At 41.1% G+C, this 288358-nt stretch overlaps 1 protein-coding gene across 1 annotated transcript; it reads right to left on the minus strand.

Moving 5' to 3' along the window:
- Positions 1 to 151170: 151170 nt before the first annotated feature.
- Positions 151171 to 155954, minus strand: SLITRK1 (SLIT and NTRK like family member 1). Its single transcript, XM_039519992.1, has 2 exons — positions 155455 to 155954; positions 151171 to 155244 (listed from the first exon to the last, which is right to left on the minus strand). The coding sequence occupies exon 2, from the start codon at positions 154315 to 154317 to the stop codon at positions 152239 to 152241; it is 2079 nt and encodes a 692-aa protein (XP_039375926.1). The 5' UTR covers positions 154318 to 155244; positions 155455 to 155954; the 3' UTR covers positions 151171 to 152238.
- Positions 155955 to 288358: the final 132404 nt, after the last annotated feature.

The following is a 288358-nucleotide window of genomic DNA, read 5'->3' on the forward strand; positions in this document are numbered from 1 at the left end:
TTTATTCTAGAGAGAACAAAATGACAACTAAAGAGAAGGGCTTCACTTCAACATATAAAACTCCATTCATTTCAGTTGAATTTAACCTGACCCATTCAATCTCAATGAGTTCAGCCTCCAACAATAATTAGTTGATACAGATACCACAGTTACTTATGATTTAGTTTCAGAGGGGTAGCTGTGTTAGTCTGTATCAGCAAAAACAATGAGGAGTCCTTGTGGCACCTTAGAGATTAACAAATGTATTTGGGCATAAACTTTAGTGGGCTAAAACCTACTTCATCAGATGCATGGCGAGGAAAATACAGGAGCAGGTATAAATACATGAACAGATGTGTTTCCTTACCAAGTGTGAGGTCAGTCTAACGAGACAATTCAATTGACAGCGGGATACCAAGGGAGAAAAATAACTTTTTAAGTGGTAATGAGAATGGCCCATTTCAGACAGTTGACAAGAAGGTGTGAGTAACAGTAGGGGGAAATTAGGATTGGGGAAATTAGCTTTAGCTTTTCACAATATCCCATGGCAATGGTTGACTGCATAGTGTGACAAAGTATTTATTTATGTTTGTTTTAAACTTACTCACTATTAATTTAATCAGGTGACCCCTAGTTCTTGTGTTATGTGAAGGGGTAAATAAGAATTCCCTATTCACTTTTTCCATACCATATGTGATTTTATAGTCCTTATCATTACCTCCCATTTGTTGTCTGTTTTCTAAAATGAACAGTCCCAGCCTGTAATCTCCTCTTAAGGAAGCTGTTCCATATCCCTAATCATTTTTTTTTTGCCCTTAGCTGTACCTTATCAGCCTGTAATTGCCAGGATTGCCTCTGTAGCCATTTTTAAAAATAGGCATTACATTAGCTATGCTCCAGTGATCTGGCACAGAGGCTGATTTAAGTGATAGGTTACATACCACTGTCAATAGTTTTGCAATTTCATATTTGAGTTCTTTCAGAACTCTTAGGTGGATACCATCTGGTCCCATAAATCCCTAATGACTTATTACTGTTTAATTTATCAATTGGTTCCAAAACCTCCTCTACTGCCACCTCAGTTTGGGCCAGTTCCTCAGATTTGTTATCTAAAAAGAATGGCTTGGCTGTAGCGATCTCCCCCACATCATCAGTGCAGGGAAAACCAATGCAACAAATTTATTTAGATTCTCTGCAATGGCCTTGTCCTCCTTGAATGTTCCTTTAGCATCTTGATAGTCCAGTGACCCAAATGATTGTCTGGCATGCTTCCTGCTTGTGATGTACTTAAACATTTTTTTTGCTGTTAGTTTTTGTGTCTTTGCTAGTTGTTCTGCAAATTCTCTTTTGGCCTGCCTAATTATACTTTTACAATTGACTTGCCAGAGTTTATGCTCCTTTCTATTTTCCTCAGTAGGACTTGACTTTCAATTTTTAAGGGGTGCCTTTTTGCCTCTAACCACCTCCTTTACTCTGATTTTTAGACATGGTGGTAGTTTTTGGTCCTCTTTTTTTCTTTTTTATTATTATTTAATCGTGGTATACATTTAATTTGAGTTTTTATTGTGGTGTTTTAAACAGTCTCCACGCAGTTTGCAGGCATTTCACCCTTGTGACTATTCCTTTTAAATTATTTAACTAGCTTCCTAATTTTTGTGTACTTCCCTTTTGAAGTTAAATGCCACTGTGTTGGCTTTCTTTGGCACTTTCCCCTTACAAGGATGTTAAATGTAATTACTTTATGGTCACTATTACTGAGAGCTTCAGCTATATGTTCAACACTTAGGATATTGCATCTCCTTTTGTGGGATCCTGGACTAGCTGCTTCAAAAAGTTGTCATTTGTGGTATCTAGACATTTTATCTTTGTATCCCTTACTGAGCTGACATATATCTAGTCAATATGAAGATAGTTGAACCCCCCCATTATTATTGCATTTTCTGGCTTTATAGCTTCTTGTATAGTCCTGTGCATTTCACAATCAATGACACCATCCTGGTCAAGTGGTTGGTAGTATATTCCTGCTGCTGTACTTTTATTGTTCAGACATGGAATTTCTATCCCTAGAGATTCTGTGATTAGGGCCCTACCAAATTCCCAGTCCATTTTGGTCTATTTCAAGGTCATAGGATTTTAAAAATAATAAATTTCATGATTTCAGATATTTAAATCTGAAATTTCATGATGTTGTAACTGTAGGGGTCCTAACCCAAAAGCGGGTTGTGGGGGGGTTGTAAGATTATTGAAGGGGGTGTTGCTTTATTGCCACTTCTGCACCGATGCTGGCAGAGTGCTGCCTTCAGAGCCGAGTGCTTGGCCAGCAGCCGCCACTCTCCAGCCACCCAGTTCTGAAGGCAGTGCAGAACCCTAACCCTAGCCCAACACACACACACACACACACACACACACACACACACACACACACTAGCCTTGTGACCCCGCACAAACTCTTTTTTGGTCGGGACCCCCAGTTTTAGAAATATGTATAATATAGGGTAAAAGTACACAAAAGACCATATTTCATGGGAGAGACCAAAGATTTCATGGTCTGTGATGTGTTTTTCATGGTTGTGAATTTGGTAGGGCCCTACCTGTGATACAGCTTGATTCATTTAAGATTTATTTTTGCTGTGTTTGAATCTATGCTTTCTTTCACATGTAATGCCATTCCCCCACCAACACAACCTACTCCAGCAATATTCAGTCACATGCCTTCGTATGCTATATTTAAATAGGCCTTGTTTATGTTTAACTTCCTCACTTGTTCCTACCTGTACTTTACCAGTTTCTTTCCTTTCCTCTTTAATAAATTAATCCATCCCTAAGGGATGTCTCCAGGCATAAAAATTACGCAGGTTATGTCTTGGTTAAGGATTTATCCTGAGAGCAGAAAACACGGACTAAGGTTAATGAATGAAGCTTGGGCCCAGCAAAAAGGAGAGAGGAGAAAGTGTTCTGTCTAAGGGTCCTGTTTTGCTCTGAGTTCCCCCTCTGGAGATCCTGGGTGGATGTATCTGTGGAATGAGGCCTGCCTGGATTGGGGGCATTAGTACAAGAGCACAGTTGAAAACACAGTGAAGTCAGATCAAACTGGCAGCACCAATACTGAGCTGACTTTGGAGCATCTGGACTCACCCAGCTGGTGGAAGTGAGCTGAAATCACTGAACTGCATCAAGTAGCCACACTTTGGAAGAGGACTTGGTGAAACAATTCTATCAAGACAGGAGCAGATCAGCAGCAGAGAGCTACCCCAGGATTCTCCAGGGCTGCTCCTGAGACTGACTCCACCTGTGAGTGGAGTTTCTGGTGGGTTGGGTTTGTAGAGAGATATTGGCTTTCCATCAACCACACGTTTATTTGAGATAAGGAGCTGACTCCTAATGTGTTAATTTTAGGTTGGTCTATTTCTTACATGAATATATATTTAAATAGTTTTTCCACACATTTCTTTCAACTGTGTTCCTGTCTTTCCCCAGCTTCCTGAGTTGCATGTTTCCAAAGGTCCTGAGAGCTTGAGAATGAGGCAAAAACACATGCAAAGGTGACCAGGGAAGTTGGATTTTTATTTCCCAGACCTAGAAATAAGAGTAAGGCCCTGGTCAGGGGTTTGAGCCACTGTTTTATTTATTTTTCAGGAAGGACCCCAGAACATTTTGAACCCAGCTACTTTATTGCCATTTGCACCTGTCAGAAAGGTTACATAATTATACAACTAATAATCAAAAAAGACTAATTTTGCTTTATTTAAAGAGCTTAGGTGTGGAGATTTTGATTTTGTTTACTTTACGTGTTTGCTGGACTTGAACATTAGATAAATGTTATAAGGAAATCATTATTATATAAGTATAAGGAAATCATTAGTGAATAGATAATCATCTCATGATCTAGACCTCATTAACTGTGTGTAAAGATGCCTAGTATGAAACAGTTGGAATATACTGTAGATCTTAAAATGTGGTCTTGTTAAATGATTGCACCCCTACCTCATTTGTATACTCACCTGAACTGCATGGAAATAACTGTTCCCATTTCTCTTTGAACAGGATAATGAAATACAGGATTAACCAAACTGCTGTTCAATTTTCTGTAGCAATGTACAGAATAATGGTTATGTATTGGATAGGAAAACTGCATGTCATAAATTAATTGGCTCTGTTGGTTCCTGAATAATCTTGAGTCTATCATCTACTTGAGAGATGTCTCTTCACAATGTTCCCATTGCTATCTTTCTTACTCTTATCTCTTTTTGACAAGATACAATTGATCAGTCAGTTTTACATGACAGAAGCACAACAATGATGGGTAAGCGCTCTCCTCCTCTTCTAGATTAGGTGTTTTGTGACTGAGCAACACAAACTGGAAACAGGAGAGCTAACATTTGTCTTGTGGGACTTTCTTTACTGGATGTTTTAGAAGCTGTTTTCTCCAATGCAATATTTTGATGTTACTCCTGTTTCCTTCTGGGTCACTTCTTATTTAATTTGTTAGACTTCATGTGCAAAATGTCTGTAGATTAAATTTATGTTTATCTTCTGTTGTGGTTCAGATAGATCTTCACTATTTTTGTAAAGGTGTAGCTCAAAGCTGACAGTGTATGATTCTTCTCAGCATATGAGTAGTTAAAGTTAATGAGAAAAATTTATTTCAAAAGATGTTGCTTGAACAATCTTGACAATCCTCCACATACATATCTACTGCTAATGGTAGCTTCAGAACAGGTTCAACTTCCACCACTAGTTACCTCCTTCCTAATAAATAAATTATAAATACCTGTAAGCCAGTGATCTATTGATGAACTGGAGGAAAAGAGCTTGTGAGCACACTTTATTTGCATAGAAACCTACTTTTCCAAGGTGATTAACTTTGGTTGTTTTTGTGTTAAAATTAAACTTAAGTAGGGATAATGAATTGTTTTTATCTATTGTATGACTAAGGGGCAGCTGGACTATACTAATATGACCTCATTGAGGGGTGAGCAAAATGTACATCTAACTCACTAAGTGTGGAGTAGTGAGCCAAATCCAAGTAAAAGAGAGAGAGAGAGAGAGGGTGGGGATAGGTGTTCCAACTTGGTGGTGAGAATTCTTTTTCAGATCCCTAGATGTCATTTAACTCTCCCATTCCAGTGTTTAAAGAAAGAGCTTAATAGACTCAATTCAGAATCCTTGTCTCTTCTCAGTGACAACTAGAGTTGAATTCACTGATAAATTGTTCTAGGGGCTGAGCTTTAGATCTGGTTCAGAGACCATGCTTCGATGAAAGCTCAGAGAAAGCAGTGGCAATGTGGTTCTCCACTCCCAGTGTGTGATATAACTAGAGCTGAAATCACTAAGAACTAGGCTAGGCAGGGGGAACTTCAGAACATGGCATGGTAGTGAAAGACGGCATGGTGAGAGATGGAGCATCAAAGGCACACCCTACCCAGGAAATCCTAGAACTGTAATTGGTAATAGCTGGACAAGGTGGTTGTGGCACTGTTGGAGTGGTCTGGATTGGACTAGAGAAAAGACACAGAAGAGCAGTGATAGCAATGACAGTGGCAAGAGGCAGCCACAGTGGCAAAGAACCACTCATGCCAACCATGCCTTCTCCCCCTCCCCGGTTCTAGAGGTGAATCCACCTGATTGTAACCCTGGACTCTGGGACTTGGATAACAAACTATGAGCTGGGTGCAGCAGAGGGAAAGGGGGAATGGTGTGTTAAATTCCATTGGGCTTTCACCCCACAAGGCAGGAATCTGAGGCAAAGGACTACTGCCCAAGATACCGTGGAATGGGTGTTTTGCTTATTGTTTACATACTTTTGAGTTATTGTTGCAGTGTTTTCTGAAATTAATGATGAGTTTCCTCTCCCCTTAATAAATTGGAGGTTTGGGGTGTTGTTTAATTATTTTTTTAATTATTGTTATTCACAAACTTAGTGCTTGCGAATGGAGTGGTATTGTCTTTTAGAGATACCCAGAGGAGGCATGTAGTTTTCCCATATTTCTGAATGGGGGCTCAAGCCAGTCTTGTTTTGTAATTCTAAGAGTAACCCCTAGCTATTGAACTTGGTCCTTTTTGTTTCCCACCTGCCTGGCAGAATGGTTACACAACAAATAGACAGTTTGAATCACTATATCTGATCTTGGATGATTACTCAGTTACATTATTTAATATCTGGCATTACTTCTGCAGCATTACTTCTTCCAGTTGTACACTTTCCTTCTCTTGGTCAAAATGCATCACAGCTACATGATGTCTTTGGATCATACCTGAACTATTATGTACAAGAAAAATCAAATTATTTGTCTAATTCTGAAACAGGATTGGACATAAGAGTCAGGAATATAGTGAAAACCAATAGCAAGTATAATATAAAAAGACAAAGAGAACCTGAAATAAAAAGTCAGACATATAATGACTAAGACATATTATGGTAAAATAAAATATGTTTAGAAGATATTTTACGTATTATAACTGGTATATTAGTCTTATTGTTTTTGATCAAAAATGTATCAGGTGTTAGATGTGCACATATAGTAGTGTGTAAGCTTCTAGAATAGAAACTTTTTCTAATGTGTATGTACAACATCTAGCACAAGGGGATCCTGGTCTCTAAATGGTCCCTGAAATGCTATTGTAATACAAATAATAGGTAATAAATTGACTACTATACATTATAAAATGAATTTTAAAATGATACAAACTGGGAGGTTCAGACTGTAGATTGCAGGGGTGGTGCACATTTACTAGCAGAAATGAGCCTGAGTCACAGAGTTTGGATGCTAATCCAAGTTAGAAATTTCTCCATGTTTGGAGGGTTGTTCAGCTTTGGTATTCAAGGGAAGAAGCCTTTTCGGAGTAACATTAAGAAAGCTTAGATACGGCAAGTCTTTACATGGCACACAGCAGTGATTACCAAGTTGTTCTGCTCAGGCATAAATGGTGCAGAAGCCATGTGTGGATGCAAGTAAGACTAAGGAAAGCAGTTGTATGACCAGCAGTAAGTCTCAAGTACAGCTGGACATATAACTCAATTTTTAGGTTTGGCCAGAAAACTGAAGAATCAGAAAAAACATTCAGTTTTGGTTCTGAAAATGTTCAGAATTTTGTCAGCAAACAGGAAAAGTATGTTGTGATGTTTCATTCCAGCCAGCTTCTGAAACAGAAAGAGGGAATTTGAATCCACATCTGTTAGGTCCCAGCTGAGTGCATTAATCACCTTGCTAGAGAGTTATTCTCTCTCTTTGGTCCACTGAATATTTATGTATTTATACAAAGTAGAACAGTTCAACAGTAGCACTGTGGTTAGGGCTGTCACATGCCAAAAAGAAATTTGAGTTCAAGTCCCTGCTTCAATGCATAGTTAAATATTTATACAAAGCAGAAGAGGTTCAGCAGGAGAAACTAACAGCAACCCACCCTGGAATAGCCAATCGCTCGATGATTAGAATGCTCCCCTAGGACAGATGAAGATCTGAGTTTATATCACTGCTCCAGTGTGGGATTAAAACCTGTTTCCTACATCCCAGGCAGGTTCCCTAAGCACTGGGCATAATGTTGTAAGTAGGGGACAAACACTCTCTTTTCTGAAGCTGACCATGAGATTTTTCCCAGTAAAAAAATGATCAGACCAAATTCACAGATAGCTTTCAGCTGACTGAAACTGCATTTTTGGCAAATAATTATTTATGCAAAAAATTTCATCCAGCTCTAGTCTGAAGCCCCTTTACGTTTTCTCCTTTGCTCTCAATAACTAAGGATAAAAAGGTGTGTGGTGAAGCCAACTCATGAACATGTGTGAAGAGGCTTGGGTTTAGGTGCAATTATCAACATACAAACAAGCCTCTTTACACTAGTATAAAAGGTTCATTTTTAAACCTTGTTAGCTAACACATGTTAAAATCCTGGTGTCCTTGTCCATACTAGGATTTAAGGTGTTATATTAGCATGTGTTTGCTCGTGCATGTTCTAACAGTCTAGTGTAAATAAAGAACAGTGCTTAAACATGTGAGAAACTGGTCAAGTAGGATGGTGTTAAAGACAGTATGCCTTGCCCACACTAGACCATTAAAAACTTAGTTAGCAAATGTTAGTTAAACTCTTAGGGCCTGTCTACACTGGCCTGTAGCTCAGACTTAGGACTAGTCTACACTGGCAACATTAAAGCGCTGCCATAGCTTGTGCAGTCACAGCAAAGCACTGGGAGAGAGCTCTCCCAGCACTCTAAAAAACCCATCTTCATGAGGGGAATAGCTCCCAGCACTGGGAGCACGAGTCTCAGTGCTGGTGCACTGTCTTGCATCTGAAGAAGTGGGTATTCACCCACGAAAGCTCATGCTGCAAAACGTCTGTTAGTCTATAAGGTGCCACTGTCTACAATGGCACTTTACAGCGCTGAAATTTACTGCACTCAGGAGGGTGTTTTTTTGCACCCCTGACCGAGAAAGTTCCAGCACCGTAAAGTGCCAGTGTAGACAAGCCTTAAGTGTGCACCAAAGTACTGCACTGTAACGTCCCCTTTGTGGACACTGAGGGCACAAACTGAAAGGTTCCTAGTCCATGTTCATATAGTCCTCTTTAAACAAGACTATATTAATGTCAACATTAGTCAGTAAACATGTGTTAACTAACACTGTTAAAAGAACACCTTTCAAACTATTATAGACATAGCTTTGTCTACACTGGGGGTCGGCAACCTCTGGCACGCAGCTCGCCAGGATAAGCACCCTGGCGGGCCGGGCCAGTTTGTTTACCTACCACGTCGGCAGGTTCATCTGATCATGGCTCCCACTGGCCGCGGTTTGCCATCCCAGGCCAATTGGGGTGGTGGGAAGCCGTGGCCAGCACATCCCTCACCTGCACCACTTCCCGTCGCCCCCATTGGCCTGGGACGGCGAACCATGGCCAGTGGAAGCCGCGATCGACCAAACCTGCCGATGTGGCAGGTAAACAAACTGGCCCGCCCCGCCAGGGTGGTTACCCTGGCAAGCCATGTGCCGGAGGTTGCCGACCCCTGGTCTAGACAAAAGTTTTTAGACCTCAAAATAATTAACACATTTTAATATTCTAATTTAGATATTCCACAAACCTGTGTTCTAGGACAGGAATGTTTGTGGTATACCCTGGGACTCACCACAAATAAAGAAATGCTCCATGATAAATAAAGAAACATTTGGCACTGCTAAATAAATGTAGCCAGTTGTTTTTTTTTTTCTTACAGGGTTTGTGTTATATAACTCAGTGAATCATCACAGAGTTTGAATACCTGTAGTAAATATTTTTATGCAGATCCACTGTGAACATTTGCAGAGTATTTTAAAAGCTCTCAGAAGGCCTCATTTGCTCCTCTTGTTAAGACAGATTGCTACAAAATGTCATTTGAAAAATTCATCCTATAATTGCTAATGTATGTTCAAATTGACAAGCCTTTCAGGCTGAACAGTGGCTCTTTGGTCTTGAAAGGCTTACAAAGGTGTAGAATCCTGTGCAAAAATTCTCATACCTACAAGTCAGGTGAATGGAGTTTCAATGGTAAGTGTAGGCCTGGGACTTAACTCATGCCCATACTAAACTAGCTGTGACCAACCTTGGTTGAAACTCAGGGATTTCACCACTGAAATTAAGAAAAAATGCACTGCTGCTGCTAAGACACCTCCACACACATCTCAGGAATGCCCCTAACAAAAATTATAATACCCAGGGTGGTAAAGTAGAGATACCCAGGTACTGGAAAGTTTTAGGGAAGATTCAGAGAAACCCCCAAAATGGTAAAATAGATAAGATAAGCTCTGACCAGTGAAATTTTATGCTGACCATCTGCACAAACAAAAACAGACATAAATAAGTAACAATTTGGGTATGAAAGATAAAATTAAAAAAAAAAGACTTGAGCAGGGAGGAGGAAACATAGGTGCCAGGGTGTGATTGGTTAACTTTTGTTATCTATAAGAACATAAGAACGGCTGTACTGGATCAGCCCAAAGGTCCATCTAGCCCAGTATCTGTCTACCGACAGTGGCCAATGCCAGGTGCCCCAGAGGGAGTGAACCTAACAGGGAATGATCAAGTGCTCTCTCTCCTGCCATCCATCTCCATCCTCTGATGAACAGAGGCTAGGGACACCATTCTTTACCCATCCTGGCTAATAGCCATTTATGGACTTAACCACCATGAATTTATACAGTTCTCTTTTAAACACTGTTATAGTCCTAGCCTTCACAACCTCCTCAGATAAGGAGTTCCACAAGTTGACTGTGCACTGCATAAAGAAGAACTTCCTTTTATTTGTTTTAAACCTGCTGCCTATTAATTTCATTTGGTGACCCCTAGTTCTTGTATTATGGGAATAAGTAAATAACTTTTCCTTATCCACTTTCTCCACATCACTCATGATTTTATATACCTCTACCATATCCCCCCTTAGTCTTCTCTTTTCCAAGCTGAAGAGTCCTAGCCTCTTTAATCTTTCCTCATATGGGACCCTCTCCAAACCCCTAATTATTTTAGTTTCCCTTTTCTGAACCTTTTCTAGTGCTAGAATATCTTTTTTGAGGTGAGGAGACCACATCTGTACACAGTATTCGAGATGTGGGCGTACCATGGATTTATATAAGGGCAATAATATATTCTCAGTCTTATTCTCTATCCCCTTTTTAATGATTCCTAACATCCTGTTTGCTTTTTTGACTGCCTCTTCACACTGCGTGGATATCTTCAGAGAACTATCCACGATGACTCCAAGATCTTTTCCTGACTTGTTGTAGCTAAATTAGCCCCCATCATATTGTATGTATAGTTGGGGTTATTTTTTCCAATGTGCATTACTTTACATTTATCCACATTAAATTTCATTTGCCATTTTGTTGCCCAAGCACTTAGTTTTGTGAGATCTTTTTGAAGTTCTTCACAATCTGCTTTGGTCTTAACTATCTTGAGTAGTTTAGTATCATCTGCAAACTTTGCCACCTCACTGTTTACCCCTTTCTCCAGATCATTTATGAATAAATTGAATAGGACTGGTCCTAGGACTGACCCTTGGGGAACACCACTAGTTACCCTTCTCCATTCTGAGAATTTACCATTGATTCCTACCCTTTGTTCCCTGTCTTTTAACCAGTTCTCAGTCCATGAAAGGACCTTCCCTTTTATCCCATGACAGCTTAATTGACATAAGAGCCTTTGGTGAGGGAACTTGTCAAAGGCTTTCTGGAAAACTAAGTACACTATGTCCACTGTATCCCCCTTGTCCACATGTTTGTTGACCCCTTCAAAGAACTCTAATAGATTAGTAAGACACGATTTCCCTTTACAGAAACCATGTTGACTATTGCTCAACAGTTTACGTTTTTCTATGTGTCTGACAATTTTATTCTTAACTATTGTTTCGACTAATTTGCCCGGTACCGACGTTAGACTTACCGGTCTGTAATTGCCGGGATCACCTCTAGAGCCCTTTTTAAATATTGGCGTTACATTAGCAAACTTCCAGTCATTGGGTACCGAAGCCGATTTAAAGGACAGGTTACAAACCTTAGTTAATAGTTCCGCAACTTCACATTTGAGTTCTTTCAGAACTCTTGGGTGAATACCATCTGGTCCCGGTGACTTGTTAATGTTGAGTTTATCAATTAATTCCAAAACCTCCTCTAGTGACACTTCAATCTGTGACAGTTCCTCAGATTTGTCACCTACAAAAGCCAGCTCCCTAACATCCTCAGTCGTGAAGACTGAAACAAAGAATCCATTTAGTTTCTCCGCAATGACTTTATCGTCTTTAAGCGCTCCTTTTGTATTTCGATCGTCAAGAGGCCTCACTGGTTGTTTAGCAGGCTTCCTGCTTCTGATGTACTTAGAAAACATTTTGTTATTACCTTTGGAGTTTTTGGCTAGCTATTCTTCAAACTCCTCTTTGGCTTTTCTTATTACACTCTTGCACTTAAGTTGGCAGTGTTTATGCTCCTTTCTATTTGCCCTCACTAGGATTTGACTTCCACTTTTTAAAGGAAGTCTTTTTATCTCTCATTGCTTCTTTTACATGGTTGTTAAGCCACGGTGGCTCTTTTTTAGTTCTTTTACTGTGTTTCTTAATTTGGGGTATACATTGAAGTTGGGCCTCTATTATGGTGTCTTTAAAAAGTGCCCATGCAGCTTGCAGGGATTTCACTTTAGTCACTGTACCTTTTAACTTTTGTTTAACTAACCCCCTCATTTTTGTATAGTTCCCCCTTTTGAAATTAAATGCCACAGTGTTGGGCTGTTGAGATGTTCTTCCCACCACAGGGATGTTGAATGCTATTGTATTATGGTCACTATTTCCAAGCGGTCCTGCTATAGTTACCTCTTGGACCAGCTCTTGCGCTGGTCCTGAATAATGTGATAGGATTAGCAGAGTTAAAGGAGGTAGCTAGTTTTGTAAATGGAAAAACAAAGCTCTTTGAAGACCATCTCCGGACTGCAGTTCATCATTAAGCTGCTAGAACTCTTATCCCTCTGCATGACCATGATGTGCAGCGGCATAGACGGAAACCCCCAGATGAGTGAATCCTGACTGACCATAAGGTGAAATTTGTCTGTATATTGGGAGTGATGAGCATAAGATATTTGCTTGGCATATGCATTCGCTGTGTGTTGCTAATAAATAGATGTTTAGAGCACAGCTGTGTAAAGCTCTTTCACTGTGAAAATATCCCGCAGACCTTTAGAGCTGTGAGCCCTGTGGGTAAGGCCAAGTACTTAAATTGACCAGGTTTCTCCCAGAGCCCCATGGGTAGGTGCTTTACACCCCGAGACCTCAGTAGGGAAAGGGAGAGGGTACCAAAATTAACAAGATCATGCCTTGACCCCTTGGTAGGGCATAGGTGGAGTGCCCTAGATTGTGAGGGTAAAAATAGGACTTTGCCTAAATGATTTCTGTTACAAATGACTCAGGGAAAATATCAGTTCAGGTGTCTTAAGTGTTCTCAGGCAAAAGTCATGATATGAAGCAATTTGGTTAATTGCCAACCGGTGGAGAGTTCCTTGAAAGTGTCTTTTAAAAGTGATAGTCAAAAAGTTTAAGATTGAAGAGAAAAACATGGCTAGATTCACAAAGACATAGGCACCTAACTGGCACTTGAAGCACTTAAGTCCAACATTTTGGCACTATTGGCATTACAAAACCCCACTCAGATGTCACCTAACCCTGGAGATACCTACATTTCTGCAGTTAAAGGCCCCAAGGTGCCTAAATTTCAGCAGATGAGCATGCATATTGCAGTCTAGGCTGTGATAGCACCTAAGTCCCACCACGATTCACAAAGTAATCATCACCCCACCTATCTTGCCTGCGGGGACCAATCTAGTAGACATGCCACACAAAACAGCTGTGGATGGGGCGGAGGTAGCAGCACCCTTCTTATAACCTTTAGCCCAGTGGTTAGGGTACTCACCTGGAGTGTGGGAAAGCCCACTTCAATCCTTCCCTCTGCCTGATAGGAAGAAAGAATTAGGCATGGGTTTGCCACCTCCCAGGGAAGTGCCCAAACCAGTGGATTATGGAATACTCTTGAGTCAGGAAGCTTTCCCAGTTTCTTGTGTTGAAGCTTTCTCTCTGTGTATACATAATTAACTAGTCACCGGGCAAGACCATGAGTAAGAAAGAACCTATAGGGCACTGGTTAGGTCTCTCTCCTGAGAGGTGAGACCTTTGTGCAAATCCTTTCTCTATATCAGATCCAAAGGGGAATTTAGCCATGTCTTGCACATGCTGAGGGAATGCCCTAAAACCAAGGGTATAAGAGCAACTGCTATTCTTCCTTGCAAAGAACAGCATAGGTGCTTAACTTCAGGAGACATTCATGTCTGTGAATCCTGAATGGAGATAAGTGTCTTACTCCCTTTGAGAGGTGGGACCCTCACCTCCCTTTGACATTTCCTATTGAATAGATTAAGCAGCTCCCTGCTTAGAGTGCTTGCTGGCTCCCTTTCTTAGGCACCTAACTCTCTCCGTGCATTTTGTAGGGAGTCTGGTCAGTTAACTCAAGTTGTGAATTGTACAGGCAGCAGGGGACATACAAGGTTAGGTGCTGCAATGCTGAATAGATCATCTGAAAAATTATAGTCAATATCAGGGTTTGTATATTTCAGGTATTAACTCAGAAGTCAGTTCGTTCTGGTTTAGATGGTCAATTTCTGTGTAAAGTCTTACTAGTGAATGCGGAGTCTCTTTGAGTGAGCTGTTTACTGTCATATTTGTAAATAAAGCTGGGAACATTTAGTGCAGGTTGAATGATAGAAAACTGTATTTGGGAATACATCATTTGCTCATTGCAAAAAAAAACGGTAAATTATTTTTGATGAATAGTGTATTCAGCCATCTGTGGAACTAATTAAATAGGGACAGAGTGAATATTCAAAAAGTGATGGAAAAAATTCACTGAGTGAATTATTTGTGAAGATTATTCAACCAGTCCCTGCAGAAATGGGGAGAAAAGAAGAAGAGAAACCACTGAAGAGCAAGCCAGATGAACAGTCAAGACAGGCATGAATGGAAATTCCTGAATGCCCAGGCTGGAAAGGGTATTCAGGAAAATGAGGTGTGTCTCCCTTGTCCCCCCCTCCGCTTCCCACCCCCCTGCCAAGTAGCAGAGAAAGAGTAAGGAGACTAAGAAATGGGACAAAAGTCCCTTTTGACTTAATTACAATGACATGCTTAGGTATTTAAATTAGGGCAATTTCAGCGGACTATGAAGGTTGGAAGCAAGCAATGGTGATCAGGGCTCAACATCAATGTTAGGGTTGGGACTAGAAATTATATACCCCCTTTCCTGCCCTTTAAAAAAAAAGATATTTCTGACCCCCAAACCCTCTCCACACACTCATTCAGAAAATTGTGCAGTCCCTGTATTTGTGATTCTCCATATAAAATCAATCAACAAGCTAACCAATTTGAGGCTTTTTCCCAATATATACATTCAGCTTCCCTCCATAGTTTTTCTGCTGAAACCCCTTGCACTGCGTCCCTGCTCCTCCCAAAAAAGGAGTATGATGGATATGAGGCCAAGTTAAACTAGAAGGCTTCAATGGAAAAAAAGAGGGGGACTTATTTATAGGGAAGTCAGTATATGTAGGAAAGTATAAGTAGTACAGGTAAGTAAGTCAGACTTCCTCCAGAAGGGATTGTTGGAATAGTGATAGGAGTAGAGCTAATGAGTGGAGAACAAAGATTGGGCATTAACAAACCTTTCCCTGGATGAGAGAATGCTTCTCTCTCCACATACTGTCACAGCTATGGTCAGCAGAGGTACTCAAGTTGGATCTCCCTAATTACAAAAGAGATGGGGCAGATGACAGTGCTTTATCTGTGAGGGCTCCATGACTGCGGAACTAACTTTCCCTTGTTTGTTCAAAAGAGCTTGAATTTGGTGACCTTCCCAGGCATGCCTCAATAGACACCAGTTTAATAGGGATTCTGGATTGAGTTGACAGTTTGCTTTCCCCAGTGATGAAGGGATGGAAAGGAACTCTTTGCTAAGTAAGGTGGCTGGGTGGGAAAGCTCTTTTCTGAGTAATTATTTTAATGCTGCTGGGTTTTGTTGTAGTATTAATTATGTATCAGGGTATATAAAGTTTTTATAAGCATCTTTTTAAATTATTTCCTCACTACAGCCACTTTTCTGCGATTGCCATTATCCATGTTTCAGTACATTTACTGTGAACCGATCAATGCATTAACTATTTCCAGCAAAGACAAAAAAATACTGGTATCAAGAAACATAGTTGGAATATACCCATTGTCTGCACACATGGTTCAGTAACATGCTATTATGGGAGTTAAAACATGAGAAATAATCTAAGAATGTTTCTAATCAAATTAGCACAGAGTATTTCAGGGAAATAGCATGCTCCGGTAAATTTTACTGATTAGTATATGTATAGAAATAACGATGGGATAAGAGAAAGTAGCCTCACAATATACTATTTGCTATAAAGTATGTTGAAAGGAAGCTTAATACTAATAAATCACATTTACTTTCATTTAAATTTATGTTAATAAAACTATGGAAATATTCAGAAGAGGGGAGACTGATGTTTTCATATTATCTTGTCAGCAGAGGTGAAAGTAAGCTGGGGCAAAAGGGGGCAAAAGGAGCAGCTGCCCTGGGGCCTGGCGATTTCAAAGGGCCCAGTGCTCCCGGCAGCAGCCAGTGCCCCAGACCCTTTAAATCACCACTGGAGCCCCAGGCGGCATGGGCCAGGCAGCGCTGAAGGGCTGGCTGGGGGAGTCTATTCCCAACCCCACCTCTTCTGCCTGAGGTCCCGCCCCTTCCGGGGGCCCAGAGCCACCCGCCCACCCCTTGCCCAGGATCCCAGCCATCCGGTGTACCGGTAAGTCCTTTAACTTACTTTCATCCCTGGTTGTCAGCCAACATTACTTAAAATGAGAACACTTTAATTTCAGATGTCCTCAGTTACTGATGCCATCTTTCTCTATTTCATGTTCATGCTCACATATTCTGTGGAGATTAAAGGCTGTGGAGATGTCTGCTTGAAAGCCTGAGCATTCTCCTGCTTAGCTGAAGCTTATCACTCCAGTCCATTAATATTACAGTATGTAGGTGAAAATTCTGTAGTCCACAGACAGGAGGATGTCAAGATCTGAACATTCTCAAGTCTTGCATATGTGCTCTGTGGTGTAGCTGAATGCTAAGCACATTGTTTCAATTCTCTGGGGTACTCTTCTCTGTGCATTGCAAGATGTGAACTGTTTTGCTTGTTCAACTGTTACTAAACTTCTCACCATTTCTGAGATCTATGGCAGTTCGGTTTTACTGAGGTGGTGCTTGTTATCATTTCAGTTCTTGGTCTCCCTCTTTCATCTCAGTGTAGGGAATATCTTCATTTCTAGTTTTTGATGTAACAGACGATGCTGATGCTGAAGTTACTGTTCTGTAACTAACAGCAAAACATTTCTTGTGCTCTATAATGTCAACTTAAGTTTATAATTATTAGCCTATAATTAAGGCCAGGGAAGAACATTAAATATTTCTCATTAGCATATTAATAATAATGTAACCCTGGTTTATTCAAAATTACTTATGTTCATTGATTGTAATTATTGAATTCTTATTCCAAAAATTATCTATTTGAACCATTGAATAGTATTTCTGATAGATTTTGCTTACCTTACCAAAAACCTTGGCCAAAACAAATTCTATAGTGTGTGTGTGTGTGTGTGTACTTCAGTTACCTTGTATTTAACATTACAGAATTAAATCTTGTTTTCCTTTTAAGCTATGAGACCATACTTTGTGTCTTTTTTGAAAGGCTTGCTTTTCTGATTTTAGGTGTTCACCTACAGAACTGATTGAGAAGTGTAATGTCTTAATATGGTATTACCCGGCAGCATAAAGTCATTCAAGTTATGCTTTTGATTCACCACTTCGGTTTCTTTCTTTCTTTCTTGCCAGATTTTCAAAGAGTCTTGCATGAGTCTTGCTCACATGCTCAGGGTTTAGCTGATTGCCATATTTGGGGTCGGGAAGGAATTTTCCTCAAGGGCAGCAAACTGGCAGAGGCCCTGGGTTTTTTTTTGCCTTTCTCTGCAGTGTGGGGCAAGGGTCACTTGCTGGAGGATTCTCTGCACCTTGAAGTCCTTAAACCACAATTTGAGGACTTCAGTAGCTCAGACATAGGTTAGGGATTTCATACAGGAGTGAGTGGGTGAGATTCCATGGCCTGCGTTGTGCAGGAGGTCAGACTAGATGATCATAATGGCCCCTTCTAACCTTAAAGTCTATGATTCCATGATTCTATGAATGTGTGTGCTACAAATTATTCATGCCTGCCTGATAACATGCAAGAACCCAACAACTGTACAGACAAGTTGGGTATGGAATTACATACCTGGAAGTCAGGTATGCTACTACACCCAATTTCCATTTGCAATTGTTTTTACATGGGCAGGCAGGTATTTCAATAATTAAGTAGCTGAGACTCTGCTCCCACTGAAGTCAATGATAAAACATCAGTGAATTGACCCATTCAGTAGAACTAGATTTGCGTTCTTAATGACCAGCTTTGAGTTCACATGTGGTTTTTGTATTGTTTCTGCACAAAAGGTCCCAATCTATAAGGTGCTGAGCCACTCCAGTGATATGCTAACCATCCTCTACTTTACTCTAGTTGAATGAAATGAGGAAGCTCAGCATTCAACTACAGTACAACAAGGCTAAGGATTGGTCTCAAATTTACTATGTGCATGAATTGGAATCACTTTGTAAATTTGTCACCAGTGGTCTAAAAATCAGCAATTTCTGCTCTTCCCTCATTTAGTTCCTAACTCTTAAGTTACAAATTGCTGCATCGTTCTATATCATCTTTCAAGAACCTGTTAATTATTTCGAGATGATTACCTTTAAAAAAGTCTGTCGCTTCTCACTAGCTTTTAGAGACAGACAAATTGCTTTTATGTGGCACAATTATTATTTTTTATTCCCCATTTCTTTGGTTTGTGCTTTTATTTGTATCTGTGTAACCCCTTTGTAGTGCTCCCTTCCTCTTTTTTCTGTCTTTATGTAGACAATTGATCATTCCTTTTGTGCACAAAGAATTGCTTTTGCCTTTTTTCATCTTTATCAATCTCATATCTGCATCCAGCTTTTCAAATTAAACTTTAGCTGGATGTCTACATGCTTCTGTGGAGTCTTCAAATATCTGTTAGAACTGCTCATCCATTATCATTGTTGCTCTTTATGGCCTCTGTGTTTTCCTCTTTCTCTTTTACAGAAATAGAATTGCTGTTGAATTGTCCATTACATTTTCTCAGCTATTGAGCTTCCTTAAAAAGTCTCTGCTTGCTTAAGGCAATATAAAAGGAGGAGATTGTGCATGAGTTCAGCACTTCTTACATAACAAAAGGGAATAAAAATCTTTAAGCTACAGAAAAAAGTATCAAAACAATGCCTATTGGGACAATATATACTCTGGAAGGATACTTCTGAAAACAAATAGTTGGATATTCAGATAGGATTTTCATGAGAAAAAAATTATTGTTTTATATTATTATATGGTGTGTATGTTGTGCATTTGTGTGTGTGTGTGTACATATGAAACTGAGAGTTAGTGGGAGGGAATAAATAGAAAAATAATACTGAAGCTCAGGAAATTTGTCATCACTTTACTTGCTCTCTGAAGATCAATGTCATCCAGGGAGACATAATGGAGGAAATCTTGCATTCACTTGAAGCAGTAAATTGATCTGGTGGAAAATCTGTACATAACTTTAAAAGCAAAATGCTAGGGAGAAAAAAAATGCTAGGGTCATTCTCACATAAGGCAAGTACAGTCTAGCCAAATATGTAGATGATTCAACTTTTAAAGGAAGAAGAAAAAAATCAAGCATCAGTTGGCACTTTTTCTGTGAGGGAAACCTATACTCCACATCTGGAATATTGCATCTAGTTTTGCCCTCCCCTGTCCCCCACCCACTACAGAAAGGATGTGGACAAATTGGGGACAGTGCAGCAGAGGGCAACAAAAATGATTAGGGAGCTGGGGCACATGACTTACGAGGAGAGGCTGAGGGAACTGGGGTTATTTAGTCTGCGGAAGAGAAGAGTGATGGGGGATTTAATAGCAATGTTCAACTACCTGAAGGCAGGAGTGGCGCCAGAGTTTCTGGCGCCCTAGGCAGAATTCGGGGCATGGCATTTTGTGCGCTCCTCACGGGTCACGCGGGAGCTTCCAGTTCCGCGCCCGTTGCGCCGCCGAAGAAGTACCCTCCACCGAAATGCCGCAGGCGACAGCGGCAGTCATTGAGCTGCTCAATTGCCTGCCGCTGTTTTCCACGGCACGTCGGCAGAAGGTCCTTCTTCAGTGGCACGACGGCAGCGGAACCGGAAGCTCCTGTGAGCCCCATGCGGGAGCGCACAAAATGCTGCCCCCTGAATCCTGGCACCCTAGGCGACCACCTAGGGTCACCTAATGGAAGTGCCGGCCCTGCCTGAAGGGGTGTTCCAAAGAGGATGGAGCTCGGCTGTTCTCAATGGTGGCAGATGACAGAACAAGAAGCAATGGTCTTAAGTTGCAGTGAGGGAGGTCTAGGTTGGATATTTGGAAATACTATTTCACTAGGAGGGTGGTGAAGCACTGAAATGGGTTACCTAGGGAGTTGATTAGATCTCCATCCTTAGAGGTTTTTAAGGCCCAGCTTGACAAAGTCCTGGCTGGGATGATTTAGTTTGTGTTGGTCCTCCTTTGAGCAGGGGGTTGGACTAGATGATTTCCTGAGGTCTCTTCCAACCCTAATCTATGATTCTATGAAACAGAGAAATCAAACGGTAAATAGAGGAAGGACACCATGGTCTGCTAATAGATATGGAAAACAGAAGACTATTTTTTAACAATTTTGTATGTTAGTCACAACTATTTAATGTAACTGAAAATATTTTTATCTAAACTGTTGTCTTGATAAAAATAATTATCCCCAATAACCCAATATGTTTTGTTAATAACCTATGGTATCGACCAAACTGAGCTTTTTATTTCAATGTCTTAGGCACTGGATGTTTTAGGAAGATGATCAACCAAGAGACATTCATCACTAATTGGAATTGGACCCAGAAAAAAACTATGAACATAATCTGTACGTGTAGCATTTTTTTTCTGAGGATCTCAAAGTGTTTTTCATAGTGAGAATTAACATTTGCAAAGTACAGAAGATGATTATAAAGTAGGTGCTAAAATAATAGGTGAGGCACAGACAATTTAAGAGACTTGTACAAGTCAGTAATACAACCCAGGGTCCCAGTCTCTTGCTCTAATCTTGACTCTTCGGGGTCAAACTCCAGACTTTTTCTCATGTAGCAATATCATAAGAGCTAAGAAGCTAGTTGCTCTTGTGCTTTTCTTCAAATCAGTTTTATTTCTTCACTATTTAAATATGAACTGAATATTTGTTCCCTTTTATTTCTCATAAGAGTAGGCTGAGAAAACACTTTGTAACAGGATATGCTTTGTGACTACCAGATTGTTTAGTTTCATATATTTGTCTAAAGTACAGTACTTTCTGTACGGATTCCTATTTAAATAGTTACTTGGAATGTTAAACAGTATGTATCTATTAAATACTCCAAAAACATCTAATGTCACTCATCTTGAGGCTTTAGGTAGGGGAGAGATGTTTTAGTTTCTACCCAGTGTCCCCAAAGAGCCTGACCTGTAGAGAAATCTCTGCAGAGCTATTAAAAAAATGGAAAGAGAATTCAATGAATATTTTTGGAATGTTGAGTTCAGAATGGAAAAATCTTTCAATTTTTTTTATTAAAACCTTTTTTTGTTTTTTGAAATCCTCCCCTTTCTTTTTTTGACATTGACGGCAATATAATGGATGTCATTTAGGGGCATCTCTCCATGTCTCCATTCTTCCCCACACACAATTTATTTATTTCCTTTTACTACTCTAATTTTTCCAAAGTTGAGTAAGGTTTGGAAACTTAGAGTGGAAAAAAAGAAAACAGAAATAAACAAAAAATTGTGTGGGAGAAACAACCCCCAAACTTAGACATTCTTCATTCTGTTTCATTGAAGGGTAAAAAGGAAACAAAGGGAAGAAAAGTTTAAAAAAAAAACAAATTCAAAATTTTTAAAGTTTTATAATCTTTAGTTTCTATGCAAAACTGAATTTTGAAAAACCAAAAGCAGGTCTACTGATTGCCTAATCAGTACATTTTCTAGCCACCTGTCCATACCCACTTCCCAGACAGGGCTACTCCACTTGTATTATAGATGGTCTCTTTCTTGATGGGCTTGGCGATGAGGAGGACAAGGTGAGAAAGATTAAATATAGGAATTTTAGTGGAAAAAATGTCAGGACAAATGGTGACAGAGATAGAGAAGAGGGAAGGAAAGAATATGGAGGTGAAAAGGGAAAGAAGATGAAAGTGAGCAGGGATGTGTAAGGTAGGGCAGCAAAGGGATTGGAAAGTGACAACAAGGTTTGGGAACTATTAGTGTGAAATCAGAGATTAGCAGCAAATTTAGCAGAGTCCAAGGTGACAGATGTCAAAGTGTTTAGTATAAATCCATACACAGAAAAAAATCCTTTATATTGGGTGTCATACAACAAAATATGACTTTCTGTAACTAATAGCCATTGCTTATTTTCATTAAAAGTGAAAGAAGAGCATATTTTTAGCCCTAGGACTAGCTGCAGAAAAAAATCTGAATGCAAATAATATTGACAAGTTCATATTCCTTAAAATTGCTAAAGAAACTGAGCTTTCTCTCTGCTATTCTCCTACAATTGCAATGACAGACAATGAATTGTATATATTGACAGTTGGAGTTAAATTTGTTGAAAGGCAGAGAATTGAATGACGCAGAACTTCTTAGTTGTAAGATGACAGTCTTGTACACAATATTGATTTCTTTTTGTAAGTTTAAATGTGGGTGAGTTGTTCACTTAGATGTGCTGAACTGGGGTTTAATCCAGAGAAGTGTGTTTTATTTTGATGCAGTGTCTTACTTCAAAAGCTTCAATTTAGTCAAATATGTCCAAATCTTCTATAAACCCCTTTAGACATTATTCTGTAACTGCCTACTGAAGAATTTCCTGAACCTTCTTTGTAAGTATCCGGCACTGGCCATTTTCAGAGACAAGCTATTGTACTAGACAGAAAATGTGATACTGGATCAAAAAAGTAGTCTCTTTACCCTTTCTCCTTGTTTCCTCTCTCACTATTTTTTTTTCCTGGTAGCAGCAGCAGCAGCAATTTTTTGGAAAGTCTTTTCAGAAACCTTAGTAATTTTCATGAGAGAGACAGTACTGCTTATCTATCACCATCATCACTTCAGAAAGCCCCAAACCACCAAATTCTAAAGCGGCCACTGATAGTGTAGGATGCATTGTTTTGTAAGAAGCAGCAATAGAGGCAGATTTAAGAAGGCTTGCAGCAGAGTTCCCTGCTTGATAAAGCACTGGGGGTGGGGAAGGGGTTGACAGCTTGGAAATTCTGTTAGGGATACTTGGCTGGGATAATTTATTGTTATAGCTCACTCATCTGCAGTGCTATTTACTGGGAACCTGTGCACTTACCTACTGCATTCTAAGTATTACGTTATGTTGTTTTATTCCTGGTATTGTCTTAAAGGGTCCTAAAATATTTTTCTCCAATATATTTTTTTCTATTGTGGCTAATTACTTGGGTTTCATATTCTTTTCGTCTGACCTTGTTATTGTTTCACTTCCCACATACTCATCCTTGGTGTTTGTCACAGTTAGAGACTGATCTCTTGATGTTTGTGATATATTTTTGAAGTTATTCAAGTCATTTACTGTTACCTTTGTATGTCTTTCGGTGTGTGTGTGTGTGTGCGTGTGTGTGTGTTTTCTTAAAGAGAGACAAACAACTTAATTCCTGATCATTTGCCAGGCCTTTATACTGGGAACCAGATTAGTGTGGCTGATGTCTTTTTCAGTTGCCTGAAAATTGATTATTTTTTCTGCCTTATTAGGACTTGGGAAAGATGATTCTAGAAAAATGAGTCCCTGCCACCTGGAGCCATTGCTCACGTCTTAAATTGATCTTAAACCTAAACCAATCCCCAAAGCTTAATAAAGGTTCTGAAATATTTGGATATCTTTTATTTTTCCCCCCAAGTCTTTCTATTTTTAGAAGAGGAAGTGACAAAATACCATATAAGGGCATTTTTTCTGGGCTTTTGAGCAAGACATGAAACAGAATTGCTAGGAATTGCAATAAAGAGCATCTGTTCTTGCAAACCTTACATCCCAGTTTGCCCTCCCTGTGCTCTGTGCTGCATCAGTCGTGCAAAGGAGAAAGAAAGTTGTAATAACTGGCTATCTGGGGATTCCCTGTTTGTCAGGTGAATTTTAGAGCCAGCATAACTGCTCTGACACCCCTTGCAAACACTGTGTTGGGGGCACAGCAGGTTAAAAAAGGGTATGGACAGAACTATGTTCCAGAGGATGGGCTCTATCTATGGAACTTACAGAGCCCCAGTTACTATAAAATCTGAGTTTCTCACAGTCTTTAATATATTTATCCATGCAACACACCCTGGAGGTAGGGAAATGCTATGTTCCCTATTTTATAGATGGGGAACTGAGGCACAGAGAGCCTGCATGATTTACCCAAGGTCACACAGGAAGTCAGTAACAGAGCAGGAAATGAAATCCATGACATCCAAGTCCCAGTCTAGTACCCTAACCACTGGAACATTCTTTCTCTCTATCCATTCATCCATCTGTCCAAGAAATGGTTCCTTGAAGGCCTTTGCAATCTGATGCAATTTAGAGCAGTCCTAAGACTGCTCTAATTTGTTCCAGGGGCTGAACTCTGCCCTGACAGGCCTCAGGAAGAGGAGTTCCAAAGTCGGGCTAAAGTCATTTTGCCCCCAACCAGCAATGGTATATACATTTGTCTATTTCATATAATCTTTGGGTAAACTTTTGGATATTTACTGGAACCACAATTGAACATTGCACTTCTTAGCTCTAATTTGTATATCATTGTGTGACAAATAGCTGTGAAAACAGTCAAGCCAAAAATGTTTCCAAATTACTGTACAAATAGGCTACCTGAACTTTTTTTCTCTTCAAAAGCATCCACTGAACTCATATTTAATTTATTTAAGGGGAAAACAGACTGTAGACAAGGCTACAACAAGAAGATTTTGTTTATTTTATTCCCTTTCCTTAAAAAACAAAATATGACTGTCATACTTCTGGCTCATGGTTATAATTGTTCCATTTCAAATCAATTTCTGTCCTTGCATTTCAGCACACTCTTTTCCTCTGATAACTGTATACCCTTGGAAAAAAGTGTTCTCATGTTCTCTATATTGTTAAAATCAACTTTACGGAAACACCTATCTCTTCAGACAAAACTTTTAAACACCATCACTGAAGAAAATCATATTACACAATTAGGTGCAGCGCACTGCATATGAACAAGCAAGCTAATTGCCTTGTTATTCTGTTGAGAATATGAAAAATAACAAGTGGATCCAATATTATAGTACTTACATTATCTGGAAGATGTGAAAATTAAAGCTGTATTTTTAAAATGTTTTTTTTAAACTTCCTGTGATACAACTTTAAGGTTCTGCCCCCATTCCCCCCCTCATCCCTCCCATATCTCATTCATGAACACATAGAGTTTGTATGTGGACCATGATGCTGCATACAAAAATTAGGGCCAGATCCACAGCTTTTATAAATCAGCTTAATTCCATTGCTTTCAGCGACACTATTCCAGTTAACAGCAGCTGAGGGGCTAGCCTATATATTTTTGCAAACCTTGAAACAATTCAAAATCTGGGGAGGACAAGTTTAATCTATCTTAATGATAATAGGTAAGATTCTGAAAATAACCTCTGTCCCATTTTCAAAAGTGAGTTAGGCGCATAAGTCCTATTAACTTCAATGAGACTTTGGCATTCAAGGGCCAGATTTTCAAAGATATTTAGTTGCCTAAAGATGCAGTAAGACACCTAAACTGCTCAGGTGTATTTGAAAGTTGCAGTAGAAGTCTAACTCTGATTGATTTCCGAAAATCAATGGGAGTTAGCTACCTAACCTGCTAAGGTGTTTTGAAAATCCCACTAAGCTAAGGTGCATCTTTAGGTACCTAAATACTTTTGAAAATCTGTCCCTACATCAGTTTTGCACTTTTGAATTTTTTTCCCATGGTAAGCAAAGGAAGTTCAGCCATGTATTGGGTAGAGGGAGCTTCTTTGTTCTTTGGCCCCTAGAGCCACAGACAATAGGGATAAGAAGTCTAGGCAAACTATTTTCAGTGTAAGGTGCCTACAGTTGGCTGAAGCACCATGGCAACAGATCCAATCAGAGCATCAGCTCACTCAAGAATGAGTTCAGGCTGATGAAACACATCCAATGAATGTGTCACTTGAAGATTATCCATACAATATTATCAACAGTTTATGAGACAGCTGGCCAAATCCTTTTGCCCTCCCCTGACAAACAGCCTCAGACTGTTACCTCTCTTCAGTCTCCCATGTCCTAAAGCACAGATCCTCTGTCTCCTTCCAATTACCCAAACCCTTAACACTAACTGGCTTCAAAATCAGTGATGGCAGTGGCCTTGGCCATTTGTCTTTGACAGTGTTGCTTGTCTTTCTTAGGTAAATTAATATTTCCACTGGCTCATATTTCACATTATTATTGATCAAAAATGGCTAACATTTGTCATGGAACTTTTTTGTCTAAATTCTGAGAACATTTGACCAGCTTTAGTTCATATATTCCATGATTGGTTATCTGAACTTCAATTACCTGAAACTCCATGTTATCAAAAGATACAATCAAAGGAATCATTCCTCTACTCATAGTGTAGACATAGTCTAAAAAACGACATGACATGACTGGTGGATGAGACAAACAGGCTGGGGTGTAAGATTTAAATGCAGACTTAAAATCTATGCTAACAGGTCCTATTTTTAAAAGGAATTTAAATTGACATTTTCAGGCAGATTTTTTGCTTTGAGATGGAAAACAAGTTGTGAACTCTTACATACTAACCGTCACCAAGGAACATTTTCCTGTGTGTGTGTGTGTGTGTGTGTGTGTGTGTGTGTGTGTGTGTGTGTGTGTGTGTGTGTGTGAAGGAACAAGTGAGACAGCAATCATATATAGATATTTGTATAGAGACACATTTCAATTTATGTTAAGAACCAGATAAAGGATGTATGAGAGAAGTGTAGGTGAATTGTTGTTAGGCAATTTTTTTTAATGGGTTTGTTGAAACCTACAGTGGATCCTTAAATCATGTAGTATAATCTGGCTATTAATTCTAGAGGCATAGTCTGGGGTAACTACCCTAGTCTTGCCTCATAGTTTCTTCCCTTCTTTTAATACTTTTGGAGCCCACCTTAGCTGTGGTTACAGCAATGGACATTTGAAGGATACTGATGGCTAAAAGCAGACTTTGCAAAATAACCACAATCCAGAAGTTGGCCACTTCCATGAGATTGGATCACATAGTTTCATGTTTGATTTGTTCAGAAACCTCTCACAGGAGGTACCCTGAGGTGGGGGCAAGCTAGAATTACAACTATAAATGCCAGGTGAATGAAGAAGACTGGTATTCTTTCCAAACCAACAACACACCACATGGACCTGACATCCCTACATTCCCAGTATGGACATCTGAGGAAGGGGAGGCGAGGACCATGGCTCTGGGCCATCCTAGCATAACCAGTCTATCCAAAAGACATTACTAGTAAAAGGTACCTTCGAGCTCCATCATTGCCTGGTCCTTCAGCTGCAGTTACAGCTCTTTATACAACACGAGTCTGAAGACTGCAAGTTCAAATGCCTTTTTATCTTAAGTATCTCTTAATTCTTTTCCTGCTTTTGTGTTTTGTTTTTGATAACTGCAAGATTTCCCTGTTTATTATTATTTTATTTTAGGGTGTGAATGCACGGTGAGTGCATGTGTATGAGTACTGGTACCTGTAGGAGGCCACATGGGGTAGGTGCCAAAGAATTAATCCCAATGTGTAATTAACCTTAAAAGTCTGTCTTATAAAAATCATTGAGGAGGTTTGTGTTCCTAGTTCTGGTGAAAACACCCAAAAGCTGCCAGCTGTAACCTACATATCAGAAGAGTGTCGTTCAAGTCTGTGTAGGGAGGTGAGGAAGCAAATCAGTCACTGTATGTAGTAATGAAATCAAAAGAGGGAGTTTCAGTTGACCCTTATGATATGACTTAAAGGTGCCAAAATAATTTTACTGCTTTGCATTTAAAATATTGGAAGACATAGCTACATAGGTCAGGGGTGTGAAAAATCCATACATCTGACCGACCAATGTAGCTAAGACACCTTCATGTCCAGTGTAGACACAGCTATGCAAACAGAAGACTGTGTCAGTTAATGTAGGTACCATCATTTCGGGGTGGTGTACCTACCCCAATGGAAAATCCACTCCCATCAGTCTAGCCTGTGTCTACACTATGGGATTATGTTGGCATAGCTACAGTAATGTAACTATGTTAGAATAGTCTACATAGTATAGACATATCTCTGAGTATTCAACCAGCTAAATTGACTTCACTGCTATGGGCAAATCTTAACTGGAATTTATAACTAATGAAGAACATCCTCTTTGGATTTCCTATTTTGGGATTTGTAAGAATGGAATATGTATTAATCTGATATTTGATAGTTCTAATCTGATTATATTAACTTTTTGGTGACGATTTTAATTTGAAATTAATTTGACAATTGTATTGCTTAATGCTTAGATTAGTAGAGTTTAGAATAGTTTTATTGATATGTTTTCTTAATTTTATTATTGATTGTTAGCCTTAATAAATTTATAAAATGGACATGAATCACATTTTTAATAAGCAGTCTGGGTTAGAACCACTGAGAATCTGAGTGGATCATTGTTCCACCTAGGAGCCTGAATAGCTTCCTTTAAATGAATCCTTTGGTTCTCATAGTGGTCAGGCTTGGAGTAGATGGGGGTAACAAAAACTAATAGAATTTGACCAATTATTAACCAATCAGGAAAAAGTAATCACAAGTTAACCTGAAAAACTTTTGATTAATTAAGAAATCAATTGTTATTTTTTATTTTAATATTTATATTAGAATTGGAGATGAAGGTGCTATGTTTGAGTCAGAAAATCTTCATGCAATTTGTGATATTGATATTTAACATGACTTTGAAGCTAAGAAAAATGTTTTATTTTGAAGCCTTTGCTTTACTATAGGTACAGGAGGCAGGAAAAGAACTGACATTTCTGATGAGTTGTGGTAGCCATCTTGGCCCCAGGATATTGGAGAGACAAGGTGGCTGAGGTAAAGTCTTTTACAGGACCAAATTCTGTTGCTGTAGCTCAAAAGCTTTTCTCTTTACCACCAAGTCCAAACAAGATATTATCTTATCCACTTTATCTCTTAGGTGAGGGCATTATTAAAAGTTCCTACCTTTCACAGTTCCAAGTTTCTGTAGGGGAGAGGATTCCTTATTGGTGACCTTTATTGAACAATATTGAATACACTTTGCATTTCCTAGGTCTTTGTGATATTTACAGTAGAAATATTGTTTGCTTTGTGAACCATTTCCATGATACTCCCATATGGAAAGAGCAAATCAATAAAAGAAGTATAGTTGTAGCTGGTGACACAGCATGAAATTTCTTATATTTAAAATTTTAAGGACTATATCCTCAGCTGATATAAACAGAATCTGGGCCTTGTTTTCCTTCCTCCACCCACCACTAACCAGCATCCACCACTAAAGAGCTAGATCATCAATATGCAATCTAGCCCATAACACATTGCTGCTCCATGAATAGCCCAGAAGGGAGATGTGTAAACTGTGCAAGATCTATATACCTGCCACAGCATACACTCTGTGATGTGCCAGTTTATCTGCATTGCCGTGCATGTTGGGGAGTGGGGCAAAGGCAAGACTCTATCAAATCCCTACCTCTTTTCATGCCACCTGCAGAAAGGCAGGACATAATGGCTCTGTGGACTCTACTCCCCCTTCCCACCATGAACAGGAAGCTGTGGTAAAATACAGCAGTACCACCAGGTAAGGGCCTTGTCTCTACTCCTTTGCATCAGCTTGAAGGACTGGTCATGATCTAGCCTAGAGTAATCATGTGTCAACATTCTTAAGCCAATATTCTTTTATCCTTCCATCTAGTCGAACTCTTCTACATTTTTAAGGAGGTACTGGACCTTCTCTAGTATTGCATTGCATCTCCTTTTTTGAGGGGGCGGTTAATCTTAATTCAATGTCCTCTACTATTTTTGTGTATTGTCATTCCCTCCTCACCCGAAACTTAACTATCTTTTCTGTTATCTGAGAATTTAGCATTACTTCTGATTCTGACTAGGGTGACCAGACAGCAATTGTGAAAAATCGGGACAGAAGGTGGGGGGGTAATAGGAGCCTATATAAGAAAAAGCCCCAAATACTGGGACTGTCTCTATAAAATCAGGACATCTGGTCACCCTAATTCTTACTTTAGCAATAATACCTGAGTCTTAAAATTCTCCTTGTCCTGCAGGGTCTTTCCTGCCTTGACTGTGGTATTGGGGACTGTGCTTTAAGGGCTGAGTTTCCCCAAACAGAGAGTCTGGGAGAGGCTCTGAAGCTCTTGTTTGCACAGCCAACTGGAACCAGATACAGAATAAACCCGATCTTTTGCACGGACGATCACACAGATGAATTCCATTGAACAACATTAAGATTGTAACTTGTCAAAAATGTATATGCTAAAGCATGCATGTACTTTTTGCATGCATGTACATGCAACATTTATTGTATGTGCAGAAGTTGGGGTTACAGTCATATGTGGGCTCAGAGCCATAGTTGCCTTTACTCACTGAGCAAGTTGAGAACATACAAAACAGCATGCACACTTCTGAAAATTTCCTCACATGGATCAAACTTCTTTCTAGAGATTGTTAAAAAATATCTTAAATGACAAAAATCCCTCATTTTCAAAAACCAGGCATAGCACTAATTAAGCACATTCACTTAAATTAAACTTTTGCTTTACTTTAACTTAAATTTATGTGGCACATTGTCATCAGCTCAGATATGGCATTAGTTTTTTGACAGTGTTGATTTATGGTGCTTTTTTTTAGTCCTTATGTTCTTTGGGGGCTTCAAAAATATTTTAAGACAGATGAAATCTGATGAACTAGTCTAGAGAAAGCAAAAAGAGTCCCAGTTCTGTCATTCATTTTTTTTCAATATTTTTGATGGTTAGCTTACTTAAGAGAAAGGGTTTTATCATTGACCATTAATTTTTTTGTAGACTTACATATTACCTGACTCATTAAAAGTCATTCTTATCCTCTCATGTAGATGCAGAATCTTTGGTTCAAACCTTCATCGCATCAAGTATTTACTATTGTAACGAGACCTTTTTTTTGTTTTATTTTATTTTATTTTTTATCAGCCCTTCCAAGATTTCAGGCAATACAAAAATTCTGTTGCTTGAAATTAGACTAGCACAAGATTAAATCAGAGCAAGATGAAATCTCAGTGGTATGGTTTTGTCTGATCTCCATGACTACCTATCAAGTGTTATACTGACATTAAACTTTTCCTACAAAAATGTAATGCTCTCTGCGGACTGCAATCTTAATATTAAGGTGGCAAAACATGAGAAATATGTAAAGCTCTCTGAATTTATTTTAGATAGTCAGCACATAGGAGAGTGTGACAGTTTATGATGATTGGTGCAGAAATACTGCTGTCTATTGTGCTACATTACCCATTGCTGAAGTTAATTATTTCACAAAAGTTCTTGCTTATTGCCTCATTCAATCATTTTTTTTAATTAATCCTATGTTCATTTTCCCCCCTGCATTTCTCAAAATACTGTACCTGCATGAGTTCATGGATTAAACAACAGTTCTTCACCATAGACGGCAGTATTTAACAAAGCATATGCTTATATACAGTATTTAAATACTGCCTGATGGAAATCCTTGCTTTGCCTTGAACTCTAAAGATAAGACTCACAGAATGTGGTTTAATTAGGCTGCAACTTTATTCATTTAAAACATAAGGGAAAATATCTATCAATAACTTGTCCAGTGCAGGTCAATCTTTCTTCTGTAATCAGTATGGCTGAGGTGAGGGCTGATAAGTCCCCCTCCAAGCATTTAACTTGGTTCCTGCACTGTTTATGGGACCCATTGTCCCTCCCCTCAGACAAGGGTTGAGGGTATGAGGGAAAGAAGGTTACCTCTTTGCTGTACCAGGCATTAGTAGCCACAACCCCATCCCCCACATTCTTTAGGAGATGTTCTTCTCTAATCCTGCTTCCAATTCCAGTTTATCATTGAACCAATTCCCTTCCTGAACAAATACTTGGAATGGGAACCTGTAAAGTTGCAACAACGTGAACACTACACAACTCACCCTACCCATTGTGTCCATTGGCTGCTGAGTAGAAAGCAGGGGGTGGGGGAAACATTCCACCCAAGCCAGTCTTGCAGCAAGCACAGTGAGCATAAAATTCCTTCCTGGTCTCCAAAAAGTGATTAGCATGATGCCCACACAGCAAGGCTCAGAAACCAGGTCTAATCAGTGAAGGACTCCCCCCACTGCTCACTCCCAATTCTATGAATACACATGAGAAGGAGTTAAGTTTGCGATTGTTTTTGCTCCACATTTTGTACCATTGGCCACATGTTTTTCTCTAATTAACAAACAGAGGAAAGAGAGTCTGGCGAGTGTGTAAAACTGGTTAGCTTTCCAAGTTTATACAAATATTTATTATAAAAATCTTTAATTTTGGTAAGATTTGAAGAGCAAAAATGGAATAATCCTAAAGCAGATATGTTTAAATACTACAGTCAATCAATCAAATACATCAGTGCATTTATCCCCTTACATTACAACCAGATATGAATTTGCTCCCTCAGCAGTAGGCTGTTTGATCCAAATAAAGTCTACTTTATCCATCAAAGAAATTTCAGCACAGAAATAATAGTTGACTCTTCTCTGGAATGTAGATACACCAGGATGTCCATTCTTTGGAACACCTCAGTTGTTCTAGACTTTATGTAGCATGTGTGTTATACCAGGGTACAATACAGACCAATGTGTAGCTCTAGCATCCTTTCCCTGTAACCTGGGGTTTCCTTTACATATCTTGTTGCTGTAGACTCCAACCTCACAAGCAGCCTCCAGCACGTAAGTCACTCCCAACTATGTATGCGTGTGCTGCAGCCAGCCAGCCAGCCACACCCTGACTCCTACCAGCCTTAAAGATTACCACAGGTGACCCCAACACACTCCCAGTCCCACATTTCCTCCCAGAATTCTATGTCCTATAATGCCCAGTCCTGTTTTGAACAGTTCAGATATATTGAGTCCATTATTCCCTTAAAGGAATAATATGCACACCACTTGTTATGCCAAATGGAGTTACCCAGACACTTCAAATTAAACACACTGGATTAGATAAAACAAGAAAACAAGTGTATTAACTATATAGAGAGAAATTGTAAGTGAGTTCAAGTAATGAATCATAAAAGTCAGAAATGGTTACAAGATAAACCTCTTACTAGTACCTAACTTAAACTATGTTAAATTCAAAGCAATTTTTTCTCGCCATGTGCTTTCTGCAGTCTTACTGACCAAATTCTTTATGTCAGGACCCCCTCCCACAAAGTCCAATGGCTGTTTCCTTTGTCTCTTCAGGTGCAGTGAGTGCGATGGGCAGGGAGAGAGGCGTGCCTTGGGGTTTGCCCCTTCTTTTGTAGTCCTACTGTGACAGATATTTATTACCAATCTGTCTGGGGCCAAAGTTGATCAGTCTGGGGCCATAGGATCTTTTTGGGGAGGAGATGACGAGGGACACCAAGTGTCTAAATTTTAAAGCTTTATTGATAAAATAATAAAATAACATCAGAGAGTGCTGGGAATGCTCCCACGTCAGTCAGGGGAAAAAAGAAAGAGTTAATGCCCCAAGCCCTAACCCACTTTCATACTCACACACACACAACCCAGACTGGCCAAGTCTGGGTGTAATGTCAGAAGAAGATGGGGGGAAGGGTGGATGGGAGTGCTATTTTGGGCCCAGGTTGTCCAGGTCTGCTGTTGCTCTCCAAATTGCTCCAGCTCTCAGGAGGGTTTTAAGTCCTGGATCCTCCGTTTGAGGACTTCTGCTGCTGGTGCCCTCTGTGCCAGTCCAAACTGGATTTCTGTGGTCTCGTCAATGTTCCCAAAAACCTTGGTTCCAGGGACACGAGGCTCAGCTCCCCCTTTTGCTGTCTCATCTGTGTTTTCCATCTCTGCAGCCCCTAGACTTTGTTTTCCCTCCTGCTGGCCTTGCTGTTTTGCAGATCTGTGCAGCTCGATTTCTTTTTCACTGCCACTCGGGCACATTCAAGCCCTCATCTTTCTCGGCTGTCAGCCAAGTCTTGGCTGTGAGCAGTGTCCTTGGGTGGGAGCCAGCATCCTATCTTCACACTGAGCTAGCTCCAGGTTTGAGTTAACTCATTCTCTGCTCTTTTCTTCTTCCCCCCTTCTCGGCCTCTTGTAACCTACAAAGGAAACTGTCATTCCTCACTCACACCTTTAACCCTTCCCAGCATGCTTTGCGATGCTTGCAACAGTGTTAGCCACATACAGTGCTGATCTGTCCTCCCTGGGGACCTACGGGAAGGAGGGGACCATTGAGGTGTGACACTATTCCCCCTTTGAGAAGCATTTCCAGCTGAGAGCAAGGCAACAGGCAGACTGGGTATGGAAGGAAACTCCCTGCTGTTTCTTTGCTAAGTTGTAGGTTTTTGCCCCGCCCTCTTTCCTGCCAAAGAATGGCCACTTAACAGGCAATGCTCCTTAACCCTTGTTTAAACCTGGCTGATGCACCAGTTTTCCCTTTGTGTCTGAGGAACTAGTCTAGCCACTCCCCATACTTATCTAGAAAACACACTTTTAATCATGATCTCAGTTTGTTTATAACTTAACATATATTACTGCTACTTGTGCCATGATATTATTAATCAGAAAAATGGGAGTTTTTAAATGGTTTTATTTGCAATAGTGTGAATAGTGTGAGCATAGGGGTATATTCTGTCACTGCATGATGAAAATGTTTTTAGCCTTTACCGCAGCTACTGAGATAGACTGCAGTATACCAAAGTTTTTCTGGTCCATCATGCTTTGAGTGCAATAAGAAGCATTGCCATTCTATCCTCTGTGCCATTTCCTTTACACAATCAAGGTGATCTGATGGGATAAAATGAAAGATGCATAAATCCAGGAGTCATCCTTAAAAAGAAAAAGAGGCCATCACAACTTTCAACTGGGCCATCAGTAAAGAAGTGCAACAGATGAACAAACTTATCCCACAGATATTCTAAAAACTCACAAAGACTGTCAGTCTCTGAAGGTGGACCAGTCAAATCAATCCTCTGATACATGAGAGCAAAGGAAAATTCTAACCTCCACCCAAGGAAGATAGTGCTATGACCATAATAAGACTGAAATCACTACCTGACTTCCTCATGCATACTTTTGGTTCTCCAGCACTTCTAGAACTTGGCGTAATATTTGCTATTGCAATAGGATTTTTCATTTTGGTGTCTCTGCACAGCTGGTGAAGTAGAATGCAGCTATGATATTATCAATGTCTCTCTGTGCCTGTTGCCTGCACAAGTTAATAGAGATAAAAATGAGAATGGCCCTGCAAATATTGGAAGTAATGCTCTTCCTAGGGTCCTAATGTGTCAAAAGGAAATATGGGTAAAGAGAAAGCTCTGAGGCTCACATGATCCAGAGCATTTTCTGTGTGCTGTTGATGGATCAGAATGCTTTGGCCTCCTGGTTTAAAATAAAAAAAAATTTTTTTTGCTTGAGTCTTTGCTCTTCCTAGGGTCACAAGTATGTTTTCATGTAATCTTGCACTGCAAACCATAGCTTGCAGATGAGTTAACTCTCTGGAAAACATTTACATGACTGAGTTAATCCATCAATAATGCTGTCATTTTAGGTATCAACAACACTATATTGTTAACTATTAAATTAAATGAATGTAATTTATGCAGCTATATAAAAAGATATAGCAGATTTATAGGAAGACATTCTAAAACTAATCAGAAAGAAATGAGAATATTGAGCTTGGGAGAAGAGTTAGAGGTAACTTGTTTGGGACATTCATAATTTTGAAGGGCATAGTAGAAAAAACTGATCACTTTTAATTCATGTCTACAGCACAGAGCAAAAGTCTTCATGAAATTAAAAGTAAGTAAATTCAGGAAAAAAATGAAAAGAGACTACTAAAATGCAGAATGTTGTGCACTGCAAACTTTAATCTTTGAAGTTCACTGTCCCCAGAATTCAATACATCTAAGGCCTGGTCTACACTATGACTTTAATTCGAATTTAGCAGCGTTAATTCGAACTAACCGCTCAACCGTCCACACTAGGAAGCCATTTAATTCGAACTAGAGGGCTCTTTAGTTCGAATTTGGTACTCCACCCCGACAGGTGGAGTAACGCTAAATTCGACATGGCTAGCTCGAATTAGGCTAGGTGTGGATGCAAATCGAACTTAGTAGCTCCGGGAGCTATCCCACAGTGCACCACTCTGTTGACGCTCTGGACAGCAATCCGAGCTTCGATGCTCTGAGCAGCCACAGAGGAAACGACCCGGGAAAATTTGAATTCCTTTTCCTGTCTGGACAATTAGAATCTCATTTTGTGGTTGCACATCGGGGCGAGCTCAGCAGCGCTGGCAGCAATGCAGAGCTCTCCAGCAGAGGAGTTCATGTAATCTCTGAATAGAAAGAGGGACCCGGCATAGACTGACCGGGAACTCTTGGATCTGATCGGTGTGTGGGGCGAGGAGTCTGTGCTTTCGGAGCTGCGCTCCAACAAACGGAATGCAAAGACCTACGAGAAGGTCTCCAAAGCCATGATCCAGACAGAGGATACAGCCGTCATGCAACGCATCGCCGCGTGAAAACCAAGGACCCAGACAAGGCTACCAAAAAATCAAAGCGGCAAACGGACGCTACGGAGCCTGCCACCACTGCCCCACCAGTGACCATGGACTCTGACGATGGGACAGTGTCGACGGCCAGTTCCTCGGTGATGTTCGCGGACGGGGAAGATGAGGAAGGGTTTGTGGAGGACGAGGCAGGCAACAGCGCTTACAACGCTGGTTTCCCTGACAGCCAGGATCTATTCATCACCGTCACGGAGATCCACCAACAACCCTCCCCGGCCATTAACCCGGACCCTGAATCAGGGGAAGGAGCAGTCGGTAAGTGCTGTAACCATGTTAACTTTTATTCTTAATATAACAGGAATCTGAACTGTGTGAAAAGGAGGGCTCTCTAGATATGGGGATAGAACAGAAATCATCCTTGCAGATCTCCACGAAGCTCTCCTTGCGTTAATCGAAAAGCATCAGCAGGAGGTTCCTGGGGAGAGCTGCCTTATTGGGTGCTCCCTGGTAGCAGAGTTTTCTGCGCGAGGCTTTCATGAGGAACTCATGGAGCACTGCCTTCCCGAGCACGGCTGCATCGGGCCCTGGTTCGTGCTAGCTTTCATGCAGCATGCGCTCTCTATCTCCTTCAGTGACCCTCCTCAGGGTGATCTCGCTCGGAGACTCCTGCATCTAATTAGGGTAATTACTGTAATTTTACGCCTGGTCCAAAGTATTTTTCAGAAATCTACGGACAGACGGCATAGCACAGACTCAGCACGCAGCTGCATGACGAGCATAACGGAAAGCCAAAGAATATAATGGACGCTCATGGAGGGAGGGGGGAAGGAGGATGCAAGCTATCCCACAGTTCCTGCTGTCTCTGAAAAGTATTTGCATTCTTGGATGAGCTCCAAATGCTTCTAGGGTCAAACACAGTGTCTGCGGTAGGTCAGGGCATAGTTCGGCAATTTGCGCACACACCCCACCCACCACCAGAAGTGAAAACAATCCTCTCTTGACTCTTTTACATGTCACCCTATCTTTACTGAATGCTGCAGATAGACGCGATGGTGCAGCACTCAAGACCAACATCCTTGCTCCCCCCACGCTATTGATGGCTGACGGTACAATAAGATGGAAATCCATCCTCATCATCAGCCTCTTGGCATATGGGGCAGTGCAAAAGGGCTGGTAACCATTCCGACTAGTATCAGTACGGTCGATCAAGGGCGCCTGTCCCTAATTTTTGATGGCTGATGGTACAATATGGCTGGTAACCGTCCTCATCATTGCAACAGGGGGCTGAGCTTCATCAGCCCGCTCCCTTCATTGTAAATAAAAGATTCAATTGCCCCTGGACTAGCAGAGGGATGATGGGCTCCTTCATCCACACTCCTTAATGTCCTGCCTGGACTATCATTGCAGCTGGAGGCTTCTTTCCAGTCATTTCTCACAAACAAGTCACTGTGTCTTATTCCTGCATTCTTTATTACTTCATCACACAAGTGAGGGGACAATGGTATGGTAGCCCAGGAAGGCTGGGGTAAAAACGGAATGAACAGGTGGTGTTGTTGCAGGAGCACCCCCTGTGAATAGCATATAGCTCATAATTTATGCAGGATCGGACACAGAGCGGCTGTGCTCTCTGGTTCTATGATACACTGGTTCTCTAGTACACTTGCCCATAATCTAGGCAGGACTGATTCTATTTTTAGATACCAAAAAGGAGGGATTGACTCAGGTAGTCATTCCCAATTTTTGCTTTTGCGCCCCTGGCTGCTCGGCCAGGGGCACTTATGACAGCCCCAAATGGGGCAGTGCAAAAGGACAGGTAACCATGCCCATCTTATTACCATCTTATTACCAATTTATGGTATGGTTGATGGTACAATATGGCTGGTAACCATCTCTGCTGTCATGCAAAAGCAAAAGCATGCTGCTGTGTAGCGCTGCTGGCCCGCCTCTGTCAGCGGCATCTAGTACACATACGGTGACATACAGAAAAGGCAAAACAGTGTCCATGGTTGCCACGCTATGGCGTATGCCAGGGCAATTCTGGGAAAATGGGCTTGAAATGATTGTCTGCCGTTGCTTTCCTGGAGGAAGGAATGACTGGCGACATTTACCCAGAATCCACCGCGAAAATGATTTCTGCCCCAGCAGGCACAGGGGTCTCAACCCAGAATTCACAGAGACAGCCTAGACTCAGTTAATTGTTCGCCAAAATGTATCATTGCAAGGAATTCACTCCCTGTTTCCCATCTCACAGCTTCCACTGTCTCCAGACCTGCCACAGCATCCCCCTGGCAGAGGCTGGCGAAGATTAGGCGGCGAAAGAAAAAGACAAGGGACAAGATGATCGAGGAACGTATGGGCTGCTACGTAGCAGAGGCGGACCAGCAGAGCCAGTGGAGGGAGACCGTCTCTCTGTGCCAGCGCTCACACAGCGAACAGGAGGAGAGGTGGCGTGAGGAAGACAAGCAGGCGACTGAAACGCTGCTTGAACTAGTGAGGGAGCAAACGGACATGCTCAGGTGCCTTGTGGATGTTCTGCAGGACCGCAGGCAGGAGGACAGAGCCCCCCTGCAGTGTATCTGCAACCGCCCTCCCCCGCCACAAAGTCCCATACCCCCCTCACCGAAAATAATCAGGAGGAGGGGCGGCCGGGGACGTGAATACTGTCACTGCACCACAGCACAGTGCTCAAGTACCCAAAAGCTCTCATACCCTACAGTTGCCGAAGTCCTTCACTTCCAGAATCACAGTAGTCCCAATCCCAGTCCCATCCCCTAACTGTCTACTTAATTAATAAAAATGCTTTGCTGTTAATTACTGTTTCCGTTATGTTTTTTCAAAGAAGACTGTGTTCGAATGGGGGGCATGGTGAAGGGTGTGGTTAATTGCATAGGACAGTCACCTTTCCCAGGGTACAGACACGGGGGCAGGATCAGCAGCGGGTCACACACACGGTGCTGTCAGTAGGCAATCTGGTCGGTTTTTGGAGGTGGTTTCCAGGATCTGTGTGGGCGGGGGAGATGTGACTTTGCAGCGGGGGAGGGCAGTTACAGATCTTATACAGCGGTCCTTGTCCTGGACCGCTGAGTCACGCAGCTGAGGAATCTGTATCCGTCCTCCTCCACCACAAGGTCACATATCCGCCCGCACACAGAATTCCATAAAGAGGGATGGCAGGCTCCGTTGAAAGAAGCCTTCCGGCACTGCGGACTGCTGTAGGAGCAGGAGCCTGTCATTCCTTGAGTTTAGAGGCGGTCTTTACATCACCGCACACCCTACCCAGCACAGCCTGCGTCCCAGTTTCAACCCTTTCACGAAAAGTCAGGAATAAAGAAACCTTTGTTAAGTAATAATGGGACATGTATTTTATTTTTACACGTGTGCTGGAAGTGGGGGTAACGGGGTGAACGGGGTATGTAACCGAAGAGGAGAGTCAACAGTCAGTGGGTAAAGAAACAGGGGCAGGTTCAGCTTCTCTGTAAAGAAACTGAACAGTCACAGGTCACGCTGCTCGCTGCTCGCTGGTATTTCAAGAGTTCCTTGTCGCTGTCCCAGGCGCCTGTATAGGGCTTCATGAGCAAGTGCATTAGCGGGCAGGCTGGGTCCCTGAGGATGACTATAGGCATCTGCACATCCACAACAGTTATTTCGTGGTCCGGGAAGAAACTACCTTCCTGCAGGCGTCTGAGAGCAGCCCACAGTTCCTGAAAACACACGCATCATGAACCTTGCCCGGCCACCCGACGTTGATGTTTGTAAAACGTCCCGTATGGTCCCCCAGTGCTTGCAGCACCATTGAAAAGTAGCCCAATTTCTCAGCAGCTGACTGTGGAAGAGGTGGATGATAAAGTGCGAGGAGGAGAAAACGGCGATGATCGCAGCGGGCTCCATGCTTGCAGTGCTGTGGCGTCCGCGCTGTCACTGACCAGAAAAGTGCATGAACAGATTGCCCGCAGGCGCTTTCATGGAGGGAGGGAGGGAGGGAGGGAGGTTGTGATTGACGGTTCAATGACGACACTTACCCAAAACCACCCTCGACACATTTCTCCCCCCAGCAGGCATTGGGGGCTCTACCCAGCATTCCAATGCGCAGCGGGGAGTGCGGGAACTGTGGGATAGCTTCCCACAGTGCACCGCTTCCAAAGTCGACGCTGGCCCCGTGAATGTGGACTCCGAAATTTGAATTAGTGTATTTAGTATGGATACACAAATTCGACTTCATAAGGTCGAATCCACAAATTCGAACTAAGTTGATTCGAAATAGTCTTGTAGTGTAGACAATGCCTAACACTGTTGCTGGATTGTAAAGGGACTAGCTAATCCAAATCTGTTATGGGTGTGGGGATCTTCTTTTGCTGAAACATTAGGTACTGCTCACTGTCCAAAGCAGGAGGAAACACTAAGTGGACCTAAAGTCTGATTCCATGTGACAAATACTCTGTTCCTATGAAATTTTCACAGAGCTAAGAATATTTTAGTAACATGAAAATAAAAACTCCATGTGACTGCTGTAATATATATATTTTTAAATGCAGTTCAGAATCTGAAACCAAAAGTGGGACTGATTTTGCCTGATGATAAAGCCTGGATACTTTGAAATTTCATATGCCTCCTCGGGATATGAAACTGCCAGCTCTGGACTTGTCTTGCATTGTTAGTTTCTAACACTGAAACAAGCTCATTAGGAGCCTGACCCAATATTCATTGAAGCCAATGGGAGTTTGTCCCCTGGGATAGTTTTGCATGTATATTTGTATACACTATTTTTACCACAAATAATTTAGTTGCTTTTTAATATAATAATGATGAAATTAAAGTCTTTGTTCCTGAGTCTGAATTTTTCCAGGGTTTCCAATGTAAAGTGTTTTCAGGTTTATGGTCAATCTGTTCAGTTTTCATCTGCGCATAAGTGAAACTACAATTATTACTTTTAAAGTGTCCTTATTTTAAGTGTCCTTTAACATCACTGTAAAATATTTTATTAGGACATTATTGTGTAAAGATGAGACAGGCTAAATAAACCCCCCTGTAGCTTTTAATTGGGCCTGGTGACACATTCATTTATTAATGAGTGATTAGTTTTTCCTGGTTGAAACCTTAAGCGTTTTCTTTAAACTTGGCACATGAAATATATTTCTCCCTACCTAATGTCAGCTTTTGAGTACCACATTTGACATTTTAGGAAAGAGGAGAAGGAAAATCCCTTAAAGAGAAAAGTTGAAATGAGGAAAATTCTTGAGGGAGAAGGGCCTTATTTACCTCTTTCACTAGTATTACCCATTAACAAGATGTACCTCTTGCTTTGTTACACAGGCACTTTTTTTTAAGGCCTTCAGTTAGAAATAAAAAATATTTACTCGTACATTGAGCACATTTGATCTGAAAACCTTTGGGAGAAAGTAAATACGGGGCTCCACAATGTCTTTATACAACATAATTTTCAGAGTAAATCTGCAATTTTGAACTTTCTGTCTATTGGACATTAGTGTTTTTTTACAACTTCAGCATTCAAAGTTCATTTTCTTTAAGTTATCTATATGTATTTACAATCTTAAATTCCTTTACAAGAGTCCAGGATATTTTTCTAGCCTTGAAGTACCTATGTAATTGTCTTTTTTTTTCTTTTCTTTTTTCAAATTTTACCAGCCAAGATTAGGCATATGACTAATGATGCCCAAGTTCTGTGTCAGTGCTCAGAACACTTTGATTAATTTTATTCTGTAGCCATATAAAAACTAGTTGAATCCAAAGAGAGAGAGAGATTTAATGATATCCAAGCTTTCTGCAGCTTGTACTGCAAAACAAAGAAAAAAAATGTTTATGCAACCCGGCTGTGTGTGTGTGAATGGCACATGGATACTATAGTGATGGCTGTATTAGGCTACTCCCTTGTTTGTTACTGAGTAAGAGTAAAGAAGAAAACCCATGAAACTAAATGAATAAATACCTAGTAAGAGATTAAAACTCACTGTATAACCAGTGGAGGTCAAAGACCAAGAACAGTTTAGCCAGGGTGGGAACTACACGATTTACTAAACTGAGCATTTGGTACATATACCTGCCTTTGGGTGTATGTATGCACCTGGTGCAACAGCTCTCAGCCCTCAGAGGCCCAGTACAGCATCCTCAAGACAGAGTTGCTGAACTAGAGGAGAGATGGGAAAATTGAGAACTGGCTGCTCCAATGCTCTGGTTGATGAAGTCAATCTCATGAGGAGAGAAAACCAAAATGCAGTGGAGGGATAAAATCCCATAGTGTATGTCTATATTGTAAAAGTACATCATGTTAGAATATAAGGTAAATACTCAGTGCAAGCAGAGATGTGTGGTGTTTAACATCATGTCAGCTAGACATGGTTAAACTTTGGGCAGTGGACCTTAGAGCTAATGGCAACAAGCTAACAATGTTAAACACTTAAGTCCCTATCTATATTGAATGGAAAGTCCTGTTTTACATCATGTTAATTAACACATTCTTCAATTTCATGTTATTTTCCAGTCTAGATGTGGCCTCAGCTGGGATCCACCTTCTGATAGCTTATATACTAAGGGAGACATAGAAAGTCTGTGGTGGCAAATGGTATGATAGTTAGAAACTTCACTAGGTAGATATCTCATCAGTGAGAAAACTCTTGAGTGATTTGCCTCACAGATTCAAAGGTTGAAGATCTCATGAGACATCCACATAAATTGCATGTGAATGTCTTCAAAATCTTCAAATTATATGCCCATAGCCAGCAGGGGCGGCTCTAGAAATCGGGCTGCCCCAAGCAGCGCGGAGCGCTGCGCCGCCCTTACCCGGTCCCGCGGCGGGTCCCCTCTTCCCGCGGCTCCGGTTGAGCTCCTGCCGGCATGCCTGCGGCAGGTCCACCGGAGCCCGGGACGCGCGGACCTGCCGCAGTCATGCCTGCGGGAGCTCAACCGGAGCCGCGGGAAGACGGGACCCGCCGCAGTCATGCCTGCGGCAGGTCCGCTCGTCCCGGGCTCCGGTGGACCTGCCGCAGGCATGCCGGCGGGAGCTCCACCGGAGCCAAATGCCGCCCCCCCGGGAAACGGCCGCCCCAAGCGCCTGCTTGGCGCGCTGGTGTCTAGAGCCGCCCCTGATAGCCAGCTAATCAGAGACCACTTCAGGGTCTCAGTTCCAGGATCAGAAGATGCTATAAATAAAAAGATTAGAAGCAAAAATAAATAAATAAAAGTTAAAAAATGGTTGCTGAGGTTTTGGGACACAATTTTGCAGCAAGGGATGACTTCCAAGGCAAATTCAATTGATGTAGGATCATGGAATTCACAGCACCCTGTCAATAAATTTCCAAGTGCATAATAGATTTAAAGTGTCTCAAAGATGGGCAGCAAAAATGATTAGATACACAAGTATGAAAATATTTTGTATGAGGAGAGTAAGTCTGTTTCCTTTAAGAAGGACATAAATAAGACATAATAGAGGAACATCATGGACAGAGAGGATACAGGTTTATAAAATATTGAATAGGGTGAAGATGAGCTGAGCAGTCCTATATATGCTTTCTCAGAATACAAGGCCCAGGGCATGATTTCCCAACCATGCCCCAATTATACAGGAGAGAAATTGCCTTTTCTGTGCAGGCCTAATAACATGTACAGTCATCTTAAACAGGATGAAATATATAGAGAAAAAGTAAACCCAAATGTTTTGAGGCATAACTCAACCACTAGGTGACTGTATTAGGAAGATTCTTGTATCTGTCTCTGGTACTGACCACAGTCGAAGACAAGATAGAGGCCAAATGGACTGCAATCAGATTGGTTGTGGAAATTCCTATGTTCCTATTTGGAAGGCCTCGGGTTTACATTTGATCTGTGATATGGCATGCTCAACCAGGGGCGGCTCTAGGAATCTGGCCTACCCAAGCACGGCAGCATGCTGCAGGGGGCGCGCTTCCGGTCGCCAGTCCCACGGCTCTGGGGGACCTTTTGCAGACGTGCCTGCGGAGGGTCCGCTGGTCCCGCGGCTCCGGTGGAGCATCCGCAGGCATGCCTGCGGGAGGTCCACCGGAGCTGCGGGACCAGCGGACCTGCCGCAGGCATGACTGCGGAGGGTCCGTTGGTCCCGCAGCTCGGGTGGACCTCCTGCAGGTATGACTGCGGAAGGTCCGCCGGAGCCGCCCCAAGCGCCCCAAAATGCCGCCCCAAGCGCGTGCTTGGCGCGCTGGGCTCTGGAGCCGGCCCTGTGTTCAACAACAGTGCCTCTCAGCACCATAATGGGATGTTAGCTCAATACTAATGCAGAGAGAGGCGATTCCATCCAATGTATCACAAACTCCTCTTCTTTCAACACCCTGGAATTTCCTGGTGGAGATCTAGCTTGGCAGGTCTCTCTTGCCTAGATGGTGAGATCTTAGAAACATGCCTAGCAAAGAGAAGAGTTTCATCAGAGAAACACATCTAAGCTTCTTGAAAAATGCAATAATTCACCCAACACTTGACCCTGAAGATCTCTGCAACTAGCATCCTGACTATAACCTTACATTCTTGGACAAAACAATTGAGAAAGTAGTAATTACCAAGCTTCAGCAACATATGGAATTAGCCAACATCTTGAAGGTGTGCTGCTCTATCTCAAGATAAGTGTTGAGCCCACAGAAGGAAAAAGTACCAGAGACTCCCTGCTGTTAACTAAGGACTTCACTATTTCTATTGATTTTACATGAAAAGCACTCAGATACTGCAATGATGGGTGATATAAAAACTAACAAACCTAGATAAATGCAAGACCACAGACTAAAGTGATGAAGCTTCAATTTATTAGCATGGAGATTATAGAGACCCTCTCTATAATTTTCTGGAGTATCTCTTTAAATTTTTAGATAACTAGAATGGCAAAAATGTTTGCTGCCATTCATAGCATATTTAACAGCGCTTCTGCTAGCTGCACATGTATCTAATGGCCTCATTTGTCAAAATATAATCATATTTCTATACAAGGTTTTGTAATTTTGAACATGGGCTTACATGAAAGCAGATAGTCACACACCATCAACTTGTCACTGACAGAGCAGGTAGTGCCACTTTCTGAATCTAATTGAGTGAATGCGTACAGAAATTTCAATGTGTCAGGGGGGGTAGGGGTGTGGAGGGGAGGGTGTGGAGGGGAGAGTGTGTTGTTCCCTTGCTTCACAATATGGTCCAAAGGTTTTGAGAGATTTCTGAAACTTTGGGGGAAAAAACAACATTTCAGATAGATGTTGGATCAATGCATGGATCCATGCTGCACATCTGTGTCAGGAGATGTGGTTGTTCTTTGGTTAAAAGAGTATTTTGCTAACATGGAGTTTGGAAAGCTGGGACTCTGTATTTAAGAAATGAACAAATGCTTTTTCAGATGACTGTATTATGAATGTAAAACTGTCACTAAACTCCTCACTATCAGATTGTCACTTTTTCCTGAAATTCTGTATTGTGCATACCATATTGTGCCAATTACTATATATCTGGTATTCATATAGCTCCTATCTCTGTGGATTTGAACACTTCCCATATATTTAAAAACAGAAATATCAGTAAACATCTTTCACCCTTCCCAGTCTATAGGAGAAATTGATGGATTACAGGGGATGTTTTTGTGAGTGTGTTTTTTGTTGTGTATGCATGCACATGTGAATGTGTCTGTTATGGTTCTGTTTGAAGAAATTATTGAGAGATAGCTAAATAAAATGAAATAATTGTGAAAATGGTTCATTCTATGGTCATTCTTGTTTCTTGAAGGAGCAAGTTCCTTAGTCTAAGATTGGTTCTGTCTGCCTTTTCCAGTGTTCCTCCACCTATCATGGACAGTTGCATTATTGAAGAGGAACATGGCTGATATGTGAGGTTGGGATCTCAAAGGAAGAGATGCTCTACCAGTTAAGGAGTTTTCTGAATATCAGGACAAAAGAGCTGGCATGATATTCTATGGTCTATGGGTAACCACTGCAGAAAATGCACTCAACTAGTTAGCATTCAACTAGTTAGATCACTTTTGTGTAGTATGTGAGATTCAGAGATTCAAAGGCAGCCTTATATATTTGTTCTCTCATATGAATTGTTCTCCCATGTCTATATAGCTGTTTTGTCTTCTTATAAATATCTTGATGACAGCTTTAAATATTATAAATTGAGAAGACTGAAAAGTTTCAAAATGCAGTCATTATCAGTAAAGAAAAAAATCTTTTAAAAGTTATTATAATTCCTAGGTTCACACAGTGGTTTTATATACCATCACAAAAACATTCAATCACAAATGAAAAATGGGAGCATTAATTCATTTTACAGCCATTTCAATGGTTATGATGCACTGGTTAAAATCATAGCAATAAATGACCCTCAAATTACTACTTTTACCATTATGGTTGAATATTGACTTAAAACACAAGAATGGTGACTGACTCAAAAGCTCTTAATTTGATTAAAAATTTCCAAAGTTGGGGTTTTCAATACTTGATCAAAAAATCAATTTTCAGTGGAGAAACACCTCTTCCCCTACTCCCAACAATTTTTAACAAGGAAAAAAAATATGGATTTTTTTTAACCAACTTTGCTCTTAATGTTTTCCTTAAGACTGCCTAAAGTGTATACCGTTATAATAATATGTTCTTTTAAAGAAATAACATGTTTATGCTAAATAGACTCTGGAGTGAACTTAACTAGTTTGTTGAATACTGATCTGGTAGCTGGAATACTTGGACCCATTCCGTAGCACATTTCCATAGGTCTGATCATTTAAATAGGATTATATTGTAATGCTTATATCGAAGGGAAAGAGTTAAACCATTATGTAATTTTAATGATAGCAGTGTCTCTTTCTCTAATACTTTAGTTATATTAGCAATCTATTTTAATTACTAGAATGTTTTCAATAGGTTACAAAACCGTGCATACTGATCATGTCTAGACAGGTGTGGTCTGTTCCAAAACCCATTGAAGTCAATGAAAGTCTTTCCATTGACTTCAGTGGGCTTTGGATCAAACCCGTAACTATTTCTCTTCTCATTATTCCCTACTTCTACCCATCATTTAAAAACAAATAACCAAATACATCACTGAAGGACATAAATCCACACTGTGTAGAGGTCAAGCATAGGAGTTTATTACACACAGCGCTGGAGGAGTGTCACCTTGCTTATTAGGCTCAGAGACACTCTCAATCAATTGATTACAATAGAATATATAGATTTTTCCATGGGTGGGGGAAAGTGACGGGGTAGGCAGTTCCATACCCCGGGATAAGTTTGCAGCAAGACAAGATAGCACATTAGCCAATGGTTAACAGGTTACATAATGTCTCTGCCCATGGTCTCAAGTTAGCAAGTTAAAATTTAATTAATACTTTGATAAAATGTTGTTAGTATAAAATATGTATATGTTGAATTTTGATTTGGGGTCCATAGGAATGGAATAACTCCTCTGATTGTCCAACAGGTACATTTATAGGGGTTAAAGCAAAGAAACAGTGAAAGTATATGACAATAAAGATTGTCCCCTTTATGTCTTAAGGCAGGCATTGGTCCCTGGGAAGGGAGGTGGAAGGATGCCATATCTTATACTGACGTGCCAACTTTTCATAAACTCAAGGTTGGATCTGTGGGAAAAATGTTCCCTACAGAAGAGACTGACACAATAAGAACAGAGATCCTTTGTTCAATTTGCAACTCTGAATAAGACACAATTATTTAGTTCTTAGCTCCAACACCTGGCAATTTGCTGACCAGGCCTATTTTAGTAAAACAAGATCATCTGTTTACCCCAGCTTTCTCGTAGCTAATCACTATTTGCTAGGCCTCTGGTCTCTTGACCAAACTCTGGACTTTGGGTCTGAAAAAGAGCTGGCACAATCCATATAAAGTGCACATTGATTTTAACCCTTCAATCACTATCACATATAGCTAACAAAGCTATGCCAATTCTTCAACATGTTCACTTGTTTCTACGTGTATCCCCGTTCCATACCCTTCATCTGTTTGTGTCTTTCAGATTGTAAAAACTTTTTGGAAGGGAATTGTGTTTTTTTCCCTATACTTGTACAGCACTCGGCACACTGGGGACCCAATTTGACATTAAGACTTTCCAGTGTTATCATAATATAAATATTTACTATAAATAATAACATGTCAGTTAGATGAACATACGCACATTTCAGGAATATACACAGTATGAAAAGATTTGGAGTTGTGTCTTTTTCTACTGTCTAATTTTTTATAGAAATGAAAGAGCAGTATATGTAGCATAAGCTTGTTCTACAAGTATGATTTCAGACTTTAACACATATCCTTTTTTTTTTATTTTGGTGTCATAATGTTTTAATCTGCCTAAAATATACTGATAACTTTTAGAAGCTGACTTTATTATGACGGTACTGATTGCTGAATATAAAATTCTGACTTGCCCTCTCTCCTTGTTCAAATACAGATAAGTAAACAACCAAAAAACAATGACATCTAAAATCCATTAAACTTCCTTCATTTACACAATATGGTTTTATAGGCCATCACAAAAACCTGGCCCTCAAAACTGACGCTTTAAAGATCTTTACACATACCGTAGGTGCAGAGTAATTATATTAATTATAAAAATACAGTGAAACTATTATTTTATCACTTCTTACGAGTTATTGTCATGTACCTATTGTGCCACAAGTGCTCATTATCCAGCTTTGAATTATCCTTGTAGCACTATACCTTTTTATGTAATATTCTGGGACTGATTTATCTATCACTTAAACTTTTGGAGGAGGTAAAAGCGTATCATCATTTGTCTTCTTAAAAGCATTAGATTTATATTAGGATCTATTTTCTATTTCTCCTGGGTCTTTGTAGGTGGTGTTCCTGGATAAAGGCAATGAATTACCTGACAGAGGATTCACCTGCACTTTCAAACATCCTCCTGGAGATAAAAGAATCACATGCTTCCAGTTTTTATGCCACTCATAACAGATGCTGGCAGGCAACCTTGACAGACTGGCTCCGGACACCAACTTTATATAAGATTGCACAAAGGAGCTAGTGAACCCAGGCAAAGATTTTTAGTGAACCAGAAAACCTCCAGTTCACTCCATTTATAGCTGACTCAAAGACTTACATATGGGTTTTTTATTCAACTTTTAAATGTGCCTACAGGGTTGAGAGCAGTTTAGGGAGTCAACACAAGGGAAAGGAGGGATATGAGGGCAGATGTACAAAATAAAAAAAGGAACTGGCAAATGATGTTCTGCAATATCAAGACACTGAAAGCATAAAAGGGAACTCATCTATTGGAGCTGAGGAAAGTAGTGAGGGCTTTAGATTCCTAGCAGATCTTTAGAACACCTTGACTAAAGAACACATAACATTACTATAAGTGTGGACTTTGAAAGAGGCCTTTCAGTCCATTAGTGCCAATGGGAAATCTGAAATTCAGGAATTGTCATGCATTAAACATTTTAAAATAATATCTGTAGGGGAATAGAGTGTAGCATTCCCTGGGATACTGTGCATAACTCTAAGTTCCAAAGGCCTGATATTTTCAACCTCCTTTCTTCAATATGCATTAGTTGACAACTTTGGGTTACACACACACATACATACACACTCAAAATATTATTAATGTTGCAAAGTCAAGTACTTGAAAGTTAGGAAAGTCAGAATTAAGGTTGATGTTGCAACCTTAATTTGGTCCCTTTGACTATGTCTACACGGCAGCTGGGAGCAAGCTTCCCAGTCCAGGCAGACAGACTTATGCTAGCTCAGCGGTCTGCAACCTCTGGCACATAGCTCGCCAGGGTAAGCACTCTGGCAGGCCGGGCCAGTTTGTTTACCTGCCACATTGGCAGGTTCGGCCGATCGCAGCTCCCACTGGACATGGTTCACTGTCCCAGGCCAATGGGGGCTGCAGAAAGCGGTGAGGGCCGAGGGATGTGCTGGCCACAGCTTCCCGCCACCCCATTGGCCTGGGATGGCAAATCACAGCCAGTGGGAGCTGCGGTCAGCCGAACCTGCCGACACAGCAGGTAAACAAACTGGCCCAGCCCGCCAAAGTGCTTACCCTGGTGAGCCACGTGCCAGAGGTTGCCCACCCCTGTGCTAGCTTGAGAAGAGCTAGAGTTCTAAGTATAGAAGTGTGGAGGTTGAGGCTCAGGTGGCAGTTTAATCTGTCAAACCCATCCAGTCCCCTGGGGTCTGTGTATGTGCAATATAATACAGTCTTTAAAAACATGATCACATATGGTTTGCATTTTTTTCCACAGGACCCCTGCCTTATTCAGTACACAGAATGCAACTGCTCTATTAGCGAGCAGCTGTTCAATATTTTATTTTCTCTCGTTGTTCAATGGTGGACCCAAGCCTTATTTACTGCACACTATTCAAATCTAGTTCTGAAGACAGAATTGTTAATTTCCATTGGGTTTTTTTATGGTGCTCCCAGGGCCGCCCAGAGGATTCAGGGGGCCTGGGGTCTTCAGCGGGGGGCTCCCGCCGCCGAATTGCCACCAAAGACCCGGAGCGGAAGAAGCTCCGGGGGCCCGGGCCCCGCGAGAGTTTTCCAGGGGCCCCAAAAAACTCTCATGGGGGCTTGGGGAAAATTGCACCACTTTCCCCCCCCTCCTCCTCTGGGTGGCCCTGGGTGCTCCTCGCTATGGTATCTGAGTGCTTCAAATACATCAATGTATTGATTTTCACACTACTCTTGTGAGGTGAAGGGGTGATAATATCCCCATTTTAGAGATGGGAAACAGAGGCACGGGGAGATTTAGGCCAAAAGTATCTACTGATTTCAGGTGTCCAATTCGAGACACCTGATTTTCCAGAGTACTTAGCATTATATAACATTTGCTATTTTCAAAACAAAGTTTCTGTTTATTTCAATTGCAGTTGTGAGTGCTCAGCACTACTTCAAATCAGATTGCAGGATCTGACCCAGAGAATGAAAAGAAAACAACTAGTTACCACATGTGCAGAGTTTGGTTTAAGTGGCTTACCTAGAATCATTTAGGATCTCTATGGCAGAGGCAGGGATAGAACCTAGTTCTCCAGGACACCATTCAAATGCCTTAAGCATGAAATGTTAGTTTCTCTTTCTGCAGTCCCCTGCCTTGTTCACTACACACCTTCTAGCTTCTGCAATAAAGGAAGCAGAAGTTCTACAGACAATTACACATTCCTCATTCATTCCCAGAGCCATCCTGTGCACTGACTGATGGATGGAGTTGCTCTTCCCTCCAAACCTCCAAGTACGGGGTCTTGTCCCCTCTGTATTTAAATTAGGTAGCTTCCTCCTCCATGCTGGTGGGGTGCTATTGGCAGTGTCTTTGATTACTCATAAAATACAGGTTCCCTGCTCTCAGTTCTGGAGTCCAGCCCCAGGCTGTCCTGCAGAAGTCATTACAGGGAAAGTCCAGCTTTGCCCCTGTAGCCCTGAGTAGAAGAAACCATGCTCAGTTATTCTGTTGGAAAGGTGTTTGTGCAGTATTGCCACGTCAGCACTGTGAGAGGATGGAGTCATAATGCTCAATCACATTGGGAGGATGGTGCATGTGCAGTTTGGTCAGCACTAGGAGTGGTGAGAGTTTTGAGCATGCTCAGTAGGTCTGGAATCTTCAGAAATTTTAGATGCAAAAATCAGTGTTTATGTAAGCATGTAGTAACAAAGATTTTTCCACAGTTTACGTTGGTCAGATTTGGATGGATTTTCACAGGAACAGGAAATGCACATCCCTGATGCAAAGGCCACCCATAGATAAATATCCATATCCTTGTTCCAGAGCAAAGGCTTGCTAGACTTTGTCATAGAAAGTTTGCCAATTAAAAAAAAGATCTTAAAGCAACACTTTCCTCTAGACTCATTATCAGAAACAGCTGAACCATGCCAGCTGAAATTTTCCAAAAACATTCAGCCATTTCAATTCAAATGGTTAAAGTCTGGCAAAGCAACTCAAAACGGGGACTTATAATAAGAAGTGTGGGGAACACAGTAATTGGCAGTGCTACCAACCCTGCTTATAATATGTCTCAAAACATCTGACAAGGCTTCCTGTGAAAAAGCAATACAGGAGGGTGAAATTGAATAGAATCGAATTCTCTAGGACAACATTTAACTGCCTTTAAAACTGCCATGAGACTAACATTTCTCTTTCTGCTGTCCCCTGCTTCATTCACTACATACATTCCAGATTCTGCAATAAAGAAAGAAGAGGTTCTGCAGACAATAGAATCATTTTGTTACATATCCCTGATTCATCCCAGGAGTACAAGCCATCCTGTGCACTGACTGAGGGACAGAGTTGCCCTCCCATCCCAATCTTCAAGGTATGAAAAGTACCTCGACAGGTAGACTTCATAATCTTAACATTTCTTTGTAGCCCTATATGACTCCTTAGTAGAAATAAATTATTTATCTTAGATTAACTTGATTTGCTTTAATTTAAATGTATGTAGGTATGTGCATACCTAATGTCATGATTAACGGGCTAGCTGCACTTCTGTACCTTTTCTGATGCCTTTGAGTGCACCTTTCCAGTGTTAGTCCTCATGCATTTACCTATCCCTGAGTGGAATTCCACTTTTATATGGGGCCCTGAGCTACAACAGGTCTTACCTGGTATATTTGACTGCGCTTGTGCACCTGTGGTTCTTCCCTTCAGGAATCTGTTACCAGTGATTGGATAGTCTTCTTAGCAGTAAAGTATTGTATATTTTTTCAGTAGGAATAAAATTTTCAGGGAAAAAAGGATTTTAAAACAATAGTCTACATGTCTGTCTGTCTTACCTAAAGCCCTACCATCCTTTGATGGTGACTTAGGCAAGCCTACTTTCTTCAGACACCTCCAGCAATGCTGTCTCTCATCTGGTTCCCCCAAACAAATACTCTCTCTTGAGAGGAAAACTCTTTTAAGCCCTGCTAGGGTTCTTTTGTTCTTCTTCATTTCTGGACTTCGGACCTTCTGGTAAAAAGCAGACCTGTAGGCTCAGCGGGTGACAGAGCCAGAGTCCTCAGAGGCAATGGGTCTGGCACTGCCCCTTAAGAATTCTCAAGTGTTTGCTGAGGAGTGACTTATTACGGCCTATCTTTTCTTCCTCCCTATTTTCCCAGACAGCCCGCAGTTGAGTTAACACAATACATTCACACAATAAACTTCCCAATAACCAGACCAATGTACAGTATTCACAAATTACAGAGAAACTCCAAATCCATCAGACACAGTACACTGCTTTAAAACAATCTGATGTTACACTAAGGCTCACTCAGATTCTATAAATTATTAACTAAAAAAAAGAGGCAGAGAGCTAAAAGGAGACACTTGCCATTGTTATTTCTTGCAAAATGATGAAATAACCTACCAATCAAGTGATGTGCAACCACTGTGTTAATTTTGAGAGGTGCCCCACACAATCCCCACCTTTGCCTGCAATAAACCCTATACACTAAGAAGGTGAATACTTTAAGGGGAAAGTGGGCAGTGGGGGGGGGAGCGCGGCAGCACTGGAGATATTACTTTCCCCTCTAATTTAAACTAAAATGTTTTAGTGTAGCCATAATCAATGAATGATTCTTTCAATTATTCCTGATGTGAGTAACCATTGTTCATCTGAGGAGTCTCATTGTTCATCTGAGGAGTGCAACTGCTCACTTGAGTAAGAACTATCTGCGTGAACAAGGGTTGCAGGATAAGAGGTTAAGAAAGGGGGCAAAAGCATTTGATAATTACATGTAACAAAAATTAGAACTGTACTATAAATACACTATGTGCAGTGTAACTGTAGTTAAAGTACCTGCATCAAGAAATGTATTCCAAATAATATTAAGGGGATTTGCTGGAAATGTTTTACACTTTTTTTCCCTTTTTTAGGAACAAATGGTAAAGTGTTTGGAAAGTGTAACTTGAAAGTGTCCCTCTGGCATCATTGGAAATGGGAATGGGAAGACTGAGATGTGGAAGATTTTGAGTTAACCTCTTTCTCCTGACTTTTATTTTATCAATACCTGAAAATTGGTGCATTCTTTTTGCAAGTACATTTATGAGTTCCTTCAGTCCTACAGCAAGAATTATTTGACAGGAAGCTGGGGAATCTCCTTCAAAATATCACTGGAATTTTAACAGGAATCTTCCAAGAACCACATCCAGCATATTATATGGCCTCCCGGGGAAAGACACAAAGCAAAATCCATTGTGATAGGGGTAACACTTCCACACAGCAAAGTGTAACTACTCTTGCAAGATCACTGGTAATCAACATCAACTTGTAGTAAAATGCAGCAATGAAGGGTGTGTTGTTAGCTAAAAATTGTTAATAATTCCTGTAAAGGTACTCATTTTTTAAAAAAATCTTGGGCTACAGATACTAACATAGTCTCCTTTTGATTTTGACTTTTTTTACCTTAAATATCAACTAAAAAAGAAAACTGTTGAAAAGCAGTTGATTTGAGATTCCCACTTTGCCATGTTTCCTGTTCTTTCTTATTCTAGGTAATGTCATAATGTATTTGAAGGAGCTGAATTACGCCCATAACAAAAAACAGTTGCCTACTTATGGACACAGTTCTGCAAGACATGTCAAAGGGAACTGAGGGTAACCAGCAGCTTGTAGAAGGTGCTCAGCACTTTGTAGATTCAGGCCTTAGTTATGTTGTATTAGAAAAGCAAAGAACAAATAGAAGCTGGAGCTAATTATAATTGCTCTGAACATTGGCATTTTTTAACCTTGAGGCTCACAAAGTCTAATTAGTCAGAAGTGTCCATACCTAAAATGATATAATGCTCACATATTACTAAGCAAATTCAGTGATGAGCAAGTGCTGATATTTAAACAAAAGGGCCAGAACTTCAGCTGGCATAAATCAATGTAGCTTCACTGACCTCAGTGGAATTATATTAATTTACACAAGCTGAGGATCTGTCTCAAAATTTATATTCATCTGACAAACCAGAAATAAGTGGTCATTTAATTCCCTTTGGAGCTTCCCTGGCATTCCATGACTGCTATTTCCAACACTTTAGTTCATATATTATCACAAAGGGACATGGAATGAGCCTCTTTGTTGCTCAGAGCAAATTCACATACCATTGAGTTGAGTGTTTCTAGATTAGGTTTGGGATGAATTATAGAGATTAGGACATAAATCTTGAATTTGGGAGACCCAAGTTCAATTTCCTTTTCCATCATAGACTTCTTGTGTGACCTTGGGAAAGTCATTCTGATCCAGATCCACAGATCAGTCCCATTTTATGCTCCACTGTGATGCACAATACACCCACTCAGCTGCCACTTAACCCTGTAAACACCTAAACTCACTTGGCACCTAGTTTCTGTCTGTGGACATGTGCATGGCTTCCTCACTCTACGTGTCCAGATGCCTATGTCCTGCCTAATCCCCATTGCAATCCACAAACTTCGGGAAGATAGGCATTTGCCTGTCTATCTTGCCTGTGAGGCCCAATCCAGTAGGCAGTCTCAGAGGCTGCGTACCTCCACATAAAATGCCTAAAGGGGAAGAGATGCCCCACCCCATAACCTTTTGCCCAGTGGCTGGGGTACTTACCTGGAATGTGGGAGGCCTCCTTGGTTCAATTCTCCCCTCTGCCCGATGAGAAGAAAGGATTTGAACAGGGCTTTGCTACTTCTCATCTGAATGCTCTCATCACTGGTATATTCTGACATAGGGCTCCCTCAATCTCTCCTATTGAAATTGTTCCGCTTTAATTAAACAATTGAATGATTAAATATTAATTGGGTCAGCAAAAGAGTTAAAAGCACTTTATAGTCCACTAGTTCAGGCACTCCCCTGAGAGGTGGCAGATCCCTTTTCAAATTCCTTCTCAAGTACAGGGGGAATTGAACTGGATTCTTACAAGGTGCTAAGAGGGCACTCTCTCTTTTCCTCCATGTCCCACGCCCCTGACAATTTTGTGTGGCGTGAGACAGGTGCATAACTTATTCTCACAAAAAGTGACTTAGGCACCTTAGCTATCTGATTCTGGGAGAGAGAATCACAGGAAGAGAGATGCAGCCTCTATGAGAGAGGCAGGGCTTAGAATTCATGTCACTCATTGGCATCTGCCACTGGCTAACTTAATTAGCTCCCTACCCAGTATGCTGGCTTTTGTGAATCATATTCTAAGGTGTCTATCTCTCCACCAATTGTGTAGGGAGCCTAGGCATCTAACTCAGGCATTATGGATCACTTTGGTGTTCCAGTAATTTTCTAGGCACCTAAAAGTTAGGCATTGTGATGTTCAGTGTCACGATGCCTAAGTCTCTGTGGGTCTGTTCCTTAGCCTCTCTATTCCTCAGTTTCCACCTGTAAAATGGTGATAAGACTACTTCCATATCTCATAGAGCTCTCGTGAGGGTAAATAAATTAAAGATTTTGGAACACTTTGAGATCTAATGATGAAAAGCTCCATGTAAGAGGTAGATATTGTTTATTATAGCAACCTGCCCAGCCATGGTTTCTAGTAGTAGCAGAAAGCCAATTCTACTGTTGCACAGAGAGCTCAGTGAGCAATTAAGTGCTTTATTTGTTCTTTTTATATTAGTCTTGGTTTCACTGTCAATGAACTCTTTCTTCACATCCCTTCAAGCCAGTACCTTTCTATTTTTTGCCTAGAATAGTCATATCTTAGTGTTTAAATGATACTCTGATCTTTATCTCTTGTACTTTTTTCTGTAAGTCCCACTGAATGGGACTTTCCTAGGAAATTTCAGAAACTGTATTTGTCTTGTTCAAATTAGATGCATTTAATAATGTAAAAAATCATTTTGCTCTGTAGTTTCACCTTTCAGAAAATGTGCTCAGATTTTTAGCCAATGACCACAAAAATTGCAATCACTGTTGGCACTCACTGTTGTATCAGAGAATGGTATTCCTTTTTCCTTCACTAATGGCTAACACCCAACTCAGCATCGCAGCTCCTCCAATCTCCCACCCAAGTTCTCCACACTTAAAGTCAATATCTAAAACATTGCTCATCAGAGCTTTATTATGCATTTTACTCTGTTTTCCATTAAGGGATTTCTGTGTATGCAGAAATAGGGCATGTCTTTTGAAACATCTAGACAACTCTAATTATTTTCTCCTATACTGCAAATGTGTTACATAATATTCAAATCTTAAGATCAAAAGTGGCATTGAGCTATTTACAAGGCAATGCTACAAACTGCACATATAACTGAGAACTTCCTTGGCTTTCTATTTATTTGATAAAATAATTATCACCAAAAATCAAGTTGAAATTTCAACATAGCAGAGCATTCATTAATATAAAACCTTTTAAAAGTTTTTTTAATGTGTTCATTGGAGAAAATATGTTCTACCTACAAAACCTCCAAAAATCTCTCGGACAATTCTGATTTTGTTTTCCCAGTGAAAATGAATGTGGTGGTCATACAAACCAGAAACAGCATGCAAAACTAGCACAATGTAAACCTGGGTCAACCAAGCCTAACTCACTGCATTGTATGCAGTTTCACAAAGTGTGAAAAATAATTTGGAGTCAGAAGGGGAAGGTAAAAAGACAACACTAAATATAGACCAAAATATGATGGATGGGAAAGGCGGAGCGAGCCAAATCATAACACAGATGGTGACTTTTCTCAGAAAGATACCCTCCAATGTACCCCGCTGGATAACAACTGTAATGTAAGTTAATGAAGCAATAGCAGGCTGTGGTATGTGTGTGTGAAGGCAGTGGTGGAAGGAAGGCTCTCACAAAGTCTGCCAAGTATAGAGAAGTGAGTGGAAAAACAAAGCAATCTATGAAACTAAGGCTGCCCTATACAAAATTAATCTGTGATGTGGGGTTGTGCTCTATGCTAGCATGTGGGAGCCCTGGGTTACTTTCCTGTTTCAGGTCTCGCCCTCCATGGTGCAGAGTCCTATTGAGAAAACATATGCAGCCCAAGGAGAAGGATTTTGAAGTTCAAATCACTTAACAGTTCCCCCCATGCACACACACAACTGATCAAGAATTGGCACTGAGGCACTCTGAAAGGAATCCTTTCCATTCAGTTTGGATGCTCTTACACAGGGATTTAGGAATGGGTTTAAAGTTAGAAAGAAAGATGAGGAAACCATAAAAAAAAGTGGTCTTTAAATCCATAATAGTAGTGTGATAATTGCTTTGCAATTTAATAGTTGCTGAAACAATACCAGGGAATGAACGTAGTCTGGAGCTAATCTATTGGCTAGATGGACTCAGTGGTAGTCCTTGATGCAGAGACAAGCCACAGTTATGGAGGGCTGATTCAGGACATAAATTTGTCTAAGTATAAACCAAATCAAGCACAATGAAATGAGGATTATCACAGGAGGATTTCCCAAATATAATTCAGATGTCTTATTTACATAAAGTTTGCACCAAACATCTGCTTAGGAGATAGCCACCAGATTAGCATCAGAGTAGATAAGCTTCAGAAAATCCATATGACCTACAATATAACTTTATTTTTAGGAGAGAAGCATGAAAAGCTATGGAGAATAAATAAGAATGACAGGAACATGGATATGCCAAGGTGATTTTTTGGAGACTGACATCACTTTTTCTTCCTTCATTTAATGCCTCCTTATATCTGCAACATGAGTTAATATGATTATTAGTAGAGAACCTGGGCATTGTAGCTCATTCACATATAATTACCATTTTTAAATTAAAGTTATTGTTTGGCTAACACAAACTGTACAGTAATTTCTGCAAAAGCTGGGGTCAATATTGAAATAATGTATTTGACTCATGACACTTCTTTATGCCTGCATGTACTCTGCTAATATGAATTTGCAGCTTGTGGAGATCATAAGACAGTGTCAATTTCTGGTACTAGTCTCTATGCACTGACTGCATAGGAGCAATATAAATGATCTACTTTAAGAGCACTTGTATCTTCACCTATCCACCTCACAATCAAGGCCATTATCAGTTGAAGGGAACAGGAACAAAGTTTGGTTTTTGCTCCACAGGAAAGAACACCACACACAATAACCATGTGAGGCCACAATTTTGATTGCCAACCAGAGGGACCAGGGTATAGCATTTAGGTGAGGTTTAGGTAAACTCCCTTCTGTGTGAATCATTTTATTCTTTGGTGACCTTGGTGACCAGAGGGCAGCAGACTTACCTTCAGTGACCTACCTTTTGACACTTTAAGAAGACTGCATATATTTCAGAGGCACTTAATGCAATGTAAGCATCTTTAAAAGCAGCTGGGAAGGTTTGTGAATTACTTGGACCAAATTCAGAAGAGCATCTAGGTTGGTAGAATTAAATCTTCTCCTGAGTTTCCAAATGCGTGTGTTACAGCAGCATAATTAAATCCTGGTTCCTTTGAAGTCAATGGATTTCACCTCTAGACCTCCACTCATTGTCTGTACAACTTACAGTTCCTTTCCACTCCCCCCGCCTCTCTCCCCACACACACTCATATCATGTCTGAATTTGGCCCCGTATATTTCTTTTCTAATATTTTAAAGTATTTTTCTCTCTGGCCATAAATATGATCAGATGTGACTGAAAATCCCTCTCTGCTAGGAAGCCAATTTGTTTTTTTTTAATTTAGTTCATTTTTCCTTGTGTCCTTATATCATTATACAAATTAGATTTAAATAACATTTAATGTTGTAAAACTCTGAAGTTCTAGCTCCATGCCAAGAAAAGCTTTTCTTTCTTACACACCCACACTCCACCATGATGTCTCATGTCATGCTGCATCAAAAGTGAATCACCATATACGCTGTGTTCAGATAATTTTGTAAATTAACCCATTCTGTGATGTCTGTCACAACCTAGCTCAGTCCTCTTCTCTGTTGTGAATGGCCCCGACTGCTGGATCCCACGTGTTCCTAAACCAACCAGGACTAGGTCAAACTGGGTCATTGCTCTGAGTTAGGGGTCTCTGAGGTACAGACCCACATGCAGATGTCATATCTGTACCCATTCCTTGAGACATGGAGCTCTGCAGACCAGCCATCTTGTCCTGGAACAACTGCCTCAGTTCTCCTGGGCTTACAGTTGCTTGTACAGGCTGCCTCAGAGCTCCACCTCCCCATGAGCTCTCTGACCTTCAGGAAATATGTGGCAAGCAAGCACAGCAAAAGAATTTCTTAACTACAGTCAATTTTACTTTTGAAAGTGCTAGAGTTACAAATCTTTGAAAAAACAAAAAACAATCGTAACATAACTCCCCCTGAATCTGATCCCTTCTGTGTATCTGATGTCCCATCAGTGTTTCAGGCAAGGCAGACCCCTCCTGCCTTTTCTCTTTCTTCTGGTATATGGCAGTGGATGCCTTCCCTGCCCCCAACATTTTCACAGAGAACATCCCCCCTTTTAAATATAGCTTCTAACTCAGGGGTCAGCAACCTCTGGCACGCGGCTTGCCAGGGTAAGCACCCTGGTGGGCCGGGCCAGTTTGTTTACCTGCTGCGTCGGCAGGTTTGGCCGATCGCAGCTCCCACTGACCGCGGTTTGCCATCCCAGGCCAATGGGGATGGCGGGAAGCTGTGGCCTGCACATCCCTCGCCCGCACCATTTCCCACCATCCCCATTGGCCTGGGATGGCGAACTGCGGCCAGTGGGAGCTGCGATCGGCCAAACCTGCCGACGTGGCAGGTAAACAAAATGGCCCAGCCCGCCAGGGTGCTTACTCTGGCGAGCTGCGTGCCAGAGGTTGCTGACCTCTGTTCTAACTCATTTGGTCATGTACCCAGGTTGAGGAACTCTAGTCCCTTCTGCCAGCCATGCTTTGTGTAGATAGTTAATTCTTCTAGTGGATGGTTTGGAAGTTGAGAGACAATCAGAGTTCATGGCCCTTGGTAGCTCTCTCATTGAAAATCTTTTCCAAGGTGTCTCACACATCTTCTGAGCAGGACAATGTCTGGAATCGACTGGCCTTGTCATTGCAGGCTTGTTTTACAACACAAGAACATAATCTGGCAGTTATTAGACAAAATGGAAGACACAAAAACAAAAAAATGGAGTTCACAAACCAAGATGGAGCTCAGAATTTGATATAGACATATTCCCCCTCTGTCACAAAAACATAAAAACCTTAATAAATATCACAAATAGGCCTACAAAGTGGAAAGCATTATTTAAAAAAATAATAATAAAGAAATAAATAAAAAGAAAACAAGCCTGGGAGTCTAAAATAAAATTGATATTAAAAAATACTCTAATTACTTCCATACACATAGTATTACAGCTCTGAAATATTGTGTATGTTTTAAGGAAATAATTATTTTGTTATTGTACTTTTTCATATGGTTGTAAAATATACTAATGGCTATTAAAGGTCAAACAACATGTAAATAAAATGCTCTTTTGTATCTCCTTGATGTTTAAGAATAGTTTCTGGACAATGTAAATGGTGGAGAGAGAATGAGTTTCTTACTGATTTTTATCCCTCTGTTGTGACATTATTAACAAAATTATGATAGCACCTGCAGGCCTTGCATAAGATTGAACTAGGAACTATTTAACACTTCGATCTGTAATGCACTTCTACTATATTCTAGGATAGTAACACTGTATTTACTTAGTTATTTATTTTTTGCTTTTTATTTGTAGATAACATCCGAGACATTCTGCTGTATCTGCATTTGTTAGAATAGAAGTGAGTCAATTTACTTCTTCTCATAACAATAATAGGGACTTGGACTGACGTGGTGGGAAGGGAAGTTTGTCATCTTCTTTGGTAAAAGATGAGAGAGAGGAGGGGCAGACTCCAGAGAATGAATCTCTTGCAGACAGAAAGCTGTGGACAGTTTCCTGGATTCAGCAACTATCTATTTGCATTATCTCTTTTCAGATTGCCAAAGCCAAATACCAATGAGATGAATTGGCATAATTCAATGCACAACCTTAGGACAGAGGCTACGACCCATACAGAGGAATTAATTAAAGCTATGGAACTAATGTGACTGTAGCACTTTTCAAGAGATTTATCTACGACATGTACAAATAGTTGCAAGTGGTGATAATGGGGGGTGAGCAGTTGGAGCAGCAACTAAATGTTAGTAAAGTCTACCCACTTAGTAGCAAAGTCTAATTATTGAACATGGTTGGTTTTCAGTAAGATTTACTGTACCGTGTGTTATTTCTGGGTTCTTAGAAATGCTGTTTACTGCATTTTAAACATCTTTTTTTTATTTGTGCAATTAGTAAAATACACCTACACTCTTGTTCTTTTGTTGCTGCAAGTCAACTTGGGAACTATTGGTGTCAAGAGGTATTGGGAGAAATGATAAATTAAGTTATAAAGTTTCCACTTTTCATGACACAATGCAATCTGCAGGACAATAGAGCTTTAGACAATGGAGGAGTGTTGCATCAGACTATGTTTCCAGATACACTTGATTGCGGTCACAGCCATTCTAATGTGGTGTGAACAGTGCAAATGTGAACAGTGTTGTGTTCTGACAGGTCTCTAGAAATTACTGAGCTGCCACAATTGCCTATGTTGATAATGCCTCTATAACATGCAACATGGTTGCAATTACCCACATTTGAGTGATATATAGTAGTGATTACAGAAAAAAAAATCATGGATAAGAAACTCCTATAATACTTATATCAATAACAATGCCAGCTTCAACTGGTATTTTGAGTGCATTTGCAATGAGCTTTTTATCCCTTTGATGTTTCTTGAAAAGTTAAATGTGACAGGATTGGGACTCACCACTGTGGCATCTCCCACTGGTCGCTCCAGGAATTAGCTCAGTCCTTGGCAGAGCGTCATCTGCCAGTGGTGTCCCATCCGCAGTCTGTTCCTTGCTGGTGTCTGGACTCACGTTGCTCCCTGCTTGGCAGCATCCTCTTCAGGCCACTGCCCTCCGGCAGTGCCCCCTAGTCCCTCCTCACCCCCTTTTGGGGGGGAATTAGCAACAGTCCTTGCACTGGCCTCAGTGGCCAACCACAACCTCCAAAGTCTAGCCCCTTGTCTCAAGGGCCGGTTGCAGTTTGTTTCCACCACCCTACTGAATGGCCAGGTGCAGTACAAGGGGGAAGCGGGGGACCCAGGCTCGCCCACTACTCTGGGTCCCAACCCAGGGGCCCTTTTAATGGCAGCCTCCCTGCCCTCCTTCTCTCCCCTTGTCCATCTGTCCCTGGGCCACTTCCCCTTTGGCACCTTTGCACCAGCTAGGCCCTTCCCTCAGGGCCTGCATCTTGGCAGGTAGCGGCTGGAGTTCCCTTCTACTCCCCGGAGCCTGCCCACCACTGCGCTGTCCCAGGTGCTGGTCTCCTGCTCTGGAGACAGACCTTGCACTCTGAAGGTCTGGGAGAGACTGCCTGCTGCTCTTCTGGGCAGCCTTGATATAGGGCCAAGCTGAGCCCTGATTGGCTAGCTCCAATCTCAGCCCTGACTGGCTCTCAGTAAACCCTTACTTGATTGGCTGCTGGCCTGTGCAGCCTCTCTGGCCTACTCTATCCCCCTCTCACATGGGGGTGGGGCAGCTGCCCCATCACAGTAAATGATGGAGATAGAATTAGTCTCCCACAACATTTTATCCCTCTGTTATGATATTATTAATAAATTTATGAAAACACCAACTGGCTTCAAACAAGATTGGACTAGGGGTCACTTAATTAAGTAATTACCTTTCTACTTCTCTTGGCAAAGTGCAATCCTGCAGGACTATAGAGCTATAGAATACAGAATAATATTTCACTAGAATGGGTTTACAGAAACACTTGATTGTGGTTACAGCAATTCCAACGTGATGTGAACAGTGAAATTATGAACAACTATATGTGTTTTGCCAGGACTCCAGAAAATGATGAGGTCATCTGAAATAGTCTCTGAGTAGTAATATTATAATTCAGGAGAAATACTTACTAAACATAACGCTGTACTTCATGAGTACTATAGTTTTCTTGCAGAAGAATAGATTTAATTTTTTATTAAATTTTATAGTTCTAATCTCATTTTATGATACTCTGTTTCTAAATATCTCTTTAATGTATGCATTCTTAAAAAGAAGAAAGCATTGCCAACTTCAGTCTAGCAGTCATTAAGAATATATCCTTATCTCTAAGTGAGGAAGATTATTCTCTCATACTTCTATTTCCAGTGGGATTGCTGTGTTCCCTAAGATAGTGTTTGGGTAGGAATATCTTTCCATCCTGTTTTTTTATTTGTTGCTCAATAAAATGAGGTTAATCCTTCCTGATTACCAGTCCTGAGGTCATGCTGGCCAGGCAGTTGCAAGTGGTGCCCTCCAAACCAGTCATGTGATCAATATAACACATATTAAATGGATTAAAAACTGGTTAACTGATAGATCTCAAAACATAATTATTAATAGGAAATTGTAATCTAGTGGGGATGGCTCTAGTAGGGTCTTGCAAAGATTTGTTTATTAATGTTATTCAATATTTTTATCAATGATCTGGAAGGAATGTACAATCATTTCTGGTAAAGTTTTCAAATGATGCAAAGACTGGGGGAGTGGTCAGTAATGATGAGGAAAGGTTACTTACACAAAGAATTGGATCACTTGGTAATATGAGTGCATGCATACAATATCTAGATGAGTTAAAATACAGTTCAAATTATACTTTTCTATATTAGTTATGATCTTTAATCAGATTTTTTAAATACTTAATGGGATGGATTTAAGTATGTGCTTAAATCCTTTGCTGAACTGCAGCCTGAATGCATCCTGTCATTACTCAATCAGTGGGCCTGTGGACTGCTGAGGCCTGAAGGCATGATCCATTGCCATCAGTGGATGTCGGCTCAGGCCCTTAAATGGACTGATATCCATACAATCTAGTAGACTCTGCTAGAGTTAAACTGTCACACATTTGTATACTCACTTATATACTGTATACTGACAATGGTTCTTTTTGATATAACGTAATGATACATGCCCTAAACAAGCCTTAAACACATGATTAGCTGTAAACTCATGAGTTGCCCTGTTCACTCAGTGGGTCCATGTACACGTACAAAGTTAAAAACATGCATAAATGTTTGCAGGATCAGGGTTATAGATGGTAACATAATAGGCATAGGGACTGTGTGTTTCTGTATGCACTACTGGATTACAAAGAGTTACTAATAAAGATAATCTAAGGGTTTTTCCCCTTTTATCCTAATTGAAAATTAAAATTTTATTAACAAATAATTTTGCTCTTAATCTTAATATGCCACAGTATCAAAATAGATTCTGTTACAGACACCTTTTTCTGAATGGATCCTTAAGAATAATCTCAAATATCTGGGAAATGATAGGTGGTAGTTGCTTTTTGTTTTCACTACATTCAAGCAAGATACTTCATAACTCATTCAAAAAATAATAAAAAAACACCACACACACATCTCAGTGCATTGCACTGTAACTCACAAAGGAAATCAGAGAATATCTTTTTTGGTGAAGGATGAATGAAGAGCTTACAAGGTGAATAGCTCTCTCAGGAACAATAATAAAAGACAGAGGTTAAATATCTAGAATACAGGGACCTGCAGTTAAATATTTCAGATTCTGATTGCAATAGCTTTTGTTCCACATCTCTTGTAAGACAGGAGACTCAACCAAAATTACTTTTTAGATTATACCCTACTCCTAGTAAATTAGATAAAAATTAACTATATCCTTTCACCTGAGTGATGAAAGAACTGTATTGCATAGGCCTCTTCATTACATCTTTATTATTCTTACCCTTATGTTTCTAATATTTGATGATTGATCAAGACCAGAATCTTTCAAATAACTGGATTCACTCTTTCACTCAAACCAGCTATATTACTTGTGGGTATTTTCCTTAACACTGATTTAATGAACTTCTGCAAAGACTAATGCAGTCACTTGTTTCTTGCTGCCAAGTCATCACTCAGTCATGGAATCAGGGGAATCCAAGCAAATCAAAAGAATGTTCATCTTGAGGCTGTATACAAATTGAAAATTGCTATTTGTTGTTACAAGACTATTTTACAGTTATATAAATAAGAATTTCCTTAATTGCAGCAGGCCCATTTTTTTAACAAAACACTCTTTCCATGTAGTATTGTAATTGCCAACATGTGCCACTTAGCAATGATTCATGTTTCACAAAAGGTGACAAAATGAATCACTAAGCAAGGCCCAACATTGCTTCCTTTCACAGACTCTCCTTATGAACTTATTTCTTCTTCTTTCTTGACTGTGCGATATTTTGTCTTTGGCTGGGCAATTATATCTGTTTTCACATTCTTTATTGCTATGATTTTTCTTGTTTCCCATTATCATTTTATGGGCACTCTTGAATTATTTGTTTCTTGTTGGCCTTTAGGTTAATAAGAAAATGTTAGGTAGGTAGTTAATGAATTTGACTGGGGGCTGGTTCATGGTTGAATCATCCTTTAGCCTCCTTAGTAAGGAAACTGTCCTACTTCCAATACAAAAATTTGTATTAGTTTTTAATTGTTTTTTAAGAGACGTTCACTCTGTCTGCTACAGAGACTCATAACACTGACCCAAACCTTTCACTGTTTAGTGTATGGACTGTTGCATCCATGTAGTTCCCCTGTTAAGCCAATAAATCTTTATGCAGACTCAGCAGACTGTAAATCCCTGCTCATTGGAGGATTTGCACTATAATGACGTAAAGGTAATGATTAAGACCTCTCTTTAAAAAGTGCATTAAATGATATTGTGCGTAAACAAAGGAAGAAATATTTAATATTTTCTTGTATATTATTTCCCAGTGCATTGTGTTAATTGGACTTTCCCATATATTACAGGTTTGATGCGGAGTCTGTATTATTCAATTGTATAGAAGAGTACGTGGAAATCCTTCCAGCCCTTGCACAGTCATACTATCTGTCACCTGTACAAGAATGATGAGCTAAAATAAGAATTAAATACAATATATATTATTTTACAGTAACAGTGTAATAAAACCATGCTCACAGGGCTGTAAAGCAGAAAATAGGAGATATCTAGCACTAAAAATGGCAAAAGAAAAAAACCAATAAACTATAGTACTGATTGTGGTCTTTCTGCCTTCCAACATATCTGTGGATCAGCTCAAACATTCCCTTTTACTCCCTGTGTTATATTCTTCAAACTCTGTATTTTTTCAGAACCTTGTTGAATGATGGTTCTGTTATGTTCATAGAGGGCCAGATTATCCCTTCACTGTGAGGAAAACTTGTGACACTCCTTTGCAGAGTTTTCCCCAGACATTCTGGCACAGGCAGCAGGTTTACACTCCAACCTCTCTGGATCTCTTGAGATCTGCACATATCTTGAGAATTTGCTTGAGGCCCATCCTAGTGGAAGCCATTCAGGTGCCATGCCATATTTTACAATTTTTTTGTCAGCATTCTGGGTCTTGCCTCCCCTTCTGGCCACAGCCCCAGGATCCTTCCTGACAGACCTAGCCTATATTAAATTATCCTTTACTTCCCATTGTGTTGATAAGGGCGTCATATAACAGGACCTGGTAGGGTCTGCTAAATATTCCCCAACATATATGCATCCCAAACTCAGCCTGGAGCAATCCACATAGTACTGCGAGCTGGAGGATGGTTATGTGAAGGTGAACAGTCCCTCTCCTTTCTGTGTTGAAATAGTGAGATCCATGCAATTCACAGAATATCTCTTCGGTGCATGAATCCTCACAGTGTTATCCTGACCCACAGAATTCTTTAAAGGTTGGTAATATTTTTATTCTTCAGCTGTGCAACAAATCAGGTGGAATCAGGGGAGAGCTTTGAAATTCAAATGCTTCTTTTATTATTATTGTTTTAATGTTATATAATTGCTTTTAGTATGGGAAGCTGCAAAAATTAAATCAAGTAAGAGAAGTAGGGTTATTTTTTAATTCAAATTCTAATCATATACCAGAAAAAATATTCTGCTTCAGATGTAACCATGTAACCAAGCAGAATAGATGCAACACGCAGGAGGGGTTGCTTTAAATAGTCATTTTATTGATACTGTTATGCAAACACTTTTGAATAGGCCCCAATTCAGCAAGGTAGTAAAGTTAAGCACTTGTGCAGTCAAAGGGATTACATGTGCACTTAAAGTTAGACCTTTGCTTCAGTTAGGGACTTATTTTCTATCTCACTATTAGAAATTTTTAAAACAGTTTGGGACTGGACAGCTCATGAGATTGCTGCAGTGGTTGGATGTAAAGCTGCTTATTTACTGTTTCATTCAGCATGCTGATGGTTTCTCTTCCAGTTCTTTTCCCGGATTAGATAGTAACCATAGAACGAGTTGAGCAATGAGTTGATCACAGTGTACTGGGAGTGTGACTGAGGCTGTGGAAGATAGGGGAAAGTGTATAGATTTGTCATGTCTGATTTTATAGTAGTAAACTGCTTTCAAATAGCTACAGCCCAAGCTTTAAAAATTCTATTCTAAAAGTAGGAATAATAAATATGTATGTGTAAATAAATAAATACATAAAAATAGGCAATCCAGAGAAAACAGAATTTTGTAATTTCTGTAAAGCTGTCAACGTAAACCCCAAATAGAAAACCCTTCAGGTACATAAACATGCCAATAGAACCTTCAGAGATTTCTCTCATTTTGAATTCTGCCTAGTAAGAGCCTGTGGTCCACATGGCAAACACCCACACAATTAATCTGATATTCTGTTCCTCTACATGCACTAGAGATATGATTAGTGAGAAGAAAAAAGAGCCATATCTGCTCTCAAGGTAAAGGTCTGAAATTATGCATTGTCTATTGTAAACTCTGTCAATGAAGTGTTACTTAATTCTTACTGGTCACTATGTGGGTCTTTAAAAGCTAGGGAAAAAATAATTTTGTAAACAGAACACTACATCTATGGCTATGTTCAATTACACTGTTAACTTATCTACTGTAATGGTACACAAACCTCACACTGGGCAACATAGAGTTAATGACTGAATCTGAGTTCAGGAGGCTCTGCCCTGCTGCACCTGAGGGAAATGTCAAAATAGGAGGGAGAAAATAGAGAAACCCAGCTCAGCTGGTGTCAGACCAGAAACAAGAACAAATCTCCTGTCCTTAGCTCCTGGAGCAAGGCCTGGCTAAAGGCAAGGACTCAGCTGACTGCTTCTTGATGACTTCTTGTGGATCCACTTATGATGGGACTATTCTTTTGACACTAGCCCAAATCTCCTGTCCTTAGCTCCTGGAGCAAGGCCTGGCTAAAGACAAGGACTCAGCTGACTGCTTCTTGATGACTTCTTGTGGATCCACTTATGATGGGACTATTCTTTTGACACTAGCCAGTTAGCCTAGTTGGGTACCTCCAATTTTACAGAAGCCCTCTAAGACACCCAACCCATGAGAAATTACATTTCTAACTACTTCATTTGTGTATATTGACAAACAAGGGTGGACTATCTGGGGATCAGATGGAGGGCTGAAACCTGTTAAAATTGGACTGAAGCATCCAGATACCACAGAGTATTGGTGAGTGGTGGGGTTTGGCATTGGAACCCTGGTGCCAATATGGTGATGAATGCAGGCAACCTTCCCACCCTGGAGAAGGGGAGGACTGACTAACCCAGATGATCAAGCATTCTTGATCAAAGGCTGTGGCACTCCAGACCTAAGGGACAGTGACAATATGTATCTAAAGCATCTTATCAAGTAGATGGCTGAGAACCAGCAGTATGAACAGGGAGCCCTGCAGGAGCTGCAACAGCTGGTCCAGGATTTAGGGTGCAGTAGCAGAAACAGCAGCAAATATTGGTCTAAAAGGTAATCTTTGCAGCCCCAAGGATCTCTCAGCATTTCCCTCCTGGAATTGTAGGCCCTGTCTGAGATATGTGACTATGCCAGTGAAACTCACAAAAATGACCCCCAACGATGACCAGAGGCTTTCCTGGTAATGTTGAAGTGAATGATGATGACAGCCCAATGGCCACTTGAGCAATGGACCATTCTGTTCAGGGGTGGCTCCAGGCACCAGCACGCCAAGCGCGTGCCTGGGGCGGCAAGCCACAGGGGGCACTCTGCCAGTCGCTGCGAAGGCGGCAGGCGGGTTGCCTTCGGTGGCATGCCTGTGGAGGGTTCGCTGGTCCCGCGGCTTCAGCGGACCTCCCGCAGGCGTGCAGCCGAATCCGCGGGACCGGGGATCTCCCACAGGCAAGCCGCCGAAGGCAGCCTGCCTGCCGTGCTTGGGGTGGCAAAATACCTAGAGCCGCCCCTGATCCTGTTACCACCTTACCTGACTGGACCAGCACAGGCCGTGTCTCCCTCACTGGATGTTGTGGCAGCTCAAGTCTCCCACAGGCAAAAGTGACTATACTCGACTAGCGTGAGATCATTGAGGTGACTTTCTGACAGAAGTTCCATGAAGAAAAATACCCCTGTCCATGTAGTGGCCCAGAAGTTAACAGACCTGTGTTGGAAATGGTTTAACCTGGACATTGGGACTGGAGTTGAAGCGATTATGCTCACTGTGGAGGAGCAGTTTGTCCGCATACCCCAGCTGGGGGTAGGAACTAGGTGCTCAGACGCTGACCTGAGGCCAAGGAGGCCCCTCTAGTCAAAGGAGAACCTAGCCAGGGGAATCAGTGGTCTGACAGCCTGGTGTTAGAAGTGCCAGCCTCCAAGGAGTCAGGCTATCATCACTCAGGACTGGCCTTCTTTGGTATATTCTTCTGTGATATACTGTAGGAAAAGGCCAGGTATGCCCCAAGTAGACAAAGTCTAAGCCTTGAAAGACCACCCAACCCCAACCCCCAAAACAGCAACAACAACTCAGATTGAGAGGTTTTTTAGGCCTCAACAGTTATTACTGCCAAACTCTGCCAATGTTCTCTATGGTAGCTGCACCCCTCACGGACCTGATTAAGGACAGCAGTCCTGGGAAAGTTTGATGGTCTGAGGTCTGTGAAAGGGCTTTTTAGACACTGAAAGACCTCCTGTGTAAAGACCCTGTCCTATTCAACCTAAACTTTTTGAAAGAATTCATTTTGCAAACTGACAACTTGGAAGTGGGACTAGGGGTCGTGTTGTCACAGAAAATATATTGAAAATAGTGGAAGTTAGGAGCCTAAAAAGTTTTTGAGGATCTGGGTCTAAATGCCAGGAAATGGCATCCCCCCAACAGTCATTATTTCATCATAAATTATTAATTTTATTATTCAAACATTTACCTTAGATCTCTACAGTGTGTGCTTAGCTACTGGGTCTAAATAATCTTAAAAACAATATTATCAGCATGCATGCATTACTTCCTGTTGCTGCTCCCACTGTAATCCTTTGTACTATACATCAATCAATCAATCCGATTAGCTGTGCCAAATTTTCCGAAGCAAGAAGAAATAAAAGAGCGGAAATAAGAACAGAGCGGTCTGGTGCAGCTTTGCAGATCAAATGATTTTGAGATCATTCCATTTGTGATGACTGCAGCCTTAGGCAATTTTTTTTTAAAAAGGTGTCCTTGAAGCTAAATTTTGCTCACACTTTGAAGAAATATATTCAATTTGTTTTAATGTCCTTTTTTTCTGAAGCAAGTAAAATAGTTACTGATGAGCTACAGATCTTCAATTTGTTAGCAATGCTTATTCAATTAAAAGTTTAGATCTGGAATAATAATTGTACATGAAAATGCCTGCAGCCCAACAGCCAAAACTTCTGCTATGATCTTGCAATCATAGTTGATTAGCCATAATTGGCCTATAACTTTAGCAACAAAAGAGATCATTCTATGAATCATAGAGATACTAAACAATTTGCATAAAGATGGAAAAATGTTCATGAACCTAATTAATAATTTTAAGAAAGCCAACTTAGTTTTTCCTAAGATTGTAAATTTTTGTATTTTTAGTTTCCATAGTTCCCCCCTCTGAATAAATCTATTTTGTTCCTTGTGTGAGTAATAAGAACTCAGTTATATCACAGAACAGTAAAATGGGAAGTCTGAACCAAAGGCATGTAAATGGTGAATGTGTGCTTTAAACAATGTAATGTATCCATGTGCTTGGCAGCATGAAGGTGGGCCAAATATAGCTAAGGTATTCTGAGCAAAATTAGTCTCTTAAGAGTATCTCTACACTGCAATAAAGCAGAGCCCAGGTCAATTGACTTGGGCTCACGGGACTTGGACTGTGGGGCTAAAAATTACAGTGTAGACATTCAGGCTTGGCTAGAGCCCTAGCTCTGAGACCCACTCCCCCACCCGAATATCTGCACTTCAATGTGTAGCCCTGCAGCACAAGCCCCATGAGCCTGAGTCAGCTGATCTGAGCCATTACATGGGTCTTTTATTGCAATGTAGACGTATCTGTAAGACAGATGCTGGGTCTAGAGCAGGATAATAAGTTCAGAAAAATGACTGACTTGTAGTGTAAACTCAAAACCCAAAATAAAATGTTCTCATCAAAACTGAACTGTAGAAAAACTTGGAAGGATGAGAATTAATGTAAATGAGTGCTCTGTCCCTGAGTTTCACTGCTCTCTATTCTATAGTTCAATCTATGTCCCCACTCTTGTAAGCTTAGCCACAGAAGTTATTTCAGTTCTGTGTGGACCTGTACGTTAGAAACCTATAAGACCTATAAGACATATTTCTTTGTTTTTCCTTTGAGTGTTTTTGTACATTTTATCAGTTCTTGTTCCAGAAAGATTGACAGGGCTGGAGAATGAAATCCTCTGTTGTCCCCATACATGCATAACACATGCCGGTACAGTGAAATTTTCCCCACACTCCCTCAGCAATGTGCTTAAAGTCCGATGTGGAGGAACTATAACTATCTGTAGGAGGATAGCTCTGTTTGAATGCCTATTCATTTCTCTGCTTCTTTGCTGAAGAGTGTCAGTTGTGTTGGTGGAATTATTTTGTGGATACTTTTTCACAAGGAATTGGACTTAGACAAGCAATATGTACGCCATCAAATGCTAATGACTTTCATCTGTAACTGACCTGAAATGGGTTTGAACCAGAGCCCAGAAGCTGAAACATACTGTACTAATCCCTGATTCATCATTTTCGCTTTCCTTCTCAACCTTAAAAATTGTGGGTACTTTTCTTCTGAACACCAAATAGCTTCTTTCTATGTAGAACCTTGAAATCTCAGAATTGAATTCCTGAATCGGGAATTTAGACTGTAATATTTGGGCCATGTGAAAATTGATTAATAAGGGGCTTAAATTTAAACTGTGTATGTGTGTGTGTGTGTGTGTGTGTGTGTGTGTAATCCTAAAGAAGCTGTGTATACAGCAGATGCACTTATTGGCTCAGATTCTTGGCAACAGCCAAGGAGAGCACTATGCAGCTCAGGAGGTAGAGTGTAAAGTTGCCCTTTGTGTTCTCACAATGCTGATCTGTCTCTGTACCAGGCCATCACCACCCAGCATAACTTAGAGCAGTGTGAAGGTTGCAATACTGGAAGTAGGAATTTCAAGGATAGAGAAAACTTGCTCATGCTCTCTTTGCCCAAACCAGGCAGCAGGGATGGGGTGGAGGGTTATTGTTACACTAGCTCTATATACTACCAAGCTTATTATGCCTTCATACTTAGATAAAGCTCTTGTGACTGGGTTTGCTTGCTTTTGGGCCAGAATCCACCAGTTGTACAAACCTAAGTGGCCACATTACACTCTACGATCTTGGCCTACAAGTGGTTGCATTGCAATATTGCATGTGATTTATGACAGTATAGTGATGCAGACTACATACATAAAGTCCCTTCTCTGGAAATTATTTTAAAAAACAGCAGAAAGAAGAAACAAGGAAGTCCCAGAAGTGAATCCATCCCCATCTTACACCTGCCTTCAAATTTCCTTCCATCAAGGCTTTTGATAAAATCGTGTAAAAAGAAGCAATATGCAAACTGGGTATATATAACAAGACCCTAACTAAACCTTTTCCTATTCTTTGCACCACTCAGTCTTCTCTGAGTTTCTGTATCTCAAGGAATTTTTGGACTCTACTGAACCTGGACTTCAGACTTTGCAGGACTATTTTCTCTCTCTGAATGTTATTCTTCTGCTATTAGAATAAATGTTACTGTTGTGGAAACAAATCATTTATTTCAGCAGTAGACATTGACTGGACTATTGATCAAGAAGGCTAGTCAAGAACTAGTGAAGTTCTTCTCAGTAGGTATTCCATTCCTGTGCAATAGCAAAGCAAGAGTAAGTTGGCTGATGATATTAAAACTGTGCTATCCCTGAGCTGAAAATGACTTCTGAGATACACTCACAGCTGATTAATATCACTTCTGTCTCCCAGTGGTGGGTTGAAAATCTTTGGGGGTTCTCAGAAGAAGGGAGGAAAGGAGGTTTGGGATTCACCCTACGGAAGAGTCCCACCTCACTTTGACTTCCCCTACACTGCCTTTCTCATTCATTGACTTCCTGTATTAGCAATCTTTAGCCCTCCACTAAAACATCAGCAAAAACCTAATTATAAGTTGTTTTTTGTGAAGGATGTGGAAGATGCCTGCAATATTTTACAGATACAATATGTATGGTTATGTAAGTACCAAGGATTAAATTTCAACAAGAGCTGTCTTGCAGGCAAGAAGACTATAAAGTACTAGTCAACATACTTAATGGGACAATATAGGTGTCAGTCCCTTTGAAGTTGAACTCAGCAGAGGTAAACATCCTGGGCTTGGTATAGGGAATAATAATGGACAAAAATGATATACAACTATCTACAAATATTGGAGAAGTGATGGAGGGGAAGGAATTATTGACCTGGATGTGCAGGGGAATGAAAGAGACACAGGGATGGATTTAACAGCAAAAGACAGCAACTTTATTAACTTTAACAGGGGGTGGCCAGCCCTCCTTCACTAAATAACAGGCATTTATTTGGGTCCCATGCAGTGTTAAATGGTCTCCATGCCAAATAACCAGAATTCAGAGTTGGCTCTCCTGACCTAAATCCTAAGATTCAGTGAGGGGGGAATGAGAGAAGACATTAAGCTTCCCTCAGTCTTCAAAGATTTACCCCTAGGCTAATAAGGACCCTGAGTAACCTCTTGAGACTCAAGAGACTTTGGGAGCTGGTTCCTTTGAGACTGTCAGGCATACTGAATATTGACTACAAATTATGAAAATATTATAAACTCACTTATAAATGTACAGATTTTAATTCCCATCCTTTCCCCTTATTTACCTGAAGCAAGGGCCCCCATTTGCTGCAAGGAAGATGCAGAGCCCACCAAACCTCTTGTGAATTGTGTCCCATGAGAACAATTCCTTTCTGATTAGGGTGACCATACGTTCTGTTTTGCCTGAACAGTCCCCTTTTTAAGCCCTGTCCTGGATATCCCAACTTTTTTGGCATTAGTTCCATTTGCTCTTGTCTGATCATCAGTTGGCAAGAGCAATCAGGACAAATGCCCAGTTTTGCAAAAGAAAATTGGGTGTTTCCCCTTAACAGGGCATAGAGGAACAGCAGTGAAGCCAGCCCTGCCCGGCGGGGCATGGAGGAACATATCGGGGGCAGGGAAGGGAGGTGAAGAGCAATGTCAGCCCCACACAGTGGCAAGGCTCCGGCAAGGCGTGATGCCAGCCCCTCATGGTGTCCCACGTTCACTCTGAGAAATGTGTTCATCCTATTTCTAATTCAAAAAACTCCGGATCGATCTTTTCCACAGCATACAGTGTATATCTGCATTATCAGGTGGGGGAGCAACTGCAGCAGAATGGCAGCTGCATGTCCTGAGATCTTCATATAAAAGAAGAGGAGCAGCATAAGAGACAATCAAGTCGCCCTTCTTCTCACAGCACAGCCAATGGCAGTGAGAGAGGTGGAGAAATCTCTCCCCATCTCTGCCCTCCCCCCCGCTGTCCCCCGAGGAACAGTCTTCAAGTGAGTTGGGAAGAAGAGGAAGCTAACTTAAGCCTGCACCTTCCTTTCTTGCCCTCCTCTCATGACCCAATAGGGCTGCCTTTCCCTCTGCTGGTTTGATCAAAAATCCCTCTCACTGGGATGACACGGTGAGGGTAGACATTTACAGTGTGAGAATACAGCATAATAGAGAGCAAGTGCTTAACATTAAAAATGGAAAAATAAGATATAAAAATTATAGGGCAGGGGGAGCCTGGGGACGAGTCAAGTTGACTTTAATTAGGCAAAAGTTCTAATTCCTTCCCATTGACTCATTCCTAGCAGTATTGCCTGCATGTGGGCTTCGGGAATAATGAAATAATGTATACAGGATGGCCACTAAGATGCCATCACTGAAGTACTGAAGAATAATTTATACAAAATACTTGAGGATCTCAGCAAAGAAATAAACCCCAATCCTGCTTCAAACAGGTAGTTGGACTGGAAACTAGGTTATTTCCAAGCCTATGATCCCTGGCCAAGTTTTTTTTTAAAAATGGGTGCCTAAAGCTAGGCTACCAGATTCATATTTAAGCACCTGAATAATAAGTGACCTGATTTTCAAAATTACATTGGCAGACCAGATGCCAGCTCTTGCCAAGGCTTTAGGCTTCAGCCAAGCCCTGACAAATGCATTGCTGGAAACCATTCTGTTTCACCTGTGTGTCAGTAAGATTAAGATGGGTATTGAACTTATAACAATGTGTTTAGTGTTTAAACTTTATGAAATATTTGTAAGTTGCTGCATGCATTAATCTCACTTATCTTTATGACATGCTATAAGGCAATATTTCAGTTTTTGCTTTGTAATTGTAAAAAATGTTTACTCTGAAACTGTGAACTTGTCAGGAAGGATCATCTGCCCATCAAGAAGGGCTATCTAAACTAAATGGGCCATTGTGGGACATCAGAATACAAATATTTTGTTAATTGCCTCTTCATACCCATGAAGAGGCTACTTGCAAATGGGCTCATGCCATCAGCTTGAAATCTGGAAGAAGGAAATAAAAATAACCGACTAGAGAATTTTTCATCTGTATTGCTGTTTGGACTGTCACAGGGCCAGAGCTACAAAACAGAAGTGGAGATTCCAGGGTCAACCTGGCTTAGCCCTAAAAGCCATTCAGAGCTAACTCTCAGAGTAGCAGCCGTGTTAGTCTGTATCCGCAAAAAAAACAGGAGTACTTGTGGCACCTTAAAGACTAACAAATTTAGTTAAGCATGAGCTTTCGTGAGCTACAGCTCACAAGAAGTGAGCTGTAGCTCACGAAAGCTCATGCTTAACTAAATTTGTTAGTCTTTAAGGTGCCACAAGTACTCCTGTTTTTTTATTAGAACTCTGTCATCTTTTGAAATCATAGAACATAATTCATTTTATGTATATATATATTTGCCTGCTTTATACTTGTAATATCGCTCTAATTTCTTTTATTAGTTAATAAATCTTCCGATAGTTTACTATAGGATTGTCTACAAGTGTTGTCTTTGGTGTGAGATCTAAGGTACATATTTACCTGGGGTAAGTAACTCGTCAATTGGGACTGGGAGTATGCTGAGTCTTTTGTGATCTTTGGTGTATAACAACCATCTGTCACTAATTCCAGCTTGCCTTGGTGGCAAGATAGACTGGAATGCTCAAGGGGACTGTCTCTGATTCCATGGTAAAACTGTTATAGTTCTTTATGAGTTCACAAGTGTTACCAGATTGGTGAAATCTAATTTGGGGGGAGGGATAGCTCAGTGGTTTGTGTATTGGCCTGCTAACAGGGCCGGCTCCAGACCCCAGCGCGCCAAGCGCGTGCTTGGGGCGGCGTGCCACGGGAGGGTGGCAGGCGGCTCCGGTGGACCTCCCGCAGGCATGCCTGCGGAGGGTCCGCTGGTCCCGCGGCTTTGGTGGAGCATCCGCAGGCATGCCTGCGGGAGGTCCACCGGAGCCGCGGGACAAGCGGACCCTCCGCAGGCACGTCTGCAGGAGGGCCACTGGAGCCGCGGGACTGGCGACCGCCAGCGCGCCCCCCGCGGCGTGCCGCCCTGCTTGGGGTGGCGCAATTCCTAGAGCCGCCCCTGCCTGCTAAACCCAGGATTATGAGCTCTAATCCTTGAGGGGGCCATTTAGGGATCTGGGGCAAAAATCTTTCAGGGATGGTACTTGGTCCTGCTGTAAAAGCAGGGGACTGGACTCAGTAACCTTTCAAGGTTCCTTCCAGTTCTATGATATAGGTATATCTCCATCTTAATTATAGAACATACAACCAGTTTGGAGTCTCTGCCCCTATTCTTGACAGTCTGCTCTGAGTTAGGCACTCACTGACACTGAAAACCCACAGCTCTCATGGTTTTCAAAGTGGATGGTTGAGTATTCAGTTATTGAAAATAAGACAATTTATTTAGATGCCTAAATTTAGGCTTCTATTTAAAAAAATGATTTATGGTTTTAGCATTTTGCCATACTATTAATATATTTAGAACATTTGTTTTCTGTATGTCTGTATAAACATACATACGTGTGCCTAATATGTATATATTAGACAGCTTATGTAAGTTCTTCTTTTCTTTTCTATAGTATTTTTGACACAATTCTTAAAATGTGTTATTAGGAAAACTTCTCTTTTTCTCCCAAGTTAGCTCTAAAATAGTCTGCCTAATGAGTAGGTGTGTACAGAGAAATTGATATATAAATATGGATGATATTTGGATTTGGGAATTCTAATATACAAGAAATAGTCAGATCCCCGAATATCAGAGTTTGAATAACAGCTCCATCTATCCACTCTGGAGTATTGCAAACTCCTTCCGCCAAAGGCCCTTACATTCTTTAAATAATTTTGGGGAGATGTGGCTTCTATTTTTTCCTCCTGCTCCAATCCATGTCTCCTTGGTCAGGCTGGATTTCTTCTTGTGACGGTTAGGAGTTTCTGTCTGGCTGCAAGACTATCATCTCTTGTTGGGCATGTAACAGGCTGCTTCACTCCAGCTTTCAAAGAAGTTCTTCTGGGGTATGGAAACCTATCTGCCTGCCCATCCTGCAGCAGCAGGAGCATGGGACAATTTTGATTCACTACCGTCACTGCTATACTTGTTTTGTGGCTTGAGATGCCTCCAGGAAACTTTTAACCACTACCTAATATATAAGGAAAGTTCCAAGAACACAAAAGGGAGATGAGGGAAGTTATAGTTCCTCCAAAACACTTCAAAGGTAAAAAAGTCTTTGGGACTACAAAAAGGGAATGTTCTGGTATGCCCCTGTGGAGAAAGGGTTGGGTCAAAATTAGGCAACCGAAATATCTAGGTCAAATTCTCCCTCAATAGCACCAATATCTGGAAAGCCTGTGGGTCTGATTTATACCAGTATAAATCAAATCAAGAGTAATTCAGCTGGAATAAATGGGGTTACACCAGTGTAAAATGGGGCTAAATTAGGTTGGAGTCAAGTTCTTTTCCAATTCCACATCTCGACCAATCAGTGTCTTCAGATATAGTTGAAGTATCTGCATTCTGGAAAATGTTTACTTTGCCTGATCATGGTCCTAATGTCTGTAGAGTGTTTTTCTCCTTCACTAAATAAAGTTGTGCTTAACTTCGTGCTTTGATTTCAAAGGAGTTTGTCTGAACAGCTTTAGCTGCAACTCACAAGTTTATTCATTTGGTGTTGCTGGACCCTCACAAAACATCTCTAAAGATCTTTATGATAATATACTGTGCTATGTAGTATTGTTAAGATCCATATTTTATGAGTACGATTTATGTTGTACACAAGGTTGATGCCTTTATTTACTTTTCCAACCTTCCAGAGAGAATGATTTTCCTTTTGTCAGCCTCTTATGTTAATTTTCTTCTCTGCATTTTTTATCAATGATTATTTATTCTTTCTGTTGGCTTTACTTCTCCTTTTTAAAGTAAATTTTTATTGCTTGTGAAAGGTGCCTGATTCATTGGAATCTAAGGGCTAGATTGTCAGATTTAGTTGCACACAACCAATTACAAAAGCTTAAACTATTCCCCATTCAGTCAAATGCTTAGGGAGAGATTTTGAAAGGTACAAATGTCAGTTTAGGTTCTTCATTCTTTTTCACTTTCATTGAGGGTGAGGCACCTAAACTGACTTTTCTGCCTTTGAAACTCTTCCCTTAATTCATGTTTGCACATGCAGTTTTTGTGCCCATAACAGAAGTCTACACAACTGCATGTTGCTGATTTTGAATATCTAGTACATAAAATCCAGAATTCTCTCACCCATTGTGCAGGGGCTGGGGACTTAGCCTCCTTTCACCCACTTCTCCTCCCTAATGCCACCCTCACAGAGAAAGAGAGGCTCACTGTAAACCTTCAGAAGTGGGAAACTCATGACTCATTTTTCTGTAAACATCTGAAAAATATTTACAGTTCTTTATCCCCTTGATAAATACAACCTATGGAATCTGGACATTTCATATCTGAATCTCTTGGGCTTTGAGGATTTAGGGATTTATCCTCCCCAGGGGGGAAAACATGGAAGAAGGATACGGGGCCCAGGAAACTTCACATGTCTTTGGAATGAGGAAAAGTTCCAGAATGGGTATAATATGTGTAGCAAGCCCCAGTATATGGCCCTCACTTTTTCTTACACTTGTGTTTCTGTTCTCTTCTGGAGAAGCCACTGTTAAAGCTAAGAAAGTGGTTAATTTTCTATTCCTGTTCTGTTCTTAATTTCACTGTAGAGATTTTTAAGAAGAGGTCAATGTACACATTAACTGAAAATAAATAAGACCAAGTATTAAACTTTGAAGTTAGTGAAATCTGGCCTAAGTGTCCTCTCAAGAGATTGACATAAATCAACTGCTCTTAATAAAGGAGAGACAGCTCTGTTATCTACACATTTGAGGATATGTTGTAGTGGTTTCTTCAGACATGTGACTGCCTAGGAAGCATGCTAAGGGTCAATTCAAAGCTTGTAGAAGGAAGGGCAACATCATGGCACATGGGACAAACAGGTATCACAGCCTCTATGCTAGCCAAGTTGCTGGAAGAACAGTCCTTCTGGGGTTGAGGAGACACCATGCCTGCAGGCTATAGGGAGGATTTCATTCCACAGCTCTCATACACTTTGCTGCAGAAAAGTTGTTTACTCGGGGGAAAGATGAGAAAACCACTGGCAATATAATTCCAGCAAGACCTGTTACATGCTCCACTATGCTGCATACCATGCCTTTATCATTGCTGTCAAGATAAAATGATTAAAGATTAAAGATTAAAATGACAAGACTTTTAAAGCAGTATGTCTATTATTTTATCCAAGTGCACAAATAATAATAATAAAAATGCATAGAGTAATCATTTAGCACAATATCACTGACACTAAAATAATTCCCTGGACTGCAAAAATTACAAGACCTCCCTTATTTAAGTCATCCTCTCTGGAAAAAGCATGAGTGAATAGACAGGCTTTGCAGTGTATTGTAAAAGGCAACAGCCTTGGGCTTTATTAGATCAAGGGAGGAAGCAAATCGCAGAATCAAGGACACTCCACTAATAAACAGTCTGTCTCTAGGGCCCAGGCCTTCAAGTCTAGGGACAGTTATTTTAAATGTTCCAGATGATTTCAACTGCCAGATTGGAATATGAAGAGAGAGGTGATCTCTAAGATGAACCGGACTCAAACCAGAAAGCCTTTTATAGCTCAAAACAATTATTTGCTGAGTAAAGTATATGACAAATTTTGATATTATTAATCAAATACATTGTTCATTTAACAGTATTAAAGCTGGCCCAACAATGTAAAAATTAATATTTTTATCAATAATAACAAATTTAACAAAATAGCATGGTCAAGTATATTATCTGACCAGCTTTAATCCAACCAGTATTATGCATATGCCTTTTTTCATATGTGTAAATATGAGATGTTAAAACACCCATCTGTGTTCATAGGAAGCACTAACTTACATCTGGGCTGAAGCTAGATTAGATCTAGCTTGCAGAGGGAGTTCTAACCAGTTGGCAATGCCCTTTTCTCAACCCTTTGTGCCAAGCAAATGTTGGCGCAGGACAGATTCTGGGTCAAAATTTGTAATTTCTCCATTAGTGAATAAATGGGTTATGCAACAACTTCCAGTCACCAGCCCAACCATCTTTTTTCCATATATGTTGGATTGTCTTTCTTCCTTTGATAACATGTTCCATTTGACTGTATATTTCAAGAGCTTTGCATGCACCATGTGAGATTTATATAGATATGGAGCAACTTGAGATATAAAGCTCTGTTTGTCCTTTTTTCTCATCTTCTTTGAAAATGAAAGGTAAACAATTTAGATTATAGCTAAAAAAAATTAGAGCCAATCTTTAAACAAAACAATTGAACAATATGACTGTTTTCTTTACCATTCTAATATAAAAGTAGCACTGCAACAAAAAGTTCTATTTATGAACTTTTCTCTATTTTCATATCTGTACTTAAACTTCTGATCTCATGATATTTCATTCAAGAGTCATCAATGTCTCTCATTTGTCAATCAGCCACAATTTTAATTATTTTCAGTGTGAAATATAAATACAAGGAGCTAGAAAGTTCCATATGGAAAGAAGCTACATAATTCCTGAAAGACTTAAGATAAGATTATACTGAAAAGATAATATGAGCCTGTGATAGTAAAGAGCCCTTTCAGCACAATACTTAAGTATATTGTATTTCATTACTTTTTTATGTATTATTACTTATTATGAATGTATTTGTTTATCATTAGCTCCCAAAATGTGCTAAGCATTCTCCAAAAGTACGGGAAGACAAAATCCTTTCCCAAAGAGGTTAAAATCTAAGTCCAGGGGCCCGATTCTTAGTTTCCTTTCATCTTGTCTAATTATGTTTACACCTGCATAAAGTAAGTGAAAAATGGGTGGAAAAATGCTATCATTTTGATTTGCACTAAATTACATATTGGACCAAATCCATATCTCAAGCATCATTTGTTATAGGCAGTGCTGCTGGTGACATCAATAGTGAAGGTCACCTAATATTTTCTGTTATAAGACCCTGTTTTCAGCTGGTTATAATTTTGCCAAACATAAGTCATTTGGGCTGAGCTTTTTCCATGCTAGATGTCTGTCTCAGACTAATTTAAAAAAATCATCAACAAAAATGACTCAGCAGTTGCATAGAACAAGTTTAGGACAAAATAAATTGTTCTGTCCAGGCTAAGACATTCTTACAAGTATTTTACTGAGAAGCTCTAATGCTGCCTTTCTATGGGGCACAGACATGAAAGTTGGCATTGGGATAACCCTGTGTAAGGGATGTTTCTTTTGTGATCTCCATGAAAATCACCCAAATTTGGCCAGCTTATAAATCTCTTTAAAAGTTACAAGTGACAAAGAGTCTTGTGGCACCTTATAGACTAACAGAAGTATTGGAGCATAAGCTTTCGTGGGTGAATACCTACTTCATCAGATGCATGATATCCAGATCCATACTAACACGGCTACCCCTATGATACTTGACACCATGCAAGGCACTGCATTTAGCTGTATGGAGTGGAAATCCATCAACCTCATGAAGAAACACATGCGTCTGATGAAGTGGGTATTCACCCATGAAAGCTTATGTTCCAATACTTCTGTTAGTCTATAAGGTGCCACAGGACTCTTTGTCACTTTTTACTGATCCAGACTAACATGGCTACCCCTCTGATACTTTAAAAGTTACAGTTCACACATGCTTAGTAGAAGATAGTTAGTGTTTGGCAGCAGTATCCTCTGAAGATTCTGTCAGCACTGAGTATGCTGTATCACTTCACAGTTCCAACACACTGACCAACCTGTATGTGCACCATCGCCACCGAGGGACTGAGCATGCTCCATCCTGGAGCTGAGTGGCACTTTCCTTGCAATCACTCCTTCTGCCAGGAGCCAGTCTGGCCCCAGGCATCAGAAATGAGACCTGAGGCTGTCTCTTCTGTGCTTTCAGTAAATTCAGTAAATACTGTGCAAACCCCAGACAGAGGAACCTCAAGTTGGGCACCCAAATTAGTGGGCACTTGAAAATTTAGCCTTAATCTCAGTGTCTCAGATCCCCATCCATAAAATTGGGATAATAACTCCATTATACTTCACAGGGATATTATGAAGATAAATTCATTGCTGTTTGTGAACCACGCAGATACTCTGGTGATGAGCCCCATAGAAAAGCTTATAAGTACATTAATAAATCTGTATTTAGTGCAGGGTTTGAATGGTATATGGTAAATAAGGCCTGAGGCAACACACTGAATGATAAAGATAAAAAGAAACACTGCACCCATTCAGTGAGCACCATCCCTTTTGTGCACTGAATGGGACAGAGGTTCTGTGGGAAAAAATGTGATCATGTAATTTAAGATTGTGTCATAATGCAGACAGCTGAGGGGAGGTGGAATGTCAGGTTGCATGGGCAGCCTAGTTCTGTTATTTTCTAACTTTTGCTTGACTTGACTTTGCAGCCTTAATATATTTCCCTTCTTCCCCTTCCCTCTAGCCCCATGTAATATTGCAGATCTTTCAGCAGTTCCACAAATAGTTGGGCTGTAGATTTGACAAAACTTGAAATGGGACATATCATTACTGACGGCAGCTGTGTAACACTTACACAGCCACACAGCACCCTTCCCTAAGGAGGGGAGGTCATGCCTGTTTCCCAGCTGAAAACCTTGGTATCAGGAATTTAGAGGTGATGATAGGGAGAATTCCTGCATCTGTCACAGCTCCAACAGGAAGGGATGCATGGAGCTTATACTGCCGCATAATCATCTGGATTGCAGATTGGGCAGAGAGAATGAGAGAGATTGATCTGTGTATGTGTTGTTAAGGTAAGAAAATTACTTACTCTAGGCCCAATTCTAGTGAGTAGCGTTTATGCTAGATAGTATCCATATTATCAGTGGGACTACTTGAGTAGGGATGAGTAAATCCTTAGTGTAAGCAAAGGTTGAAAAATACCAGGGGCTCAGTGGCAACAATGTTTGCAATCTGATCACTGGGGTAATATTCTCCAGATAAACAGAAATAAAAATGGATATACTCATTCAGTTGTAAGAAATTCAGAGCAAGGGGTGTGTCTTTTATGTGTTTATACTGCATTGAGCACAATGGAGCCTCAGTTGTTCTTTGGGGTTTTTGAGAATGACTGCTACTGATTATATTGCTGGCATTTGATTATCTTCTAAGGCTTTGTTGCACTTACTGCTCAAAATGTAAAACTGACCAGAAGTCAGCTTAAAGAACAAAAGAAAATATAGTTGTCTTTCATCTTTATGCTCCAATGAGCCTTTTAAACTGTCTTTATCTAGTTCCCATGGTTGTAATTATTTTGAGTTTTTTGAGTGAGAATTGCACCACATTTATACTGTGTTACCGTTTAGCAGTGATGCACTAATTAGCCATTTGTCCCAGTCATTTGTCAAAAGCATTCCAAATGCAAGATGAAGGGTGGCAGCATTATTGTGATGACAAATAGCAGATCTTAACTCAAAAAGTTGATATGGGCTTCTCAGGATCCATTCTGGGGCAGCCCAAAATTGAAGCAGTCAGTGAAAATGATGTGTTCAGGAATTTTAAAGGAAAAAGGGTAGGGGAGGAGGAATAGCAGACTGCTCCTCTGTGAAAGAAGTGTTTTGTCCAGCCTGCTAAAATGAGCTAATTGTTGGTGTGTGGAGCTGGCATAAGTCCAGAGTTTTCAGACCTCACATTTTCTTAGCTTTTCTTTGTTTGATATACTTTACAGTATTTCTAACTGGTATAAAGATTTCTAACTTCCTTCTTGTGCCAAAAAGGACAATAATGTTATTATTTTCATTATTAAGTGAGAATAATATTTTGTGACTCATTTGCAGAGAACAAGGGAAGGTTCCACATACTTCAGCCCATGTGGTGATATAGTAGATGCTGGATTAGAATCAACAGACTTTTGGCCTGAATTTAAGAGATCTTTCGTTTCCTTGTGTTTTAAAATTAAAATTTACATTAAGCACTCCTCCCTTTTTTTCTGCTGAGACTTCTGTCTCACTTTCTCTCCTTCGCAGTGAGTCACAATCAGGCATACACTGTTAGGACTATTGTGGACTCTTTCTTGCTTACTTGTAATTATTTTTATTTTCATTTCAGTAGCACCCAGAACCTCAGCCAGGTAGAGGGCCTAATTGACTAGCCACTTGTAAAACACTACTAAAAAAAAAGTATTTATAAACATTTATGTTGACAAAAGCCACAAATAAATTTCAGTGGTATTCATGACCCTTTTTATTAATTTTCCAGGGACTTTCCTTGGAATAACTTTGTACATGAGGATTTGTGCAAAGCAAAAGTCTTGGGATTCTTCAAGCAAATATGATTTCATGTGAAGGTTCATGTCATAAGTGTTCACAAAACCATCTTGGAATTTCTTGATTTTCCTCCTCCTGTTTATAAAAGTTTCTGTCATCCAGTCAGGCAGAAGAGACTGAAACTTTGTGATACACCAGAAAGAATAATGTATATGAAATATTGAAGATGTAATCAAAGTAAATAGTTCATGGACAACCCTGATGTTGAAATATGTTCCCACAGAATATTTACTGAAATATTGTGAATAGCCATAACATTTGCAATAATCCAAAGCCTGTTTCTGACTAATTCAGAAACAGAAAACCGCAAAACACACAGAGGATAAGATCTGCAAAAGATCTCAGCATTTGCCTACCTCCACTTTCATTTGAAGGCAATGGGAGTTTCAGTGGGAAACTTTTGAAAATCTTGAACTGAACAAATTATTTGCTAAATACAATACACTCAGCTGTATTTGTAACATTCAGAGATTTAATAAGTAATCAGTTACTTACAACCAGATTTTTGTGTGGCATAGTAGTAAAGAAATGTATGAGTGAGTTATTTTTGTTCATCCATCAAAATTTAGTAGAAACATAGGACATGCTATATCAGATGGGAACCAAATGGTCCCTTAAGGCTGCTGTCCAAATCCCACTGGATAAAAATAATCTTGTTCACTGAAACATGTGAATTGACAGAGTGTCATAATACAGTTCTAATGTGAATCTTCAATTTTAAATGCCACTGCATTATGAGAGGGCATGTTTTAATAGTTCATTAATACATTCCTTGAGTGTGCATAAATGTCTTCAAACACTGAAGCATGTATTCATAAACCTCATAATTTGTATAATCTTGAAAGAATTTTGTGACATCTTTAACTGTAAATTGAATTTGTTTTCTCAACAATTTTTGTACAAATCTTAAGAATGGGTGCTTTCTATACTATCCTGCTGCTGTGGAAAATCATTCCTACTATAAAGATAAGATAAAATAGGGAGGAAAAGTTATACAGTCAATCCTGTTCTCTACTAGCTTCAGTGAAGCACATAACCCCCTAGTACTCATTTTACTTCTTATACCTCTGTTTCTGTACATGCTACTTGGCAGTCAATATGTATTTTTTTCTTTCACTTTTTATTACAAAACAGTCCAGGTTTGTAGGTTTTGCAGTGGAAAACAATTTGAAAGTGGCTGGTGAACAAATAGGGGCTGGTGATAGACCAACGAGATACTGTACAAGTAAGATAGGACAGGAGCTGTGTCCCAAGAAGCCAAGAAGAAAGTGAGCTATTTTTAACTTAAAAAATAGTAGAACAAGCTAGAATTAATTATTATTATTATATGTTGGGGCATATTTTTGTGGTCCACTGACACATGCATTGGTAAGTTGCAAGTCTACACATCTTCAATCATTAAGGCATGGCTCTGAATCCCTGTCATTCTCTTATCATATCTTATTCTCATTAGGAAGGAGAGACCACATGCTGACAAACTGAAATCCCACTTGAAGACTGAGCGTACTATTTTACAACTGAACTTGAAACTGCTGAGTTTCATGTCCTGCTTTTGACAAGATCGTTGTATTTTTAAAATGTTTATTTAATTCCCCAGTGGTCTTTAAACCTGTTTTCAAAGCCATTTAGTTAGGAGATGTTTTTTAACATATTGTCTCTTGCAACAACAGTTTCAAAGAAGGGGAAATGTTTCTTGAAACTCAAAAGATTTTTGTTAAACCCCAAATCAAATACCCCCCCCAAATGTTCTCAAGGTTTCACAATTCCTCCCTTAACAGCTCTCAATTCTGCTGTACCAAATTATATGCAGTTCCTTTCATTTCAGAATATATATTGTATGCTATAGCTTCCAGGCTCTACTGAGGACTTACCAGCTGAAGCCTGCTCTTTTGCCATTCACCTGCACTAGTGGAGGAAGAGACCATAGGGAACATCGTGCCATTCCTTCCCACACCATAGTTGTACAGGATTATAATTCAAAACCAAGAGAGCTCCAGGTTGGGGGACCAGCTACTACCCAGGCACAGTGGTGCCAAGGGACTTCATTAGAAGCACGATCACAGCTTAGGGTGTGATCAGAACTTTGATACTCTGATGATGCATGCAATAGAACAACCTAACATAGATCAAACACATACTTCCCCCAGCCATTGTTGTGCAGCCAGCACCAGGCAAAGCATTATGTTTCTCCTTTCCAAAGAAGCATTTCCATTCAGCTGTCCTGAAATGTGTGCCAGCAAATACTTTTTTGCTGGTATAACTGCATCTACATTTGATCATTTGCAGATACAAAAATGTCATAAAAAATCACCCCTGGCAAAATTTCTAGTGTAGACCTGGCATTACTATTTATTTTAAAAGCTAAGATGGGAGAACACTTGAGAGGCCTTTCTGTGTCCCCTTACCTGGCCATTTGCATCCCTCCATGACAATGTGTCTCACACTTTGGGAAACACTGCTAAAGTAAGTTTATAGTCATAGAAGTCAAATCTTTTTTTCTGTTGAATTTCTTAGGTATATAATTGGCCACATTCTGATCCACTTAGTCCCAGTGCATGGAGTAGTACCATTGGGGTCTTTAGGAATACATGAGAGAAGTAAGCTGCTATTCAACTTAAATGAGGGTTGCAGATTCTGGCCCAATATGAAGCTGAGGGAGAATTATATGAATATAGTATCCATGACAATCAACCCATGACAATACCTTTCTACACTGAACACACTAGAACCTTTGTCAAACAACTGGATAGAGCTGGGTGCAAAAAGAGGAAAAAATAACTAAACCAATTTTGATTTTTTCCAGACTTTTCTATATCATGGAATGATAAAAAGACCAACTCTATAATTTATCACAAATAGGAAATATTTCATTAAAATTTCATTGGGAAATTTTCCTGATTTTTATTTTATTTTATTTTAAATTTTTACTGAAATTTCAAAACTCAAAAAAAAATAATGACCAACTCTATGGAATGTGTTGCATTAGTAGTAGTTTTCTTCCATAAAGTTTAAGACATTAAAATAAATTAAAATTTTCAAAACAGAGGGATGGATTACAATTTAATTAAATTACCAGCTAAAGTCCAGATTAAACCACCCTCACATGCCTTGAATGACAGCTTACTATTATTTTGCAATGGGACTACTAGTGAAGGAAGGCACTACTCAAAGTAATGGTACTAGAACCTGGGTCTACAGGACAGAAAACAAAATAAATGTATACCCTTCACAACAAATTGTGATCCCCTTATTTTTATTGGCTAGAAGTTATTCACACAAGTAATACCTCTGAATGGATGTGCTCATTTGAGAAAGTGCTCATTTACTTAAGTTTTTGAGAAAGGGAGTTACAGTCTGGCCCTTAATGTATAATGTGCTATGACAGCCTATGAACCTGTTAGCTTTTTACATACACTTTATTAAAATGGGTTCTCATTCTCTTTTGCCACATAGTGTAATGATAATCACCTGGATTTTTTTTATAGTACTGTGGGGTGATTCTATGCAATATTTTCTAAACTGTAGCAAAAGGAAATGTTGAATAATTCTTTGTATAAAGATACAATATTTCATAATTTAGATAATGGTATTGGAAATGTTTAAAACACTAGGGAAATTTTAAGGGCTCAGAATGCTTTATTTAATAATTGGAAAAAAGGAAGGGGAAGTGTTTGTTTATTTATTTATTTAGGGAAATTAATATGCATTTTGACAAAGAGATTTCATGTCTCATGTCTCATCACTATCTTTTCCTCTATATAGAGTATTTATTTAATTTTAAAAGAGTTACTTGAGCCAAAGGATTTATTAAAAACAAACAAACAAACAAAAAACCCTAACAAATATTGTTTACGAGTGTTCTTTAACTATTTACAATGAGTTAAAACTGTAGGTAGTTCATCTAATTGATGAATACCTAATTGGGTCCTAGGAGACCCAATTAGGTCTAACTGAACCTCATGAGAGAACAATTAACTTTTAAAGATGTAGAAGCAGGGGACTGGCAAACCATCAGGTGTTTTAAAATGCAGGCTAATAAAGCACCTAGGTAATTATGAATAAAGAGAAGTCTTTGCAGAGGACTGAAATTACAGTGTACACTAATTTAACACTGGCACTTTAAGGTTATATTAAACAGAGGCAAGAGATATCTGTGTGAACGCACCTTCTGCCTGTTAATAGGTTAGAGCCCCTGGTCCTTCTGTTGGGTGAACCCAATAGAAGATTTCAGAAGAAATTTTGAACTAAAGCTTGTAGATTTTCTGCTGTGGGGTAAGGGCAAATGGGGCCCTGTGTAGGCAGGTGAATGAGACTGGATGGTGAGAGGCCAAAATAACTAAAAACAGAGTGCATGTTATAGGATCTTCTAGGTCAGCGATTTTCAAACTTTTTCAGCTGATTCCCCTCCCCCTGCCCCTTAAGTTACAATTTTGGTTGTGCCTCCCCCTAGGTTCAGACAGGCTGGGTGGCCCGCAGAGATGAGTCAATGGGGTGGAGGTGGCACTACCTTCCTGAGCCCTGCCAAATGAGGGCTAATGCCCAAGCCACCTGGCATCGCTGCTCACCCTCCTCCCATGTTATTCAAGGCTCCCTTGAAAATTCTGTTCTAGCTAGAAAGAGAGTGTGAATGTAAAAGTGTGTGGTGACAGGTTGCAGTCTGGAGGAGGAACAGTGATGTAAGAATTGGCAGCACAACAATATTACGTATTACGTAGTAATATAGTTCAATATTTTCAAACTTGAGCACTGAAACTTGAACTATCAACATCTATATATAGACACTACAATTTAAACAGCCTCACTTTAGAAGTGCTGAGCCCCCACAGCTCCCCTTGAGGCCAATGGTAATATAGGATACTGTGAAAGTGTGTATCACTCCTTGAAGTGTCAACTTGGATTTCACAAACAGAACAGAGTTAAGGAGACTCCATGCTCTACCCTAGTGACCCATTTCAAAAGGAAAAGGATATTTTGCGGGTGGGTGGGCAGGCAACAGTGGCATCCCATGCAAGTGGTGTTGAGCTCTCTCCAGCTCTGGTGGGCTGGCCTGACCAGACAGAGATACTTTGCTTGAACTTTTAGTTTGGAGATGTGACCCTGAGTCCTGAGGTAAGAGCCTTTGCTCTGTTGTCCCATATCCTCCTGCTCTAGAGCTTCATTAAAGGAGATGTACTTATTTTGATTAGTTTGTTTTGTCTTCTCATTGCTCTGATCTGTACAAGTGGGTTGGCTGACTGACAGTTCTGGGAAGGTAAACTGGGATTCACTGGCAGGACCATACTGGGCCCAAAAGGGGTTCCATAGGGTGGCCCATCCCTTTACAGATATTAACTTATGACCCCAATGTCTTCACTAGGTTTGTCTTTTTAGTAGCCATAAGACATATATTATGCAGATGCTGACATTTACGCTGGGTAAGTAGGGTTAAGGTGATTTCTCCTCGGTAGCCATATTGGGTTCTGGGGAAGAGAAAAGAACCATTTTTTTCAGAGCTGCCAATAAACATATTACTCCTGACAATTGCACATACCAGCGAAGGCGGGGGAAGGGAGGAAAGGAGGAGTGCACATGTTGATACACAGGAGAAAAGAGATACGCACACATAACAGAATCAAGATGTGAGCACTGGATTAGATTAAATTTCTCTTTTTCTATTCCCTTTCTCCCCTACCTCCAATTAGGGGGAAAGGCTCATTTACTGCTGTGCTCCTCTCTCTGCATCTTTTTTCACTGTTCTTTGTTATCTTCTCTCCAGGAAGCAGCATGAAACTGCTGTGAGGCTGAGAAGCCTCAGAGCAGCAAGGATATCTCCTGGAAATTAAATAACAACAAAAAAAGCTCAGAAAACTTTGTTTAATAGAATTCAATAAAGATGCTGAAAACTGGCTGCTGCAGGGATTTTTTTTCCTCTTGGCCTCTTTTTGTTGATGGTGCTGCCAAAAATGGAATACCCTAAATGTGATGTACAACCTCATTTATCTTTTTACGCTGCAACACCTTTTTCCCAATCTCACGCAGCACTATTTCAGAATATATATATATCTGTACATCAATTGCAAACTTGAGCACTTATTTAGCAGTACTACAGTACTAGAGCTGTTATATAAGCCAACAGTGCTTGAGGTTTCATCTATATGGACTGAAGAATGGAAGAGGTGGGTTCCATTGAGATGCTCAATAGGGCTCTATCACATGTACTTTGCTGCCAAAGCCAATGAGTTAAAGACCCACAACCCAGGACAGAATTTCAAAAGGCCACAGCTTCTATTAAAGCATCTAAACAGAATGCCCAAAACTGAGTTGCCAGTATGAACTTTATTTTATTTTACGTTTGTCGGTTTTCTGCTTGGACATAGCAGATAAAGTAGTTTCTGAGAAAACATCGATAGCCTAGCTGTATATTAAACATTTATTTTCTGTGATGTGAGCAAAGAAACATGTGATATCAGACTAAAGAAACTGCCAAAATTATTCAAGTTGTAATCCATAATCTGAAGCTAGTACGATCTCCCACCCCCCACAAAGGGTGAATATATTTAATCATTTATACTGATATTGGTAATTTTTCTAATCAAATTAAATAGCCAGAAGTAGGACTAATAAATCTTCCGCTATAAGTGAGTTCACTATGGTCCATGACCAGAACACACACACACACAATAAAAAACAAAAACCTGTATCTATCCGCTTCATTCTTGGCTATGCTGATCTGTTTTAAGAAATAAGAAAATAAAATCTCAAATACATAATATAATTTCAAAAATTGTTTATTCTGGGCAAACAATCAGAAATATTATGTCTGAGATTTTTGAAAGTCCACATTGAAATATTAAGGCTAGAAAGAGACAAAGTGGGTGAGTCAATTTATTTTATTGGACTAACTTCTGTTGGTGGAAGGGACAAGCTTTTGAGCTTCACTGAGCTTTTCTTCAGGTTACTGCAAACAATACTGCAAACAGGGATAGAAAGGGCTATTCTACGAATATGCACCATATACCACTTATGGAGGAGCAAATATCCTCAGTTACTGTATACAGATACCATCAGATGTCTAGATGGTCTATACAGTTGAATAATTGATAAAGAAAAAATAATCAATTTGCCTAGTTAAAAATCAATACAAATATATATTTTTAGGTTACCTTTGTTAGTGCTAAGTAGTTTATTTACAACAATTACTAATTTATTTTTTCTACTTGCAATTTTTTTTCTTTTCATGAAAAAATCCTCTTTTTAATACTATTTGTGACCTCACAAAGTCCACATTCTGATAGTGATTTTTTTGGGGGGGGGCCTAATTTAAAATGCTTCACAACATATTTTGTGTCACAGCAATTCTATAACCATTTGTCAATGCAGGGTATTTTGAGACTACCTTAAGGTATTAAAGGAGGTATGTTAAGGCATAATAAGCAAGAAAACACAGCAACATATATATATATATATATAGACTCTATTCTCACATAACAGATTTGCAAATAATCATTACCCCACTTTTCTATGCATTTACTGTCTGTCTCAAGCCCCAAGAAGTCAGTGGAAGTATTCCCATTGACTTCAGTGAACTTGGTAGCTGCTCTGAGATAGATAATGTTGACTGTGTCTTACTGAAATAAAAGAATATGTCCCTGCACCACAGTCTATGTGAGCCTGGCTAAACTGATATCTCAGCATAGAATGCAAAGATGGACAGGCATATTCCTCTGTTTCATCTGTAAAGGGTAGCTCAACACAGCCTAATGAAGATCAAAGACCTAAATCAGTATTCAGCAATAAGTAGGCAAATGCCTTCATTTCACTACTTGGCTTCATATAATAAGATACAAGAGCTGCCTCAGGACAAGCTGTACTTAATGTTCCTAATACTGCCATTCTCAGTACTTAGGGGAAAAAAAGGGGTCTTATTTCTTCTTTCATTAGTGTTGATGTTTTGGAATTCTTTGAAAGGGAACTATCATCTTCATATGGTTTGGTAAGGACAGTGAAATTCAAAGCCCAACAGAAGGAATTACTGGCACAGAAGTTAGTTAAACAGTGTTAGTTGCTAATTGCACTGAGCTCTTGTTGTGGAATGGCTGAACAACTGTAAGTTTAGAAAAGTATCCTTTATTCCATGAATGCTATAACATATTGGAACTCCAGTCCACACAAAACGCAGCTACTCAGATCATCTTCCTTCCCTTTGATCAGTTAATGTAATCCGCTCTTTGAATCCCTCCACTTGTTCCCTCTTTTCCCACTGCATCAAGTTTGAGGTCCTTTTCCTTGTTTTTTAAGCCTCAACATACCTCCCTCCCTTCTTATCTAACTTTAACACTTATTGAAGTGTCACCTCTGCAACACTGGGCCCATCACCTGCACCCATGATGACAGCCTAAAATGACTTCTTCCATATCCACTGCCACTATCCATCTTTTACATTGCCCCTATCAATGGCACACCGTTCCTGAGGTGATCATAGATTACAAGGCCAGACGAGACCATGATAATTATTTATTCTGACATCTTACATAACAGGCCATAGAACTTCCCCAAAACAATTTCTAGAGCATATCTTTTAGACAAATCAACCAATCTTGATTTTAAAATTGCCAATGATCAAGAATCTACCACAAATCAGGTAAGCTATTCCAATGGTTAATTCCTCTCACTGTTAAAATGTACACAGTATTTCCAGATTCAATTTCTCTAGCTTCAAGTTCCAGCTATTGAATCCTGTTATACCTTTCTCTGACAGATTGAAGAGCTCATTATCAAATATTTATTCTCCATAGATTCTTAGAGACCATAATCAAGTCACCCTGTAGCCTTCTCTCTATTAATCTAAATAAATTGAGCACCTTGATCACCATAAAACATGTTTTCTAATCCTTTCATTATTCATGTGGCTCTTCTGTGAACCCTTTCCAACTTAGTCAACTTCCTTTTTAACTTGTTGACACCAGAATTTGATACAGTATTCCAGCAGTGGTTGTACTAGTACAGGGGTCGGCAACCTCTGGCACACGGCTCGCCAGGGTAAGCTCTCTGGAGGGCCGGGCCAGTTTGTTTATCTGCCGCTTCGGCAGGTTCGGCGGATCACGGCTCCCACTGGCCACAGTTCGCCGTCCCAGGCCAATGGGGGTGGCGGGAAACCGCGGCCAGCACATCCCTTCATCCCATCCATTGTTAGGATTCTTTTTGTTCCAAGAATACATGAAAAAACACTTATTTTTATTGTCTTTAACTTTGTTGGTCATAGATTTCTCCTTTTATATCTTTGCTTCCCTTATAATTTTCTTCCAGTTCCTAGCTTCTGATTTACATTCATTACTATCAACTTCTACTTTCTTCCATTTGTTATTTTTGTTTAATTTAAATTTTTATATCTGCCTTCACTTCCTCCCTAAACCAGGTTGTTTTATTTAAAAAAACAAACAAACCCACAATATGTACTTCTTCCTCAGTTGTGGAATGGTGTTCTTAAACTATTCCCAATTATCATTCATGTTTTTTATGATTAAATTCTTTCTCCAAGATGAATTGGCTCATAATTGTTTTCTGCTTTGTGAAACTGGCCCTTTTAAATCACCAGGTATATGTGTGTGCATATATGGTGGTTGAAGCATGGCACTGGTACTCAGGAGACCTGGGTTCTATTTCTGATCTGTGAGACCTTGGCCAAACCACTTAGCTTTTCTGCTCCTTAGTTCCCCATCTGTAACAGTGGAAGAGAAACATTCCCTATGTCATTGTGCTTTTGAGAGATTCATCCATTAATATTTGTGAGATGTGCTGATACTACTGTGATGAATCATAATAAACAGTCTGCAAATAAAAAGTGTGTGTATAAAAACAAACACAAGTGCACAACTTCAGGAGACCTCTTCCTGACTCTGAGTGTAAAGGCCCTCTTTCTGACTGACACAGATTTAGGCCCCACACCTACAAAGGGACTGCTTGTTTGAGTCCAGTCATTTTCATGTGTAAACATTTCCAGTATCAGACTCTTAATGAGTGACTAAGCTCATGAAACTCATTGTCTCTGACTCTCAGTTTCCTCATCTGTAAACTGAGCATAAAATAATACTTAACTGTCCAGTCTTCCTGTTATTTTAACTAATGATGAGCTACAGTGGAGTCACCCTTCCCATTGCCACTGGTAACGTTATAACTTAAATAGATGCTCTGATAAATAAAGGAACACATCACCTAAAGGTCAGCAAAAAACTCATTTTTATTGTATTTATTGTTGTTGTTCCTGAAGAGCGGTAATAAATATAAGATGGCTCTTGCCACCCCTATTTTTGATGGCATTCTATTAAGGTTGTCTATTTATTCGTGTAAATCCATATACAAAGTCAAAAATACATAGCACGTCAAAAGATGTCTTGCCTGCAAGTTTACCTAAATCTTGCCTCCAAGCTTTGTCACAGTGTCCTTTAATATCTTTGGTTGCTTTAAAAACATCTCTGGCTGTTTCTTCTACTCATTTATATTATTTGCTTCACTGGCCTGACTTGGCACCTTAGTTCATATTTATGTCTACTTCAGTAGATTAGTCTCTGTCTGAATTTCCTCTTTTTTGATTGTCCCATATATTTCTAGCAGTGCTTCAGTCTGAACAGTTTCTTATCTTACTTTATCAAAACTTCATATGCCTCTATTTAGGACATCCAAAGAGAATAAACTCAACATCTTTACCATTCCCTCATAATATAGATGAAATATATTACTATTGGTTTATTTTGTATGCCATCCAATGTCCTTATAAAAAAGGTTACTAGAAGGAACTATGTGTATTATTCTAAATAAGTGCTAAACATAACAAGTACCTATTATAGTAGCAGTAATTATTTTAATTTGTATTATATTCCTCTGCTTACTCATCCTGTGATCCTGTTTACCTTTTTAACTATACTATAAAGTGGATAAACAATTTCAATATTTTTTCTACAATAACTCCTACATGCATTTTCTGGAATAATATGCTGCATGCCTGTTCCGTTTAATGGACACACACACACACATACATACACACACACATACACACACTTATCCTTCTCCCCAGACTTAATTTGTCTGTATTAGACTGTGTGAAGTATATATGGCACAATCACCCCAAAGTCCCAAATCCTGACTATGACTGTCTTATCCCTCATCTTCATATATCTTCCAGGTTCAGTTTCATTAACATATTCTATCATCTTTGTCTCTCCCTTTCCAAATTGGAAATTGTATGTGGTCAAGTGATTACACCAGAAGCTGGAAGGCTCTTTGATTGAAAACAAGGGACTGACCCTCTGTCTCACTATAATACTTTGGACAAAAATTACTTCATGATGCTACACCCAGTCATGTAAACTGGATACTGAGAAAAAGCAGGAACTCACAAAAAATAAATATTCTGGACCTTTCTTGGTTAAATGCTCGCATTATACAGACAACACTCTGAGTAGATACATAATAAAGCACAAAACCAATTCCTAAGTTATGCTACTTGGTAATCTTTCTGGCAAATTGATATCCCTTTGTAGAATGACACTCTTTCCCATTACCTGTTTTCCACAGAATCCATCGTCTTGCCCCTCTGCATCTTGATGTCACCTAACCAGTAATTCGTAAGGTTCCAAATGATTATTTTCTGAAAAAAATATAACTTATAATTTATTTATCTTGCCTACATATGCACTAATAACTTAGATCTTCAAAAATCCAGATCTTGTACACCCATGCTGCATGCTGGCTGCCTAAAAAAAAAATAATAATAATTTTTTTTTCTTCAAGATGTTCCTTCTCTAAGGAACCAGTTGTCCCCTCTGTGTTTGCATGTGAATGGAAGATAGATCAGGAGTTGGGTCATCATCCCTCTTTCCCCTCAGCACATTTCCCAAGATACCTTCAGCACACACCTAAAGGTATCATACACAGAAATGTTTGATTTTATATAATATATTACTACCAATTATACTTTAAACCATTAATAAAACTCAAAGTTATTTTGTCTCCTTTGTTTTTTTGTTCTTGCTCAAATAAATAATCTCATTCTTCATTTGACAGGTTTCAGAGTAGTAGCTGTGTTAGTCTGTATCAGCAAAAAGAACGAGGAGTATTTGTGGCACCTTAGAGACTAACAAATGTATTTAAGCATAAGCTTTCATGGGCTAAAACTCACTTCATCGGATGTATGCAGTGGAAAATACAGTAGGAAGATTATCTATCTATCTATCTATCCACACACAGAGAACATGAAAAAAGGGTGTTGCTGTACCAACTATAACAAGAGTAATCAGTTAAGGTGGTTTATTGTTTGCAGGAGAAAAAAAACGTTTGTAGTGATAATCAGGATGGCCCATTTCCAACAATTGACAAGAAGGTGTGAGTAACAGTAGGGGAAATAGTTCTATCCAGGGGACACCATTATAGGACCTAATCACATCAGACACACTATCAGAGACTCGTTCACTTGCACATCTACCAATGTGATATTGTGCCAGCAATGCCCCTCTGCCATGTACATTGGCAAACTGGACAATCTCTACACAAAAGAATAAATGGACACAAATCAGACATCAAGAATTATAACATTAAAAAACAAAATTATAACATTAAAAAAACAGTCGGAGAACACTTCAATCTCCCTGGTCACTCAGTAACAGACCTAAAAGTGGCAATAGTACAACAAAAAAACCTTCAAAAACAGACTCCAACAAGAAAATGCTGAATTGGAATTAATTTGCAAACTAGACACCATTAAATTAGGCTTGAATAAAGACTGGGAGTGGATGGGTCATTACACAAAGTAGAACTATTCCCCCTACTATTACTCACACCTACTTGTCAATTGTTGGAAATGGGCTATCCTGATTATCACTAAAAAAGTTTTTTTTTCCTGCTTCTTATATCCCACCTTAACTGATTACTCTTGTTATAGTTGGTATGGCAACACCCATTTTTTCATGTTCTCTCTCTCTCTCTCTTTCTCTCTCTCTCTCTCTATATATATATACACACACACAGAACATATATATCTTCCTACTATATTTTCCATTGCATGCATCCAATGAAGTGGGTCTTAGCCCATTAAAGCTTATGCTTAAATACATTTGTTTGTCTCTAAGGTGCCACAAGTACTCCTCATTCTTCATTTGACTTTCCTTTCCTGTCTTTTCCTAGATTTTCTTAATGTATACCTTTCACAAAACTTTCCAAATCTACTCTTGCTCTCTCTCGCTCATTTTTTTTCTCATTGTCCTCTAGTTCTATCAGTCCATTCTCAGCTTCCATAGTCCCAATAGGCCATCCAGCCTATGCCTGACCTCCCAGCTCCCCCAACCCAACTCTAAACCCCCAATATCAATAATTGGCCAACAATCCTTTTTCTTTACCCTGGCCTCCCACATAGAATCTATGATACTTGAATACATGTTCTACCTTCTCAGGTTGCTATTCATTTCCTCCCAGTCCCTTCTGAGCCCTCCTGTTCAACCCCCAATGAAACTCTGCACATCAACCCATCCTCTGTCACTTGCCATACCCAGATCCCTCTTCTGGCCACCAATCAGACTACTCTCCAGGCACTTCCTGCAGCAAGTAATCTCTCCCTCTCCCATCTCCGCCAAGAAAATCAATCTTTCAATAATGCCATAATTCTCAACATTGCCTGTCTCTGTGTGTGGGGGGCACATGCTATGTCACATTATTACATAAAATGCAATTATTTTAATCACTAGAGCCACCTTGCTCATGAGTGTCAATCAGATTTAACTTATGCAGCTTATCTCACTTCCTGTGGTTAGATCCAAAATAGCCTCTTACTAAGGCATTAATCCTGAAGTGTGTAGAACGTAATGGGAGGATTGGGTGGACCCAGAATTCCTGGTCAGGACTATATATTGTTCAGTATAGGGCATAGTGGAAAACTTATTCTCTACTAGACCAACTTTGCATTTACTTATCTTTGGGAAATCAACATGTGTAGAAAAAGAAAATTTAGCACTAAAACCAGCAGTCTATATTTACTAATTTTATAAATCTGTCCCTTTTGTTTTCTGCATGGTTATGCCCACAATTAACCACACACATAAACACAAATGTCCTTGCCTTCTTGCAAGCCGCTCATAGCTGTAAAAAACATTTCCCAATTTACTGTCTCTAACAGCCTGGAGCGCTCTTGAAACATCCAGGAATTACCTGAACACCTTTTATTATCTGTAGCTTCACTCTAAAATGACTTTGCTTTGTCAGCCAAAATATTTTTATCATTTTTCTCTGCCAACTCAATATTATCCCAAAACAATCTTGCCACTCCTTTTCCTGATGTGTTTTGTCTCACGTCGGTAAAAATCTCCATCCTTTATTTTAAACCCCTAAGCATTTTCCTGATACATCCATATTTCTGCAATTCCAATAATATCAGACAGTGCTTGTGCAACAGCTGAACAGAATAAAATTTCGGTTCAGCAATCTTATTATGTAAACTATTCTATGAGCATTGGTACCAAATGTATTTAATTGTTTCCTGCTTCACTTTTTCTTCCAGTCATTTCCTACAATTATGTACCAGTAGCTATGGTACATAATCTGGGATCTAGACAAATAGAGAAAAAAGAGAAAATTGGTTCAATATTGCAATTGCAGGGTTGCACTGGTGGCTTTTGGAATGCAATGTAATAAAATCCTTGCTCAGAGAATACACTATCAAACACTCTTACTGAAAGAGCAAGAAAAGACCACATTTGCTACACTTCTTAGATGTTGCTACTCTTCTTGTATGTCTTTCTCTCTCTCTCCTACACAGACACACACACGAATTGGTTGGGAGCAAACAGAAATATATAAATCTGAATTTTGGGGATCATTGTGTAACACCGACGGACCCCAGTCGCCAATAGGCAGCATCAAAACTGGGACTTCTGGAGCCTAGTGCATGAGCCTCTACTGCATGAACTGAAACCCACATAGCCCTTAGCTAAGGTTGTAGCAGACTCATTAATATCTAAGTGGTCTTGGTGCCACTATAGGGGACAGAGCACCACACCGAGGAGGTGTGTGGGTTACAGTTGCAGACCGTTATACAATACAGTGCGATTGCTGCCCAGAAAACAAAAGCAGTATTAAGACAGGAGACCTATTACAACATGGGAAGGGATGCACAGAAAGGGAAGTTTATCATTATATATCCCAAGCAATGAAAATGTTGATAGATTTCTTTTTAGACATGAACAGAACACGTGTGCACACATACAGACATGGTTTGTTCTTCAAATCAACATTTGATAACAGCTGCCATACTGTGAAATCTGAGAGATCAGTTTTCTTTTATAACAGTTGTAGGAAGTAATTGCCTTATTTCAGATTCTACTGTATGTTAACTGTTGACTTTTTAATGGCTGCCAGTGTATTTTCAGAGAGAGAGAGAGAGAGAGAGAGAGAGAGAGAGAGAGAGAGAGTGTCAAAAGGAAACTTATCATCCAAATAATTCTGTCCATTCTCTAGTCCAATCCTTTACTCTTTAGCCTTTGGGCTACTCTAAACTGCACCAGCTGACACTGATACCCTTAGGACCAACTGCCAGATGGGTATTGTCAGAGTACACTGAGCTCCAGAAACTCTCCCTATCCACCCCATTACATCCCCTCTCTGATGGAGACTCACAGGAGGAAGACATAGGAGTGGCTAGGATATGCTGACTGGGATATGTGGTTGCTGGTGGACTCTTCTATGCTGTTGTTATCCCTAGCTAGGAATTTCTGGTCAGTCTCCACTCCCATTGCATCACCCAAGCACTATAAAGGGAGGGGACTAGAGCAGAGAATCAGCCCTGTATGTTCTAACAAGCCAAAATGTTCAAAATGTGTGGTTTAGCATTAGCAGTAACAGCTTGCATCAAGCAAAGTACTATCCACTGACTGCAACTCTAGCAAATGAAGATCCCTATAATGGAATACTCTGCCCATACTTAATATTCTGAAAGGAGCAACATATTAAGTCAGATTCTTTTTTTCCATCCACTTACTAAAGAACCTAACATTCCTGAATAAGACATTCTTATTAAGGCTTTTCAACATGCTAGTTCCCCTTTACAACTGGAACATTAGCCCTTCTGCCATATCATAAAATTCAGGCACTAGACTGCAAAAGATTATTTGATTGGCAAAAAAAATAAATGTATATTGATATTCCAGGATAATCAGTATTCTTTGGTGTTGCTATTGTTTTTTATAAGAATACATTTTTGGACAGGTAACACTGTGTATTAATATGCACCCTGAACGTTTAATAAAAGTATATTAATCATCTTTCCCAAGCAACACTGAATTCCAGGGCACATTTTCAGATTAACTTTTCCATTACTATCACCCCCAACATGTTTTATTTCAGACTTGCTCAAATTAAATGAACAGATTTAAAGCTAAGTTGAAGCATTTCCATCGGCCCTAAAGCTTAAAATACTGCTTCCTTATGCTTGCTTGCTTACTGCATTTATGAGGCACAAATTAAAAATACTGACTGCCAAAGAATGCTCAGTATAGCATATCTTTGCATTTTTTACATGCTGCTTCTTTGCATCAGATATTAAAAGTCAGACACAGAGTGCCTCTATTTTCTGAATTTAATTGCATTGAAGTTTGTCCCTTCAGTATGCAGGACCTTTCTGGAATGATGGATCTTCTACAGGGTAGGCACTGTCAAATCTGTGGCCATGCCTGAATACACTTTGGTAATTTATTTCCTCCTTTCCTTGTGCTAATGTAATGAGCTACATCATAGCTGAAGTTCAGGAAGCTGTAGAAGCTGTTGTTTTTATCAGCACTGCATGTGCCAGTATTGAATGAGTAAACAATTTCTAAAGGTAAAAAATTAAGAAAAAAATCAAAGCTGCTAGCTGTGTTGATCGTTATAGTCTATAACAACATGCAAATGGATATGAAATCAGAAATATCTATACCAAGAGAGTATCTCTACTATCTGTTTCACAGATGGTTTGCAATCTTTGTTGAATTTAATTATTTAGCAGAAACAAGGACAATAATAAAAAGTACATTTTATTAAAAAAAATCTCTTAAAATATTTCTGTAAGCCTTTTTTCATTTCTAGTTTATGGAGATAAACAGGTGTTGCTTTACTGATATATATTCTATTCTGAAGCTTCAAACTGCATAGTACTACATCAGATTTTAAATACAACATATAACTGATCCCAGGAGCATATCACTGAGTTACCGGTCTCTTTTTCTTTGTCTTCTTTCCCAAAAATAAATGAAATTCACACAATCCATGCATTAGTTTGAAACTCAAACATACTGTACACATATTTATGTTTAGTCTGATTGGTTTCTTCCCTTTACTTTTAAAAAAATATTATCTGCAAGCATTAATAGCCTAAGTCTAGGGACTTGTTTATCTCAAATAAAACAAGTGTTAGTTATTTAGAAAATAAGTACTTCTTGTGGGCAAGGCTTTTGTGCCAGGCAGGGGAGGCAGGAGTCTGCTTAGGGGCATTTTTAAGAGCTCATTTCCAGAGAGTGGAGAGGAACAGGAAAGTGAACCACTTGGAGATTTATAGTACATCTGGCTCCCTTAGGTAATCAATTCTTCTAAGCAAATTAGAAAAATGAAGTTTTCTACCTGTCCAACAGGTTTTATTAGTTAATGTTCATCCTCTGTTTTGGGGCTACTCTTCTACCATCAGGAAATCCAGCAATGCTCCAGAATTAAAAGCAGTTAGAAGGAGTGGGATGGCTATACAACAGTTTCAGAGTTTGTCAGCTGGCACCTGAGTGTTCATTTTTGTTGTATATTTTGTTGTATATTTTTTTTCTTCATGATACTAGTAAATTATGGAATAGAAGGTAGGAAAATATGTGGGGAGGACATTATACACCTAAAATGCATTTTGGGAAATTATTATGTTTATAATTTGCATGTAATACTGAGTACTTGCAGTACTCAGAAACTCAGAAGGAAATCTGTGGCCAGGAGTGGAAACAGTGGGTAGCTGAAATTGGACTCCTAAATCCTTATTTAGGCTTCAAAATATGTGGCCTGATTTTCAAAAGTATTCAGCACCCAGAAGCAACCACTGAAGTCCCATTCTCCCACACCAGTCAAATTCTCAGTTACCCATTTAAGTCAGGTTTAAGGTCCCTATGTGCCACTCTGGCAATACAAAGCACCTTCGGCAAGGCTGAGGACATGGCCCTGAATACTCATTGGATATATGATACCTAGAAACAATACATATATTTAAGTTATTAATTAACATGCACATTTTTGGCCATAGACATCATGGTGGAGGAAGAAAGAATTAGCTTGCTCTTTACAAGGTGCAATATACTTTATTTCCTTACCCAGTGGATATGGAGGTGGAGGCACACAAGAGTTCTGGGATAGATAAACATGATTGAACTGATGGAATGGCAAACTATGGTTTCCATCAGACAACTGATTTAAGATGCTTTCATTTTAAATTCTATTCCAGGTTCACAGGGAATACACTTGTATTTGTCATTGTGGCAAAGCCCTTGTTGTGCAATGTGAATTTAAAGTATTCTTAGTGCACATCAAATCTTACTTTGAATTACCTCAGTACAATCTGCTCATGCTTATTATAACTTCCAGGAGTCAACAAATTTGTGTTCATATTCTCTGTGGTTAGCACCATTATAAATTCCCAGAAGATACAGATCCTTTGCATAGTAGCATGTCACAATATGCAGAATTAACTCACCAGTCCCCCACAACAGTCCCCCCAAAAGACATTAAGAACTACCGTCAGAAAAATCAGTAAAGGTAACTAGTGTCTCTGTAGCATTGTGGACTTATTACAGACTTCTTCAGAAAAGAACAGGAATAAGGAACTGTGCTGTGTTATGGCCCTGAGCTCCCATAGCGATATAATGGGAAACTCAAACATTAGTAGAGAGTTGGATTTTCTTTGGAAAGAGAATATCTATATTTGTTGAACAGAGCAGAATGCTTGGTTGTGAAAGCAAACCTGATCGTGCCTAAAATACTGGTGACATTTATTTGAAGAGAGAGAGAGAGATCCTTGGAAATAAATGAGATTGGTATAAGACCCATGAGAATATTCTGAGTAATTTCTGGTACTGAACATTGAAACTGCTTGGGAATCTATGCTTAATTCTTCTAAGATTTAACACAGAAATTAGTACAGAAAACGTATTTTCTGATAATTTCTCAAACTTCCCCTTGGATATGCACACCCACTCATTCTCAAACATATGCTAGGTTTAATAAAATAAGGATCAAATTATGGGCCTGCTAAACTCCCTATTGTTTTGGTCTTTTAATAAATTTCAGTTTCTCATTGGATTTGATTCTTCTCTCACTGAAGTAACTGAGAATGAATTTTTGCCTTTAACTGTAATAGAAGTAGAATTTAGCTCCTAATATAATTTGAATAAGGAAGCTGTGTACAACCATATTTATTTAGTTCATATTATGGTAGGACCCTCAAAGATTGAGGGGGGGTTTCCCACTTCCCCGGGGAACAACTTCATTATGAACTAAGCCCTCCTCCTATTGAACTCCCACTGTCATCAATGGGGCTGGGATTTCAGTCACACTGTAGATGTCAATCCCAATGAAACCACTGGGAATTTTGGATGGATATGAACAGAAACATCAGGCTCCAGAATGCTACATTAATAATAATTATTCATAATAATTAGGGCAGCTGCAGATTTTGCTCTAGAACATACTTCAGATTCTTGACATTAAAAAAATAAAAGATTTTTTTCTAGAAGTTATGGTTGCAAAGATAACTTTCCCAGCGTGAAGTGAGTGTAACCAGTACAGTTAAGATTTCTGCCTAAGTTTGAATTCAACCTGAAGCATTTGTTAACTATGCCTTTATAAAATCTTCACAGCAGACTTTTGAAGTATGTAAGTAATTATTATTTTCTTCTGCTTTACAGTTTAGAAAACTAAGCCAAAGAGAAATTACATGAACTGTCCAAGCCTGGAAAAAATGTCAGTGTCATGGTCAAGAACAGAAATCAGAGTCAAGAACTACTTACTTCTCCTCTCAGGCCAGTAGAACAACCTGCTTTTTCATTTCTCTTTCAAAAGTATACAACAATTTAGAATGTTGTCTTTGAGGCTCTATTTAGGAAAGATCACTTATATGCGATCTGAAAAGCTGCAAGGTAAGCACCTATTAATTCAAAAAAACTGACCTCAGTGGAAATGTTTAAGAAGGAAGGAAAGATCAAGCCCAATCATTCTAACACATATGCAATGTTACGTAAATAGCTTAGCCTATATTGTAGAGTTCAATAAGAAACCAATTGCAGCAAATAAGCACATTATTACAGGCATAATTTACAAGTTTCATGTTGACTGGCAAATGTATTTACAGTGAGTTTTCGAAAGGCACAACAGGAAGTTAGATAACCAATTCCCATTGAAAGTCCATCATAATGGGGAACCTTGCTCTCCTTTGTGACTTTGAACATCTCTCTCTTACACAATTTATTACAGATTTTTTTTAGAAAAAAACCCACTATTTTAGCTGATCAAGTCTCAATGACATCAGCGGAATGAATGAATGAATGAAAACCTCCTGGATTAGTTTAAAAAATGCACCTCTACAGCATATGTATTGAACAGATTCAGAGAGTAAAAATAATCTTTTTTAAAAAGATGAAATAATGTATTGTATCATACTCTATCACAATAAAGGGGAGACAAAATAATGTAAAATACAAATATAGGATTACATGATATAAGGAAGGAGCATTACATAGCAATAATACCTAATAATCCATCAGTAGATCATGAGGCTTTTTAAAGTGTGTCATCAGCAGCTTCCTCTTCCCCATCAGGTGGTGCAAAACAGATTGAGTCTTTCCTGCAGCACCTATGGTTTCTCTGTGTAGCAGGATGTGGTGATGGGTGAAAGGGAAGCCAAATTGGAGGAAGCGGGGGGGGGAGGAGGGAATAAGCAGCTCTTCGGGTTTAAGCAATGAAATTCTCCAGCTATTGCTATTCTATTTAGGAATAGCCATAGATCAGGGGTCGGCAACCTCTGGCACACAGTTCGCCATCCCAGGCCAATAGGGGTGGAGGGAAAAAGCGCCTGGGATGGCAAACCGCGGCCAGTGGGAGCTGCGATTGGCCGAACCTGCCGATGCGGCAGGTACACAGAATGGCCCGGCCCGCCAGGGTGCTTACCCTGAGGAGCCACATGCCAGAGGTTTCCGACCCGTGCCATAGATTCAATGTACAGGGGTGAAGAGAGGAACAACTATGGAGACAGAAGAGAGTAAAGAAGCTCTCACCCTTCACTCAGCTACCTACCACTCCCTATTACACTCATCAAAAGAATGAGAGAAGGTTAGTCAGTAGCAGAGAGAGACTCCCCCTATCTGCACCCCAGGAATGAGTTGGGGAAGGGTACGAAGACTGAAGTGGTAGAAAATGTTAGATTGGAGTTAACCCAACCAAACATAATCACAAATAACTTAGCTCTACCTTTGGGGGAAAAATACTCAGAAAGTTATCATTTTGATTAAAAAAATGAGAAAGTGATTTTTTGTTCACCACAGTTAGAGACAAGTATGCACATCTCCTATGACACACCAATGTCACCAAAATCAAACAAAACAAAAACAAAAAAACAGAAATGTGAGAAGGAATCTCCTAAAAATAACAATCTTCAGATGAATAATATACATTTTCTTTGATAACTGAATAAATCATATTTATACCATTAAAAAGTATACCAATGAAACATCTTTTCAGGTTGCAAATGTGCTTGCATGACAAAGGAAGACTTTTGTTAATTGTATGATTGTGAAAGAAGAAGCGATGGAAGCATTCACAAAGTTCCAAAAGAAGAAAGAAATTATGTATAGAACTAATATCATGCAACTGATGAAAATATTGTGGGTAGAGGAGTAAAATCACTGCCAGAAGATATTTGTTCACAGTTTAAAAAGAATTAAATCAGCATGAATTTTTGACAAATCAATGTCATTGACATGGCTCAAATGGTGATATTTGTGCATCTGGTATTTGAGATCAGCAGTAAAATGAAGACATTTTGATGACATTATTGTTAAAAAGGAAACAAGAGAGGAAGATAATTAAGTATGTTATTAAACGGAAAGTAACGATGACAAAACTGGTTTCTATAATAACAGATGGAGCACCAGCTCTGTTTGGATCCAAGGCTTCATTGCTCATCATCAATAAGCACTCAGAGGAAAAGTGATAGACTTGACAAATGTTAAGGGATTAGCGGTAAAAAATGTTAACTCCACTCAAGTCAGAGGCCTTCTGCATCAAAATCTATTTGATGAACTTGAGGCAGCCTGTGAAGATGTGATTCTGTAAAATGAGATGAGGTAGCTGAGCTACAGTAGAGTTTTGAAAAGGTGTTTTGATCTTTTATCAGAGATCAGAATATTCTTGGGATCAAGAAATGAAAAATGTGATGAGCTTTCTAACAGGCATGGTTCCTTGACTTTGCATTCTCGATCAACCTTACTGAAAAAAAGATGAATGAACCAAGTCAAGAATTGAAGGGGAAAGAAAAGGATATTACACACATGGTAAGTGTGATGAATCATTTAAAGTGAAGTTGGGTTTGTGGATAACACAGATGAAAAAGAAAATATCACAGTATCTCAAGTCTTTGGCATTACAGTACTTCACATTACAGCATGAAAACAACACAGAGAAGTATAAAGAAAATAAAAATAAACTGACAAATACACAGAAGTGCTCCATGCAGATGTGTATGCTGATCACTTTAAAAAAAAAAGATTTAGAGAAGTTGAGCCACAGTGAAGTTTGTTTCACCCACTTCAGGACAATTAGCATCAAGAGCTGGCTGGCAAGGTGAATGGACTGTTATATTTGAATAGTGATGCATTGGAAAGGGAAATTGTCACTGTGCAAACTGTTATCATCTTGAAAGTCAGAAACTGGAAGGTTGAATTGTGAATATTAGTGGACAAAAAGTCTCTAGCATTGCTGGTATTTTTTATGATTGTGAATGTTCTCTGCACATCAGTGCTGGTTTGCACTCTCCGTAATGAAACCATAAATTCTAAATATTGCATACGTGTGTGATGGGTTGTGCTCCCCACACTTGCCCCTGGAAGGATTAACATAGGATAGATTGGCCAATTAATTTATTAGTCTGCAAACTGCAGGAGATTTATGCTGAAAGAAAAGCTGTAATTCAGAGAAGCTTACCTGTGCAGGAACAGGTGGAGCTACTATAAAGCATGGGAGCTGACAATAGAAAAAGGGCTGCAGGCTGCAGTTGTCTGCAGTTACTCCCTGGGAGAAAGGAGGTGTGTTTGGGACCATAGTGCCAGGATCCTGCAGATACTCCCTGCGAAGAGGGTATTTGGCCCAGGGCCACCCAGAGTGGGGGGCATGTGGGGCAATTTGCCCTAGGCCCTGGGCCCCACAGGGGCCCCCCACGAGAGTTTTTTGGAGCCCCTGGAGCGGGGTCCTTCACTCGCTCCGGGGGCCCCGGAAAAATCTCACAGGGCCCGGGGCCCCAGAGCTTTTTCCACTCCAGGTCTTCGGCGGCAATTCAGCGGCAGGGGGTCCTTCTGCTCCAGGACCTACCGCCGAAGTGCCCCGAAGACCCACAGTGGGGGGTCCTTCTGCCCTGGGACCCGCCGCCAAAGTGCTGGGTCTTCAGCGGCAATTCGGCGGTGGGGGCCCCTTGCTGCCGAAGACCCCAGGCCCCCTGTATCCTCTGGGCAGCCCTGATTTGGCCTGGTAAACCCAGAGAGGTGGGGAGCCAGAAGGTAGAATTGAGAAATAGGAAGATGTAGGAAGGAGTCCAGAGGAAGAGTAACATGGTCTGGGAGTAAGCAGGCCACCATAGCTAGATCTAGGGTGACTGAACTGGAACCCACAGTAGAGGGCAGGCAGAGTTTTCCCTACCAGTTGCAGGAGAAATTTCACGGTCAGGACAATTAAGGGAAGACTGCCATTTTGTATAGTGGACTTTGATACCCTGGAAGGGAAATACTATACTGACCTGGTCAGATAGTTTAGTCATGAAGGAGCACCCTGACTCCCAGAGAAAGAGAGAGACCCCAGGCAGAAGAATCCAGAGAAGGGGGCATTGGACCTGTAAAGAGCTAATCCCTAAGCAACCAGGAGGAGGTGCCTTAATAGTGGGTGGGCCCTGTGACAATATGACTGATTAAGATATTGAGAAATGCATTAGGGTGCCTGTTTCTAATTGCACATTAAATTTTGAGAAACTGTCAAAACACCTAGGCCTGCTAAACCCAGGGTTGTGCGTTCAATCCTTGAGGAGGCCACTTAGGGATCTGGGGCAAAAATTGGTCCTGCTAGTGAAGGCAGGGGGCTGGACTCGATGACCTTTCAAGGTCCCTTCCAGTTCTAGGAGATTGGTATATCTCCAATTTTTACCTATTACCTACAGTATTTGGTAAGTAGCCAATGTAGCACATAATTAATTACACGTAAAGGTTAAAATCCATAAAGGGGACTTAGGCTCAATGTTGCAGTGGCTAACTTTAGGTACCTGCCGCCCACTGGAATTCAGAGCCCTGAGTTAGGCACTTGGGCTCCCCATTCAGAGCAAGGGGACAGTTAGACATGTATCTATGGGATTGAAAGAAGCCAACAAGTTAATGAGGGAGTCACCTAAGCTAGCCAGTAGAAAGGAGAAGGGCTGGGTTTGGGTCCCACCCTGCAAAGGGACTTAGGTATGTAACTTCAGGCTAGAGGGAGGTGCCTATTTCTGCTTGGGATTCATAGCCAGTATCCCTCTCTCGGAGTTAGCTACCAAGAGTTGAGAGAGAGAGAAAGGGCTGACTTGGCTTGGTATATATATATATATATATATATAAGGAGGTGGCAATGTCCTTATACCCACTAACTCAATGTTTAGAACACTAAGCTGGGTTGTGAAAGACCCAGGTTAAAAACCCACACTTAACTATTAATTGGAGCAGGGACTGGAACCTGGATCTCTCAGAAGTCTGTGTTAACCAGTGGGCTATAGAGTCATTCTAACTTACTTTGGGGCCCATTAATTTTTTATGTAGCTCACACAAAATAGAACAGCTTCAACTTGAGAGAGACCCCACCTCATAATACCCTATAGCTCAGTGGCTATGGCACCCCCCTCCCTGGGTAGGTGGGATACTTATGTTCAAGTTCCTACTTGAAATCAGGTTTGCTGGGTATTTGAAGCTGCATCTCCCACATCCCCCTGAGTGCTTTAACCACTCAGGCTATTTTGTATACAGGGAGAAACTGCCATCATCTCCTTGGCTGTATTTTGTTTTGGTTAAGTGTGCTCTGAGAATGCATACTAGATTGGGCCCTGCAGATGAACATACAGTCTGAGAATCCCCCCAGGGCTTAGCTACCAAGCAGCTCAGCAGCAACAGGACTTAGGTGGCTTTGTGGATGCCCACCAGAAGAAATAAAAGTGCCTAGGGGACTTTAGATGCTTACAAGGTTAGGTGGCAGGGATTCTGAAGAGCTACATTTCAGACTTAAAGTGGTAGTTAGCTGCTTAAATCACTTTGTGGCTCTGTCTAACCCAAAGCCCTCATCCAACTTATTATGTTGCATAGTAGTATTTATTCTTTATGGTGGGTCAAAGTCAATGGCCAGTGAAATTCTAGTGGCTAAAGCAGAGAACTGGGAGTCAAAACACTTGCTTGTATTCCCAGCCCTGTAGCTCCTTTTATGATCTTAGGCAAATTATTTAGGCCATTTTTATAAATCTGGATTCCAAAAATTTGACACCCAATTCCATATTTAAATACCTAAATATAGGGGTCTGAATTTTCAGAAACACTGAACATTAGAGTCAATGGAATTTGTGGTTGCTCACCTATGTAAATCAGGCTCTAATTTATATGTGTTTTGTCTATATAGAATCTTATCCTTCTTTTCTTTTCCATCCAACATTTCCCGTGAATTCAGTGGGAATTTTGAGTGCACAAGGAATGAAGGATGAGTCCCATAGATTTTGTTCAGTAGAAATTAAAAAAAATTAAAATTAGATCAGAACTCACTAGTAAATATTTATTTAAAATAAATTCCCATTCCTCCCATTTTTCTTGCTGCTCTCAGAAGTCATTCACCAATATTAAATCTAAACCCAAGCTGCACAAAAATAGTGCTAAAATGCCCTGAAACTAGGGATTTATGCCAAAGCTTCTATATCTGCTTGAATAGTAAAAAAAAAGATTCATAATTAGTGAGTCATGTTATCACACTACACTGAAGACAAAGGAAAGTAATGACTATTTACCATTTATTATTATTATTATTATTTATATAGCATCATCAATTAGTGTTATGTGGAACAAGTAAAGATACCCCAAAGAGATAAACAACTTTGTTTACATTTAAGGGAGATAATGCTGCCTGGTTCTTATTTACAATGTCACCTGAAAGTGAGAACAGGCATTCACATGGCACTGTTGTAGCCGAGGTTGCAAGATATTCCCATTTAAGATTTGCTTACCATTCGTATGCCCCATCATGCTATGACTTGCATTAAAATTTTACATTGTTTTGCTTTTGTATGTAAAGGTTATGTAAAAAAAAAGTAATTCGACATTTGTAAGTTGCACTTTCACGATAAAGAGATTGCACTACAGTACTTGTATGACATGAATTGAAAAATACTATTTATTTTATCTTTTTACAGTACAAATATTTGTAATAAAAATAATAATATAATGTGAGCACTGCACACTTTGTATTCTGTGTTGTAATTTAAATCAATATATTTGAAAATATAGAAAAACATTCAAAAATATTTATAATAAATTTAAATTGCTATTCTATTACTCTCTAGCAGCATGATTAAAACTGTGATTAATTAAACTATTTTTTTAATCTTGTGATTAATTGCAATTATTTTTAATCATTTGACAGCCCTAATAAATATAATCATAATGCTGTTCATGTGGCCACTTGAGTATTATTACAGTGATGTCTAGATCATATTCCCCTTTGTCCTAGGCTCTTTACAAACATGAGAAGAGACAATCTATACCTTCCCCACTAAATCTAACAGAATTATCCCCACAACACTGAGTAATCCAGTGACCAGTCTGAGATCACAGGAAGCTGGGCAAAGCAAGGTACATACAGCATACATTATATCTTAACCACAAAACCAGTCTTCCTGCTTTGGAAGTTAATAAGCATGCTAAGGATAACAAATGAGCTTACAAATAGTAATAAAGCATCTCCAACATATTGGAACCAGTTATATATTCGTAACATAAATGGTGGCTTATGTAGAGAGAAAACCAAGCTTAATTAACCTGCGTTTGCAAACATCTCATTACTTTGTTGTTAAGTTTCCTCCCATTCACATACTCCTTTTTAATAACTAATTTCATGCATTCTGACAAAGTAGCTGCTTTTAACATGTTTTCAAAATGTTTTCAGTAACAGCTCAAAACACTCCTCTATTGCATTATTGTGCTAGTTCAAAGAAGGGATAAAAACACACACACACACACACACACAATCCAAACTTCAAATTAAGAAAACAAAAACACCCGTTTTAGAATTCAGTCAGAGTTTTGGAGTATGCCCAAAATTTGACAAGTATTGAGCTGAAAACGAATGTTCCATGTGATTGTATCTTTTTGTTCCATGTATAAGTCTTCCAAATTAGTTGTGTGCAGAAAACTTTGCACTGAAAGATTTTCTGATTTAAAAATCTTGAGGGTCAGAATGAGCTTCATTATTAACACTTTGGGGTTTTTTTAGGTAATAGGTAATAATAAACACACACACCCCTTTTTTTTTTTGTAAAGCCAAATCAGTGTGTGCCAGATTATGTATATATATATATATACATGTATATATATATATGTATATATACATATATATATATACATGTATATATATATATATATACACACTTATTTTTGACTCTAGAGTTCTAGTACATAACATTCATCGCAAGGCTGCTGATGGAGACCCACTGTTCCCCCCAAACACATATAACAATGCAGCAGTTTTTGGACATATCCTACAAAAGCCAAATTTGTCCCTTGTATAGTGTTCCAAGAGCACAACTCCTGCCAGCAAAGCCACTCCTGTGAAATCTTGGCAGGATAGAAGCTGTTTGCCTTCTCTAGAGTTCCAGTTCTGCTACCCATACTCACAATGATCCACACTTCCCCACACGAGTAGTCTCATTGATTTCAATAGAGTAAAAAGCACATAGTGTGAATAAGAGGTACAGAAATGGATGCCTAAAGATTAGAGGCACTGGAGTGGAAATTTCCAAAATGACTGAGACAGAAAAAATATATAATACACCACTTTCAGAAGCCCTAATCTTTTTGTCAGTTTTTGCTTCAAAATGTAATAAATGTGAACATTTAAAATCCAGGATGGATTTAAAATATATATTTTATAATCAGGTCTATGGTAGTGATTCGCTTCCTGTTGTCTGAACCAGATGGTGGCTACTATTTTTCCTACAAAGATTTCAACACTTTGTTGCATGTTTGATTTAGGAAAAATGAAGTCCAGCTGAAGTTCTAATGTTCTGTGATCTCTCCCTTAAAAAAAAATAATAAAAAATTGAGAGGCAAATCCTCCCCACTCTCTGCAACAAGTATCTGAGTTTGAGATAAGGGGGTTCTGAAGGAACAATGGAGAATGGGGAAGAAGGGAATTCCTGAACACATACCCATGCTGCAGGGTGGAGACTGGGCAGCTGCCACTGCAAGCCTGAGGCTGCCAAAGCAGCCCCTCTTCCTGCTATAACCATTCCCCATGGGCCAATGCCCAGTGAATCAATTTAGTAGGAGATCCCTAATCCCATCCCTGCTCTTCTCACAACTCATCCCTCCTCGGCTCCAAAAACCATTGCACAGGCCTATACACAAGACTGGGTTCAATTACTCTAAAAATCCTGCCCAAACCCACCCTCAGGTGAAACTGTACCAACCAGTACAGTTTTATGCAGCACCTTGACTGGCAACCATGACTAGCTTTTAAAAGTAGCAAATCTGTTTGATCCAATGGGATTACCTTTCACGCCTCTAACAGGGGAGTTATACACCATGTGATAATGGTTTTTGTATTCCGTTGTGTTATATATTATAATCTCTGTTTTTAAATGGGGTCCAAAACATAGTAAGCTAATTTCGCCCTGGTATAAAGCTGCTGAATTCATTGCCTTTACACTGGGGCTGAATGTATATATTGCAGTTGTCTGGTGATTAAATCCAAAAGCAGACTGTATGTCAGAAAATACAGCACATCTTGCAAATATAAAACCAGATTCCTTTAAACAAATCAGCATAACAAAAGATTGAAGCCATAACATAGTGATAGTGATAGGTCATTCTATGCACTACATAAAAATATCTTGTAGAACATGCTTTTAGCCCATACAGAACCAAACTCTTCCTCGTTCATCATTTTCCTATCTTCAGAGAGGTGTCCTCAGTAGTGTGTGTGTGTAGATGGCAGATAGACATTCCTTCTGGATCTCAAAAGGAAAAGGCTCCTTGGTTAGGGTCACCCTTGTCCATAAAGTTTTCTCTATAAAGTCTGGGATGATCTACCCTGGGAGCAGGGAATGTCACAGTCTTCAGCCCTGATGACAACTACAACCAGGAGCTTAGCATCTGTTCAGAAGTGAACACTCCGTAATTCAGCAGGGAGAGCAACAATAAGTGAATGGGGAGCAGCACCAGCAAGGAGCAGCTGCGGTCAGCCAAGTCTGCCCGCTGCTGGATCCAAAAGACCTGATCCAAGAACACTGGATTTTAGTGGGTACCAGCCACAACTTCCCCTAATCCACACACAACCTTGCAGCACAGACCTTTGGGGATAAAGCAGTGGGATCAGCATTCCTTCAGACATTTTCGATGTTCTTTCTTCAGGACTATAGTGCCCTCAACCTTTTGCTGTACTCTGATGACCCCAGTCTGTTTCTTAATAACCTTTAGACCTGATTTACAACGTTGATACTATGTCAAGGTCAAAGTGAATTAGGATCATTTGTTGTCTAGCTTGTGTATTTTTGATTTTCCATGATAGCATCACCATTGTCTTGTCTATAGTCAAAATAAATATGACATATCTAGCTATTGACGTCTACTATATTAAATACTGTAACAATACTGTAACTATCCAAAACATCCATTTAAATTTCAGAATCATAATGAAAGTAGACAGCTGCTTCTATAATCACAGAGATTTAAAACAAAAGGTCCTCTGAGATTGGTTTGTTTATTTAGATTGGAAACATTTCAAGTCTGGGACTGTCTCATAAAAGATGTATATTCAGTGCCAAGCAGTTTGGGGCTCTGATCTCTACTGAGACTTTTAGGTGCTACTAGAATAATAAGTAATCATTTATTACAAAACAAAAACAAATGTGAGTGTTTTACCTTCAAACACTGCTTCTTTCATAAGGAAGAACAACCCTTTCCCAACCAAGAATCAACATAAAGGTTTAGGATTAGAAGGATGTTAGGCTGCAGAAAAAGAAAAAGGATTTCTGGACAGAGCAATTAACTTTTCTATGAATGGTTTGTTATGGACATCACTCTGATATGTACTGACTCTGTCCTAGAAGCAATGAACTCTCCTATTTCACTGCTATACTTGGAAGTGCAGAATTAAGAGATTTTTAGGTAGTCCCTTTAGTGACATTTTGCTCATTTTATGATGCAATATTATGAAACTGGTGAAGCGTTCTTTCTCTGTGGGTCCTCATCTGTGACTAAGATCCTGCTAACCATTAGCATGAAGGAAAGAAGCTGTTGGGTTTTTCAGAGATCTATAGAACTGACTCTGATTTGAGTGTTTGCCATTTGTTTTGGGTGGTTTTTTAGGGTGTATGCTGAGGACTTCATTCACCCTTGCTATTATATAGGGTGTAAATTTCACCTCCCTCAAATTCCTTCCTCCCTGTACCAGCAACAGCAGCTGGACAAGTGGTGTCATTCATCTCCTTTTATAATTTTGCTACCATTTGCCCTTTCCTAGGGGCTCCACCAGGAGATGGCAGATTTAACCTGAAGGTGGGGATCTATAGGATCCCTACTGTCATAGGTTGCCTGAAGGATGTATTGATGAGCTCATCTCCTGAGCGTTCAGGCCACATCCCCTCCTGGGCCAGCCTCATTTTTTTTTTCTGTCGTATGCTTTTAGGTTCCCATGTCATGCCGATCACCAAGGAATCTTGTGGAGGAATCTTGTGGAGGAATCTTGACTTGTGGAGATGAAAAATAAACACAGGCTGCTCTGACTGGCTCCAGGAACCCTGATAATAAAGAATTGTGGACAGCTTACAATACTACCCCCTCACCTCAGCCCTTCTTGGTGGACTCTATCTGTGTGCTCTATCCATGCTGTTAGTGCCATGGTGTGCAGCAAAGTGACAACTGGAGAGTCTTAAGCGGTTCCAGTTCTGTCCCAACATTGTGGATACTGAACTATTTTTTTCTCAGCAGATCATGAAATCCATTTTTTTTAGAATTGAGGAGCACTTGTGTGCACAAAAACATGTCTATTTCTATACACAGTTATTGTAACTGTATGCAAATTGGCTATTTACAAACACACAATCATTTATATTCTAAGTTTCTCAGACAAGACTTGTGTTTTCCTATATGATTGTACAGTACTTAGCACAATTTATCAATAATTAATATTAATTCTACTTTGTCCTCACCCACAACTATTTCAGATTTGGGAACAATTTATACCTTAAAGTCAGCGGGACTGCTAAGGGGACTCACATGGCCTCACAGTATGCCAACATATTTATGGCTGACTTAGAACAATGCTTCCTCAGCTCTTGTCCCCTAACACTCCTACTCTACTTGTGCTACATTGATGACACCTTCATCATCTGGACCAATGGGAAGGAGGACCTTGAGTAATTCCACCAGGATTTCAACAATTTCCACCTCACCATCATCCTCAGCCTGGACCAGTCCACACGAGATCCACTTCCTAGAACTACAGTGCTAATAAGCGATGGTCACATAAACACCACCCTATACCAGAAACCTACTGACTGCTATACTTACCTAAATGACTCCAGATTTCATACAGACCATATCACACGATCCATTGTCTACAGCCAAGCCCTCAGATACAACCACATTTGCTACAAACACCTACAGGATCTCTATCAAGCATTCTTAAAACTACAATACCCACCTGGTGAAGTGAAGAAACAGATTGACAGACCCAGAAGAGTACCCAGAAGCCACCTACTACAAGACAGATCCGACAAAAAAGTAACAGAATGCCATTAGCCGTCACCTACATCCCCCAACTGAAACCTCTCCAGTGTATTATCAAGGATCTACAACCTATCCTGAAGGACAATCCATCACTCTCACAGACCTTGGGAGACAGGCCAGTCCTCGCTTACAGACAGCCCCCCAACCTGAAGCAAATACTCACCAGCAACTACACACCACACAACAAAAACACTAACCCAGGAACCAAACCCTGCAACAAACCCCAGTGCCAACTCTATCTGCATATCTATTCAAGGGACACCATCATAGGACCTAACCACATCAACCACACCATCCGGGGCTCATTCACCTGCACATCTACCAATGTGATATATGCCATCATGTTCCAGCAATGCCCCTCTGCCATGTATATTGGCCAAACTGGACAGCCTCTACACAAAAGAATAAATAGACACAAATCTGCCATCAGGAATTATAACATTCAAAAACCAGTAGGAAAACACTTCAGTCTCCCTGGTCACTGAATAACAGACTTAAAAGTGGCAATTCTTCAACAACAAAAATTCAGAAACAGACTCCAACGTGAAACTGCAGAACTGGAATTAATTTGTAAACTGGACACCATCAAATTAGGCCTTCATAAAGACTAGGAGTGGACGGGTCATTGCAAAAACGAATTGCCCCATAATAATTTCCCCCTACTGTTACTCACACCTTCTTGTCAACTGTTCAGAATGGGCCACTCTCATTATCACTACAAAAGTGATTTTTCCTCCCTTAGTATTCTACTGTTAATTGACTTGTCTAGTTAGACTGACCCCCTCCTTGGTAAGGCAACTCCCATCTTTTCATGTACTATGTATATATACCTGCTGCTGTATTTTCCACTCCATGCATCTGATGAAGAGGATTCTAGCGCACGAAAGTTTATGCGCAAATAAATGTGTTAGTCTCTAAGGAGCCACAAGGACTCCTCATTGTTTTTACTAATTCTACTGTACATATCTAAGTGGCCATTTCCACTTGCAAATATCTAATCTGAGAGTGCAGGTTCAGCAAATACATATGTAAACACAAGCATGGCATTATACCTTCATATCTGCATTCTCAAGCAGAGGTGTTTGGGATTTTTAGTTCTGTTCTATTTTTTAAGTGCATCTGCATGTTCTATTTTTAGAAAAGGATGTTCATGCATAATCTGGTACTACAGGAGGGCGCCGTCGGGCGGCTCGCGCGGGCTCGCCGCAGGCCCCCGCGCGCAGGCATGCGGCAGCAGCGCGCGGAGCCGCGCCCCGCGCCGTCGCCGGCCGCGGGGCCCCACGCGCCCCCCAGTGGACCAGTCCGCGCAGCTGTGGCCAGACGGCTCCGCTGCTCTGCGCGCTGGCGGCGCCCCGCGAGATGACTGCTTGGGGCAAAAAACGGTAGAGCCGCCCCTGTTCATGCATAATCTTACTATCTGACCATCAAGAAATGTTTGCCCCTTATCTAACACACAATCAAATTTCTTCTTCGGAGAAACTTAGTGTTAAAAGTTCATATAACTTAAAATAAATGATGTCATGTAATTAAGTTGATGCCCTTTGAATAACCTTATTTTTATTGATGTAGAGATTCAGATCTAATTTGTGAGGTTTTATTCTGAACATCTTTGTGAACCTGATAAAAGAAGTAAAAAAAATAGAATTCTAAAGATAAGCAGATAGTGTTTAGTAACTGGAGCCTTATCTCCAGATTGCAAATTTAATCTCAGCATTATAAAGTGAAATGTCCCTTCTTTACTTTTTATAGATGGTGAAACATATCTACATGACTGATTTATTTGACTATGACCAGCTTCCTTTTTTCTCATCTTTAATTAGAGGTAAGGTCTTCCTTTTTTTTTCTGTTTTGCTGTGAGGAGTCAAGGAAGGAGAGGAAAGGAGATCTTGTTTCCATTGTCAACAAAATCTTTCATTTTTATAAGAACTTGCAAAATTTCATCTTGATCTTTGATGCCAGGCTTCCCATGCTTATGTTTCACCTACCTAGGATTTTGTTGATTTCTAACTGGGACCCAGTATGAATATGCCATGGATATTGCATCCTCCCTGCTGTTTATTTCAGAAACCCTCCACAATGACAAGTGCTTCAATTGACCAGCCTCTGCTGCAGCAGCTGCATGCTTAGTCTTTTTTTTTTTTCAAAAACCTTGCAGCAGAAAGTAAAAACAAAAAAACAAAAAAAACTACATTTGAAGGAGCCAAATATATGGCTGAAAGGGATGAATACTTTAAATCCTCGGCTGAGCTCATGGTCACGCTTGTTTTGTGTAAAGCATTTGGGGCTGAAAGGAATCTTTCTGCTGTTTTTGATTTATTTCCTTGGCTCTCACATTTATGGTTGTGCATGTCACCTCTGAATCTTCTGTGCCATTATCATAAGGAATAAAGCAAAGAAAAAAATAAATTAAAAATATAAATCCATGGTGCTGATGAGAGCTGCATCTTTCTCCTTCCACATGCAATTGTCTCTTCCAAGATGGTAGTTTTTATATTGTCGTCTATCACATGCAGATCCTTTTATGAACATATTCACATACACTGTTTACTATGTCACCATTGCAAGGCATTCTGAAGAAGTCCCGCCCCCTCTCCTCCTCCCCACCTTCTTTCTGGAAACATCATTCATCTGGAGTGGAGGGGCAAAGAGACTTATACAACACTGGTACCTTCTTGAGGCACAAACCCTCTGAGCTCAAGCAGAGTAGATCCATACTGCCCCATTATTCAGGCCAGTAGCTGAATGCCACATTTGATCCTACAGGTGGGGAATCCCAGATGTGGAGAGGCCGCACAGAGTACTGGTGCATGCTAGACCTCACTTTGCTACCACCCATGGTGAATTTGGGGACTAGAGAGGCTGAAGATTGACACATTGACTGGTCTCAAGCCATTGTGACACAGACCCTTTACAGCTCCAGTGTAGCTTTGCTAGTACTTGATGAAGTAAGAAGGATTCTGGCCCTTCCCTGTCCCAGCAGGAAATCTTTGCAACAATTCCATTTATTAAAGCTTTGCACAGAGGGGAGGAGGGAGGATTTAGCCCTTAATGAACATCCCTTTCCCCTCCTCTACAGAAAATATGATATTTTCAGACATCACCTGCTAGTGTCAGCTGTGCAATTCTGCATATCGTTCAGAAATGCAATTTCACAGACTAGCAATTTGAATAGTTGCATATGCCAGACTTGTAAATGTTCTTCATTTAAAATGGTATCTGATGCCTCAAATACTACCTACCCAGTGCAGGCTGGCCAGACAACTCTTTCTGATTCTCTGTCAAGGGACTAACATAGTGATAGTCTCTCACCACTTAATACTACTTCAGTTGTGATGAGCAGAAGCACTCAAGCTGGAACTCCATTGACTTAAAGACTACAAGAGGGCATTTGCTGGTAGGGCCCCTTCACTTTAAAACTTATTCCCATTCTGGGTCACAAATAGACCCAGTCTGTTGACCTTCAGAGCGTGCTGCAACATGGATTAGTTGGCTTGAGTTTCAGGGGAAAAGACAGATAGATGGGGCGTTATTTTTGGAAGACTAATCTTTTGGTTGATTAAAAATACTGTGCAAAGTCACTCAGTGAGCTCTCATTTGAAAGATTTGTCAAAAGCACCTAGAAAATGTGATTGATTATTTTTTTCTTTGTCTTTTTCTATATAAATTGAAATAAATAAGTTATCCTGAATGCCTACTGGAACTGAAGAAACCAGACCAGGTTCCAGGAGGGACATGTATTGTGTGAGACTTGTAGCTTTTAGTGCCAACTTAGCCTCATTTTACTTAGCAGTAATGCAAGGAACCTACAGGCCTGCAGCCTTAAGTTAGTTGGCATAAGTGAGATAGGCCTATGACCTTTAGCATAGATAACCCAACTAGATCTTGGGGAACTGGGAATAGCTTGCTTAAGAGAAAAGTTGGCATAAAATCAGACTAGGCGACCACAGGAATACTGAACTGTGACCTCAGCCCCACCACCACCCACCGGGAAAAAAGCAGAGCAAGCAATGTATGTGGCTGTGGGGGGTGGGGGGAGGCCAGGAGGGGCAGTACTACTACTTACCCTAGCCTGCCCCCTGCATGCTATATGCCCAAACCAGTTATTATATTATGGGGGGGGGGCCAGAAAAAAAAAAGAAAAAAAACCACTGTTATATGACTTTCATCAAATTCTCATTTGGATGGAAATCGGAGGGGCGGGGGGGGGGGGGGCTCTATAGGAGATGCCATGAATACCTAGGGAACATTAGTGTGCTTTCAGTTAACAAATTTCCTGTCAGAGGTGGATAGCTCCTAGATGATATTTTGACCCCGATGCTGCTACAGCACTCACTGTCTACGTGAAGCCACATCCATTTCTATGCTACAATGCCATTCTTAGTTGTACTTACCGAGCACCCTTTAGAGGTAAGGGCAATTTTTTCAAATATCTGTCTCTAAAGTTAGGTACCTAAGAAAACAGTGGCCTGAGTTTCTGAGCAGCTGCAACTCCCATTTAAGTTTATGGGCACTGTGGGCACTTGTCACCGCTGGAAATTTCAGGCCACTTTTATTTAGGTGTCTAACTATAAATTTAGGGGTGAAATTAAGGCTTCTAGATCACCTAGGTACTTTTGAAAATTTTATCTCCGGCACATAACTTTAAGTATCCAGGTTTGACATTTTTAGCTCTAGTGACTGGAGCAGTAAGTCAATGACAGAGCTGAGAATAGAGCCCGGGAATCCTGATTTCCACTCCCAGGAGCTAGTTTGCAGACAGCGCAGCATCCCCAATACTGAAGAAATAAATTCCAGGTGTTATGATGCTGTTCCAGAAGACACTTCTGGTGGCATTTAAAGGAACTGATTTTCAGTATTTATCCCTTTTGAGTGCATGAATATTATGGAGCAGAAGCAGTCTAGACATTACTAAATGTCCTAAAGACAATGATCAGGAGATGCTCTTTTCCATCACTAAACAACATGAAGTGGTGAAAGTATCAACTTTAATAATCCTAAATATTTAAGAGGAGAGATAATCTTCCAAAGATTTTAAACCAAAAGGGATTAAAATGATGCTAACTGTGTTGGCACAAGATACTTTTTTCTTAAGTCTGTTTTATTTGTTAATGGAATTGTATTACAGTGAATTAATCAATCTAAATTTCTACTTTCTATAGATGGTCTCATAGCAGTGCTAGTTACTTTAATGCTAATTGTGTGCAAGGGCTGAACTAGTGCCAGTTCTGGTTGCAGTCTCATTAGCATATTAATAAGTCATAGTCTCATGCAGGTGCCAGAATGCTGCAAAATATTTTGTTACTATTCATTGCAGCAACAGAGGAAAAGACTAACTGACTCTAGGAAAAAAGCTATTATATGCTATAAAACAAACTACTTGATATTCTAAAATAGATTCAAAGGCTTTTGAACAATTATTTCACAAAGAAATGATGCGTTATTTTTCTCTCTGCACTGTGGATACTTAATATTCATATCAGGACAGAATTAAATGGAATATTTCTTGCATCAGACCAATTGGAAAACAGGCTCTAATTTTGGTAACCGAGACCAAGCAAAATTGTCTTATTACCAGATTAGACAAATACAGACCATGCTCCATGAAGGATATACCAGATGAATAAAAATAGCATTAAGCTTCTCCTGAGTCTGAACAAGACAGACCCTTATTAACTCAAATAAACAAAAAATAAAAGCACATTCCAGGTATTCTGCTGCCTATACTAGTGGTGACAAAATGAAGGGACTGTCTGGATCAGGGATCCTCAACTTTGGCATGCGGCCCATCAGGGAAATCTGCTGGCAGGCTAGAACGGTTTGTTTACCTGCAGCAGCTGCAGGTTCAGCTGATCGCAGCTCCCACTAGCTGTGGTTCGCCATTCCAGGCCAATGGGGGCTGCAGGAAGTAGCAGACAGCACATCCCTCGACCCACAGTATTCTTTACTCTACATCAGCTTTTGCCTTTTCACCAGTCAAATTTCATTTTATTGTAATGCAAAGACAATTGATTCAATTCAGATTATATTCCCAAAATTGTGCTAAAGTCAAATATGTTAGATGGCTCTCCTGGCCTGTCACATTAATACATCTATGTCCCAGCTAATGGCCAAAGCAATCAAGCAGTTGGGTTTTTGCAAATAAAATATCATTTATAACAAAAGGAATTTTTAATTTAGTTAATTTCATCATTTCAGACGTGATCTCACAGACAGTGTTGACTCATTTCATGCTATGTTACATATTTAATTAGATTGCATATTTTATCCCACCTTAATAGGTCCTGTTAAATCTTCCATCCACCAGATAAATTAGTAGGCCCAAAGTGACCCACAGAATTCAAACTAAGTGGCTGATCCACAATCAAAGCATCCACTTCACACTTTATTGAGGTGAAGAAACTATTCTAATTAAGCTGCTGCTTTGTAGAATCTATGCCATCAGGATTTTTGTATGTGCACTAATTATGTTTTTCTGTGATGGAGTCACAGTTTTAACACCAGAAAGTGGAATGAGCAGCCCAATTCTTATTACAGTAAACTACACATCTTCAAAGAGAAGTACATTTCAAGTTTTAATTAAATGAATTTTCTCCTAATGCAGTGCTTAATTTGTAATGAAAGAGATGCCGGGCCTCAAGCAATTTTTTTTTTTTACTTTCATAACTGATGTGGCAAGCCCAGACATGCTGGGGCTATGAACTGCCAAGCCTAAAGATGCTGAGGCTCAGCCCTAGAAAGCCCTAACACATTAAGCATTGTCTTCTGGGGAAATCCTAATCCCTGCAAAAACAGTGAGGAAATAGATTTTTTTGCATGGGGAAACCATGTGAAGGTTGGGAGAAGGAGAGCCGTTTGGCAGATTAACCCACCAAATATTGATATGTGAAGCCAGCACTTTTTGGGTGGCTCCGGTTCCTCTCAGCATAGCCAAATGATGACAAATTAAGGATTGCATTGTATATAGAGCCATTCTTACCAAGGAGAGCTCCTCCTGAATTTGCCATGCCTCCTGATTAGGCTGGGGAGCACAGCCACTGTGTTGTCCCTTAGCAAGCTATATTACTCCTTTCTAGAGCTAACCAGTTCAAGTGGTTTCTGAAGACGATGAAGGGAAGGGAAAAAAGCATTGTTCTGCCCCTTTCTTACACATCCCTACCCCATTTGGAGTCCCTTTTGTGCCAGGGGGTACTGGCAGAGAGTAATCTCTGTGTTCAGGGAATACTGAGACTTCAGTTGTGGTTTTTGGACAGTGTTACAAAGGAGGAAAAGCAAATCACAACTTCTTTCCCTTTGCACATCAATGAAAAGGCCAGCTACAGCTTGCTGCTATATGTCAGTATCAAAGTAATGGCCCATTAATGGGCCCCCAACCTCCATGTACCTGGTGATAATCTGTTTGAGCTGAGGTGCTATCCATCTTCCACCTGATGGACCCAGTAAGGCTGCTAGTGTGGCACTGGAAGCTACTTTTTCCTGGATGGCTCATATTCATTGTACTAGCATGCTAATTGACTGAGCAGTTTTAATTGGTTTTCTAGAATTTCATCAGGATAAATCTGACACAGTTTTCTTTTCACAACATCAAAGTACTCATAAAAAAAAGATTTCAAGCAAAGGAACCAGATTTACTCTTGTAAACCTCAAGCTACTTGTACATTTTGTAACAAACAACTAAAAGGGGTTCTTGTATTGTATTGTTCTCGCCATAATAATGTAAGATTTTCAACTATTGTCTTTGTCATGAGGCAAGTACACCCCATCACCCTTGGGGTGGGTCAATGGCGTGGTAGCCTGAGGGCTGTGTGGCTCAATGGCACAAATAGGGCTCCCCTCATTTGTGGAGAAGCGCAGCCTAATGGCCAAAGTCAATGGAAGAGGGTTTGGTCGGCTGCCGCCCAAAGTGGGAGAGCCACTGGACAGCTGGACCTGGGCCCTCCCTGCTCCACTGGGTCCCCCACTCTCGCAGCCTCGGCTGCTAGCTGCTCCTCAGCTAGCAGCAGAGAGGTGTGTCCTTGCTCTTCATCAGTCAGACCAGACTGAGCTGAGTTGCTCCCTTTTGTACTGCAGCAGTTGGAGTATGCCCAGTAGGGGTGCTGCTGCCAAGAGTACTAGTTTAACCCCTTCATCTCCTGTGCAGGTCAAGTACACCCTGTCACAGTCTAGATAAAACAGATATTAGAGAGCATGTTTTTCACCCTTTGGAATACAGAGGATTCAGAGACAACTTCCAGCATCCGGTTCCCTAAATCAACCCGATATTTAGTATGATATTTGATCTAGTGGTAAAATGTGTATGTCTTAGGGGAGACGTTAAGGGTGCCTATTGTACAATAGTTTGCCCTTTCATTTCTTTGCTTTAAAAGTTTTGTATTAGGTATTTGTGCGAGACAACCTTAAATGATACCCTACATAATGTTTCTAGGTATTTAGCAAGACAGAGCACTGAAAGCACCCAGCGAGCTCAGGATGTCATATAGATGCCTGAGCTTTTGATGCCATGTAGATGCTCTAGCTTTTCAGGTTTCATTTAAAACAAAATCATGTTTTAGATTTCACTGTTGAAAAGAAAATCTTGAAAATCTGAAGTTGTTGTTTTAATATACACTGACACTGGATCCAACGTCCACACCTCTTCCATTTTCCTTTAGCTAATTGGTGGCTTTCATGAAGATCCTGGTCTCTATGAAATAATCATTCACTTTCTCAAAAATGATCTTCTGTCAGAGGATCTCAATCAGGGGTAGTGTACCCCCGGGGGTATACAGAGGTCTCCAAGGAGTACATCAACTCATCTAAATACTTGCCTAGTTTTCCAACAGTCTATATAAAAAGCACAGCAAAGTTAGTATAAACTAAAACAGGGCCGCCCAGAGGGGGGGGCAAGAGGGGCAATTTGGCCCAGGCCCCGAGCCCCACAGGGGCCCCCACGAGAGTTTTCCGGGGCCCCTGGAGCAGGGTCCCTCACTCACTCCGGGGGCCCCGGAAAACTCTTGCGGGGCCGGGCGCAGGAGCTTCTTCGCTCCTGGTCTTCGCCGGCGGGGGGTCCTTCCGCTCCGGGGCGGAAGGACCCCCCGCTGGTGAATTACCGCCGAAGACGGAGCGGGACCCGCCGCCGAAGTTCAGCTCGGTCTTCGGCGGTAATTCGGCGGCGGGGGGCCCTTCCGTTCTGGGACCCGCCGCTGAAGTGCCCCGCAGACCCGCGGTGGGGGCCCCCCTCCGCCGAATTACCGCCGAAGACCAGACTGCACTTCGGCGGCGGGTCCCGCTTCGGAGGTAATTCGGTGGCAGGGGGCCCCCACCGCGGGTCTTCGGGGCACTTCGGCGGCGGGTCCCGGAACGGAAGGGCCCCCCGCTGCCGAAGATCCCGGGCCCCCGGAATCCTCTGGGCGGCCCTGAACTAAAATTTCGTACAGCCAATGAGTTGTTTATACTGCTCTATATACTATATACTGAAATGTAAGTACAATATTTATAGTCCAATTGATTTATTTTATAATTATATGGTAAAATGAGAAATTAAGCAAATTTTCAGTAATAGTGTGCTGTGACACTTTTGTGCTTTTATGTCTGATTTTGTAAGTAAATAGTCTTTAAGTGAGGTGAAACTTGGGGGTACGCAAGACCAATCAGACTCCTGAAAGGGGTAAAGTAGTCTGGAAATGTTGAGAGCCACTGTCCTATGTCAAACATCAACATGTCAGCAGTGACTTCTCCAGCAGGGGAAATGAATGCGGAGGAGGGTGGAGGGGGTGAGGGGAAGAGCAGGGAATTAATGAAAAACAGACTGAGTACTGCCAAAACAAACAGTGTCTCCCCAGCCATACTTCTGTATGTCAAAGTAGATGTTTCTTTGTCAGAGATCATCTGGACATAAAATATGTGCATTGGCTACCTATTATGTGAAAGTTCTCAAACCACCTCACCAATCAATAGCCTCCAACCATAATCTCTCCCTCCTGTCCCAGACTCCCTCATCAGAAGAACCCTTCCATCACTGTGAGCTACTTGTAGAATCCCATGAATACAAAAAATGGCACACTGCAACAGAGACATTTTTATCTGCTAGCCTGTCCTGATGGGCACATTTTCAGGTATGACAATGGCAAAAATTGCCCTTACTTCTAAATACATCTTTTAAAAACTACCTATAGTGTCACATTTACTCAAGAGTCATCTTTCTACCAATGTATATGTAGATACACAATATTGTAAAAAATTGTAGCTTGACACAGAAAAAATGTCAGCAAGAGACCAATATCAAATAATTGTGAAATTATTAAAAATTATTAAAAATTGTGAAAAGAGGCCAAACAAAAATTACATAGAAAATTCAAACAGTATACAGACAAACTTGATGTGACGTTTATTACAAAAACACCACTTCCACATAAAGAATACCAGAAATTGTTGCCCCGTTTAAAGCACATTTCAAAATGCACATTTAATTATGGAATACTGACCAACTCTCCATAATATACTAATAATTATGTCCAATACATGAATTTTTATCTATTCTAGTAATATAGGGCTATGTTGTAGTGGGTTCTGCATGGGTGACTTTCACACCTTCCTTGTGAGCTGTGAAGGGGCCAACCATACATGCAGTTCTGTGAGTCCATAGGGCAAGGACTGCAGCCCACAACACTAGTGACCACAAAGAGGGTAGGAAGAAACTAGGTGAGAGCAAAGCTATGGCCCCAACTCTCTTCATTAGCCAGATAGATATTACTAGTGCTCTATTCAAAAGCCTTGATTTTAATGGAGCTATGACAATTTACACTAGCTGAGTGTCTGCCCCTCAGCGTTGGACTAATTTCCCCTCATTAAGGTTCAAAGTTAAACTTTCACTGACTTCAATGGGAGCAGGGCTAGGCCGATGCTAAGTGCTTCTGAAAATTCCACCCTACACTGAGAAGTATTAAACATCTTTTTTTTAGCTGTTTACTTCCTAAAGTATATTTGCATGTTAATTAAATCCAAAAATGAAAGAGTGCAACTCTCTCCTCCTATTACCCACCTCAACTTCTCAAACAAAGGTATATTTGGGCACAGCAAGCTCACCGTAGGCTAGTGAAAGAGGGAAAGACCCAAACAAGCACATTACAGCAACTCATACAAATTATGAAAATGCAGAATATTGCAGAACTTGGCTGTATAGAAAAACTCAAAAATAAATGGATACTGACTTTCCCTGCCTTTGTTGAGAAAAACAGCAAAGGAACAGAAAGACACGCATGACTGCCATTGAAGTGGAATACATATCTGTTTTATACATAATGCATTGATGACATTTTTCAAAAAGATGTTCATCCTGTTACTGCTGTAGTGCTGCTAAGGTCAACAAGACCTTGTACCTTGCTGCCTCTGTTCCAATCACATAAGCAAGCATTTCTGAGTTTTACCTTATGAAGTACAGAATGGTGTCATATTGTTTTGAAGGGTCTGATTAGAGATGTCCTCAAACAAAAAATACTTGTACAAATTAATGTGTGCCACTTTGCTAAATGAAAATACTTTAGCTACATTGCAGAACTGCATGGTTCAAGGGATTCACAATGGGATACATTATGAGGCCTTTCATAATTACATCATTGTAGATTTAAATAATAATGTAGGACTAGAAGAAGGTTATGATACTTCCCTCTCTGGAATAGTTTGTTGTTTTAACTCTGGCATATCCTGTAGAGGTTCTAGCTTTGTTATTGAATGATATGTAATTCTTTCTCTTTCTCTTTCTATATATGCATACTTTTAAAAACCCTACTTAAATCTTTTCTTGTTGCTGCTGTTATGCCAAATGAAGGGGAAAATACCACTATGTAAAAAAATAGCCAATCTGTGGGGAAGCACACACAATGAAACATTCAGTCCTTACCCTCAGAAGGGGTAGCTGGTTATGCCTAAGCCAGGAGTCAGCAACTTCTGTCATGTGGCTCACCAGGGTAAGCACCCTGGCGGGCCAGGCCAGTTTGTTTACCTGCTGCGTCAGCAGGTTCAGCCGATCGCGGCTCCCACTGGCTGTGGTTTACCATCCCAGGCCAATGGAGGTGGCGGGAACCCGCGGCCAGCACATCCCTTGCCCACGCCGCTTCCTGCCGCCCCCACTGGCCTGCGACGGCGAACCACGGCAGGTAAACAAACCAGCCTGGCCCGCCAGGGTGCTTACCCTGGCGAGCCACATGCCAGAGGTTGCCGACCCCTAGCCTAAGCTTAAACTTGATTAATATCCCTTTAACACTGAAGATGCAATATAATCATCTAATTTTTTTCTACATACACTAAAATTATTTGACTTTGGCACCACAGTTGGAAGTTCATTTTCTTATTCACCATTATGTAAAATAAATTCTCATTTTTTTAAACATATGTTCCCTCCACTCAAATCCTCTAGTTCTGGTCTGTCCAACTATCTTAAGCTTAATTTTGTAATAACTTAGCTAGTTTAAATATTTCAATTATGTCATCTCTTTCTCTATCTGCGAGCTGCGATCAGCTAAACCTGCGGACACTGCGGGTAAACAAACTGTCCCGGCCTGCCAGTGGTTTTCCTTGATGGGCCACATGCCAAAGGTTGCTGATCCCTGTCTTAAGCTATGTTGCTATACCTCCATAGTGTAGATGCTTCCTACATCAAAGTCACTGCTGGTAATCCACCTCCTCAAGTAGTGGTAAATAGGTCAACGGAAGAATTCTTCCATCGACCAAGACATGTCTTGGGGTTAGGTTGGTTCAACTATGGCACATAGGGAAGTGAATTTTTCACACCCATGATCAATGTATGTAGGTCAATTTACATTTTAAGCATAGACCAGACCTTATAAGACCCATGAAAATAAAGGTATAGCAGAAATAAACATGCATCAGAGAGATAAACATGAGGCTGAATTTTTCATACTTGGTTTTCCAAAGTTAGGCACCTAAATAAATGACCAGATTATCAGAGTGCTGAGCAGCCACAGTTTACATTGACATTGCCACCTCTGAAAATCAGACTACTTATTTAGGTGCCTAAATATGGATTCATGGTGCCCAATTTTAGGCAGCTAAATTTGAAAAATGTGGACTATATAGAGATTAGGCCATGGATTAATACAATATAAGGTTTCCTTGTGGTCAGGGGGATTAATTTACAAAATGTAAATTGGACCTGCCTGTTTTATCATTTAAACTACATTAATCCAAAAAGATAGGTAACAAGTTACAGTATGTTAATATACATACAGTAAAACACAACGGAAAACTCAAATGTGCATAAACTGATTATCCCCAATATAAAACTTATCTGGAAATCATTAGCTAATAAGTTCAGTCCACACAAATATTGCTAATTTGTCAGATCTTGCCAAGAATGTCAGAAATCGAGTTTTGGGTTATTTATTATTATTATTATTATTATTATTATTATTATTATTATTATTATATCCACATATATAAATCAGAAGTAAGGAAGGTTATATAACCAAAATGGACTGTAAAATACACTAAGAACACAAGAAAAGGATGTCTCCTTGCAAAATATCACAATACCAGGAGGAAGAAGATAACAAAGAAATAAAAAAGGAGATGAAATTGAGAAATGGGGAAAAAGATGAATGAGTAACTAGGAAAGTAGGAGATACTGCTGTTTCAATATCAAGAAAACTCAAAAAGTCAGTTATGGTAATAAGGATTACAATTAATTTCCAATCCCAACCACCAGGCATAGGGGGTGAATGTGCTTCACATTAGGAATCAGCTTCTAAAAAAAATAATACTATGCTTCAAATGTGAAGACAAATAAAGACACACACACACATTAATGAAATAAAAAACAAGAGGAAATGTAGCATATGGTCTGAATTCTGCAACACCATAAAGAGACAAGTGAAAGACATGGTAGCTACTAGGGTAACATTCTCCTTTTGCTCTGTATGTAGAACTCCAGCTGACATAAATGAGATTTAGACATCAATGGGAATTCCACCTGTGAATCAAGGGAAGGCTATGCCTTTAAAGAAGGAAAGAGATTGAGCTGCAAAAACAGCAATAATCAAATCAACATGGACTAATATCTGAAAGCCCTTTAGTCCAGAATGGAATGTCCATCACAGTGAAATGAGCTGAGAATAAATAGGAAAGGTCTACAAATAGAGGAAAAAATCCCCATACACCTAAAAGCCAATCTGCACAGCACTCTGTTTTCAGACTTTGTCAGATGATTTGGTCAATATGTAAAGGATTCTGCTTATTGAATGTTCTTGAACAATCTTATTGACAATATGACAAAGAAACCAAAACAGATATAGAATGATATTTTTAAAGCCAAATTATCTTTCCTCCCATGCTCCCATATCTTTTCCCCCATCTAACATAGAATATATTTCAATACAGGATATTTATATACCATAATATACTAGAAAAATAGTTCTTCCTTCTGGATGTGACCCCAGATGTGCCATAGTATTGGACTTAAGAATTAAACTGATAAAAAATTGTTATCTGAAGCAAGAGTAAATACACATATGCGAATCCATTTAATTTTTACAGAATATAGAATAATCTTGGCTCATATCACACATATTATCATGTTATGTCACATGGGAGAACACAACCACAGATACAAAGTCTGAGATTTTCAAAGCTGCCTAAGGCATTTGGTTGTCAAATTCTCAAATAAATGGATGAAATCTGGCCCCACTGAAACCTATGGGATCCATTTCTGTTTATGTCCAGTATGCATCAAGAGGGAAAAACTACCCCGGTAAAGTATGTCTAAGTGTCACATATGTTCAGAGAGTCTGATAATATGAAAGTAAACATGATAGGCAAGATTGTTTGGAATACATGGATAGCCTTTGAACAACTGCCCTGTGTTTTGTATTTTGAAGATATTGCCAAATTTTAAGAAAAAAATTCTTTCTATTAATTTCGTTTAAAACTTTTTTTTTTAGAGAAATGCAAGAAAATAGGATGAAAACATGTTTGTTTTTTAAACATAATTTGGCTTCAGGACAGCTAATATTTGAGTGGAACTGTGATGTCAGATATATCTCAGCCAGCCATCACAGAATTGATTCAGGGATAAACAGCATGTTTACTGTGTATTATTACTGCATTGGTGTCATATTACATGCCTTACAGACAGCAATTGCTTTACACATCTTTTGTTTTCTATCCATTTGTAGACTTTGGTGTAATACAATATTTCTGTGCCCTTCACTTTTTCTTTCATTTGAAGAATGATTTCTGGATTACAATTATCTAAGGTAAACTGAGTTGTTGGTTCCTCAGACAGTACAAAGCAAGTTTATTATAATGTCTAAATATATATGCTTACAATATGCAAGTGGATATTATAATACAAAATTCATAGAATACAATTACTATACATTCTAATTTATTTTTCTTGTTTAAAATTCAATAATAGCCTGCAAAGTCTATGTATCTAGTCATTTTATGCAAATATTTCTTTCCAGTAAATATCACAAAAATATTTATTTGTACTTTGCCTTATCCACATTTGTTTAGGGAGGTGTTTTTTATAAAAAAAATGTTCCAAAAAGTGCACTGATTTACAGCAATAACTTTTGCTTTCTATTGCGTATTTTGGTGCCTATTCAAATAACTAAAAAGTGTACTTGTTTAAAACAGTTATCACAATAAAAAGAATAAACAGTCAACAAAATGATGCAGGAGTTAGTACAGATTATACAAGTAAATTTCTATGCTATTTCTAATTATGTGTAAATATAAAAATATCTTGGAAATCCACAAATCTGTGGTGGAAAATATTCATGAATTTAACATCATTTTGATGAGACTGGGATAAATTTTAGATAAAACATTCTGCAAATTGTAAGATAAAAGATCACACTATATATTATCTGAGTGATTCAAATATAATGTATTAACCAACAGTATTATTTAGCATAAACATATTCTTCTGTAGTACACATTATCCCTAACAGGTATAGATTGCTTTTATATAATCACATTATTCACTGTTTTTTCACTCAGCTTTGGGCCAAGTGGGCATGATCCCTGGTTTACTGAACTCAATGGGAGACTTTGCAATGACTTCAATAAACATTGTATAATACTATAAACTGATTTGATTTTAGAGTCAATTAGATATGGTACATAATTTACAGTACATATGTATAAAAGGCCTGATCTAATGCCCTTTGAAATTAATTAAAAGACTCCCATTAACCAATAGACTTTGGATCAAGTCCCATCATAATATTACATCAGAAAGTTATCTAAAATAAAATGCTCCTAATCTCGGACTCCACATAACAGAAAAGTCCATCCAGAGTGGCCTTTTCACAACTCTCATAGAAGAGATATAATATTATGTTTGTGCCTTAATTATACACAAACAATAAACTACTATTCATGAATTTTATTCAGAGCAGGTTGTCAGTGAAATTTGATGTTTGCTGCTTTGACAGTGGAAAGAGATACTATCTTCATTGTTAAAAAAGCCTGGTCTTGTCACAACATGGCATGTCTCATCACACAAGGATGAGATGCAAATATAACATCTTATTGAACATCCAAAGACATACATTAATAAAATCAAAACAATATGTTTTGTTTTACTTTGTGATATTATATACCAAAAGCATGAGAAGGAGGAGAAGGCCAAGAGGGGAGAAAAGACACAGCATATCACATAAGGAGAGAAAATATGATATGAGATGAAACCATATTCCATCCACAATTCTTGCTATCCTTCCATTTGGGAATTCAAGGCAAAATTTGTAACCCTAACATTTTCAAAGCAATGCACCATTTTTTAGTTTCTTGACATTAAAGACAATCACTTAGCCAACACTCCACACATTTCTTTGAAAACATAACTGTTAATGATACTGGAATGCGATGTGAGTTTTTAATGAAATTTCTTTTATGCTTCACAGTGAAGGTTGAAAGAAAAACATTAAGATACATAAAAATGAACCATCTTTGAAGTCTCCAATATCCCATTTTCATAGCAATTAGACCCTTCCCTCAGGCCAATACAAGATATCAGACTACACCTTACACAGAGTCAATCACTAGATTTTATCTGCAGCATTTGAGCCATATAACGATGCTCTGCAGACCTGGCTCTGCAGCAGTCTGACCAATTTGCAGAGAAGCCAGTTTGCTGTGGAAGCATATTAAAAGGGAATTATTTATGCAATGGTAAGTTGCAAAGAGATGACTTGCACATGGGCTCCCCTCCTCCCATGGACTACAAAACCAAATTCCTTTGGGAAACTTTTCTCCTATCCTCCCATTCATGGTCATTTTAAATACTGCAGTTACGATTTGGCAAGGGTACAGACAGGCAGATGCTCAACGGATTGTTTTTTTTGTCCTCATTGGGCTTCCTAATTTGAGAGCTTCAGTCCCTTGATAGCCACTCTCTCCTTTATGCTGTCATTTTCACTAGATAAATTAGTAGATACAGGTACTTACATACCATATATGTGGTGGTGGCATCCATGCAATAAATTTAATTTATCATGTGCCTGCGATATCACTTAACTCAGCCTACTAATCCATTTAACATAAGCAGCTTCAAACTGCACACACTTTTTTTGTGGTATGCCAATATATATTTGTGTGCAGTCTTGTTGTAGCCTTTTTTAGTCCCAGAATATTAGTGACACAAGGTGGGTGGGGTAATAACTTTTATTGGACCATCTTCTCTCTCACCAACAAAAGTTAATTTAATAAAAGATATTATATCACCTGCCTTGTCTCTCTGATATATATTTGTAGCATGCCTCAAAAAATATCTTTTTCTTTCCACCCAAATATGGAATTTCTCCATATAGTACTGAAATTTTCACTTGTCTGAGCCCTAGCATTGATGATATTTACCTCTTGTGAGTAATGCAGTCATCCCAAATTCAATCCTTTCCAATGCCTTCAAGTCACAGCACCATATTCTCTATTCCTGTCCATTCCCCACCCCTACCCCCACAATGATACAGAACTGCATAAAACTTGAGCTTGTCAGGGAATACACAAAGACTCTGCTGTGAACAAAATAAGTGAATCACATTCTCAAATAATATGGTGAGCAGAAGAAAAACTGATGATATGTCCAAAGCTTTTAAGCTTCAGCTGATACATTTACTATAAGAGTATCAGCTTTGCAAGTCAGTTGGTTGAGTGAAATTATATATCCATTCATGCTAATGTATTTACAAATTACACACATATATATATGTATAGGTAAACTATTTGAAAGAACTTCCAAGTCAAACCACTGCAGAAAAAAAAAACCAAACCTGTAAGTCACTCAATAACTTTATAAATTGTAACAAATTATCATAGCATAACTGTGCAGATAGTGCAATTATTGGAGCAATGGCAATGACAGGCAAGTACTGCCAGGTAATTTGCAGAGTACAAATTGTACAATTAAATGCCATATGGACTGCTGGTGTTTTTCTGTAAGGAAGCAGTAGGTGCTAAGCATATGTGAGCCAAAAGGCCTGGTATCCTGAAGACAGTGGATAAAGTTATAATTTTTGTAACACTCACTGCTAGATTGTTTGAAGTCCTGTGCACAGCAATGGGAGCAAATCATATTACACTTAAGCTACACACACAATAACTGTAGTTATCAATGGCAAGAGAGTTGCAAAGACAGTGTTTCTGCTACATGAAGAAATCAAAAATCATTTAACAAGAGTCATGTAGTTTATCATATTATCTGAAGGCAAGATGCACTTGTAAGTCTATCTGGGACATTTTCTCTTGTGTTTGACCAGGAAAAGAAACAGTATCATCCCATAATAATAATAATAATAATTAATAAAAGCTTGTCTTCCAGAAAAATGGGATCAGAATGATAACCTGAGTGTTCTCCTCCCTGACAAGTTTTCCAAACAAAATGAAGATATGTACTTATCATCTACTACAGAAGTCACATTTGAACATTTAACACAAACATTTAAATTTTACAGAGTGTGTTACAAATTACAGGAAAGAATGATTTGATTGTACTGATACAGCCTGGGTATGTGTTGATCTTCCCACAGAGCTCAGAGTCAATTTAATTAATTTGATGATAGCCTCAAAAGCCAGGCTAGCACACTTATTCTTTGACATTAGGAGTTCTTTCAGGGCTGAACACCTATCTCTAGCTAATAAAATCATGATCTATTCCCTTCCACTTACAACCATATATCTTGGTTAACTGGGTGGGGTTTTTTTTGGGGGGGGGGGCGTTAATAACAACCATTAACCCAAAGACTTGAATCAGGCTATGACATGGGTTGCCAAACTGTGGCTAGCAAGCCACATGCAGCTCTTTTACGGTTAAAGTGTGGCTTGTGGAGCCTCTTACACCCCACCCCACCCATTCTCTACCTACTAGATTGTGGGGAGAGAGCTTGTGACTTCTGACCTGCAGCGGGGTGGTGGTCTCGGGGCTTCTGCCCAGGGGAGGGGGTGGATCTCAGGCTTTTGCCCAGCAGAGAGAGGGGTCTCAGGGCTTCCGCCCTGTGCGGCACAACTGCCAGGACTCGGGGCTTCAGCAGGAGCAGGGCTGAAACCCCAAGCCCCGGCAGGCACTTCCTGCAGGGCTGAAGCCCAAGCCAGTATGCCCTGGCTTTTGAACTTCTGAAGATTGTCATATTTGGCTCGGAGGATCAGTAAGATTGGCCACTCCTGGGCTATGACCTGGAAAAAGCCCACATGTGACCTCCAGTTCAGTTACCCCTGCTAGGATGTGGTCTTCAACATAAACAAGCTCAGATTATTTATCAGTCCAAGAACAATCTACATTAGGCTTTAAAATAGATATTTTAAATGTTTAAGGGCCAGATTGTGCCACAAATGACCATCTCTGAGTAGGGCACAATGCAGAGTTACCCCACTGGAAGGGAGAACAATGTTACCAGGAGCTACTGCACAGTGATGTCACTGTACATTGAGCTGCAGCATGTGCTCCCATCCATAGTCATCTAACTCCACAGTGATTGCTTTGTGCAAGCACTCTGGGCTGCTGCACCTGTGGCTGGCCACTTAGTGGGAAGTGCACGATTGAGGAATGTCCCTGGTGCCCTTCCACTTCCACGGGTATGGTTTGTCGTATTAATAGGTCACTGCACTATAAAGGGTTGAAACATTGGGAACCACTAACTCTGGGATCTCCTAAATGCTGGGACATTCTGATTTTCTTTGGTAGATCAACACCTGATTATAGGGTTGGAACAGGTCAGTGTCAGTAAATGTCAATTTCAAAGTACATACACAAACCAAAAAAAACCAAAACAAAATGTATTTTCAGTTATAATAATCAACATTTGCAGATAGACAAAGTAAGAAAAATGCCATTTACGAATTTATTGGAGTCAAAATCCATTGATTTTGACTTCTGAATTAGCGACTAGACTACCAAATGAATAATAAAAACAGGTATCATGTATCTATATAAGGATCCTTACTTCATACATTTTGACTTTGTTCTAACAGGTTACAAAGCTTTAATTTTGAATCTCAGTGTCTACTGTCATTAAGTAATTATATGATCCCTTCCCAATTACACTGAATATTTAAATTGATAAAAATAAACATTTTAAAAATGCTTAAAACTCAAAATTTCATACATCTGTGAAAATTTAAAATCAATAAAAAAACTACCAAAAAAATCACTTAAAAAGTCCCAGCAATATTATCTGTTGAAATTATAAAAATAAAAATAAAAATAGAGTTCTGACAAGTCTATATATGTAGTATATAATAGTCCCTGATCTTGCAATGACCTCCTGGGGGCCAGATAAGTGGTTCAAAATGATTTTATCGGACTGTTCAGGCGTGGCCTCCAATTCACAGTGTGCTGACCATCCTTAAAGCACTTTTTAATCAATGAAGTTAAACTTATGTTTAAAATTCAATAACATCCACTATGTCCATTTTTTATTAATATAATAAAAAGGATTAGGTCACATTACAGTTTCATTGGCAGCACAATTTATAATTTATGTTATAAAATGAAGCTGTTTGGTTAGCTGAATGCAGAAATCCAACTGAAAATATAATTTCTACTTTTGTTTAAACATCTGTAAATAAAAGTAGACTTTTAAAAAATGCTGTTAAAAATTGTACATTTGAGCTAGTCGACTAAAAATAGCAGTGTGGATGATGTAGCTAGTTCTGGAGCTGTCTTTCAAGCCTAAGAAATCAGAGGGGCTTGAAAGCCTGAGCTCCAGCCTGAGCCACAACATCCACACTGCTGTTTTAAGCTTGCTAGCTTAAGCCCCGTTAGCACAAGTCTGTCTATCCAGGCCTGGGGGCTCACTCCCAGCTTCAATGCAGACATACCCATGACATAATAGGTCTGCCTGGGTGGGAGGGTGTATGTGTGGATCATAACACGCTCTAGTAATTCTGGGCTGATGGAACAACCCCTAGAAGACTGCTTCAGAATTTGGCCTTAAAAGTTCAAGCATGCTTTGGCTCAGAGATTGAACTGAGAATCAGGCCGACTCTTACTCTGACTGAACTAGTTTTTTTCCATTTCCTGAGAGAAAGATTTACTACTCTGGTTTAAACCAGTTCTCCCATTTTCCAATAGTGCCTATCTCATACATGTGCCCGTTTAAGCCCAACACACATCAGTAGTTAAACTGGGCAGTGAAGGTGTTAAGATCTACTACACAGATAGACAATACACATGCAAACACACAAAACAATCATAAAATGTGCTCAATTGAAATGCGGCAAACCCAGCTCAGGAGTGAATAACATCTGGAAGTGAAAGCTACAAAAGTGCTTTGATTGACCACACCAGAACAATAGCACATATTTTCTTTGTACAGAATTGACCTTTTGTTAAGACAGACCTCAATTCTTCCAATAAAATACTCCAACTTGAGAGACTAATAATTTAACTAATGATCCACTGTGGATATTAGAAAGCAGGTGATCAAAGTGGAAATTTATTCCTGCCTTCAGAGAAAAATATATCCTACTGCACATCTCATTCGTGCAACACTGAAAGCTACAGGCCAAAATTTTCACATGTCTGTGCTTAAAGTTAAAATCCTAAATTCAGGGCTAGGCATCTATATAAATGGCCTAATTTTCAGAAGCATTGAACACTTACAAATCAAATCCCCTTGAATTCAATGGAAGTTGCAGGTGAAAAGAAAAGTTTGACAGTGTTACATACTGCAAAGCTTTGAGACTAAGGGCCCTGCTATGTGACCAGCTGAGAGAAGCATAATTGAAAGAAGATCATTAAAACTGGTTCATCATTTAAATTACATTATTTTGAGATTTCCCAGCAGGAAAGTTTCCATGAATGGTTTACCTGCAAAGAAGAGTACAAGCCATGGGGAAAGAATGTAAAAATAGAAACACTGGGATCTTCCCAAGGGGCAAGATCCAATCTAGGGTATAATTCTGGCCCCAGCAAAGTAAATGGTGAAACTATTACTGACTTAATCAGGGCCAGGATTACACCCCTGCTCTCCCTAATGATTTGTCTGAATTAGAAGGAACCGACCTTGGATTTCTGATTAACATGGCCATCCTGTCAGTTCACTGACCAATAGCATATTCACCCTAAACTCAAAACAAATGAGCTAAACATTAAACATATTTTAGAATAGAATCTACAAAATGACCTATGCAATCATAACAAAACAAAGATTTAAAATATTTAAAATTATATCTGTATAATGCAAATTATTCCTTGGTGATAGATATCTATTATTTTTGCTATAATGTGTCAATAAACAAATTCACAAGTTGTAGAGGTGGTAATCACAATGAATTAAAGTCAGTTACACCAGTGTAATTCCAAAATGGAGGTGCAACTGAGTGCAGAGTATAGCCCATTGAGAACCCCATCCTGCATTCCTTGCATATCTAAAAGTCCCATTGAAAACAGTGGAAATTTTGAATATGAAAAGAATGCAGGATCTGGTCCTAAATTTATAGCATGGCATGTGACAGACAAAGCAAACAGCATATGAGTACTGACTCTGGTTTCCCAAAGGTTTTACATTGGTATAATTTAGTAATTTTTGTGCCAGATCCTCAGATAATGATGCCAATTTACATCATCTGAAAATCGCACCCAAATTGATTTTAACATAGTCGTTGCTGAATTACATCAGTGTGAATGAAATCAGAATTGGGCTAAGATTTTTTGGTGAGCATAGTCATAAGTACAGCCATCTTTTTGCAAACACTGAGATAGGTAGGTAGGTGCAAAAAACCTCATAATAGGACTCTTAAATTAAAGTGTGGCTGGGCTGTTCATATGCAAACAGGATTTAGAAGGAATAGTTTAATCTATACTTTAAGCAATTTACTAGGAATTAGATTTTTTTCTTAGAAATAGTTATCTACAATACTATTGCTTCATCTTTTCTCTGTTCTCTTATTAAGCTTGATATAATTTCCAAACAGCAATCTTAAAGTCTATATGTATTTACTGCTCATTGGTGGTTCTTTATCAGAAAGAATTAAAATAGAGAGATAGAGAATTGATACTGCTTTTACTTTTGGTTTGGAATATGTATTTTGCCTTAAAGTTCAGACTTGAAGTGCATATCAAAAATTCTTATTTTGCAAGTCATCGGTGAGGTTTTATATTACAAATAATGCCTCATTTTCATAATTTCTACAGCAGTGGCAAGACAAAAAATCTTCCTTCACATTTCATGAAGGCTTATATACATATTACAATTGATTTTCCATGTATCTATTTCACAGTAATGGGAAATTGCTAAAAATATAGCACTGCAATTTAGAAAGTTCTACCAGGATCTATGCAATCATTTACAAATGGCTTGTTACACAAATTATATGATACAATTCAAGCTTGCAACTTCACTTTGATAGATGGAGAAGTCAGAGAAAAGTTAATGAATTGAAACTATTTTACCATTTTGTAGTGCAGTGCAATAAGAATTTTAATAAATATACTGAATCTATGAAGCAAGATATTGCAATAATGAAAATAATATCCAGGCACAGTATTTGGTTTAAATCATTATATTAACATGAAAAATAATTAAAATTTACTTACAGAATTAACTTAATATGTTTAATTTGTAAGAAATAAAAGTCTATTAGTGATGAAATCTCCAGTTGTTTTTTGTTTGTTACACACAGACTGCCTAATGTACTGAGAAATCCAGTACGCAATTCCCTTTTGTGCTTCATCAGTCTTAGACTTCAAAAATAAATAAATAAATATTAGGATCTGTATTCCATAGCAGTTCAGTGTAGGGTTTTTACAATTGATGGGTGGTACAGACTGATGTTCAAGAAAGACAAAAGCCAGACCACCACATTTATTTTATTTAAAACCACACTTGATGTTTCTGAAGTTAAACAATATGAGCCAAATTCATCAACGGTAGAATTCTAATAGACCAAATCTATTAGCCCATGCTAAAGATAAAAGACCAGATCCTCAGCTGGTATAAATCAGCACAATGCAGATTTACTCCAACAGATTTATTCCAACAAAAATTCTGACTGATACAGTACAACTTTTTAATTAGTTTTGACTCCTGTTTAAGAATTCATGATTTAGTCAATCAAGGTTTCCACTACCTCTTTTCACAACTTCAAAATTACTTTCAAGAGAAAGGTGTAGGCATCTCATTTTCTTAGACTAGATTTTGTGTAATAGGAGTTTTCTGCAGTAATATTGGGAAGCATAATACTTCCATTATCAGCCATCATCACAACTTCCTTGGAGTTGACAACATTTCTGTGAATTTGAATTCTTATTGAGCCCAGTGAAATTATTTTGATATATTTTCACATTTTTATGTGAATTATTAGTGTCCCTAAAAGGTTAAAGTCCAGAATTAAAAGTTCTGGATACTGACATCTGTTCTTGGTCAACAGAACAGGTACAGCACAGACCACAAAACTGCCCCACAGTAAACCTCAACCCTAATCTGGGGCCCAGTCCAATTTTTATTGGCTAGATCCTCAGCTGGTGTTCAGCAGCGTAAATTAACAGAGCTATACCAGTGAAAAAAATTCCAAGTGCCAGATTTTCAGAAAGCTCATCACAAACATCTGCCACTGTGATATATATATATGACTAATGTATTAAGCACTTCTGACAATTTGGCCATTAATGACTTGAAGGAGAATTGGATCAACCCTTTGTAAAGGACCTGGTCACCCAAGAGTGAAAAGATGATTCATTCTCCAAATCCCTTGCCTTTCTGTGGGTAATGCCAGTAGGGCTTGCCGATTCATGTCAATTGTAGTGATATTAATTAGTATGTGCTATAGGCTTTTGTTGACTAGGGATGGGACTCAGACCACCAACTCATTTCACAAACAGTCATCAGTAACAGCTTTCAACTACCTCTGATATGGGATGGATTTGGCCAAGTGTTCTAGAGATAAGACACTTTGGGCCAAGTCCTGTTCATCGTGCTCAGGTAGGGCCCATTTATTTTAGTGCGACTCGTGTGAGCAAGATGGGTAGGATTTGACCCTATGCATTGATATCTATATTGATAGATATGTATAAATCATTATCCATATCTAATATAAATAATCATGTGAGGATACATTTATTAATGCTTATAAAGTGCTTTGCATTTTTTGGATGGAAGGCACTATATATTGAAGCCTTAATCTAATCTCATTTACACTGGACTAAATCAAAGACAACTCCACTGGTGTCAATGGAGGTACACCTCTGAAATACCAAGGTAAGTAATATCAGAAGAAGGCTCTATTTCGAATGCAAAGTATTATTATTATTTTATTTGAATATTAGCCTATTACTAATCTCATTCAACAACAAAATGTTAAGTTCCAAAAGAATAGGCCTAGTAAAAAAAGTGCTTTCTTTCCACACTAACTACTTGCCCCTCCCCCTCCAAACACTTAATAGACATAATCAAATTAGAACAAATATTACCTTTGTGCATCTATTAAATGTAGTCTATTGAAATCAGGTATTATTTTATTATCTATGGCTTGGCAGAAATAACACGATAAATCTCCAAGAATGCACTTTGGCTGACATCTAAAAATTTCCCTTTCCTTTTTATCAAATGTTGCATCTTTAGGATACTGTGCATTGAGTGTTTTACCTGGGATTTCTGCCATTGACTTCAAAGGGAGCTGGATTGGACTAAAAAATTGCTAAGACAATACATGGTCAGTCACATTACACCTATTAGCCAATACTGGCAGTAATATAATCAATTAAAATGCACAACATTTCATTTGTATTTTAACTAAAGATGAATTAAACCAAAATACTGGATCAAAAATGAGCCCGCTCCTTGGAGAAGTTCAGATCCAGAGCTGAACTTTACACCTTGTTCCCCTACCTATAAAGAGACAAACCAAAATCTTGGATCCAACCAACCCCAAAATATGTGCAAATTGATTATAAGTTTGAACTTTGTGATTCAGGTCCATCTCTAAACCAAACATCTCCTTAGTGCCAATGCCAGTAGGCACTATTGTAAGGGCAAAATTGAAGTTGAAATTAATGGGACTTGCTCTCCTAAAACCACTATACTTTCAGGCCAAGATTCTGCCCACAGCTACATAGGCACAATTCCCACTTAAGCCAAAATATTAAATTCAGTTATAATTTAAGCAGTAATAAATTCTACTGAGGGTAAAGCTCTCTTTGGTCCAACAGGTGTTGTAAGCATTTACCTTTAATGGATCACATAAATAGAAGTTTCTGATTGGCCTACAGTGCTGTTATAACATTTCAATAATGTCCCCAAAATGCAGAGTTCTGAGGGATTTCCTTGTTTTGATTTATAAAATTAATTTTTATAATACAAATATGAGACCCATTAATACATTTCTTATGAATTATTGCACTTTTCCACTCTTGCAGGCACTTGCTTTTCAACATTATTTACTAAAGTTAGTAATTAATTTCTCAAACACCAGAAATGCATTCCTTGTTGTTCCGAAGTGCCCAGTTTTATGAGAGAAAATCCATGCCAGTGAGTCTCATTATTGCTCGGAGGACCATTATTCAGATAACAATGTAAAATTGTGAGAAACCAGACAGGTCATAAATGTACCATGCACTTTTAAAATTTTACTTCATGGATGACATGCCCTTTAATAAGCTAATTTCTGCCCTCAGTTACATCCATGGAGTTGCACAAGGAAGAATTTGGGTCAATGTCATACTGTAGGATATGCAGAATGCAGCAGGTGAATATTAGTAAAGTTAAAAATGCTTAATTCTGATCTCACTTGCATTGGTATAAAAAGACTAAAACTCAGCTGACATCTTTGGAGATATTCCTGATTTACACCACCGTATGTGACATCAGCATCAGTCACACAGTCAAAGGAAAGAAAGCCATTGCAATTTTACATTGTCACAGGAGCAATGTGCCCCAATAAGCATCCCAGCGTTGCTTTAGTATTTGTGTAGAAACAGAAGACTGTTTTCCTGTGTTCTATTCCATTGACGTTATCTCTTACTAATAATAGTATTCAATCACTGTCCAAGCTAAAAATCCAATCAGTTGTCGGCTACCGCTGGGTCATGTCATATGACTCCTGTCTCAAAGAACCTGCCATCATCCACTTCATCACCGTACTGCATAAGAGGTGAGACCGTATCTAAATAAACACAGATTGAAAAAGGCGAATGACAGAGAAAAAAAGCAAATGCGATAGAAAAAAAATGGGGTAAATATTTCTTTTCTACAGGACCTGTCTATTTGACCAGCCTGATAAACTATAGAAATCAGAAAAACACTGGAGCCTTAAACCTAAAATAGCTTTATTTTATTGTACTTATATTTTTTTTCTTTCCTGGGCCTCCCTCCCACATTTCTATTATTGTTATTTATTACTTATATTACAGTAATGCTCAGAGGCCCCAGATCAGAGATCAGAGCCCCACTGTGTCAGGCGCTGTACAAACACCCACTGGGATACAGTTCCTCCCCCAAAGAGCTAACAAACTAAGAAGACAAGATAGGAGGGGAAATAGAGAAATTAAGTGACTTTTACCAGTTCACCCCACAGGTCAGAAGCGGAGCAAGGACTAAAACCCAGAATTCCTGTATCCTACTCTAGGGACCTACACACTGGACAATTACTTTCAGTATTACTTCAGTAGTTCATCTACCTTAAATTGCCAGCTGTTTCCCACAACGCTACCCATGGCTGCACTGCTCAACTGTGGCTGACCATCTTTATTATCTAAATCTGTATTGACATAAATAAAGAGTATTAACCTCCTCATTAGCTGATTTTTTTTAAAGTCAGAGTTTAGAAGCTGTCATGTTCTAGTGTGCAAGCTATACCAATGAGGGGTTTACATGGAGGTAGAAATGTATTAAAATTCAAAGGTCCCACCACTGCATATGAACTGATCCAAGAAGAGCAAAATAACAGTGAGACAAGTACTACAGTTCTTATCCAGGCACAACTCCCACTAGGCCAAAGCCTGGGAGGTGCTGCTGAACAAGAGTAACCTCAATGGAAATCAATTTGAGTTGTGGGTGCTCAATAACAACTCACAGGATTTGTTCTCTGACTTTAATGGGACTGAGAAAGAATTGCACAATCAGGCCCATTAGCAATTTATAAGGGGAAAAAAATGTGAGCCTAATGCTCAAGTTATGGGCCAAATGCTGGAAAGTCCTGAGACCTATCAGTCCCACCAAATCCAATGGGAGTTGTTGGCACTCTGTCCCTTTCAAGAGGCTCAGCAACTCATAGAACTGCGCTGTATATTTCTGATCTTTTCTCCACTACCAATTGCCAATTTGATCCAGCAAGTGCGCCATATGTGGAACTCCCATTTGCTCTTCTGGGAATTCTGCACTGTGAACACTTGGAAGGATCAGCTCCTATATTTTATATCAAAAGAATAAATTCAAATAAACATGTACAAACATTTCAATATTGTTGTGAGGTAGTTGAAGCCACTCAGTCCTATGCAATGTGAACTGGCAAGGTAATTAACCACAGCACACCAATGCCAATGTACTCTATTCATAGTGGTGCTACTGAACACACTACATAATTTTTCCCTGCAATAATGAGATAATGTGATGGCAGTTCCTCAAGCTGTTGAACAGTTGAGCTAAATACTAGCTTCTATTTTGAGTTAACAGTAAATTACCAATGAAAGCAATGTATCTCTAGCTGAATTATCAGATAATGATCCCTAATTTGCTAGACTTAGTCATTTATATATTATATGATATTACCGGTATATGATATTACAACACCTCCACATTGGCTCACATTCTCTACTGGGTCAAGAGCAACTTGGTAAAGGAAAAAGTGGGGATCATCAGAAAAGTGGCTTTGAACTGCACTAGCCCAAGAGCTAGCCCCAGCATAGTTTAGAGTAGTTTAAGAGGATTATACTGATGTTCAAGAGACCATATGCCAACTGAAGACTGCTGGAGTGTGACACACCCCTTAAATAAGAGCTGCAGGTGAGCTGGTATAGGAGCCAGCAAGCCATTGCTACATCTCCTTACACCAGGAGAACCAACAGCTGTGGAGATACTGGTGGCTTTCCACACCAATTGTGCTGCAGGAATGATGCAAAGGGAATGGAGCTGGGCCAAACAATCTGGTCCATTTTATTTAAACAACTCTGTTTCACCATGAATACAAGCAGTCTGCTGATCTCAATAATTTAAAACTATTGGGATGTGGATCATACTCAAATAAAAATAGACCCCAAATACTAACTGAGCTAAATACTATAATTAAACCTCTATACCATGCATTGTCATGGACTAAGCCATAAAGAGATGTCTGCTTATCTAAGAGCTTTCAGAAGATAGGATGCAGGAAAAACTGTTGTACATATGAAGTCTATCATATCTTTGCTAGACACCTGGAGTATCACTAGACACTTGGAGTGGGGTTTTCAAAAGCACTCAACACTGGCCTACCTTTGCCCCCATTGTAGATAATGAATGTTTTATCATTTACTTCAGTGGGGGCATAGTTAGTCCTATGTTAAACACTTTTGAAAATCCCACCCTTTAAGGTCAGTGGGAGTTTTACTACTATGGACTAGCAGCCTAGCCCTTTTCTCCTTTCTCACATAGGATCTGCTCCAACTCCCACTGAAGTTGAGCCGCTATTCCCCGAGCTTACAAGCTGCATATGAAACATTCCATTATCAAATTGATGGAACTAAAGTGACAAAATACCTTGTCACTACAGGTAAAAATTAACAAAGGAATATAAATACATGCATCTGTGCAGGGAAGTTCCAATAGCACAGAGTACAAAAAAAATACATACCATCCATTCACTACATTACCATCTTGCTACTAGATAACTTCATTCATCTTTCTGCTAAATAAGCAAGAAAAAGGTTACCATATATACAAACACACATTTCTATGGCAACAGATTAAGTTCTAGGCTATTCTTAGCTTCACAGCAAGCAGAAAATACTCTGTTTTAAACTACAGGACTAAACAAGAGATCTATGTCTTTTTTTCCTCTTTTTCCATCTGGTCCTGTTGAAATCTCTTTTATTTTGATGAATTGAAGAGTGATTCAACTGGAAGCAACATAAGTCACACACCACATATGACTTCTAGAGTTAAACAGCTCTTCTAAAAGTTAGGAAACAAGAGTCTATGCAATAATTATAAACTAATAACATTGTGGTACCATTTGTATTACGTATGTGTCTTATATAATAACTATCAACAAGGAAGTTATACTTTATAAAAATTAATAAAACATTTGATGCATTTTAATCATATATGTAAGCTACGTATAGTCATTTAATATGCCTATGAATCAGTTATTTTATATTATTATTTATGCACATTTATACTTTTTTTAAAAAAAGCACCTTGGGGGTCTTCATTATATATTGGTTAAGAGCCAGTTCTTTAAAAAATTCTACAATTCTTAAATTGGCACCAATACATTAATCTCGGTTTGGGGTTAAATGCATTACACTTTTAAAATGTGAGGGCTTGAATGGTAATTGAAAGATTTCTTTGCCTTTTAGATTTTCAGAATGAATCCGAGTGAAATTATTTGGAAGGTAACAAAATAGCACTGATTCTAGGACAACCCCACATTAGGCAGGAAGGCGTGCTGGATCCTCTGTTAACTGAAGCTGATGGTGTTCTAGGGAGGGTTAATAACTCACATTTAATAAAAAGGGAGGCGTAAATCCGAATGACTGTAAGTGACTCTACCACACCATTTTGTCTAACACAGAATGTTCTGGCAGAACAATCGCTATAGCAAAGGAGAAGTGATCAGAAATAGTGAAGGTCCCTGAAGTAATGGTTTGTATTAAGAAAAAATATTTTATTACCAAAACTGTGTACAAACCAACTTCAATGAAACATCCAGACATTTTGTAGGAGACTACTCATCTTTCCATAACCAGGATCCTGGGTCTAGAAGAACAGTCTACCAAGCTTTAGACGTGCTAGAATAGTGGTTAGGCTTCTACCACGTTGTAAAATGGGTATCAGGCTATCACCTGCACTGTGTATGGGTGTATACGTGTGTCTGTTTTCCCACCACATATCCCAGAGGTGGACAAACCATACCGAATCAGTATTTGAAGTTTAGCTAGTACCTTACAGTGTTTTACTCTTTAAAGGGATTCTCTGCCTGGAGAAAGCCAGAAGCAACCTGACTGATTTTTTCATATCTCCACTGGGACTCCAGCTTTGAGATGCAATTGGTTTGCCGCGGCTTTCTACCTTTACATATACCATCTAGTTAAAGGGCCCCGCCTGATATGAGGACGGAGTCAAAGGAGATCGATTTGAAGTTGGACAGCATCACCTACGTGTAATTAGTTCAAATATTAATATTAAAAGGTGAAGCAACTGGGGCTGAGGATGGGAAATTCCCTTCGCTAATTAGTTTCCTCATTCCCGGCAGATATTCCAGCCAAACTGCCTGCGGCAGACACGACTGCCAGTCACGGGGGCTGCGTATGGGTTTGAAATGCTGACCAGTGAAATCTGACTTGGCTTAATGAAACCGATGTAAGCAGAGTAAATTAAATCTAATTTCCATTAACACTCCTAGTGTATCTGCAGTGTGTGCAGCAGCAGCAGCAGCGAGAGATACTCGGTATTAATAAAGGTATTCACTGACGCAGTAAAAAACAAAAAAAGAAAAGAAGTGCTGCGTGATATTTTTACAGCGGGGATAGTGCGGTGATGGGGCAGAGAGAAAGCGAGGGCAAGCGAGGGGATACTCAGCATTGAAAGCAGAACATTGCCCCCTAAACCAAATAACCCACTTGCAAAAACTGGTGCTGGAAAAATGGTAAGGACCCGGAGTTGAAAACATTTTCACTTTAATACTGAAAAAATATGCCATTATAAAATCCTCGAATAGAATTAGTAAGTTTCACTTGCTTACTCAGTTCTGATTTCCTCAATGTTATAGTAAGATTTACAACAGCACAGAATTGTCTACCATTAAACTTTGCAGCCTAAGCACTAGAGTGACATTAATTGGTCATGCTTAACTGCCTCGGATTTTTTTTGTTTTTGTTTGAATGTTTACACGGTTACCATAATAGAAATCAAGGGTACTAAATTTTACATTCAGATGGAAAGGCATTGTTGGATATGTATATTTAAAAAGAAAAAGTGGCAACCGAACCCAAAAGAAAACTTCACCCAACAAAGTAAATACCCGCCCCCAACTCAGAAAATGAACCAATGAGAATATCCATGCAAATATGTCTTAAATAAAATCTTTACATTTGTTTGTTTCCACAGTAAAAGTACGATCTCTATCTACTGCCTATCGATCACACAAAATATGGCGAAATGGCACTTTTTTATTATTATACTATATTTTGTATATAGAAAGTTTGATACGATGGGACTTATCAGGTAAGAGGGATGGTGGTGTGAACTAGACGCTGTTTCCAGTTGGGTGCTGGAGGAGCGTCCTTTGGGTGCGTTGTATCCATGCGAGCCATGCAGCACTTTTTTTGTTTGTTTGTTTTAATCAGTCGTTTATTTACATTACATTCATGCCTTCGTGCAACGTTTCACTCCTGCTTTGTTATCAAGGGGAGGAGGCCACCGACCAGGTCCCCCCCCTCCCCCCATCCACACGGGGCTAATCCACAAAACAATGGTACCCCTGCAAGACTTTAGCCAAGTTGATCCTTGCTTTCCATTGCAAACTAAGGTAATACACAGTCAAATGCACGAAGCACTGCCTCAGTGTGGCTATACTTAAAGGGTGCGTTGAAAAAAAACGGCCTTCGCTGACTGAAATACACCACAGTTTTTGCTTTGTGTGTGTGTGTTATTTTCACAGAAGGTAGTTTGGGTTAAGAACCGTCCCTTGTCGTTTAGGCGTTAGCAGACGAGACAGCAATGCACAGATCAGGGATTCTTTGACCACTGGCTTGCTCGCTGCAAAATTGAATTGGCTTCCTACTTTTTTTTTCCCCTGTCCGACCCCAGCTCTTAGTCTGATAGAGAATGAGAGCCACAGTCATAAACTCTATGGGCTCCATCTGCATTGTAGGGTCCGTTGTGCCAGTAAGAAGAATCGCAGACTGTCTGTAAGGAATTGATTTCAGATGCAGATGAGTTGGCGTCTCTCCGCTTAGAGCGCTTTCTGTTCCTCAGGATGAACACTAGCATGCCAACCACTGTGAAGGCGGAGGTGACAAACACCAGCAGGAGTCCTGGGACCAGCACCGAAATGGAGACCCGGCTGGTCTCTAGGTAGGAGTTGGCGTGAGTCCCTGTCTCTGCCAACCCAGTGCTGTTTTTGTTATTGGAAGTGAACGTGGGCGAGATTTTGAGCTGCGGGCAAATCACGTCGTTGGAAAGGGACTCGAAATCCTCCTTAAAGAAATCCTCTGGGGATTCGCACCTCAGATCGCTCATGACCACCTTGGGGCGCAGCATCTCTGCCCACTGTTTGAAAGGCACAATCGGGCACGAACAGTCCCACGGGTTGCCATGCAGATCTATCTGGGTGATGGACGTGAGCTGGTCCAATACCCCCGCCACCGGGAGATACATGAAATAGTTATTGTGTATACTCAGCTTGGAAAGCGAGACCCCAGCGAACACATCCACGGGGAGGGACCTCAGCAGGTTGTTGTTGAGGATTAGGACTCGGAGCTTGGGCATTGCATTGAAGGTGCCGGGCTGAATCAACTGGATCTCATTAAACTCCACATTCAGATACTCTAGGTTTTGCAGCCCAGTGAATTTCTCGCGGGACAAAGTGTCCAAGTAGTTGCTATCCATGTAGAGCCACCTGAGCTCGAAGAGATTCTTGAAGGTGTTGTTCTCCACAGTAGCGATGTTGTTGTTCCCCAAATCCAATAGGTTAAGTTTCCGGTAATCCAGAAAGTGGGATTTCCTGATCGTATGTATTTTGTTGTCTCTCAGAAACAGCTCTTGCACATTGGACGGCTTCGGTTTCAAAGCTACCAAACTGCTCACATTTCTTTCGTTGCAATTAACCTTTAAACCCGAGCCAGGGATCTGATCGCAGCTACAGATCTCCGGACAGGGCATGCTAGTCGGTAGCTTGTTTTTCACGCTAATTGTGGAGCCCGCAGCAGTGGGTCGGGTCTTGATTTGCCAGTTGACTGGGATCTTTGTACCTCCGTTTGGAGCAGATCCGGGAGTGGCAGGATCTTCTTTGCCGTGTATTTTAAAGGGGGTTGGAATGGGACCAGGATCACAGGTTTCCTCTTCGGCAGGGGGAGCAGCTAGACTAGAATCCACTCTGTTTTTCCTGCACAGCTCTTGCTCTGTGGTCTCATTCAAATCTTTGCCCTGCAACCTAGTAGGAGCTTCACAAATGACTCTGCCGATCAAAGCATTTTTGGGTATATTTTCCAGCCACTCCTTCAGGGATAGCAGATCACAAGTGCAGTCCCAGGGGTTATCTTCCAGCAGAATTTCAGCAATGCCTGGGATCTGCTCCAGGACCTCCTCATAAGGCAAGGTTTTAAGTCGGTTTCCCCGGAGGTCGAGGTGGGTGATCGGCACATACTGAAACACGTTGGCAGGTAAGGTGCTGATGAGGTTGTCATTTAAAATCAGCACCTCCAGCTTGTTTAAATCCCTAAATGCTCCCGGGTCAATATCCCTTAATAAATTAAAATCTGCCTGGAGATATTCCAGATCGTCCAGCCCCAGGAATGTCTGCTTCCTGAACGATTTTATCTTATTGTTGTTTATATGCAAACGTTTTACCAGCTGCAGCCCTAGAAAAGCCCCAGGAACAATTTCATGCAAACCGTTGTTTTCCATGTGCAAACTGACTGCATTGTAAAAGTTAGCAAACTCATTAGGGAAAAGTCGAGTCAGGGAATTTCCATGCAGGAATAAATGGTAAAACTGGGAAGTTGGGGCGCTGAAATGTTGCAGGCTGGTAAACCCCTTTTTCTCACAGTCTACGTGCAAATCCCCTTCTATCTCGTTGCAGGAACAGATCTTCTCTTTGCAAACGTCCCCTGTAACGTTTCCAGCAGCAAAACAAAGAGACGTCTCCAGCAACAGAATCCAAAGCAGCATTTTTAAACTGAACAATTCATCCCCGATCTCATCACAAAGTAACAGCAACCATCATCCTCACACCGAAAACAATTCCAGTTCATTCAAGAGAGGAGATGTCCGAACCACCACCAAAGGGGGGGGGAGTGTGTGTGGGGGGATAGAGAGGCAGGGGTGGCGGGGGATTTCTTTTTTCCTTTATCCCTTTCTCTTCCCCCCACATACACTGCAACAGCTCAGTCACCAGTCAATAATTATATCCACAAACTATCCAGGCACGTACTGCCAGGCACGCAAAAAAAAAAAAGTAGAAAAAATCCCCCTCCTCAGCCCCTCCTGAAACCTCCCGAAAAAGCTAAGTAGATCTCTGTTGGCCGGCTTCGCTAATTGGAACAGGAATAATGCTAGCAATTATAAGCAGCCACTGCATGTTAGAGAGAAGCAGGCAGGGAGTGCAGCGGTGGTAGAGAAGAGCTGCCTGTGTGCATGGCTTTGCTTCGGACTGACCTTGCTTTTCTGTTGCAAAGCCGGGCTCCTTGCTGCTGCTGCTGCGGCCGCCGCTGCTCGGTGCCCAGGAGTCCCCTTCTGGGTGCTGTCCAGTCCCCCTTGGTGCTGAAATCACGCCCCAGCCTAAGAACCGGATGCCGAACCAATGGCGCTGCAAAAATTCTGCAATCGTTGCGTTTTCTGGCTGTCCATTTCTCCTCTCCTCCGATCTCTTCTTCTTCTGCTCTCCGCTCTGTCAGTCTCTCTCTCTCTCTCTCTCTCTCCTCTCTCTTCCCTCCTCGGTCTCTCTTCTTTCCTTTTTCTTCTTCTGTTTCTGAGTTGCACACACACACACGGAGGGAGAGTTACTAAGAGGCGCTGCTCGTTCCAACCTGGTGCACTCTCAAAGATCTGACACCCTCTGCTGAGCTGCAGTGGCAAAATCCATCTGCTGAGGGAATGCTGGAGAGAAAAAAATCAATCCACGTACAGGGCAAGCGTTAAAAATGTTGGCATTAAAGCTGTCGATCTATTTAGACGCTTCCCCCTAAACTGATTATTTAATTTCTTTCTTTCTTCCTCCTGAGATGGAAAGTTTAACACTCCCCTTCTAGCCCGCCCCCCATACACACACACAGACACACAGAAAGACAGACACACACACACACACACCTGTTCTAGCAGCCGGGAAGAGCGCTTTCGTCCTATTTTGTGTCCCAATGGCTTGAATAAAATTAGTGTCAGGGTGTCAAGCGAATAGCAATTTGAGGTAATTACACTCCACGCCATTTTTAACGTTGATTTTAAACGCATCTCTTCCTCCCCTGCAGTCTACAGCGTTTCATGCTAGATTTGGTGGCTTTATGGAGTTCCCTTTGGAATGTTGAACCGTGTGTGATTGTGTTCTATTTTTTATTATTATTTAGATGATCACAGAGAAAGGGCTGGCGGTGGGGAAGGGGAAGGGGGGCGTGATTTGCCGCACAGTGGATAATTCATTCTACCTGTTTCTGGAGGGTATAGAATTTCCTTTGAGAGGGGGGTTGATATCGACAGCACTGGATCTTATTTTTCTTCTTCCACGTCTTTTAGGGTTGCTATTTAAGTTCTCTGTGCAAATGCAATGCCTTCTTACATTTTTGATTTCTGACAAAATAGATTACACAGCGGGAAATTTGCTGTCTGGCGTAAAAAAAAAAGTTTCAGCATCATTTGGACGGGTTTCAGATGCTTACAAGCAAATAACCAGTTGCATCTCGGGTGGCGCAAACATAAGCCCTTGTTCCCAAATGCCTTGCAAAAGTGTGCGGAGGAGGTTGTATGGGAATGCTACAGAGCCTGATTCGCTGGGTCCCTTCTGCGTCTGCAGTCAGCCTTGAGCTTGCACCTCTTCAGTCGGACAGATGCGTTGATTCCATTCGTGAACTTTGCAATGTACGGGTAGGGCACAGAATGTAACATCTACTGAGGGTGGGACGGGGGTGGGGGTGGGCTTAAGGTCTATTTATAAGAAAAGTCAGGAAGCCAGATGGAATCTGCAAATCTGCACCCAGTCATCCTTGTTGCATGCTAATTTGGTCCCAGGGTTTCCCAGTCTGCAATTTCCGACTAAATTAGACAACCTACCACCGATGATCTTATCAAATTAATTTAATTAGAACATAAATAAATTGCAACAGCTGCTGTGGCCACTTCGGATGTTCCGGGTGGAGATTTAGCCATATATATATGAAAGGCTAAATCTCCATATATATGGGTGTATGGGCGAGAAGGGGGGGGGGAAGGAGGGAGAGAGGAAGGAAAAGAAACTGACAAAAAATGACTGGCCCAAACGAAGCCTGGACAATAACTAACAAGCGGAGTGGGGAAAATAAAATGCTATTGAGAGAACAAGCATCAGAAGCAATATATTAGTAGATTGAGGGGCGGGGGTTAGAGAGAGGGAAAGGAGACTTGGCGCCACATTAAGGCTCATTAATTCATTTCTCATGGCAGTTGCTCTGACTTTGTCTCTTTGTGCATGTCAGGGGGTTTTAGTCAGATTGGAACTGGAACCCTTCTGAGGAAAAAAACCTTGCAGCTTTGGAGATGCGCAGCAAGAGTCGGAGGGAGGAAAGCCTGTAGGAAACCCTTGGAACAGAGCAAAGAGAAAGGAGTTTGGGGGAAGGGAGGGAAACAGGGAAGGCTCCCAGTTTCAAACCAGAAGGGCGACTCCATTACCATGAGTAATGAGATGGGCAAGGGGTCTCTGAAATCGACGAGCATGATGAATTCAGACTGTGACGCGGGCCAGGAGACAAAAGAGCATCTTCCTCTTTAGCAGCTTCTCCTCGGTGTTGTTAAAATTGCTCAGGCACCGAAGAAACAATAACAATGCAACTAGCTGAACAGTAATAAGATAGTAAATAAATAAATACGGATCAAATGAGAAGGAGGTGATAATAATGACCTGCTCTGAAGGCATGAAGGACAAAGTGTCAGTCTCTTCTCCCGGAGCTTCTCAGAAGTGGGAGTTAATGGCAGCTGTTGGGATCCTCTAACTGAAAAGGAAGAAGGGTGTAGAGGGGCATTTGTGAACAGATGTAAAATTATGGCAGCACCTAACTGAGATAGAGGTTCCATTGTGCTGCGAGCAGTATATACACACACTAACTCTGGGTCTTGCCTCCTAAAGAGGCAAAACAGACAAAGGATGGGAGAAAGCAAACAGACGTATCCATTTTACAGATGGCAGGGAGAATTTGCCAGTAGTCACACAGGAAGTTTATGGCAGAGGCAGGAAATGAAGACATATTTCTTGAGTGCCTTAATGCCAAAGCTATCCGTCTTCTCCCATATATATTTTATTATGATTACAATTCTTCATTTGTATATCTGGGCTGTTGTGTCATCATCTTTAATTATGTTAATTTAGCCTCAGTGGAAACATGAATATTGTAAAAGGGGCCTTATGTAAATTCCCACCAAAAGCTAGAATGGTCTAGGATTCACCTGGTGCTGTGAGTGTGCAGAATGTGCTTACACTTTTATTCAAATTAATTTAATATATTAACATTTTAATAAGCAATGGACTGACAGTAAAGCTGGATTTTTAAAATCTTAAATTCTAGGCAACTGTGGCCAATTTCTGCATGTCATACTCATGTTAAATAACACTGGTTTAAACACATAGTAATAGGGCTATGCAGGATGACACAAGTGCAGAATCATGGCTTCAGTTTTAAATCAGCACTACTCTGGTATACACCACATTGGTGGTGTTAGGAGGAGTGGGTTGCACTGCCGTAGTTACATACATATAGGTATGCTAGTGCAACCTCCTAGTGTAGATGCATTGCACTTGTGTATAGAGTGCACTGTACCAGTGCCACTAAACCTGGATAAATGACACTGGTGACAAATCACTTTTTACACCAGTACAGTGTGGTTTTACTCTGATGCAGCTATGTTGGTGTAGCTACAAGCCTGTCAAATAAAACTTTTCAGCTTGTAGTGTCATAATATTCCGCAAAAGGGGTAAAGGAGGCAAAGCCATGGCCCTGATGTCTATGTACTAGCCATCATGTCTGACCTGAGGTCTTCTCCTGTTGACATAGCTACTGCTTCACAGGGAATTGGATTTCCTAGGATGAAGGGAGAAACTCTCCCATTGGCATGGGTATAGAATCATAGAAGATTAGGGTTGGAGGAGACCTCAGGAGGTCATCTAGTCCAGCCCTCTGTTCAAAGCAGGACCAACCCCAACTAAATCAACCCAGCCAGGGCTTTGTCAAGCCTGATCTTAAAAACCTCTAAGGATGGAGATTCCACCACCTCCCTAGGTGACCCATTCCAGTGCTTCACCACCCTCCTAGTGAAATAGTTTTTCTTATTTCCAACCTAGACCTCCCCCTCTGCAACTTGAAACTATTTCTCCTTGTTCTGTCATCTGCTACCACTGAGAACAGGCTAGCTCTATCCTCTTTGGAACCCTCCTTCAGGTAGATGAACACTGATATCAAATCCCCCCTCACTCTTCTCTTCTGCAGATTAAATAACCCCAGTTCCCTCAGCCTCTCCTCATAAGTCATGTCTCCAGCCCCCTTATCATTTTTGTTGTCCTCTGCTGGACTCTCTCCAATTTTTCCTTTCTGTAGTGGGGGCCCCAAAACTGGACACAATACTCCACATGTGGCCTCATGAGTGTCGAATAGAGAGGAATAATCACTTCCTTCAATCTGCTCACAATGCTCCTACTAATGCAGCCCAATATGCCATTAGCCTTCTTGGCTACAAGGGCACACTGTTGACTCATACCCAGATTCTCATCCACTGTAATCCCCAAATCCTTTTTTGTAGAACTGCTGCTTAGCCAGTCGGTCCCCAGCCTGTAGCAGTACATGGGATTCTTCCATCCTAAGTGCAGGCCTCTGCACTTTGTCCTTGTTGAACCTCCTCAGATTTCTTTTAGCCCAATCCTCCAATTTGTCTAGGTCATTCTAGACCCTATCCCTACCTCCAGCATATCTATCTCTCCCCCCAGCTTCATGTCATCTGCACACTTGCTGAAGGTGCAATCCATCCCATCATCCAGATCATTAATTAAGATGTTGAACAAAAGCAGCCCCAGGACAGGCCCCTGGGGCACACTGGCTGACATCTAGACATCGAGCTGTTGATCACTATCCATTGAGCCCTACAATCTATCCAGCTTTATATCAACCTTATAGTACATTTATCCAATCCATAGTTTTTTAACTTGCTGGCAAGAATATTGTAGGAGACCGTATCAAAAGCTTTGCTAAAGTCAAGGTATATCACATCCACCATGTTTCCCATATCCACAAAGCCAGTTATCTCATCATAGAAGGCAATCAGGCTGGTCAGGCATGACTTGCCCTTGGTGAATCCATGTTGACTGTTCCTGATCACTTTCCTCTCCTCCAAGTGCTTCAAAATGGATTCCTTGAGGACCTGCTCCATGATTTTTCCAGAGACTGAGGTGAGGCTGACCGGTATGTAGTTTCCAAGATTCTCTTTCTTCCCTTTTTTAAAGATGGACACTATATTTGTCTTTTTGCAATCATTTGAGAACTCCCCCGATCACCACAAGTTTTCTAAGATAATGGCCAATGGCTCTGCAATCACATCAGCCAACTCCCTCAGCACTCTCAGATGCATTAGCTCTGGCCCCATGGACTTGTGCATGTCCAGCTTTTCTAAATGGTCCTTAACCTGTTCTTTCACCACTGAGGGCTGATCACCTCCATCCCATACTGTGCTGCCCAGTGCAGCAGTCTGGGAGCTGACCTTGTGTATGAAGACCGAGGCAAAAAAAGCATCAAGTACTTCACCTTTTTCCTTATCATCTGTCTGAATAGGTTGCCTCCCCCATTCAGTAAGGGTCCCACACTTTCTCTGACCTTCTTCTTGTTACCCTTTACATCCCTTGCTAGCAGGGCCGGCTCTAGGTTTTTGCCACCCCAAGCCAAAAAAAAAAAAAAAGATCGCCGGACTGCTGCCCCTGAAATTGTGTTGCCCCAAGCATATGCTTGGTTTGCTGGTGCCTAGAGCCGGTCCTGCTTTCTAGCTGCAACTCCATTTGTGCTTTGGCCTTCCTGATTACACCCCTGCATGCTCAAGCAATATTTTTATACTCCTCCCTAATCATCTGTCCAAATTTCCACTTCTTGTAAGCTTCCTTTTTGTGTTTAAGCTCACTGAAGATTTTTCTGTTAAGCCAAGCTAGTCGCCTGCCATATTTGCCATTCCTTCTGGGACAGTTTGTTCCTGTGCCCTAAATAAGGATTCTTTAAAATACAGCCAGCTCTCCTGGACTACTTTCCCCCTCATATTAGCCTCCCAGGGGATCCTGCCCATCAGTTCCCTGAGGGAGTCAAAGTCTGCTTTTCTGAAGTCCAGGGTCCATATTGTGCTGCTCTCCTTTTTTCCTTGTGTTAGGATCCTGAACTCGACCCTCATTGTCACTGCCTCCCAGGTTACCACCCACTGCTACTTTCCCTATCAATTCTTCCCTGTTTGTGAGCAGCAGGTCAAGAGGAGCATGGCTCCTAGTTCATTCCTCCAGCACTTGCACTAGGAAGTTGTCTCCAAAACATGTTCCAAAAACTTCCTGGGTTGACTGTTCACTGCTGTATTGCTCTCCCAGGTAGCATTTTCACTGAAGTGTCACTGCAGACTTTTAAGTGTAGACAGGTCCTGAGGTGCATAACTCCAGGAGAGTGGATTCTGAGTAAAGGGAGGTGTCCTTCTCCCAGGGAGGTGGAGGGTCAAAGCCAAACTCTTCTCCTTGGCATTTCTTAGGCTAATTTAGGAAGTTCTTACTTAGTTTGCTGGCTTCTGAGGATCCCTTTTCCATGTGTCTAATTTGTTCCTTGAATTTTGTAGAGAATGGATCCAGACATCTATATCAGGTCTATGAATTCCATTGGGCAGCAGGGTGCTGAAGAGACAGGCATTGCAATGCCTACATTCCTTTGTTGATCTAGTCCCTGCTGCTTTGTGAATGCAAATATTTTTTACCTGAGAAAACACTTGACATATTTTAGTCAAACAAAATTGTGAGTATTATTTGTTTTGCTAGGGTCTCTTTGTCAGGTATCACAGGAGAAAGCTCGTGGTAACATTACCAAGTTTATAAGAAGTGGCAACATTTGCACTGTGTTTCAACCTCCACACAATATGTTGCCAGAATAAATTCCAATTGCATCATTTTTTGTCCTTGTTATGACAATGTTCACTATCCTGAATGACTCAAAGCCTGAACAGTGTGATCAATATACAACACAGAACTGCACTGCTAGTAATCTGACCTCTTTATAGTTTGATTGCCTTAAGTATTCCACTCTTCTCTGACACATGTGAGGCTGCAGACAAGAAAAGTGGTGAAGCAGCCAGCAGGTCATAGCATAGAATACTTAACTGGCCAAAGTAGTTCAGCAAAATATATTCACAGGACAGTTAGAATTCTGTTTCCGTCTTCTTATGATAAATTACATAATAAGAAAAGAAAGAGACATGAATCAGTTTACATGACAAAAACTAGTAGGAACTCGGGAGATAATAAATATCCAATAGAATCTTAATAAAGAAACTAGGGCCAAGTTGTCAATATCTTACTCACAATGATGAGCAGCTACTCACATGAGGAGTCCCACTGAGTCTCATCAGCCTGAGTAAGGGGTCTACAATGTGGTCTTTAATTATTTTGTTGTCCTCTTTGAATCCTAAACATTTGGTGACAGTGTTTCAAATCATTGTATAGGAAATCTCTAAAAGAGAAAAGCATGGGGAAGTTTGTGCTTCCATCCAGTTTAAGTACATTGCATTTCAGTTATATCAGAGCTGGCTTTTTATTTCTGATAGGATAAAAAGAAAATCCATCAGGTGCACTCCTAGAAATTATTGGAGGGTGGTTGTTTGCTTAATATCAGAGGGAGGAAGGCCCTGTAGTAGCATTGTTCACATTTCCATGCCAATGGAATCATTGTTTTGGAGATGCAAAACTACAAGAATTATAAGAGAAAGATATCTGCTCTGAGAGCAAAGCTCAAGACCTTGCACCACTCCTTCTCTTGAGACATGGTATTCATTAATCAAGGATTCTATACACCAGTCATTTTTTTTCCAGAGGCCTAATGTAGTTATGTGGTTTGACATTAATGAATAGACTTGATTTCTCATTATTTCACATGTTAATTCACTATAATTTAATTATTTTAACTGGGTTAAAATATGTATTATCTTTTCTCATGACTCACCTTCCAGACTTGAAAAAGCATACTGATTTCAGAGCCAGAGTATAAATCATTTGAAAGACAACTGTATCTTTCACTTGTTATATCTTTCAAAATACAATTCATCTGAGAAACTCCTATATAATTAGTCAAGCTGGGTGGAAATGGAAACTCCACCATTTTGAATTATTTTCAGTTCCAAAAGAGAAAGAAAAAACATGAACAAAAACCAACAACATTTTGCACTAAACATTTTATTTTTTGTTTTGTTCTGAAGTCAACCTTTTTACATTATTCTGTTCCATCATTTTAAAATGAAATTGAGTGAAAATCAACATGCTTTCATGAGATGTCCTGCTTTTGACAAATTGGCATTTTTTTCTATCCCCCAGCCCCTCACAAAAAAGCTCCATTGGAAAATTTTCAACTATCTCTAATAAAAAAAACACTTCTCTTTACATCTGAAACATAGAAGTGTTTGGCCACCCTCTCGTCATGCAGCAGTAGCCGTCGTGAGGAATGGACAGATGAGAAGATAGGATCAACATCCTATCTTTCAGTTAATCATCTTATACTTCATGGAAATAAAAGATAAAGAGTCACTTGCCCTGATTAACACTTGTGCTACTCCACCTTTACACAGTGATTTCACATGAGGTCTTTTTTGTATAAAATTCAATGAATTTCATGGTGACTCAGGTCTTTGTTCTCCAAAGATTCCAGAATAATATACCCAATATCGAAAATATAATTTATTTAACTAACGGGAGCTATACAGTGAGCCAGATTCAAATCTCAGTTACAATTAGGGCTGTTGATTAATCACAGTTAACTCAAAAAAATTAAACACAATTAAAAAAATTAATCATGATTAATCGCAGTTTTAATCACACTGTTAAACAATAAAATCCAAATTGAAATGTATTAAACATTTTTGGCTGTCTTTCTACATTTTCAAATATACTGACTTCAATTACAACACAGAATACAAAGTGTACAGTGCTCACTTTATATTATTTTTTATTACAAATATTTGTGCTGTAAAAATGATAAACAAAAGAAATAGTATTTTTCAATTCACATCATACAAGTACTGTGGTGCAATCTCTTTACTGTGAAAGTGAAACTTACAAATGTAGATTTTTTTGTTACATAGCTTCACTCAAACAACAAAACAAACTTCTTGTTCATCCAACTGCTCAGTCAAACAAGTTTGTTTACATTTGCGGAAGATAATGCTGCCCGCTTTTTATTTACAATGTCACCTGAAAGTGAGAACAGGTTTTCATATGATACTTTTGTAGCTGGCATTGCAAGGTATTTACATGCCAGATATGCTAAACATTCAGATGCCCCTTCATGCTTCAGACACCATTCCAGAGAACACGCTGATGACGCTCATTAAAAAAATAATGCATTAATTAAATTCATGACTGAACTCCTTGCGGGGGAGAATTTTATGCCTCTTGCTCTGTTTTGCCCTCATTCTGCCATATATTTTATGTTATAGCAGTCTCGGATGATGACCCAGCACATGTTCATTTTAAGAACACTTTCACTGCAGATTTGATAAAACGCAAAGAAAGTAACAATATAAGATTTCTAAGGATAGATACAGCACTTGAACCAAGGTATAAGAATCTGAAGTGCCTTCCAAAATCCGAGGGACGAGGTGCAGAGCATGCTTTCAGATGCTTTAAAAGAGCAGTCCTCTAATGCAGAAACTATAAAACCTGAACCACCAAAAAAGAAAACCAATCTTCTGCTGGTGGCAGCTGACTCAGATGATGAAAAATAACATGAATTGGTCCGCACTGTTTTGAATCTGTGGCCTGCATTGTGCAGGAGGTCAGACTAGATGATCATAATGGTCCCTTCTGACCTTAAAGTCTATGAGTCTATGAATCATTATCGAGCAGAACCCGTCATCAGTATGGACGCATGTCCTCTGGAAGGGTGTTTGAAGCATGAAGGGAAATATGAATCTTTAGCGCATCTGTCACGTAAATATCTTGTGATGCTGGCTAGGACAGTGCCATGTGAACACCTGTTCTCACTTTCATGTGACATTGCAGTCAAGAAGTGGGCAACATTATCTCCTGCAAATGTAAACAAACTTGTTTGTCTGAGCAATCGGATGAACAAGAAGTAGGACTGAATGGACTTGCAGACTCTAAAATTTTACAGTGTTTTATTTTTGAATGCAGTTTTTTGTACCTAGTTCTACATTTGTAAGTTCAGCTTTCGTGATAAAGAGATTGCACTGCAGTACTTGTATTAGGTGAAATGAAAAGTATTATTTCTTTTTGAGGGGGTTGCAGTGCAAATACTTGTAATAAAAAATAAATATAATGTTAGCACTGTACACTTTGTATTCTGTGTTGTAATTGAAATCAATATACTTGAAAAATGTAGAAAACATACACAATATTGAAATGGTATTCTATTATTATTTAACAGTGCAATTAATCATGCAATTAATTGTGATTAATTTTTAATGGCATGATTAATCACAATTATTTTTTTAACTCGCTTGACAGCCCTAGTTACAATAGTGTAAATCATGAGTTACTGCAGAGTAATTCTATTGAAGCCAATTGAGTTACACCAGATGTACATTTAGTAAACTGAGCTCAGAAGCTGTCCCAATGCCTATGATGCCGGCATATGCTGTTCTCCCCCATCCCCCATAGGCTGCAAGTAACTTAATTACCTATTCCCAGAGAAACTCTTCTTCAGGTCTGGCCTGGTGTCCGATATGGTATTTGTGGAGGATCAAAATAATAGAGATTCAAGTTCATTAAAGGACTGGAATCTAGCCCATTCACGCTATTCCTCCTTTTTACAATCTTGGCCATTGGTACATATTCATAGTATGTAATTTCAATATCTGACAGGAAAGGTTTTCTTTATACAGTCTTGTGATAGGGTCTTCCACAGCCAGGTGGCCTGGTGCATCTGCAAGGCCAGAGGGGATGGTAGGCAGATCTTGGCCCTCCCTCTCCACTGGGTTGCAGCTCAGAGTCCTATGAAGTTCAGCCCCTAAACAGGAGAGATGGATCTCCATCTCGGTGGAGGGTCCAGACTGGTTTCCCTGGGCTACCTTCTACAAGTCTTTTTAGTTTGGGGTGTTGCCCTGCTAGTTCAGTTGCCCCACAGTTGGGGCTTATTTGCAGGCTTCCCTTGGCAGGGGAAGACTTACTTGCCTCAAGTGGCTATGCTGCCTGGCAAGTCGCTGATCTGTCCCTTCGAGCTGGCAGACAGAGAGCTTCTGCCTCCTGGCCAGTCAGCCCCCAATTGAGCCAGGTTACCTTCTTTTCTCCCCTCCTCCAGACCTGGCATTGGCTGCAGGTATAGTGGAGCAGGGTTAGCTGAACCCAAAGGTTTTATTTAACCCCCGCTGTGCTGGATGGCAGTTTTTCTGCTCCCTCACAAGCCTATAGATCAAATGCTTCCTTCCAAAAGCATTGGGGAGCCTGTGTTCATGGATTCTAAATGGGATGTGCATAACAGTAGAGTCCCTGAGCAGTGGTAGCTCTGTTTTCTCTGCAATGCAAAAACTAGCTTGTTTTTACCAGTTTTCTTAATTTCTCTCCCATAAAACCTGTGGTATAAAGCCTTACATGTTACTGAAGACAAAGTCAGAAACTTGCGCAGGTTCCAGGGAATGCCTGGCAATATGGCTCCTAGAGGAGTTATGCTGTCCAGGCAGCATCTTCAGGACAGAAATCTCTTGCTTCCAGTGGATTTCCCAAGATTCCAAGTGGTTAGGAGTCAGAATTTCAGGACTATTCTATGAGAGGGAAATTTTTTTACCAAACAGAATAACAACAAGGAAAGTCAGCAAACTGAAACTTATTCTGTCTCCTGTGCAGGAACAACCAAGTAAGAGGGAACAGCCTTACATGAAATATGTAAGTATGATGTATTACTATCTCTTATTTTTCAGTATTGCAGATGGTTTTCACTTATATTCTCTTTTAGATCCTCAGCAGCATATCAGAAAGTGGGTCTGAAGAACACAGAGTACTGTGATGACAACACTCACAGAATGTTTTTTATTAATGATTAATATGTATATTAATCATTTATAGTCTGAACCTTTGATACAGGAAGCATACACTGTTCCCTGTGCTTCACAGAGCATTAGTTTTCCATGCCTGAGAAACAATTTGCCTACTAACCACAAATGCTGGTTCAATTTGTGATGGAGGAATGTCCCTTTATCCTTTTTTTATGAATGGCTTACTCTAAAATGTGAAATTATGGTTATAATTTACCATTACCCCATTGAAGTTATAGAAACCTCTTTTTTGGAAGAAATCAAGCTTCTGTAAAGGATTAAAATGAGAAACTCTATCAAGAATGAATGCTACTTGAATTACCATACATAGAAAAGACTTGAATGACAAAAGTCATCTTCAGAGGAGGTTCTGTTTGCTGGGAGACTGCAACCACTATGTTTCAGGATAATTATTTTTAGTATTATGAACATATTTAATAGATAATTAACAAAGGCATCTAAGTTAATTAAAGACTGGGTGAAACAATGGATATGTTGGGAAGTCAATATGAAGTAAATTTCAAGGTCAACCCAAGCAAAGAACTTAACAATGATCAGCTTGTTAACTGCTTGCTTAGAAATACATGGACATACAGAAAAAGTACATAAAAGTGATTCCAGTCTCAAATGAATGATTATCCATTCACTAAAGGAGGCAAGGCTCCATTGGGAAAAATAATATGTAATCATGTAATTATAGACTGTATCATAATAGGTACACACAAGGCGGGGTGGCAAATCAAGTTTGCACAGGCAACCTTAATACTGGCTTTTTCCAGCTTGCAGCTGGTAGGAGCAAATGCAGGGAACATCTTACTCAGCCCCTGCATTCCAGGGACAAGGCATTCTCAGCGCAGATGGCATCTTAAAGCTGCTAAACTCTAACCAGTCTCTACTGAGCATATGTAAACTTATATTTTCTGGAGACGCATGACTTGGTATCATTTTCATAAGGATGCTTAAAGGCACAGCCTTGACACCAGGGAAATGTCCCTGCCAAATTTCAAGCCTCTGTTCCAAATCATGGAGGTACTAGATCAGGGTTCGGCATCCTTTGGCACATGGTACACCCGGGTAAGCCCCCTGGTGGGCCAGGCCGGTTGTTTACATGTCGCATCCGCAGGTTCAGCCAATCACGGCTCCCACTGGCCATGGTTCGTCGTCCCAGGCCAATGGGGGCTGCAGGAAGTGGCACGGGCTGAGAGATGTGCTGGCCACCGCTTCCTGCCACCTCCATTGGCCTGGAGTGGCGAACCGCAGGCATGGGAGCTACGATTGGCCGAACTTGTGGACGCAGCAGGTAAACAAACTGGTCCAGCCCACCAGGGGGCTTACCCTGGTGAGCCGCGTACCGAAGGTTGCTGATCCCCATGCTAGATATTTTACAAAAATGTTGTAAGACTTTTTTTAACATGTACAAATGGGTGAATCATTTTTGGTGAAACTTCCTCCAAAAAAAAATTCAGCCTCAGGCAGACACCTGACAGAGAAAAATTCTGCCAGGACAGTTTATGTTTGGCTAAGTTGTAAGCAACCAAAAACAGGGTCTTATAATCAAGAGTGCTGGACAGTCTTAAATACGTGCTGCTATCCCCATCTGTAATATATAGAGTCCTAGGAAACTACCTGTGCCGAGGAGCCCAGAGATCCTGACGAGACATGGACCAAGGTTTCAGGCGACTAGGCAGGAAGTGGGCCAGTGAGGGGGGCTAGCCATAACCCCCCAGGAAAGGTCAGCATGTTGTGGCTGGTTCCTTGCTGACTCAGTGGCAAACACACCACTGGCAGGGCACTGGGCTGAGATCCGGTGGAGTAGGGCGGACCTGGGTCCCCATACCCCAGCCATTACACCCCCGAGTGGCAGCCTTTGATGCTGGCCATTAGGTTGCACAGCCTTGCACGCAAGGGCAGTCATATTGACTCTGGCCATTAGGCCACCTAGCCCTGAGCCTGAGGGCAGCCATATTGGCTCAGGTCATTAGGTAATAATGTCTTGAGTCCAAGGACAATCTGGTGGACTTTAACTGCAGGGCCGTCACACCCTCAATTGGCTCCATAGGGGTACGGGATGTGCATACCCTGTGACACTGCTTTATAGTATTTATTGATCTGGGCTCGGATCCCAGGGGGTAGTGAGTTTCTACCACTCCCACTGAATCCAGTGGAAGTTGTGGATTCAGCACTTTTCAGCATCAGTTCATAAAGAGTAACTTGTCTCTTTTTAAGGTGAGGAAACTGTCTATATACATGTTTTGAATACAGCATTCCATTAGTTTGACAATGTCAGATTTAGTTTAAAAATCAAATTTGAAAATAAAAGCTAGTGTGATTGTTAAAACAGTAGATTTCCATCTAAAATGCATTATAGATATTGGCCTTTATGAGTTTGTTTCATAAACTGTCAATTTGAAATTTCTTTTTGAGTATTTAAAAGGTTCCTATTGGCCTGGACTCCATTTTCCTTCTAGATTTCAGATGTAAAGATAATACATTCCAGCATTGCTTAGACATCCTGCCTACTCCTTTAATCTGAGGATAAACAAATTGAATCAAAGATGCCAAATATTGTAGCATAGCTCCTTGTTCTCCTCCTGCTTATGCCTTTAACATAATTGTATGCTAAAACAGCAATAATCTTTTTTTTTTTAATTTATTTTTCTTTTTTCTTCTCCCTGTTAGATTATTCAGTCTAAATAATCTTTGTTTCCACTATGAAATTTGCTGGAAAATGTTGTTTTATTGTTGCATTACATTGCCTAGTAGACACTTCATTATACTGGAGCATAACCAATGTCATCTCTTCCTCTGACTCCTTTTTTGCCTGTTATAAACGAGATTTTTAAAACATATGGATTATTTGAGAAAAATACTGATTTCACCATTTAGAGAGACAGTCATATTTGCATACCAGTCCTGCTATGTCATACTGTATTACTGGTCTATCAACAGGGCAATCAATGGCAAGGGCAATATCTGAGTTGTTAATCTATTCTAAATTGCAAGATCAAGGATCTGTGTTTTGTATCTTGCAATAGCACATGACATTTCTGACATGTGGATCACTACACTGCTCATTAACTTCTGAGGAATGGGATTCACATATTGCTGAGCAGTGGTATCTTTAGGTCAGGAATTATGTTTATTTGTTGAACAGAAAGGAAAGGTTGTATATCTCCAGTCCATACCAACTCTAACCTTCACACAGCTAGAAGTCAACTGTCTTCAGTGTCTGGGATAAATTAATCATATTTTTTAAAACACTAAAGTTTGTGCAGAAGAAAGGTATTTTCAGCTGGTTCCTGAATACTTATGAACAGAGTGTTCTGTTGATTCATTTTGAAAACAATCATAAGAATATAATACAAAATTTTCCAAGTGCATTGTGTTTTCTCTCTAAGTAAAAGATTTATGAAAATGTGAATTTCTAATGACTATAATGAAAGCTATTTTTATGAAGCAAGCATCTGAGGTAAAATCTGTTGGAAATGACCCTATAAAATGCCTAGCTGTTAAAGCAGAGGGAGACATATATATATATGAGGCCATATTCTAGCTTGCGCAGGGCTTGCTGGGAGGAAAGCACTTCTCCCCTTATACATTAATGCCATGGGCTGTCAGAATGGGGTTGCCTGAGCTACCTGAGTGCAATGTGCTGTAGCATAGTAAGTTACCCCAAAAGGGACATGGCCATGTCACTGTATCTGTCCCCCATCCCCCTGAAGACTGAGTCTGGAGTTGGTGGGATTCTGTTACCCAATTCTACATTGGCATACACTTCCCCAGCACTGCAAGAAGCCATCTGCCAGCCTGCCTGCCTCTGGGAACTGCTAATGATATAGAATAACTTAGATTGCTGTGGCTTTAAAAGCCATAATCTTCCCCATTGTCTCTAGCCAATTCTAATCAAAACAGATAGTTATGAATCAGTAAACAAATGTCACAAAGGTTTACAAAACACAAGAAATATACCAAATACTGTTCTCCCCAAATCTATTTTTTTAAATGAAATTAAAAATTACATCTCAAATACAAAGTTTGCAGACTAGGTAATGTTCTACAGTGCAGTGGAGTCACTGTAATTCTGGAGCTGAAGTGATAGACAGCCACAAGGCAGGGGAATTCCAAACCCACTGCATACAGTGAAGCTCACTTCTCAATATGTCTCAGCACAAGAGGTTGGTTTCCTAGTGACCCTCAACATTTTTGTCAAAGTCAAAATTTTCAGAAGTGTCCACTAATTTTGATGCCTCCATTTCTGGGTGCCCTATTGGAGACACTCAAGAGGCATCTGAAGTTGGATACCTAAGAACTGAGACAAGGACCAAAAGGAAATTTAAAAAATGGAGGACTATTTAATCTAAATTGTTAGCCCTTATCATTGCAAGGATAGCATTCTGAACATGCTGTTGTGCTCAGTCTGTAGGCAGACAGAGTGAAACAAGAGAGTCTAGGATCAATGATAGGATCAGAGCATAATAGAACAACTACAATTTTGCCACCCAAGGAGGCAGGACTGCAGATGAAGTCATTTGGTGACAGGACAGAGGGAACACAACAGGGTAGAGCCTCTCTAATTTATGGATTTATACACTTTAGATACCAACTTTATAAGTATTGTACAAATAACAATAGGCAAGTAGATACACAAATGAATAATTTGCATCAGTTGCAGCTAAATCTTCATTGCCAGTAGGGAACAAGGAAAGAAGAGGTGGGACCCCTATGCAGTAAGGATGGGGTGGAGATTAAAAATAATCTAGGCATGGTCCAGTGCCAAAACAAATACATTTCTTCAGTTTTTAATGAGACCAATGATGGTCTTAAGAGTAGTACTGGGGTGGGTAATAGGAACAAGGATATGGAAGTACAAAGTACCACATACAAAGTGAAAGTGAAACTCAGACACCTTAAGGAGACTAAATTGGGGGCCCAGGATAACCTCCATCTAAGAATATTAAAGGAACTGGCACACAAAATTGCAAGCCCAATAGCAAGAATTTTAATCAATCTGTAAACTCGGGGGTTATACCTATGGCTGGAGAATTGCTAATTTAGTAACTATTTTTAAGAAAGGGAGAAAAAAGGTGATCTGGGAGCTACAGGCTTGTTAGTTTGACCTCAATTATATGCAAGGTCTTGGAACAAATTTTGAAAGAGAAAGTAGTTAAGGCATAGAGGTAAATGGTAATTGGGATAAAATACTACATGTTTTTACAAAAGGTAGATCATGCCAGACCAACTTGATCTCCTTCTTTGTGAAAATAACTGATATTTTTAGGCAAAGGAAATGCAGTAGATCTTTTCCACCTGGATTTCAGTAAGGCATTTTATACATTTCTACATGGGAAATTATTAGGAGAAGATGGCGGATTAATATGAGAATTGAAAGGTGAATAAGGAACTGGTTAAAGGGGAGACTACAACGGGTCATACTGAAAGGTGACTGTCAAGTTGGAGAGAGGTTACTAGTGGAATTCTTCTGGTAGGGTTTTGGGACCGATCTTATTTAACATTTTTATTAATGACCTTGGCACAAAAAATGGGAGTGTGCTAAATAAATTTGTGGATGACACATAATTGGGAGGTATTGCCAATATGTAGGAGGACTGGAACATTATACATGAAGACCTGGGTGACCTTGAAAACTGGAATAATAGAAATGGGATGAAATTTAATAATGCAAAGTGTAAGATCATGAATTTAAGGACTTACAACTAGCATTTTTGCTATAAACTGGGAACTTATCAATTGGAAGTTGGAGAGGAGGAGAAAGACCTGGGTGTATTGGCTGATAACAGAATGACTATGAGCCGCCAATGTGATGCAGCCGTAAAAAAAAGGCTAATGCAAACCTATGATGCATCAACTGAGATATTTCCAGTAGAGACAGGGAAATGTTAATACCATTAAAAAAGGGACCGGTGAGACTTCATCTGGAATACTGTGCGCAATTCTGGTCTCCCATATTTAAGAAAGACGCATTCAATCTGGAACAGGTGCAGAGAAGGGAAACTAGGATAATCTGAGAAATGGAAACCCTACCTTATTAGAGGAGACTCAAAGAGCTTGGCTTGTTTAGCCTAAGCAAGCAAAGGCTGACAGGATATCTTATTACTGTCTATAAATACATGAGAGGGATAAATACTAGAGAGGGAGAGGAGTTATTTAAGTTAAGCACCAGTGTGGACACAAGAATAAATGGCTATAAATTGGCCATCAACAAGTTTAGGCTTGAAATTAGATGAAGGTTTCTAACAATATGGGGAGCGAAATTCAGGAATAGCCTTTTAAGGCAAGCAGTGAGGGCAAAAAACCCTAACTGGCTTAGAGACTGAGCTTGATAAGTTTATGGAGGGTATGGTATAATGAGATGCCTACAGTGGCATGTAGCCGGCCTGTGACTGCTAATATTAAATATCTCCAATGGCCGGTGATGAGATACGAGATGGGGAGGGCTCTGAGAGAAATTTGTTTCTGAGTGGTTGGGGGAAGGAAGAGGAGAAATGAAAATAACCTTGAGAAAACCAGTAATTAATAAATTAACAGTACCTGTTAGTTTACTCTAATTTCCAGGTTGTTTAAGCAATAGTCCTGATCGCAGTCATCCTCTGGGAGTTGTGACTAACGCATTCTAGCCACCAGGGCTGGCTCCAAGTTTTTTGCTACCCCAAGCAAAAAAATTTTCCCATGCCTCCCAAGTCCAGCCCCAACTCCGCCCCTTCCCCACCCCATTCCAACCCCTTCCCCAAATCCCCAGCCCTGTCTCCTCCCCTGGGTGCACCTCATTTCCCCTCCTACCCCTCCCAGGCAAGCCTGGAGGGAGCGGGGAGAAGCAGAGCTGCGGCACGCTCGGGGGAGCAGGCAGCAGTGGAGCAGGGATGAGCTGGGGGGGAGCAGTTCCTCTGCCCTCCCCTGGTTACTTTCTGCGGCCCTCCCCACGCCCACCACCACCGCAGTTCACCTCTGCTCAGGGCCGGCTCCTGGAAAGTGCCTCCCCAAACACATGCTTGGAGCGCTGGTGCCTAGAGCCAGCCCTTCTAGCCACTTACCTCCTCCCCAGCTCCTCAGTTCCTCACTCACAGTTTGATGACTAGGGTTGATGGAGCTGAAGAATTCTGGTAGATGACTATTCAGCCCCTATGTGAAGAGCTGCATGTGCTGCTTTGAGGGCTCTAACACTTAACCCAACTTTAGTGATTTCAGCATTGATTGTTGGACAAGAGGGCCCCCATTGGATTATCTCACATAGACTGTGACTCTTTGCAATTTCAATCCAATCCACCTCAGAACTCCCTTGAAACCACCTTCAGTTTAGCACTGTCAGGCACCTCAAAACCATATGCTGTCTAAAATCTGCTTTTATGCTGTTTTCTGAGAAGAATCAACAGTATATAGAACCCTCTGGCCTTGCCCTCAGAGAAACTCGTAACAGAAACCTCCCCTCACCTTTAGCCCTGTGCAAGCTGACATACCCAACTATGCCTGAGTATGGTGGGAGACAGACACCTGGCTGCGTAGAGTGAGGCAGCAGTGTGCATGCCCAGAGCCAGACACTTGCCTAGGGAACTTTTACAGCAAAAAATGTACAAGCTGGGTGAGCTTATGTGCCTACAAAGTTAGTCTGCAGAGGAGCAAGGTTTTGTGGATTACAGTGGGATGCCTAAAAATAGAATTGGATGCGTAAATAACTTTGTGGATCCAAGCCAGAGAGTCAATATTAGAGTAGGGTATTGCCAACTAGTTTTCTCTGTGATTAAATCAGTCTGTCTATGCACTGTTCATCTCCCCGTAAACCTGTGAGGACTAAGGCTAAGTGAAACCTGATGGGTTGGAGGGTAGGATTCTTTTTTCTCCAATCCCCATTTTATCCTGAGTGCAAAACCCATTATTATGGGCTTTGTGCAGGTCTTTAGTCAAAAGAGAGGAGTGAACTGCTCCAGTCATCTCAATGGGTTATTAACTTTGAAGCGAAGTTATGACCATTTAAACCCAATGGACTGATTCATCAATATTCCAGCTTCATGTTGATGTAACTTCACAGAAATCAATGTAGATGGAGTAATGCAGTGGTAAATCAGGATCAATATTGTTAGCAGTGGTTGAAGGGATAGAATAACAGATACAAAAGGGGAGTCTCATGTCTCATGCCATGGCCAGTTGTTGGGGGGGTGGGGGTGGATTTCTCCACTCCCAAGCCCCCTATAGTTCCCTGTGTAAACCCTATCTATTAATTTTGTGCAAAGGGTGGCAAATTTTTCCCTGTTGGTATGACCAGATTAAAAATGTAAATTTAATTTGCCAGTTTATTTTATTTGAAATTTGATCTATCATTTAATTGAGGAAACCTCCTAAAGAAAAGCTTATTAGTAACTGGAGGAGGCTATACTACATCATGTTCACCTGGATTAGGTAAGGAGAATGACAAAAAGACAAACTAACTACTCTCAAATGTCACAATAATCACAAATGGAGAAAACTGTACTATATAATTCCATTTATTTCAGTGAGGGTGCAAAAAGTGTAAATGAGGGCAGAATTTAGTTCTGAGTGCCATACGAAATAAAACCCCGGTTTTATACTGTAGATTTATGAATCCTGAAATTTATCCTCCATGTTAAATATAAATTAAATTTGTATTTAATTAAAATAAAATATATTACACTCTGCACAATTAAGTAGTATCTTTGCAAAATGAAAAATTACCTCAGTAAGTGTCCACAGTTTTCTTTCTTAAAGCGCTGAGAATTCATAAAAGAGATTTGCTGGAAAAGTTGGAAAATAGCATAGAAAATGATTAATTTAGGCCCATTACATTGCTTCCGATAATTGTCATTGTTTCCTTTTATTGCTGCCTTCTCTAATTAACTCTGTGGATTCTGAAAATAATTTGTTTTTCCCTTTATTGCCTGGATTACAGGGATTTTGACTGCATTGGCTGAGCTGCTCCTTTTAATTCATGTGGGCTACCCATTAGTAGCTTTCCACGGAAGACATTTTTGCAATTGTAATCTAGAATACTTGAAAAGGAGGAAAACAAATTCATGAAAATGTTGTGTTATCAATTAAAAGGTGGTTGAAGGAGCCGAGGTAAGATGGAAAATAATGTGCCATTATATTTTACACATTATGGTATTGTTTCTTTTTAATTAATACAAAGAAACACAAGGGGACTTGATCCTGCAGGCTGCTGAACACTGCTAGTACTTGGGTTCTTTTTTTCAGCACTCAGGTTTTCTTTACACTGACAATTGGTGCAGATTACCATTATTGGTACAACTGCACTAGTGTAGACAGACAAAGGTCCTATTTGCATCCGTGGAGCTCACCTTATTCCCAAGCATGGTCAAACTGAAACAAATAGTGGATTTCACAGTTACCCTGATGTCTGTACCCAGGGTAAAGCCCCAGTGTGGACAAGGCTTCTGTGTTCAGTCAGCACTAGTTCAGAGTGGCTTGAACACGGGAGGTGCTAAGCACCGACAAGTCCCATTGATTTCAATACAGATTGAAGGTGCTCAGTACCTTGCAGGATGGGGCCCCTCATGTGCAGTGCTCAATATTGTGAGATACTCCCTTTGTCTGCCCTGACATGATGCCTGGTTGAGGAGCAGGCGAAGAGTTTATAGCAAGGGCTGAGAAAAGGAGTGGCTAGGGCATAGATACCTAAAGAGAATGCAGTGAATGTAAGTGTTGTGTGCATGGGCCATTTGCAGTATTTTCAGTCACTCTTCCTGCCAGCCAAGAGTAACAGCTTACCCCAATGTGTTTCAGATTTGCACTCAGATGAACATGGGCTTGGGGGCAGCCACTGACAGAAATGTTTCTAAATGTCACTGTGCATCACAGTTAGATGCTCAGTGCCTCATGACGTGTTGGTGCAGTTCTTTTGCTGGCCCAGAAGCACATAGTTCCCATTTCCCTTGCTTTCTGCAGCTCACTGGAGTTTAGGTAACAACACACCAGGCTCAGTAGCACTGCCAATGCCTACGTGGTGTTCTTCGACAGCCCCCGTTCATGTTCTCTGAAGATCCAACCCTTAAAGCTGGATTCTACCACCCTTACTCATTTTTCAGTAGGGACTTACTTCACTGATCTGACCCCTATTTTTTTAACCTGATCTTGTCCTAGGATATGCAAGGCTACTTTTATATCTCCAGGAGAAGGACAATTGTGTAGCGCTTCTGGTTAGCAAGTGGGAGCGGACTACTGCTAAATCCTGCACTGATGAACATGGGGTTTGTCTGGAGCTAAGAAAGACCACCAATTCAGCATATTATACAACACAGTGCCTAAATAGCAGTGACGTTGGGCCAGTGGATTACTCTGCTTAATAGCAGGAGTAAAGTCATAATCCAACATCCACTGATGGAATGACTCCAATTGACTTCCGTGGGTGCTGGATCAGGGCCTACATGTACTTTCTCAGTAACTGGGACTGCTAGTTGCCACCAAAGTCTACAGTTAAAACCAGGAGTTTAACTAAGCAGTGAGTCTTCTATTTTGTAAAGCAAAAGGGAGATATCTGGGTCAATATCAGCCATCCCTGGGACACCTACAAAGCCATCATCAGTATCTTGACTCCTCACTCCCTTTCATCTTTAAAAACAAACTCACCCAGAGTTCCACTCATCCTGATGTGGAACTCTACACATCAGATCTGGAGTTTTCTGCAGCTGCACGCTTGGCAACCTAATCCAATTCAACCCAGCAGAAGAGGTTTATTTGACAGGGTTTAGGATTGTAGCTGTTGTGCAGTGTCGCTGCTTATCATTTCATGACCTCTTTCCAGATGTAATAACTATAGATAAAGACTAATACATACAAGAAGGCAAACACATCTGTACATGTGCCATGCTGTCACTGCCACCCAGGGATGCTGGAACAATTTTTATAGTGGGGGTGCTGAAAGCCATTGAACCAAACTGTAAACCCAGTAGATAATGGAAACCACTTCAAGCCAAGGGGTGCAGGAGCACACACACACACACACACAACCCGCACCCCTACTTCTAGCATCTTTGCTCCTGCCAGCCTCAGGTCTGAATATGCACATAGCAAGAGTAAATATCTGATCTTAATGGTTATAATCTTTGTTTAATACTCTCACTGCAGGTTAATCTTTGTTTAATACTCTCAACATACTGAATCGTGTCTAAATTTAGGTCTTGATTCTGCAAATATTTGCACATGAGTAACTTTACATATGAGAGTACTCAAATGTGCTTAAACTAGACACATGCCTAAGTGTTTGTAGGCTAGCGGCCTTAGGTTATAAATTCCTCAGGGCTCAGGTCTGGCTCATTTTGTTCTGTAAAATACCTGCCATATTGTGAGTGCTATAAAATAATAATTATAAATAATGCCTGGTGCAAGTTATTACAGTCCAGGTCAACTGCACCTGTATTTCCCCAGAGTGGTCCAGTAAGGGCACTCACTCTCAAACACCCAGCCATTGCCTTTCTTGTGTAAAGACCTGTCTCACTCGCTTCTGACCAGGGTATTTCCAGGCTGAATAGTTCCCTGCCTTCACTTTGTTATTCCCAACAAAAGACAGGTTGCCTTAGAAGGCTTCGCTTGCCTTTTCTTCAGAGACCAGCAGAGTAATCGCTAACAGTTATAAGGTCCCACACAGCACTTCCTACGCAAGTCTATTTTATTCTTAAGATAATAGCAGTTTAGAAAAAACATATTAAAACAATAAAAGAACCTACCTGCATGCTAATAAGTTTACAAGAGATCACTCCAACCTTAACACAGGATCTGGCAGGAGCAGTCCTTCAAAACCCCACCCAAGGTGTTTTCCTTATAGTTTCAAGTTCATCAGCTCTTCAGCTCAGAACAAGCATGCAGTCTTAGGGGGCATCAGTAGGTACAGTCCTTTTAACCCTTCCTAAGGACTGGGGCCTTTTTTTTGGACCAGGAGTCCTGCCCATTTGCTGGATCAGAAAGAAGGCCCTGAGCTAGTTTTAAAACCAGGCTATTTATCAAAAAATCCTTTCTTTGGCTGTTGATTCCTGGAGAATCCAGTTTGAACTAGTATATACCAACCTTTCCGGGGGCGTCTTCAAAGGGATGAATTAAATTAATATCCTCCCTTACTGGAGAAGTACATTGAATGCCACAATAACACATACACACAATTGCATTTGTAATACGATGGACCCCAAAAGTATTAATCATCATTCAGTAAAGTTTGTCTTAATTCCATCAATTTTATCCAGAATATTGCAGTATATTGTGAGTTTGTCACACAAACCATGTGCAGGGAAATTAGCTGAGAAGCCTTTCCATAGCCTTCCAAATCCCTCCCAGAACTGAATTTACAAATGTAAATTTGCCTTTTGTTTTAGGACCTGCTGCAGCATAGGTTGAGGATTTACAACATACAGCATTTTTCCTGTGCATTATAGTAAGCCTTGAGAAATTTAAAAAGTACAGATTGGGCCCTGTGTTGCTAGGAAACATAAGAGCATCCATGCTTATATCTATTTCTTGTGGATGGAAACCTAGTCCTCGTCTCTTTTGATTTTGTAAAAATGTCAGTTTTCCATATTGGGGAAGCTTTGTGCATGATCCAGAACCGGGGTTTTCAAATTATTTAGTCCAGACATATTCTTTGCTGAAATTAGTAATTAAATATCTATCCTTCCATGTATATTGTACTTCTTTTCATATGAGCACCTTCTATGTCACATACACAAACACTGCTATGTGTACACTAATGTATATAGAAAAATGTTAAGGAAACAGTACGTGTTTAAGGAGAAGTAATGTAAACCCATAGAATTCAGATTTAAGAATGAAAGCGTCTTTCAGCATAGTCGTGTAATATTTTCAGGCAATATTGTAATACATGCATTCATTTGCTGAAACAAAGGGGAAGGGCAGAGCGAGAAAGAAAGACATTCCTTATTATTAGCTAGGTACTGAAGTGTAAACTATGCAGTCCCATCAAAATTAAGCTGGGGATTTTTGATTAAAAAATAATTAGGAAGAGTGTAGGTAGAAAACAAGCAGAGCTTAATCAAACGAGGCAGAGAAGTGTTCAGATCCCAACGGATACTAATGAGCACCTAAATATAGATACCTTACAACCTGATGAAGCTGGAAAATAGATGTGGAATTTATTTTAATAATAGTTCTCATCTATTTAGTCCATAACTGTGTTGTCATTTTTCTATGGAGACATAGAGTTTCATAGCTTTTAAGGCCAGAAGGGACCATTGTGGTCACCTTGTCTGACCTCCTGTACAATACGGGCCACATAGCCTCACCCATTCATTTCTGCAACAAGCCCAAAATTCTCTTGGAGCTACATTAGTTTATTTAGGAGTTCACTTGTGGAAAGATTTGAAATGGGAAACCACTATTCTCCCTCATTTTCAGTGTTATAATTTGTGAATATTATCATTTCACACAGTGGTCACAAATCCCAGCACAAAGAAGAGAACGATTGAAGTTCTCCAGTCCAAACTGTTTTGTAAGGAAATTCTCGCACAGTGCAGACAAGAAAATAAATGTCAACACACATGATTCTTAGGATGCTAAGAAAGTCTCTTTCTTCTGTGTATCAGTGTCTTTGTATCTTATTTGGCATCAGTCCATACTAGAGCCCCAGTGGGTCATATTCAGTATTGACATATCAGTGCAGCACTAAGGATGTTCCACATAAAATTTCCAGCTTTCATATAAGAGCAAGCCAAGCAAGCTTGTGTGAGCTATCCTTGAACATTTAGTCTGTTGCATTTGCCCACAAATTCACCATACCTGTTTTATCTAATAAAAAGGAAGAAATAGGCTATGAGAAAACTATCTTTTACCTGTTCTGTTTTATCATACTCTGTCAGGGGAGGAAGGCGAATCTAAGGTAATACGACACTAAGGTTGCAAGTTAAAAATCATAAAAGGTAAGAAAAAGTGAGACTTAAAATCCCAACAGCAAGGTTAATTCCAGAGGTTTATTCAATATATGGTATGATTCAGGAGGCAATATTTTTTAATGAAGCAAAATGACAAAATTTCATAAAGCCACATTATATTTTATGAATATATTTTAATGGTTGCCTTCACCCAAACAATGTCTTACAAAGGTCTAGTATCATTTCAGTGGCTGCCTGAATGATTTCCATTCCCTTTTAGGCTGCTAGAGTCTTATTTTAACAGTACTTCCCTGCCACCATCCCCCATGGGGTTGGATTAAGAGTTAATCTCATTTCTCCTAAGTTCCTGGATATTTTGTATTGTTCTCCCACATTTATTAATGTTTTAATCCTCCTCAGACAGCAGAAAAGAGAAGTCTGTTTTGCAGACTTGCCCATTGACACCAACAGGGGGAAGAGAGAGAAAAGAAAACAGAGGATCAAAGTTAAATGGCCAACAGCTCTTCTCACAAGCAAGCAGCACTGTTTTCATTGGAAGAATTGGTTGTCCATTCTTCTCAGTACCTGTGTTTCATTCCTCCTTCCCACCATTGCTCTCCCTGTCCTGCAGCCTATGCTTGTAAGGTGCTAAAGAGCAGATCACCTTCTGCCTCTTTGTAGTCTCATTTCTTTGGGCTGGACTGAAACATAATGTTACATCCAAGTAAGTGGCAGCACATTACTGGACTTCGCCAGGAATATAGTTGCTGACACAGATTACTTTCCCCTCATGCAGTGGCTCTGGTGCACAGGCTCCTCCCCAATCCTACCTACCAACCCATTCCCTCCCCATCTGCATGTGACGGAAGTAGCTGCCCAGAAGGGACCTCTCTTTCTCCAGCATAAGAAAGCAGAAGGGGACTGAGTCCTTACACCCCACACTCTCCATGGTGGGTGCGCAACAGGGCTCGTGACTCAGTGAGGGAGGGAAAGATCTATCATTTCTTGTATTCTTCTCAAGTCTTTTTCTGTTCATTGCTATAATCAATTAACTGGTAGAATGTCCGAGTTTCATGATTTTCATGGAATTTATGGTTTTTGTGGCAAATGCTCATTTTCTAGTTTCCCTGAAATCTGTAATGGCCATAAAAATTATACTCCCTTCAATATGATGGGCTTCTTGAATCAGCTAATCTACAGTGTTTTAGCAGATACTTATTTTAAAAGATCAATAGATAGTCTTGCACAATTTTTAAAAACAAGATTTCTTCATATCAAATATTGAACTATCAAACTAGATCAGTGTCATATTTTACAAAGTACACAGTAATTCTACAGATCCAAAGTACTATTAATATTTATATTTTACATTAACACTTCTAGGCGCTACTGTCACAATACAATCAAACAACAATAGTAGATTTGGAAATCAAGTTGCCAACATTGATTAGTTTTCTAATCCTGTTACTATTGAGATCATTTATAGTTTTGCCATTGACTTTAATAGGAACAAGACAGAGCACTTACGGATTGATCTTGGAAGGTTCTGAATGCCTTCTCCCTCTGATTTCAATTGGAGTTGAAGGCACCCAGGACATTTCAAGAGGCATTCAGCACCTGCAGGTCTGCACCCAGAGTTTGTACAGTTTTCACATGTTTCTTAAAGTTTCCTCCCAATACCTACAAAACAACAATGCAGTGCAAGTAATAACAGTTAGGGATTGTCTACACTGCCCTGCCATTGGGACTACTGTGCTGTGAATAGCAATATGCGCTAAAGTGCTGTGCTCTATCTTCCCCATGTGAACTCTATGGGTGCAAACTAAAAGGCTCCTAATTCATGTTAACATAGTTCTCTTCAGACAGGATTACATTAATGGAAACAAGGAACCTTTTAGTTAACTCCCTCCTTGTCCACACGGGGGAGTTGCAGGTAGCACTTTGGTGCTCACTGCAGTTCTTACCCCCATTATCTGAATTCAGGAGCAGTGTAGACAAGCCCGTAAGCTCTGAAGCCGTTTCAAACATAAAACTAACAAATGTATATAATAATAATTACAGCTTGGGTTTCCTCTACAAAACCCAAGTATCATCTCTGTTCATAGCTCAGCATGAAACATAATATTATTTTGACACTTGACAACAAACACATTAAAATAAACACTTTTCCCCTCAAGTGCATTTCAGAGTCTGGTATTACAGAGTAAGTGAGATGAACAAGAAACAAATATCAACCACACATAAACAAAAGTTAAAGGCTGTTTACAGTGGCTGGGCATATCAAGGGACATCAATCATTTTACTCCCACAGTAACTTACATCCTATGCAAATGTGGTGTCCTCTTCTATAGTGTGGAACACTGTTCACATTAGAAATACAGATTCATGAAATTGAGGTCGTTGAAAGACTTATTTACACTAAAGGAAGCAATCCTGCAGCAGTTTAAGTTTCCTGCATGACAAATATATTGTCTCTCCCTCATTCTGGGTCTTGTGACATAGTTTGAGCATTATGGTTAGGTTCACCAAATCATGCCCCGTCAGAACCAATTATATTCTATTCTGATCAACAGAATCCACAGATTATGTGTGGGTTAGGGTAAGATGGAAAGGAGAAGTCACTTCAGCAAACAAAAATTTAATCTTTTACATTTTGCATTTCAGTGTTATCCAGAGATCATGTTGTATGGGATGAAGTGGCAAGCCTCATTGCTCCAGGACACTTTGTTCCCAGAGTACTGCGTGGAGAGGAACCAGTAGATTGGGAAGGAGAAGTCTAAAAAGATTGGTATGCTTCAAGATCCCATCTCCAGCTCAGAGTAAGTCAATTAGCAGGGGAGGCGTAAAACACACACACACACACACACACACACAGTGAGATCCAAGAGCTTGTGGAAAAGTTGACCAGCTGCATGGGACAGGAACTGACCCTTAGGAACACTTTGATTTAGCAGGTCAACACCAGCATGCAAGCAGAATGAGTGGTTCAGGACTGAGTTTGCTGAACTTTGTGGTCAACAGTAGATCCCAAACTTCTTCAGTTTCATCAGTCCCAATTAATTACACCCATTTAGTTTTTTTAATTATTCAGTTTTATCATTTACAGTCTCTACCTATTGCCTTTCTGAAGCTTTTTCTGAGAGTGCCAGCCAATCAGAACTATTTTTCCAGAACTTGACTTAACATTAGACTTAGATTCTCAAAATTTCATTTAAAGAACTTTTGTGGGAGGCAGCAGGGCCAAATGAAATTGTTTTATTTCTTAGCTGCAAATCACATTGTATATAATATTTCCTGGTTGCTTCCCTCCTCTCCTCTTCCTTTGAGATTAGTAAAGTAGATGACCTCCAATTTAAACACCTATTTTTATCTGAATGTTGCAGGTTGAATCTCCTGCACTTTGACAATGAATGTGAGCCCAGTTCTAATTTAGGACACAAGGATGAAAGAAGAGTTTCAGAGGACACAGACATCTATATATATTAGAAAAAATCTATCAGTGATTGATAAAATAGAGAAAATGCAATTTCTTGGCATCTTTTCCTAGACCAAGAAAGTATATTTTCTGGTTATTTGTAATTTAATATACAAGTTTGCATAGAACGGCATATTTCATATTAAAAGGATGTATGTTGAATGTTTTGCTGCCCTCACCAGGACACCACAGTGTATATAATTTTATATTTCATTTGGAAAAATTCTAGTTAAGTAGACTGAAAAAGATCATACACCATGCAATAATATTATCTATGCTAAACAACTCAGTGATGAATGTGTCAAGGCATAGTTATGATTGCTATTTGTACACAGTTTTAACAACAAAGAAAAAAAGTAGAGGGCCAGTTAATTAGCACCTATCATATGTAAAGAATAAAACACTGCCTGGAAACTTCATAAACAGAATGTTTATAAATTTACTATTAACCTATTTATAATGCAAAACTAACTGCACTACTTGACAAAATGGTCTATCATTTGTAGGCTGTTAAATCAATATATATAGTAGCAGAATTGATTCATGCATATATTTCTCTCTGCAGTAAAGCTATACTGCAAGGCTCAGTGGTTTATATCCAATGAATAAGCCTCTGAACATTCTTTACATATGCGGGCGGGGGGGGGGAAACTTATTAGCCAAAAAAAAATTCAGTTAGTGGCAGAAGCATATTTCTAATCAAAGCTGAGGAAAAAGTTCATAGGCAGTCAGTAACACACAATTCTCCAGAGACAATAATTTACTGCTAAAGTGCTACAGCACTCCACTTCCCTGTAGCAACAAATTATATTAGACTTAGCCCTTCCAAATATTATTTGTGGTTCATTGTTAACTCTGGACTTCTCTTCAAGCTCACATTCTTTTTTGTCTCCAATAATTGAGTGATCACTGATGGCTGTTTATACATTTATGCTGGGGTGTTTGTGTATGTGTGTTTGTATTTATGGTAGGCACTTATTAGTTATTGTTCTACTTAATATTTAGGGGTATACCTTTTTTTTTATCAAAAAGACAATTACTGTTGCAAATTGTCATTAGATGTTTAAGAGACACGCTTTCACTGAGATTCAGTTTCTCTTTGTAATGAAAGAATATAGATCTGTCTAACCTTTTCTTTTGTCTAAGCAATTGCTCATATTGTTTATCCAGACTAGGGATAAAATCTCGGTAAAGATACTCCTTGGGTATCTGATACAAACCTGAAGCAGTTCATATCTTTTTTTCTAGACAGATATATCTATCACTGGGCAACAGGAAGCTCAATCAGGGAGAATATATAGGGAGGGGCAGTGTTATAAGAAGTCTGAAGGTTGTAACCAGTAGTTTCAGTTCGATCCATTAATGGAAGAGGTACTAGTAGAAGAATTCATATAGGAGAGTCACATGATCATATTAATGGGACAATCAGATGACTTTAACTGAGGTATGGATTGGTAGGAGTCAATGTGTGTTTGGGATGTCACAGTGATGAGGATGTGGTGGTATCTGAGACAAGAACAAGAGATTTGGCTGTGGTCTGAATGGAGAGTGGTCTGAGATTAGTCACCCAACAAGTGACCCATTTTCAAATTAGTCACCCATTTTCAAAACAAGACAGAAGAGTTTTAATTGTCACTTTTCCCTAACTAACATGTTGGGGGCAGGAGAGGTGGGGAGGAAGGATAGGGTGAGGGAAGAACTCCCTTTTGAAGAGGGGAGCACCCTCTCAGTTCAGGCAGTCAAGCACCTAAGTTGCACTTCCTGCCAATATGGCAGAAAAGCAAACAAGAGAAACATTAGAGCTCTTCTCTTCCCTGTCCTCTGCAATGCAGCAGGAGGTGAGCAGTGGAACTGCTGAGTAACTGCAACTCTCATCTCACATCAGTTTTTGGAGCTTCAGTGGAGGTGGTGGGAGGCAATTGGAGATGGAGCTCCCTATTGGTTCTCTTAGCAATGGGACTGATTCAAATACTTCTGTGTTTTTTTGTTTGTTTGTTTGTTAACTGCATGGTGCAGCTCAAGGAATACAATTTCAATCAAATCCACATACTGTATTCTTTTTAACAGGTCACTTTCCAGGACCACAAATGGCATCTGGGACCCAGGTTGGACTTCACTGCAGTAATCTGTTTAGAAAAAAAACACAAGAACATTCTTATCTTTCTTTTTTTCACCTTGTCTACTTCTTTTCAGTTAGCCATCATAGGATTTGCATGTCTGCCTCTGGAGGATATTCTTCTAGCAATAGCATCTGGCTTTATGGTGAGCTCCGCAGGTGTCTGTATAGGTTTTCTTCAGTTGCCTCTGGCTCTCATGTCCACTGTCTAAGCTGTTTGTGTTGCTTGTCCCCAGTTCCCTGTTCCTTATTCTGAGTTCAATAAGTTGGAAATCACATAAACCACACAAATCCCTCTGGTGTCTGTTCAAATCTATCATATAACTTAGACTCTTGAAAAAAAAGTGAGGGTTTAACCAATTTGTATTGTAACTTTTAAAATTAAAATCACATCAATTCAACAGTTCTTAAAGATGTTGGCATATGAATACTAGGTCCTCTATCTACTTAGCTGTGTCAGCATGTTATTAACAGCACAGGCTTCCCAAAACTGCCCATCCCTATGGCGCATGCTTGGTCTGGAGGAACAACTCATACTAGTTCATTCTCCACACCCACACAATCTGTGGCCTCTTTTATGAAACTGCAACAAGAGTGACAATTGGCTACAATGGGTTTGTAACATTTACAGCTGTCTAATAGGAACTGAACTATTAACATTTCAGATTGGCTACTAACCCATCAGATGACCCCATAGTCATCAGAACGAAACAATGTCTAGTTGCTACTGACCTGGTCCCTCTTCTAGCCAGAAATCTAGAAATGAAAGAAAAAAATATTTCCCCCAGTTACCTTTTTTATAATAAACATCTCCGAAGAAAGGACTTCTAATGCTCCATGTTGCTCATGATTAAACTATTGAGCTTGTAAGTTCATGTAATGCAATAAAATGAACGTGTTTTTGAGCACACTACCACATAAAAAATGTGTTTGAGTACCAAGTTCTGAAAGATAAATGCGCATCCAGGCACAATTTACCCCCATTATATTATTATTATAACATTTGATAGTAGTAGCAATTGAATACTTCTCCCATGATATGTTTGTGTGGATTATTTTTGTTTTGTTTTAAATTATATGAGTGTGTCTTAAGAGAATCACATGAGTAAACACACAGACAATATTTTTCAGAACATGCTTGAATTTTCAATAAGTAATTTCCCAAGATTATCTGTATATCTATAGGTAATCAGGTATGCTAATATTATGCTTATGAATAAATTATGCTAATATTGTTATGGTTAATAGGATTATGCTATTGTGTGTGTGTGTGTACACACATACCCCTTATTAGCATGCTAGCAATAATATATAGGTAAGACTCATCCTTATGAATGGGCTTTTGACAGCCATCTATTATCTGGTAGATACTAAATTAATTGTAATTGAAACAGTTGCACTCAGAACACACCTAGTCAGACAATGCACTGTTACTGGTTCCACAGGAAGCAGCTTTCTTGAACCCCTTCCAGAAATAAAGTGAACAAGTATCTGTAAGAGCCTAGGACAAAGGAGAACAAACGGAGAAAAGCAGAGAATACAATGTAATAATTTAGATTGTGCCTGGGTCCATATAGATGTACAAAAGGCATACTGAATCTCTCCTTCATCTTGTGCTCATACACCAGGGACCAGGCATCAATCCAGTCCTTGTTCTCACTCAGCTAAAAGACCTGGGGTCTCCAGTACTGCTGGCACAGCTTCTGTCCTCCAAAGTTGTCGAAGAGGAGGCAGGATCAGTGACAAAGTGGGCAGACAGAGGTGTGCAGAATTGACAGAGTATGAGAGGAGCACTTGCCACATTCTTTCAAAGGTGCAGAGCAGCAGCCACGCTCTCTGAAGCATTTTGCTTGCCTCCTACCACAGGTTGAAACATAAAGCTACACATGGGTTTTGTTTTTCATATGCAGGCCATCTGAAAGAAATTCTGTCAATTTGAACTATTTTGAAAACCTTCCACTTCTAAGACTGTTGAATTCTGATATTGTAGTATGGCATAAACATTTTGTCTCATAATTCCTGGCAAAGGATGAGAACCTAGTCATCTCAGACACATGGTGGGCTATCATTAATCCAACCAGTACTGTAATTTGTGGATATAAACTACACAGAAAGGACAGATTAGGTGCTAGCTAGATGTTGCAAAGTAGTATCTTAGACTCTAATGAGATACAATATCTGTGTAGAACCAGGCAGTAAAATCCTAAAAGTTAGGAATATTCAACAGCGGCACTACACTTTAGGACAGTGATAGAGTGTTCCATGTTGAGAAATATTAAAGAGAGCAAAAAACCTATGAAAACAGCAATAATGGATAAAAGCTAGTAAATGGATGAATGCCACATTATGACAAAATGTGGAGAAGCTGTGGTGACAGTATGGGATATGTCTATATCAAATTATGAACTCCGTCCTGTATTATGTGTTGAACATGTCTAAACTTGCCCAAGGCAAGGATATTGAATTGCATTCCAGATGGCAGCCATGATCAGGAATGGTGCTTGATAGCTCGTTGAAGGCCTGTCAGTGAGAAGCCATCAACATGGCAATCTGGACCCTCAGTTTTAGATGTCTTTCAACTGCTTGCCTACCCCCATGGAGCAATGATTTGTCTATGCAGCAGTCTGTGCATGACTGGTGCAAGGGGTTGGAAGATTGCAGGGGAGCAAAGAGAGAGTGAGAGATGCTACTTAAGTTTAGAATGCTGCTCTGTGTGGAGGGGATGACCATAGCCACATGTAAGGAGGGCATGCAGGAGCGGGGAGGCGCCTGACGTGCTGACAAACTTCAGACTCACAGAAGAGGTGAGATCAGACAGAAGAGGGGGGACATCTCAGAAGTTGTTAGTTTCATAGATTTGTAAGTCACAAGTGCATTAAGAAGGAAACTATTGGTGATTAAGAAATCCCTTTTGTCAGCCTGTGTTCCTGGCTTTCCTGCCCCATTCTCTCAGAAGGGATTAAATCCCAGAGCGCCCACTGTCTTGGCAGAGTTCTGGGAGGGCAGGGATGTATATAAAACTGACGCAGAGGTCTCAAATGCTGGATTGAAGGTTAAGGGAAATGGGATGATGGTGTTACACATCCCAAAGAAGGGCATAGACAAGAAATCTGAGTTTTGGAGTGTGCCCTAAGAACCCAGAGCTAGAAACAGTGACTAGAGTCTACCCAGACACAGCTGGCTTGGAAGCACATGTCCATTTACAATAAGGCTGGTATTAGTAGAGAGGGGTACTAGACTAAGATATAACTGCTACCATAACAAGAGAGGACCTAAAAGCAAATATTACAAGATTAAAATATTGTAATCAACATGGAGACCAATTAAGCATATCACGTTAGAGTCCAACTAATTTCCCATATGGTATATAGTCATCAAAGCTGACCTATACCAGAGGTAAAAGTGACCATATCCCATTACAAGTCTCTGACTCTATAGATACCTGTGGAGGTGATGTTAAAAAGTGCTTGTCTTTTAGGAATGGCCAACTCTTATTAATAACATTTTTTATAAAAAAAAATCACTATAGTCTAAGACTGTCAGATCTTAACATTTTACTGTCTCTGTACCTCTTTAAAGCATCTTTTAAAAATAATTTTCTGTTTACTAGCATTAAAACCCCTTTACCATATCTAAGGACTTTCATTACATTACAAATGTAATCATTTGCACTTGGAATATTACAATTATCCAAAGGATACTGATACTTATTTTTCCCTTCTCACCAAAATGTGACCCAATACTGCCAGGTGCTGAGTGCTTACAACTCTCAATGGCTGATTGGGAGACCTGGGTGCTCGGTGCCATACAAATGTAGGCCCCGAAGTTCCACCATGATACCTTGTTTGTATGATGTAAATGGTCAAATCAACAACATTTTAAAGTTAAACCCCAAAAGAAATAGAGTATTTTATGTGGACCCTGAAAGGACATTATCTATTGCCTAGTTTTTTTATGTTGTCTGTAAATTATTTTGTCAGTTTCTATAGTCAAGAGTCCAGTTTTTAGTATCAGCTTTTATCATTCCTTCCAGGAGTGCATTAAATGTGTTGTATTGTCAAAAGAACATTTTATCACCATAAGGAACAAAGCTGAAAAGTGGCCTTTGCTCTCACAGGTAAAGGTGTGGACCCCTCCTCTGACTACTGTACATCGCTCTAGCCACTCTAGTGGGGCTCAGATGCCACTCATTGTGCAGAACTGGACACTATCATCATCTCTCTCATTTCTTGTACGCTCTCATCAACTGTGAAATAGTTAACAATGCCAAACTTTATACTATTATAATTAGGTTTCATTGTTGTCACCCTACTGAGATTTCTCAAGTTACTCTTTTTTGAGTTGGCTGCAGATTCAGGCAGAAATCACTGCATTGGTTTAGATACACAAATTTTATTTGTGTGTTTAGATTTATATACAAATAAAATATGGCACCCCTATCTAAAAGCAGAAATAAAATGGAACTGCCAACAGAACACACGGCTCCTCTGCCCTCTCAGATCAGCTCCTATCAAAGCCTCTGCAAATAAAAGCTTTTTGCAGCATGACTTGAAGATCAACAGAGCTGGGCTCTCCCAAACTGGGGCAGAATCTTTTCCAGAGTCGAGAACCTCTCACACAGAATGCTTTAGAGCCAGCCCACTCTCCTAAATCTAGAGGGATCCAGAGCAGCTCTGCCGATCCCAACAGTGACAGTACAGCATAAGGAGAAAGGCAGACATTGAAATAACACTTGAGGTCCACCAGCTATTTAGGGTTTTATAGATCAAAAAAACCCTTTAATTCAATTCAGAAACCAACAGGAAGCCTGTGCAGACCATGGAGCATTAGTGCTGCCACTCAGAAGCACCAGTTAATAAACAGGTTTATGTATTTTGCACCAGCTTAACTAACCAGATTGATGTAACTCCACTGAGTTATAATTGTGAAAGGATATGGGAGATGAGACAGATAAAGACATTAGAGAAGGGTTGAACCTCACCCCATAGGAAAACTTCATTTTAATTAAAACAAGCTGGTTGAACTGACAGTTGATGCTTCACAAAGTGAACTGGGTGCTGCTATATTTGCAAGATGGTGTTCAAATTGCTTCTGTTCTCTGGAACAATGCTTCAAACTTGGAGGGTAGGTAAGGGGGGCGGGAAGCTTAAATACAAAGGTACTCTGGAACATCAGTGTGAAAACCTTTACTCGTGTGTCTATGGTAGACAATTTAAAATAAAAACTGACTGTTAAAAGTAATCTGTGTTTTATTCAAAGGCTTATGTTATTGCGTTTTGAGATTACAAAGGTACCAACTAACTACATTATAAGCCATTTCTTAGTTATGGCAGATGCACCATCTAGGACACTTGCCGGAGCCGAGAGTAGGATGGAATGTGACTTAGGAGCACAAATGATTGTGCATTGCTGAGATTGTTAATATAAGGATCTTGTGAAAATCCAGAACTACAATTCCACCAAAGAATATACTAAACAGATTGCTAGAGGCAAAAAAGATGGGTTTCCTTCCTACTTTATCATCACTGGTCTGTCCATGATGAGTTAATGATTGTTGATCTAAGTTTCAAAAGAAAAATAAATAGTGAGCCTATGCAGCATGAGGAAATCATCTGTGCTTTCAAAGTAAAGAGGTCAGTCAATACATTTTGCCATGGTCTTTGTGGTGCTTGCAAAGGATACAATGGTTGCTTAGGCTGCCTTGATCAATACATTTGACATAGTGAACATTTCAAAATCATAGCAGCAGCCTAAGAGGCTCCTAAAGGATTTCTCTGACTCTCCTTTTACATAATTCCATAACCTGATGTCCTTCTTGAACTCAGTAGAGTATTTCAAGTTAGTCTGAGTATTTCCTAATCAAAGATATGAATAATTCCCAGTGAAGTCCTTGGAAGTTTTTATTTATGATTAGTTTTACAGCAAACAAAGGTGTGTTTAGTGTTTTACAGGAACATACGAAGAACATGGGAGCTATCTCCAAAAGCTTACATTTTTAAATATCAAGTGATAGCAATGAAGAAAAGGGGAAATAAAAAAAAATGAATGAGGGTACAATCATAAGGTTACATGGGTAGTTAGGCTTATTAAATGGTCTTTTCCCCTCTCCCCTCACTACATTTCATAATATATTGCATGTACACAAAATCACTCTGGCTTCATTCCAGACTTACCTGGCATACCTCCCTTGCAGGGCAAAGTGGTGTTGCAGGTGAACCCTTACTTGATTTTTCCCTGTCCCAGGGTATCAGGAAGACCACACAGATTATTAGATACTAAAGAGCCCCCCTTTTGAAGGAGTTCATTTATTTACAGAAAAGCCAACACAGAACATAAATATTTCACCCCCCGTATCTTAGCTGGGTTATCCAGTCCATTTGTCCCCCATCTGAGTCCAGTGTTCATTATTACCCAGGCTGTTCCACAGGGTTTTCTTGGTTCTGATATCAGTCCCTGGTATTAACTCTCTTGCTTCTCCCAAAGTAAGATCTTTCTCTGGAGTCAGGGATCTGGGGATCACTGTGACTCTCCCTAGAGACAGAAGGTGATCCTTGCCAGACCAGGCTTCCAGCCCATATCTGAGAGAGCCCTCTGGCTGAGGCTAGGCGATCTTGGATGCCTGCTGACTGCAGCCCTCCATCTGAGAGACTCACCTCTGTAGGAGCACCTCTTATGGGCTCCCAGTTCCAGGGGGGTCTCCAAAGAACTCACTCTTTAATCTCCCTGCTTAACCCTTTGACTCAAGCCTCTCAAAGTTCTCTTCTTCACAGGAGTTTCCTAATTGAGCTTAGGTAATCTTTATTGGGCCCAGGTGGCTAATCAGCCAGATGGGGCAATAAATTACTTCCAGGTTGCGGGGGCTCCATAAGTCGGTCATGGGCAGACTGGGCCTAACTGCCCTCAAAGGACAATTACCTCTGACACACTCCATTTAAAAAATCTATTTTCTATGCCATTTGCAAGAAAAAATGTTCCCATCCATCCACTGAGCATTGTCCAAATTTCCTTATGAGAATTTGCCCTTTGCTTTAATTACTTTTCATTTGATCTTTAAATACATTATTAGTTTACTCACTTGTTGTATTGAATCTGTCTTTGTAAGTCATCACATTCTGATCAAGGGGCTGGATCCAAAGCCCATTGAAGGACCAAGGGGAGTAGTGCGGACCAAAGGCAATTCTGGCTTCAAGACTAAGCTTCATAAATTTATGGAGGGAATGGTATAATGGGATCGCCTAATTTTGGCAATTAATTAGTCTTTGACTAATCTAGTGTCATGGAAAAATAAAAAAGAGAGAGAGAGTCCGGGGGAGCATGAGGGCATGGCACTGGGATAGATAGCATGATGATACGAAGAGGAATATCTGCGTCAAGATCCATGATCTTCTTCTTGAGAGAGACAGATTTTTTTTTTTTTTTTTTGGAGGATATCATATCTGATCTTCTCATATATCTTGATTTGTTTGATACTGATTAAAGAGAAAAGATGAATTGGTGGAAAAAATTGGAAGATGGGGAAGGGGGTGAAAAAGGAGGGGATAAGGGGAGAAAGGAGAGGAGGGAGAGGTAGGAAGGAAGGGGAGGGGGGGGGGTTGGTTACCAGTGGAGTTCCAAGGCTTCCTTTTGGTTTTGGGATTTATTTATTTAATTTATTTGACCTGACCTAGGAGAGTAGGTAGGAGTGGGGATGATAAGATGATGGGATGAAGGGGGGGGGGGGGTATATCGGAAGGAGGAGGAGATATTTCTCCAGAGAGAGAGATTAGAGTAAACTGTGTAATTAGTAACAGGATGAAATTCAAAAGTGAGAAGTGTGTAAGGTTATGCATTTAGGGATGTAAACAAAGACTTTAGTTATAAGCTGGGGGCGTTGTAAGGGGGAACGGGAAGGGAGGAGGAGGGGGAAGGAGTCCTGGTTGATGAAGATGACTATGAGTGATGTATGTGTAATGTGAAAAAAAAAATGCGGTCTTGGGGTTGTTTGGTTATAGTAGGTATATCTAGTAGGGGGGAAGGAGGTGCTAGTCCTATTATATATAAGAGTGAGTTTGAGATTTTTTTTTTTGTTTTTGTTTCCAGTTTTGGGTTTAAGATGATGAAATGAAAAAAGAAAAACAAAGAACAAAGGCCACTAGAAATGATGAGGGAGGGGGAGGGCCTTCGATGAAAGGAAGGAGGAGAGAGCTGAGTTTTTTTTTTTTTCACAAAAAGAAAGAAGAGAGGAGAGATGATTACTTACTTTATATATATCAGAGGGATATATAAAAGGAAGGAGAAGAATTATTTCAGCTCAGTGCTAATGTGGACACGAGGACGAACGGATAGGAATTGGCTTGAAATTATTAGGAGGTGTTAGATCCCAGGGAGGAGCATACTGGAACAGTCTACAACAGAGGGAACAGGGAGGGGAAGGGAAGACACGAATTTTAGATTAATTAAGATAATTTTATGGAGGATGGTATGATAGGATAACGGGCTTAGTCAGTAAGGTCAATTATGGTATGATGATGTATGTTTTTTTTCAGTTTTTTTTGTTTGAGTCTTGCGCATGCTGCCGGGGTTCGGCGCCCGCCATATTTGGGGTCGGAGGGAGATTTTTCTCTCCAGGAGGATTGGCTATGGCCCTGGTTTTTTTTTTCCTCTAAGCATGGGGGGGGTTCACTTGCTAAGGAGTGGGTGGATCGGCTTATGATGACTACTAGCAGTAAATATGCCCAATGGCGAGTAATAGGATGTTAGATGGGGTGGGATCTCAGTTACTACAGAGAATTCTTTCCTGGGTGTCTGGCTGGTGAGTCTTGCCCACATGCTCAGGATTTAGCTGATCGCCATATTTGGGGTTGGGTAGGAATTTTCCTCCAGGGCAGACTGGCAGAAGCCCTGGGTTTTTTTTTGCCTTCCTCTGCAGTGTGGGGCATGGGTCACTTGCTGGAAGATTCTCTGCACCTTGAAGTCTTTACATCATGATTTGAGGACTTCAGTGGCTCAGACATAGGTTTGATACAGGAGTGGGTGGGTTTATGTGGTCTGCATTGTGCAGGAGCTCAGACCTTCTGACCTTAAGGTCTATGATTCTATGAGGAAGTCTTTCCATGGGCTTTAGATCAAGACTCAATGGCTTTTTTTGCATAATTATTCATAACAGACTGGTAAAAATACAAAACTTTTTGCAAAGCAATGAGGGCAGTGAGCATGTTATTCAAATTCAAATTACCCACGGTCAATGATGTCACATTCATGATGCGGAAAATATACTCAAGAAAACAAATACAAATAATCTGATCCTTATCTATCTTTTTGTCTGTAGAAAACACTAACAATAGTCTAATCTGGAACACCCAACCATTTACTAATCAGTAATCATACAAAAACAGGATTAACAATTGCCAGTAGATTTTAATTATAGTGTGGTTCCATTCTCTATCTATTGAATTCTCTATCTATCTGAATTCCATGGCCTCCTGGGCAGTAGAACAACAACTGTGTTTTTTTTTCTTTTTTAAAGTTTGGAGGTAAAGGGGGTGGATAAAGTGTTGTTGGTATGTTGTTGGTTTTGGGTTGGTTTTTAATCTTTTTCCTCTCTATTTACCTTGGATCCTGTTTGCCAGGAAGTAGGAACTAGTAGTTTTAGGTATGTTTTAGGTCTTCCAGAACCAGCAAAATTGTTTTCTCATCTAGTTGCAGAGGAGAGTTCAAGCTGAAAGAAAATTCATAAAAATGACACAGTGCAATTTTAAATAAATATACCAAGATAGGATTACCTTCCAATTGCATCTTCCATCATGCACACGCTTCTGTAATACTGAAACACTAGAATAACTTGTGAAACCATGTCACAGAATTTTCCATTTACCTCCTGTTTCACCTTCAGCCCTATGGTATTTATTTTTTAATAAAGCAGAAAGCACAAATCCTATTGTACCTAGAAATTAGTCATAACACAAAATTTATAAAAAACAATGATAATATTGTTTTTCTCTACAAACATACTACACTGTGGTCTCTTCATCTCTGCTACTAGCCTGATAAGCCAGGAATTTTGTTGCAAAGTAATAAAAAAAACCCAAACAAACAAAACCTTGAATCTTTGACTGCTGTGGGATAGTGAGAACACAATGCCATTATCTTCTGGTGTCTCCCTAGAAAAGTGTCTTTACTGAATATAGTCTTCTTAATGCTGAATATAGAAACTAAAAATAATTTGAACATAAAACTTCATAATTTCAAGCAATTCAGCACTTTACATTCACTAATATTTTACAGATACAGAGCATTATCCAATGCCAACTGAAGGCAATGGATATATTTGAACTGACTGCTTTGTACTTTGGATCAGACACACAATACTGAAAGTCTAAACTCAATATAAGGCATAGTTGTGTTTATAAATATTTCTTTCAAGCAATGCATCATGTGATAGCTTTGCATTACAATTTTTTAATTAAAAATATTCTTCAGAAAGTTCACCTAGAGAAGATTTTGCTTTTTTAAAAGATATGCACTTAATCAAAACCCAAACTGCAGATAACTACGAAATAACATGAAAGTTAGAATAAAGAATGAACTTTCATACTGGACCATTCAAAATACATATCTGACGACACCTGTTGGCCCAGCTGCCTTAAACTATTGTGAAATCATAGCCTTTGTTGTATGTTCATATAAAACAGCATACAATCCAGTTTTCTAATATGAATATTTCTGATGGGTATTGCTATAGAGAAGAAAAGAATTAGAGAATTGTCACGTGTTTGCGCTTACCATTGTCACAATATAATCATTAGATAAACTATTGTGAGAACTAGAGTTCTGGAGGGAAGACTATTTCAATAGCTAGTTGGTAAAGTTTTTTTATAACAGGGAGCTTTTCAGAAAGAAACTTTCTTCTTAGTGGTTTGGGAACTTTATTGACTAATGTTTCAATAACAGTGCCACACAATTACAGTTTTGGTTAACGTGATAGAAACACTATGATTAACATTATACAATGTATTTAATTATTAATAAACCTGTCACATGACTGCAAGCAATTAGCTTTCCCTTAGAGATTGGAATGTTTTCTGCATAGAAGAGCTCATTTAGGGATTGAAGTGGAAGAAAACAGAAATGGTGCTTGCCAATGAAGAATAACTTGGTAGGTCCACATACTCATAGACTGCTTCATGTGGCCTTTCTGCAGTAGTTAAGGGAGTCATCTGCTTTTATAATTACAATAGTAGAAGCTTCATAGGCTTCTTTTAGGATAGAAGGACTCCCCCCCGCACCCTACACACACACACCCTTGCGGCCTCAGAGGTAAGGAGCTTTGTTTGGGTCAGCAAGGAAAATACAATCCTTGACCCCTTTAAGGCTTTCACCCTCCTTTTTGGCATTCAGCCTCCTCATGAGTTTGTGAGGGAGAGGAGTGGATGGATTCTGTTACTGATTGGTTGGACAGAAAGGTAAAGCATAATCCTGTTGGTGACCATGAATACAAGGGAAGACTCCCCCTTTCCTTTGCTCAGGGGCCCCATTTTACACTGGGAAGAAAAACACTCCCTTTGCCCTCCCTTGGGATTAGAATAGGGCTGGGTTTGGGAGCACTGCTGCAGGACTCGTGCTAGCCTCCTTTCTGAGGCAGGAAGGAATCCTTCCCCTACTACCAAATTGGACTGGGCCAAGTGTGTGTGTTTGTGGGGGTGGTGTGTGTGGGGGGGCGGGGGGAGGGTCACCTTCCTCTCAGCAGCCCTGGGAATTGGTAGATAAATTAGGCTGTAAAATTCATTTAGTCATAACTTGGCAGGTGCCCACAGTAGAGGTGGAGTGAGGTAGAGTGGGGTGGGGAACATACTTTCTCTGATTTTTTGGTAAGTATTTGATATTTCACTTAATTTTTTCATCAGCATCTTGAATTTGAAAATTTGTAATCTGTGGTCTATAAAATGTTTACAGAGAATCTAAATTTAGGTGCCCAGATGTTAATTCCTCCAGGTTCTTCCTTCCCTAACAAGCAGGGCTATCCCAGATATTTTGTTCTCTCTAACAGGGAGCTTTAGAAATACCACAGGAATGGTCAGGACTCACAGGCCATCTCTGCCTAGGTGCCCTCTCTCAAAGCAAGAGATTACTTCTCTCATTCCATTTACTGGCCTCTCTGGGACCAGCCTTCCCCTCTCCTCTGCTCTTCCAGCATGACTCCCGTGGAAGTTGTATTGCCATTGGCTATCCCCACTGCACGGGTGGAATAAGTCCCTAACTGAGAGATACAGAAATAGAAAGGAAGTTAATGCTATCGTCCTTGTAAACATCCACTTGATGTCTAGTGTGAGAGGGGAGTTTCCTGGCCCGACCTTCTCCCACCTCCTGAAAGCATTTAGAGTTTCTACAGTGGGAAGGAATTATGAGGACTCCAGGAAGATAATTGCTTATCTGCCTCATTTTACTTTTAGTTGTTCCCTTCCATGTGTCAGAGCTGGGATCATAGCTTGAACAATTCTTTGGAATGGATTTTTTGGGATGAAAGGAGCTATACAAAAATAAGTCATTGGCAATACAACAGTGTGCAAAGAGAAAACATAGTTGCTGATAGTATGCATAATGCACCATTCCCAAATGAGCTCTAGGAAGTTATGTTCACATCTTGTTAGTGTTCAATGAAAGGAAGAAAACTTATTTCATTTTCCTCCTCCTACAAGATGGGAGTAATTTGAAATGCATTGCAGGTCACTGTATTTTGTTCCTATCTCTGCTTTATGTGTTTTTTTCTTACCTTGCTAACTGTGGATACTCCTTATATTCTAGACACATGCACAAGTTTCACTAGCTTTTCCCCTTCTGACCCTGATTAGCATCTCAATTTTGTGCTTTTTAATCTTTAATCAAGAAATCACAAATGGGAGCTATTTAATGCTCAGAATTTATTTTAAATCTTGCTCTTTTTGCTGCCTATTTGGCTTATTTGTTTCTCTTTGTATTAAATAAATAAATAATAATAATGTGAAGCATCAAATAAGTTTCCTTCATATCACATATTTTTACTGAGAGGTTAATTAGGTCATGGTGAAATCCCATATCATGGACCCAGTCCTATTCTCTCTGACTTTAGTAGGAACAGAATTAAGTCTCCTTTCTAGAAGGCAAAGGAGGAGTTCTGAGTACAGCTGGATAGGAACTGATTTTCCTGTCCCACAAATATTTTAGATGGTTCAGAGTGTTTTCATGTCTCAAATCAGGTCAAAAAGACAAAATCTCAAATACATCTCTGAACCTAAAACCAAAACTTTTTTTTTTCATTTTGGGTCAATCAAAAAGTTTTATTTTTATTCTGACCTTTCTCTTTTTTTAACCTTTTTTCAGTCTAATTAGCCTACATTTTAAAATGAAAAGTCATTATGAACTGCATAGCCAGAACTTTTCATTTCAGAAATGGCAAAATGAAACACTGACCACTCTGAAGAAAAAATCTGTACTTTTTTCAAATTTGGAAATTTGTTGAAACCAAAAATGTTTTACAAAGTTTTGTTTTTTTCAGAAATCAATATTTTTCTATGAAAAAATGATTTAGTTGAAAAATTTCTGACCAGCTCTAATTCTGAGCAGTAACAACAACAACAATAAAATTGTCTTATTTGCAAAATAATAGGATTTATCGTACATGATTAGGCTCTAGATCCATCAGTTCCAAACCTTGAACTCCAAGAGTGGTCAGTAACTGACACTTCAGGAGATGGTAAACCGTTCATCAAAAATCCCAGAAAAATACAAAAAAGAAGCTATTTTATATGACTACTTTAAACCTAAAGGACCGGATTCATAGATAACAAAACCAGAAGGGACCACTGTAGTAATGTAGTGTGACCTCCTGTGTAACACAGGTCACAGAACTTCCCTTAAAATGAGTATGTATTTAAAAAAAAATATCCAGTCTTGATTTAAAAAAAATGCCAGTGAAAGGTTGGCTGCCAACAGCTGCTACCATTAGGGTCCCTGGGCCCATGACCCTGAGTAAATTGCTCCAATAGTTAATTAATCTCACTGTTAAGAAGTTGTGTTCCATTTCCAATCTGAATCTGTTTAGCTTCAGCTTCCAGCCATTAGACTGCGTTACACTTTTTGATAATGGATGGCCCTTACCCAGCCAAGCGGGAACATAAGGAGATAAAATAATTTTAGGAGAAAGCATATGTGAAACTATACTAGGACGGCACTCCAATGCCATCTATTTTTGGTAGAAAGGGTTAAACTTCAGCGGGAAGTTTCAAGTTATCACACATCCTGCTGGACACTACACAGTATAACACTTCCTATTGACAGGACCCAGTTGCAATGACTGAGCCAGAGAATATAGACAGCTAGATCCTAGCAGTATCTATACAGTGTTTATAAGCTTTTGTTTGTTTGTTTTGTTATTGTTATTAAAAAACAGATTCTAGCACTCATGTTCATGTTGAATAGCAAGGTCCACTTGTCCTTATGAGATTACTCAAAGAGGCAGTGTGATGGGTAGGGCCCTACCAAATTCACAGTCCCTTTTGTCAATTTCACGGTAATAGGATTTAGATCTTAAATTTCACGGTGTTGTAATTGTAGGGGGGGTGTCACAAGGTTATCGTAGAGGGGTTGTGGTACTGCTACCCTTACTTCTGTGCTGCTGATGACGGCAGCGTTGCCTTCAGAGCTGGGCAGCTGGAGAGTGGCGGCTGCTGGCTGGGAGCCCAGCTCTGAAGTAGCTACTGTGATAGACCCAGGCCAGTTGGGTACAACAAAGTAGTCCTGTTGGTATCCAGGAAGTGGTTGGGCTTTGCTTAAGGACTGCTTAAGGACCTCCCCCCAGCCTAAGGGGAGGATCCACAGGTCTGGGATACCAACTAATTATGTGGGACAACCAATGAAAAAAACAGGATCGGGAGTGAGGTCATAGGGCTAAACGAAGGAAACCTGATGGGGACACCGAGCAGAGAACCCCAGACAACGCCCACTGCTCCTCAAAGGCGTCAAGGGAGCCAGCGGACAACAAAGTAGTCCTATTAGTATCCAGGAAGTGGGCGGGCAAAGCCCGCCCACTGCTAAAGGACCTCTCCCCAGCCTAAGGAGAGGATCCACAGGTCCGGGACACTAACTAAATACGCGGGACAACTAATGAAAAAAACAGGAGCGGGAGTGAGGTCACAGGGCTAAACGAAGGGAACCAGATGGGGACACCGAGCAGAGAACCCCGGACAACGCCCACTGCTCCTCGAAGGCATCAAGGGAGCCAGCGGACAACAAAGTAGTCCTATTAGTATCCAGGAAGTGGGCGGGCGAAGCCCGCCCACTACTAAAGGACCTCCCCCCAGCCTAAGGAGAGGATCCACAGGTCCGGGACACTAAGTAAGTACGTGGGACAACTAATGAAAAAAAAACAGGAGCGGGAGTGAGGTCACAGGGCTAAACGAAGGGAACCAGATGGGGACACTGAGCAGAGAACCCCGGACAACGCCCACTGCTCCTCGAAGGCGTCAAGGGAGCCAGCGGACAACAAAGTAGTAGAAGGCAGATATACTGGCCACTGGAGCAGTTTTCTGTTCCCTGACTGACCAGAGCAGGGGCTGCTCCAGACTAATGAGAACACCTGACTCCAATTAACCTGCAAAGAGTCAGGTGAGTCCATTAAGGTAATGTGAACACCTGACTCTTATTAAGGCCCTTTTGATACTATAAAAAGGCTCACTCCAGTCAGGCTGGGAAAAGCCATGGAGCCAGAGGAGAAGAAGTGCGGCTGAAGGGCTGGTTAATGAAGATACTCTCAAGCCATCGGTAAGGGACTCCTAAGGTAAGGGTGAAGAAGGGAGAAGCAGGAGAGCTGTGTGGAAGTGGCCCAGGGAAATGTAGTAACTCTGGCAGTGAAAGGTTGGCTGCCAACAGCTGCTACCATTAGGGTCCCTGGGCCGGAACCCGGAGTAGAGGGTGGGCCCGGGTTCCCCCCCAACCTGCCACTACAGAAACACCTCCTGGGAGGGGAAGTCAGGCCCCTGTCAGGACAGGAGGCTAAACTGTTCTGGAACAAGCCTGTAGGGACAACAGAGACTGTGGGAGTTCTCTCACCAACCTCCTTGCTGGCTTATGATGAAAAGGGCTCAGTAGACTGTATCCCTGGCCCTAGAGAGAGAAGGGCTATGTGGAGGGTCACAGTGAGCCTCTGAGGCTAGCACAAACCGCCTGGAAGTGCAGGACCCACAGGGATAAGGTTGGAGCTCTGCCACACTACATACTGCATGGTATGATATGGCCACCATTACTTCTGTGCTGCCTTCAGAGCTGGGACCTCAGCCAGCAGCTCCCATTCTTTGTCTGCTCAGCTCTGAAGGCAGCAGCGCAGAAATAAAGGCGGCATGGCATGGTATTGCCACCTGTACTTCTGTGCTGCTGCTGGCTGGGCGCTGCCTTCAGAACTGGGCTCACAGCCAGCAGCTGCCACTCTGGCCACCAAGCTCTGAAGGCAGTGCAGAAGGAAGGGTGGCAATACCATGATCCCCCTCGAATAACCTTATGACCCCTCTGCAACCCTTTTGGGTCAGGACCCCACTTTGACGAATGCTGATTTCCCCCATGAAATCTGTACAGTATACCACACAAAAGACCAGATTTCATGATGGGAGACCAGATTTTACGGTCCGTGATGTGTTTTTCACAGTCATGAATTTGGTAGGGCCGTAGCGATGGGCTGTGCAAACCCCACATGAGTGAGGCAAGGTTTAAGGAGTTGTACTGGCCACAAGAAGTCATGCCCCCTTGCTCCTTCTGGGCATGCTCCCAGTGGAGGGAGGGTTCAGTGTGGGCTGACCAAGCAGGGGATCAGTTGGGAGCTGCAGTCTCCTGCAGAGTAGCCAGCAAGGCTCCAAGCAGCTGGGGCTGGGCTTCCTAGTCAAACTGCCACAAGTCTCTCAACCACGGGGGCCAAGGATGTTAAGTCACTGAAGATAGAGGGAGATGCTCTGGAAAGTGACCTCAGAGGGTGCCAATGGAGATCCTAAGACACACCCATGGAACAGACAGAGGAACAGAAGCAGGGGTAGGAAATGACCCAGGGAACAGACGTAAGAGTGCCCATTCCTAGGTATGTTTCTGGACCATTATTTAGAAGGGCCCTGTTTTGGAACCTGGTGGAGAAGGATAGGTCCAGGTTCCCCTACACTAGGGGTTCCCAAACTTGGTTCATGGCTTGTTCAGGGTAAGCCCCTGGCGGGCTGCAAGACACTTTGTTTACCTGAGTGTCCACAGGTCCGGCCACTTGCAGATCCCACGGTTTGCCGTTCCCGGCCAATGTGAGCTGTGGGAAGCAGTGCGAGCCGGGCCAGGAACGGCAAAACGCGAGCGGCCGTACCTGCGGATGCTCAAGTAAACAAGTGTCTCGTGGCCTGCCAGGGGCTTACCCTGAACAAGCTGCGAACCAAGTTTGGGAACCGCTGACCTACACCCAACCGCTGACTCTCACTATTGGATGACACTGCCACTGGCTCTAGCTGCCAGGCAAAGTGGCCATGGACTCTCACCATTGGGTGATGTTGCTGCAGGCTCTCGCCACTCAACAAGGCAGCCACAGACTCTCACTGTTAGGTGGCTTTGCTACTGACTCTAGCCGCTAGGCAATGCAGCCACAGGCTCTCAACAATAGGCATCATTGCCACTGACTCTCATGCCCAGGCAAAGTGGCCAGGGATTTTCACCTTTGGGCAAAGTTGCAATAGACTCAAGCTTCTAGGCAAGGCAACCACTGACTTTCTCTATTGGGCAATGTTACCACGGACTCTAGCCGCTAAACAAGGTGGCTGCTGACTCTCACTATTGGGCAACATTACATCAGATTCAACCTGCCAGAGAGTGCAGCCACTGACTCTCACCACTGGATGAGTCTGGAGTATTGCCAGTAGGCAGTACTGCCGACCTTGTATGCAACTCTCTCTTGTCCCTCAGAAGGCAGATACTAATCAATGTGAGTAAGTGTGGCAGAATCTGGCCCTAAATAAATAATTTATTTTAAACCTGTCTCGATCAGAAATGAAACACTGCAATAGTGAGAAAGTCAATAGAGACATTGTAAACATAGACAAAATCCAATCGTAAAGTTTTACTAACCAACATTTGCATATCAGATGTTCCAAGCAAATGAAGATTGAGTGAATCCACATATTCCTTAGTTACTATAGGCAGCATTAAAAGAATTTCAACTTTCAAGAAAATGTATGAAAAACAGATGCACTAAGAAATCCCTGCAACTTCATATTTAGCCTCCTGTCAATATCTGCCAGGAATCTCTTGCCTAGCTACTATTAAGAAAGGTATCCATCAAAGAAAAAAGTCTGTGCAAGAACCTGTTGAGGGCAGCATCTCTGAACAAAGACTAAAGCCTGGTCAAACACTATGGCCTGTGATTTTTTTAACACTTCTAACTGAAATTACTATGCCAGCAAAAGCCCTCACATAGATAGTTATATCAGAAAAGAATCCTTTTGTCAGTAAATCTATTTTTTATTTTTGTCAACTAGTATAAGGTATGCTGGCAAAAGCACTCCTTCGTTGGTATAAATAATATCTGTACTAGGCAGGTGTCCCAGTGTATTTACACCAGCAAACCTTTTTCAGCATAGCCAGACAATGTCAGTGAGAATTGGGTTTGCTCAATGCACTAAAAGGGCTTAGTTAATGTGAATAATTTTCTTTTTTCTTATTGCTATTGTGACTTAGGAGACATTATAATGTAAAATTGCTTGCTGGTTTCTTTAGAACACCTTAAGGTGCATTTTACAGAGGATAAACAAGGTGTTATTCTAATAATACTCAAGTAATCATTTCCCTGGTTGGCCATTTATAAACCTGTGGTTTCTTTGTCTGGGCCTTCAGAAAAGAGGGGAGACCCATTAAGACAAACATATTAAGTTCTCATTATGAGTTTACCTGTGATTGTTTGGCTAAATCTGCTGTAATTTATTCTTTGCAATAAAATTAAGATTTTCTAGTGGTAGCAAGTGTGTACTTGCAGGACTTTGTACTGCAGCTCCCTTGTCAGTTCCTAACTGTCACTGCATGTTTTGCATTAACTAGCTCATGTGCACCCTGATGGCACACCATAACGTTCCCTACTGTAGGCCTTGCTTGAGCCATAGGCATAGCTAAAAGTTTGAACCAAAGTAAGTCTGTGAACTAAAGTAGGCCTTGTCAGAATAGTAATACTAGGTATCAGCTAACCAAATAAACACGTTCCTAAGAGGATGGTACATGAACACACAGACCCCTTGTAAAGATAAGGAGGGAATGACAGGATAATGGATGTGGCTATTTTGTCTTAATTAGCAGGTACATGGTACAAACATGGTGACTAATGGCATCTGGGCTGTAATACATAACTTCTGTGTATCAATGTATAAAAGGAGAAGTATCTTTGTATTGGATTCAATGTTAGACCATGAAGTTGCAGTGCATGGGATTTTGCTCTCACCTAGTAGCCTTCATTAGTGGGTTATGTTGCAGGACCAGGGTCTTGAACTTTCTGCCCTCTTTTAGCAATTTGGAGTTTGGACCTTGTAGCAGGGTGATCCCCTGCTCCTGCCCTGAAGGGCTTAAAACAGCACAGGAGAGGGCTGTGGCTGGGGCAAGAAGCCTGGGCTGATTGGGGAAAGTAGGCTCAGCTGTGGCCATGCCCCAATCAGGCCCAGCTGGCCCCTATAAGAGGCTGTGAGCCAGGAGCCCAAGGAGTCTCTCTCTGCTTTCAGTAAGAGAAGAGCCTGGCTGCAGGGAGCTTAACCAAGTCCCTAGAGTAGAGCAGGGCTGAGGAAAGGCCAAGGGAGCTGGGGAGCTCTGGCCTAGGAAAGCCCGAGGCTGCAGGCCTGGTAAGGCCTATTAGGTACTGGGTTGCAGGGGACAGCCTATGGGTAGGCAGAGGCAGCAGGTTCGAATCCCCTTTGTCTGTGATGAGTGGCTTATTCTACAGTCTGCTCCAGTGAACTGGGGCTAGATGGAGACTGGGTGGTAGCCTTATACTGAGGCAAAGAGGGGATAGTGGGTTGGGGGTTCCCCTAGGTGGGGAGACCCTGAGACTGGGGGTATTGCCAGGGGGCAGTACCCCAGAGAAAGGGGCACAAGGTCCTGGGAGGGACACAGGGCCAAGCAGCAGCAGGATCACCAGCCAGCAGAGGGTGCTCCAGGGCTGAAATGAGCTAATTCCCATGGACAACCAGCAGGAGGTGCTGCAGGGGTGAGTCCTGCATCGCTGCACACCTGATTAAGGAAAGATCACAAATTGTCTTTTTGTTTGTTTGTTTGTTTTTAAATAATGAAGAAAATTGATTATTTTCCTTGTGCCCTTGCACTCTAAAACAGATGAACTATTTTTACTGCCAACTTCAACAAACAACAACAATAACATTACCATCAGACAGAGGCCAAGCATGGAAAATTTCTTCTAGAAGGAAGAATGTCTGAGGAAAATTACCAAGACAGTGAAAACTGGGTAGTAGAATGGTAGTGCAAGCTTGAAGTGTGATTCTACCCTGAAAAATAATTGTATTAAAAACGACATGATGGAGTTCCACAATCCTCATGTCTTGATAATTTCCATATAGTTTGCTCGGGGCTTGGCTACACTTGAGAGTTGCAGCTCTGGTGGAGGCTTTCCAGTGCTGCAATTAGTAACTGTCCACACCTGCAAGGCACATCCAGCGCTGCAACTCCCTGGCTGCAGCGCTGGCTGAACACCTGGTCTGCTTGGGGTGTAGCGAGTGCAGCGCTGGTGATCCAGCACTGCTCATCAAGTGTGGACACACACCAGCGCTGTTATTGGCCTCCAGGGTATTAGGAGATATCCCAGAATGCTTTTAAGTAAATTACTCTCTTTTGTTTTGTTATGCAGCCTCTCTTTGTTTTGTTGTGAATTCGGAGCTCCGGAGCTTATCTAAACAAACACAGCTCCTGTTTGCTGTGATCAATCTGTAAGTGACTGTGAACAATCAAATGAGATAAACCCCCGCCTGCCTCATTCACAGGGGTTGAGTGTTTGTTTGATGAGAGAAAGGGTGGAGGGGAGAAAGGGAGTCCGTGCTGCTTATCTGGTCTGCAGGCTGTTTGCAATTAAGAGTAAGGAGTTTGGAACATTTTCTGATTTTCAAGGCAGGGAGCTAATACACAGTGCCGGCTCCAAAAATCCACTCTCTCTGTCTCCCCTGCTCCCTGTCACACTACACACTACACCCCACCCCAGTGATGAGCTGCCAAATTTTTAACAACGGGTTCCCTCCTCCCTCCAAAATTTTAATAACAGGTTCCCTCCTTCCCCCCCCCCTCCGGGGGGAGGTCGTGCCCCATCCAACCCCTCATGTTCCTTGACACACACACTCCGAGACCCCTGACCCATCCCCCCCTTCCCTGTCCCCTGACTGCCCCTTGCCGCCCCACCCAACCCCTCCTCTCATTCTCAATGGCCCCCCAGAACCCCTACCCCATACAACTACCCCTTCTCTCTGACCCTGAGTGTCCCCACCACCTCATCCAACCCTGCTCTTTCCTGACTGCTCCCCGGGACCCTTGCCCCCATTCAATCCCCCTGTTACCTGCCCTCTGACCCCCCACCCCCAAACTCCCCTACCCTCTCTCCAACACCCCCTCCCTGCCCCCTTACCGCGCTGCCTGGACGTGGCTGGGCCGGGACAGGAGTCGCGCGGCCAGAGCCGGAGGATGCGGCGGGAGCCCAGCGGCCAGAGCCAGGTGGCTGGCTGGGTGGAGCCAGGGAGGGCTGCGGCCAGAGCTGGAGCCGGGCAGCCAGGGCCATCGCCACGCCCAGACCCGCGCTGCCGGAGCCCGGCCCCCTGGCAAAACAGCAGGGGCAGCTGCAGCCACGGGGCCAGGCCAGGCTGGAGGTGGGGGGCCGTGTCCAGAGCCGAGCATCCCGGTAGGTGGGGGCACGGCAGGGCCGGGGGGGGTTGCGGCCGGAGCCGGGCGGCCGGGGAGGAGTTTGGGGGGGGGTCGGGGACGCGGGGCCATGCCGCAGCCGGTGAGGGTCAGGCGGGGACCCGGGACGGGGCGGGGATGGGCAGGGTCGCGGCCGAACGCGGGTGGGGCGCGCCAGGGAGGGTCGGGCGGGGACCCGGGAGGGTGCGGCCGAGCCGGGCGGCCGGGAGGGGTTCGGGGGTTCGGGGGACACAGGGCCGTGCCGCAGCCGGTGAGGGTCAGGCGGGACCCGGGACGGGGGCCAGGCAGGGTCGCGGCCGAGAACGCGGGCCAGGAACGCAGGGGCGCAGCCAGGAGGGTCGGGCGGGGACCCGGGAGGGTGCGGCCGAGCCGGATGGCCGGGAGGGGTTCGGGGGAGTCGGGACGTGGGGCCGGGAGGGTCGCGGCCGGGCCGGGGACGCGGGCCGTGCCGCAGCCGGTGAGGGTCGGGCGGGACCCGGGACGGGCGGGGCGGGCAGGGTCGCGGCCGGGAACGCGGGCCGGAACGCGGGAGGGGTGGACGCGCCAGGAGGGTCGGGCGGGGACCCGGGACGGGGCCAGGTGGCCGGGCAGGGTCGCGGCCGGGAGGCTGGGATGGGCCGCGCCAGGACCGGCCGGGCACACGCCTCCTCCCTAGTTTCCTACCTCAGCGTCCTCTTCCTGGGCCGGGGAAGCCTGCTTGCTTCTCAGCCCTCCCAGGCTTCCCGCGCGAACAGCTGATTCGCGGGAAGCCTGGGGGAGGAGAAGCAAGGAGGAGCTTCATGGCAGGAGGTGGAGGCAGAATTCGCAACGGTTCGCGCGAACCGTTTGCTAAAATTAGATGCCGGACAGAGAACTTTAGCATCCGGTTCTCTGTCCGGCGTCTAATTTTAGCAAACAGTTCGCGCGAACCGTTGCGAACCGTCTGCAGCTCACCCCTGCCCCACCCCTCTCTTTTGAAAAGCACGTTGCTGCCACTTGAACGCTGGGATAGCTGCCCATAATGCATCACTCCCAACAGCGCTGCAAATGCTGCAAATGTGGCCACACTGCAGCGCTGGTAGCTGTGAGTGTGGCCACACACCAGCGTTGTTCCTACACAGCTGCACGACCAGCGCTGCAACTCTCAAGTGTAGCCAAGTCCTCGGTTTGCTAGAAAGGGCTGTTTTCTCTTACTGTCAATTCTGTGAACTTGCCCTGGGCTTTGACAGTCAAGGTGGGTTTGTTCCGTATCATGCATCATGACCACTAACTGAGGTTCCTTTAGCCAAATTATGTCTTCAGTTACATGCATGCAATCCTATTGTTTTCAGAATCTTCTTTAGGTGGCAGCTGTTTGGGACTGCAAAGATGTAATTGAGGGTATAAGTGAAGGCAATGGGGTTGCAAATGAGAGAGAATAATTTGACCTGCAAAGCCTCTGTTACTGGTCATGATACACAAAATCAAAATAACCTACCTTGACAGTTAGAATCCAGGTTGAATTTGCTGGGCTGGATATTAGAAAGAATAGGTGAAATGCTGGCCCCACTGAAGTCAATGTGAGTTTTGCCACTTACTTCAATGCAGCTGAGATTTCACCCAGTTTGCTTTTTTTTCACTTGATATCTGAGAAAAAAAATCTATATAGAGGTAATATAGAAGCCATGATGACATTTTTACTCAACCACTTTTCAGAGTAGAATCACATTTTAATTTTAGTGGTATTCCCCCCCTTTATAATTTAGTCCAATCCAGTCACAATTTGCATATGAAATAGCTGCCTCAGGGAAGCTCCTCAGGTCTCTTTCAGCATATCTTCCAGACAGGAAGCATGCTCCAGTGGTCAGGGTACTGGCTTAGGATTCTGAAGCCCTAGATTTTTTTCCTAGTTACACCAGAGACTTTCTGTGTGATGTTTTTCAACTATACAATTGAATAATACTTGTTTACCTCTCAGGAGTATTATGAGAATCAAAACATAAAAAAGCAGGAGGTGCTCATATACTCTGGGGTCATATATACACAGAAGAAAGAGACATCAGTGGAGGAGAAACTATCCCCACCACAACTGCAGAATGTAAGCTGATGGAGTCCTGAAACACAAACTACTTGTTCACTATAGAATCAAAAGCCACAGTTCTTATTTACACAAAGGGAATTTTACACCACTTTGGCAGTCCTTATCGTACATAGTTCAGCTTCTGTAAATTGGTGTAGCTCCATTCCCTTCAGTGGATCTATGCTGATTTACTTTAGCTGATGATTGGACCCATACTTTAGCACAATTCTGAGTTCATTTTCCCCTTCAAACTACCATTCTAATTCTCCCTTATTGCTTGTTCAGTAGAATTCATTATTTTACCTCATGTGAAATATCAGTCTAATTTCTGCAACTATATTTTTCCATATATTAGGCCTGCTGACTACTTTTATTTACTATTATTTTAAGGCATTCATTTATTCTGTTTAGGAATTGTTGGTCTCAATTAGATAACATATTTTCACTGCCTAACTCCACTGTTTTATTATAAGGCAGTGAACCGAATTAACATTCCTTCAGTGGAACCGATTATATAGCAGAAAATATATCTTCACTGCTTGAAGCTCTAGGTTCAGACTGAAAAACAAACAAAAACTACAAACTGGGACCTCCCTCTTCCCATAAAATGATAAAGCTCTATTTAAAGTTAAGGAACTGCATTCAGCACAGGTTGCTGCTTTGGTAGTAATGTTGTGCTTCTTGTCAAATCTTTTCTAGCTTGTGTTTTAGTTGAAGTTTCTTCCTCACCCTCCCTTGCCACTTCCTGACATTGTTTACGCCACACAGTGTACATCACAGTACATGCAGCTGAATGACAGAGACACAGGATGGATTTATACAGCAGGCCACAACTTTATTAACTTAACAATGGAGAAGGTATTTGTCACACTCCATAGACCAGACATTGAATTGGTCCAGCGCATGGTTACAGGGCTCCCACCATATAAACAATAACTCAGGATAGACCCTCTTCAGCCTGCACCTAGAATTCAGCTCACTTCTGAATCCTCTCACCTTGGAGGAGGTAGAGGGAAGTAGGGGGACCTTAGTCTGTGAAGAATTCAGGTTTCCTTACTTTTAAACTAAAGTGTGGCGGCACAAAGCTGCAAGGAAGGCAAAAAACTCTCTGGACTCCTGAATATTTAGCCCAACAGGGAAAAAAAATCCTTCCTGATCCCAAAACACACAACTGAGCAAAGCATCAAGGAATCAAAACTTAATAAACCTCAACTACAAGGAAGGAGGGAAGGCAGAGCAGTGATTGCAGCAGATTGCCACTGGCCCTAGGGAAGGCTTACACTTGGAGAAGGGGAGCTGTGAGAGCCAACCAGATCCCCATATCTTCATTGGTATGCTGGTATGTTGGCCACTCCCCCAGGCACATTCCCACATGCACTTTGAGATAGAAGGAAGGGTTAGGCTCCAGCATGTCTGGGCGTGAGTTCTTCAGTCTCCCTTCTTCCCAGCAGTTGGCTATCCTCCTCCTTGTCTGACCAAACATCTCCCTGCTGAGACAGGATGGGCAGTGGTCAAAATAAAAATAAGTTTTATATTTATGCTACATCCATGACCCTGGCAGGCCAGATCTTGCCCAGGCTGCAGCCATTAACTAAAGACTGACAACCTCAGAGCAGTTCACCTGTATGTTAGTTTTGCTCAAGATAGGTATTAATCTTATAAGAATTTATTTAGTGTTTAGACTTTATGAAATTCTTGTAAGTTACTGCATGCATTCATCTCACTTGTCTGTTGTCATGCTTTCTGCAGTGCCTCGCCACTGTGAGTGCCTACTTCAGAGCAGACTATCAGAAAACAGGGCAGACAGCCCAAACTGCCGGTGTGTTCTATTATTAGATTGCACCATGCCAGTGACAAACGTGAACTCCTGGATCACGATGCCTGTCCCACCATGGAGTCACAAACAGTCCCCTTCGGCACTCCAGGCTATCTAGACATCCAGATAAACTGGACTTTGTGAAAATGGTTATTTACACAAAAAATCACATCACATTTAAATTGCTTCCAGTCCCAAGAGACCAGCCACTTAACCCAGATCAGTTGATTCTCTAGATCTTGCACCAAAGACAACACTGGTAGCCAATTCTATAGTAAGCTACTTAAATGTTTATTAGCTAAGAAAAGGAAATGAGAGTTACTGAGAGGTTAAAGCAGGTAAAATATATGCACAGGTGACTCAGAGTTTGTAATTCCAAATGCCAGCAGCGATGTAATAAACTGCCAGTTTTCCAAAAGTCTTTTCAGGGTACCTAGATTGTCTCTGGGGATCTCTGCATTGCATCTGGTACACTTCCCTGTAAGAATCCAAACAGTCCAAAGTTCCAGGATATTTCCTTGAATCCATACTGATAGATTCTTGTCACGGGACACAAGTTGATAGGGTCACTGTCCACATGGGCTTTTTCTTTGATGACAGAGAGTAAGGAATTCATTTTGAGTCTTTGACCTATGATCATCATACACAATGGCCATTTGCTTTGAAATTAGCTTTTTTCTTTTTCATTTCACTAGGCTTCTTTCTTGTATAATGGGTTATTTAGTTACAGGGGAATACACAAGGTAAATGTTTGCTACATTATAACAGAATGCAGATAAGTGAAAACAGTGCAAATAATGTCCCATTAGTTTTCATAAAGTTTAAACACCACATACGCTGTTATACATTTAACACTTTGATCTATACTAATCCACACGTGAATTGCCCTTGGGCTCTGGCATGAGCTAGCAACTGATCTACCAACCTCACATCTGTTTTCCATGTTATAAGAAAATATGTACCTTTATCACTCTGAACCTGGGAACACAGGCATGGGAATCATCCCTCCTGCCCATCCAGAAGGACTATCAAAATCAGATGGGCCATCAAGGAACATTGCAATACAAAGGATTGGTTAATGGCCCTATCACACCTGAGAAATGCTACTTGCAAGGAAGCTCCTCTGGACTTGGAAGCAGAGTGAAAGAAATAAAACAAAGTCACAGGAAAAATTTCCATCTTTTTGGCTGTTTGAACTCTGACAGGCCCAGACACACCAAACTGAAGCCAGATATCCCCAAGGGCTGCACCCTAGTTCTGCACTGAAAGACACTTTGAACTGACAGATCATTACAACTCTGTCACTCTGTTAGGAGTTAGATGATAATTCATATGTGTGTATAGGCTTGCTTTAACCTGTAAACAGCTCTCATTTCTTTTTTCCTAGTTAATAGACCTTTAGATAGTTTATTACAGAACTGGCTACAGGCATTGTCTTGGGTGAAAGATCTAGAGTGCCAACTGATCTATGGTCTCTTGGGATTGGAAGCAACCTGAACATGGTGTGATATTTGGAGTGTCCATTTATCAGAAAGTCCAGTTTGTCTGGATTGCAAGATAACCTTGTGAGTCTAAGGGGACTGTTTGTGACTTTATGGTAGGACTGTTATAGTGACCCAGGAATTCACATTTTTTGCTGGCTTGGTGAAATCTAATAATAGAACACACCACCAGTTTGATGTATCTGCCCTATGTTTGACAGTCTGCTCTGTGGCAGGCACTCACAATCATGAGCTACTTGAGACAGTGTGATAACATCTACACTGCATGCTTCATTTGGTGACATGTAGAATATGTACTTGGGTACTTATGCAAGTAGAGTACAGATGAACTTGAAGCCATGCCTTCCTGTCTACGCTGCTATTTTTAGTCATGTGTAGTATCCTGCTACCTCCCAGGTGCTGGAGCCTTTCCCCACTGCAGGCAAAGGATCTGGCAGCAAGGAAAGCGACTGGCAGTTGGGAGGCCATAGGAAATGGCTTCCTGCAGCTAGAGCCTTTTCCCTACTGGAGGGAAAGATGCTGGCACTTCCCTGCTGCTAGACCAGGGGTCGGCAACCTCTGGCACGCGGCTCGCCAGGTAAGCACCCTGGCGGGCCGGGCCAGTTTGTTTATCTGCTGCATCGACAGGTTCGGCCAATCGCGGCTCCCACTGGCTGCGGTTCACCGTTCTGCCAGGGTGCTTACCCTGGTGAGCTGTGTGCCAGAGGTTGCCGACCCCTGTGCTAGAGCCTTCCCGCACTGCAGTTAAGGACTCTGGTAGCAGGGAAAGGTTGTCTGGCTATGCCAAAAGAATGACAGGAGACATTAGATATTGGTTTAATCAGGCCACAACTTTATTATTAGATGTCTGGGACTAACCCGGCAGATAAAATGTGCAGTGCAGGTGAAAACCCCCACAATTCACTGGGGCGGGGGCATGAGTGCTTTTTTCAGCACCCCCCCCCAACATTTCCATTCATGTCCCTCCAGCAGATCCACTGCTGGGAACCTCCAATTCGGGGGAGGGGAGATTAGTGTTAGGGTTCCACCAGCCCCCCTCCACCCCTTTTTCATCCAGGTCCCTCTAGTAATTCCCTTGCCGGGACCTTACTGACCACCCCCCCTTCGTAGGAGGGGTTAAGGTGGACTATAATGATGCGGGGTTGGCTCCCTGCTGTACCAATCAGAGGAGTCCCCAACTACCCCCAGATTGCTCAATTACCAAGCATCTCTCCTTAATTCATTTCCAAGCCATTTATCTGTTCTTTTGTGCCTTATTTTATGGAGTACCTGCACTGAAAATCTGCCACAAGGAGGCACCAGCCATTAGCTTGGCTCCCTCCTCCCCACACCCAGCCAAGTTCCCAGACATCTCCCAATGCCCTCTTTTATATCAGCCAAAAATATGGCAACACCTGAGTCTGACAGGTGCACCCCATCTTCCCAAAATAACTGTGGTGTCCCATAGACTATGCCAGGATGTAAAATTACTGTCCCCCACAAGGACAACAAGAATTTGGCCACTTCCCTGTTCACATACTTCCTGGTTACGTCCATCCTGGGGGGTTCATGGCTCCCCACCAGATCCTGCGCTGAAGCATATCCAACCAGACAATGTTAATGCCCGGAAAAATTGCCAGGATATGCTTCAGGTCCCTCCTAGTTTAACTCCACCCCTTTAAGTGTTCCCGGATCATTTTCTCTCAGGTGTATCACTAATGTATCCAGTGGCCGCTGACGTACCCGCACAGCATACAACAGCGGTATCAGTTGATCCCATAACATGCCCCTCTGTGTGTGCCAAATGAGTAATGCTTTGCCACCAAATCCCAGCTGGGAGCCCTCAGGCAACCTGGATGTGTGCCTATGCACTCAAAACATAATACTGTGCCCATAGATCCACACCCTCGTGTGTATAGCCAGCTGTCCCGTATCTGAAATGAGAACACAACCGATTAATGTTTATTTTCCACCTGTGGTCTTACATACATTCAGTATGCATTAAACTGCCAGCGCCCGATTGCCTGAATAACCTCTGCTTTCATACCTGCCATCACTAAGAACAGCTGAGCTCCATCCTCTTTGGAACCCACCTTCAGGTAGTTGAAGGCTGCTATCAAATCGCCCCTCACTCTTCTCTTCTGCAGACTAAAAACCCCCAGTTCCCTCAGCCTCTCCTTGTAAGTCATGTGCCCCAGCCCCATAATCATTTTTGTTGCCTTCCGCTAGACTATCTCCAATTTGTCCATATCCCTTCTGTGGTGGGGGGACCAAAACGGGACACAATAATCCAGGTGTGGCCTCAACAGTGCCGAATAGAGGGGAATAATCACTTCCCTCGATCTGCTGGCGATGATCCTACTAATACAGTACAATATGGCATTGACCTTTTTGGCAACGAGGGCACACTGCTGATTCATATCCAGCTTCTCATCCACTGTAATCCCCAGATCCTTTTCTGTAGAACTGCTGCTTAGCCAGTCAGTCCCCAGCCTGTTACGGTGCATGGGATTCTTCCTTCCTAAGGGCTGGTCTACACTGGGGGGGGGTGGGGAGATTGATCTAAGATACGCAACTTCAGCTACGTGAATAGCGTATCTTAGCGAATCTTACTTCGACTTACCTGGCTGTCCTCACAGTGGCAAGTCGACTGCTGTGGCTCCCCTGTCGACTCTGCTATTTCCTCTTGCCGAGGTGGAGTATGGGCGTCAATTCAGGGATCGATTTATCATGTTTAGATGAGATGCAATAAATCGATCCCCAATAGATTGATTACTGCCTGCTGATCTGGCGGGTAGTGTAGATGTGGCCTAAGTGTAGGGACTCCGCACTTGTCCCTGTTGAACCTCATCAGATTTCTTTTGGCCCAATCCTCCAATTTGTCTAGGTCCCTCTGGACCCTATCCACCTCTCCCCCCCCCCAGCTTAGTGTCATCTGCAAACTTGCTGAGGGTGCAATTAATCCCGTCATCCAGATCATTAACAAAGATTTCGAACAAAACCGGCCCCAGGACAGACCCCTGGGGCACTCTGCTTGATACCGGCTGCCAACTAGACATTGAGCTGTTGATCACTACCTTTTGAGCCCGAAAATCTAGCCAGCTTTCTATCCACCTTATAGTCCATTCATCCAATCCATACTTTTTTAACTTGCTGGCAAGAATCATCCCTGGATCCACCGCTACGTGAGCATCCCGCCAAAAACCTTTGAACGAAGAAAACCCCGCAAGGATCAGGGCAGTCATTTAGCCTACTGACAAATGTAATGGCCGAAAGGTGATTCAAAATTGTGGAGGATGCCAGTTGATGGGTTGCCAATGACAGCATGTACCACAACACCTGTTCCTCTGTAATGGGCCACGTTGCCCACTGTCCTTCCTGCTCCTGAAATTGTATGAATTCATTAAAACTTTTCTCATAGCTGTGCCACATGTGTGGTGCCACTGATCTCTGGACCACACTGACAACTGTCCTACGCCAAAGTTACCTACCATGAACAACATTTGTCTGGGTTCGTGGATGGCGATCCCTTCCCTGAGCATCTGCCGTTGCTCCTGAAATCACCTGAGTGGGATGTCCTGGATCTGCATGACCTGTTCCTCTTTGCAAGCCCGCAGTGCTGTGGAAATAACCTCATACGCAATACCTTTAATTAATTGTATCAGCTGAATGCTAACTGGCCCCACATCAGATGCCACTAGGTCAGCTGGGTGAGTGAGAGCTGCACCTGGAGCCCCCATTTCCCCAAGTCTGATAGGCTGACTTTGATACTCCGGTGCACTACCCCAAGCTACCCCAGCCACTTGCTCTTGTTGTATGGACTCTGCCCCTGGCTTGCCCTGGGTCCAACCAACTGCACTGGGTCCACCCTGTGTGTGATTTGATTGCTTTCTGGGTTCCTATGGTAATGAAACTAGCTGAGGGAGATATGCAAATTCCCCCCATTCCATTGTGTTCTGGCTACAGCAGGGGAAAACTGCACCATGATTCCCTAAACATCCATGTACATTGCAACTGCTATGGGAGGAGCCCACTCCCACCTTTATTTTCCTTCTTGTACCTATACTCCCTCTAATCAGCTCTACCTCCCTTTGTGAATTTGTTCTCCTATTGCTACCCCATTCCACTAGTGCCAGAGGAAAAGGAGAATTAAGCCTTCCCTTTTGTGCACCCCTTCCTTGCCACTTTTTGTGTTCCTCCGGAGCTATGCTGAGACCGGCTCCTGCCCCTTCTCCCTCCTTGACTGAAACAGGGAATGCCTTGTATCCCCCTATCCACTTCCTATCTCCTAGTCCAGCCCAACCACTGCTTTACCAGACTGGAAAGTGTGTGGGTTGTTTTTTGTTTGTTTGTCTCTCTCTCTCTGTTTCCCCCTCTTTCTTTCTATTCTGGCCCTCTATGGGAACCCCACTTGGGTCTGAGATAATCCCCTAGGGCCTTGCGTTCCCTGCTGCAGCAAGGTTTCCTCCCCCTTTAACTGTCTGGACTGCCTTTTGGGGCTGAAATGACCTGTCCAGACCCCTCTCACCTGCCGAAGGAGAGTGGGAGCTTTCTTCCCCATCCCCACCCACTGTATGGGCTATATGCAAAATTGTGTTGGTTCCAGTACCTTTTTTCTCCCTACTGTAGTGATTTGAGGGTGGGGTGGGGGAGGGGTCTAAGGGGAATGTTCCTGCCTTCCCCTACCTAACACTGTCTAGCTCAGGGGTCCCCATCTAAATGCGCCCGCGTCCTGGCTGGCGGTGGAGCATCCACCAAAATGCCATCAAATTTCTGTGGCGTTTCGGCAGCGACGCCTCTCGATGACGTCACTTGTCGGTGGCAAGTGGTGTCATCGAGAGGCGTCGCTGCCGAAACGCCACAGAAATTCGGCGGCGACACCTCTCGATGACGCCACTTGCCACCGACAAGACACGTCATCAAGAGGCGTCGCTGCCAAAACGCCACAGAAATTCGGCGGCATTTCGGCGGATGCTCCACTGCCGCCACGGTCCTTCGTCTGGCGCCTGCCAGACGAAAAGGTTGGGGACCACTGGTCTAGTTCTATGTAGGAGTGGATTGAGTGCTACTTTTTGCCCCCTTCCTCTCCCTGCTGCCTTGCAGTTGCAGCAGGGAAGTTGTTTTGTTTGTTTGTTTCAAATAGGTCTCTGAGCTGAACGTATGGGGTTTTTGCTCCCCCTTGCCACCATGTCCCAACTCCACCCTGTTTCTATGGCCTGAATTGGGGACGGGCCTGCTCCCCCTTGCTGTTCCTGCTCACCATCCAGACTGATTCTATGTGGAGGGTAGGGCGACCAGACAGCAAATGTGAAAAATCAGGACACAGGATGGGGGGTAATAGGAACCTATATAAGAAAAAGACCCCAAAATCTGGACCGTCCCTATAAAATCAGGACATCTGGTCACCCACCGGGGGGTTCTATGGAGCAGGGAAACAGTGCCTGCTCCCCCCTCTTGTTGTGTCCCCATCTGCAGCCTGCTTTTATACCCTGCTATGGGGGAAGGGGTTGTCTCCCCACCACCCCCAATCCGCCGCTGATCATCCGGATTGCTTCTACATGGGGGTTCTATGGAGCAGGGAACCTGTGCCCACTCCCTCCTGCCACCCTGTGCAATTCCTGCCTGTTTTTTATGTCCTGAATGGGGAAGGGGTTCCCCACACCACCACTATCTCCACTCACCGTTTGACTGCATGTGGTCCTGCAACAAGCCATTCACCAGAGCCTCTGTTTGCCCAGCCTGTTCCCTGTGATGAGGGGAGGGTCCAGGCCCAGGGTGACCTTTTGAAACCCCTCATTCCTAGGTGGTGAGTCATGCACCACACTGACTGTTTTTCCAGCAGTTTAATGTCTCCCCTCCTCCTCCAAGCCAGAAAGCATTGCTCTCTTCTCCTGGCGGGTAGCAGGGAAAGGTTCTGGCAATGGGGAAAGGCTCTGCTATCTCCCTGCTGCTAGAGCCCTTCCCCACTCACCACAGGGAAAGACTCTGGCAGCTGGAAAGGTTCTGGCCAGGGGGATACAGTAGGTAAAAACTCAGACTTTCCCTCCTGCCTCCCTCCTGCCAGAATCTTTCCTCGCCACAGTGAAAGGCTCTGGCAGAGGGAAGCTGATAAAGCCCCACTACCTCTGCTGTGCCAGAGCTTTACACTGACATGCATAGCTACACACAGCAGTACAGATGCGGCCTGCTTTCCACTGAGACATGTAGCTACACATACCCTACATGGTGCCAAAAGTGTTGAGTAGTGTAGACATAGACTTCTTCATGGAGTCTTCCTGAAGGGGCTATTTTCCTAGGAAGCCACTAAGCCGATCACCCTTCTTGCAGCCAGGAGGATTACCATCGGCGCATGGAACGTGGAACGTTATATGCCCCCAAACTTTACCATTTGGGATTTTCAGCTTTCCTTTTCCAAAAAAGAAATCACAGCTTTAGGCAGATATAGATGAATCTTCCAATCTTTTCAAATCATTCAGCATTGCATCCTTAGAGAAATTGCTCTCTTCATTCATAAATCAGAACTTTTATTTGTTTCAATACATTTTTATACAAATGCATTTGTTTTCTTTACAACCTTGTCATGCTATAGCTTTCTGCTGCTTGTAAATTAAAAGCAAATGTCAAAAATTCATTCATTCCATTCATATTGTAACAATGATGACACATCTTTTGTGATTTAATTATTGCCCAAGAGACACTTACAATGGGCACCACTCTTTTAGCTCTATTGTTCTTTAAACACTTACTTTCCATTTCCGAGACAAATTATATTATTCATGGTAACAAAAAGAGCACTTACAACCCTGTTTGCCTTCCAAATTACCAAACAGCTTTATATACATGTATTTTCCAACATGTATTTCATAGAATGTTAGCTTGCTTAGATTTATGAATCTCAAATGTATTGTTGAGATTTATGTTCATGATACTATTTTACTGATAGAAAATACTGCTATAAGTTGAAAAGTATCATCAGTCTATTTAGAATTTAAAAAATCTAGGGTTTTGTTTTTCCAAAAACAAAACAAAACAAAACAAAAACAACCCTTAATGTTGCTGGGACAGCAGGTTAAATTATAGATTTATTGTTCCATGAAAAATCAATTATACTATAAAGCTTAAATCTGAATTGATGCTGAGAAAAAGGTATTGAAAAGTGTAATTGCTATTGGTTTGTGCCATTTTAGACAAAATGATTACAAATTTTGTCTATAATGAAAATGTAAAAGAGCTTGAAATACTTCACAGCACTTTTTGTTTACTTTAAAAACTACGTGGGTTGTAAACAACAGAGCAATCAATGTGTTTTTTTTTTACTACTTTCTTGGTTTTGGAAACATAACTTTTATTGGAGAAAAAAATTATCATTTTTCAAGTCTGCTGTTTTTGCTATTTTAAATGTATACCGGCCATTTTTCTTCAAATTCTTGCCACCTCTACCTCAGGAGAGAGTAAGCGGATATTAGTTGCAGAGCTTTATTTTAGCTTCCATGCACATTAAGTTACTTTTTCTTTGGAGTTCACCTGCAAGCAGCTTTAACCATTCTGAGACTTGCAGTGTTTTTTAAATTAATTATTAATTATAATAAATTATTAATTATTTGTGTATAGTTAACATTACATTCAATAACTTTGTTTTTGCTTATTCAGGACTACATAAAGACTTCTGATCTACTAAAGTCCATACCAGTGTGGCCTCTGAATTAATTCTTGCTCTGTAGGTATATAAATGAGCATGAAGGGCTGACTTGAACATATTTCCACATTATACAACATAACATACACACTTCTAACTAGAATCTTTAACATCTTTCTCACTTTCTCATTGTAAATGTATATCTTGGACTTGATTCTCAGATACACTAAAGAAGCCTTACCATTATTGCTTTAGTGTAACTGCGAATGAGGTGCACACTCTTTAGATTTCATTCCCTTTGACCACAATGGAGAAGGGGGACGATAGAGAGCTTGGTATGGCATTCCTCCCCTGCTCAGGCTATGTGGGGATTTAGAGTTATTTAGGTATCAGAGGGGTATCCATGTTAGTCTGTAGCCACAAAAACAATGAGGAGTCCAGTGGCACCTTAAAGACTAACAAATTTGACAGTGTTGACAGGGCCAATTCAATTATTGGGAGTGGACCACATCCAACCTGACTGAATTGGCCTGGTCAACACTGGTTTTCCACTTCTAAGGTAACTCCCTTCTCTTCATGTGTCAGTACTTACCCTGGCAAGCCGCATGCCAGAGGTTGCCGACCCCTGTGTTAAGCTATTCCCCAGTCAAGACAACCAGTGAAGGAGATAGTGGTAACCATTTCCCTTCTGTTGCTTGCATTGCCAAAATAACTAAACACATGCATATTGTAAAGAACTGGGACCACACTGCTTTCATGGATTCCAAGGCCAGAAGGTGGCACTATGATCAGCTTCTTGAACTGTAGACACAAGTACTGGACACAGTATTCAGCTGTGGTCACACCAGTGCTAAATGCAAAGATAAAATAATTTCTCTACTCCTACTCAAGATTCTCCTGGTTATGCATCCCAGGATCCCATTAGCCCTTTTGGCCACAGTCACACTAGGAATTCAGTTCAGCACATTATCTACCATGACTCCCACATCTTTTCTGGAGTCACTGCTTCCCAGAATAGACTCCCCCATCCTCTAAATGTGGCCTCCATTCTTTGTTCCTAGATGTGTACATTTACATTTAGTCATGTCAAACTGCACATTGTTTGCTTGTGCACAGTTTACAAAACTATCCAGATTGCTCTGTATCAATGACCTGTCCTCTTCACTATTTACTACTCCCCCAATTTTTGTCCTCTGCAGAATTTATCAGTGATGATTTTATGTTTTTTTCCAGGTCAGAAATAAAAATGTCATAGCATAAGGCCAAGAACCGATCCCTGTGGCACCCTACTAGAAACACAAATGTATGGCAATGATTCTCTGTTCACAATTAAATTTTGAGACCTATCAGTTAGCCAGCTTTTAATCCATTTAATGTGTGCCATGTTAATTTTATACTGTTCTAGATTTTTAATCAAAATGGCATGCGGTACGAAGTCAAATGCCTTACAGACTTCTAACTAGTCAACACTATTACCTTTATCAACAAAATTTGTAATCTCATCAAAAAAAGATATCAGGTTAGTTTGACCAGATCTATTTTCCATATACCCATGTCGAATGGTATTAATTATTAGGGGCCTACCAAATTCACGGCCATGAAAAACGCATCACAGACAGTGAAATCTGATCTCCTCCCGTGAAATCTAGTCTTTGGTGTGCTATTACCCTATACAGATTTCACAGAGGAGACCAGCGTTTCTCAAATTGGGTGTCCTGACCCAAAAGAGAGTTGTAGGACGGATCACAAAGTCATTTTAGCGGGGGTTGTGGTATTGCCCCCCTTACTTCTCCGCTGCCTTCAGAACTGAGCAGCTGCAGAGCGGCAACTGTTGGCTTGGTGCCCAGCTCTGAAGGCAGCTCCCAAGCAGCAGGAGCACAGAAGTCAGGGTGGTGATACCATACCATGCCACCCTTACTTCTGCGCTGCTGCCCTCAGAGCTGGGTGGCCAGAGAGTGGCTGCTGCTGACTGAGGATCCTGCTCTGCCTTCAGAGCTGGGATCCCTGCCAGCAAACGCCACTCTCCAGCAGCCGCCGCTCTCCAGTGGCCCAGCTCTAAAGGCAGAGCTGCCATCAGCAGCAGCATGGAAGTAAGGGTAGCAGTACCACAACCCCCCATCACCCACACACACACACACACACTAACCTTGCAACCCCCCTTCAACTCCTTTTTTGGGTCAGGACCCCTACCATTACAACACCATGACATTTCAGATTTAAATAGCTGAAATCATTAAATTTATGATTTTTAAAATCCTATGACCATGATATTGACCAAAATGGACTGTGAATTTGGTGGGACCCTATTAATTACATTACCTTTGTTTAGTTCTTTATTAATTGAATCCCATAATAGCTCCTCCATAATCTCTACCAAAACAATAGCAGCAGCTCAGACTATAATGGAAACACTCAGAGCTGCTCCCCTCACTCATCATCAACAACCCTCTAAAACTAGCACATGGTCCTCCGAGTCCATATACCATTTTGGGAGGCGTACATAGGGTAGGAAGTCTCTAAACTCCCAGATAGGGAAGAGAAAAGGGGTTGGGGGGAGGGCTCTATCTTTCCTCAGGATTCATTACTTGGCTTCAACAGCCCATCTCCTCCCAGCTCACTGAGGATACCAGCTTTGTCCTGTAATGTAGTTAATCCTGCCGCTCCAGTGGCAGAAGTACTGAAGTTTCAGGGTTCAAATCCTATTAATGAGAGGATTATTACAGTGGGATTACATGGTAGAATTTGATTTTACCCTTTCCCTTTTAAAAACAACATAGGAACTTACATAAAGCTGCATTTTAAAGAACAATATTAAGTTACAAATTCACGCACTTACACGCTAGAAATTCCATTTTGCAGTTGTGTAGGCCATCTTCTTTCTCCCCGCTTTCATGTGTGCATTATGGTGCAGTGTTTCACTACATGATCACTTGCTATTTTTTTCTTCAGGGCCACTGCTTCAGCTCACGAAAGCTCATGCTAAAATAAATTTGTTAGTCTTTAAGGTGCCACAAGTACTCCTGTTTTTTTTGCTTCATTTAATGCACCAAAAGAATTCACAGAAAGGCAGAATTAAGGTTGCCTGGACAACCAAAAATGTGTCATTTCCCAATTTTAGAGAGCTTGAGTACCCAAAAGAGGGGACAGAGGACAAGGCAGGAGCCTACAATGGGTGCCCTCAAGGGACAATGGAGGGGAAAGACAAGTGAATGTTGCCCTGAACTGTAACACAACTTACTATAGTTTGTCATCCATCTTTCGCCCTTGTGGGAAGATGTCAATATTATTTAGGAAAAGATATAGGAATGGGTGGGACAGAGAAAATTCTGACTACTGAATATTTTCAGGAAAAAATATTGATAATTTTTTAGATTTCTAAGTTAAACTTGGCAGAATCAAGACCAATGTTATGCACTGGTAGCTAAATTAGGAGGTACACAAAGGCTTTAAATACCTTGACTAATAAATGATAAACCAGTGTGCAAAGGCAATCATCACGGTATTACTAAAAGGAATGTGGAGACTATTTTTTAAACCAAGAAGGAATGAAAAGAAAATCATTTATGTTTTTAATAAGATTGAGAAGCTTAGTTTGGAATTAGGGTTAGAATGTGTCAGCATTAGATTTCTGAGCACTTTCAGCAGAAAGTAGATAATACTGGTTTTTGGAGAGCATTACATACAGTATTTTGTAATTCTACTTTAGACCTGCCATAAGCTTGTCACTTTTTCCATTACTAAATTGCCGGTACAACATCTAATACATGTACACTGTCTGAAATGAACTGAGGTTTATTACCATACTCAGTTGTGCTTCTTTTGGTAGTGTTTCAGATTTTTTTTTATAATCCCCTTATTTTTAAGGGTTTATAATTCTGTTCAGATAGTAACAATAAGTCTGCATTTATGAACCATTTTACTTCTCCCAAATTTAAGAAAAACACTTTTTTTTCATATTCAAATATTGGTTCAGATCTTACAAAGAGTGAGATTCTTGGCAGAGTAAGGACTGCAAGATTTGGCAATTTATAGGTAAAATATAGCATTTTTTTCCTGTTGTACTGAGGTTATACAAAATCACCTCTGTTTATAGAAGATAGTTACACGTTGCAATGACATTTTCACAAATTAAAAATAACTGTGGCAAATGACATAATTATATTATGTACATAAATATATGACAATGACATAATTATATTAATGGGAAATGTTGTAAGTACTGTTTTTGATTTAATTATGGCAAAATTAACTTTTTGTGAAAGCATGTTAGAAAATAAACCAAGAAGCTTCTCTGAAAAGCTTTATTAAAATGACTTTATGGGATGTGTTTTGAACTTAATGTGTGAGGCTACAATGCTGCAATTCTGATTACTACAAATGGAATCTCCATTTCTGGAAATATTTAAGAGTAGGTTAGATAAATGTCTATCAGGGATGGTCTAGACAGTATTTGGTCCTGCCATGAGAGCAGGGGCCTGGACTCAATGACCTCTCAAGGTCCCTTTCAGTCCTAGAATCTATGAATCGGCTTTAGTGCAGGTAAAACCCTACTAACAGAGCAGATTATACACTACTATATTTGAGAGATATGTACTAAGTTAGTCCACTGTACCACGTAAGCATTATACACGAGAAATTACACAAACTACAGTATGCATTTCCTTCATTGTATAGGTTTCTCTTATGGTATTTTTGTTTGACTATATTATGTGTGTATGGAAAAGTACTTTAAAATGCTTTAATCTTATGCCAAAATTCTTAATTGTTAATAGTATTTCTACATATTTCTGTTTCTTGACATGTGTTTATGGATGCTCTATCAAATTGAGTGACTAAAACAAGAGGTAGGCAAAATTTTTGAGCTAAAACATGTTTTTGTTTGTTCTCACCTAAAAAAAATGTGCAGATTTGCAAATTCATGTCTATTTTGGTGAATTGCTTTTTCATTTTCTTAAAAAAAAAATGTTTGGGCAAGATTCATAAGGCTAAGTGGTGGTGATGCTGCCCTTAAATCCATTAGCCAGGGCACTCACCTGGGATGTAGCAGGTTCAGGTTCAAATCTCCACACTGGAATTGTGGATTGAACTAACCTCGTTATCTCCAGCCTGCTTCTTGCTTGCTTATATATACCTGCCCCTGGAATTTTCCACTACATGCATCCGACGAAGTGGGTATTCACCCACGAAAGCTCATGCTCCAAAACGTCTGTTAGTCTATAAGGTGCCACAGGATTCTTTGCTGCTTTTCCAGATCCAGACTAACACGGCTACCCCTCTGATACTTGACACTGGAATAGGGGCTTGAGCCCAGATCTCCCACATCCCAAATGAGTTTGCTGCTTGTGCCATAGAGTAAGTCCTCCAGGAAGCATAGAAAAGCCACACTTCCTGTATGCTTTAGATGCAGTGTTTGGTTTCCTGGGACATACTTAGTGCTGGGACAAAAACAAAGGGGATTTCTACACAGCACTTAAAAAACCTGTGGCTAGTCTGAGCCAACTGACTCACACTCACAGAGCTCGGGCTAAGGGGCTTTTTAATTGTAGTGCAGATGTTCGGGCTCAGGCTGGAGCCCAGGCTCTAGGACCCTGCAATGTGGGAGGGTCCCAGAGTTCAGGCTACATTCTAAGACTGAACGTCTACATCACAATTAAACAGCCCCTCAGCCTGAGCCCCATAAGCCTCACTCAACTAGCACAGGCCAGCCATAGATAGCTAATTGCAGTGTAGACATACCCAAAGACACCCAGGACAGGACAGTTGCAGGCTATAACTATACAGAGTCAAAGCTTTGTTATTTCATTTCTGTACATAGTTCCTCTTCATAGAATCATAGAATACTAGGGTTGAAAGAGACCTCAGGAGTTCATCTAGTCCATCCCCCTGCTCAAAGCAGGACCAACACCAACTAAATCATCCCAGCAAGGGCTTTGTCAAGCCGGGCCTTAGAAACCTCTAAGGATGGAGATTCCACCACTTTCCTAGGGAACCAATTCCAGTGCTTCACCATCCTCCTAGTCAAATAGTGTTTCCTAATATCCAACCTAGACATTCCCCACTGAAACTTGAGACCATTGCTCCTTGTTCTGTCATCTGCCACCACTGAGAACAGCCAAGCTCCATCCTCTTTGGAACCCACCTTCAGGTAGTTGAAGGCTGCTATCAAATCGCCCCTCACTCTTCTCTTCTGCAGACTAAATAACCCCAGTTCCCTCAGCCTCTCCTCATAAATCATGTGCTCCAGCCCCGTAATCATTTTTGTTGCCCTCCGCTGGACTCTCTCCAATTTGTCCACATCCCTTCTGTAATTGGGGGACCAAAACTGGACACAAAAATCCAGGTGTAGCCTCACCAGTGCCGAATCAAGGGAAGTGATTATCCCCTTCTATCTGCTGGCAATGCTCCTACTAATACAGCACAATATACCATTGACCTTCTTGGCAACGAGGGCACACTGCTGACTCATATCCAGCTTCTCATCCACTGTAATCCCAAGATCCTTTTCTGCAGAACTGCTGCTTAGCCAGTTGGTCCCCAGCCTGTAGCGGCGCATGGGATTCTTCCTTTCTTGGTGCAGGACTCTGCACTTGCCCTTGTTGAACCTCATTAGATTTCTTTTAGCCCAGTCCTCCAATTTGTCTAGGTCACTCTGGATCCTATCCCTACTCTCCAGTGTATCTACCTCTCCCCCACCCCGAGTTTAGTGTCATCTGCGAACTTGCTGAGGGTGCAATTAATCCTATCATCCAGATCATTAATAAAGATGTTGAACAAAACCAGCCCCAGGACTGACCCCTAGGGCACTCCGCTTGATACCAGCTGTCAACTAGACATCGAGATGTTGATCACTACCTGTTGAGCCCAACAATCTAACCAGTTTTCTATCCACCTTATAGTCCATTCATCTAATCCATACTTTTTTAACTTGCTGGCAAGAATACTGTGGGAGACCATATCAAAAGCTTTGCTAAAGTCTAGATATATCACATCTACCACTTTCCCCATATCCACAGAGCCAGTTATCTCATCATAGAAGGCAATCAGGTTGGTCTGGCATGACTTGCCCTTGGTGAATCCATGTTGACTGTTCCTGATCACCTTCCTCTCCTCCAAGTGCTTCAAAATGGATTCCTTGTGGACCTGCTCCATGATTTTGTTGGGAACTGAAGTGCAGCTGACCACTCTGTAGTTCCCTGGGTTCTCTTTCTTCCCTTTTTTAAAATATGAGCACTATATTTTCCTTTGTCCAATTGTCCGGGACCTCCCCCGATTGTGATAATGAGTTTATCTGGAAATCAGTCTGCTCGTCAGTAAGATGCTACCCGAACCACTATTCTATGGAGTATTCTGGGGCAGGTCTCTCTCAATCTCTCCTGTTGAAGTTGTTAAAGTTAATATAAACAAATATTCATTGGAACGGGCACCTGGACTGGACTCCCAGGTGAGTGCCTTGACCACCATACTATAGATGCATTTTCTCTCTGGCCCAATGTTTGTACAGTAGAAAGGAAGTAACACAGTGTTTCCATATAAACATTTTAATGACTCCTTAGATATTTCCATTTAGTTATGTAATTTCCAATTACCCTTCTCAAAAGGTATCTTGGTGGAATATATTTTGGTAAGGATTGCAGGTGAATCATAATATCAGTACATTTTGCAAACAGAAAGTTCATGCCTGGATGGGTATTTTGAGATTATCAAGGTCAAGTACACAGAGAAACTATATAATATATAATAGACAATATGCTTTTACAGAGGACTTTATTGTCCTTTACACAGGAAAGGGATTTAGTGTTTGATAATATTGACAACACCATACTTATGTCATGATGGTGTCATCCTAATGCATGAGCTACCATGAACCCTGCTGTTATGTTTGCCTCCTGTCTTTGGTTTGCTTAACTTTGGTTTGCTTAACTCCTGAGTAAGGAGTAAATTGCTCCTGGAGTGCCCTTTTCTTACATATGCACTTTAACAATAATATCTCCTAGTGCTTGCTGCTTATTGTGGCTTACACAGTAGCCAGAAGCCAGACAGACCACGATGATCCCTTGGAGATGCAATGCATAAGCTGATGTGTTTAGCTGCCTGTTCCTTCTAGCACTTTAAGAGCTATCGAAGCTTATGCCCTGCTGTTTTCACGGTGGGGAAGAAACTATCACAAGAGAAAACAGGCTTTTTATATTATAGTTATAAAACTGATGGATTGATGGAGCACCCACCACTAGAGCAGCTACACAATTATTTGCCAAATTAAAAAACATAAATTACGTAGACTGACCCCCAGAGGGTAACACTGAAGAACCACTGTTGGTGCTTCAAGGAATGTTAACAACAGCATTGTGCTTGTGTCAGGAATAAAAACAAAACACAAACAAAAATAAGACATCCCTCTCCACAAACAAACAAACAAACAAACATAGAATCTAACGAATATGGCTACCAAAAGTCCCTATGTACTGCAGAATACAATGTGACATATCTATAGCCGAAGTGAGAGGGTTCTCTTAGAATTTAAAACAAATAAAACTCATTCAGATGAGTTATTTCTGCACTTTCATCTTTTAACAAATAGTTCTAGTAATTTTTCCATAGTCAGAGAGAAGCAATATTTAATAAGTAGTGAAATGTGATATCTAAATTAGTGTTGTCTTTTATAACCATTCTAGAAAATTTGCCTCCAACTAACCAATACAGAGTAGTTAAAATCTAATTCAGTCACTATCATTAGAAGGTTTGGCTTGAAACTTGAAAATGGAAAAAAATATTAATGCAAATACCATTTATTCTGTAAAAGGAACTCAACTCCTGGGTTACATCTGACCTCCTTTAAACACCAGACATCCCATCATTTCTAAATGAGAGCTGCTGGGTGCTGGGCTATTTTGAAAACCTAAGCCATTTCCCTTAGACACCTAAATGGAAACTGATGGATGCTGAGGTCGTTTGAAAACCTGGCCCTTCATTATTTAGATGCCAAGATGTAAGCACTCAGGCCTGAAAATTTTTGCTCTTACCTTTTATTTAGTTGTTTTAAAATGCACTGCTCTCACTGATGCATCTGAAGAAGTGTTTTTTACCCACAAAAACTTATGCCCAAATAAATCTGTTAGTCTTTAAGATGCCACGGGACTTCTTGGTTTTGCTCTCACTGAGCAATTTGTGAATATAGCCTCCTTGAAATTTAAGCTTTGGAAGGAAATTAGTGTTTCACCATTGGACATTTGGTTACAGCTGTGCAAATGCTTTAACATTTATCAGGCACATGTTTATTTTTGAGATATCTTCTATCAGGTTCCCCTCATTTTATTTATTTATCTGTGTTTTGGCCAGTAGTGCTTCATTTCCACTACTAATAAATGTAACATCAAAAATAGCACACCTGGGTGTCAGAATAATTCTGTGAACCTGTCAGTAAGACTTAATGAACAGCTGTGTTCACCACCTCTGCAGCTTGTTCAAATTTTGCAGGCTAATATGCCAGAGACACTCACATTTAATCACAAACAAGAGATCGCCCCAAAGCAGTTCAGTGTTGCCTTTAGGCCAGAGGTGAGTAAATTACGGCCTGTTGCCACATCCGGCCTGCAGGACCCTCCTGCCTGTCCCCTGAGCTCCTGGCCCCTCCACTGCTGTCCCTCCTCCCCCGCAGCATCAGCTCACTGTGCCGCCGGCACAATGCTTTGGGCAGTGGGGCTGCACGCTCTTGCCAGGCAGCATAGCTGCAGAGCTGCGGCCTGACCCAGTGCTCTGTGCTGTGTGGTGGTGTGGCTGGCTTCGTGCTCTGGGCAGCGCAGCTGTAGCGCCGCTGGCTACCGGTACTCCAGGCAGCGCAGTAAGGGGGCAGGGAGCATGGGAGGTTGGATAGAGGGCAGAGGCGTTCGGGGTGGTGGTCAGGGGGCAGGGGCGTGGACAGGGGTTGGGGCAGTCAGAGGGTGCGGAACAGGGGGGTTGAATGGGGGCAGGGGTCCTGGGGGGGCAGTCAGGAAGGTGAGGGGATTTGGATGGGGAGGAAGGAGATAGTGAGGGGCAGGGGTTCCGGGTGCGGTCAGGGAGAAGGGGTGGTTGGATGGGGCAGGCGTCCCAAGGGGGCAGTCAGGAATGAGAGGAGGAGGTGGATGCGGGGCTGGGCGGCTGGGGGCGGTCAGGGGACAGGGAGGGGAGGGTGGGGCCCGAGTCCTCGGGGGGGGGCTGTCAGGGGGTGAGAAGCAGGGGGGTTAGATAGGAGGCAGGGGCCGGGCCACACCTGACTGTTTGGGGAATCACAATCTCCCCTAACTGGCCCTCCATACAATTTTGGAAACCCGATGTGGCCCTCAGACAGGGGTGAAAGTGAGTTAAAAGGACTTACCGGTACACCGGAGTCCTGGGCAGGGGTGTGGCCTCAACAGGAATAGGCGGGGCCTTTAAATCAAGGCCTTTAAAGGCCCCCGGGCTCTGGCTGTGGCTGGGAGCCCTGGGGCCTTTAAATCACCAACTGCAGAGGCTGCTGGGAGCCCTGGGGCTCAGGGGCGATTTAAGGGGCCCAGGGCTCTGGCCGCTGCTACTGCAGCGGAGCTCCAGGCCCTTTAAATTGCCACCTGAGCCCTGCTGCCGGAGCCCGGGGTAGCAGCGGCAGACATCCAGCAGTGAATTAAAGGGCAAGGCCTCCCCGCAGCGGCTGGGCCCTTTAAATCACTGCCGCTGCCCTGCCGCCGCTACCCCAGGGCTCTGGCAGCAGGGCTCGGGAGGCAAGTTAAAGGCCCCTGGGCTCCAGCCACTGCAGGGAGCCCCGTGCCCCTTAAATCACCAGCCTGGGGAATCTGGTCAGGTCCGGCATGGCGTACCGGCTTTTGCCGTTACACCGTACCAGTTTACTTTCACCTCTGCCCTCAGGCCAAAAAGTTTGCCCGCCCCTGCTTTAGGCCCAATCCTGCAGTTCTTTTTTATTCAGGAAAATTTAACAGAGTTACTAAGGATTCACATTGGTGTAACTAAGAGCAGAGTCTGGCTGGCCTTCCCTGTGTATATTGTTGAGGGATGTCTGCCTTTGGACAAATTAGAGTCATTAATAAAATGCCAAATAACAAAGTAGGTCTTGTTCCACATTCAGTTTCTCGACCTACAGTAGAGTATAGACTGTGAACACCACAGTCACTTAATAATGTGCCACTTTCTAGGCAGTATTCCACCAAGTGTGGTGATGTCTAAAAGCTCCATGTTCTCCTCCATGTATGAGCATGGATGTCAGGGAGCCTTCATGAATAGAAAGTCAGAGCTCCACCCTGCAGTAGGCTCTACCCCAGGGGTCGGCAACCTCTGGCATGCGGCTCGCGTGGGTAAGCACCCTGGCGGGCTGGGCCAGTTTGTTTACCAGCCGAGTAAGATTAGATAAGTGAGGAAAGATTAAAGAAGCTAGAACTCTTCAGCTTGGAAAAGAGGAGACTAAGGGGGGATATGACAGAGGTATATAAAATCATGAGTGATGTGGAGAAAGTGGATAAGGAAAAGTTATTTACTTATTCCCATAATACAAGAACTAGGGGTCACCAAATGAAATTAATAGGCAGCAGGTTTAAAACAAATAAAAGGAAGTTCTTTTTCACGCAGCACACAGTCAACTTGTGGAACTCATTACCTGAGGAGGTTGTGAAGGCTAGGACTATAACAGCGTTTAAAAGAGAACTGGATAAATTCATGGTGGTGAAGTCCATAAATGGCTATTAGCCAGGATGGGTAATGAATGGTACCCTAGCCTCTGTTTATCAGAGGATGGAGATGGATGGCAGGAGAGAGATCACTTGATCATTGCCTGTTAGGTTCACACTCTCTGGGGCACCTGGCATTGGCCACTGTCGGTAGACAGATACTGGGCTAGATGGACCTTTGGTCTGACCCAGTACGGCCGTTCTTATGTTCTTATGAGTCGTCAGGTTCAGCTGATCGCGGCTCCCACTGGCCGCGGTTCGCTGTCCCAGGCCAATGTGGGCGGCAGGAAGCGGCGCAGGTGAGGGATGTGCTGGCTGCGGCTTTCCGCCACCCCCGTTGGCCTGGGATGGCAAACCGTGGCCAGTGGGAGCCACGATCGGCCGAACCTGCGGACGCAGCAGGTAAACAAACTGGCCCGGCCCGCCAGGGTGCTTACCCTGGTGATCCGCGTACCAGAGGTTGCCGACCCCGCTCTATCCTTTCCCCTGCCATTGTGAAAGCCCCTCCTTAGGGCCTCAGAAGGTTCTAACACCAGAGAGCTGGACAGCTGGGACTGGGACACCGATTGGCTCCAGTGGATATTCCTCACCCCCTCCGCCCCTGACACACACAAAGGAAAACAGGATATATTAACTTCTTGAGGCTGCATTGATTTCTCTTCTGTTTTGTTTTTGTGGTTTCCACTGGAGCTATGCTTAAAAAATGTCAATGATGTGAGTATGGGTTGAGTAGGGAGCTCTTGAGCTGGGACAGAAACACAGGGTGTTTCTGCTGTTCAGTGGGCCTCCAGCAAGTTCAGCAGGGCCTGGAGGCTGAAATCTTTTGATGTGGAGAGGGATTGAGAGGCAGAGTGGGCAGTGAACATGAATTGCAAGAATTCCTGGGAAATCCTGTAAGCTTAAACTTTTAGTTCCCCAGCCCTATGCAGTATAGAGGAGAATAGTCCCTTCATTATTAGATTCAGATAACTGAACTCATACCTCCTGTGGGGGGATTAACTGGATCTGTTTCTACCAAAATGAAAAATGAGAAGAGAGTCTATAAAGGACTTTATTTTTTTACAGAAAAAATAACACTACTACTTCTTTAAGTAATGCAAGTGCTCTAAAGTTAAAATAGGTTAGTTTGTAGGTGAAGAGTAACATGAGGCGTTATTAGCATAATGAATATTAAATTATAGATGAGAATGCCAGCAATACTTTCTAAGGCACCAAAAACAAAACAACAAAAAAAAACCCAACCAAACACACAATAATCCCGCCTGAATCGAAAGGGAGAGTATAATGAGTAGCGCACGCGCCTGTCTGCGTGAGTGAATCACTGCTGGCTGTGTTCAGCTGGGAATATAAGTGACAATGACAGGTAATTTTAATAACAAGCCTGTTATAGGCACTAGTAGATCATTGCAGCAATAATGCTGTCAGTTTGAAATACGCCAGTTAGTGACACTAATGAATACACATATTTTCAATGCACTAGTTCCAAACGGGGTGTCATTAATTAAAAATGGGAATAATGCTCAACATGGACAAACTGAAATTATTATTTTGATTGCTAACATTTATGATCCCAATGTTGCCAATGTATAGTGGTACCTTATGTCATGATCAATCATATTATTTCAGTGGGACTACACATGGAGTAAGACTCTGAGCCTGCAAAGATTCCTGAATGAGCTTAACTTTAAGCACTATGAGTAGTACCATAAACGATTTTTGGCTTTTTTACAGGACCCTATACCAAGTTTATAGCTCACTTTTACCTTTTTTTTTTTTAAATGTGCTGTTAGGAGGGGTACATGCAGAATAGCAGTTCATTTCTCCCACACCAGTCCGTTTCTCAATGGATATGCCTCTGATGCAGCATTACAGTCTGTGTTTTACATGTACTCCATAGAGCATAGATTCTAAGGCCAGAAGAGACCATAGTGATTGTGATGCCCTGTACCTTAGGGAAACACCCAGCACCCCCATGTTCATCCTTATAAAATGATTGTGTGGTATCCAATTCAAAGTTTGTCATGTCGGGTGTCTTTGGAATACTCATGATGCACTGAGCATTGTTGTTATAGTGATGTTATAGTAATTGTTATTACAATAATGTCATAGTAATGTTGTAGGTTGTAATTTCATGTATATAGTTATGAGGCTGAAAATGTGTCCTCATGGCTTTAAACAAGCCCAGGCAAAAACTCTCCAAGAGCAGAGGGGCAGTTCACATCTCATCAGGGCATGTATAGGACAAACCCAGCCCAGCCTTACCGGAAAAAGGACACTGGTCTAAGCAACAACAAAGAATCTGTCGGACTCTCAAGTGAGTCACCGCCTTTCCTTTTGTCAGTTTGGGACTGTGATGAGGTAATGCTCACCTGACTCTGAAGGGGGGCGGGGGAGGAAGCCAAGAGGGAAGAAAGAACATGATAAAAGGGAGAGATGTTTGCCATGCTCTTCCTCTCTCTCTTCCACCTCCATCTACAGACATCATACCAAGCGACTGAAGTGCTGATCAAATGGAAGAAACTGGCTGAAGGACAACCAGTCAGCCATTGGTGAGAAGCATCTAAGTTTGTAAGGGCACTGAAAGTGTTAAGATCAGCTTAGAATGCGTTTTGCTTTTATTTCATTTGACCGAATCCAACTTGTTATGCTTTGACTTATAATCACTTAAAATCTGTCTTTGTAGTTAATAAATCTCTTTGTTTATTCTACCTGAAGCAGTGTGTTTTGTTTAAAGCATGTCAGAGACTCCCCTTGGGATAACTAGCCTGGTGCATATCAATTTGTTTGTTAAATTGATGAACTCATATAAGCTTGCAGTGTCCAGTGGGCATAACTGGACACTGCAAGATGGAGGTTCCTATGATTGTGTCTGGGACTGGAGATATTGGCTAGTATCATTCGGTTGCACAATCCAAGGAGCAGCTTACATGCCAGAGGCTGTGCATGAACAGCCCAGGAGTCAGGGCTGGTGCAACCATTTAGGCGGTCGTCTAGGGCGCTGGGATTTGGGGGCGGCATTTTCTTTGTCAGCGACTGCGGCGGCTGGATCTTCGGCCGCCCCAGTCACCGCCAGCATTTAGGTGGAGGGAGCTGGGGCAGGAGAGCGCGGGGAGGGCCGCCTGCAGCAAGTAAGGGGGGGGGCGGCATGCAGGGGAACTCTCCGCCCCAGCTCACCCCTGCCCCGCCTCCTCCCCCAGCACGCCGTGGCTGCTTCACTTCTCCCACCTCCCAGGCTTGCGACGCCTAAGCTGATTGGTGCCGGAAGCCTGGGAGGCGGGAGAAGTGAAGCAGCCACGGTGTGCTCGGGGTGCTCGTGCTCATGCGCGGAGCAGGAGTGAGCTGGGGCGGAGGGGGGTGCCTCAGGGCGGAGGTGCGCGGGGCGCAAGGTGGAAGTTTTGCCTAGGGAGAGAAACATCCTTGTACCGGCCCTGCCAGGAGTGGGAGTTCTCACAGAAAAGCAGGGTAAGTCTGGCTCCCAGAGTCAAGGATTGGAGTGACCTAGCAAATCATTAGTCCAGATAACACCAGAAGGGAACGTCACAGTGATCATCTAGTCTGACCTCCTACATAGCACCGGTCATAGAACTTCCCCAAAATCACTCCTGTAGCATATCTTTTAGAAAACCTCTAATCTTGATGTAAAAGTTGTTAGTATTGGATGCACCCTGTACACCAGCTGAAACAGCAGAATTTAGTGACTGTAGGGGAGATTATCAAAGACACAGATTTTAGGCACCAAACCCCATTAGTGTCTTCAGAAATCTGTCCCTTAATATGGATGGGTACTTTGCAGTTATAAGTAACTTAGAGGAATGGCTCTGATAGTACAGCAGTGGGAACATATAAGTAGTCAGCTACTCAGATGTTTTTTATAAACTCGGACTCCTATCCTGTTCTCAACAACATTTTTAGTTACATGTTAAGGGCATCACTGAATATATATTCATAATTACTTTCTCTGCCTCTATGTGATACAAGCAAATACTTATTAGTTCTCTCTATGGAAGTTGAAACCTAAATACGTCAATGGGCAGCAATGGCAAGTTTCCTACTGAGCTGAAACTTCTCTAGCGATGAGTCTGACCAGGAGGTCTGTGGCAAAAAGAGATAAAAGAATTTTTGCTTTCCCTACACAGCATCTAGCTACTTCAGAGTATAAGATCTATAATTAAGTGCATGAAGGAGAAGAAAAATACAAGTAGGAGACTTAAAAGAAACAAAAATGCTAATATAAATTAGTGTTTCCCACATTATCATAGTTTTACTTTCCTTTGGATTAGATAATTGCTGTGGCCTTTGTTAATTGAAAACAAACTAGCAATGCCTTGGGAATATTGGAATAACTGCTTCAATTAGCAAGGCTTACAGAGTAGGTCTGACAGACATGAACCAAGTGGGGAAAAAGGGGATCTTGGTCTAATTCCCAAATTCAGTATTTCAGGGGCTGGCAATCTCTGGCAAGCTGCTCGCCAGGCCGGGCCAGTTTGTTTACCTGCTGCATTGGCAGGTTCAGCTGATCGTGGCTCCTACTGGACGTGGTTTGCCATGCCAGGCCACTGGGGGCAGTGGGATGTCGCGGCCAGTACATCCCTCGGCCCGCGGCACTTCCTGCCACCCCCCATTGGCTTGGGACAGCGAACTGCAGCCAGTGGGAGCAACGATAGGCCGATCCTGCCGATGCAGCAGGTAAACAAACTGGCCCGGCCCCCCAGGGTGCTTACTCTGGTGAGACGTGAGCCAGAGGTTGCCGACCCCTGCAGTATTTCCTGCATATGATGGCTGTCCATTGCCAGCCTGAGTGCAAAACCCATGAATACCAGAAGTATCATTCAACATATTAGATCAGGGATCAGCAGACTTTGGCACGTGACTCACCAGGGTAAGCACCCTGGCGGCCCGAGCCACTTTGTTTACCTGCTGTGTCCGCAGGTTCGGCTGACTGCAGCTCCCACTGGCCACAGTTTGCCATCCCAGGCCAATGGGGGCTGCAGGAAGTGGCGCGGGCTGAGGGATGTGCTGGCCGCGGCTTCCCACCACCCACATTAGCCTGGAGCTGTGAACTGTGGCCAGTGGGAGCCACGATCAACTGAACCTGCGGACGCGGCAGGTAAACAAATGGGCCCGGCCCGCCAGGGTGCTTACCCGGCATGCTGTATGCCAAAAGTTGCTGATCCCTGAATTAAGATATGTGGGAGAACTATGTCTTTAAAAAAGGGTGGTGGTCAGGGGAGATATTGAAATTTGTACACCATCACACTGCCTATCAGCACCAGCATGGAATAATCTCCTTTCAGAATCTTCAATAGGTATGCAATTTTGCTTGTATGTGAGGAATAAAAGAGGCTTGTTTCCCCTATCCAAGCAGGTGGGTTTGTAAGTGATGATTGCCTGGACCACAGAGCCTCCTAGAAGTCATATTGAAGGACTTTTGGCAATTGTAATTGTGCCTCACTGTGCACTTATCTATTGCTACTAGAACAGGGGTCGGCAACCTCTGGCACGCGGCTCACCAGGGTAAGCACCCTGGTGGGCCGGGTGAGTTTGTTTACGTGCTGCATCGGCAGGTTCGGCAGACTGCGGCTCCCACTGGCCGTGGTTTGCCTTCTCAGGCCAATGGGGGCGGCGGGAAGTGCTGCGGGCCGAGGGATGTGCTGGCCGCGGCTTCCCGCCACCCCCATTGGCCTAGGATGGCGAACCGCGGCCAGTGGGAGCCGCAGTCAGCCGAACCTGCTGAAATGGTAGATAAACACACTGGCCTGGCCCGTCAGGGTGCTTACCCTGGTGAGCCGTGTGCCAGAGGTTGCCGACTCCTGCACTAGAAGTATATTTACATTTTCAGAGGTATGAGAACAATTTCACAAAAAAGGTGAGAATAATTTGTCAGTGGCTTCCTTGGGATTTAGATAATCAGGACAAAGATCACCTTACCCTGGTGAGCCGCGTGCCAGAGGTTGCCGACCCCTGTTCTAGTAGCAATAGATAAGTACAGATATGTACAGATCCTTGACTACACCAGACAGACAGTATTTAAAAATGTCTTAGCAATATCTTCACAGAGTGACAAGGGTAAACAAATGACTGAGCTTTTCTTAGCTTAAAGATGACTTGCTAGATTGGAACAGAGCACCAACTACATAACTTCAGCAGACATACTGCACCAAAGGGACAGAAGTTTAACTTTGCAGTTAAAGCTGGATCTAATACATATTCAACACAGCAAACTTCATTAATGTGACATTAAGGTTGCAGATATGTATTAGTGCTTGGAGTGAATATTACCTTTCAAGAACATTTGAGCTACAATATACCTCATTTTTTTAAAAGCTCCCCAAAAGATAGAAAAGCAACAAAGTGATCTCCATATCTGACCTAACAGTACTTATCCTCAAAGTCAACCTGCACAATACTATCCAAAGACAGCTTGGGAACTTAAATTAATAACTCTGCTAGACACTGAAAATCATGGTCTCAACAAAGACACAGGTTTTATGGCTCACTACAATTTATAGCATACTAACCCTTCTTTTTTTATGACTTGCAGAGGTGTTAATTGTCCACTTCATTTTAACATATTAGCCCCTTAAGCATAACAATCTGTCCCATCTTGTATTTAGCTGTGACACTCTAGATACCTTTCTAGACCTGAAGAAGAGCTCTGTGTAAGCTCAGAAGTTTGTCTCTTCCACTAACAGAAGTTGGTCCAGTAAAAGATATTATCTCATCCACCTTGTTTCTAGAAAAACTAGTAAATGCAGAATTGAGGCTGCACTTCTCCAAGATCCCCAAACTGTCTTAAATCTGCCTCTGCAGAGATGCCAACCTACCATCTTCCCATCTACTCTTTGCCTGTAGTAGAGCACTGAAAAGGTGCCTCACAGATCTAGAGGTAAAGAGTTACTTTTTAACATACCTCAGGAAGTCTGCAGATAAGAAGGCTGGCAGGGGAGGGGAGAATGGGATGTGGAGAAGCGGTGCGGGGGAGACAGACCAAGGGGTATTCCTTTTTTCCTGTCTACATACTGAGGTCTGCCGGAGTGGTGAACTAATCAGAGGCTTAAGAGGGATGTCAGCTCAGCATACTGAATTACTAGAACCCAAGGCTGAGCATTGATTGTACAATCAAAATTAATTCCCACCCAATAACTCCAATATACAACCAATAAATTTTGCCATCCTATACTCACCCTCATCCTCTCCTCTCTCCAAATACCTGGTTTAAAAGTAAATGGAAGACTACTGCAACATGTCCAGAAGTTCAACAAATCCAGGCTCTGGTGGACAAAAGAAGCAAAGTGCTGAGCTCTGGCAGTATGGAATGAGGAGAGAGGTTGTGTCTCAATAAACCTAACCATTTAGGGAATAACACCCACCCTGATCTTCTCTCTGAACCCTCTGACAGGTCTCCTAAGGGCTGCAGAATCAGAGCTCCCTTCCTGAACACCTCAAGGAGTGAGGGTTTGTGAGAATTTGTGAATGTGGAGGCCAATGGGGAAATGCTCACCTCTTGTTTATGGCCTTCCTGAGGTCTGCAGAAGGGGATAACCCTCTTGTAAGATTTATTTATTTTAACAAAAATAAAAATTGTCCTTAATCAACAAGTCTCCCAAGTAATCAGGTTACACTGTGAACTCTATCTGTGCAGGGACATGAATTAGGGGAAGATTTTCAAAGTTGCAGTTGACAGCTGTGTGCCTAAAACCCATTACAAATTGATGAGAGCTGGCCACTTAAGTGCCATTTATTACTTTGAAAATTTCCTTCCTAGAGATTTTATTAATAAAACAAATAAATAAATAAAGCAATTGTATGGATCCAGCAGTCTCTTGACATGTTATACTAAACATGTCAGAGCTGGTGTTCCCTAAAGTATCCCAAAACTAAAGTGAGGGTATTGATTAAAGTTATGGTAAAAAACATAAGATCTCTGGAAAGGAAATCCTGTGAAGTCAACTTTCTATTTGTGCCTTTGAGTGAAGGATAGTAGGAATTGTGAAACAGCGGTGTTTAGCAAGATACCTAGTTATTTTGGGTTTGGGATACAGAATAACTACAACTGGCTTTACTTTAGACTGACCAATTTTAAATTTTTTAGCAAAGGCACCTAGAGTCTTGAGGAGACACCTATATATTAGGCAGGTTATGAACAATTATAAATCAAAATAAACACATTCAATAAATAGATAAATATGTTGCTTCCACTCTACTGTGCCAAGTCTTTTGCTCTTCTACAATGACAGCAATACAGATAAACCACTATTTAATATGATGGGGAAAAGGTTGGCTTTTAAGGGCAATGATTGCTGTCAAAAGGCAGCCATACTAAATATAATACATTACAGTAATGGCCTGTTAGAAGTTGCAAAGTTTCAGAAGATTGTATTTGCAAGGACAACTAAGCCATATCAGTGTGATTATTTATGGCAATCATTCACAAAACCATATACAGATTAAACTTAACACAGAGAGGTTTGAAATATCTCAAGGACGTCTCAAGAAAAAAATATAGGGTACAGTTTCAGTTTCAAAGAACTGGCTTCAAAATGATAGTTGGGATTATCTGACTACCTTTCAACTTTGGGTGCTGAAGAAGTTTTGTGTTTTCTACCCCTTTTTAAGAAGAGGGCAGTACAGGAATGGAAAGGAGCATGTGGAGAAGCCAGAATAACAGCATGATCATTTGATATTTAGTGTCAAATCAGTTTATGTAGCGGTAAAATGCATATAAATCCCAATATACCACATAAACTGCTTGTTATTGCATCCAACCAAACCTTAAGGAAACTCAGCTTAGTACTCCATGGTCAGGGTGTATGATGCTGCCCAGGAGGCGAAGAAATTATACAAATGAATCTCTTACCTTCTTTCTCCTCTTCCTCCATAAAACCTTGGCATTAGTATATATAAATAAATATTAAATATTAAATATTTATATATACTAAATATTAAGCAAATATTAAAATTGTTCCTCTCCTCTCAATTTCTGTACAAACTATTGGACAAAGGGTATGTCTACACTAAAATGTAAGTCCAGGGTTCCAACTCAGGGTAAAGCCTAACCTGCCCTTCCAGGTACACTCAAATCACACTAATCCATGGCTAAAACTCAGGGTCCCAGGACTCCACGGTGGGGAGCCTGAGTCAAGCAGAGACTCAGGGTTCACGCTTTATTACTTTGCAGTAGAGACACAGCACCACTGGATTCATGCTCTGGGAATCTGCTAGAAGTATTCCACAGTCCCATAGGCACCGACTTCCCCTCTGCCCGGTGGGTGCTCAACTCCCATCCCCCTGCCCCTGGCCCCGCCCTGCCTCTTCCCGCCCCTGCACCACCCTTGCCCCACCCCCATTCCACCTGTTCCCCAAAGTCCCTGCCCCACCTTGCATTTTCCCACCCCAGTCCCACCCTCTTCTGCCCCCATTCCACCCCCTTTCCCCAAGTCCCTGTGACTACCCTGCCTCTTCTCCACCTCCTCCCCTAAGCGCACCGCGCCTCTGCTCCTCCCCCTCCTTCCTGGAAAGTCCTAAGTGTCGTCAAACAGCTGTTAGGTGGGGAGTGGGGTGGGAAGCGCTGGGAGGGAGGGGGAGGAGTGGGGAAGCAGTGCACTCAGCGAGGGAGAAGGAGGGGGAAGCTTGGCTGCAGGTGGGTGTGGAGCACTTGCTAATTTTTCCCCATGGGTGCTCCAACACCGGAGCACACACAGAGTTGGTACCTATGCACAGTCCCACAGGCTGCCTTTGTTTGGCCTTTGATCTGTAAAGCTTGGTGAACAGTCCAGTTTTTCCACACTGCACCACAACAAAGGGCTAGATGACAACATTTTGGTGGGGTGCTAAGAAGTCTGGGATACGGGTGGTTTGACATAGCCTACATAATGCAATGTAGCTGCTGGAGCCCCAGATTTGGACCCAGGCTTGAACAATTCCTAACCTGAGATTACAAATGAGTGCAGACATTCAAGTCCCAGGTTAACAAACCCAGGGTCTGCTAAGTCGAGTTCTACTAACTCTGGGCTCACATTGTCGTGTAAATACACCCTAAGAGATCTTGGCATTATAAACACTGGGCTAAAGGGGAGAGCAACATGGATGTGCACACACACACACACACAAGATTTTTCTTAAACTGGCCTTGTAAAAACTGTTTCCCAGCTGAAAATAATCAGGTCAAATTCACAAAGAGTTTCAGGTTGATTGAAACTGCAGTTTTTCAGCAAAATCAACTATTAGTCCAAAAATATTCACCCTGTTTTACTCTTAACACATGTGTACAGTCCCCCTGATGCTGCTGACTCATTTCATTCAATAGAATTGCACTATGCCGGTCACTAAGGAAAGGTGGTGGTTGATTGAGTTATCTTGAAACATATAATCTTTAAAATGAGTTATAAAGTCCTAAAACTTTTTGTTCTCAAGAAATCTGTGTTAAGCATATTGCTGGATGGAGAAAAATGGGACGTTCAATACAAGTATGAAGTATTTCTATCTTGCCTTGATTTTATATGCAGAATTAGGCTCTTCTGAGATGTTCCTTTTTGTTCCTATGAGGAAAGAGAAAGCAAAATGGTGGAAGTCACCTGTATGAATAATATCTTCCTAATTTTGATAGCAAATAGTGAAATCAGTTATTTTATTACATATTATGCCAGGGATCGGCAAGCTTAGGCACCTTTGGTAAGCCCCCGGGCGAGCCGGGCCGGTTTGTTTACCTGCCACATCCATGGGTTCAGCCAATCATGGCTCCCACTGGCTGCGGTTTGCTGCTCCAGGCCAGTGGAGTGGCGGGAAGCAGCATCCAGCACATCCCTCGGCCCACGCAGCTTCCCACAGCCCCCATTGGCCTGGAGCAGCGAATTGCGGCCAGTGGGAGCCGCAATCAGCCGAACCTGTGGACGCAGCAGGTAAACAAACCAGCCCGGCCTGCCAGGGTGCTTACCTGGCGAGCCACGTGCCAAAGGTTGCTGATCCCTGTATTATGCAGTGCTTTGGAGACAGTTTGAAAAGGTAGGCCCTAGTTCCAAGAAGCTTATAGTCTGAGACCTGATTTCCAAGATACCAAACGCTAGAATTAAACTCAAATCTGAGTATGAAAACTAGAACAATTAGATACAATCATTAATAGCTTATCTTAATTACAAAATAATGTCTTCAATTTTTTTAATGCAGCCTGTTATTGAGATTTCAGAGTTTGAATAATATGAACAGTTTGAATAGTTGGTGTTATTCCATAGTTAACATCATTCATGCCAAAAAAAAAGAAAGAAAAAAAAAGATAAGCATTACATTTTTATAAAAGATCCCTTCTAAATTAATTGTAACTAATGTCAATTACATTTATTGTACTTGTAAATCCTCAGAAAATTAATTCTGCACTCAAAGAGTAAGTCCTTTAAGTCTGAATAGGAAGCACTATTTAATTCATACATATCAAATAGGGTTAACTCCCTGCTTTAAGTGTGAAACTTAGCTTAAGCTTGATGATGGATTTATAACAGTGCTTCCATAATATAGCCAACATATACTTCTTTCTATTGTTTGTCACACTCTGTATAAGACTAAAAACTTAAGAGAGTAAAAAATTAATAACCTGGCAAAATAAATAAATAATGGGGAGAGGAATGCAGTTATACTGTATAAATATTTGTATAATTGTACCTAGATTTGGTCAAATTATTTGTTACACATAAAATTCTTTGTGCTAATGGTTCTCCAGCCAATCCTAGTTTCTGTAAATGTTTTCCTTATGTTAATAGCAGTACAGTGACTGGTACAATAGGATGAAGTGTAGGCTACAACTAGAGGTTCATTTGAAATAAAAAACAAAACACTTAGTTCAAGCCCCCAATTAGACCCTTATTCACATGCACAGTTTGTTGGGGCTTAAAAGTAAAACTATTGGTTGTCTTTAATAGTTTCTTCCCCCATTCAGCAAGAAGATGTTAGGAACTTAGAAACACAATTGCTTTATATTTATGAATGAGACAAATATCTAGTTAAGTAATAATAATAAGTTAATATGAAACACTCAATATATATGAGGTACGGCAGACTCCACAGTATGTGCTGTTACTTATTGGTCAGCTTGCTGGTCCTTACCCTTACATTACTCCAAGCAAAACCTACACTTAGTCTCATTGCAAATGAACTCAGCAAATCATATGGGGCCCAGGATCCTCTTATCTTGCACTAGGTGTTTTCTGTAATCTATTCTGGTCAACTGATAGCAGCTCTTCCCAGGCCATCCCTACCATTGACACTACCTGACTACATTTTTCCTGGTCCCCCTAACATATTGGAATTGATTCCCCAAAGGGGTTTAAGACATAGGGTGAGAACCTCTATCACAGAGAAAAATAAGACCCACAAATAGAATTCTTTATTCCCATCCTTATCCAGCTTGGGTTCAACTAAGTACTTTAAGCCCAGTGAGTATTAAGCTATGGTGTCCAACTTTTTCCATAGTATATGTCTTTCATAAATTCATACACTCATATACTTCTCCACATAGATTCAGTTTTATAACATACTCTCTCCATTCCAAAGAAAGGAACATAAAGAAACTCCAGCTAATACAACAGTTTATCATTAGTTTCAACATAGTCTCAAATATTGAAATAAAACATGCTCACAGCTAGGAGCTCTTTCAGCTTTCCCTTTCCCCACACTGTAGAAGCCAGAGAGCTTTTTTATCTATAGGCTTTCTGGGGCTTTGTGATGGGGTGTATAAGTACCCCACTGGGGAGCTCAATAAGCAACTCTGGGCCTGTAAGGCCCTGCCTAGCTGCACCAGTTCACAATGGAAGCAGAGAAATAAAGGGACCAGCCCAGATTAGCCAGGATGGACAGAGTAAGGAAATAGTCCTATTCTATTAGCTCCTGCAGCTTCTCTGCAGGAGATCCACACCACTTGGACCATACCCCACTGCCGAGCCACAGAATGTCCCAGGGAGACCAGGAATAGTGAGTCTTGACTGATGGAAAAGAGACTCTGGAACACTGCAGGAAGACCCCCCGCTTGCTGAGACTATAAGCAAACTCTGCTGTGACTTTGGAGGAGATAGGGACATGGTAAGAGGTGATCCAGGGAGCAGGCTTGAGGACATCTGCTCTAGTCTGCATATCGATCTGCCAATCACAAGGCCATGAATGGGAACATGGTAGAGTAGGGAGGGGCCGGGTTCCCCTACTGCTAACCCTGCAGACTCTCACCAATGGCTGCAGACTGTTGACGTTATGTGATGTTACTGGGTGCAGAAGCAGAACCCCCAACAGGCCTAAATAAGTATTCACCTTATACTTCCAACAAACAAGTTTTTATCTATAGATTGTTCACAAACTGTTCATTTTGACACTTTTACAATTGGTTGCCCGCAAAAGGTCATGTGAGTCACATGGTATTGTGTTTGCTCTCTGATTGTGTGATAGCCTTTTAAAATGGAAGAATGACAAATAATGAACAACAAACTTCCAGTACAAGTATTCATAAAATTAATCATTCACACTAAAATTTGTGTAATTTTTGGCATTGACAAAAAATTTCACAGATACCCAGCAGCCATCCCAAAATTCATAAATAGTGAGTTATATAGTTACACAAATAGCATAGAGGAAAGTTGTGTATTTGATAAGAAATATATATTCACAACTTCATTATTTAACCCATTATTTCATACATTTTCCTATGTGTAGGATCATGACCATAGTGGAATAAAAAGGAGAATATAAGGAATAATGGTATGAAATTAAGAATGGGAAAATTAGATTAAATATAAACAAAATATTGGTTAATTTGAAATGCACCATGATGTGGAGAAGAAGTCATAGAAGACCCATTGCTTGGGAGTTAAAACTTTGACTGTCAAAGTGCATGAACTGTAAAGAACAATGCTATATTGAGAATGAGCTGAACTGGATGATTGAAAAAGAATTATGTTTGCCCCTCCCACTATGCTTTCCACCCCCCTGAAATATTCCCAGAAAAAAGGTCATTTATAAAAAAAATCTTTTATTAGACTATCTTTTTTCCTCCTATGTATCAGATACCAAACAAGTTCTTTCAGGCTCTCACAGCTCTAAAGTAGATTTCATTCTCGTAGCATGAAAGATTGATATTCCTCAGCAAATTATGTCAAGACAAGAGTCAGACTAATGTTTCATTTTTCCTTTATTTCCAAGTTGTCATTTGTACAAATCTTAAACATGGTTTGAGAAGTTTTGAACAACTATTTAGTGAACTGTGAAAGAAGCTCTACAGGAAATTGTTTTTATGGACTAAATCCACTTTAGAAATAAGTAGTTTAAGGCCCTGTTTTCAAAGATGACTTGAAAGGAAGCAATTCTTCATCCAGTCCATTTTTCAGTTCCTTTCAAGCCCACTTTGCAACATGCAAGTGATGATCTCAACCTATTTATGTGTTGTCAGCAAAATTAGCCAGGAGCTCTAATATTTCAGGAAATACTATAATTTTTTGATAAATTTCAGAAGCTATTTTGTTAAAATAATTACAAAATATTTGTCAACATTTTCTAGTAGCTATGTGTTATCAGTTCTGACTTTTCAGTAGAGAACATGATAGAAATGTAGCTATCTATGCATTTTATTACTCCTATCAGTGTATATATGCACTATTTACACGATAGCATCAACTTGTCCAAAAGAACATCTATCATTTATGCCTTTTAGGAAGGTTGTTTTCATTTTTTTCCTCCATGCTGTCCCAAAAGAGGAAGGGAGAGGAGCTAAAACTGTACTTAAATATTTCTCTTTGATAAAAAGGGCATTCTCCTGTCTCTGATATATTTATCTCAAAGAAACTGTGATAAAACCACACAATTTTTTGTTCAAGGAAGACAGAAAGGGTGGTTATAAGAGTCATTTTTAATATATGTATGTATCATGTAACAAGGGATTAGAAGACCAACTGCAAAAAGACAGACATTTGTAGAAGACTAAGTATTGAGCCTCTTAGAACGTCACAGGAAACACAGTGACAGATCTGGAGCCACCATAAGAGACATAGAAAAATGTGGTTTGATAAATAGGAACAGAACAAGAAAAGGAGAAAACTTGATATCTCAGCATAGCTTTAGAGGTGGCCCATGTTAATTGTCATGTTCAGGCTCGACACGATGCTGCTGCACTGACATGCAAGAAAACAGTGGTTTGCTGTTGCATCAGAGAAATAAGTTAGATTTATTAAAGGATTGAATGTAAATGCCTCGGGGAAGCATAGAGACACAAGATGAGGAAACATGAAAGGTATTGTAAAAATAGGAGCAAAAGAAAAAAATATCAGACCAAGGGAGTGGTGAGGTGGTGGGGATAGAGGAAATGTATCAGGACAGCCTTATAATTAAAGCTGGTAGCAACTCAGAGTTTCTGCCTCATGGGAAATTTGAACATTTTGAATTTAATATTTGTTCTGAATGGAACAAATAGATATTTTTTTAAAAATCCTGCAAAATAGAAATGCTGGAGAAAAAAGTTTGAGAGAAGTTTAGACGTATTTGAAGTGTTTCAAAATTAAGTTTCCTTTTCTATTTTATTATTTTTTACATTATTTCATGACATCAGTAGCAGTAGTGTATTATATTACATAACTTGACATAGTATGGCACTTTAAAATAATATGAGAATGTTACAATAGTAACAGGATACACTTTCATCTGAAAACAAGGTAAGAAGGAGATTATTAGTGGAGTTCCTCTGGATCAATCTTGGGAGCAATATTTTTTATTAACAACCTTTGCACAAAGAGTACGACTATGCTAATAAAATATGAAAGGCATCATCAATACAGAGGAGGACTGGAATATCATACAAGAAGTTCTGGATGACCTTGAAAACTGGCATGACAGAAGTGGGATGAAATTCAATAGTGTATGACCTTTCACTTTATACTTACAGTCTAATAATATGAATTTCTGCTACAAGCTGAGGGCTCATCAGTTGGAAGAGGCAGAGGAGAAGAGAGACCTGGGTATGTGGGTCAATCACAGTGTGACTAGGAGCCACAATGTAATGGTGCTGTGAAAAAGGCAAATGTGCTCCTAGGATGTATTAGGTAAGACATTTCCAATAGAGATAGAGAAGTGTTTATGCCAAAGATCAAGGCACTGATAAAACCTCATTTGGAATACTGTGTACAATTTTGGTCACCCATATTCAAAAAAGATTAATTTAATCTGGAAAAGGCCCAGAGAAGAGCTATTAGGATGAGCAGGGAAATTGAGGGCCTATTTTATGAGAGGAGACAGGAAGAGCTTGGCATGTTAACTCTAGGAAAAAAAAGAAGATTCAGAGGGAATGATTGCTGTTTATAAATACATTACCGGGGTAAATACCAGAAAAGGTGAAGAGCTATTTAAGCTAAAAGACAATGTTGGCACAAGAACAAATAGTTATTAACTAGCCATGAACAAATCCCGGCTGGATATTAGAAGACGGTTTCTAACCATCATAGGGGTGAGGTTCTTGAACAGCCTCCCAATAGAAGTTGTGGGGGCAAATAATTTATTTAATTTTCAGAGAAAGATGTTCCAATTTATGAGTTCAATTGCATGACAGGGTTGCTTGTGGTGGCAATGAGGGGGGTTCAGCAGTCTGGGCGCTCACTTCCAGTTTATGTCTTATGTTCCTAAAAGCTCATGCTTCAGGGTTTCAGCTGGCCATCTGTGGGGGCCAGGAATGGATTTACCACCAACAATAATATATTAGATCATTTAATCTCCTTCCTCTGAAGCATCAGTGATGGACGTAGCTGGAGATATGACATTGGATGAAGAGGGCTAGGGCTCTGAGGTGGAATCAAGCTTTCTCTCTCAGGTGCTTGGCTGGTGGGTTCTTGCTCACATTCTTGCTCTAACTGAGTGATATGTGGGATTGGGAAGGAATTTCCCATTGGTAAGATTTGCAGTGAGCTGATGGGGGTTGGTGTTGCCTTCCTCTGTAGCATCCGGATGTGGTTCACTTGCCAATATTATCTACGTATATCACAATCAATTCTGTATCATTGTGGGGGTCTTGGGCACGGTGCATCTCCGACTCTTGTATTCTGTCTCTGGCACACAACAGTCTCATCTCTTGTAGGCTCTAATACTTGGATCTAATTTTAGTTGTTGGGTTTAGCTGGTGGTGTTGGTGGCCTTTGACATACAGGAGATCAGACTAGATGATATGGTGTGATTTCTGGCCTTAAACTCTATGACTTAACGTTTCTATCTGTTCTAAGTCTCAGCTTCCCTGAATGTTTTGTTAAAATAAACCACAATATTTTCAAAGATAATAGAATATTTCAACTCCTATATTATACGTATAATATCATGTGGCATGTTATGCACTGCTAATGATGTAAAAATAAATATAACATAAAAATAGAAAAAGAAAAAATTTTGAAACAAATTTCATTCTGAAACCAAATTTCAGTGTTTTCCTTTCATGGGAAATTATGTCAAAATCAATATGATTTTGCAAAACAAAATCAAATAATCAACATGTCATTTTCTGACTGAAAACTGTTTTGAATAAACATTTTCTGACCAGCTCTCTTTAGAATGAAAGAAGGAAATGAATTCCTCATAACCAGTTGAGAAGAGTCTGGGAGGAAATGGCACACTAAGTGGCTAGGAAAGAATATTTATGGATATCTTATGTCTGTTATGTTAGTTTTTGTTTTGTTTTGTTTTGTTTTTAAACAGGTCTCTTTTCTCAGAGAAATGAAACCTAAAACAAAAATGCACTTTACTTAAAAACAAAGAAAACCCAAATAATTCTATTCATTTGAGGGGAAAAAGGCAATTTTTTTACCTTTCAGGTACGTTCCTATTCTTTGAAAACTAGATCTCTCTAAGGTGTCCCAGTTGGGCACTCAAAACTGTTGCACCCAGAATCATGCTCACTTTTGAAAATCTTGGTTAAATGACATAAATCCTTTCTTGGCATATGGCAGGAGAGTAAAAGAGGATTTCTCATTATTATATGCACTGATGTGACTGTTTTAGAGCTGTGTTTTTAGTGTACTTGTCATAAATGTAATGTTTTACCATGCCTATAGTTAGCTTTGGTGAATAAATCAAACTAGAGTGGAGAAACATCTCTTGATACCCATAAATGTTCTGTTGTCTTCAATATCTGATATCTCTTTATATGGAGCTGTCTTCAGTAATACACTGGCAGCTGCCCTTTTGATGCACTAATATGTTTAGAACTAGCACAGGAAATTGCCATGCTGCATAGGTAATGTACTCACAGCTTTCTCATCCTTCAGCAAGCAAACCACTGGAAGAATCTGTAAGGGTATTGCCTCTTTTAAATTGCACACAATGAGCCAATTTTTTCCTGTCTTCCATTCCATTATATCAATAAGGTGAGAATAGAGCATAAGTCATGGTAGACTTTCTCCCATTGAAATGGATTTTTAGAAAAAGAGGGGACAGAAACATGACTGTCTCCATAGAATATAGAAAATCCTAAGCGTCAAAATATTTTTTCATAAAGGAATTTCTCTGGTTTATTCAACCAAACAAACAGAAAAAAGAAAATCCTTTGAAATAGACATTTAAGCAATTTTTTTGGCAGAGGACATAGCTGAATTTGTCTTCCCTTATCCTTGTCCTCTTTACGAAATGAACAAGGGAAAAAAGGAAACTGGGAGGGACAATACACTAGGTTTTTTCCTCTGGAAAAAAATGAGTGCAGTCCACAAGCTACAATGAGTTGTATTGTGCAATTTTAATACCTGTTGAAAGTTTCCCTGCGTCACAGCAACATACTCTTGTAATTGGAAAGCTCAATGTGACATAATAAATTGTCACATTGTAAAAGCAACTGTAGGTGGTGGACTACTTCTGAACTAAGAACTAAGGTGTTGTCCAGCTAGCTCAGGGGTCGGCAACCTCTGGCACGCTGCTCGCCAGGTTAAGCACCCTGGCAGGCTGAGCCAGTTTGTTTACCTGCCACATCAGAAGGTTCGGCTGATCGTGGCTCCCACTGGCCACGGCTCACCATCCCAGGCCAAAGGGAGTTGCGGGAAGCCACGGCCAGCACATCCCTCGCCCGTGCCGCTTCCCGCCACCCCCATTGGCCCGGGACAGTGAACCGCGGCCAGTGGGAGCTGCAATCGGCCAAACCTTCTGACGTGGCAGGTAAACAAACTGGCCCAGCCCGCCCAGGTGCCGACCTCTGAGCTAGCTCTAATCAACCAACAATCCTCTCAAGATCAACATAGAATCAAAATTCAACTCTTACTCCATGTGATATACAGATAAGTTAACTGAGCAGATTGGAAGAGCTAAATTTGAATGAGGATTATTTCTTAGTTGCAAGAATCAAAGAAGCACACTACATTTGCCAGTCTTCAGTGCAGCTAGTGCTGTATCAGTTCACCATGCTTCCATTCCAACTTAATATAGCTCTAGCCACATTTCTGTAATTAATGGACATTCTTCTAAATGGAATATAGAGGATATGGATCTGCATACTTAGATGATGTAGTCATCTATGGTTCCACTTGGAGTGAGCATCTAGAGAAGATACTCCAACAATTGGGATTAACAGTGAACACTGGAAAATGTGTCTGGGCCCCAAAAGTGATCAAATACAAAGTAAGGCTTGTGAAAACTCAAATAGAGACAGTTCAAGCCAATCTAAAGAGGCCAACCTCAAGATTCCATTTCCCCTTCCCTCCCCCTGACCCCTGCCAGGGATTATAGGATGGTGTAGAAGGTTTATTCCACACTCTTCCATGCTCAATGCATGTCTAACAAATCTAAAAAAAAAAAAAAGATGAACTGGACAAATGAATGCAAACAGGCCTTCTAGGCACTGAAGAAAACTACCTGTGAATTCAATACTTCAGAGTCCAGATATTTTCAACTGATTGATGGTTTGCGGTCCCGCATGGGACCAGTTTTATTGCAAAGAAAAGAAGGGATAAAACACCTGGTGACATATGGGAGCAGGAAGTTGTTTCCATGAGATAGTAAATATCATAGAACTGGAAGGGACCTCAAGAAGTCATCTAGTCCAGTCCCCTGCACTCAAGGCTGAACTAAGTATGATCTGGACCATCCCTGACAGGTGTTTGTCCAACCTGCTCTTAAAAATCCCCAATGATGGAGATTTCAGAACCTCCCTAGGCAATTTATTCCAGTGCTTAACCACTCTAAGAGTTAGGAAGTTTTTCCTAATGGCCAACCTAAACTGTCCTTGCTGCAATTTAAGCTCATTGCTTTTTGTCCTATCATCAGAGGTTAAGAAGAACATTTTTTCTCCCTCCTCCTTGTATCAACCATTTATGTACTTGAAAACTGTTATCATGTCCCCTTTCAGTCTTCTCTTCTCCAGGCTAAACAAACACAATTTTTTCAATCTTCCCTCATAGGTCATGTTTTCTAGACCTTTAATCATTTTTGTTGCTCTTCTCTGGCCTTTCTCCAATTTGTCCACATCTTTCCTTGGTGCCCGGAACTGGACACAATCAGCACAGAGTAGAAAGGAAGACTTCTCATGTCTTGCTTACAATACTCCTGCTAATACATCTTAGAATGATGTTTGTTTTTTTGGCAACAGCATTACACTGTTGATCCACTCTGATCCCTATATCCCTTCCCACTGTACTCCTTCCTAGGCAGTCATTTCCCATTTTGTATGTGTGCAATTGATTATTCCTTCATATATGGAGTATTTTGCATTTGTCCTTATTGATTTTTTTCCTATTTACTTCAGACCATTTCTTCAGTTTGTCCAGATCATTTTGAATTTTAATCCTATCCTCCAAAGCACTTGCAACCCCTCCCAGCTTGGTATCATCCGCAAACTTTATAAGTATACTCTCTATACCATTATCTAAATCATTGATGAAGATATTGAACAGAACTGGACCCAGAACCGATCCCTGTGGGACCCCACTCATTATGCCCTTCCAGCATGAATGTGAACCACTGATTACTGCTCTTAGGGAACAATTCTTCAACCAGTTATGCACTCACTTCGTAGTAGCTCCATCTAGGTTGTATTTCCCTAGTTTTTTTATAAGAAGGTCATGTGAGACAGTATCAAAAGCCTTACTAATGTCAAGATATACCACATCTACCACTTCTCCGCATCCACAAGGCTTGTTAGCTTGTCAAAGAAAGCTACCAGATTTGTTTGACACAATTTGTTTTTGACAAATCCATGCTGACTGTTATTATTCACCTTATTTTCTTCTAGGTGTTTGAAAATTGATTGCTTAATTATTTGCTCTATTATCTTTCCAGGTGCAGAAGTTAAGCTGACTTGTGTGCAATTCCCTGGGTTGTCCTTATTTACCTTTTTATAGATGGGCACTATATTTGCCCTTTTCCAGTCTTTTGGAATGTCTCCAGTCTTTCATGACTTTTCAAAGATAATTGCTAATAGCTCAGATATCTCCTCAGTTAGTTCCCTGAGTATTCTAGGATGCATTTCATCAGGCCCAGGTGATTTGAAGACATCTAACTTGTCTAAGAAATTTTTGACTTGTTCTTTCCCTAGTTTAGATTCTGATCCTACCTCATTTTCACTGGCATTCACTATATTAGACATCCAGTCACCACCAACCTTCTTGGTGAAAACTAAATCAAAGAAGTAATTAAGCACCTCTGCTATTTTCACATGTTCTGTTATTGTCTTTCCCCCTTCATTGAGTAATGGGTCTACTCTGTCCTTGGTCTTCCTCTTGCTTCTAATGTATTTGTAGAATGTTTTCGTTTCCTTTTATGTCCCTAGCTAGTTTGATCTTGTTTTGTGCCTTGGCTTTTCTAATTTTGTCCCTACATATGTATGTTATTTGTTTATATTCATCCTTTGTAATTTGACCGAGTTTCCACTTTTTGTATGACTCTTTTTTGAGTTTTAGATCACTGAAGATCTCTTGGGTAAGCCAGAGTGGTCTTTTGCCATACTTCCTATCTTTCCTATGCAGTGGGATAGTTTGCTCTTGTGCTACTATAAATAAGGAATGTCTGTCTGTAAAATGAGAAGTGGAAAACCTTAAGTACTAGCTATATGGAATAACTTTTGTAATTGAAACTGACTATAGAGGTCTATTGTGGCTATAGAATATGAGAGATTATACTTCCAGGATAACTAGGTTGTTCCTTGCACTGCAGTCATCTGACTTAACCATTTTACCAGGGAGTAAAAGTTCATTGGCAGACAAATAAGCTCAGGCTAAAAAAAAAAGGGGGGGGGATGTGACAGAATGAACTGTCACATGATTGAACACTACCCCACCCCTAAAATCCTCTGAGTAACAGCTGTAGATGGTGGATTACTCCTAAAAAAATAGAACTAAGGTGTAATGTGACTGGCTCTAATCACCCTCAATGCTTTCTGAGGCTGCTGGGAGTAGGAGGGGGCTGGGTCCTCTATAAATTGGATCAAGATCATTCTGAGGAGGTGTCCGAAAGAGAGGCAACACCAGAGAAGGGTATGTTGCAAAATGAATGTGAGGGGAAACAATTCCAGAAAGAGGAGCTCTAAAGACAGCACCAGATCCGTATCTGAGGAGAAGACACTTAGAAAATACTGGATTTGGGGCACAAGCTGTAAATAATTTGGAGTTTCCAGAGAAAAAAAGGTGACTATGATTAGACTTTGGCCACACAAAGCATGGAGAACATATTAGGAAATGAGTTTAAAAGTAAATCAGTGTTAATGATGTCAAAATACAGATGCCCCTTTTTAAGAATTGCTACATTCTTTGGCTTCATGGTGGAGGGGTGGCTAGGATAAACATGAGTGGTGCTGTGACCCTGTGCAACAGGTCTCTATCCCTATAATGGGGAGCTGGTTCCAGTTCCATGCGATAGAAGCCACTGATACAGAGTGAGGTTTGGACAGGGTAACTCTCCATCCTCACCCGCACTCGAAACCAGGCTGGGATTAGGGTTGCAGTACCAGGATGGAGGGTTTTGTTGCAGGTGATTGTGCCCTCTCGGCATAGTAAGGCAGCGGCAGCAGAGGAGGAGAATGATGCTGGCCTATTGGGCTGGTCACACACACACACTTAGAGCTTGCATGGGTCATAAGAAAAACCCACAGACAGTAGTAGGTCACCACACTAAAATGTTTCAGAAACACTGTAATAAAGTGTTGACTTTATTGGTATTGAACTTCACTAATTGGGGGGAAATGTTCTAAGTAGTTGTTCCCATTATGTTATAAATTAATGTTGCATAATTCAGGCAAATATTAACAACATGTTACATAATTTATGTTTGACAGGTCAGCGGCCTTCCTTTGAAACATTGTACTTACCTTGCTATGTTGCAAATGCAGAGGATTCAGTCTACAGCTAAGTTAACAAACATAGGTGCAAAGAGGGCAATCCACACAATATCCCCAAATATCTGCTAGGAAATTGGAGGTTTAGTATATTGTTCAACTTGCAACATCCTGGCAGATTAGAGTTGTCTGATAAACTGTGATAGACATTGAGAGACAGTGTCCCACAAATGTAAATCAGAGACCTTGAAATCTGAAAATGGCAGAGAAAGAAAAGCACAAAAAACTGTGAGATGAAAACTGATGGAAAACTTCATAGATGACTATAAAGTTAATTACTGAGGCTTTCTGTGCAACAACTCTACCACAAAAACCCTTAACAACATAACACTAAAAGAGTATGAAGAATGTAACCTGAATAATGGATTCATACCAAATTTGAGCCATCTATGGCAATTCTGCTTACCAAGAATATCTCAAAGTCACATAAACAAACGGAAGAAAAGTTGAAGACTTGTGATGGAAACAGCATTGTCACCAATGAGAATGCCATTGGTATGTTCAACATTTGAGTTTCTTTTAGTGACCCACAATGTGAGCTGAAATTAAATATGTTTCTATTGGACAGTGTGATTTTGGACTCTGTGAACTTTCAGACTGTCAGTCAAGCAATGGGAATTATTGGATACATCTGAGGTTTCCTTTGACCAGATAACTGTTCTTGTGACAGACAAAACAACAAATGAATAAAGGCCTGAGAGTGGTGCACGTAGCCATTTTTTCAGAAAGTTGTGAATGTGACATTGTTTCTCATTTGTTAAACTTGGTTGGTGATGTGTAGTGTGAAAAAGTAAATGCCCTGGTAGTCACAGTAAAATGAGCATTTGCAGCCTAACCCGCTTGTAAAGCTCACTATTGTATAGACTTGGAGAATAAAGTAAAGAGTCAATGTATTCTACTCATTCCAGATATAACACACTGTACAGCTGGTTTAATGATGCTTGTTTCACCTATCCCATGCAGGGAGCTACATTTTATTTTTCAAAGAAGAAAGGGGTCGCTCAAGCAGCTTATGAGTTGTAAATATCAATTTGTGCCAGTCACCGTCTTGAACAGTTCTTGAACAGCTCTTGAACAGCTGAACATCTTAAAGAAGTGTGCAGTTCCTATCATGGATACTTTGATAAAATACGAAGATTCTGTGATACTGGTTACAAAATGTGAATTGGACATGTGTGACCACATAATCTGGGAAAAAAGCAGTGCAAATGAATGTGAACATGCAATGATCAGAGCAGCACTGCTTAACAGCATTGAAAAAATTGAAACAGAGTAACTGCTGCCAGATTTTGTCAGCCTGCAGCAGCATTTTTCAGTGCTTGCAGGGTATTTGACCAAACCCAAGCAAAGTAACTCATCATACCTGAGAATGATGCATTTGAGGCTATTCCACTTTTTGAAGATAACAGTATCATTCAGTGTGAATAAGTCAATGCTGTCTATGAAATGCAATGTAAGAATGTTTATCAGTTTTGGAGAAATGAGGAAGCAAGTTTCCTAAAACTTGCTGTAATTGCTATCCAGTGATTGACATTGCCACTAAATAGAGTTGACAAAGAAAGTATTTCCGGATGATCACTGCTCCATCAAAGCATCAAACCATTCTATGTGCTAGGTCTTGTACTAGAATAAATTTTAAAATAAATACATAAATAAATGTTACCATATTAGATTCCTGTCATTTTCTCTGGCTCTATATGTAAAAATGTGTCACTACAATTTACTTTGTTATTTGCTAAGATAAAAAAAAAAGTTTACTTTTTTTCTGTGTTTGTAGGAAGACTACTGGAGAGGAATTTAAGAGATTGAATATAGTATTTAAAGAGGGATAAATAGCTGAATTTTCAGACCCATGATTTTACACACTGCTTCCCCTTAAAAGAATGACTCTTACCATATTTACCATTGCAGCTCCATTTCTTTCATTAAAAATATGTTGTGACAAATCTGCAGTCCTACTCTTACCTATCTCATTCTTTCTCTTATTCAGGGACTTAGGAGCTTTAGTTTAGGCACTTGTGTGTGAAAATGTTGACTCATGTCCTTAATTTCTTTAAATTTTTATAACACTGTATGTTACAATATAAACCAACTTTATATGCAATTGAGCACATATTAACTCCCATATAAATGTATTATGGAGTGTCTGGCACCCCCGATACTACACACTGTACAAATAAATAACAAAGAAGGCAATCCATGCCCCAGAGAGCTTACAGTCTAGGTGTCAGACACAACAGATAGATAAGACAGACAAATAAAGTCAGGGTGGGTGGTAGGTAAGATAACAAGAAAGCAACATTCAGTAGAAAAGGTGACACTGCTTGCTACTTACCTAACCAACGTCTTGTGTCCTACTATCTAAATATTTTCTGTAATATATATGTAGAATTGCATTTACTTAAATACAAAGTGACTTTCTAAACCAAGTTCTTCATTTAAGAGAGAATATTTGGTCTGTTGATACAAGTGTAAGTGTATGACAACCACTCTGCAAAGTAGCTTATCAGTTAAGAAACTGAGTGAATAATTGGCTCCTAAAGGCCAGTTTCCATATAGCACCATTTTTTTTGTATTGCAAGAAACAATTTGCTATTTTTGCTATAAAATATTAGTGTTGTAAGATATAGTTGTTTTATATTGTGTTATCATTGCAGTATATTGAGGATTTTACTTTTGATAGGCATTTTTTAAAATTTAAATCACATTATCAAATTCTATCCTAGGTTATACTACAGCAGGGGTCAGCAACCACTGGAACACAGCTCGCCAGGGTAAGCACTCTGGCGGGCCAGGCCAGTTTGTTTACCTGCCACATCAGCAGGTTCGGCCGATTGTGGCTCCCACTGGCTGCAGTTAGCTCTCTCAGGCCAATGGGAGTCGCGGGAAGCCACGGCCAGCACATCCCTCGCTGCTTCCCACCACCCTAATTGGCCTGAGACGGCGAATCATGGCCAGTGGGAGCCACGGTCGGCCAAACCTGCTGACACGGCAGGTAAACAAACTGGCTCAGCCCGCCAGGGTGCTTACCCTGGTGAGCTGTGTGCCAGTGGTTGCCGACCCCTGTACTACAGCAACCCATTCAAGCTAATGGGATTACCTAGATGGAATAAAGGGCAGTATTTGACCCATATTTTTCATTTGACTAAATTGCTAATGTTGGGAAATTGTAATGGTCTGCATCCTAGATAAGAGACAGCACTAATTAATGTGCACTGCTATTAAATGAAAAGGGTCAGTTGACATTTTTTGTCTGGGAGAATTTGGCTTGAGAATTTTGCTTGCACACAAAATATATGAAAATATCATAAAATACATTCCATTAATATTGGCACCAACGCTGAATGGTTACTCATTGCCATGAATCATCTGTTATGCACTACCTTAATTTTCACCACTCTGGAAAACAATAAAATTAGTAGGATAGGGCACAGAAGAGGTCTGACTGATGCATTTAGATCACTGAGTGAAGAGGCACTTCATACATGCTTAAAGAAACACAGTCCAAACTAGCTGTCACATCAGCACATTTATCCTCATGCTTTGTTCTAACAGCAGTAGTTTCTCTCTTTGCACACTGGCATTTAAAAAATCTTCCAGAAACAGATGTTTCAAAATAAATTGGTAGAAAAAAAATCATTGGCATAGGGAGGTGGGAATTGCTTGATAACATCTTCTATGCCATTAACAACTTTTCAAAGTATGTTTGGAAATGGCTTCTTCACATATGGTCCAGTTCCAAAAAATACCTGACTCACACATTTTCCCTCTCAATTATAACTGAAAGTAGATTGACTGTAATGGTCCAGGGTAGTTAATAACCTCCTTCAGATATCTGATCAGTCTAAGATCTTTAAGGTGTGTGTGTGTGCGGGGGGTGGGGGGGAGTGTGTGATTTGTTCTTTTTGTCATTTACTGTTTTTCTCCCTCCCTTCTTCAGGGCTGGTAAACTGCAGAGAAGTGCTGCACAGCTGCTAAACACAGGACTTGGAAACAAATTGAGTTGTGAGATTAAACACCAGGCGACAATTTGAATTTTTCAAATTTGCATGGCAAATGTAAACAGCCCCAGGATCTCATCAGCGTATCTTTGAGGGGTCCTGGTGTGGTGGCTTTATGTTGTTGTTGCTGGGAGAGTCAATGATTTCCCTATGAGAGAAACACAAAGCAAACTGTAAGATAGCACACATGTATGTTCATCATTTAAGGATATGTGAATACATATTGTGACGGACTCAGACTAGAAGGATATAAGAGAGGAGTCCTGTTGGTATCCAGGAAGTGGGCGGGCAAAGCCCACTGCTAAAGGACCTCCCCACAGCCTAAGGGGAGAATCCACAGGTCTGTGATACCAAATAAGTATGGGGGACAACTAATGAAAAAAACAGGATCGGGAGTGAGGTCATAGGGCTAAACGAAGGGAACATGATGGGGACACCAAGCAGAGAACCCCGGACAACGTCCACTGCTCCTCAAAGGCATCAAGGGAGCCAGCGGACGCCGCCCAAAGGAACTCTGCCCGGATGCGTGAATGGATGGAGGAACGGAAATAGGCCCCACAGTCACAGGAAATCCCGTCGGCCAACCTCCTCTCCCTGGTTTTGTTGCCAGGGCTAAGAGGAGGTTGATAAGGAGATCCAGTGACTTTGTGGGGCCATGGATGGGGAGTGCATAGATGAACAGGTGAGGGGAAAAGTGCAACCAAAAATATAAGAAGAGATTTAAGAGGAGCCAGAATGGGGGCTGCAACCTGGCGCACTCTAGATAAATGTGCGCCAGGGTTTCCTTCATGCCGCAAAAGGGGCAGGTGGTTGGGAAAGCGGTAAACCACACCAAGTACACGCCCGTGCTCACGGCCCCGTGAAGGAGCCACCAACTGATATCCCCGGCGGGCTTTGGAATCAGGGTGGAGTACAAGCTAGCCCACCGAGGCGTCTCACCCTCGAGAGTTGGCAGAAGGTCCCACCACTTTGTGTCGGGGCAGGACGCGAGGGTGAGAAAGTGAAGAGTGTGGAGCACGAGCATGTACAGATGTTTCCTTGGCGCGATTTGGAACAGAATCGGCTGCAGGTCATGCAGCCGGCTCACAGTGAAAGGGTGGGGGCGCGAAATATAAGAGAGGAGTGGAAGGCAGGTATATCAGCCTCAGAATGAGCAGGTCCCTGTTCCCTGGATAGACAAACAAAGGCTACTCCAGGCCAATCAAGGCACCTGATGCCAATTAACTAGTTAAGGTTGTCAGGCTAATGCCAGCACCTGACCCCAATTAACTGGCAAAGGGTGAGTTAAGGCCGCTAGGCTAATGGAGACAGCTGGGACCAATTAAGGTCCCACTCATACTGCTTAAAAGCTCTCCTTTCCAGTTCTCTTGAGAGAGCCCAGGTGAAAGGAGCTGGAGGAGAGGAAGCATTGCTAAATCCTGAGGTAAGGGTGAACCTGGGAAAAGGGGACCATGGGGAAGTGGCCTAGAGAATCAAAGCAGTGCAGAGGTGAAGGAAAGGGAAGGGAGCTCTGCCAACAGCTGCTACCATTAGCAGCTGGAGTAGAGGGTAGGCCCTTGTGACAGTGCTGCCTGTGGGAGCCAGCTGAGGTCACTCAATCAGGATGAACTGCAAACAAAATGGGGCAGACAAACCCCAAATGCTGGTGGTTATTCCAATACTTAGATTTACCAACCAGCACCAAACAGCTTCTATAGTACCTCACTGGTCACTTAGAAGTCCAAACCACACAATTCCCTTAAAGTACCCAGCCTTAGGCATCCATCCAGACACACACGTCAGATATGATGATGATTCCTGAAAATCTTATTTCATCATACAAAAGAAAAGGTTCTTCCAATCCCAAAGGATCAGCCACATACCCAGGTTCAATTATAACTTAGATCTTACCCAAAATACACGCTACAGCCAATTCTTATTAACTAAGCTAAAATTTATTTAAAAAGAAAAGAGAGAGAGTGTTGGTTAAAAGATCAATATACATACAGACTTGAATTCAATTCTTGAGGTTAAGATATACAGCAGAGGTGAGCTTGTAGTTGCCAAAAGTCCTTTTAGAAATAGTCCATAGGTTATAGTCCAATGTCCATATTCAGGGTGGCTCCAGTCAATGACTGGGGATCTCAATCCTTTTGGCTTAAGGTTTCCCCCTCTTGAAACCCAAAGCAGATCTGAGATGAAGTAGGATCATGTCCCAGGGTTCTTCTACATTTCCAGCAGCCTTTCTGCCTGAGAAAACAATAGGCTTAACTCCTTCTTCCAAACATCCTGGCAATTAGTACAGGGTAATTTATCCATTAAACAGTTCAGATACAGGTTACCACAACCTTCAAAGAGACATAGAGACAATAATACTATTTCACTCAAGTATTATTACAAATGTTAATATTCCTTTTTTGATCTTTGAATTTAAAACTATAGCAAAAGACAAGACTTGTTTGCTTACATCACAAGACCTGAGCAAACATCTACCTTTCTACCTCTAACAATGCAGACTTGCATTTCAAAGCTCTATTCATTTACATATCTTCCTAACCAGTCCTTAAGGTTCACCCATGGGTCAGGTCAGTCGGTGAGGTGAGTTAATTAACTCTTTCTGGCCCTGTCATCTTTCAATGAGATATTATATCATACTCATAACGTCACAGCCCTTTAGAGGGGAAGCAGGACTTGGTCCAGGAAAAACTGTGTCCACTGAGCTCTATGGAGCAACAGAGACTGTGGGGTATTCCCCCTTCCCATCTCCCATAATGGCTGGTGATGAGAGTAACTCAATAGGCTATGACTCTTACTGCTACACTGAATCCGCCCAGAAGCGTGGGATCCACCAATACAGGCTCAGAACTTTGTCACAATATGTACATGCACAAAAGCCACACATGTATATGTTTGTGTGCATATGGTATCTGTGTATAGCCAAAGTTTTCAAACCTGGTTATCCAAGATTAGGCTCCCAAGTTAATTAATATTTTCATAAATTCATAAATTTTGTCAAGGTGTTGAGCATCTGCAGCTCATGTTGGTTTCAAATGAGACCTGTGTTGACTTTTCACTTCTCAAAATCAGGCCACTCACATTTCAGTGCCTAAATATTGGTTTGGGGACTTAACCTTAGGCATCTACACTTTAAAATATTCTATAAATGTATAGACAATCATAGAAAAAATGGAAATTTTGTCAGAGTTCCATTGACTTCAATAGAACTCTGACAATTTACCCAGCTGAAGATCTTCCCCATAATATGTATTCGCTGTAAAAGATTTTTAACATTTAAGTAAATGTTCTCTCATAAAAGTAAAATGAGCATATGAAAAGTTGAATTTAAGCACAAAATCAGTGCTTAATTTGTGCTGGGGTTTGCCAGCACCTCCAGCTTTGGCAGTTCATAGCCCCAGCACCTCTGGGCTTGCCAGTTATGAAAGTAAAATATTTACTTGAGCCCCAGCACCTCTTCCATTACAAATTAAGCACTACACATAACTTTATATTTACTTAGTATCAGAGGCGTAGCTGTGTTAGTGTAGATCTGTAGAAAGAGACAGAGTCCTGTGGCACCTTATAGACTAACAGAAGTATTGGAGCATAAGCTTAAATATTCACCCACGTGAATATTCACCCACGAAAGCTTATGCTCCAATACTTCTGTTAGTCTATAAGGTGCCACAGGACTCTTTGTCACTTTTTAATATTTACTGTTAGCTGTATTCTTAAATGTATCCTGCTCTTTAGCACTTTTAGGATTCCCCACAACACTTACTTGATAATAGATTTAATTTTCTCATCAATTCCTAAAACAATAAAAAAATATATATCATTTAGCTTGTATAGCCTCACAGCTTCTGAATTATTACTGGGTAGTGGCAACCCTTGTCAATGTTTACTGAAGATCACAATATGCTCCAAGGCAATAGCTAGTACTGTAAAAAGTATTAACCCAATGAACTGAGGATACAGTTCAATAACAAAGTATACATTCAACTTCTGATACCATTGTTTCTTAATATTTCACATGAAGACTATAACTACTATACTATATCTATCATACTTCAATAACATTTGCATTCTTTAGGGCGGGATCGGCAACCGATTGCAGCTCCCACTGGCCACAGTTCGCCGTTCCAGGCCAATGGGAGCTGCGGGAAGCGGCGGCCAGAACATCCCTCAATCCACGCCACTTCTCGCAGCCCCCATTGGCCTGGGATGGTGAACCACAGCCAGTGGGAGCTGCAATCGGCTGAACCTGTGGATGCGGCAGGTAAACAAACCAACCCGGCCCTCCAGGGGGCTTACCCTGGCGAGTCTTGTGCCAAAGGTTGCTGATCCCTGCTTTAGGGTCATATACTTAGTCTATTTAAAAAAAAAACTAGCTCAACATAATTGATATTTATATGTAAACTAAAAAAATAAGATTAATGAGCCAATATGCTTTCATCTAAGAAGCATAATTAATCAGCTCCACTTCCATTAATATTTAAGATATTTTAAATAGGAAACAATATATTAAGGGATAATTAAAATGTTGCAAATCGCATGACAAGCCCTGGTTTGTGTGTTACTATAAAATACGTTTTGAGTACTCTGAGGGAAAAATGTGATTAGGCTCACAAATTTGTGATGTCCTTGCGCTTTGTAAATTGTTTGTATAACTTATGTTTTACAAGCATTATATTTTTTCATAATTGTAGTCAGGGCCGGATCCAGGGTTTTTGCCACCCCAAGCAGCAAAAAAAAAACCCCTGCAATCGTGATCGACAGCTCTACCGCTGCTGCTTCAGTCTTCGGTGGCAATTCAGTGGCGGGTCCTTCACTCCGAGAGGGAGTGAGGGACCCGCCACTGAATTGCCGACGAAGACCCGGATGCGCCGCCACTCACCATTGGCTGCCTCAAGCAACTGCTTGCTGGGTTGGTGCCTGGAGCCGGCCCTGGTTGTAGTTTTGACTCATCCATCAGAGGATCTCGCTAAATAAATATGTGGACTCACTTCTAATTGCATTGTAATTTTTATACAACATTTGTGAACTATAAACATTTCCTGATATCTTACATTTAGGAGATGAATGTATAACTACTTAATTTAGACAGTAATAATAATGGAGATATTAAACCACATTTCCAAAGAAGACTTAACATAGCCTCCATGTATGTAAGCACATGTTTTGGCATACTGACATTTGTGCCCATAATGGAGACAGCTTAACAAACACAATATTTTTACATACAAATTGATCGCAAGTGATTTTTGCAAATTCTATCATCTGTATGTGAATGACAGCGCTCAAAAGCTATGTGTGTGTAACCTTTCTTGGCTAATACCTGTATTGCATAGGACAAATGATACAGTTTGCTCAGTTCTATGATTTATGACAGAAAGTTTCCTGGACATCACACTGAAACATTTTGATGAAAAAAAACCCATTTTGTTGAATTTGCAGAAGGAAGGAAATATCTTTTTCTAACTAGTTGTAGTCAATACATTTCCCTTACACAGGGAGAAAATTGAGACACCACACAGATATAATCAGTAAATCTATGAGGTTCCCAATAACTCAAACAATTCTAATTACTATAGACACTTATGCTTTGCTAAAGAAAGTTCCCTTTCTATCATCAGCTATGTTGAATTCCTTAAAAGTCTTATTGTATGACATGTGTTTGTGTCTTTAGGTAACAGACTGCCCCATCCTCAGTGCTGGAGAGACCAAACAAAGCAATTCATTGGTTGAAGATGAATTTTTGCCCCCAGAGTACTACTGAGTTTGCCCTCAGCTTTGGATGACTGGATGGGGGCAATTTCAAGTAATCAGCTTGCACAAAGTTGCTTTTGCACAAATGGAAGTTGAGTTGAGTCACACTTGAAATCTTGAGCAGCTTTTTATTTGTTATTTCAGTTCTAGTATGCACTTCATAATTTAGGCCAATTCCAATTTTTGTACATTATGGGCCAGATCCTCAGTGTAAGTGGGCAAATGGAGTAATGCCCCTTTATACCATCTATGAATCTGGACCTTTATTGTAATTAGAGAAGCCTTATACAACTTCTACCAATCAGTCTGTCTTCTGTGATGGAACCTCTTTCTAATTCCATTGGGGCACTTGTACTCATTGCTAGCACTATTATTCTCTGCCAGTTCACTGCATTTCTCTTTCTCTCTGTTACCAATTCTCTTTTCCCCTTCTTATTTTGCATTGTTAAACCATAAAACACCCACTAGGATTTCATTTAAATAAAAGTTAACCATTTTGTTAAAGATAAAGAATAGTCCAAGATGATTGAGAGAGTATGACAGTTAACAGTATGTGGATGCATGATTTATAGTTGTGTTACACTTATAAGACCATCTGATCTTAACATATACCTGAGGTACATGAAATAAGATTTTTAAAATTCTCTAGTATAACAGCTGCTGTGGCACAGGAGCCAGCAAACAGAGCTGTAAACAGGGGAGTTTGAGGGTACGTCTACACTACGGGACTATTCCGAATTTGCATAAACCAGTTTTGTAAAACAGATTGTATAAAATCGAGTGTGCGCGGTCACACTAAACACATTAAATCGGTGGCGTGCGTCCATGGTCCGAGGCTAGCATCGACTTCTGGAGCATTGCACTGTGGGTAGCTATTCCGTAGCTATCCCATAGTTCCCGCAGCCTCCCCCGCCCCTTGGAATTTCCGGGTTGAGAGCCCAGTGCCTGATGGGGCAAAAATCATTGTCGCGGGTGGTTCTGGGTAAATGTCGTCAGTCACTCCTTCCTCTGGGAAAGCAACGGCAGACAAGCATTTCGCGCCTTTTTTCCCTGGATTGCCCTGGCAGATGCCATAGCATGGCAATCATGGAGCCTGTTTTGCCTTTTGTGACTGTCACCGTATGTGTACTAGATGCCGCTCACAGAGGCGATTCAGCAGCGCTACACAGCAGCATGCTTTTGCTTTTGCATGACAGCAGAGATGGTTATCAGCCATACTGTACCATCTACCAATCCATAAATTGGTAAAAAGATGAGCATGGTTACCAGTCGTTTTGCACCATTTGCTGCTGTCATAAGTGCCCCTGGCTGCTCTTAGCCAGGGGCGCAAAAGCCAAAATTGGGAATGACTCCCAGAGTCAATCCCTCCTTTTTGGTATCTAAAAATAGAATCAGTCCTGGCTAGAATATGGGCAAGTGTACTAGAGAACCACTGTATCAGAGAGTGCAGAAATTATGAGCTGTATGCTATTCGCAGGGGGCGCTCCTGCAACAACCCCACCTGTTGATTCCATTCTTCCCCCAGCGTTCCTGAGCTACTGTAGCATTGTCCCCCCACTTGTGTGATGAAGTAATAAAGAATGCAGGAATAAGACACACTGACTTGTTAGTGAGAAATGAGTGGAAGGCAGCCTCTAGCTGCTATGATAGTCCAGACAGGACAGTAAGGAGTGTGGAGCAGAGGAGCCCAGCATCCCTCTGCTAGTCCAGGGGCAATTGAATCTTTTTTTTACACATGAAGGGTGGGGGTTGACAGAGCTCAGCCCCCTGTTGCTATGACGACGATGGTTATCAGCCATACTGTACCATCTACCAGGAAAAATTAGGGCCAGGCACCCTTGATAGACCTCACTGATGCTAGTCAGCATGGTTACCAGCCCTTTTGCACTGCCCCATGTGCCAATACGCTGATGACGAGAACGGATACCAGTCGTATTGCACCATCAGCCACCCATGGCGGGGGGGGAGCAAGGATGTTGGTGTTGAGTGCTGCAGCATCGGGTCTATCTGCAGCATTCAGTAAAGATAGGGTGACATGTAAAAGAGTCAAGAGAGGATTGTTTTCCCTTTCACTTCTGGGGGTGGGTGGGGGGGTGCGTAAATTGCCGAGCTATGCCCTGACCCACCGCGGACACTGTGTTTGACCCTAGAAGCATTTGGAGCTCAGCCAAGAATTCAAATACTTTTTGGAGACTGCAAGAACTGTGGGATAGCTTGAGTCCTCCAGTCCATGAGCGTCCATTTGATTCTTGGGCTTTCCATTACGTTTGTCACGCAGCAGTGCGCTGAGCCCCTGCTATGGCGTCTGTCTGGAGATTTTTTAAAAATGATTTTGAATTTCGTCTTCTGTAATGGAGCGCTGATAGAACAGATTTGCCTGCCCTTACAGCGATCACGTCCGCATCGTCCATGTGGGAGATCTTTCTTTATTTTGATTTTTAACTGCATCGCCACACGTGCTGATCGGAGCTCCACGCTGGGCAAACAGGAAATATTCAAAAGTTTGCGGGGCTTTTCCTGTCAACCTGGCCACTGCATACGAGTTCAGATTGCTGTCCAGAGCGGTCAGTGGTGCACTGTGGGATACCACCCGGAGGCCAATACCGTCGATCTGCGGCCACACTAACCCTAATCCGATATGGTAATTCCGATATTAGCGCTACTCCTCTCGTTAGGGAGGAGTACAGAAACCGGTTTAAAGAGCCCTTTATACCGATATAAAGGGCCTCTTAGTGTGGACGGGTGTGGCGTTAAATCGGTTTTATGCTCCTAAAACCGGTTTAAACGCCTAGTGTAGACCAGGCTTGAGTGGGAGTTTGGAAGGGGAGTTTGAGGGGAAGACTAAGGGTATGTCTACACTATGAAATTAGGGTATGTCTACACTATGGGATTATTCCGATTTTATAGAAACCGTTTTTTAAAACAGATTGTATAAAGTCGAGTGCACGCGGCCAGACTAAGCACATTAATTCGGTGGTGTGCGTCCATGTACCGAGGTTAGCGTCGATTTCCGGAGCATTACACTGTGGGTAGCTATCCCATAGCTATCCCATAGTTCCCGCAGACTCCCCCACCCATTGGAATTCTGGGTTGAGATCACAATGCATGATGGAGCAAAAACAGTGTCACGGGTGATTCTGGGTAAATGTCGTCACTCAATCCTTCCTCCGTGAAAGCAACGGCAGACAATCATTTCGCATCTTTTTTCTCTGGATTGCCCTGGCAGACGCCATAGCATGGTAACCATAGAGCCCGTTTAGCCTTTTTTCACTGTCACCGTATGTGTACTGGATGCTGCTGACAGATGCGGTACTGCAGTGTTACACAGCAGCATTCATTTGCCTTTGCAAGGTATCAGAGATGGTTACCAGCCCTATTGCACCATCTGCTGCTTTGGAAATTGGCAATAATGGTTACCAGTCATATTGTACTGTCTGCTGCTGTCATGGGTGCTCCTGGCTGGCCTCGCTGAGGTCGGCCGGGGGCGCATGGACAAAAATGGGAATGACTTCCCAGGTCATTCCCTTCTTTATGTTTTGTCTAAAAATAGAGTCAGTCCTGCCTAGAATATGGGGCAAGTCTACTAGAGAACCAGAGAGCACAGCCGCTCCGGGTCGGAGCCCCAGATATCCTGCAGAAATGATGAGCTTCATGCCATTCTAGGGGTGCTTCCCTCCTCCCACACCACTCCTGGGCTACCATGGCAGTTATCCCCCCATTTGTGTGATGAAGTAATAAAGAATGCAGGAATAAGAAATACTGTTTTTTTAGTGAGATAAAATGAGGGGGAGGCAGCCTCCAGCTGCTATGATATTCCAGGCAGTACATCTCTATTACTCATTAAAGGGTGGGGGAGAGAGGAGCACAGCCTCCCGCTGCTATGATGAGGCTGGTTACCAGCCCTATTGCATCATCTGCCAGGACTGAATCTCCAGAACACAAAGATTAAAGAAGGGAATGACTGGGAGTCATTCCCATTTTTGCCCAGGCGCCCCTGGCCGACCTCACCGAGGCCAGCCAGGAGCAATCACAGGATGATGACGAGGATGGCTATCAGTCACATTGTACCGTACCATCTGCCACCGGGGAGGGGAGAGAATGCTGCTGTTTAGTGCTGCAGCACCCCGTCTACCAGCAGCATCCGGTAGACATACGGTGACATTGAAAAGAGGTGAGAAACATTTTTTTCCCTTTTGTTTGAGGGGAAGAGGGGGGTAAATTGATGACATATTCTTTGAACCACTGGCGACAATGTTTTTGACCCTTCAGGCATTGGGAGCTCAGCCAAGAATAAGCAGCAAAGAATCCTGTGGCACCTTATAGACTAACAGACGTTTTGCAGCATAAGCTTTCGTGGGTGAATACCCACTTCGTCGGATGCAAGAGACGACGTGGGTATTCACCCACGAAAGCTCATGCTGCAAAATGTCTGTTAGTCTATAAGGTGCCACAGGATTCTTTGCTGCTTTTACAGATCCAGACTAACACGGCTACCCCTCTGATACTTGACAGCCAAGAATGCAAATGCTTTTAGGAGACTGCAGGAACTGTGGGATAGCTTGAGTCCTCAGTACCCACTCCCTCCCTCCATGAGAGTCCATTTGATTCTTTAGCTTTCCATTACGCTTGTCACACAGCACTGTGTTGAGTCCCTGCTGTGGCCTCAGTCTATCATAGCCTGGAGATTTTTTCAAATGCTTTGGCATTTCGTCTTCTGGAACGGAGCTCTGATATGACAGATTTGTCTCCCCATACAGCGATCAGATCCAGTATCTCCTGTACGGTCCATGCTGGAGCTCTTTTTGGATTTGGGACTGCATGGCCACCCGTGCTGATCAGCGCTCCATGCTGGGCAAACAGGAAATGAAATTCAAAAGTTTGTGGGGCTTTTCCTGTCTACCTGGCCAGTGTATCCGAGTTCAGATCGCTTTCCAGAGCAGTCACAATGATGCACTGTGGGATACCGCCCGGAGGCCAATACCATCGAATTGCGGCCACACTAACCCTAATCCGACATGGCAATACCAATTTGAGCACTACTCCCCTCGTCGTGGAGGAGGACAGAAATCGGTTTTAAGAGCCCTTTATATCGATATAAAGGGCTTCGTTGTGTGGACGGGTGCAGGGTTAAATCAGTTTAACGCTGCTAAATTCGGTATAAACGTGTAGTGTAGACCAGGCCTTATAGAAGTCTATTTTTTAGAAATTGATTTTATACAGTCAATTGTGTGTGTCCCCACTTAAGACCATTAAGTCGGCAGAGTGTGTCCACAGTACCAAGGCTAGCGTCGACTTTTGGAGCATTGCACTGTGGGTAGCTATCCCACAGTTCCCACAGTCTCCGCTGCCCACTGGAATTCTGGGTTGAGCTCCCAATGCCTGATGGGGCAAAAACATTGTTGTGGGTGGTTCTGGGTAAATGTCATCAGCCTCCCCTTCCACCCATCGCCCCCGCCCCTGTGAAAGCAATGGCAATAAATCATTTCTCGCCTTATTTCCTGGGTTACCTGTGCAAACAACGTACAACGGCAAGCATGGAGTCCGCTCATCTCACTGTCACCATACATCTCCTGGGTGCTGGCAGAGGTAGTACTGCATTTCTACACAGCAGCAGTTCATTGCCTTTTGGCAGCAGACGGTGCATTACCACTAGTAGCCATCATCGTCGTCTCATGAGGGCTCTTTTAGCCAACCTCAGTGAGGTAGGTCGGGGGTGCCTGGATATAATGGGAGACGATGATGGCTAGCAGTTATACTGCACCATCTTCTGGCGAGCAGCCAGGAGACGACAACGGCTAGCAGTCATACTGCACAGTCTGCTGCCAGCCTAAGATGTATAAGAGAGATGGAGTGGATCAAAACAATAGAGACCAGATTTGTTTTGTATTCATTTGTATTAATTTGATCTCCCCCCCTCTCCTCCATGAATGGTGGGGGGAGGGATAGCTCAATGGTTTGAGCATTGGCCTGCTAAACCCAGGCTTTTGAGTTCAATCCTTGAGGGTGCCATTCTGTGTGATAACTCTGTAAGTCACATTGTCAGTCACCCCTCTGTCTGTCTGAACAATAGCAGACAATCATTTTACACCTTTTTTCAGTGCAGACACCATAGCACAGCAAGCATGGAGCCCGCTCAGATCACTGCCACAATTAAGAGCACTGTAAACACCACACACATTATCCTGCAGTATTTGCAGAACCAGAACCTGCAAAAGCAGGCAAGGAGGCGATGGCAGCACAGTGACAAGAGTGATGAGGACATGGACACAGACTTCTCTCAAAATATGGGCCCCAGCAATGTGGACATCAAGGTGTTAATGGGGCAGGTTCATGCCGTGGAACACCAATTCTGGGCCGGGAAAACAAGCACAGACTGGTGGGACCGCATAGTGTTGCATGTCTGGGACGGTTCCCAGTGGCTGCAAAACTTTTACATATGTAAGGGCACTTTCATGGGACTTTGTGACTTGCTTTCCCCTGCCCTGAAGTGGAAGAATGCCAAGATGAGAGCAGCCCCATGCTAGCTTTAATTTAGATGGCAAGGGTAAAAGTAACAGTGAAGACACAAAGCAGGCTAGCCACCCCACTACAAGCCCATCAGGGACCCTGAGTAGGTACTCAGGTTGTTAGCTCACACCAGGCTCCATACTGCAACATCTTCACTGCTATTGTAACCCACAGTAGCTAATTTAAAGAGTGGGTAGGATTATACATTAATGTAGGTGCCTTAATCTCTGTGCCTCAGTTCTCCAACTGTCAAACTGACATAATTCCCTTTCTCCAACCCACTGTCATATCTATTTAGACTGTAAGCTACTCAGGGCAAGGACTGTCTCTTATATGCATGCACAGTGGCTAGGACAAAGGCGCCTTGACTGCAGCTGTAGTTAATGGTGTTATTGTACAACAAAAATAATAAATTACCTTTATTTTATTTTAAGACATCCTTAAACTTCCCCAGTAGCAGGATATTTGCTGGGAAGCATTTCTCCAGGAAGACAATTACCCTGAATGTTTCCACTTGACAGCATGGCTTGAAATGGAGAGCAAAGTCAGATCCATTTTTGGATAAACAAAATATGTTCCTTAATGTAATAGATGGCATCTTAGTACTTTGGAGGAAAGCACAAAAAAAGAGAGGATAGATATATACACAGTGAAAATTAGGTGTTAATTTATTTTCATTACAGAAGATTCATATACATGAACTAATATTAAGAGAGGGAGGATTTAAATTGGGTACTAGAAATATGTTTCTCATTTAAAAGGCTGTTGGGAGATGAAATCAGCTATGAGAGCTAGCTAAAGCTATACGCATCAAGGGATTTAAGGCTGCAGTGTGTAAGTGCTTGGGGACTCAAAGCAATGAGCAATATAAGCTAAAAGACTGGTTAGTTAGTTCCCCTGCTTAATTGTGGAGACAAAACCAGTGGTAGCACCATTCTAATTTCCGAAGTTCATATATATACAGAGGTTCTGTATAGTTAGCCAACATGAGCATTATCTTACCGGATCATACCTAACTATAGCAAGACATAATGAAAATGGCTTTTAGGCATTAGTTATCCACCAGGGTATTTATATCTAGTAGTTATCTTCACAGCTTAATCAGAAAGATAAGCCTGCTGTTGGTGAACAATTAGAAAGAGCACCACCAGCACAAGCAAGACAGGCTGTGCTGAGGAAATGCATTTCCTAGATATGACAATTAACAAGCCATAGAGAACCTATTTGAAAAAGCCTCAAAAGAGAAATATTAGAAAGGTGAGTATGATTTGTTTTCAGCATGACATAGAGAAGTTACAGCTATAGAGAATGCAGCCAAGTAATCAAAATCAGGACCAGTAAGAATGTCTACTGAGATACAATAACTTTACATTCAAATAGCTGATCTTTTGTGCTCCATGTATTGACCCCCCTGTGACACTCCCTCTTTCCTTATGATCCAGTGCATACTTCCCCTCATCCTTCCTTGTTCTTTGTGCTGATGCTATCCTGAGACTCTGGCACTTATAACTTTCTTCAAAAAACCTTGTGCAGCTTCTATTCTCGGACCTTAGTTTGATTCCCCAGCCTTTCTTGCAGCCCATATATCCCCACTCCTTTACAGTCTCTGCTGGTGTTACTCTACAAACAGGTCTGATTCTTTATTCTTCTGATCACTTTTTCTAGCTTCCCCTTGGGCACAGTTTAAAGTGCAAATATTGCCCATACCCAGGTGACCACCTGGACGTAGCACAAGGGTGGCTGTTTTGCACCAAGGGGACAGGGAGAGCAGGAAGTGTGGACTACCATGTACATCCGTTCTAAAGGTGTTAGGCCCACTTACAAGATGTCTGCTCTTGTCAGAAAGCTGATCATGCTTTCTGCATAAGATATTTTTTTGTTCTCTTGTGGACCTCATGGATACTTAGTTTTCCATGAATTCTAGAAAGTTTGTCGAAGTCCCAATTTCTGATAGTGCTTGGCATACTCTTCCATGCTTTGTGCTTCCTCTACATTGACTTAGCGCAAGGCCTGATTCAGCATTACTCTCCACTGGTACATACTGATGGTTGGTTTTGGTTTTACTCATAAGAGTGGTTTGATGTGTTCCAGACATTTGTCAAATATTTTAAAAATCAATCAAATCTTTGTTTACATAATTGTTATAAAAAGCATGTTTAAAACAGTGGGTAAGTCAAGGATGGGTATGCAAATTAAATTGCCTTACTCTGGCAGCAGAAACTATACTTGCAATGGCAAACAAAATATTAGAGGCTGCATAAATACAGCCTATACATAAATCAAATTATGTTTTGCAGCAGTAAGTGTTCAAATTGTTGTTTGTTTTACTACAAAGCCTACACTGGCTTGACTGGAAAATTAAACCATGATTTGCCTTCCGGCAAAATTAAACGTCTTTGAACTGACTCTGTGATGTTCTGTCCCTTTAAGGGCTTGAGCTCTTTTCCCCATCTCCAGTGAAAAACCTCTTGGTTTCAGTTTTGCAGCCAGAACAATAAATGTTTCCAGGACAGCTTGTTGTGCTTAAATGATCTCCTCTGTGTCCGAATCTCCTTCTCTGCTGGGTTGAGATATAACAGACTGCAGCTTATTCATCATCTTAACAATCAAATCAAATTGTGTCCTGCAGCTGCTAAGTTTGTTAGGCTCTAAAATTTGCTACACAGCCTATTCTGGCTTGACTGGAAAATTAAACTGTTGCTTGCATTGCTTTTGAGCTACCTAACTGCAGCTGGAGCATCCAATTTCTGCTCTCTCCAATCACCAGAAACTGTTCTGAGCACTAAGAACAAACACGTTCAAACAGGCTCCATCTCAGGCATGCTCAGGAATGTACTTCTCCCTGGTCTCACTCCTTTCTTCTAAGGCATGAATTGTGTGACTGACATCATCTTGGTCCACCCCTCTCACATCTCTGAAAACCCCACTCTAGTACTCTGCTCAAACCCCTCCACTCCCATCTCCTCCGGTGACAGGTCATTTCTACTGTCCTGCTCACCTCCTCTTCCACCCCTGTGCTTATTGGCAGATCAGCTTTAATACTCTGGACAGATCCTCTCTCTTCAACCCTTCCCCCTCTAACTTACCACTCCATTTTATTGCTTTGCCATGTCTCTTCTCCTCCTACCTTATGAGGCGCCTCAGTTTTCTGCCCCACTCCCACTCAACACCTATGGTCACCCTCCTGTATGACTGGCAACTCAGTCCTGCTGCTGTGACTGACTCCAACCCCAGCTTCCCAACTTGCCCCTGGCCAGCTAGTAGGAAACTTGACACTTTTGCTCCCCAGATACCATTTTCACTTGCCTAGGACTTCTGGGTGATGAGATTTTTTTCTCATTTTGTTCTTAAAGGACTTTGCAAAAAAGGGGCCTAGGAATTTGAATGATAAGTGTGTGGGGGAATATAGAGAACCGTAAAGGATAGGAGACCATTCAACTTTTAAACATAGGGAAAGTTTGCTAGAGGGAAACATGAAACACCACATGCCATATGAAATAGCAGCATCAATTAAGGGTCTGATTTTTCAGAGGTTCTGATCAATGGGAACTGAGGGGTCTCCAAAAACAACAACAACAAAGTGATGCAGGGCCACTTGTATGATAAGACACAATCACAACAACAGTCCTTAAATTCCTTGAATGGAAGAACAGGACTCCTGAAGGCTAGCACTGACAGAAACACTAAGCTTTCTGAAAGGGAAAGAGGGAAGAAACAAATTCTGCACCATACTCCTGTCCCCGGCACACCACATCCACCACTCACACCCACACCCTGCCTCTTCCCTGCTTAACTCTGTAACAGGTTGTTAATTGTACGCCACACAGGGTAGAAGAACAGCCACTGTGGCCCACATCAAAGGCTGTGACTTAAATTATAACTGAGCCCTAAAGTGACTAGTCCTAAAGAGTTACAGGAGTAAGTCACATAAAACAGAAGGTCACCTACACCCCATGTATATTGAAAAGTATAATGTAATGCAAATTTAGATAAGCCCATCATCCTTCTGTTTGTAGTCCTAGAATATCCAGCAACAGTAGGAGGTTATCCTCTAATGGTGGGTATTTGATTTATGTCAGCCTGCATTTTAATTTCATCTGGAAAAGCTTCAAAATAAATGAATAAAGGCTTTCCATTTTATCTGAAAATTAATATACATTCCTTTGAGGTTTGGAGTTTAGCTATCATTTTATCACTTCAGCATATCATTACATAAAGCAGAGCAAGACTGTAACATGCAGAAATGACAGAATTTTTGCTTGGGTCCACATTTCTCTGAGATACTGTACACTTTTCTTAGCTGGTAACACTTGAAAATTGAGATTTTTTGACAATGAAATGGTGACACCAACAGTGCAGTAAAAAACCACAATATGCATTATTACCGATATTCATATGATTTTTTTTCATATGAAACTTGCAGTATTGAAGTTATTGGTCTGTAGATCTAGTTGAAAATGGGAAATTTTGCACACTTTTGGTTTGTTAAAAAAGTCTTTTTTCCACCTCAAAAAATTTGAATTTTTGAACAGCTCCGTTGCTCAGCCTAAAACTCTAGCTGTAAGCAATTGAGAGTTAAGTAAACAAGAGAGTTGCCTTTTTCCTTGAGATTGGCATCTTGGTTTTTTTATAGATTCATAGTTTGAGGCAAGAGGCCTCATTAGATCTAGTCTGACCTCCTATATAACAAAGGCCAAAGAATTTCATCCAGTTATGAGCCCAATAACTTGTGTTTGGCTAAATTACACATCAAATTATAATAACAACAAAAAAAAATTTGACTAAATATAATTACACTGTATATATACATACCATAGTGGAATTACAGCAGTGGATGAAATCTGGCTATGCTCTGATTCTGGAATACACCACTCCTTTAAGTGCCTGACTGGTTTGTATAAAATTGTCAAATCCTTTCATTTGAATAAGGGTAGACTACCCTGACATTTTGTGTTGACTGACTGTCACACCTCATCTCACCACTTCACTTTTATATTAAAAAAAAAAAAAAATAAAAAAAAAAGAGTAGTAATTTAGTAATGAATGAATAATACAAAGGAAGGTAAGGGCTATAGTTAGTCTTTTTTAGTAGTCTAAGTTTGGGGTCCATTCCAGAATGCCTCCCAAAACTCCTCTGAACTCCCCTAGGTTCAGTTCTCCCTAAAGTTTTTATGCTGCCTGAGAGCATGCACACACTGCTCCTCCCTGTGAGGTGACGGTGCCTATCTCTCCCCCCTAAGCCCTAGACTCACATGCATGCTTGTGTTCCTTTCTCTTGCCAGCTCAAATGACATGAGAGCAAGACAGAGAAATGAGCATGAATTTTACTCTAGGCGGCTAAAGCACTCACACAAGATTTGGGAGACCCAAGATCCAGTTTCCTAGCTCCAATAAAACTAATTATTTATCCACAGTGCAACAGCTTAAATAGGAGAGATTGAGCAATTCCCCACAACACAATATCCAGTACCCCAATGGCTAGAGTACTAACCTCAGAGGGGAACAGGTCCCTGTTCAAATCCCTGCTCCACATCAGGCAGGAGTGGGGGGATTTGAACTGAGTGTCTCACACATCCAGGGTGAATATCCTAATCACTGGGCTAAAATTTATAAGACAAGTCCTCCTCTTCATCCCCACCACCTTGCTTACCCCTACAATGGCATAAGGGCCCTAACTCCAAAAAGAGTTCCCAGCTGTGAATCACAAGCTGAAATGGGTACCTCCCTGCAGCCCAGACTTTGGAGCCTATGCCTGTGAGAAGGATGGAGCTTGGCACCTAACCCTGAGGTTGGTATCTCCCATTGGTTTGTTTAGATGGCTCCCTGCCTAGTGTGCTGACTTTCGTGGATCACAGTCTAAGACACCCAGCTCCCCCCACTCATTGTATAGGAGTTTAAATTCCTAAAAGGCTTTATGATTTTCCCAGGCACCTAAAAGTTAAGCCTTCATAAAACTGGTCTGATTTTCAGAGATGCTAAACACCCATACATTTCACTGACTTCACTGTTCCATCTCAGATTAAATAAATTCAAGGAAACAACTGATCAGTCTCCAAGATGAACTTTCATTCATGAAGGCTCAAGCAGCTACATTATTCTAAAACACCATAATACTAGTTTATATGATGGTCCTGTGCCTCGCAGCCCTACAGATTAATCATTCTTCACTGGCTTGGTGCATTTTTGGTATGCAGTGCAACTTGTTTTTGCTGTACCTGTGCTCCATCAAGCAACGTACATCATGTGCATGTGCTCTGTGGGTTTACTGGTATTATATGTCTTTACCTGTAGCATTGCGGATATTCTCACTGTACAGCTCATAGATAGAAAGCTTAGAGAGAGGGTACTCTCTGCTCCATCTTTAGAGAATAAAAGGGGGAAGCTAGCTCTGGCCAGCTTAATTTACATCATCTATAATATTGCTTACCCATAGTTTCACTTACTGCATTTTGTTGCTTTAGTAGGATTTTGTCTATGTCCTGATTGTAGGAGTGAAAGTATTGTCACTGTAACTGTATTCATGAAAGGTGCATAGGAATTATGCAGAATATGCCCTGAAGTAAGTGGGCCACCTTGAGTGCACAGTTATTTGACTTTGATTTGACAATGGGATTCCAGTTCAATGAGAATGTTAGCGGGCTCTAGCCTACAGACCAGGAGCCTTCTTTCAAAGAGAAGGGATTCTGTCCAAGGACCCTGTTTTTCTATGGGTTTCCAATCTGGAGATTCTGAATTCTGCATAAGGTGATTCTACAGGACTGGACCTAGAAAAAAAAGACTCTGGGACAGATGGAACCTGGCTTTGTTAATACCATTAGAGCCTGATTGAAGGGTTCATCTTAATTTAAAATAATTGGAGATATACCAATCTCCTAGAACTGGAAGGGACTTTGAAAGGTCATCAAGTCCAGCCCCCTGCCTTCACTAGCAGGACCAAGTACTGATTTTTGCCCCATATCCCTAAGTGGCCCTGTCAAGGATTGAACTCTCAACCCTGGGTTTAGCAGGCCAATGCTCAAACCACTGAGCTATCCCTCCCCCCTTGCATTTTAATGTAATTATGAATGCAAGGCACATTGCTGGATGGGCAGCAGGAAATTAGACAAACTAGTTCCAAGTACAATGCAGCCACTGGTTCCATTGCCCTGACACTGGATAGTATGTGTGATCCTCTCCCTGTGGCTACTAGGAAAGATATGACTGCAATTGCTGTGAAGATGTCAAGCAGACAGCTCTCCAGTGGTCAAGAGTATGTATTTAATTGTGTCATCCAGTGGTAAATATCACAGTTGTCAAGGCTTAAATGTAGATTGTTTTGGTTATTTCTTTGTGGAGGAATGCCACAGCACTGAATTCCTATTGCTTTAGGCATGCATAATACTAGCCTTAATGATGTGTTTTTCCTTCAAGGATGCAGGACTGTGGGGTTTGCTGCTGGTGAGCTTTGCACGTTTCTTGTTTGCAAGAAACCTAATTTTCAGCAGTGCTGCTCATTTAGAATCAAAAGAGGATTTGATGTCAGCTAAACAGCAGTTAGAGCATCTAAGTCTACATAAATCAGCATGATTTAGAAAAGATCTAAGCCTCTTCAGCTCAGCTATGGTGTTGCATATGTCTGAGGTATTAATTATAGAAGCTTCCGAAAAATATATATATATATCCAGAATCTACCTAAGGTCATTGCCACTAATTTTGTAAAAGCAGATACTGTATGTCCTGAAGTGTCCTCCAAGCACTTACACTATTTATAAGTAGTTTGGCAAATATGTAACAGGAATATCATTTGCATATGCCTATTACTAAATTGAAGATAAGGAAAAATGTGGTTTTCCTAATACAGTAGCTATTTTACTGATGTATCTCATTTGTTTCTAAGGCACTCTTAAAATAACAGAAAATTATAGATGCTTAATACAGCCAAATATCATTAAAAGTCACTGTACATATCTGAGATGCAAAAAATCAATTGTCCATAGTCTTTTCTTTCTTGTGGTTAAGATACTGAACTGGTATTCAGGAGACTTCAGAGCTCCAGCACAAACCTACTGTGTGATCTTCAGCAGGTCACTTAGGGCTTTGCTAAAGCCCACTGAAATCAATATACTCTCACTGACTTGAATATTCTTTGGATCAGGACTTTATTTACTGAGTGTTCTCCCTGTACGATGGGGAAAATAATTAGAGCTAGATGGAAATATTCTGGTGAAACAATGTTTCATCTGAATTTGCAAATTAGTGAAATCAAAATGTTTTCCAGAGACTGTTCAGTTTCACTGGAGCTCCAATGGAACCATGCCTGGTTTCCTGCCAGCTCACCCATCCCATCTGTGGCAGCATACCCGGCATCAGTGGGTCTGTGTCAGGTAGCCAGACAAACTGCGCTGGGGCTGGGGCCCCAAGGAACCTAGTACTTGTACTTCCATTTCCTTTTGTGGCAAATGTTTAAGTTTTGAAATCCTCCATGAATCATCCTGCCCAGCTCTAATAAATAAATAATTCCCTATCTCTCACCCTTTGTCTTCTCTGTTTAGATCATCAGGGCGGGAACTACAGCGTGTCTTACCGTACATTTGTACATTGCCTAGCACAGTCTTGGGGACTCTACAGTAGTAATACAAATCTTTGATTTGTCAGATTGTTGGGCAGAATATTCAGTAGAGCTTAAAACAATTCAAATGAAATATTTTTCAAACAAAAAATGCTTACTTGTCAAAAATGAAAGGTTTTGCGGAAACCCATTCTTGATAATACTTCATTAAAAAAAATACCAAAGGTCAGTGTTCCATTTGGTCCTTTTCAGGATGGACTGTTTAGATATTTCTATTTTGAAATTTCTTTTTTCAATTTATATTATTTAATATCAACATTAAAATGACTAAAGGAGAACCAAACATTTCAATTTGGGCGGGGTAATTCTTTTCATAGGAAATTTGTTTTGTTCTGTTTCAGAAATGAAAAAATAAATTGGAATTGTGGTGTTTCCCATTAAATGGAAAATCCAGCTCCTGCCCTGCTTTAATTTTCAGTGTGAAATGAAAGTATTTGCTTTAATTAGTGGGCTTGCAATGATCACTTCTAATTTTGCTTTACCAAATATTTCATATCAAGCTTTGACAAATTTTATGAAATATTCAGTTGATATACAGTGTTTTCTGGAATATTCTTGTTGAGAATAGGGTCATAGCTATGGAGGGGTGGGGTGTCTCATGCACCAATCGTTTGTTTGTTGACACATCAATGACTGTGGTAACATGTAGACAAAAACTCCAAATTACAGAGGTCATTAGAACTATAAATGTTAGAATTTTGTATAGATCTAGATTTGTGGTATTTCATATAATTGGGACCTTTTTCTTATTTATCCCCTACTTAACTCCACGTAGTAGGTCCCTGTCAACACACAGGTTGCCCCCAATCTCTCTCTCTCTCTCTCACACACACACACACACACACACACACACACACACACACACACACACACCAATCAAAAGAGACAAACAAACTTTGTGCTATCAAGTGTCCTACAAAGGAGCAGGTAGAAATAAGGAAATATACAATTCAGAATTTCATGTCAATATTTTTTTCTTTCGACTTATTAATTTCCTGTCTCCTTGGTCTCCTTATTTAACCTACCATTCTGGATTAGCTTTTCCACTCAGTCTTCATTCCTGAACTCCCTCTCTGGTTATCATCTTCTTTCTTTCAGCGTTGCTTACCTGGCCCCTCTTCCTTGTCCTGTTTCCCACTTCTTTTGTGTCTTAGTCATTTCACACCTTGATCACTGCTGCCTCCTCCTTACTGACTTGCAGAAGTATGGTCTCATTCTTCTCAAGACAATTCAAAATGTTGCTACTCATGACATCATCTTGGTTCACTGGCCTAAGTCATTCACTCATACCTTTGTCTCCCTCTAGCATGTCCTCTTCCACTACAAACCCAAGCTACTTGTCTTTCAATTTAATATGGCTTAGCGTCACCCTGTGTATAAACATGTTATTGAGCTGTCAACCCCCACCTCTCCACTCTGCAAATGATGCCATTGATCATCCATTAGTACAATTTTTCCTCAAGCACCTTCAAAGCTTTTTTTCCGGGGCTGCCTCTCACACTCAGGAGGAGCTCCCCATAAAGTCTGTAAAGTTTATCCTCCTTTGGATCCCTTCCTAAAACTTCTCTTTGTTTCGATGCCTATGCCACCCTCGAAAATGGTTAGACTGTGAACCATGCTGCAACTGCTACTTATTTTATGAAACATGATCACTTCACTTATTAACTCCTCCCCCTGCCTCCCAGCCCATTGTTTGCTGCATCCAGCTGTTGTCTCTCATCATATGCTAAGATTGTTAGGTTTTTGGTGGAGGGACTGTCTTTTTAATTTTAATTGTGCATGTACAGGGCTTAGCAAAATGGAAGCTTCATCCCCAGTTGGGGCTGTGGCATTATGCCCCCATATTCTTCATAAAGATAATGTTATGAAATGATTATGGCATAACCAGGGCTGGCTCCAGGCACCAGCCTACCAAGCATGTGCTTGAGGCGGCACCTTATAAGGGGCGGACAATTTTGGTTCGGCGGTGCGGTGCTCGGTTTTTGGGGGTTTTTTGGTTCGGCAGGGCGGCGCTCTGGAGGGCAGGGGGGTGAATTTCTTTTTGGTACGGCAGGGCGTCACTCGGGGGGGGGATTTGGTTTGGCGGGGTGGCACTCGGGGGGGTGATTTTCATTTTGGTTTGGTGGGGTGGCACTCAGGGGGGTGTTTTTGGTTCGGCGGGGTGGCACTTTTTTTTTTTTGCTTGGGGTGGCAAAAAAGTTAGAGCCGGCCCTTGGCATAACTAAGATGTATTTCATGCAAGGTGGGTCATATGAGATATAATTGGAAAGGTTATGATTTACTGAATATGATTATTCTATTTGTATGCATGTATCATTTTGGTATCTGAAGTTAGGAATGTTGTCTATGCATCCCTTACAAATGTGTTTACACCTGGGGAATGCCCTGTAGGCAGAATGCAATCAGTCTAGATATCTCACTGGAAAGAGTCATTAGGGAGAACAATAGGTCATAGAAGATGCCAACTCTTCCCTGAAAACACCTTCATGTTTGACAAATTAGTATTTTCAAATGAAAAGATTTAACTGAAAAATTCCTGACCAGCTCTGTTACTGCACTAGGAGCCTGACTGACATACCAAGATAATCAGTCCTACTCCCAGAATACGATCACCCAGAAATGGGCAGCCAGACCAATGTTTTCAGGAAGGTAAGGAACTCAGCTTCCAGCGAGAGCCCCTTAGTTGTTCTCTGAAAACTAGGAATGAGAAAACAAATCCCAGTCTAAGTGTTCAGAAAGAGGAGTCCAACAGACCTGAATCATCCAGTTGCAAAAGCAGTGCTCCTCACTCGTGACAAGTCACCAAAAGTCTCTGGTAACTTAGGCATCAGGTAGAAAAACAAGTCAGTCACTCCACACAAGCCATTGCCAACTGCAAGCTGGAAACAACAAATAGAGAGGAGAGAGAACTAGCCTGCCTTTCTCTTGACAAAGGAAAAAGGGAAAAAAGCAACCCTCCCAGACTATCCAGAGGTGGGAGGGAAAAATGTGACCGCCAGTCTTTTCTGCTAGGCATTCTTTACACCAGTAGTGAGAGGAAGGCTAATGTCTGAGCAATCCAGGGATCTACTCCACTGTAGAGGGTAACTTGTTGACCTCTCAGGGGGACATCACAACTGTGAGTACTGTCTATATACTTTAGGTGGTGAGGAAAAGGCTCTAGCATAGGCAGCAGGCAGGGGGACATATAGGGTCAAGTGCCCCCTCCAGCCTCCCCCCCCCCCCGATTTCTGCTTGGCCTACCATGGGGGAGGGACTTTACTTTCTTACCTTTAGTGAGGTGGAGAATAGAGTTTTATATTGGAGTTGGAGAAGCATTGGTTTATTTCTTTCTGATTTCCTTGCTCCACAATGAAAGACTTTGAAGAGTCACTGAAGGTGTAAATGAGCAGCTTGCTCCCGTCAGCTGTAAAATTCTTGATACAAAGCATGTGCACTCCTCTTCCCTTCCCATCTCCTTGGTTTAAGCTATGCTCCTTATTGAGAGTGTGACCATGGGTGCCTGACGGAAATACCTCTTTTGTAAAGAAAATGGGATTCTCTTCAGTGTGCGACATGAAGCAGTTAAACGTGGATCACCAAACAGATTTTCAAATGACTCCTTACAGGTTCTTGACTGAAGAGAGGCAGATTTGAAATGTAGATCCTACTCTTAATTCATGCTGCCAAAATTAGGATTCTACACAATTGCTTTGCCAGTCAGTCTGAGCTTGTTTTATTGCTGTTCAGTGTGTCACACCATACTTCATCTGAGCAACAAATTAGGGAAGCAGATCTCTGAGAGAATGACTTCATATTCACTTTCAGAAAAAGCAACTTCTGAACATTTTCTGGTTCAAGAGAAATGGTTTTGTCAGAAATAACACCACTTGCTAAACTAAATATGAATACAAAATATACTGTGCTGTATAGTTGATTGCTGGTGAGTCAAGTACATAACCATAAGTTCTGCAAACTCTGTTACCTTATCCTTTTAAAATAAATGGTTTTCTACTGCAATGTAATTTGTTGTTTGACCTGCTATTCCACCCGTCACCGGTGATATAAAACCACTGCCACAGGTCACTTTGAAGCACATGCATTGCTCTAAGTCCCTAGGCATCATGTAGTTGAAATATCTTTTAAGTAGAAAATAATTAGGATAAAGATGGATACAAATATGCAACAGTTACAAAGTTATAAAAATATTTAATTGCAGCTATTCTGTTCTACATTCTAATAGAATACTATTATTCTATATCTGAGCTCTGGGCTGATTTACTGTAATAGTGTAGTATTTTTTTGTTTTGTTTTGGGGGTTTTTTTGTGTGTAAATGGAAAATGTTTGTGGTCCCCCCCCAAACTTTTAAAGATAATCTACCTTTTCTCTCCCAGATTATAAATATACTATTTTCTTGCAAAGTAAAGATTTTCTGTATTTTTAAAGTTATGTTCTAAAGTTTACTAGAAATTAATAAGAGTGGGGGAAAGTTTATGCTCTACATGTTTGATAAAGACAGTTTGGTGCAAGAAAAGAAATGAAAAAATTGGGTGTTTGTGAGGAAAATTAATATTATAATAGTATAATAGAATAATACTACTACTAACTGCTTGACTAATGCTGAAAGAGAAAACTGCAAAAGTGGCAAAAGATGAATTGTTAAAATTTAGAGCTGTATGGTGTCTGTTACCAGGATTGCTCTGTAAAATCTTATTTAAAAATAGAGCTTTCTAAGAAATTTTGCACAGAGCAGCAAACCAGAATCCTAGTAGATAAAGAAAAAAAAACCCTCCCCCCCAAAAAAACCCTTTGTCATGTTTTCTGGTTGTCTAAGTAGTTTACATTTCTTATACTAGAATATGAAGGGGTAGTGCCTCATCTTCATGGATGCACAAAGTAGGGAGAGATGCAAACAGTTTTCTGCCCCTGCACAGACACAACAGTAGTTCTCAGTGCAAGAACTACTCCCAAGTAGTGCTGAAAGTGGCATGATTACAAAGATATAGGAGGACAAATGAGGGAGCAAACAGGACTTAGCCCTGTCTTCCTCCCTGCAGAGTCAGCAAAACATGTACAACCAAATGGCGAATGCACACTATCTCCTGTCCAGGGCTGATACACTGGGCACATGCCTTTGTGCTCCTAGAGCAGAGATGGGCAAACTACATCCTCCCCATGGGTCCCTCCTTCCCAGCCCCTGAGCTCCTGGCCTGGTAGGCTCACCCATGGCCCCTCCCCTCCTGTCCCTCCTCCCCCACAGGCTCAGCTCACCCCACTGGGAAGCAGAAGGGGGCAGATAAGGAGTGGGGGCCGGGCCAAGCCCCCCTCCCCTAACCGGCCCTCCATACAATTTCCAAAACCCGATGTGGCCCTCAGGCCAAAAAGTTTGCCCTCCCCTGCCCTAGTGGTATTATACCTGCATTAAATACAATGACTGAGACAGTTAAAAGTGAATAGTGACTTATGGTGACTAATTTGAGGGATACCTTAAAAGAGCCTCATTTTCAGAAATGGAAGAGCACCCACATCTGAAAAAGGCCCCTTTAAGGTGTCACAAGTGGAGTATCCTGAAATGTGACACACACACAAGGACTAGTCGATGTTGACAATCTTGGCCAATGTCTCCAGGTTTACTCTGGTGTATCTTCACTAGAGTTCCTGCCATTTAAACAGAGAAGACTTCTCCTTTTTATGCCAAGAAACAAATTTAAAATCAGAAGACAATTTTTTTCTTGATTGAGAGTAAAGCATCCGATGTTCATTTATACAAAATCAAGTTAGTTTAAAAAAAAACAAAAACACAACAAAAAAACCCCTCGACTCTTGCTGTGAAATTGTATAAATAACACAGATATTCATAGCAGAGTCATTGGACCAGATTTTTTGTCCTGATTCGAGCTGCTTTGCCTTAACAGTGAATTACCTGTGCAGATGAGGGTTTCTCCAGATATGGAGAAATTCTCAGGTGGTATAGAGATGGCATTGCTGGTGATGGCAAGGATTTCCTGGTGCTCTGCTGATCCTGAGCCAGTGCAGTGGTCCCTGTGGGACTGTTGCAGCTGGTGTAGTTTGGGGCAGCCTTTACACTTGTCTAAATGATGACTCGAGCCATGTTGGCCTCCAAACTGTCTAGGATCAAGAGAATGGAAAGGCAAAGGAGCTGTGCCAAGTCCAAACTCAATGAAGCAGAGAATCCATGTCATTATATTGAAATGACAGATACTAGGTCAAATCCAAATTACCTATTTTATACATACTTAACTTGGAATGGCCAGGTTCTCGGTTTGGCATTCCACATGCACTCCAGACTCCAATGGAATGTGTGAATGGATCCCAGATAAAAATGACTTGATGAACACAATTTTTTAATATGTAATATCACAAACAGGAACATATCTTAGCCCACTATAAAGGCTACAGAGGGTCTCTTGATAGCAGAACTTGGGCAATTCCATGGAACAAATGATGCAGGATTTGGGTGGACTGTAAACGGGGTGTACAAACCCTGCATGCAGCTCACATCCACACAGGCTTCCGGATGCTGACATACACAGGGAGTGTGGGGAATGGAAGAGATGGTTCTGGAAGGTCTACTGCTATTCAGATTCTACTCCCCATTACAGAAAGGACATTAGGGCCACAGGGGATATTGTGTTCATAGAGCCACTCTATAGCCCTATGACCTGTGAAGGAAGAAGGATTCCTTCACACTGCCTATCTCCTTAGATACTTTCAGGGCTGGGCTGAGGCTTTGTTCCTTAGCATTTTTTAAAATTTAATTATACTACTTGGGCACATCCCACTCACAATGAAGAATGCACGGGTATCTCTTCCTAACCCAGTAAGGCAGAGACTTTTACAATTGCAATAATTACAGATTAATTTCATTTTTTCAATACACAGTATAAAATATTAACTGAGACGCTGTAATTGCAGATAGATTAAACAAAGTAGAAATTAATAAAAGATGACCAGGTGGCATATGCCTAGCAGACAAGCAGGACACACTTGAGAAATTAAAGCCTGATTGAGTGGAATTTTCAGCAGTGTACAGTGCTGGCCTAACTCTCCCCCTCTTTTAAATCAATGGGAATTTAACCATTGCCTTCAATGGGAGCAGCATTAGGGCCAATGTCAAGTGCTTTTGAAAATTGTACCTAATGGATCCAACTGCAGTCCCTGTCATTAGATACAGAGAAAGAGTTTGATAGGACTGAATGGAGCTACTTAACTTTCATGTTATATAATATTAAATATTGACCCCATATGTAAACCTGATCATCTTTAAACAGTGGAAACTAGATAAGGTTGTCTGTTTTGCATTAGAACTCTAGTCATTACAATAGGAAAACAGACGAGAACATCAAAGGACTAGGGCAGAAGAGAAGCACAGACTGATGCTTTATACTTATGATATACTGTTACTGGGGCCCTACTAAATTCATGATCCATTTCGGTCAATTTCATTGTCAAGATTTTAAAAATCATTAATTTCATTATTGCAGCTATTCAAATTTGAAATTTCACTGGGTTGTAATTGTAGGGTCCTGATGGAAAAAGGAGTTATGGGGTTGTCACAAGGTTATTGTGTGTGTGCGGGGG

Source organism: Mauremys reevesii, linkage group 1 (genome assembly GCF_016161935.1).
Source record: "Mauremys reevesii isolate NIE-2019 linkage group 1, ASM1616193v1, whole genome shotgun sequence".
NCBI lineage: Eukaryota > Metazoa > Chordata > Testudines > Geoemydidae > Mauremys > Mauremys reevesii.

Coding starts and splice junctions, on each gene's coding strand:
- SLITRK1 (XM_039519992.1), bottom strand. CDS start 154,317: ATGCTGCTTTGGATTCTGTTGCTGGAGACGTCTCTTTGTTTTGCTGCT.